General features: G+C 36.6%; 3 protein-coding genes and 1 long non-coding RNA gene across 7 annotated transcripts; 2 read left to right on the top strand and 2 right to left on the bottom strand.

The window, feature by feature from the left end:
- Positions 1-62,726: 62,726 nt before the first annotated feature.
- Positions 62,727-64,345, top strand: LOC132500150 (E3 ubiquitin-protein ligase RNF8-like). Its single transcript, XM_060115052.1, is given in 2 exon segments — positions 62,727-62,930; positions 62,933-64,345. Coding segments are annotated over 2 exon segments (1,461 nt in total). The 5' UTR covers positions 62,727-62,803; the 3' UTR covers positions 64,267-64,345.
- A 19,968-nt stretch (positions 64,346-84,313) lies between these two features.
- Positions 84,314-90,979, bottom strand: LOC132500389 (uncharacterized). 2 transcript variants are annotated; one of them, XR_009534026.1, is made up of 4 exons: positions 90,901-90,979; positions 85,250-85,448; positions 84,939-85,147; positions 84,314-84,525 (listed from the first exon to the last, which is right to left on the bottom strand). It is a non-coding gene; the product is annotated as an uncharacterized LOC132500389 (long non-coding RNA). The 2 variants fall into 2 exon arrangements; XR_009534027.1 differs by having other exon boundaries at positions 85,084-85,147.
- Positions 90,980-91,034: 55 nt separating this feature from the next.
- Positions 91,035-216,587, top strand: PHIP (pleckstrin homology domain interacting protein). Of its 3 annotated transcripts, none has more exons than XM_060115399.1 (40): positions 91,035-91,317; positions 91,433-91,491; positions 91,638-91,667; positions 91,857-91,916; positions 105,791-105,941; positions 106,038-106,136; positions 125,895-126,055; positions 137,087-137,308; positions 137,594-137,694; positions 141,721-141,791; positions 143,243-143,343; positions 143,438-143,478; positions 144,258-144,356; positions 145,162-145,315; positions 145,752-145,886; positions 157,587-157,715; positions 159,104-159,329; positions 163,163-163,300; positions 164,056-164,239; positions 168,100-168,214; positions 172,883-173,023; positions 175,705-175,781; positions 178,405-178,636; positions 182,912-183,031; positions 184,712-184,819; positions 185,394-185,518; positions 185,649-185,731; positions 188,682-188,793; positions 188,977-189,038; positions 191,458-191,613; positions 192,674-192,794; positions 196,626-196,751; positions 199,744-199,813; positions 200,151-200,204; positions 200,471-200,620; positions 204,693-204,845; positions 205,431-205,594; positions 206,050-206,309; positions 206,847-207,044; positions 211,152-216,587. In XM_060115399.1, the coding sequence occupies exons 1-40, from the start codon at positions 91,278-91,280 to the stop codon at positions 211,787-211,789; spliced, it is 5,466 nt and encodes a 1,821-aa protein (XP_059971382.1). In that variant the 5' UTR covers positions 91,035-91,277; the 3' UTR covers positions 211,790-216,587. The 3 variants fall into 3 exon arrangements, with proteins under 3 accessions (XP_059971382.1, XP_059971383.1, XP_059971380.1); XM_060115400.1 differs by having other exon boundaries at positions 168,097-168,214; positions 211,155-216,587; XM_060115397.1 differs by having other exon boundaries at positions 168,097-168,214.
- A 37,305-nt stretch (positions 216,588-253,892) lies between these two features.
- Positions 253,893-279,841, bottom strand: IRAK1BP1 (interleukin 1 receptor associated kinase 1 binding protein 1). The gene is made up of 4 exons (XM_060114725.1): positions 279,512-279,841; positions 271,310-271,375; positions 254,727-254,857; positions 253,893-254,619 (listed from the first exon to the last, which is right to left on the bottom strand). The coding sequence occupies exons 1-4, from the start codon at positions 279,824-279,826 to the stop codon at positions 254,349-254,351; spliced, it is 783 nt and encodes a 260-aa protein (XP_059970708.1). The 5' UTR covers positions 279,827-279,841; the 3' UTR covers positions 253,893-254,348.
- Positions 279,842-288,358: the final 8,517 nt, after the last annotated feature.

The raw sequence follows: 288,358 nt of genomic DNA, 5'->3' as shown, positions 1-288,358 counted from the left end.
GCAGGCTCAGCGGCCATAGCTCACGGGCCCAGCCGCTCCGCGGCATGTGGGATCCTCCCGGACCGGGGCACGAACCCGTCTCCCCTGCATCGGCAGGCGGACTCTCAACCACTGCGCCACCAGGCAAGCTCTGGACATGATTTTATATATAATATATTAGTGAGTTTTTCTCTCTTGCATTTCTTAGTGTGTGACCTTTGCTCCTTCTGTCCGAGGCATTAGGGTTATGTTATAGCTGGAATGCAAAAATAAAGAGGGTCTCAATATTCAGCTTTTCATATCCAAAGCAGGGGTTTTGAATTTGCAACAAAAAAATATTCCTAAAATCCAGGCTTTGTCAAAAGACTCTGCAATTTTGCAAATTGTTTTAGCTCCATGTTGACTTTGTCCACGGAAATTATCAAGTGCCAGGGATAGACGGGATTCAGGATAAGACTCGAGGGAAGACCTTGTAGCTTGGCAAGCTCACAGAAAAGGGAAAAAAGTCGAGCTATCTCTTTTGTCCTAGGGAAGATTTGCAGCAAGAGGAGAGAGACAGAGACAGGAAGGAAGACCCACTCCTGACCATCACTTTGCAGGCAGGAGCCACGCCGGAAGGGGTGGTGCCTTAAAAACGTTGGAAAACCCTGGAAGCAGAGGGCCTTTGCTTTACTCCCTCTGTGGGACACCGAGTGGAGACATGGGGTGAGTGGCACTGCAACGGCACTTGGTGGAGAGAAGTTATCTAGACCAAAGGGTCTGGTCTCCTGGCTCCCCTGGCCTATGTGTGGTGAGCAGAGGGTCCAGAAATAATTGTGTGTCCTGGTGGGGAAAGCAAAGATCCGAAAAGGCCCAGTGGACCGACAAGATCCAGAGGTGAGGCAAAGAGGCAAATGGTCCGCTGGTGTGTGTCCACACAGTGACTCACAGGGCAAATGGGACCATCAGCAACCTGCAGTCACAAGTCCAGGGACCAGACCAGACACTGAACTGCAGGGGCCAGGGAGGGTCCACGGAGGTCATCGTCTGAATCCAAAGCCCCTTCTCACCACACACCCACACACCTCTTACATGACATCATGACTGTGTCTTGGAGCTGAGGAAGGGGAAAAGAAAAATCTTAAATAATTAGCATCTTCCCAAAAGAGACTGAGTGAGCCACCCAAAACTCAGTCACAGTGAATCTGTAAATATAAAACATACTCACGGGCTTCCCTGGTGGCGCAGTGGTTGAGAGTCCGCCTGCCGATGCAGGGGACACGGGTTCGTGCCCCGATCCCGGAAGATCCCACATGCCGCGGAGCGGCTGGGCCCGCGAGCCATGGCCGCGGAGCCTGTGTGTCCGGAGCCTGTGCTCCGCAACGGGAGAGGCCACAGCAGTGAGAGGCCCGCGTACAGCAAAAAAAAAAAAAAAAAAAAAAACATACTCACTATCCAGTAGGTGAGATGGGGTGGCGGGGAAAGTTATTGAATTTGCAACTCCACTGCAAATAGAAACGGATTTGAATGCTGACCCTTCCCTGGCCGCTATGAGGATGAAGCAGGACGGTGATCGGGAAGGACTCTGGAAAGTGAGGGCGCTCACTGCGGGTGGTAGGAGGGCAGCTGTGGACCCTGCCACGCCGGTAGGACCAGACAAGCAGCGGGCACAACTCAGCCCTGGGCCGGGAGGCCAAGCACAGACAAGAAGCCAACCTCAGGCCAATTACAAGGTATCAGGTAGAAGAAAGCAGGCGTCGAGAGCGGCAGATTCAGCTGAGAACTTGTTGAAGGGAAGCCAAGTGGTAGCAGCGGACCAGGCCTGAGCACGACCTCCCTACTGAGGCGACTGGGAGGTACAGGCTCCCGGAATGACAACTGGCCTGGGGCTACCTGATGTTTTCCTTAGTTGCATGTATGACGCAAAAAAGCAGTTTCACTGAAAGTATGCCCTGAGTGTGACTATTAGAGGCCTGGAGAGCCTTGAATTAAAATTAAGAATCATCTTAGCGCTTATAGGCAGAATCTAAAAAAAAAAAAAAAAAGATACAATGAACTTATTTACAAAATAGAAACAGACTCACAGGCGTAGAGAATAAACTTGTGGTTACCTGGGGTTGGGAGGGGAGGGATAGACTGGGAGTGTGGGACTGACATGTACCTACTGCCCTATTTAATATTGGGTTGGCCAAAAAGTTCGTTCAGGGTTTTCTGTACGATTTCCCCCAATGAACTTTTTGGCCAACCCAATATAAAATGCCTTGGGACTTCCCTGGCAGTCCAGTGGTTAAGACTTCGTCTTTCAATGCAGGGGGTGCGGGTTCGATCCCTGGTTGGGGAGCTAAGATCCCACACGCCTCGGGGCCGAAAAACCAAAACATAAAACAGGAGCAATATTGTAACAAATTCAATAAGGACTCTAAAAATGGTCCACCTCAAAAATAAATATTTAAAAAGTAAAAGAAAATGCCTTTCCGTGAAGAAAAAAAAAAAGAATCATCTTGTCAGGGTAGAGAAATACAAAAAGGATAAGTCATAAAGCTAAGTGAGATCAGGATTATTCATTCGTGAGAAATTTTTCTCAAAGTTTCAAATTGAGGAAAGAGAGCCTTTGCTAGAACCTGCCCCCCCCAAAAAAAATTGCTTCAGGAATTCTGAAGGACCAGGTGCCATCAATATAAATGGGTTAATTCATTCATATTTACGGCACCTGGTAGGTGCCAGGTTCTTTGTCGGGTAATAAAGGGGCCCTTGCTAACTATCCGTAGGAACACAGACAACTCAATGGACCTTTAAAACAAACGCACCGTAATGGGGGCGGTATGGGAGTGCAGAGGAAGGGCGGGGCGGGGGGGAGGGGAATGGTAGTTTTTATCCTGAACCTGCCAGTCAGTGTGTGTTTCACAGAGGATCTGCAATGTGGGAGGTTGTCCTGGAGAACACAGAAGTGAATGGGGGGTGCCAGAGCGGCTTCATGGTAACATCTAAGCTGACACCTGAAGGAGTAAGCAGTGGCTAGGTGAACGGGTGCGTGAAGGCGCTCCCGGCCAAGGGAACGGCACGGGGCTAAGGCCTGGAAGGGAAGAGGACTGCGCGCTGGGGGATCTGCGCATGCTTGAGCTGCACCGGAGAAGGCGTGCAAAGGAGCGGCGGGGGATGAGGCAGGAGAGGTGAGCGGAGCCCCTAAGGTGATGGTGACGGAGTCCAAGGGAGCCGGGGGAAGAGGATGGATGCGAGATCTATTTGGCGAGTGCAGGTGACAGGGCTTGGGGACTGAGTGGACATCGAGAGAGATGAAGAGGAGCTCAGAACCAGCCCAGTTTTCTGGCTTAAGCAGCTGGTGGTGCCTTTTACCTGGAGAAGCTACCCCGAGACACTGAGAGCAGGTGTGCAGGGCGAAGGCACACGGAGTTCACCTGGGACTTGCTGAGTTTGAAATTCCCATGAGAAGTCCACATGGAGCCCTGGAGAAGCAGTTGGCTCTTTGGGCCTGGGGTTCTAAAATGAGATGGAGATGCAAATTTGAAAGTGGTCAGCATAATTTAAGATGCCTGACTATTGAAAAACAGTGTCCGTATTCTTTTCTTTGCCTCGAGAGAGCTGTCTAAAATGGTCTTTAGGGCTCCCCTTGTGGCGCAGTGGTTGAGAGTCCGCCTGCCGATGCAGGGGACACGGGTTCGTGTCCCGGTCCGGGAAGATCCCACATGCCGCGGAGCGGCTGGGCCCGTGAGCCATGGCCGCTGAGCCTGCGGGTCCAGAGCCTGTGCTCCGCAATGGGAGAGGCCACAACAGTGAGAGGCCCATGTACCGCAAAAAAAAAATAAATAAATAAAATGGTCTTTATTTTTCAAATTGTATATCTTAAAAACAAACTTTCAGAGTATATTTGAAGTAGGAATTAGGAATATCAACTGTAATATTAAATAGATACTTAGTAATTAAAAAAGAAATCAGTTTACTGATTTAAAATGTTGGGGTCTTTTGGTATGACATGTTTTCTAACACAATTGTAAAATGCATGTTTACTTTAAATTATATATTGTTCTTTATAATCTTACAATTAAAATGCTTTAATTTCTCTAATTTCTTATTAGTGTTATTGGAGCCTGGGTATAGTTTTTTTTCAAGCCACAAATCAAATTTTAATCATTTCTTACAGAATTCAATTAATTTGTGAGGTCATTTCATTTTTTAATGTTTTTTTATGTTTGTATTGAGATATAATTGGCATATAACATTGTGCAAGTTTAAGATGTATGTGAGGTTATTTCTTTAGTGAGTACCTTCATCCAAGGATACATGAGCACCAAAATTTTGAGTCTTCCATTGTCAATAAATTGGGAAATTACTAGCATGGTACAACCTTGATTGGTGTGACTGGGGCCTTATTTATAGCTGTGTAGTAACTTGTGATTTAAGCCCAGCAAGCTGACATACACTGGAAATATTTTTGATTTTAAAATGCTAATCATTGTTCTTCTCTTCACAGAACCAGGTGGCTTGAAGATCAGGTTCCAAGCCTTGAGCTCTGCCTGACAACAAGGCCTGGCACGATCACTGCCTTTGCCCAAGGCTGACGCTGCTTGACTGTGAGCCCAGTGTCTACAAGGTCAGGCCCTTACTAAAACCCTGCACAACAAGCTCTGTGTTCACTGTGGGTTTTTTACTTGATGCAAGTGGAATAGTTGGGCTAGACAGAGAGCTGCCTTATGTAAATGCCTGAGAAGACAATTGTCTTGCCATGTATGAGTTTCTGTTTTATCATAATGTTACAAAACTTCCAAGGCAATTGTGACATTAACTAAGCATTTGAAATCTGTTTACCAGATCTAAAGCATCCAGAGTTCCTGTCTGCCATACATATGCATAGCTTGGCAAAGAGCCAGAGGGTGAAAACTCTGTATCAAAGCCAGTGTGTTTGTCACTTGTGAAAAGGTGAGTGTGGGCAACTATTATATGAGCGTGACATGAAAATACCATTTGGAGTTTCATCCAAATGTCAGAGAAACTTTGAAATTGTTCAACTTTGTACCATTGGCAAAACTTAATCTTCTAGATCCACCAGCTGTATTCATACAACCCTAAAAACCAAGATAAAGTCCCAAAAGAAAGAAAAGAAAGGGGTGGAGTTTAGTGACATATAGAAAATGTGGCTTACTTACCAGGAAAGAGATAGTTTGTTTTTACTTTCTTACTTTATCTGGGGACAGTTGATTTTTTTTTCGGTCTCAAATGATTTATTTAAAAATAGAGTATGAAAAAGAGATGTAGAAATCTATCAGACTACATTTTTGGAAGTAATGATAAAACAGAACATTTGCAAAGCTGTAGTCATGTAGGTATACATTCAAAAATCACACAGCACTCATTGGGCTTTTCCTGGGAGTAGAGTTAATGCTGAGAAAAAATAAATGAAGGAAATAGAAGATAAGGCTCATATGTCAACATTGTTTTTACAGCTAAAACAATTGTTTGATTTAAATCTGACTTTCCTGATGCATTTATTCAGATATGTGTGTATAATGTGAAATGGAATTTTGAAGTCACCCATTTGATTTAATGTAGACTGCCAGGCCATTTAAATAGTGTTCTTGAATGAAATTTTTTAGCCTGAATTATCCAGTGTGACATTCTAGTTAATCAGATATCTTATTAATACATACTTACTGAGCGCCTACTACGTGCTCAATTGTTCTAGTGGATGCAGAGAAATGTGAACCACTGTCCCTGTCTTGGGAGACTTTATACTCCAGCAAGATAATAACAATGTATATGTAAACAACAGTCATTTACCATTCAGGCAGGGTGTGATGAGGGCCAAATAGGTTGAAGAGAGAGTGAATATCTTTGAAGTTCAGAGGAAGAAAAGAGATCTACAGATTGTGAGGGTCTAGAAAGAATTCTGAGAGAAAAAGTTCAGGCTTTAGAGTGAAGATTTTCATTATTTAATGGAACATTATTCTATTGTGACCAAAGAGTTATCTCCTACATGAGCCCTCAAACTTGTTTGTGTTGTATGACTATTGTGATATTGTGCATGCCGTGCTGTTTAATTTTTGATGATTTTAGTCCCTAAATTCTTTCAGTTACCAATTAAAAACCAACAAAAACCAAAACAAAATTAGTCACATGACTATGTATCTCCAGATAATGTATTTATATAAATTCATAGTTATTATAAAAACAAGTGGTACTAACAAAAGACCCTGTAATGAATACAAAATTATATAACTCTTAATGATAATGGTACAGCTTAAATCTGAGTGGGGAAAGGAGACCAACTGTTCTACAATTGTACATTGATGTATTTTCCTTCAGGTTTTCTTCAAATTCACAAGATCTTGTTTCTCACTTAGGAATTCATATGACCCAGAGTCACTATTTTTCATACAAACAAAATAACCACACTTTTCAATTTTCAAAAGAAGTTTCCTTTTTCTAACCCAAGAAAATCCAAATAGATCAGATTTTTCTCAGCTCTGGCCAAGTGTTCATTTCTGGCCAAAGATTCTGTCATAAAGGCTGAATTTGGGGGAGATTTAGCCCTAGGGTAAAAAAAAAAAAAAAGAAAGAAAGAAACAATATAAAGGAAATGATAGTGTAATTTTAAGAAGAATATTATAGCTATGGGTACTAATTTATTCTTCTAAACTGCCTCAGTATTAAGAATTGGTCTAAAACAGACAAACCCTACTAAATTTGTATTGGATGATTGCTCAGCTATTACATATGTGCAGAGAGGTGGTATAGCATAGGGGGTTAAATGCCCAGACCCCAGACCCTAGAATCCAGCGTGTCTGGCTTCAAATCTCAAACCTGCTGCATTTTTAGAACATTACCCTGGGCAGATTGCTTCAACTCTATCGTTTTCTCAACTGTAAAACAGGAATAATAACAGTGCCTGTTTCAAAAATAAATTGATACACGGCAAGCAATTAAAATTGTACCTAGCCAAGAGCAATCACTAAGTGTCAGCCATTTCGTATTATTTTGCTTTTATATAGTGACAGCTGCAGGTATACTGTTTTTTGACTTTTCTGTCTAAAACCCATTTTCTTTCCTCTCCGCCCGCCACCCTCATTCCCATCTCCTAGACTGTCTTTCATTCCCATGGCCATTTTCATCGCCTAACACAGTGACTTCACAAAGGTGTTCCTAAAGATTGAATGAATGAATGAACCAAACTCCTAGTTCTTTTTTCAGTCCCCTCAGAATAATCCCTGGCCCCTGACCCTCTTCTGTAGTGGAGAGGGAACCCTCCTTCTTGCTCCCATAAGCCCTTATGTGAGCCCAGCTACTACAATTAGCACAATTAGGCTTGGTTGATCTGTATATGACTCTTTCTCATTTTCCGTTAGGTTTCTTCAGATTCACAAGATCTTGTTTCTTACTTAGGAATTCTTTGAACCAGAATCTGTGAGCTTCTCGAGAGTACTGGCTCTCACCTGCATCGCCTGATGCTTGGCAAATGATTGATTGATTGAATGATTGTACGAATGAATGATTGCACTCATCCCAACTGCTCAGCAGAGGCTGGAGAGTCTCCCACCACTCGTCAACCTCCAGGAATTGTAAGCACGGGCCCGTGGTTCCTCTGTAGCGTGGCCTGACCCTGGGAAAGGGTGGCAGGAACCAGTAGCACAGAGCTCTGCCTGCCACAGTCTGACCACAGAATGAATATGGTCTCTGGAACTTCTTATACCTTAATACCTTTGTTTTACAAATGAAGAAATTAAACCTAAAAAAGGTTTAACTAGCCAAGATCTCCTAGTGCATTAGAGAAACAACTGGAAATACAGTCTACATCTCCTGGCTTGTACTCTACACATATTCACACAAAGAGATTTTCCATATAAGGCTTGCATGTTCCATTGAAAGCGTAGGAGTAACAGGTGCATGGAGGAGGGAAATAGGATAAATAAGAAATGTCCTTGGTATTCTTATTCATTATTCTTTTTTTTAATATAAATTTATTTTATTTATTTTATTTTTGGCTACCCTGTGTCTTTGTTGCTGCACACAGGCTTTTCACTAGTTGCGGCGAGCAGGGGCTACTCTTCGTTGTGGTGCACGGGCTTCTCATTGCGGTGGCTTCTCTCATTGCGAAGCACAGGCTGTAGGCACGCGGGCTTCAGTAGTTGTGGCACTTGGGCTCAGTAGTTGTGGCTCGTGGGCTCCAGAGTGCAGGCTCAGTAGCTGTCGTGCACAGGCTTAGTTGCTCCGCGGCATGTGGGATCTTCCCGGACCCAGGCTCGAACCCATATTCCCTGCATTGGCAGGCGGATTCTTAACCACTGCGCCACCAGGGAGGCCCCTCTTATTCATTATTCTTAATAAAAAGACTTGATGGTTAAAATATCCTCCCGTATGAATGTTTTAACTACAAATGATCTAAGCCATATAGAGCAATTAGAAATAAATGTCATGGTATCCTACATTTTAAAATCTAAAAATATGTACTGCTTTCGCCTGCCCAGAATCTTGTCCCCTTTCTGGTAACCACACCTCGATTTCCCTTTGGAGGTCTATGTCTTCCCACCTGCCAGCCTTCTTTGTGGTAATTTCAGGGAAGACATTCAGTTCACCCCAGTCAAGGTGTGGCCTTGTGAACTTGGTTAGGCAGATCAGACTCTCTCCCTGTGAATCTGGTTCCTGAGCAGAGTGGCACTGAGACAGAAAATGGCAAGCACAGATTCCTTCCAGTAAGCTTTCTAAGGATGCTGCCCATGGATTCCTCCTACCTAGATTCCTGGAACTGTTCTAGGATCTGTCCTTACCAGGATGACTCATCAGCTTTATCTTTGATTTTGGAAGCTAACCAATATCCTTGCAACAAATTTCTTTACTGTTCAAGTGGCAGAGTTTTTTTCATTGCTTGCAACCAAACTCTACTGGTGGTTGGACTGCAAGTTGGTTTGTGTACAAACCAAACTAGCAGAAAAAGAAATAAATGTGGAAAGTGTGTGTGTGTGTGTGTGTGTGTGTGTGTTTTCTGCTAAGTATATAACTGCACAAGAGAAAACAGACTTTGTGCTACTATATATACAAAGTGAAAACAGGCCAACTATGATCTTACCATGGAAATCTGTCTTAAAGTGACCTTGAATTTTAATTACTCAAATGAAAACTTTCCTTGCATGTTTAAAGTTGTCATACTCTTATTTTTTTTAACATCTTTATTGGAGTATAATTGCTTTACAATGGTGTGTTAGTTTCTGCTGTATAACAAAGTGAATCAGTTATACATATACATATGTTCCCATATCTCTTCCCTCTTGCATCTCCTTCCCTCCCACCCTCCCTATCCCACCCCTCTAGGTGGTCACAAAGCACCGAGCTGATCTCCCTGTGCTATGCGGCTGCTTCCCACTAGCTATCTATTTTATGTTTGGTAGTGTATATATGTCCATGCCACTCTCTCACTTTGTCACAGATTACCCTTCCCCCTCCCCATATCCTCAAGTCCAATCTCTAGTAGGTCTGTGTCTTTATTCCCATCTTGCCCCTAGGTTCTTCATGACCTTTTTTCTTTTCTTAGATTCCATATATATATGTGTTAGCATATGGTATTTGTTTCTCTCTTTCTGACTTACTTCATTCTGTATGACAGACTCCAGGTCCATCCACCTCACTACAAATAACTCCATTTCGTTTCTTTTTATGGCTGAGTAATATTCCATTGTATATATATGTGCCACATCTTCTTTATCCATTCATCTGTTGATGGACACTTAGGTTGCTTCCATATCCTGGCTACTGTAAATAGAGCTGCAATGAACATTGTGGTACATGACTCTTTTTGAATTATGGTTTTCTCAGGGTATATGCCCAGTAGTGGGATTGCTGGGTCGTATGGTAGTTCTATTTGTAGTTTTTTAAGGAACCTCCATACTGTTCTCCATAGTGGCTGTATCAATTTACATTCCCACCAACAGTGCAAGAGGGTTCCCTTTTCTCCACACCCTCTCCAGCATTTATTGTTTGTAAATTTTTTGATGATGGCCATTCTGACCGGTGTGAGATGATATCTCATTGTAGTTTTGATTCGCATTTCTCTAACATTGAGCATTCTTTCATGTGTTTGTTGGCCATCTGTATATCTTCTTTGGAGAAATGTCTATTTAGGTCTTCTGCCCATTTTTGGATTGGGTTGTTTGTTTTTTTGATATTGAGCTGCATGAGCTGCTTGTAAATTTTGGAGATTAATCCTTTGTCAGTTGCTTCATTTGCAAATATTTTCTCCCATTCTGAGTGTTGTCTTTTGGTCTCGTTTATGGTTTCCTTTGCTGTGCAAAAGCTTTGAAGTTTCATTAGGTCCCATGTGTTTATTTTTGTCTTATTTCCATTTCTCTAGGAGGTGGGTCAAAAAGTATCTTGCTGTGATTTATGTCATAGAGTGTTCTGCCTATGTTTTCCTCTAAGAGTTTGGTAGTGTCTGGCCTTACATTTAGGTCTTTAATCCATTTTGAGTTGATTTTTGTGTATGGTGTTAGGGAGTGTTCTAATTTCATTCTTTTACATGTAGCTGTCCAGTTTTCCCAGCACCACTTATCAAAGAGGCTGTCTTTTCTCCACTGTATATTCTTGCCTCCTTTATCAAAGATAAGGTGACCATATGTGTGTGGTTTTATCTCTGGGCTTTCTATCCTGTTCCATTGATCTATATTTCTGTTTTTTTTCTAGTACCATACTGTCTTGATTACTGTAGCTTTGTAGTATAGTCTGAAGTCAGGGAGCCTGATTCCTCCAGCTCCGTTTTTCATTCTCAAGATTGCTTTGGCTATTCGGGGTCTTTTGTGGTTCCATACAAACTGTGAACTTTTTTGTTCTAGTTCTGTGAAAAATACCAGTGGTAGTTTGATAGGGATTGCATTGAATATGTAGATTGCTTTGGGTAGTAGAGTCATTTTCACCATGTTGATTCTTCCCATCCAAGAACATGGTATATCTCACCATCTATTTGTATCATCTTTAATTTCTTTCATCAGTGTCTTATAATTTTCTGCATACAGGTCTTTTGTCTCCTTAGGTAGGTTTATTCCTAGATATTTTATTCTTTTTGTTGCAATGGTAAATGGGAGTGTTTTCTTAATTTCACTTTCAGATTTTTCATCATTAGTATATACGATTGCCAGAGATTTCTGTGCATTAATTTTGTAACCTGCTACTTTACCAAATTCATTGATTAGCTCTAGTAGTTTTCTGGTAGCATCTTTAGGATTCTCTATGTATAGTATCATGTCATCTGCAAACAGTGACAGCTTTACTTCTTCTTTTCCAATGTGGATTCCTTTTATTTCTTTTTCTTCTCAGATTGCTGTGGCTAAAACTTCCATAACTATGTTGAATAATAGTGGTGAGAGTGGGCAACCTTATCTTGTTCCTAATCTTAGTGGAAATGCTTTCAGTTTTTCACCATTGAGGACTATGTTGGCTGTGGGTTTTTCATATATGGCCTTTATTATGTTGAGGAAATTTCCCTCTGTGCCTACTTTCTGCAGGGTTTTTATCATAAATGGGTGTTAATTTTGTCGAAAGCTTTCTCTGCATCTATGGAGATTATCATATGGTTTTTAACCTTCAATTTGTTAATATGGTGTATCACATTGATTGATTTGCATATATTGAAGAACCCTTGCATTCCTGGGATAAACCCCACTTGATCATGGTGTATGATCCTTTTAATGTGCTGTTGGATTCTGTTTGCTAGTATTTTGTTGAGGATTTTTGCATCTGTATTCATCAGTGATATTGGCCTGTAGTTTTCTTTTTTTTGTGACATCTTTGTCTGGTTTTGGTATCAGGGTGATGCTGGCCTCGTAGAATGAGTTTGGGAGTGTTCCTCCCTCTGCTATATTTTAGGAGAGTTTGAGAAGGATAGATGTTAGCTCTTCTCTAAATGTTTGATAGAATTCGCCTGTGAAGCCATCTGGTCCTGGGCTATTGTTTTTTTGGAAGATTTTAATTCACAGTTTCAATTTCAGTGCTTGTGATTGGTCTGTTCATATTTTCTATTTCTTCCTGGTTCAGTCTTGGAAGGTTGTGCATTTCTAAGAGTGTGTCCATTTCTTCCAGGTTATCCATTTTATTGGTATGTAGTTGCTTGTAGTAATCTCTCATGCTCCTTTGTATTTCTGCAGTGTCAGTTGTTACTTCTTTTTCATTTCTAATTCTATTGATCTGAGTCTTCTCCCTTTTTTTCTTGATGAGTCTGGCTAATGGTTTATCAATTTTGTTTATCTTCTCAAAGAACCAGCTTTTAGTTTTATTGATCTTTGCTATTGTTTCCTTCATTTCTTTTTCATTTATTTCTGATCTGATCTTTATGATTTCTATCCTTCTGCTAACTTTGGGGTTTTTTGTTCTTCTTTCTCTAATTGCTTTAGGTGTAAGTTTAGGTTGTTCATTTGAGATATTTCTTGTTTCTTAAGGTAAGATTGTATCACTATAAACTTCCCTCTTAGAACTGCTTTTGCTGCATCCCATGGGTTTTGGGTCATTGTGTTTTCATTGTCATTTGTTTCTAGGTATGTTTTGATTTCCTCTTTGATTTCTTCAGTGATCTCTTGGTTATTAAGTAGTGTATTGTTTAGCTTCCATGTGTTTGTATTTTTTACAGATTTCTTCCTGTAATTGATATCTAGTCTCATAGCGTTGTGGTCGGAAAAGATACTTGAGATTATTTCAATTTTCTTAAGTCATATTCTTTTATAAAAACATAGTATGCAATATTACAGGTTTCTCTCTACAGTATACATTTTAAATTTAGATTCTTTGTAAACTGATATATTTCCTTTACAAGTTAATATTTTAAATATACTGCTTTATTTATATACATAATAGTAAAATGGTAAAACATCAAATTCATAAATTAGAGAAAATAATATGTAATTGTAGCTTAATTTATTCACATTTATTACATTAAGCTACAAATCCATTGCACTTTATGAATACATAGATATATGCAAAATTCTATGTAAATCCTATGTTAATTATTTCAGTATGAACTGTAGCTATTCTTTAATTTTTTTTTTTTTTTTTGGCTACACCGTGAGGCATGTGGGATGTTAGTTCCCTGACCAGGGATCAAACCTGTGCCCCCTGCATTGGAAGCATGGAGTCTTAACCACTGGACTTCCAGGGAAGTCCCCTGTTCTTTAATTTTTAATTCCACCTAATAAATTAAAGTAGAAAGTTCATAAAAGGTGTTCATGTAGAAAAGCATTTATGAAAAGTTTCTAAGAATTAACCTACAAGATTAATCATCTATGTTCTCTCTGAAAAATGATTTTTTTTTGGAATAGTGTGACACAAAGGTCTTCAATAAATAACATAAAGAAATTTTTGCCATCTCTCCTTTTGGTTGCAAAGTTTTAAGAGGTGTAATCTATTTAACTCTTTCTTGGGTGACTGTATTTTTTGCAGGCAGAATTTTACATCAAGCACTGGAAATAATTCTGAGGCAGTATTTATAATGGTAGCAAAAAATTACCTACAAATTTGCCAAAAAGTCTTTACAATGCCTATAATACACATTTTGTATAATACATATACACATATTCTAAAACTTCTTCTAATAGTTAATATATCAGCCTCTTTTGGCATACTCCTGAATTTTTAAAAATGCATACAAGGCAACACTAGTTTTTATTTCTTCCTCAATACAGGAACCACATGCATAATATTTACAACTAAGCAGAAAGATTAAAAAGACATGAGGCTGATACAATCTCCCTTCCTTTATTTAAGGTTGCTTTCCATTGCCTTTCACACCCTGACCTGTAGAACAGGCTGAAACACTGGTCTTCAGCAAGGGTTGACTTTGACGTGATGCATGCAATGTGGTTTAGCAAACGTTCTCTGCTAACACTTAGTAAAATGGTTTGGTGAGTTGGCAAAATCTTTAAGAAGACAGTCCTCATTTCCTTAAATTCTGTGCTTTGTGATTTGTGGAAACTACTAGAAACGTGTGTGTGTGTGTGTATGTGCCCATTTAGTTACCTGTTTGGTGTTGCTCTTTTGTGCCAGTTTTCAACTGAGAGGGAACTTTAAAAAACAAAAGATTTTCTATTGTTTGTGAGATAAAAATCTTTACTTTTAAATGTAAACTACATATATATATTTTAAAATTATTGTTATTTTTATTTATTTATTTTCGGCTGCGTTGGGTCTTTGTTGCTGTGTGCAGGCTTTCTCTAGTTGTGACGAGCAGGGGCTACTCTTCACTGCAGTGTGCGGGCTTCTCATTGCAGTGGCTTCTCTTGTTGTGGAGCACGGACTTCAGGAGTTGTGGTACGTGGGCTCAATAGCTGTGGCTCACAAGCTCTAGAACACAGGCTCAGTAGTTGTGGCAAATGGGCTTAGTTGCTCCATGGCATGTGGGATCTTCCTGGAGCAGGGCTCGAACCCTTGTCGCCTGTGTTGGCAGGCAGATTCTTAACCACCGCACCACCAGGGAAGCCCCTGTAAACTATATTTTAAGATTTGGGGAAAAAATATCCACCAAACTATTAATTCATGGTTACACTGGTGGAAGAATGTTTTAGGGAAGGAAAGAGCAATGGTCAGGAAGGGGAGAAAAAGAAAGGAGATTTTTATTTTTAACTCAAGATTTTTTCTTTTTTTTCATTTTTCAGTAATTTCTTTTTCATTTTGCATTTCTTTTTTTAAATTGAAGTATAGATGACATACCATATTATATTCATTTCAGGTGTAGAACATAGTGATTTGGCATTCATATACATTATGAATGGATCACCACAATAGTCTAGTAACCATCTGTCACCATACAAATTACAATATTATTGACTACATTCTCTATGCTGTACATTACATACTTATTTATTTTATAATTGGAAGTTTGTGCCCCTTAATCCCCTTCACACTTTTCACCCACCCCCACCACCCTGCTTGACTCTGGCAATAGCAGTTTGTACTCTATATCTATGGATCTATTTCTGTTTTTTGGGGTTTTTTTTTTGCGGTACGCGGGCCTCTCACTGCTGTGGCCTCTCCCGTTGCAGAGCACAGGCTCCGGATGCGCAGGCTCAGCAGCCATGGCTCACGGGCCCAGCCGCTCTGCGGCATGTGGGATCTTCCCGGACTGGGGCACAAACCTGTGTCCCCTGCATCGGCAGGTGGACTCTCAACCACTGCACCACCAGGGAAGCCCTATTTCTGTTTTGTTTTGTTTGTTCATTTGTTTGTTTTTTAAATTCCACATATAAGTGAGAATATACAGTAGTTGTGTCTTTGTCTGACTTATTTCACTTAGCATAATACCATCTAGATCCATCCATATTGTCACAGATGGCAGTATTTCATTCTTTTTATGGCTGAGTAATACTCCGTTGTATATGTATATCACATCTTTATCCGTTCATCTATTGATGGGCACTTAGGTTGCTTCCATATCTTGGCTATTGTAACTAATGCTGCAATAAACACAGGGGGGCATATATGTTTTTGAATTGGTGTGTTGGTTTTCTTTGGATAAATACTCAAAGAGGAATTGCTGGATTATATGATAGTTCTATTTTTAATCTTTTGAGGAACCTACATACTTTTTCCATAGTGGCTACACCAGTTTACATTCCCACCAGTAGTGTTCAGTGGTTCCCTTTTCTCCACATTCTTGCCAACCCTTGCTATTTCTTATGTTTGATAATAGCCATTCTAACAGGTATGGGGTGATATCTTACTGTTGCTTCAGTTTTCATTTCCCATATGATTAATGATGTTGAGCATATTTTCATGTATCTATTGCTCACCTGTAAGTCTTCCTTGGAAAAATATCTATCAGATCCTCTGCCCATTTTTTAACCAGGTTGTTGGTTTTTTTTTTTTTAATATTGAGATGTGTGAGTTCTTTATATATTTTGGATACCAACCCTTTATTGGATATATCATCATTTGCAAAGATTTTTTCCCATTAAGATGGTTGCCTTTTCATTTTGCTGATGATTTTCTTTTGTGTGCAAGAGCTTTTTAGTCTGATGTAGTCCCATTTGTTTATTTTTGCTTTTGTTGCCCTTGCCTGAGGAGACAAATCCCCCCCAAATATTTCTAAGATCAGTGTCAAAGTTTTTTTCTATGTTATTTTTTTACAAGTGTTATGGTGTCAAGGTCTTACATTTAAGTCTTTAATCCATGAGTTTATTTTTGTATATGGTGTAAGAAAGTGGTTGTTTTGCATGTAGCTGACTAATTTTCCCAACACTATTTATTGAAGAGGCTTTTTCCCCATTGAATATTCTTGGCTCCTTTATAATAAGTTGACCATAAAAGCATGGGTTTATTTCCGGGCTCTCCACTCTGTTCCATTTATCTATGTGTCTGTTTTTGTGCCAGTACCATACAGTTTTGATTTCTATAGTTATGTAGTATAGTTTGAAATCAGGGAGCATAATATCTCCAGCTTTGTTTCTTTCTTAAGATTGCTTTGGTTTTTCGGGGTCTTTAGGAGTTCCATATGAATTTTAGGATTATTTGTTCTAGTTCTGTGAAAAATGCTATTTGTTATATTGATATTGATAAACACAATCATATGATTGTGTTTATCTGTAAATGCTTTGGGTACTATGGACACTTTAATAATATTAATTCTTCTAATCCATGAGCATGGGATATCCTTCTGTTTATTTGTGTCATCTTCAAGTTCTTTCATCAATATATTATAGTTTTCACTTCCTCAGTTAAATTTATTCCTAGTAGTTTTTCTTTTTGATGCAATTGTAAAGGGAATTGTTTCTTAATTTCTGTTTGTGACATTTTGTTATTAGTATATAGAAATAAAACAGATTTCTGCATATTAATTTTTTATTGTGCAACTTTACTGAATTCATTAATTCTAGTAGTATTTTGGTGGAGTCTTTAGGGTTTTCTATATATCATATCATGTCATCTGCAAAAAAACTGTCATTCACTGTTTTACTTCTTCCTTTCCAATTTGAATGCCTTTTATTTCTTTTTCTTGTCTGATTGCTGAGGCTAGGACTTCCAATATTATGTTGAATAAGTGGTAAAAGTGGGCATCTTTGTCTTATTCCTGATCTTAGAGGAAAAGTTGTCAGCTTTTCCTTTTTGAATAATATGTTACCTGTGGGTGTGTCACCTATAGTGTTTATTATGTTATGTTCCCTCTATACCTACTTTGTTGAGGGTTTTTATCATAGATGAATGTTGGATTTTGTCAAATGTTTTTTCTGCATGTATTGAGATGATCATATGATTTTTATCTTTCATCTTTTTAGTATGGTGTATCACACTGATTGATTTGAGGATATTGAACCATCCTTACATCCCTGGGATAAATCCCACTTGGTCATGGTTTATGATCCTTTTAATGTATTGTTGAATTCAGTTTGCTAGTATGTTGTTAAAGATCTTTGCATCTATGTTCATCAGTGATATAGGCCTATAATTTTTTTGTAGTGTCTTTGTCTGGTTTTGGTAACAGGGTAGTGCTGCACTTATAGAAACAATTTAGGAGTGTTCCTTCCTTTCAATTTTTTTTGAAATTGAGGGGGAATAGTATTAACTCTTCTTTAAATGTTTGTTAGACTTCACCTGTGAAGCTGTTTGGTTCTGGCCTTTTTTTGTTGGGAATCTTTTGATTACTGATTCAATTTCACTGTTGGTAATTGGTCTGTTCAGGTTTTCTAATTCTTCCGGATTCAGTCTTAAGAGATTGTGTGTCTCTAGGAACTTATTCATTTCTTTTAGGTTGTCCAATTTGTTGGCATATAATTGTTCATAGTAATTTTTATGATCATTTGTATTTCTGCAGTGTCATTAGTAATTTCTCTTTCATTTCTGATTTTGTTTATTTGGGACTTTTCTCTTTTTTTCTTAATGAGTCTGGCTAGAGATTTATCAATTCTGTTTATCTTTTCAAAGAACTAGCTCCTAGTTTCACTGATCTTTTCAATTTTTTTAGTCTCCTTTTCATTTCTTCCTGCTCTGATCTTTATTATTTCCTTCCTTCTACTAACTTTGAGCTTTGTTTTTTCTTTTCCTAGTTCCTTTAGTTGTAATGTTAGATTGTTTATTTGAGATTTTTCTTATTTTTTGAGGTAGGCCTCTGTTGCTGTAGACTTCCCTCTTAGAATTGCTTTTGCTGTGTCCTTTAGATTTTTGTACATTGTATTTCAATTTCATTTTTCTCAAGGTATTTTTTGATTTCCTCTTTGTTTTTTTTTGACCAATTTGTTGTTTAGTAGCATTTTTTTTTTTAGCCTCCAAGTGTTTTTTTTTTTTTTTCCATTTTTCATCTTGTAATTGATTTCTGGTTTCAAATCATTGTGGTTGGAAAGGATGCTTGGTAAGAATTCAGTCTTAAAATTTATTGAGACTTGTTTTGTGGCCTAGCATGTGATCTATCTTGGAGAATGTTCCATGTGCATTTGCAAAGAATGTGTATTCTACTTTTTGGATGGAATGTTCTGTATAAATTTACTATGTTTTTCTGATCTAATGTGTTGTTTAACGCCTGTGTTTCCTTAGTGATTTTCTATCTGGTTGATCTATCCATTTATCCATGATCTATCTACTATTATTGTATTGCTGTCAATTTCTCCCTTTATGTCTGTTAGTATTTGCTTTATATATTAGGTGATCCTATGTTAGGTGCATAAATATTTATTAATGTTATATCTCTTCTTGGATTGACCCCTTTATCATTATGTAATGACCCCTTTGTCTTTTGCTATAGTTTTTGTTTCAAAGTCTATTTTGTCTGATGTAAGTACTGCTACTCCAGCTTTCTTTCTGTTCTATTTACATGGACTATATTTTTCCATCCTTTCACTTTCAGTCTGTGTATATCTTTAGATCTGAAGTGAGTCTCTTGTAGTCAGCATATAGATGGGTCTTGTTTTTTTTTTAATCCTTTTATCCACCCTGTCTTTTGATTGGAGCATTTAGTCTTTTTCCATTTAAAGTGATTATTGATAGGTATGTACTTATTACTATTTTCTTAACTGTTTTCTAGTTGTTTTTGTAGTTCTTTTCTGTTCCTTTCTTCTTCTTTTAGTCTCTTCCCTTGTGATTTGATGATTTTCTTTAGTGTTGAGTTTGGGTTTCTTTCTTTTTTTGTGTGTGTATCTATTGTAGGTTTTTGGTTTGTGGTTACTATGAGGTTTATGTATATTGACCTATATATACTAGATAGTTTTAAGCTGATAGTCGCTTCAGTTTGAATGCATTCCAAAAGTAGTACATTTTTACTTCTCCTCCACCTTTTATGTTTTTGACATTATATATTACATCTTTTTACTTTGTGTGTCCCTTAACTGCTTAGTGTAGTTGTAATTGATTTCACAACGTTTGTCTTTTAACCTTCATCATAGTTTTTTAAGTGGCTGATCTATTGCCTTTACATTATATTTGCCTTTACCAGTGAGAGTATTTCTTTCGTATATCTTTGTATTTCTAGTTATGATCTTTTCTTTTCCACTTAAAGAAAACGTTTAACGTTTTCTTGTAAGGCCAGAATAGTGGTAATAAACTCTTTTGGTTTTGTCTGTAAAACATTTTATCTCTCCTTCAATTCTGAATGATAACCTTGCCAGGTAAAGTATTTTTGGTTGTAGGTTTTTTCCTTTTAGCACTTTAAATATGTCATGCCACTCCCTTCTGGCCTGTGAAGTTTCTGCTAAAAAATCAGCTGATGGACTTATGGAGGTTCCCTTGTATGTGCTAGTTGTTTTTCTCTTGCTGCCTTTAAAATTTTCTTTCTATCTTTACCTTGTGCCATTTTAATTATGATGTGTCTTGGTGTAGACCTCTTTGGGTTCATCATGTTTGGGACTCTCTGTGTTTCCTGGAGCTGGATATCTCTTTGCTCCCCTACATTAGGGAAGTTTTGAACCATGATTTTTAAAATAAATGTTCTACCCTTTCTCTCTTTTCTCTTCTGGGACCCCCATAATGTGAATGTTAGTATGTTTTATGTTGCCCCTGATGTTCCTTAAACTATCCTCATTTTTAAAAAATCCTTTGTCTTTTTTTTTCTCTTCAGCTGTGTAATTTTGACTACTCTGTCTTCCAGATCACTGATCTGCTCTTTTGTGTCATCTAATCTACCACTGATTCTCTCTAGTGTATTTCATTTCAGTTATTGCATTCTTTAGCCCTGATTGGCTATAATGTGTAAATTTTTTCTAATTCTTTGTTGAAGTTCTTACTGTATTCATCTATTCTTCTCCCAAGTTTGGTGAGCACCATTATAATCATTACTTTGAACTCTTCATTGGGTAGATTGCTTATCTCCATTTTGTTTAGCTCTTTTTGAGGTTTTTGGCCATTTTTGTTCATTTGAAATGTATTCCTCTGTCCTCATTTTGCCTAATTCTCTGTGTTTATTTCTATGTACTAAGTAGGTCTTTTATGCCTCCTGATCTCAGAGAAGTAGCCTTATGTAGGAGATGTCCTATGGAGTCCAGCAGCATGGTACCCTCTAGCCACCATAGCCACATGCTCCAGGGGTGTCTCCTATGTGGACTGTGTGCACCCTTCTACTGTAATGAGGCTGAGTGCTCTAGGTGTGCCGATAGGTGGGGCTGGTCCCTGCCCAGCTAGCTGCAAGGCCCGATGACATCTGACTGCTATGGGTACACTGGTGGGTGAGGCAGGCCCCTGGCACTAATAGGCTAGAGGGAGGATTTCAAAATGTCTCCCACCAGTGCTGGTGTCAATGTGGTAGAATGAAATTCCCCCCAAATGGTTGCCACTAGCATCTCAGTCCCCAGGAGGTTTCCCAGCTGCCTCCTGCCTGTCTGGGAGGCTCTCCAAAATCAGCAAGTAGGTCCGACCCAGGTGCCATTCAAATTGGTGCCTCTGTGCTGGGACTTGGAGCGCATGTTTTTGTGTATGCCCTTTAAGAGCAGAATCTCAGTTTCCTACAGCCTTCCAGCTCTCCTGAATGTAAGCTCCATTGGTTCTCAAAGTCAGACATTTTGGTACTCAACTTCCTAGTTCAGGACTCCTGGGCTGGTGACCCTGATGTGGGGCTCAGACCCCTCCCTCCTTGGGAAGGACCTCCGTGGTCGGGATAGCCTTCCGGCTTATGGGTCGCCACACCAGGAGGGTGGGTCCTGACTAGATTATATCTCCACTGCTCCTACTCATTTCATTGTGGTTCCTTCTTTATATCTTTAGTTGTGGGAAATCTTTTCTGCTAGATTTCAAGTTGTTCTCAGAGATAGTTGCTCTGCTGGAAGGGGTAAGCTCGGGATATTCCTACTCCATCATCTTGATCCCTCTTCTAATGCAAGATTTTTATTTTTAACTATATTGTTTGGATTTTTATAACAAGCGTACACTACCTTTATAATTAAAAAATAAATGTGAAAGTGTTTAAAATTTTATTAATATTGTAAAACAAAACCCTATAAAAACCAGAAAAATGTATATTTTTCATTCATTCTTATTGCTTTTGAAGTTTGATTTTTAAATTTTGATTAAGGTCTTTACAATCATTTCTACAAAAATGATTAGTACTATTATTAACAATAATGGTGATAGCAGTAGCTGCCAGGGCTTGGGTTAAGTACTTTACATTTATTATTTATTTCATTCTTATAAAATCCTATCAGTAGAGGCAGAGCTAGGTATGGTGGGGTTTGAAGTTTATATGATTGGGGGAGGAAAATAATGCAAAATTACCAGGGCCCTTCACAGGGCCTTGGAAAGGAATCTGAGCAAATAAGAGGCCTTGAAGCCAAGCTTCATAGGCTTCCTAAGAAATCCACCTCTACTTATCATTCATGAATTAGCTTCATTATACATGCAATAAACTGAGGCCTAGAAAAATGACTTACCTGAAGTCATACACCTAGCAAATGGCTGAGCAAGCTAATTGCAGTATTTTATTATTCTAATAGAATTATCCATATCTCAGCAATTTTTGACCTAAAGTATTTCCAGTGGAGAGTTGGAGAGAGAACTCAACTCCTGCCCAGCTCTGAATGCTACAGATCTCTGCTCCCTTCATTACTTACTCAACAAGGGAGTTGAGGAAAAAGAGGGAAACACTGAAGGAAAGGAGGGAAGGGAACAGGAGGAGCCAGAGGTTGTTCCATTGAGGAAGGAAAAGGTCAGAGAAGAACAAGCAATGTCTAGACCCATAAGCCCCTGCCTTCAAGGCTGTCTGTGGGCTACCATGAGCTTGCTGAAAAAGGAATGAGGGGGCATGAGTCAAAACGTCTGAAGCAAAAAGGTTGGTTCTAGGTTGAGGTACACTCAGTGATGACTTACATGGGTAGGACAGAATGGGAGACGGCCATGTTGGCTAATAGCATTATCATTATTAGGCCAAGGGACAGAAAAGAAGTGAAAGAGAGCCCTAAAATAGGGCTTCGAGCAGAAGATTGAAATAGCTGATACAGTGCTTGCCTCCACAAGAAGCAAAAAGATTTGCACTTGGAAGAAATCAGATCTCCCAAAAAATGTGAGTGGAAAGAAAGTAAATTGGACAGGTTTCAATCTAATTTGAAGAGTTGCATATTTTCATTCCTTCAGTGCTGATAAAGGAAATTAGGTTTGGGGGTGATCCTTTAGGGCCAGCGATTTGGAGGCATCCTTGAAAGACCTGCCAGGGGACTCAATGCTCTTTAATTGCTATTCATCCTTAGGTCCTTCACAAAGCCTGGCGTGGTACCTTTAACAGAATAGGTCTTTAGTGAAAGAGTTTGAACAAATGAATCAATAAGTGAAGCTCACCAGAGAGAATAACCTTGAGCTGCCAGAAAAGTAAACTTTCCTAAGACTAAAACATTTTCCTTCCCTCCGCCTTCCTATTTCCACCTCCCCCTAAAAAACCCCTTCCCTCTAGGAAGTCACTGCATGTGGCCAAGGTCCCCAAGTAAACTCATAAAGGTAGTTAGTTTTCTCTAAGTCTAAAACGTATAAAATAACTCCATAGGAATAGAAAGAACAATGGCAAAGAGATCTCCAGAAATAACTCAATTTATAAGTATGTATGAATTCGTTATTCTGCACATATATTCCCAGATAATTTGTGCTACTCTAAAGTTCTTGGTCATCATCCCACACTGGGTCCTCAGTATTTCTCTGCAATCCTACTAGATCTTTTGTATTTGCCACAGGCTTTTTCTTATTCCCACAGCAGTCAATCACCGAGTCTTATCAATGTTAACTCCTAAATATCTCTCCAAACCATTTGATTTCATACATTCCCAGTGTTCTTCTGCAGTTTGAACCACCGTCTCTTCCCTTCTTGATTACAGCACTAAGTTCCTAACAGGCTTGCCTACGTTTCCTACCATTTTTCTTCTTCTGCATTCTAGTAATCATCTCATCTTCTCTCGACTTCTAAAACAGGCCACATTCTCTTCCTCCACGTTTTTCCACAGATCATCCTTTTCCCTGAAACAATTTTTTCTCTCCACTCTCCATCTCGACAATATCTACTTATGCTGCAGGTTTCCAGTTAATATCCTGTTTTAGTGAGTTGTTCCCGGACTCATAAGACAGGCTAGGTCCCTTTCCTGTATGTTCTATCATAATCAATTCACTTTATTGCATTTATTAGTTGAATGTATCTTCCTTGTAAATTCTTTGAGGGCAACTACAGAGGTCTTATCTTCTTCACTCCTGTGCTCTCAGCTGCCCAAGTTGTACCCCAGGAATCTACAGGCTTCTAAGTCTCTATACTTTCCCTACCAAAGCCCAGGAAATCTTTATCTAGTCTGGGAGGGGTTGAGAAAACGTCTCTTCTTACACTTTCTACCTTCTTCCAGATATTTTGTCTTTGCCAAGGCCAAAGTTTTTGAATCTCAAAAGCAAAGAATTGATCTCTCTGTTCTCTGCATTCTGCTGTTTCATCCTTCTGATGAGACAATGGCAAAAAAGTATGGGGTATAGGAATGTGTATGTGTGGGAGGGGACCAATCAAATGTTATCTCAACTGTCAGTCCACCTCACATTCATAGCCAGCACCTGCCCCAAAGATGAAACCTGTTCTCCATGATTTCTTAATCCTGTGCTGCACTGCCTAGATTCCCACTGATGACTAAAGTTCTTATTCACTGGGGAGACAGGAATTTTGCCTGCTGACAGCTATCAGCTTGCAGCTTTCTCTGGGAATTGCCCTCAGCTGTAGAGAGCTTCCTTGCCTAGGTTCAAACCTCTTCCCTTCGATATCTCATATCCAGTATAAAGTAGGGCCCCTTCTGCTAACCTAATCCCAGGAGTTGGCTGAAGTCTTGTGACTGCATTACAGCCCATCTTCTTCGTGCCATCTGGCCTCCTTCCCTTCCCCCACTGGTGTCAATCCCAAGACCAGTTCCCATACATTTTCTGCACGCAAATCTCTATCTCAGAATCTACTTCCTGGGGGACTTATCCTGCAACAGACACCTTTAGACTCCTTCTATCTGTCATCATATATATATTTTTTCATCCATCTATCGCTCAGTTCCAAACACCTAAAAGTGGTGGGCGAAGTTTAGGTTGTTTGGAATCTTCTCTCAAACAAGTCACGTGGGAAAAGAACTATAGCCTATTTCTGTTCATTTTAGGTTTTGGATACAGTCAATGGGATACTATTGCAAGGGGAGGGAAAAGGTAAGGGAGAAAAAATTTTGCCTATTTACTTCTTCCTAGATTGCATTGAGGAGGATTTTATGTAGATATATTGGGAGAACCTGTAGAATTAAAAATAAGAAAGAAGTGTAAATGAAAGTTGCTGACAATTTTTAAGTACAAATTATAAAATCTTATAAAGTTCTCTAAAAACCAAAATAACTTAAGTCATCTTGCAGAGTAGAGCTGATGTATATATGCAGATTGGGAAATACCAGATGCCAGGACTTTTAGTGTCAACTGCTTTTCACTGGAAAACTGAAGAAAATCAAGTTGAAGAAAAGGTAAGACTAAAAGAGACAACATTTATTGTGTTTTTAGGTGCAAAGGAATAATAATGTTATTTTTTTCCTGAGAGTTGGAAGGATTTTACAAGTCATAGTCCATAAAGTTCTGGCCAGTGCAGGTATATCTTCAGGGACTTATTTTACTTTTGCTTAGGATACACAAATATAATATTAATTTTATATTTTCTTGTTTTGAAGTTTAATTAATAATCTTTGCTAAATATTAACTTGAGGCTATATGCACGACATTGCTTTTTCTTATTCCTTAATTGCATTAATATGCTTTTACCTATCTTCTGTTTAATCTTGCCCCTGGGATCTATTACATTTAGTTAGCACAGAGTGTCTAAAGGAGATAACATTGATTTACTTTGGTTTGCCCTCACACTTAACCCATCCATGTTCATGATAGTTCAGGTTTTCCCTCTTTGCTGAAAAACTACAAAACAGAGGTGGACAGTGTCCAAGTAATATAGTATAACAACTATCTTGAGCATTGCCTCATTATGGATGGCAAAATTTAATAAGTAATTCGACTAAATTCACATGGCTGGAGAGTTATCCTAAGTCATATCTGATTTTTTTTAGCCACTCTTTCATAACTTTTAAAGCTTTTCACTTCAGGTCTTGACTGACTTCTCCCAAAACAGCCTCTGTGCCCTTAACTTTCCCTCTGTGTTTAAGTCACTCAATTCCATAGCTTTTCCTTCTTTCCACGTAAAAATGCTCCGCACTCCTTCCCACAGCGCGCTGTCTTCCCTTCCCCAGCCTTCTCTCGCCACTCAGCACTTTATCTTTGTTATCTCCTAGACCTTGCAAACTGGATGACTAGCTGCCAAATAAAATCACAGGAGGAAAAGATAAAGCATCTCATCTTTCTCTCTTTAAGCCTTTGCTCTCTTCCACTTCCTCGTCCGGGAGTGTTCAAGTTCTCCAGTTTCCCCAAGCAGGCCCTGTGCTAAAAATAGCGCACTCTGCGTGATGTCGCTGGTGGCATTTCCTGGGGTAGGAGAGTCCGAGTAAAAACAACTGGTGAGATGAGATGATCAAATTCTGAAGCGAGTCTGGGGACACCCTATACCTCTCCCCGCACCCACTGCCGGGTTGCTGAGACTTCCGTAGGAATTGGTTCATGGTCGCTCTGGGACGGATCAGATCAAAAGGAACTAGCGTGTTTCTTCTTCTCAGATGAGAGGGGCGTAACTTATCATTGTCTCAAGGGCATAAAACAAGTGTAATCGTAGAAATGTAATTCGGGCCTGTCTGTCCACCATACCGTTGTTCCAACTAAGCGGAGAAGTTTGATGAGAAGTAAATGTTAATTGAACCGCTAACGTTTAAAAAACATAATTAAACTCATTGAAAAATTTTTTCACATGCCTACATAATATTTTAGGGGCCATTTTAAAAAGAAGATTCCATTAAAAAAAAAAGACTTCATGACAGGACAAAGATGGAAATGAAATGATAAAAAGAAAATATATGTAAATCCATACACTCCCCAGCTCTCTTATTATGAAATACACTTTTTCTACAAAAAAGAAAAGTTATATCATTTTTTTCTGATTATAGTAATAATACATGTTTACTTCTAAAAATTCAATCTGATATTGAAGAAGAAAGTAAAAATTACACAAAATCACCCACACTGAGAAAACCAGATTGTATGTGTATGCATAACAATCCTTTTATGCATACACACCTAGGCCAAAGCCCTTCAATTCATACCCCTCCCCACTGGGGATTCAGAAATCTGGCCAGTTGGGGCCAATGAGGTGTGAGAAGAAACTTGCTGAAAGGTTTTATCCTCACTCTAAGAATGGACCATTGGAAGAAATTGGCTCTTTTTCTCCTGGCCATTGTCAAGTATAGATGGTGCTTCCAGAGAAACTGCTGTAGCCAACTTGATACCAGCCTTGAGAAAGCCAATTCAAAAAAGTGGGTAAAGATGGGAGAATCACAGAGCATGATCTGATAAAGACACTGGCTCGAGCCACCCTACCTCTGGACTTCCCGGCATGTGAGCCTATAAATTCCCTTATTGTTTGTATGAGTTTGATTTCTTGGTACTTGAAGCTGAATGCATCCTAAATAAGACAGGTATATTTTGCCCTAAGAAAAAGTTTATTTATATAAGGTCAATCATGTATTTTCTTAATAATTTTTGGGTTACTAACTTGCTTTAAAAAGTATCCTCAACATACAGGTTATATATATATACAGTCTAAATTGTATCTTTTTAAAACTTTATGTATTTTTTATTTTTTAACCTTTATGACTAATGCATTGTCTTTAGATATTATATAACATCAGCTCTGCCAAAGATGTCTTGATCTCAGACTTTTAGCCTCCAGAACTGTGAGAAAATAATTCTTTTGTTTAAGCCTCCCAGTCTATGGTACTTTGTTATGGCACCCCTAGCAAACTATCAATAATATATCCACTCTCACCCTCAAGCCCAAGCAATCAATGATCCATATAGTATCATTATAATTTTGATCTTTCTTGAATTTTATATAAGTAGAACCACACAGTATGTAACATTTAACATTTGACTCTTTTTACTTATAATGTTTTTGAGATTCATCCATGTTGTTGCTGTATTCATATTTTATTTCTTTTTATTGATGAAGTTTTCCATAGTATGAATAGATCACAATGTCTTTATTCATCTTCCAGTAGATGTGGCCATTATGAAATAATGCCCCTGTGAACCCTGATGTATGTTCATGTGTGAGCATATTTCACTTCGAAAAATACCTAGAAGTGGGATTGCTAGATTCTATGATAAATATACTATTAATCTTATGAAATACTGCCAATCTGTTTTCAGAAGTTGGTATCTGTATCATTTTGCATTCCCACAGCAAGACATAAGAATTACTATTGCTTCCCAGTCTTGTAAACACTAGATGTATCAGATATTTTATCTTTATTCTGGTGGGTATGTTGTGATATGTGATTGTGATTTTGATTTGAATTTTTCTGATGAATTGTTATATCGACCATCATTTCACGTGTTTATTTGCCAGGCTTATATCTTATATTATGAAGTATTCAAATTGTTTGCTCTTTTTAGATTAGGTTGTTCATTTTCTTATTACTGAGATTTTGAAATTTCTTTATATATTCTGCACGCAGGTTCTTTATCCAGGGTGCATTTTTCTTTCTTTCCTTTCTTTTCTTTCTTTTTTTTTTTTTTTTTTTTTTGCAAATGAGTTGGAGAGTACACAAGTGGAAACAGAAATAATACTTAAAAGGTAAATGCAGTGATCACGGTAAAATATCTTGTGTTTGTCTAAGAAAATGGTTAAGGAGATGAGACATGAATTGGTTTGAAGGATACTAATAGGTAAAATCAGTAGGATTTAGTGATTGGGAATGTGGTCAAAGGGGAGAAGTAATTGTTGAGGATTTTTTTTTTTTTTTTTTTTTTTTTTTTGCCGTACGCGGGACCTCTCACTGTTGTGGCCTCTCCTGTTGCGGAGCACAGGCTCCGGACGTGCAGGCTCAGCGGCCATGGCTCACGGGCCCAGCCGCTCCGCGGTATGTGGGATCTTCCTGGATCGGGGCACGAACCCGTGTCCCCTGCATTGGCAGGCGGACTCTCAACCACTGCGCCACCAGGGAAGCCCTGTTGAGGATATTTTTAATGTAACACTTTGGATGGTAGCACCCACTCAGCATTGGAGCATGACTGTTTTGGAAGTGGCTGATGGATAGCATAATTATGTTTTTGGACACATGGAGTTGATATCTTAGTGAAAATGCGAAATAGACAATTGAATACATATGTCTGGAGCTCAGGTGAGAAGTGGGTATAACATTTGATATATAAAAGAGAACTATTGACATATAAAAGAGTAAATAAATCTTTGACGCAAAAATAACTAATGCAATGTTTTTATGTATCATATGAGGTAGTGGTTCAATTTTAATTTTTTTCAAATGAATAGCTAATTATGCTACTTATTAATATAAAAATAAAATGTACTCATTTACTAAACCATTCTCTCCCCTTTGAAGTGAAATAACACACTTATCCTATATGGTACTCCCATGTATTCTGCAATTTTTGTTTTGTTCTTCTAATCAATTAGTCTATCCCTATGCTAATAATAGCCCTTTTGATTATGCTGACTTTATAACATTTTAATATCTGGCAAGGAATCTCATCATGATTTTTCATGTTTGTACATTTCTTAGCTTCTCATGAACATTTATTCTTCCATATAAAATGTAAGATAATTTAATTTTCTAAGACCATAGTGATTTTAACTGAAAATTCATTAAGTGTGTCACAATATGGGCAGAATTGACATATTTGTAAAATTAAATCTTCCCTTGCAAGAACCAGGTATGTTTTTCCATTTGTTTAGCTCTTGATGTAGCCCTTTAATAAGATTTTATAGTTCTTTTTTTTTTTTTTTTTTTTTTTCTTTTTGCGGTATGCGGGCCTCTCACTGTTGTGGCCTCTCCCGTTGCGGAGCACAGGCTCCGGATGCGCAGGCCCAGCGGCCATGGCTCACGGGCCCAGCCGCTCCGCGGCATATGGGATCCTCCCAGACCGGGGCACGAACCCATATCCCCTGCATTGGCAGGCGGACTCTCAACCACTGCGCCACCAGGGAGGCCCTATAGTTCTTTTTTATAGGCTTTGTACCTTTCTTGTTAAATTTATTTCAAAATATTTTGAATTTTTTATATTATTGTATGTGGCTTATTTTTTTCCATTTCTAATTCTATCTGATTATTTCTAGTAAAGAACCACTATTGCTTTTGAAATAGATATTGTTTCTACAGGCTTGTTACTAAATTCCCTTATAACAGTTTTAAGATAGTCTCTTGGGTTAATATCTAGAATGATGTTTGCTCTTGGTTTTGCCTAAGTACCATTTATCATATTTAGATTGTTTCCTTTTATACTTTTTTTTTTTGCGGTATGCGGGCCTCTCACTGTTGTGGCCTCTCCTGTTGCGGAGCACAGGCTACGGACGCGCAGGCTCAGCGGCCATGTCTCACGGGCCCAGCCGCTCCGTGGCATGTGGGATCTTCCCGGACCAGGGCTCGAACCCGTGTCCCCTGCATCGGCAGGCGGACTCTCAACCACTGCGCCACCAGGGAAGCCCTTTTTATTCTTATTTTGATTGGAGTTTCAGTAGAAACGGCTGCTGAATTTAATCAAATGCCCTTTCAGCATCTATTAGGAACATTTTAATCCATTAATATACTGTTGTAATAAGTTATGTTATTAAAAGAACTCTCTTATTGAAAGAGTTCCTGACATGAAACTATCTTTGCATCTTGGCAATAAACTATACTAGTTCACCACTGACACACTACTGGACTTTATTTGCTAGTTTTTTATTAATAATTTTACATCTGTATTCTTAAGTGAATAATTGGACTATTATTTTTTCTCTTATTATTATTTATCTTTATTGTTAACATTATGCCAGCTTCATAAAATATATTAACAAGCTTGATATCATTTTCTATGATTTGGAATGGTTTAAATAACATTGGACTTATTTATTCTTCAATAATTTGACATAATAAATGTACTTATCTTTTGTTTACATAATAAAAGAGCCCCACAGTCAGCTCTTGGTTACACCTGAGAATAGTACACTCTAAAAATATTACAAATGGTTGATGTAGAAAAGTAAATGGATATGTTAAATTAAGTTATATGAACATCAAAAAAGTAACTTGGGCTTCCCTGATGGCGCAGTGGTTGAGAGTCTGCCTGCCGATGCAGGGGACGCGGGTTCGTGCCCCGGTCCGGGAAGATCCCACATGCCACGGAGCAGCTGGGCCCGTGAGCCATGGCCACTGAGCCTGCGCGTCCGGAGCCTGTGCTCTGCAACGGGAGAGGCCACAACAGTGAGAGGCCCGTGTACCGCAAAAAAAAAAAAAAAAAAAAAAGTAACTTAACTCCCCATCTCTTACCCCATGATAATGGCTCAAGGTGTGTAGACTCCCATTCTCCTTCAGAAAACTTCTTACCTTTTCTTTCTCCAATTCTACCCTTACTGATTTTGCTTAGAAAAAAAATCATTTCCAAAGTGACTTTGGGACTCTTCATTCATAAATATCCACAGATTTTGCTTAATTGCACCTCCTTTTCTTCTCCTCCTCACTGCATCGACTAAAATGTGGCTTTTTCTTTTTTCTTTTCTTTTTTTTTTTTTTTTTTGGCCGTGCCACATGGCATGTGGGATCTTGGTTTCCTGACCAGGGATTGAACCCGTGCCCCCTGTAGTGGAACTGTGGAGTCTTAACCACTGGACCACCAGGGAAGTCTCAAACATGGCTTTTTCTTGATAAAAGTTCCTGAAAACTCTTTTTTTCATATCCATACATTATATATATATATTCATTTTCAGATTCTTTTCCATTATAGGTTTTTACAAGATATTGAATATAGTTCCCTGTGCTATACAGTAGGTCCTTGTTGGTTACCTATTTTATATATAGTAGTGTATATATTTTAATCCCAAACTCCTAATTTATCCCTTTCCCCTTTGGTAATCATAAATTTCTTTTCTATGTCTGTGAGTCTATTTCTGTTTTGTAAATAAGTTCACTTATATCATTTTTTTAGATTCCACATGTAAGCAATATCATATGATATTTGTCTTTCTCTGTCTGACTTACTTCACTTCATATGTTAATCTCTAGGTGCATCCATGTTGCTGTAAATGACATTATTTCATTCTTTTTTATGGCTGAGTAATATTCCAGTGTACATATGTACCACATCTTCTTTATCCATTCATCTGTTGATAGACATTTAGGTTGCTTCCATGGCTATTGTAAATAGTGCTGCAATGAACATTGGGGTGCATGTATCTTTTTTACTTAGAGTTCTCCTCAGATATATGCCCAGGAATGGGATTGCTGGATCATATGGTAACTCTATTTTAGTTTTTTAAGGAATCTCCGTACAGTTCTCCACAGTGACTGCACCAGTTTACACTCCCATCAACAGTGTAGGAGGGTTCATTTTTCTCCACACCCTCTCCAGAAAAAGTTCCTGAAAACTCTTGAAAGGAGAGGCTGTCATTTTCTCATGCTCTGCATCTCAGCAACAAGTTGTAGGGGTGGACAACCTTCCTAGACTACTGAGTTACCAGTCTTGAAGGTCACGCCACAGTTATGCCATTCTCCTCTCCTCATGGTCATTATCTTATTATGTCATGGCATCAACTGAGGCCATCACACTAGCTCATGACTTTCTTTCCTTTGTTTGTCCTCAGCATCTTGAGACTACACAGTGCCCACATTTATGATTCACCAAATCTCTCATCTTAAGTTTCTTAACCCCCTTTCCATCAGCAATGCTCATCTCCTTACACCTCAGCACCCATCTCTATGGCTGCATAATCTCTACCATTATAACAATTTATCTTTATAGAGCACTTTATGCCAAGCACCATTCTAAGAGCTTTATATATATTGACTCATTCAGTCAACACAAAAATCCTTCAATGGAGCTTAGTATATCCTATGAGGAGACTGAGGCACAGAAAAAAACATGACTAACTTGGCTAATATCATATATCACCAGTGAGGGGCAGAGCAGCTATTGAAACCCAAACAACCTGCTCTTAACAATTACATTATACTACCATCTTGATAAGCATAACTCCATGTCTTTTAACCACTTCTACACCAATAACCCTGCTAAACTTTCCCTTCAACCCACTAAAACATCCAGTTTTTTGTAGTCTTTTTCTCTATCAGCTTCCTTCTGGCTTCACTTTCTTCCTGTTTGCATCAAATGCTATTGTCAGTCACTTCAACTCTACTTTCCCGAGCCTCCCTAATTTTTTGAGAGATCTCCTCTTCATACCATGACTTATTTTCCAAGCCCTCATATGAGCATCATTACTTGCTTTTACTCTCAGGCTGGCAATCATTGCTGTAGAAAATGACAAACTCATGTTAGCTGACTCCAGTATAAATTCATGAGCTACAGACCCAGCTGAGCCCTTACCTCTGCTCTGCATTTCTTTCCTTTCTATCTACCCCATTCTCTTTCCCATTCTGTATAGTAATTTTCCCCTCAGCAACTGCTCAATCATTTTAGTTCCCTCAATCTTGCAAGTCACCTTCTCAGCAGACTTAATTTCCAATATCAGAGGAACGTAGTAGCCATCATGAATAAACTCCTTTAACTTCCTCTTTCCTACCTCCAAATTGTTCTATATTTTATCCCTCCCTAAATTTTCCTACATGTTTCAGAGGAAGAAGTAGCCCCATTTCTCTCTGACCTCTTAACTTATAACCTTGAATCCATCCTCTGCCTCCTTTGAATTGTATGCTCATTAAGTACTAACTTTTAAATTTGTGTTTTGGTCAGGATCAGCTATGCTATGCTGTAGTAACAAAAACCCCTAAGTTCAATGACTTAATAAAAAATTTTTTTAAATGTATTCCTTCCACCAGATCTACTGTGGATCTAGGCAACCCTCCAGGGCAATTGTCTTTGACGTGGTGACTCATGAATTCAGGCAGTTATGATCTTGTGGTTCCTCACATCAACATAAGGCCCCCCTTGGTTTCCATGACAGAGGAATAGACACTGGAAAATAACACAGGGGCTTTTCACTATCTCAGCCCAGAGTTAACATTAAAATTTTGTTTACAATGTTTTGGCCTGAACTATTCATAGGACCTTGCCTAACATCTGGAAATGGAGTTTTCCTTGTGCACAGGAAGGAAAAATATGAAACACATTTAAGGGCCATGTAGAATTGTTTCTTTTACCTTTTGTATTCATCTATCTCTCTCTTTTTGCTGAATCTTTTGCCTCTATCCCAAGTAATGCCAAGTCTAAACCATCTTGAGAAGTGGCCACCCACCATTTCATCTGCATACCTTCTCCGATGTATTCCCCACATTTCAGCCACACTGCACTGCCTGATGTTACCCATATGCCCCCTGCATTCACGTGCCTCCTTGTCTTTCCTGTGTGATTCCAGCTTCCATGCATATAGATGCTCCTTCCTGAAATGAGCTTTCTACATCCCTTGCCTCTTCAGCACCCCTGCTCATTCTTCAAAGCCACCCTGAATTGTATCTTCTTTCTGTAGCTTTCCCTAAGTCCTGTAGACAGAAAGAAGGCTCTCATATCTGCAATTTATGAATAACTCTATTTTAACCTATATCATTGTGTATTATAGTTATTTGCATGATTTCTTGAACTTCCATTGTAACTATGAGATCATAGTGAGAATAATCATATTTTATTTACCCATATACTCAGCACCTTGCATAGTGGTACCTGGCATATAGAAGGATTTCAATAAATGTTTAAATGGCTGAGTAAATCAGTGAATAGTAAAATTTCTGAAAACTGATAGTGAGGGTGTATGTTGCAATTTTTGAGGTATTATTTATGTTAGAATTGTTTTATTTTTTCAGACAACATAATAATTATTTATTTTAAAAAATTAGCTGATAGCAGAAGTAGAATGAGGCAAAGAATTACTAATAGTATTATAATGTATTATTTATGCAACATTAAATAAACATAGCATGACACAAACTACAGACTAGACAAAGTATCCATTTCAAGGAGTTAAAGTACGTCTTGATATTTACGATAAAATGCCTTGCAATAAAGGCTGAGGTGCTCTGGCATGTCTCCCATAATTGGTGATTATGCTTACAACATGAGTAATATAGAAGTGAATTTTACTCCTGTATGAAGTATAGATGTTATAAATGAACATGTCCCCTCCAAGATATGATATTAATATTGGAAAAGAGTTGATTAATTAATTAATAATAATAAAGCTAACCAAATGTTTAAGGAAAGGTCTTTTTAAATATTCTGAGGAAAATGATAATTATTAGTCAGTTCTTATAATTTAAATCTGAAATAGATGATAAGGCTTGGGTTATGAATAAAGCTAAAATATTAAAACATTAGTTCAACCATTAATTTTGAGTATTTCTGTAATGATTATTCACTTGATTATCACATCCTACCACTTTGTTTGAATTTCAGGACAAAAATTATTATCTTCTGACCCTTTCTTTTGTCCTAAATTATAAGCAAATAGACAAGGGTATCCGGGCGAAATGAAACACTGTTTTTTTTGTTTGTTTGTTTTTCTTTTTTTGTGTGTGTGTGGCTCGCGGGCTCTAGAGCACAGGCTCAGTATTTGTGGCTCACAGGCTTAGTTGCTCCATGGCATGTGGGATCTTCCCGGACCAGGGCTTGAACCTGTGTTCCCTGCATTGGCAGGCGGATTCCTAACCACTGCGCCACCAGGGAAGCCCTAAAACACCATTTTATTCATTCACTTATCATAAGTCATGCCATATAGAATTTAGCCAACGTGGCCCTTGCTTTTGTTAGAAAATACTTTTTAAAACTAAGTTTCTTTCATGTATTAAGTTCATCACAGTCCCCAAAATGGAGACTGTTGATTATTAAGCTTCCCCCGCTGCCACCCCTTTTTTGTTAACACATCCTGGTCCAGACTCTGGAACTGGTTGGAGGTAGTTGGGGAAGAGCCAGGAAACAGTCAGGACAGGTGGCTAAGCATGCAAATATTTATCAAGCGTTTGCCCTGAAATGGGTGTCAGAAACCAAAAGGATTCAAAGTGAGAAGCTGAAACCAAGGATCAAAGTCAAGCTGAGCCTTAGCAGACAGAGACATTGAAAAGAAAAGAAAAAAAAACCAAGCAAGAGGAGTCTAGGTAACCAAGGTGGTGAGCGAAAAACACAGGAAGGGCTTCCCTGGTGGCACATTGGTTGGGAGTCCACCTGCCGGTGCAGGGGACGTGGGTTCGTGCCCCGGTCCGGGAAGATCCCACATGCCTTGGAGCGGCTGCGCCCGTGAGCCATGGCCGCTGAGCCTGCGCGTCCGGAGCCTGTGCTCCGCAACGGGAGAGGCCACAGCAGTGAGAGTCCCGCGTACCTCAAAAAAAACAAAAAACAAAAACAAAAAAAAAAACCACACAGAAAGAGAGAGAATCAAGGAGGGGGCAGAGTAGTTAGCTGGGAATGAATTAGTACCAGAAGGATAGTTCAAAGAGCAAGAGTGCTTCTTTAGAATTCTTCTGGACATCTCATTCTGCTTCTACTTTTGTTTATTCCTAATCCCCCCATCCTGGGGTTTTGATCCCAGTCCTTGAAGGCATGAAGAATGGCTTCTGGCATTTCAACTTCTACAAATATTTTCTTTCTCTCCAAGAAAAAGTGCAAAGGTCTTAACATTTCAAACTCCAAAGGTAAAAGCATGCAACTGATAATTTTTTTTAACACTGAGGAATTGTTTAAAAATTCATAGATGCCTTTTTCCCCCAATATGTTGTTTCAAATTCCATCCTACAAGAGGAATATACCTATATCTATATATACAAGAGGAATATATATGTGTTTGTGTATATATATACATATATATATTATGTGTATATATACATATATATATATATATACATACATACTTTTCCCCCCCGGAGGGCAGTAACCAAATATTTGTCAATCATTCTGTATGTTCTATTCCATTTCACTTATTCATTTATCCTCTACTAAGTAAGAATGAATGGAAAGTATTCAAGTCAACTCTTGGCCATTTTGTTTATCTTATAAAAGATGATGGTCCATTAAGAAAAGAACATATAAATCTACACAACTAATGGTCATATCTTGCCGTTACTATCCCCCTGGCAAAATGAAGTTTCAGATTCATTTCCAGGAGAAAACTTGGGCCAAGAATTCTTGCATGGTGGAGCCTTCATGGACTCATCCCTCCTTGGATAACAAGGAAAACACAGCCCAGATGGTGTCTGTGAATGCCTGGAGAGAAGTGGGCATCCACTCTTCTCTTGTGTGAGGCTGGCAAATCAAAGTCACAATGATAGCTACCTTCACTGGGCACTACTATGCCGCAGGCACTGACATGGGCTCTTGTTTAAATCTTCACAATAGGATCCTGACAGGCTCCTATTAAATAGGCATTACCATCAACATGATTTAAATGCAAGCAGAGGCTCAGAGAGGTTTTAAGGTTTAGTAAAGGTGACAATGCTAGTGAATGGTGGAATCAGAAGTTAAACCTAGCTCTGCCTCCAAAATTATGATTCTCACCGTAGGCAGGGTATACATTTACTCAGCTTCAGTTTCTTCAAATGTCAAATGGAATTATTAATTTAACACAGATCCTGCCAGACAATCCCAGGTTGTCCAGAGATAAGGTACTTGACATGAGTGTGAAGATGACAAAGATACTGGCCTGTCTGTTCCAAGAGTAGGGAGAGCAGTATACTCCAACTGATTTCCTCTGTAAAGAAGCACTACTTCTGTAAGAGGCATAAAGAAGTAGCGGTTAAGAGCACAAAGCTTCCATTTCCTCATCAGTAAAGGGGATGGTAATATCTGGCTCATAGGGTAAATGAAATGATATTTTTTTAAAGTTTTCAGCCCACAGCTTGCACATAGTAATCAGTCAAACATATTATAAATTATTAACACTATTATTATTATTATTAAAAAGCTATGTATAGGGCTTCCCTGGTGGCGCAGTGGTTGGGAGTCTGCCTGCTGATGCAGGGGACACGGGTTCGTGCCCTGGTCCGGGAAGATCCCACATGCCGTGGAGCGGCTGGGCCCATGAGCCATGGCCGCTGGGCCTGCGTGTCCGGAGCCTGTGCTCCGCAATGGGAGAGGCCATGGCAGTGAGAGGCCCGCGTACCACAAAAAAAAAAAAAAAAAAAAAAAAAGCTGTGTATCAATCTTGGATTAGAATTACCAGAAGCAATAATGCTGTTAACAGATTCCAAAACTAGAAAACTCCTAAGTAACTGTCAGTTACTCTCCAAACACAATAGTTTTCATATCCCTAATTTGCTGGAGAATTTTGCTTTGTAGGATCTACCTTTCTAAGTAGAGGCCACCCCAGAGAGATGATGATTCTCACTGACTTGTACTCAGGGTGCTTGATTCTGAAAATATGATTGGCCAGCTTTTGGGGCATCCACGCATGCTTGTCTGAAGGAGTAGGGATCTCCGAGCTGTGTCTGGGACCCAAGGATGCTGTGGTTGTCTCCCGTTCCCACTCTTAGCCACTATCAAACTGGACATATTCACAGAGAACCCAAGAACCCACAGCTTTGACCTGGGCATAATTTTGGCCACAGAGCCATTTCACCTCGTGAAGACTTTCTTAAATTGTCAAAGCAAGTTAAATAGAAATGATAGGCAAATGATTTGATTGTAATATATTAAGAACCAACTTAGGCATTATTATTTTTTTTTTTATAATTTAGACTAGGTGAGTATACCCAAAGTAGAAATGTAAAATACAGCTTGAAATATATTTCTGATCTTTCCAGGGCTGGGAACCTCCACAGGTAAACCAAATAATTGCTGAATCAAATGATCCATTATTCAGAACTGTGTTGTCACAGAATGAAAGTCCAGATCACATTGTACATCCACATTTAATAGTGGAATTCCATGGCTTTAATGAATAAGCAAAAGTGAAATATTTTACTACTTCCATGAAACATTCAAATACCATACTCCTACTCAAATTATTTATTATTATAATGATGCTTTTTATAAAGATCAAGTATGAGTAACCTGAAAAAAAAACTTAAGCTGTTTCTAAGGGCATAACATTTAGAAACAACATATGGTTCTTGTAGTCAAGAATAGGTTCCTTAAATTAGCCAAAGACATTCACAGAGAGATGAGTTGTAGGAAATAGGATCGTGGGCAAGAGGAGAAAAATTGTCATCTCTCTTCTCTCTGCTCTTCGTCTTCTTTGCCTGGCTGAATGCGGTTTTCATTTTCTACCCAGTTCTGAACGTAAAAATAAAACAAGTGTAAGTCTCATAATGCAAGGTCTCTGAATACACTCACCTTTTGTTTAGTTACTATTTTAAATGTTATTAAAATAGAAGAATACACTATATCATAAAATGTAAATATTCCATTCATTCATTCAATCAGCATGCATGGATCCCTTCTCTGTGCCCAGGGCTGGGCTCCAAGGGGCAGCACCTATTATCTAGTCACTGTTACAATCCAGATCAGGGGAGAAGGCCAACCTAACCTGGCTCCTTTTACTCTCATGTTCTCAACTCTTCTCAGTATAGATAGGATCATGTAACTTATTTGCTGAAAATCCCTCCATGGCTTCCGTGTCAATAGAATAAAATCCAGACTGATTACTTTGTTTCATACAGTCCTGTACGATCATGCCTCTGCCTCTCCAGTGTCAGCTCTTGTCCGAATCATCTACTGGCATTCCTTCAGCCTCTCACACTTATTTGCCTTGCTTTTTCCCATCATACGGCTTTATACCTATCTCTCCTCTATCTGGAGCATTCATACAGACCCCCCCCCCCACACACACACACACATACACACACACCATCACTATCTCCTTTTCATTCTTCAGACTTCAACTTAAATATCACCTCCTGGAGAGACTCTCCCTGAAACTCATGTGTAAAATAAGTCACTTTCTCATATTCCCTATTGTTTCCTTCATTGCAATTTATAATCATATTGCTTACTTACACATTTTTATGTGTGTTTCATATATATGTGTGTATATATATATGTATATATATATAAGCAGTTTTAAGTTCACAGCAAAATTGGGAGAAAGGTACAGAGATTTCCCTTGTGCCCCCTGTTCCAACACGTGCACAGCCTCCCCATTATCAATATCTCCCACCATCCACAGTGATACATTTGTTATAATTGATGAACCTACACTGACACATCATAATCACCCCAAAGTCCATAGTTTACATTAGGGTTCACTCTTGGTGTTGTACATACTTGTTCATTTATCATGGTATGTTTCTCCCACTAGACTGTACATTACATGAGGGCAGGGACAGTAAGTAGTGTAATACCTGGATCATAGTAGGTGTTCAATAAATTTTGTTGAATGAATGACTATTGAATGAATAAAGCAGGAAATAATTGCAGGGGAGCATCTACACAAGCACATGACAGTATAGTAATAATTCTAGATGTATATTCTAGGAAAAGCTTGGTGACAAAAGAATGGAATTTACAGTAAGATCTTTTAGTAGAAGTGAACTAATCTAGCTTGGTAGGTCACATGTTTCCAGGAGAATCTTCTTCACTGAGTTCCATGAAATGAAAAGAAAAGGAAGATCCTTCACAACTACCATCCTGCTCCCTCTGAATATGCAAAGTATGGTGGTGGTCTTGGCTCTGGGCAAGGAGCTTCAGGTAGGCAGGGCTTGTTACATATGAGGAGGAAATGGAAATTTTCCTTAGGTGACTCAACTGGTATACCAGTTGACTAGAACCTAGAACTCAGGTCTCCTTCCAGTTCCTTCCTGCCTCACTCCCACCACAAACCCTGAGCAAATCATAGAAAATTCACAGACATTTATCTATAGCCTTTCTCATATTTATTATTTCTTCTTCTTTCAACCTAAAATGATTTCCAGGTATTTATAACAGGGTGTCTTCTGTATAACCAGGAAGAGGAGGAGATAAGGCTTTTGCTTATAAATTGTGCATTTTTAAAAACAATCAGAATTGTATTCTTATCCATCAGTGAGATCACCTGCTTTAAAATCTTGGTGCCACTGGGGAGAACTGAATACATTGACTTCAGACCCACTTCTGAACTACACATTCCTCTCTCTAGCATGTTGGTAAAAGTTTTAAAAGTGGAAGCATCTGTGTACTTATCTTAAAATCCTTACATTTCATTCAACGAAACTATTATTTTATAGCTCTAACACACTTAAACTATACACTGTCACACATTATTTGTCCTACATGCTAATAAAATTCTTTTGTCATGTTTAGAAATTTCCCAGTAATCACAATTTTAATTCTAAATCTTGAAAGTAGGTAGGTGACACAGTTATAATACTTAAAAAAAAATCAGTTGAGTTAACTAAGTTATTTGCCTCATACAAGTTGAATTAGGCCATGTGGAAAGTTCCTTTGCATCATCTCTTCAGGACTTTGCATTTAGTTATTTCCAAGCTAGTGTAGCTAACTTCTAATTTTAAAGGAATTGTAGACATAAATTTATTATTTTTCCCTTTGGAGAACTTTCTGATAAAAATTGGGTTGCTTTACTATTTAAGTCTCATTACAACAGTGGTCAGAAGTTCCAATGACAACTCTGTCCAAGGATCTGAGGTTTGGCATCCACCGATTCACTCTCTTTTTAACTCGTTTCCATGTAAGGAATATGGGCTCATTCGCTTCACAAACCTAATAATTTTATAGGCATAATGCTTCTCTGTATATATCTCATGATTAATGGGAAAAGAAATCATTCCATAACAAATATGTATTAAGAGTCTACTGAGCGTCAACTATTATGGCAGATGGGGAAGGATCAGAATCAACCTGGGAAGGGAAATCAGAATCAAGAAGGGAAAACAGAAAAGAAAACATCATTTCAATGCAGAGCGAACTACAAGGGACGGATGTACAGGGTGGCACAAAGATCTGCTTAAGCGAAGTCGGGGAGGTTTCCTAGAGCAAACATTTAAACTGGGGTTGGAAGTAAAAGTAAGAATCTGCCTGGTGGATTAGGGTTGGAGAGTGGGTAGGAAGAAATCAGGAGGATTCATTCCATATCCAGCAGAGGAAACATTAAAATAAATGTGCAGGGGCATGAAATGATGTGGTGCACAAGCTCAGCTTGGAAGAAACAACAAGTTTAAACGCTAGAATAGTTAGGTAGGCAACAAATATTTATTGGGTGCTTACTAAATGTCTAGCACCTTGCTTAATTTGGGGGATTCCAAAAGTGACTGAGAAAGACCCTCAAAGAGATGATAGGTTAGCCAGGAAGATCAATATTAAACAAATGATTTCAAGTGTGTTATGTGCTTCAGAGAAGAAGTAAGTATAGGACGCTAGGATAGAATACTGGTAAGTGTGGAAGGATAATAATCTTGACATACCAACAAATGTGTTCCTTTCCCTCATGTTTGCCCATCTTTGCTTCCTTCCATAAAGGCCTCCTTTTCCTCCAAATCCAATTCAGGTAGCTAGTTTTGTTGCCTAAGAATAACATTTTGACAGTTGGAGAAAAGAAATAATCTCCATGGCTTTTCCTGGCTTTGCTATCAATGGTATAATAATTTAAAGTCATGGAAGTAGACGATTCACCTAGAGGGGACAAAGGGTATAGAGTGAACAAAGGATGGTGCCTAGCATGCTCCTTTGAGAAGCACACATAGGAATTTGTGAAAGAGCTAACAGACATAAGAGTAAAAACAGACAGTAAGAGAGAGAGTAGGTGACTTAGGTGGAGAGGTAGGCAAGGCTCAGCTCAAGAAGGATCATGTAAATAATATGAGTTTTGGGGCTTCCCTGGTGGCGCAGTAGTTGGGAGTCCACCTGCCGATGCAGCGGACACGGGTTCGTGCCCCGGTCTGGGAAGATCCCACGTGCCACGGAGCAGCTGGGCCCGTGAGCCATGGCCGCTGAGCCTGCGCGTCAGGAGCCTGTGCTCCACAACGGGAGAGGCCACAACACTGAGAGGCCCGCGTACCGCAAAAAAAAAAAAAAAAAAGAAAAAAATGAGTTTTGTTCGAAACGGCTCTCTCTCAACAGTTCCTTGGTCACCCCTTCTCTATGGCCAAACCTATTATATTCCTTTTGCCACTTCTCTATGTACATTTCAGAAACTCCCTTTATTTACTCTTTGTTCCACACCCTCTGCCATGGGGCAACGCTTCTCTTACCCACACTCAAATGGCTGCTGTGACTTACTCAGCAGTCTTTACTGTGAATAATGTAGCGTCACTAAAAGGTCTGTCTGTCCCCAATCCTTTTTTTTCCTGTTAAACATTTTTGTTAGTTTTACTGAAGTTCCATTTATATAAATAAAATCCACCAAGTCTATACTTCAGTGAGGTTGGACAGTTGGATATAGTAGTGTAATCACAACCACAATTATGATATAAAACTTTCCATCACCATGAAAAGTTATTGCATGCTCCCTCTGTGGTTAATTCCTTCCCCCCACCTCTTGAAAAATATGGATCACTTTGCTGACTCGATAGTTTTGCCTTTTCTAGAATTTCATGCAATAGAATAATACGGTTTGTAGTCTTTTGTGCGTGGCTTCTTTCACTAACTGTAATGCTTTATAGAATCATCGATGTTGCTGCATATATCAGTACTGTGCCTCTTTATTGTTGAGTAGTAGTCCAAAATATAGATATGTCACAATCTGTTCATTCATTCACAAGCTGATGGTATTTGATTATTTCCAGTTTGAGGCTATTATGAATAAAACTTCTATAAACAGTCTTATACAAGTCTTTATGAAGATGTGTGCTCACTCTCTTGGGTAAATCTGTAGGAGTGAAACTTCTGATTCATATGGATGTATAATAGGAGTAGTAAGAGTATATATCCTTGCCTTCTTTCCAAATGGGAAAAAAGCATGTAGCCTTTCACCATGAAGTATTATTAGCTGTAGGGTTTTTTGTAGTTGCCCTTTATAAGATGGAGGAAATTTCCTTTAATTCCTAATTTTCAGGGAACTTTATAATGACTGGGTGTTTAATTTTGTCAAATGCTTTTGTCTTCTATTAAGAAGGTCATATCATTTTTCTTTCTAGTTTCTTAATACAGTGAATTACATTGATTGATTTCCTAATGCTGAACCAACCTTGCATTCCTAAGAAAAACTACACTTGGTCCTGATGCATTGCCTTTTTATATATGTATATAAATGTATTCAATTTGCTAATATTGTGATGAGGAGTTTTTGCATCTATATCCTTGAGAGATACCGGTTTGTATTTTTCCCCCTTGTTATGTCTTTGTCACATTTTGTTACCAGGATAATGCTGCTAGCCTTATAAAATAGGTTAGAAAGTGTTCCCTCTTCTCCATTTTTTGGAAGAATTTGTACAGAGTTTGTATTATTTCATCTTTAAATACTTGATATAAATTGACAGTGAAGTCACCTGGGCCTGGAGTTTTCTTTATGTGCAGGTTTTTAGCTATAAATTCATTTTCTTTAATAAACACTGGCTATTCCAGTTATTTATATCTTCATGAGAAAGCTTAGATATTTTGTGTCTTTCAAGGAATTTGTCCATTTCATTTAAGTTCCCTAATTAATAGGCATAAAATTGTTCATAGGTACTTATTATACTTTTAATATAAGTAGGATCTGTACAGTGTCCATTTTCATATTCCTGATATTGTTAGTTTTGTCTTTTCTCTCTTCTTGATCAGCCTGGCAGGAGAAGTTAATCAATTTTATTAATTTTTCCAAAGAATCAGCTTTTGCTTTCATTGACTTTTTAAATTGTTTTTCTGTTTTCTATTTTATTAATTTATGCCGTTAAGTATATTATTTCCTTTCTTCTACTTGCTTTGGGTTAAATTCTCTCTTCTCTTACTATTTTCTCAAGTTGAAAGCTTAGATCATTGATTTAAGAACTTACCTAATTTCTAATACAAACATTTAACGCTATAAATTTCCCTTTAAACACTGCTTTCACTAGGTCCCACAAATCTTGATATGTTGTATGTTCACTTACATTCAGTACAAAATATTTACTAATTCCCTTTGTGACTTTCTCTTTGACTGATATTTATAAGTACGCTGTGTAATTTTCAGGTACATGAGAATTTTCCAGATAGCTTTCTTTTACTGGTTTTTAGCTTAATTCCACTGTGGTTAGAGATCATATTTTGCATGATTTCAATTCTTTTAAATATACTTAGGCTGTTTTATCACCTAAAATATGCTCTATTTTGGTGAATGTTCCATGTGCACTTGAGAAGAGTTTGTGTTCTGCTCTTTTGGGATGGAGTGTTCTAAAAATGTCGATTAAGTCAAGTTGGTTAGTAGTGTTGTTCAGGTCTTCTATACCATGAGTGATTCACTCTAATTTTTCTATCAATTACTGAGAAAAGATTGTTTAAATGTCTAACTATAATTGCAGTTTTGTCTGTTTCCCCTTTCAGTTCTATCAATTTTTGCTCTATGCATTTGAAGCTGTTATTAGTAAACGGGCTCCTTATCATTTTGTAATGTCTATTTTGCTTTTTTTTTAATTGTAGTATAATTGCTTTACAATTTTGTGTTAGTTTCTGCTGTACAATGAAGTGAATCAGCTCTATGTTTACCTATATCCCCTCCCTCTTGGACCTCCCTCCCCCACCATATCCCACCCATCTAGGTTGTCAGAGAGCAACCAGCTGAGCTTCCTGTGCTTTATAGCATGTTCCCGCCAGCTATCTATTTTACGCATGGTAGTATATATATGTCAATCCTAATCTCCCAATCCGTCCCACCCTCCCCTTTCCCACTGTGTCCACATGTCTGTTCTCTATGTCTACATCTCTATTCCTGCCCTGCAAATAGGTTCATCTGTACCATTTTTCTAGATTCCACATATATGCGTTAGTAGATGATATTTGTTTTTCTCTTTCTGGCTTACTTCACTCTGTACGACAGATTCTAGTGTAGTAAATTCAGCTTCTTTTGACCAGTTTTTTTCAAAGTATATTTTTCCATTCTTTTAGGGTTTTTTTCATCCTTTTTTGTTTTAACTTACCTATGTGTTTATATTTAAAGTGGGTTTCTTGTAAATAGCATTTAGTCAAGTCTTGCTTTCTAATCTAATTAGAAAAATCTCTGTCTTTCAACATGTGTAGTTAATTGGAACTGCACTGTCCAGTAAGGTAGCTCCTAGCCACATGTGGCTTTGAAGAACTTGACATATTGCTGGTCTGAATTGAGATGTAAGTGTAAAATACACATGGAATTTTACAAAACAGAATGTAAAATATCTCATGAATAATTTTTATATCAATTATATGTTGAAATAATATTGGGTTGGCCAAAAAGTGCCTTTTAAGTAAAAATAAAAGACACATTTTTCATTTTCACCAAGAATTTTATTGAACAATGTATTCATCCTTTGGTTCCACTACCTTCTGCCATTTTTCAGGCAACTTCATAATTCCATCCTCCCCAAACTTTTTATCTTTTTGAGCAAAGAACTGTTCCAGGTGCCTTTTACAGTCTTCCAGGGAATGGAAATTTTTTCCATTAAGAGAATTTTGTAAAGATGGAAATAAATGGAAATCCAAAGGTGCGATGTCTGGTGAATACGGTGGATGAATCAGAACTTCCCAGCCAAGCTGTAATGGTTTTGCAGAGAATATGAATATTCTCTACCGTTTAAGTAGAGAATCACGTATGGAAATATGGTCAAGAAGGTTTTTTTCGCTTAACTTATATGGAACCCAAACATCAAAGCAATGAACATAACCAAACTGGTGCAAATGATTTTCAATGCTTGATTTGGATATTTTGAGTATGTCAGTGATCTCCCGTGTGGCATAACATTGATTGTTCTCAATTAATGTCTCGATTTGATCACTATCAACTTCAGCTGGTCAACCTGACCGTGGAGCATCATCCAGCAAGAAATCTCCAGCATGAAACTTTGCAAACCACTTTTGACATGTTCGATCAGTCACAGCACCTTTTCCATACACTGCACAAATCTTTTTTTGAGTTTCAGTTGCGTTTTTACCTTTCTTGAAATAGTAAAGTATAATATGCCAAAAATGTTGCTTTTTTTCTTCTATCTTCAATATTAAAATAGCTACACAAAAATTCACCAAATTTTGATGTCTTTTTTTAAATGCACGCTGATATGACAGCTGTAACATACAATCTAACAAAATTGTTTTGAATGAAGTTAAAGACAACTAAGTGCTACTAGAGCCATCTTACAGAAAAAATCAAACGAACTTTCTGGCCAACCCAATATTTTTCATAGATTCTGTTAAGTATACTATTAAAATTAACCTCACCTGTTTCTTTTTCTTTTTTTAACATGGCTACCAGAAAATTTTAAATTACATACCTTGCTCACATTATAGTTCTATTGGACTACGCAGGTTTAGACCACTTTTATTTAATTGTTAGTATGATTTTATTAAAATCTACCATCTTGCTGCTTGGTTTCTATTTGTTACTTTTCCCCTTTTTCTTCTCTTTCTCTGCCTGCTTTTGAATTAATTTACTATTTCATTTTTATACATTACTGACTTATTACTTATAATTTTTTAAAGTTTTAGTGGTTTCCCTAGGGTTACATGGTAGTATATTTAATGTACATTGTAGTGCATTTTTTATTTGCCATAGGTTACCTTTAAATTATGTTATACTCTAGAAAAATGGTAGAGATGAACTTATTTGCAAAGCAGAAATAGAGTCACAGTTGTAGAGAACAAATTTATGGTTACCAAGTGGGGAAGGGGAGGTGGGATGAATTGGGAGATTGGGACTGACATATATACAATACTATACATAAACTAGATAACTAATGAGAACTTACTGTATAGCACAGGGAACTCAATGTTCTGTGGTGACCTACATGGGAAGGAAATCTAAAAAGGAGTGGATATATGTGTATGTATGGCTGATTCACTTTGCTGTACAGCAAGAAGCTAACACAACATTGTAAAGCAACTGTACTCCAATAAAAATTAATAAAAACGATTGTTATACTTCTTTTTTTTTTTTTTTTTTTTGCGGTATGCGGGCCTCTCTCTGTTGTGGCCTCTCCCGTTGCCGAGCACAGGCTCCGGACGCGCAGGTCCAGCGGCCATGGCTCATGGGCCCAGCCGCTCCGCGGCATGTGGGATCTTCCCGGACTGGGGCACAAACCCGTGTCCCCTGCATTGGCAGGCGGACTCTCAACAACTGCGCCACCAGGGAAGCCCTGTCTTCATTATTAAAAGATTTTTTCTGGGTATAGAAATATAGGTTAGGGCTTCTCTGATGGTGCAGTGGTTGAGAATCTGCCTGCCAATGCAGGGGACATGGGTTCAAGCACTGGTCTGGGAAGATCCCACATGCTGCGGGGCAACTGGGCCCGTGAGCCACAACTACTGAGCCTGCGCACCTGGAGCCTGTGCTCTGCAACAAGAGAGGCCGCGATAGTGAGAGGCCTGTGCACCGCGATGAAGAGTGGCCCCCGCTCGCCGCAACTAGATAAAGCCCTCACACAGAAACGAAGACCCAACACAGCCAAAAATAAATAAATAAATAAATTTTTTTAAAAAAGAAATATAGGTTAAAATTTTTTGTTTTCTTTTGGTTTCATTTATTTGATGAAGTTCCTCCATTATCTTCTGGCCTGCATGGTTTCTGATTAGAAGTCTGCTGTCATTTTTATCTTCATTTCTTTGAATGCAATGTACCCTTTATCTCTGGATGCTTTTGAAATATTTATCTTATCACTGATTTTTAGTAATTTGATTATAATGTGTCTTGATATGCTTTTCTTCATGTTTGTGCTAATTGAAGCTCATTGAGATTCCTGGATCTCTGGATGTATAATTTTCATCAGAGTTGGAGAAATTGTGGCCATTGTTTTCTAAAATATGTTTTCTGTTTTGCCCTTTCTTTCTGGTACTCCAATTATACATATATTATTAGACTGTTTGATATTCTCACATGGCTCATTAATCTTATGTTTATTAAAATTTTTTCTCTTTATTTCATTTTAGATAGTTTCTCTTGCTGTGTCAAGTTCACTAGTCTTTTTTTCTGCAGTGTGTAAATACTACTAATCTCATTCAGTTACTTTTCATTTCAGATCATGTATTTTTTCATACCTAGAAATTCAAATTGTTTTTCTTTAATACCTTCCATATCTCTCATCTTCATGTTCATATTTTCTTTACCTTCTTAAACATATAGCATATGTTCATAATAGCTCCTTAAACATCCTTGTCAGTCAATTCTACTATCTTCTCATCTCTGGGTCTGTATCTATTGATTGATTTTTCTCCTGGTTATTGGTTGCATTTTCTGCTTCTTTGCATGTTTGGAAATATTTGATTGGATGCTGACAGTACTAGTTTCTACATTATTAGATGCTGAATTTTGTAGTACTCAAATATTGCTGGACTTTGTTGCTTGAAATCAGATTGATCCTTTAAAGATTTGCTTTCTAGGCTAATGTATTCCCATTACTGAGGCATCTTCTTTCTGAGGACTCTACTTAATGCCCATATATTAGGAGGTTGTTTCACTCTGGCTTGTTAGAACACAAACTATTGCCTGCCTGTGTGAGCTTAAGGACTGTTTAGCCTATTCCTTCCTTAGAGTATTTTTCTTCAGTCTCAGACAGTTCCTTTCATATATTCACAGATCAGTATTCAGCCTCAAGACTTGTGGGGAACGCTTGAAAGATCTCTGTAGCTACCTCCCCACCAAAAAAGTTCTCCAATCTCTTTAGCATTTTTCTTCACAAATTCTAGCCACCTTCATCTCTGGACTCTAAACTGTGTCTCTTCAACTGAGCAAGGTGCCAGGCTATCTCTCACTCTTTCCAGGCAGTTAGCTGGGGCAATCAAAGGACCCACTTTAATAGTCTGCCTTTTCTTAGGGATCAATGTCCTGCACTGCCTGTTGTCTAAATGTCTAAAAATTGTTTTTTCAGTTTCTAATTGTTTAAAGTGGAAATTAATATACTCTTTTGCTCTATCATGTCTAGAAGTGGATGTAGCCAACTTAAAGGCCTAGAGAACATGGGAAAATGTATAGTTAAGTCACTCTGGTGGGCAAATAAAGTATTAATTGGAGGAGAGTGAGACTAGGGACCAAATCAGGTTAAGATGCTAGTAGTCCAAACAACAGACAGCAAGAGTATGAATTCTTGGCAGTAGACATTGGTAGGGGTAAGAAGTGATGGATATAATAATTATTTAGAGTAATGGGGTGTAGTGACTGGTTGAATCTGAGAAAATCCAATGAGATAATGAACACAAAATCATTTTCAAACATCCATTTAAACATTTATTGAATAACATTGTATTCCCAGCACTATGGTAGGTTAAAGACTAAAAATATAAACAAGACATAGTACCTGGGCTAAAAGAGTTAACAGACTTATAAATATAGCTATAAAAACAATACAGGAACTGCCATAATGAAAGTACAAACAAGGTGCTGTATTACATAAATAATGGAGCAAAAACAGCTAAAGGGAGTCAAGGAAAAACTTAAAGAAGAGGTATATTTGAGGCCACTCTTAAATAGTGGGTGAAAGTTTTTCAGGCAGATAAGGAAGGAAAGAACATCGCAGGAAAAGAATAATCAAAGCGTAGTGATTTTCAGGAACAAAATCACTGTGGATGAGTGCAAAATATGCTGGATAGGGACTTCCTGGGTGGTGCAGTGGTTAAGAATCCACCTGCCAATGCAGGGGACATGGGTTCGAGCCCTGGTCCGGGAAGATCTCACATGCCACAGAGCAACTAAGCCCTTGCACCACAACTACTGAGCCTGTGCTCTAGAGCCTGTGAACCACAACTATTGAGCCTGTGTGCCACAACTACTGAAGCTCGCGTGCCACAAGTACTGAAGCCCACATGCCTAGAGCCTGTGCTCCACAACAAGAGAAGCCACCACAATGAGAATCCCACGCACCACAACAGAGTAGCCCCCGCTCGCTGCAACTAGAGAAAGCCTGTGTGCAGCAATGAAGACCCAATGCCGCCAAAAATACATAAAATAAATTTTAAAAAAAGAGTATGCTGGATAATCAAGGTATATAAATATCAAAGTGTAATATAAAAGCAAGATATTATTATTGTATTTTCAAGGATTGATTCTCTAGACATATATGCCATGTGAAATATATAAATAACTTTTGGTGATGCCATGGTACTCAAAGCAGACTCGGTGTCATTATTTACATGGAACAGAAAAAAAATCAATATTTATGCCTGCTTCCAATCCAGGATACAACAAATGCAATTACTTAAAATGTCTGCATTCATGTACCAAAATAATGTTCAGACATCCATGCACTTTAAAAGATATAGAAATAAATATTTGAAATGGCTCTAAGGAGTAAAGAAAATTTTATATAGCATTCATTTTTTAAAGTTCCCTCTCTGTAGGCGAATGCCATTGGCGATCATTGCTACACATCAAAATAACGTTCTTTTTGTTATATGCCTCCGTATCCCTAAGAAACATGCAGAGCACCTTCTTGATACTTCAGCTTTAAGCATTCTGATGTTAATTTTAACAATCTACCTGTTGGAGTTCTCATCTTCAAGGGTGCCTCTTGTTCTCCAGCCCCTCTCTTTAATCCTCTCCAGAAAATAAACTCCCGTCTGTTGCCATGTAGGAGAAGGTTAATCACCTGCAGTGCAGAGTGGTGAGTGTGCTCTGGGTGTAACTGCCTCTCAAGCAGACTCTCAGCCAGTCTGTTGTTGCCCAGCACTTACTTCCTCTATCAGAGGTGCTAGACACCAATTCCTGTGCCTTTGTGGGGGGGTGGGCTGGGGGATTCTGAGTCCTCCTAAATCAGGCTGCCTCTTGGCTTCTCCCCACAGCAGCCTCAGCTCTCCTGGGTCTAATAAGTTAGTTGCCATTCATGTGTCTTATTTCAGCTTCCCATATTCTGGTGCTATTGTTTTACTCCTGTTCTCTTTGTACTTGTGGGTTTATAGCTTCTTTTTAAAAATCCATTTACCATCACTGTAGTGGTCTTAAGAAGGGAGCTGAAAAATATATATGTTCAATACTTCCTCTTTCACTGTAAGTCCTTCAGCTCATTGTTTTTTAGTATTATATGTGTGGGGTTTTTTTTGTAATGCACATAATTATTTGTACAATAATACATATATCATTTATAAATAAAAATCTACTATCTCATTGCTTAATTTCAATTATTTTTTCTTCTTCTTAGAGATAATGGTATGAGATAAAAGTTTGAAAACCACTGCTCTGATTGGCCTCTAAATGGTGGAGTCCTCCAGGATCCAGAGCTTGGCATTTTCCTCTTTTTGTGTTCCTACTCCCCCAGGTGATCTTACCTAGTCCAAATGTCAGTGACTCCCAAATGTATATGTTTAGACTTTACCTCTGCATTCAGCTCCAGAAATCCAGATGCCCTTTTAATATCCTCAGCTGTATATCTAATAGGTACCTCAAATTTAACATCCCAATCAAAGATCTTGATTGCCACAACCCCACACCCTCTGCAGACTGCACCTTGCCCAGGCCACCAGATATTCAGTCAAAAATTTGTATTGAATATATATAGATTCCAAAGCCTGAGAATACAACACTAAACCAAACTGAAGAGAATGCTATCATGCGGCTTACCTCCTCCAGGTTGCAGGCGTGGAGGAAGGAGGAGGAGACAACAGAAAAATTTGAAGTAAATATGTATCTTGTGTTTCTGTTTACTTATATTTATCTAGGTTAAGTGCTATTGAGAAAAATAAAGCTAAGCAAGCAGAATGGATAGTTTTTGTGTGTGTTTTCTGTTATCTCTTCTTTCCGGCTTCCAAAATGTTGTCATTAATGTCCTCTCTTTTGCTCTTTTTGTCTTTGCGACTCCATGGGCTTAAAATACAGTCATTAACTGCTATTTAGTGGAGTTTGAAGAAAGTGCTGAAGGAAATGCATGTGTTCAATCCTCCATCTTCACTTAGAGGATTCAGAGTGTAAAAGGAATATATTTATGAGAAAATGATATTCAAGCTGAAACCTGAAAGCAGTGAGGAAGTAAGCCATGTAGCCATCTAAAAAAAGAGCATTCCAGATGGAGGCAGTTGCAAGTGAGAAAGGTCCTAACGTGGGAGTGTGCTTAATGTGCTCAAGGAACAGCAAGGAACCTACTGTTGCTGGAGCAGAATTGAGAGGTAGGATGGAGAGGGAAGACGATTAGCAAAGGAGGCTAGAGAGATGGCAAGGGGCCGGATCATTTATTGGAGGCCATGGTATGAATTCTGAATTTTATTCAGAATGAAGTGGGAAGGCCTTGGATGATTTTAAGCAGACAATATTAAATTATGTTTTAAATAAATCACTGTGGCTGCTGTACAATATCCTGTGGGGAGATGAAGGCAGAAACAGAGACATCAATTAGGAGTGTATCGGCAAGAGATGATAATGACTTGAGCTAGAACGTTGGCCATTTTTGTGGTGAGAAGTGGTAGGATTCTGGATATGCTTTGAAGTTAGTTAGAGCCAATAGAATTTTACTGTTGGATCAGGCAACAGAAGAGTTAAGCATATTCCAAGGTTTTTGACTTGAACAAATGGAATTATAGTGTCACTGAAATGGAGATGGCTATAGGTGGAAAAATATTTGGGGGGTTGAGGTCGGGGGACAGGAGCTCAGTTGGACATGTTAAATTTGAGATAACTCTTATACAACCAAATGGTGATGTCAAGTGGCTGCTGGATATACCAGTATAGGGTTTGAGGGAGCAGTCAGGTGGAAGATACTGATTAAGGCTCATCAGTGTATGAATAGTATTTAAAGCCACAAGACTTGATTAGATCAACAAGGGAGGGAGTACGGATAGAAAAAGTGAAGAGCTTCAATGATTGAGATCTGAGAGGTTCCACATTTACTGACTGTGAAGGTGAGCAAGAACTCATTGAGGAGACAGAGGAAAGAGCAGCCAGTGAGACAGGAGAACGAAGAGAGGATGGAGCCTGGAGGAGAAATGAAGGTGTTTCAAGAAGCAAGGAATGGACTCTGTTAAATCTGCTAAGAAGTTGAATAATATGAAGTCTGAAAAATGATCATTTGATGAACAGTGTGGAGGTTACTGATGACCCTGACAAGAATAATTTCAGTGGAACTGAGGGAGTGGAAGCTTAAGTAGAGTGCTGCAGATGCTGACTGATGACACAGGAGAGACTGGTGTTACCTTTTGGAGCAATGCTCATAATTAGGCAAGAAAGACGGGATCCAGAGTTTAAATGGAGATGGTGGGCTTAGGTGGAAGACCAGACAGTTCATCCATAGTGGTTGGGGGAAGGGCAGAAAGGGTCCTTTTAAGTAGGTTGGCAGATGTATCCAGAGGCATGAAAACTCACTTTTCATTGAACTAGAGAGCAAGCTCATGATTAGATGAGAAGACAGAGAATGGAGAAGTAATGGAGGTTAGACACTGCCCGGCCCGCAGAGCTGAGATGCCAGTGCAGCCATTTCTCACTAGGCACTCTGATCTGAAGTGCTGGGTGTGAGGCCTCTGCATGAAGCACCCTGTGAACAAGTGACACTAGATGAAGCACAAAGAAAAAGAAAAAACAAAAGGGGGACCTTCAAGATGGCAGAGGATTAAGACATAGAGATCACCTTCCTCCCCACAAAAATACATCTACATGTGGAACAACTCCTACAGAACACTTACTGAATGCTGGCAGAAGACCTCACACTTCCCCGAAGGCAAGAAAATCTGCACATACCTGGCTACATGGCTGACAGGGTCTTGGTGCTCTGGCCTGGTGTCAGGCCTGAGCCTCTAACGTAGTAGAGCTGAATTCAGGACATTGGACCACCAGAGACCTCCTGGCCACACATAATATCAATCGGTGAGAGCTCTCCCAGAGATCTGTCTCAGCGCTAAGACCGAGCTCCACCCAATGGCCAGCAAGCTCCAGTGCTGGATGCCCCATGCCAAACAACTAGCAAGACAGGAACACAACCCCACCCATTAGCAGAGAGGCTATCTAAAGTCATATTAAGTTCACAGACACCCCAAAACACACCACCAGACGCAGCCCTGCCCACCAGAAAGATAAGATCAAGCCCCACCCAAGAACACAGGCACCAGTCCCCTCCACCAGGAAGCCTACACAACCCACTGAACCAACCTCACCCACTGGGGGCAGACACCAAAAACAATAGGAACTACGAACCTGCAGCCTGAGAAAAGGAGACCCCAAACACAGTAAGTTAAACAAAATGAGAAGACAGAGAAATATGCAGCAGATGAAGGAGCAAGGTAAAAACCCACCAGACCAAACAAATGAAGAGGAAATAGGCACTCTACCTGAAAAAGAATTCAGAGTAATGATAGTAAAGATGATCCAAAATCTTGGAAACAGAATGGAGAAAATATAGGAAACGTTTAACAAGGACCTAGAAGAACTAAAGAGCAAACAAACAATGATGAACAACACAATAAATGAAATTAAAAATTCTCTAGAAGGAATCAATAGCAGAATAACTGAGGCAGAAGAACGGATAAGTGAGGTGGAAGATAAAATAGTGGAAATAACTACTGCAGAGCAGAAGAAAGAAAAAAGAATGAAAAGAACTGAAGACAGTCTCAGAGACCTCTGGGACAACATTAAACGCACCAACATTCAAATTATAGGGATCCCAGAAGAAAAGAAAAAGAAAGGGACGGAGGAAATATTTGAAGAGATTACTGTCGAAAACTTCCCTGACATGAGAAAGGAAATAGTCAAGTCCAGGAAGTGCAGGGAGTCCCATATAGGAAAAATCTACAGAGAAACATGCCAAAACATATATTAATCAAACTATCAAAAATTAAATACAAAGAAAAAATATTGAAAGCAGCAAGGGAAAAGCAGCAAATAACATACAAGGAATCCCCATAAAGTTAACAGCTGATCTTTCAGGAGAAACTCTGCAAGCCAGAAGACAGTGGCAGGACATATTTAAAGTGATGAAAGAGAAAAATATACAACCAAGATTACTCTACCCAGCAAGAATCTCATTAAGATTCGATGGAAAAATTAAAATCTGTACAGATAAGCAAACGTTAAAGAGAATTCAGCACCACCAAACCAGCATTACAACAAATGCTAAAGGAACTTCTCTAGGCAGGAAACACAGAGAAGGAAAGGACCTACAAAAACAAAAACAAAACAATTAAGAAAATGGTAATAGGAACATATATATCGATAATTACCTTAAATGTAAATGGATTAAATGCTCCAACCAAAAGACATAGACTGGCTGAATGGATACAAAAACAAGACCTATATATATGCTGTCTACAAGACACCCACTTCAGACCTAGGGACACATACAGACTGAAAGTGAGGGGATGGAAAAAGATATTCCATGCAAATGGAAACCAAAAGAAAGCTGGAGTAGCAATTCTCATATCAGACAAAATAGACTTTAAAATAAAGACTACTAGAAGAGACAAAGAAGGACACTACATAATAATCAAGGGATCAATCAAAGAAGAAGATATAACAATTGTAAATATTTATGCACCCAACATAGGAGCACCTCAATACCTAAGGCAAATGCTAACAGCCAAAAAAGGGGAAATTGACAGTAACACAATAATAGTAGGGGGCTTGAACACCCCACTTTCACCAATGGACAGATCATCCAAAATGAAAATAAGTAAAGAAACACAAGCTTTAAATGACACGTTAGACAAGATTGACTTAATTGATATTTATAGGACATTCCATCCAAAAACAACAGAATACAATTTCTTCCCAAGTGCTCATGGAACATTCTCCAGGTTAGACCATATCTTGGGTCACAAGTCAAGCCTTGGTAAATTTAAGAAAATTGAAATCATATCAAGTATCATTTCCGACCACAATGCTATGGGACTAGATTAGCAATTACAGGAAAAAAGTCTGTAAAAAATACAAACACATGGAGGCTAAATAATACACTACTCAATAACCAAGAGATCACTGAAGAAATCAAAGAGAAACAAATGACAATGAAAACACGGTGAACCAAAACTTATGGGATGCAGCAAAAGCAGTTCTAAGAGGGAAGTTTATAATAATACAATCCTACTTCAAGAAACAAGAAAAATCTCAGATAAACAACCTAGCCTTACACCTAAAGCAATTAGAGAAAGAAGAACAAAAAATCCCCAAAGTTAGCAGAAGGAAAGAAGTCATAAAGATCAGATCAGAAATACATGAAAAAGGGCCTCCCTGGTGGCGCAAGTGGTTGGGAGTCCGCCTGCCGATGCAGGGGATGCGGGTTCGTGCCCCGGTCTGGGAGGATCCCATGTGCCGCGGAGCGGCTGGGCCCGTGAGCCATGGCCGCTGAGCCTGCGCGTCCGGAGCCTGCGCGTCCGGAGCCTGTGCTCCGCAGCGGGGGAGGCCACAACAGTGAGAGGCCCGCATACCGCAAAAAAAAAAAAAAAAAAAAAAGAAATACATGAAAAAGAAATGAAGGAAACAATAGCAAGATCAATAAAACTAAAAGTTGGTTCTCTGAGAAGATAAACAAAATAGACAAACCATTAGCCAGACTCATCAAGAAAAAAAGGGACTCGAGTCAAATCAACAGAATTAGAAATGTAAAAGGAGAAGTAACAACTGACACTGCAGAAATACAAAGAATCATGAGAGATTACTACAAGCAACTATATGCCAGTAAAATGGATAACCTGGAAGAAATGGACAAGTTCTTAGAAAAGCACAACCTTCCAAGACTGAACCAGGAAGAAATAGAAAATATAAACAGACCACTCACTAGCACTGAAATTGAAACTGTGATTAAAAATCTTCCAACAAACAAAAGCCCAGGACCAGATGGCTTCACAGGCGAATTCTATCAAACATTTATAGAAGAGCTAACACCTATCCTTCTCAAACTCTTCCAAAATACAGCAGAGGGAGAAACATTCCCAAACTCATTCTACAAGGCCACCATCACCCTGATACCAAAACCAGACAAAGATGTCACACAAAAAAGAAAACTACAGGCCAATATCACTGATGAATACAGATGCAAAAATCCTCAAAAAAATACTAGCCAACAGAATCCAACAGCACATTAAAAGGATCATACACCATGATCAAGTGGGGTTTATCCCAGGAATGCAAGAATTCTTCAATATATGCAAATCAATCAATGTGATACACCATATTAACAAACTGAAGGATAAAAACCATATGATAATCTCCATAGATGCAGAAAAAGCTTTCAACAAATTCAACACCCATTTATGATAAAAACTCTCCAGAAAGTAGGCATACCGGGAACCTACCTCAACGTATTAAAGGCCATATATGACAAACCCACAGCAAACATCATTCTCAATGGTGAAAAACTGAAACCATTTCCTCTAAGATGAGGAAGAAGACTAGGTTGTCCACTCTCACCACTATTATTCAACATAGTTTTGGAAGTTTAGCCACAGCAATCAGAGAAGAAAAAGAAATAAAAGGAATCCAAATCAGAAAAGAAGTAAAACTGTCACTGTTTGCAGATAATGTGATACTATACATAGAGAATCCTAAAGACTCTACCAGTAAACTACTAGAGCTAATGAATGAATTTGGTAAAGTAGCAGGATACAAAATTAATGCAGAGATCTCTTGCAAAATATACAAGTAGCTCATGCAGCTCAGTATCAAAAAAACAAACCAATCCAAAAATAGGCAGAAGACGTAAACAGACATTTCTCCAAAGACGATATACAGATTGCCAAAAAACACATGAAAGGATACTCAACATCACTAATCATTAGAGAAATGCAAATCAAAACCACAATGAGGTATCACCTCACACCAGTCAAAATGGCCATCATCAAAAAATCTACAAACAATAAATGCTGGAGAGGGTGTGGAGAAAAGGGAACCCTCTTGCACTGCTGGTGGGAATGTAAATTGATACAGCCACTATGGAGAACAGTATGGAGGTTCCTTAAAAAACTAAAAATAGAACTATAATACGACACAGCAATCCCACTACTGGGCATATACCCTGAGAAAACCATAATTCAAAAAGTGTCATGTACCACAATGTTCATTGCAGGTCTATTTGCAATAGCCAGGACATGGAAGCAACCTAAGTGTCCATCAACAGATGAATGGATAAAGAAGATGTGGCACATATATACAGTGGAATATTACTCAGCCATAAAAAGAAACGGAACTGAACTATTTGTAGTGAGGTTGATGGACCTAGAATCTGTCATACAGAGTGAAGCAAGTCGGAAAGAGAAAAACAAATACCGTATGCTAACACATATATATGGAATCTAAAATAAATAATGGTTCTGATGAACCTAGGGGCAAGACAGGAATAAAGACGCAGACATGGGGAATGGACTTGAGGACATGGGGAGGGAGAAGAGTAAGCTGGGACGAAGTCAGAGAGTGGCATGGACATATATACACTACCAAACGTAAAATAGATAGCTAGTGGGAAGCAGCTGCATAGCACAGGGAGATCAACTCGGTGCTTTGTTACCACCTAGAGGCATGGGATAGGGAGGGTAAGAGGGAGATGCAAGGGGGAGGGGATATGGGGATATATGTATACTTATAGCTGATTCACTGTGTTATACAGCAGAAATGAACACAACATTATAAAGGAATTATACTCCAATAAAGATGTTAAGAAAGAAAAAAAGAAGTAATGGTGGTTAAAGGAGAGATAAGAACATGTAAAATGTTTACCGAGGAGAGCAGGATGGTGAATTATCTGGGAAATTATAGTAGGATTGCATGGCAGGACAAAGGCCCACTTGAAGTTTGAGGTCCTGAAGTGAGATCAGTCAGCTTGTGCACGTGCTTTTTCTCCATCCATGTTTCATTGCTCAGGTGCAGATGAAGAGTCAGTGGAGATATATTCACCAGGTTTGAGGTTTTGCCAGGCAAATTTGATGGAGAAGTGCAAGGGAGCTGAAGGTGTGGCAATGTGGTGGTTATACAGTGATGCGCCATCTCAGCAAATTCACTCTTAATCGCTTGGTTGCTCTATACTAAGACATAGGAGTCAACTTTGATTTTTCCCTTTTTTCATTCCCCACAACCATTCCATCAGCAGATCCTATTGTTACTTCCAGTATATATCTGGCATCTATCACTTTTTCTCAATCCCCATGGTCAGCACCTTGGTTTAGCCACTTGCCTCCTTTCTGTGTCAGGGTCTTGGCTGTCTAACTGGTCTACCTGCCTCATTTCTTACTACCCAGCAATCCATCCTCTACACGGCAGCCAGAGTCACCTTCTAAGATCTTCATCAGATTATACAGTTCCTTACTGCAGCCTTTAGTGACTTCCCACTGGATTTCTGTTTTAATCCAAATGGTGGCCACCAGGGTTTTTGCTCCTCTGCCCAGTTCTCCAGCCTCTTCTAGAGCTGCTTTCTCTGATGACTGCTCTATTCCAGCCACACTGGCCTCATCTCTGGTCCTCAAACATGCAAACTCTTTTTGTCTCAGATTGATGAAAATTTCTCACTCTACCTGAAATGCTCTTCCTCTGACTCGTTTATTGGTCACTTTTACTCATTCTTCAAGTCTCAGATCTAATCATAACTTTCTCAGAGAAGACTTCCCTGAGCTTCATATTAAAAGCTATTTTACCCATGATGTATCACATCACCCCATTTGTTTTAGAGCCTTACACATCTGAAATCATGTTTATACATTTGTTCACCTGCACACCCCAACTGGAATGAGGTCACAGACTCAGTCTCTTTACTCTGCTGCCTAGTCTTAGAGCAGTGGTTCTCAAACTTATTCATCTCAGGGAATTTACACTCTTAAAAAGCATTCAGGAACCTGAGCAGCTTTAGTATATGTGAGTTACATCTATTATCATCTACTATATACCAGAAATTAAAGCTGATAAATTTAGAAAATATTTACGTATTTTATTCCTTTATTTTAAAACAATAATACAAGGGGGAGGAGATATGGGGATATATGTATATGTATAGCTGATTCACTTTGTTATAAAGCAGAAACTAACACACCATTGTAAAGCAATTATACTCCAATAAGGATGTTAAAAATAAATAAATAAATTATAATAAATCTATTACATGTTAACACAAATAACATTTTTATGAAAATAACATTTTATAATTCTATTTTCTAGAACAGAAAAAATTGTGAGAAGAGTGGTATTATTCTTCATTTTTGCAAATATCTTTAATGTCTGGTTTAAGAAAAGAAAAGTGGATTCTCATATCTCTTTCTGCATTCAATCTGTTGTGATACATTGTTTGTTTTGGTTGAAATATATGAAGAAAATCTGTCCTTACACTGACATGTAATTGGAAAGGGAAGAATGTTTTACAGACTTTTCAGATACCTGTGTACAGATCTTCCTCAGCTTACAATGGGGTTATGACCTGATGAACCCATCGTAAATCGAAAATATCGTAAATCGAAGATGCATTTACTACACCTGACCTATCAAACATCATAGTTTAGCCTGTCCCACCTTAGATGTGGGTAGAACACTTACAGTAGCCCACAGTTGAGCATAATCATCTAACACAAAGCATATTTTATAATAAAGTTTGAATACCTCATGTAATTTATTGAATACTGTACTGAAAGTGAAAAATGGAATGGTTGTCTGGGTACAGAATGGTTGTAAATGTATTGATTGTTTGCCCTGATGATCGTGTGGCTGACTAGGAGCTGCAGCTGCCCAGCCTACCTAGAGAGTTATTATAGGGCATATCACTGGCCCAGGAAAAGATAAAAATCCAAACTTCAAAGTACAGTTTCTACTTGTGTATCACTTTGCACCATCATAAAGTTGAGAAATTGTAAGCTGAACCATCAAAAGTTGGGGACCATCTGTATATGTTTAAAGAAGTTCCTTAAAGGCTAGTTGCAACATGGAATCTGAAATCATATCAATTAAATTTTCCACTGTGCACTGAAATTCATTGGTCTATTTTGAAAGTTGAACGGATCAGTGCCTTTGCATGGTTTTGTAACTTCATGCATTTGTCATTTGGTAACTAGTTTATGCAGATTTTTCAAATGTTGACACATTTTATTAGGCAATATAAAAAAAAATCACATTTTTTTCTAATCTCATCAGAAAAGTCTTTAAATATTGGGAAGTCATCAAGCCCATGGTGGTGGATAAAAATTCTACCAAATTCTGATTTTTATTTGGAAGTTTTAGTTTTTTATTAGCATCATCTACTGCTTCTTTTCAAATGAAATACTCACTTTTTGCATTTTTGAGAAAATATTTGCCAAATGCCCAATTCTGATAATCGTAGATTGTCAGCCATTTTTTCTATTATTAATGATGTTCCATGAAAAAACTAATTCAGTTTTTAAATAACAGCAAAAATCCTTTTCCTCAAGATGACCATTGTACTTCAGTATGCATACTTTCCATTTTATCACAAAATATTAAAAAACATCTTCAAGGGTTAGATCTGACAAAATTAATAATTTTATTGCCTCAGCAAGGAAATTCTTAATATAACTGGTGTTTTTTAATTTTTTCACTATGAATGCATGTTAGTGAAGAACACAATGACTGTTGCACAGTTTTGTGCTACTGCCTTGATTCATGCTAAGACTCCAGCAGTTTTACCCACTATTGCTTTTGTACCATCCATGTAAATGTAAACAGAGTGCAAAAAGCAAATAAATCTTAGAATTGTTATGAATATAATCTTATCTCCCAGACATCTTGGAAGGGTCTTAGGGACATAGGGATCCACAGATCATACCAGAACACATGATACCAGATCACATAATGGTAGGAAGTTTTAATAAAAATTTTTAATATAAATGAGGGACCTGATAATTCTACTAGAGTCCATTATTATTGGTTCAGCAACTCTTTATTCTAAAAATAATTAGGCTTTAGAATTTATCATTTTTGAGGCATTTTATAAGGGAAAAAATAAGGAATCATTTAATCAAAAGTACCCATCAAGGACTTCCCTGGTGGCGCAGTGGTTAAGAAGCCGTCTGCCAATGCAGGGGACACGGGTTTGATCCCTGGGAAGATCCCACATGCCACAGAGCAACTAAGCCCATGTGCCACAACTACTGAGCCTGCACTCTAGAGCCCGCAAGCCACAACTACTGAGCCTGTATGCCACAACTACTGAAGCCCGTGCGCCTAGAGCCCAAGCTCCAAAACAAGAGAAGCCACAGCAATGAGAAGCCCGCACATCACAATGAAAAGAGTCCCCTGCTCACCGCAACTAGAGAAAGCCCGCGCACAGCAGTGAAGACCCAACACAGCCAAAAATAAATAAATAAATAAATATATTAAAAAAAATATTTTTAGGCTTCTGTCTGTAGTGTAGGTATGGCGCCCGCGAGGAAACCCAGAGGCGGGGGGAGCCCGGGTCGGGGTCTCGCTCTGTGCTGACCGCGACCCAGGGCCGAGTAGGCTATGGGGGATCCTGGCTCCCTGGTCACGGAAAGCCGCACTGGTGACCGGAGCTGGTGCTTGCGGTGCGTGGGGATGAACGCCGAGTGGCTGCTGCTGGAGGATGGAAACGAGGTGACTGTAGGGCGAGGATTGGTGTCACATACCAGTTGGTATCAAAAATCTGCCCTCTGATGATTTCCCGAAACCACTGTATTTTGAAGCAGAATGCCGAGGGCCAATGGACAGTTATGGACAACAAGAGTCTGAATGGTGTTTGGCTGAACAGAGAACGTCTAGAACCTTTAAAGGTCTATTCTATCCATAATGGAGATCACATCCAGCTTGGGGTGCCTCTGGAAAATAAGGAGAATGCAGAGTATGAATATGAAGTTACTGAAGAAGACTGGGAGAGGATTTATCCTTGTCTTTCCCCAAAAAGTGACCAGATGATGGAAAAAAATAAGGGCTTGAGAACTAAAAGGAAATTTAGTTTGAATGAATTAGAGGGTTCTGGAGCTGAAGGCCCCTCAAATTTGAAATCCAAAATAAGTAAAGTGTCTTGTGAACCTGGTCAGCCAGTGAAGTCACATGGGAAGGGTGAAGTGGCTAGTCAACCCTCTGAATATTTGGATCCTAAGTTGACTTCTCGTCAGCTAAGTGGGAAGACCACAGGGGCTCGTGTTGACTCAGGCCCCGCAGAAGTTGTAGAGCTTCATTATAAGAAGCAGAAAGCCTCAAATCCTTCAGCATCTCACAGCAGCTTAGAGCTGTTTAAGGTAACGATGTCCAGGATTCTAAAGCTGAAAACACAGTTGCAGGAAAAGCAGGTAGCTGTTCTGAATGTGAAAAAGCAGACCCAAAAAGGGAACTCAAAGAAAATTGTGAAAATGGAGCAGGAACTGCAGGATTTACAGTCCCAGCTGTGTGCAGAGCAGGCCCAACAGCAAGCCAGAGCGGAGCAGCTGGAGAAGACTTTCCAGGAAGAGCAGCAGCATCTCCAGGGTTTGGAGAAAGAGCAAGGAGAAGAGGACCTGAAGCAACAGCTGGCCCAGGCTCTGCAGGAGCATCAGGCTCTGATGGAAGAGCTAAATCGCAGCAAGAAGGACTTTGAAGCCATCATTCAAGCCAAGAACAAAGAATTGGAGCAGACCAAGGAAGAGAAGGAGGAGGTGCAAGCACAGAAGGAGGAAGTTCTTAGCCATGTGAATGACGTGCTAGAGAATGAGCTCCAGTGTATTATTTGTTCAGAATACTTCACTGAGGCTGTCACCTTGAACTGTGCCAATAGTTTCTGCTCCTACCGTATCAGTGAGTGGATGAAGCGGAAGACAGAATGCCCCAGTTGTCGGAAGGACATCAAGTCGAAAACCCACTCCCTGGTTCTAGACAATTGCCTTCATAAGATGGTAGATAATCTGAGCTCGGAAGTGAAAGAACGACGAATTGTCCTCATCAGGGAACGAAAAGCAAAGAGACTGTTCTGAAGACCGTACTCCAAGGGCATTGGAAAGACTGCCAGACAATGGGAACTTGGGATGGTCTGGAGGATTCTCAATGGACAGGTCTGGGGCCGCTCTGAGACAGAGCATGGGATAGAGCCACGTGGGACAGAGCCTGAGTTAGGAAGTCCTCCGTCACGACCCTCCATGTTGGCCATCCCTGCTGCCGCCCATGTCTGAAGCACCGACTGCTTCAGAGTACTTAAGAGACTCTGCTTCGCTACCCTGAACAGGTTATGTATTTCTGTTGTGCTTTTTAAGTTTGTTGTTGTTATTGTTTTGGTACCTCAGAAGCACCTCTGTTGATACATGTTTTGGGCAGGTTGGGTGTATCCCTATGGCTGCCCCTGAAGGCGAAGGCAGCCTCTCTTTGAGAGGATGGCATACCTCTTTTTTGTGAAAACAATGTCATTTCTGGAAATAAAATATAAAACCTAAAAATATATATATATATATATATATATATTTTAAAAAGTACATATCAATATCTATCTTTACATGGAGCTGTGTAGACAGTGCACAGATGAAGTTAAACAGACTTTGTCTTGAGGAGTTTATAAACACTACAGACATAAAGGGCATAAACAGGGCCAGTAGTGAACATGTACATTAAATTAGTTAATAATGCCAATTTGTAGAGGGATAACTACATATTAGATGAGATATTAATGCTTTAGCCCTCAAAGGAGAAAATTTTAAACTCTACCAAATGGCATTAAGGATCTGAATAAATGGAAATATACCCATGCATATAGATGGAGTGACTTGACGGTGTAAAAATGTCTACTCTCCCTGAATTACTCTCAGTCCCAATCCAAATGTCAGTTGTAACAGACAAATAGATGAATGGAATAGACATAAGAATAGATAAAGAAATAATAGCTATAGCTATACTATTGTATAAAGGGAACTCCTAGAATCAACAAGACTGAAAACCCTAGAGAGATGGAAATATATATGAATAAATAACAAGTATATTATCTCAGTAAGTAAAGAAGAAAATCAATGAGATACTACTTTACACCCATCAGACAAGGGAAAATTGCCCAGTTCTATAATGCTAAGTGTTGATAGGGAAACAAGAATTCTTTCACACTTGAACACTGCCATTTTGGAGGACAATCTGGCACAGCAGTTGCACATATACCAATTATGTATGATTATCCAATCACACTCCTAAAGGAAAAAAGGGAGAATCCTTACCAGAAAAAGCACGTAAAAGAATATGTTTTTCACAACATTGTGGAAGCAAGGAACTGGAAACAACCTCGTTGTCCACCACTAGAAGAAGAAAGCGGTGGGTGCACGTTCCTGAAGATGACACAGCAGTTAGAAACAGCATCTTGATTGTGTTGATGGTTTCATGGGTATATGCATATGCCCAAACTTATCAAATTGTAGACTTTATATATGTACAGTCTATTTTATGTCAATTACACCTTAATAAAGATGAAAAGAAATATATGGATTAGAAATGATAAGCCTCCTTCACTCTTCCCCACCCATAATAAACCTCTTGGGAGATTATTAGGTTGTCAACTCATAATTCTTAAATTTGCTATAAAGGTAAAGAATCCAGCATTTAACTAGACATTTCTGCACAAACTGTATTTGAAGGTAATCAAATAGTTGGTGAAAGAAAGTTCTTTATAGAAAATCACAACTAATAAATGCAATAGGAGAAAAGAATTATAAAATATCTATTTTCCATCCTACACTGAAATAATAGATCTATAGAAAACTATCATCAATGGTCTCTAAACCATGAGGTGAGAGGTGGATGAGGAACTTATCATAATTGGCAAGTCAGGCCAACATCATCTGAATGCACTGATTAATCTAACCAAAGGAATATCATGTGCCTCCCATTATGTTACACTAGGAAATACATGGTACTATTCATGAAGTATTCTTACCAAGAAAACAAACAAATGAATCAAATCAAGCCTTTAAATCTAACCACTAGGTTAAACAAGAAACATTTAAAATGATACCTCAAGGACACAATCAGCCAAAAGACAAAATGTGGGAAATTATTTAGAAGAAATAATCCAGTTTCTACAAAGAATGAAATATATATTAAAAAAACGTGGGGTGGAGGGTTGTCACAAAAAAAAAAAAAAGAAAGAAAGAAACAGCGTAGCTCATAGAAACATAATGCTTGGTGAAAATGGAAGAAAAAGAGTGAGATATATTTATGTAAGTTTAAAGTGTATACATACAAAATGACACTACATATTTCCAAAGATGCATTTACACTTAAGAGTATACATTAAACACATCAGAGCAGTTACCTGTTGGGGAGGGGAGGATGGGAGGGAGGAATTTGATAATAGGAGGAAGTCCATTTAAAATTGCTTTTTTGCCTTGCCTAAATCAATGATGATACTGTGCCATGAACCAAAGAATAAGATTAATTCACCCTCTACATGTATCCCTCCCTCCTCTAAAAAAGACACAAAAGAAAACTACATATATCATAGGATGGTAACAAATTCACATAGTCTGCATATTTGGACAAGGATAATTAGAAAAACCTACCAATTTTATGATTAATCAGGAAAATTAGCCAGAGAGCTGTAGCATTCTTGAGAGCTGAAAGAAGATCTCAGTAAAAGCTTTTCTAGTTCCCGGATTGCCAGTATATCTATTGCCTGACCATACCAAATTGATTTGTGTCTATTCTTCTTTGGAAAAGTCATCAACAAAGGAGACTCCACATCTTCTAACAGCCTGTTTTAATATTTAACAAACAACCCTCTCAGGAAATTCCTTCTTATCTCTGTACTGTATTTTCACAGTTACTTTCCAGTTAGTTCTCAGAGAAGAAGGATGAAAGTTGGTCTACATTTTCCTTATGATAATGCCTCATGTATTAGGAGGTATTATGGTCTCCAGACTAATTAATTCCAACTCCTTCTACCTGTCCTCTTGGGTCTTATTTATTCACCACTTTAATCATATTATTAAACTACTCCGAACTTCTCCACTTCACAGCATCCTCAAGGTAAGGAGATATAAACTGAATGCAATACTAACTCCACGATGGCCCAATGTGTGACTACTTGAGAGAGAAATTATTTCCAACTATTGCTACCAGGAATCCTTAAAGATAATAACTAGTGGCTGGGAGAGCTCATCAACCTTTTTCTTTATGCATTTTAATTATAACAATTCCTTACATGTATAAATGTTATTCCTACAAAGAACTGTCTAATTTGACCTTCCAACAACTAATGACAGGAAAGATGTCACGATTCTCACTGCATAGATGAGTAATGTAAAGTGCAAAGAGGTTAAAGTAATTTGCCTGAGGTCACTGAGCTCTTAGGTGTTGGAGGTAGGACTTCTGATTCTAAGCATCTAGGAAGCAAGCTTGATTTCAAGCCTGTGAAGAGCTTGAATGGGAGGCAGTACAGAGCAAGAGAAAGAATATTAATTTGTTGCCAGAGGACTTGGACTGAGACTCCAGCTCTGCCACTGGCAATGGTGTGACCAAACAGGGATAATAATAGGGTTGATGTGAACATTATGGTTAAGGCGTAATGCACTCTATAAACTTTTTGTTTGTTTGGTTTTATAAATTTATGTTCTTATTTATTTTTGGCTGCATTGGGTCTTCATTGCTGCACGTGGGCTTTTCTCTAGTTGCGGCTAGCGGGGGCTACTCTTCGTTGCAGTGTGCAGGCTTCTCATTGCAGTGGCTTCTCTTGTGGAGCATAGGCTCTAGGCGCACGGGCTTCAGTAATTGTGGCATGCGGGCTCATTAGTTGTGGCTCGTGGGCTCTAGAGTGCAGGCTCGGTAGTTGTGGCGCATGGGCTTAGTTGCTCTGCGGCATGTGGGATCTTCCCGGGCCAGGGATCAAAACTGTGTCCCCTGCATTGGCAGGCAGATTCTTAACCACTGTGCCACAAGGAAGTCTCTAAACTTTGATTTTTCATGTTTTCTTTGTTCTGATGATTTGAATACATCTGCTTTAAGAAGCTATTCCAAAATAACTTTCCTTTTCTTCTTTTTAAGAAGTTATTCCAAGGTAATTTTCTTTTCTTCTCTGCTCCCGCATCACCAGTTTAATTCTTCTTGAAAATATGCTTTTTTGATGTTATCAGTTGTTTGGTTTTTCTTCCCCTTGCACCTGGGGCAACATTCCCTTGCTCCTCTTGTATTTTAGATATTTATTAACAAAATTGGGAAATAAGAAACACATTCACTCTGACACTTTTGTCCTTCCTTAGATTACATAATCAGCCTCAAAATATTAATCGACTATGGACAAAAAGTGAAAAGCAATAGATATTTGTGCTCCCTTATATTTGTGGGTTTTGAAGCAGTAGAAGAGGGAGCAAATGACCATAGGCATTAAGGGAAAAATAATTAATATCATGTAGCTTATGCAAGTCTGATGACTCTTTAAACCTTTAAAAGTTAGTGCTGGAGAGCAAAATCTCAGAATGTGTCAATGATCCACTACTGCAATACTTGTAATTGTAGTAGTTATACACCAGATTTTCCCACCTAGAGTGTCACAAAGTCTTCACAATTATAAACAATGCGTAAACTTTATTTCTTGCTATGTAGGGAATTTCTGGAAGTATCTGATTAACACTCCACTTCTAGAAAAGTCCCTCTTTTCATCCACATAATTAATTGGTCCAGGGCCTCTGTCCATCTTTCCAAAGTTTCCAGAGAGTCAGTGATTACTGACTTACTTATGATTCAGTTGTTCAATACTTCCTTGGATTACACGAGCCAATTTATTTTTTCTTTTGCCTTAATGTGGTAAAAACTGATACCTCTCTCACCATCCAACTAATATCTGCTACAACTAATGTTTACATGGTTGAGGTGCTGTCTGTCAGATGGGATGCTGAGCTGAGCTGGTCATGTGGAAATGTGTAGAATAGAAAGTAACATTAAGCTGGCAACAAAGAAAAAAATCATGCAGCATGGGAACATGTAAAAACTCTACCTAGTGAGTATTAAAGAGTACACAGTCAGGGCATCAGCAACATAGTATTGAAAGAACCATCAAGTGAACTGTCTGATAACTGTCTCTGCTTTTATAGACACTGTGAGATATTATTATACAGTTGCCATTGATTGTGTTGTAATTGTTGCTCACTTTAGCTTTGCTTCAAGTCTTTAACTGTTTCAATGTGCTGCCATAGCTAATATTAAAAAGTGTGACAGGAAAATAGAAGGTATGAGGACTCAGACTGACATACAAAGTAGAAAAGAAAGAAGTTGAAACGTACCATATTTTCTCAGTCCTAGTCTTTTCTCTCTTCACATATAATGTGTCTAGAGTTGGAATGTATTTTACAGTGATAATTTCTTAAAACCCACCAGTCATCAGGGAAGAAAAAAAAAAGTACGTTGTCTTGTCATTGTCTGCGTATGTGCAAACCTGTGTTTCGAAGGAATCTGTTCAACTTGTTATTTACTATTGAATTTTAAGTTAAATGGGGATCTTCTTTTTGTGAAGTGAAAGCCTTTCACTAAAGCATTGGACATTTATCTGTCAAAAGCTCCCAGATGGCTTCTAAGAGAGGTAACTTTTCATTTACATAAAAACCCTGTGATTTTACTGAAATAGAAAGTGCAGGAAAAACACTGGTATTCCTCAACATGCCTATAAATTCTCCTGTCAAGTCTTAAGATGTTAAAGAGGTAAAGGTTTGAGCACGAACTATGAAATGTAGTGGGTCACCAATGCAGACCTCTTAGATGTCAGCCATGCAGAAGATTTACTCTCAAATTCTGATTTGCTGCTGAAAGAAAAAAAATATATACATGTAAATATGTGGATAAAAGAATGATATTATTGGCAAGTTAAAATAAACTATTTTCATTTAATATAGTTTTTCCCCCTTGAAAGCTACTGTAAAATGGGTGAGGTGGCAACTTATAATTTGAGGGATTCATGTATTTTTTTCTGTGTTTCTAACAGATTGCTAGTTGTGACTCGAGTATCTGTTTTTCAAATACATGGGTCTAAAAAAAAATGTGGTTGAAATAAATACACCCAGCTCCAATTGTAATTGCTTAACAAATAATTTTATTCTCTTCATCTTCTAAAACTTCCAGGGCATCATTAGTTAATATACACTGAAGCTTGAAGGTTTTGTAAGTTTCTACTACCATATTTTTTAAATTATCTTTTTTAGAAAAATTTAGAAAAGTTTTTATGAGAGGTTTTGACCAGGAAGTTTACTGAAAACAATTGGTGATGATTAAATGTTTCATTGCCACTTTAGGAATTCTTTTTAAGCTCTCACAGAGATTGGAATTAATTGGGATTGAAACAAGAATGAATCTCCAGCCTCAAAACATTTGAATGACCTGGCTCTGAAAAAAACCTGAAAACTGTATACTTACTTTGAGGCTAGTGATAACTGAGATGGAGGAATCATTAGTAAGGCAAATAGTAAATATAGCTGGCCATGCACTGGGTCTTATATACCCTTGCTTTTCTTTCAGTATCAATGGACCTGACTGTGAATATTTAAGTGATCTTTAGCTCAGAGTTGCAAAAGTGTTGAGACTTTTTACTTTAGAATCTCTCACTTAATTGAATTCTATAGCCTATCTAGAATCTGTGGTCTATGTCAAGAATACATAGCTTTCTTAGATCTTTCATATTCTTGTTTTATGAATATGTGTCTGATGTTAATGTTAATACACCCTTTTGTAAAGCAAATTTCATTATGTAAAGATGTTTAAATTTTTTTTTAAGTAATTGAATACCTTTGTTTATCAGGGCCCTAGTAGAAAGCAGTGTGGATTATTGTAGCTTGATACTAACAGATCAGATTCAGTGCCTTTGATAGGCTTGAATTTCCACAGGGATGGATTTTAAAATAGTCTCCATATCATGCTAAGATACTGCAACTTGTCGCTTTTGCCACCTGTGCCACCAACTGCCCACCATTATTCGAGGGAAGCCACATGCAAGCATGACCAGACTTCATTATCTTTATCATTGTTATTATAGTCCATAAGTTAAGAGAATACATTCAAAGCATTTCCTACAATCATATATTACCTTTGAGATTACAATTGCTTGTATTAGATTTAGCTGTTTTTCAGCTGCCACATTTTATATCAATATTGCATAGGTAAATGATCATTTCCTTCTAGGGAGAAAAATACTTTACCCAACACAATGGGTACAATGTACAAACTTAAATAATGATTTAAATTAATAACTATAGAAAGAACATATATGAAAGGTGGGTTTTCATTTACAAAAAAAGACTTGGTATTTTTTAAAAAATCAATATTTACTCATTATATTTATAAAATTTTTAAAATGTAGTTCTTACCAAAAAAAAAAAAAAAAAAAAGACAGAGAGAGAAAGGGACTTAGTAGAAAAACTCAGAATATATAGCTCTATTTATTATATTGGATAATTGGCAAGTAAGATATATCCTCAAATATTAATGTAGAAGATGCTTCAGTGATCAAAGAAAGCACTTCCCTCTTTAAATAAATTTTATTTTGGTATATTACTGACTCTGTTGTTATGGATGAACTGCTTTTTAGATATACACTGCTTAATTCTTGAATTGAAGAAACCGAAATGAGAAACTGCCAAAGGGAGAAATGAGTATAAGGTGAGTCTGAGACATGACAGGAAAATAAAAAGATGAAAGGATGATGGAAAATATTTTTAAAGTATGACTTCATTGTTAATGATTCTTTTCACCAGAGGAACATTCCTAGGTATGAAAAATGAAACTAAATGGAACTTTAGATCAAAAGATGGTGCTTAATAAGCATAATTAAAAAGTAAGGAAATGGACTTTCTCATGAACATAATCTGTTTTGGAGGTTTTGATTTGTTAGAAATGACATAGAAATAATAACAATGACATAGACATTTGTTAGAAATGACATAGAAATAATAACAATGACACTGTTTCTAATATAAATCTATATATAAATCAAGATAGAGTGAATTATTCTAGAATGATTAAAATGACTAGTCTACATCCTGAGACCTAGTGTTGCTTGACTGGAAAGAGGAAAGTAGCAAAGAAATGGTTTACTGTGAGAAAGAATGATGTGACTTAAAAACTTTCAAGTCTCGATAGATAATGCAATTATAATGCAATTAATCTTATCAAACTGGCTTCATGATTTAGCATAGCATTGGTAAACTTAACACCTCATTGCTTTCACTTGAAAAGTTGATGATGTGGATGGGCAACTTTTTCTTTTTTCTTTTTTAATGTGAGTTTCCTAGAAATATTTTACAGCCTTAAATAAAAGTTTTGCCTGAATATATATTTATTTATATATTTTTAACATGACAGAAAAACATAAAAACCAAATACAGGACAGTCATATTTTTTAAGGAACCAAAAGATCTGATTAGCCTGGTGTTAAACCACCAGCTATAATTTGGTATATGGCAGTTGATCATTGGGGCAAAAATGCCCACTGTGAGGCCTGAGTGATCTAGATTCCTAGTTTATCCTCAGAGGATAATTTTATGGGGATATCTTTCTCCTGTGCTTTTACAACGGGTCTGATTGTTCTGTTCTACTCTGCTATACGAGTACATGGAGGACTCATTTAAAAACTCTCTGTGTATCAAATAAAAGTTACAGATTCCACGTACAGAAAATATGAACACATATACAAACGTGTGCACACAGTTACAAGATGTTCACAGATTCCAAAGCTCTGTGTACCTGATTCCAGGTTAAGAAACTATTTTGCAATGTCACATATACTATGAACTTGCTGTAAGCACAGCCTTTCCTCTGTCACTGAAGTCTATATAACTTCCATAATATGATAGTCTCGCCTGCCAGTAGGTAAAATTTTTGCTCGAGAATAGAACAGCAAAGAAGAGGAGCTTTGTCTGCCAGTAGTAAACTCCAGAGGGGTGCATACCAGTACACAAAAGGAATGAACAAGCCTTAAATATTAGACAGTCTGTCGTCACTGACAGCCCCAAAGAAGTCAAACCTCAAATTTGTCTAAGGCTCAAAGTTTAGCTCTTGATTTTATGGTAGATTTGATAGACAAATGTATGCTTTACATAAGTAACTGTAGAATAATTTATATTTTTCTTCTTTTAAATGGTTAAAGATATATGTCTTTATGACATTCCAACAACTAAGTAACTCTAGGGACAAAAAAAAGGACACAAAAAAGAGTATGGCTGGTTTCCAAGCTTTTCTGCAAAGAATAGTGCAGTGATGAAGAAGAATTAGCCATAGCAGTTAAATCTCTTGCTTAGATTTTTTTTTTCACAATTAGAGAATGCACTCATCATACAAAGTCTTACTGTCAAATTGATTCCAATAGCTTACACTGAAGACCTTTTATGAAACTGATGGGTGAAAATTATATAAGTCAAGCACCAAGATGAATACAAAAGTGAAAAGCTTTTATCCCCCTTGGGGAAAAGTCACATTTTTTACAGTGTCAAAGTTTTAAAATATTACTAAAAAATTAGCATAAAGTAAGAGAGGTAAGTTAGTCAAATTTGGGTGAGTTAAATATTTTAAAAGTTGAAGAATGGACTTCTGCTTTCAGCCAAGATGGAATAGTAGGGACTAGATTTACTTTCCTGACCGAAACAAATTAAAAACTGAATAAAACATATGAAACATTGGTTTTGTTTGTTTGTTTGTTTTTTTGTGGAACGAGGGCCTCTTACTGTTGTGGCCTCTCCCGCTGCGGAGCGCAGGCTCCGGATGCGCAGGCTCAGCGGCCATGGCTCACAGGCCCAGCCACTCCGCGGCATGTGGGATCTTCCTGGACCGGGGCACGAACCTGTGTCCCCTGCATCGGCAGGCAGACTCTCAACCACTGCGCCACCAGGGAAGCCCTGAATCATTGGTTTTTAAGAAACTGGACATCATGAAATGAGTGATAGTGATTCTAAAAAACAGGAAACAAATGAGATGAGCACCAAGATGGTCTCAGCTTATTGCCTACAAACAGTTTCTAGATCATAGCACAGATTAGAAGAATTCAGGTGGATACTGGGTAGTATCTCCGAGTTCAGAAAGCATAGTTGGAGTCCAGGGAGGCCAAGGCTGCTAGAGTTTGCAGGGCACAGAGAAGAGAACTTTGTAAACGGAGATATCCTACACATACAAACAAAGCTCACTCAAGAAGAAATGTATCATTTTAAAGGTCATCTATCTATTAAAGAAATGGAATTTTTATAGAGAAAACTCCAAGTCCAGATGGCTCTATTGGTGAATTCTACCCAAATATTTTTTAAAAGATAACAATCTTACAAAAGCTCTCTCAGAAAAGTAAAAAGAAAAAAAAATACTTTCCAACTTATTCTATGAGACCAGCTTTACTCAGATATGAAAACCAGACCAAGACTTTACAGGAAGAAAACTACAGACTAATATTTTTCATAACATAGATGCAAAAATTCTCAACAAAATTTTAGTAATTTGAAGCAAAAAGTGGGTTCCAAGTGGGGTGTTTTTTCCTCAGGAATGCAAGGTTGGCTTAACATTTAAAAATCTATCAATGTAATTCATCACATTAACAGACTAAAAAGGAAAACCACATGATCATCTCAGCTGGTGCAGAAAAGCTTTGAACAAAATCCACATCCATTCCTGATTTAAAAAAACAAAACAAAACCTCTCCACAAACTAGGAAAAAAGGAAATTTCCTTAATCCAATAAAGGGCATTTATGAAAAGCCCACAGCTAACATCAGACTTATTGGTGAAAGACTGAATGCTTGTTCCATAATGTCAACAACAAGGCAAGTATGTTAGCTCTCAATATCTCTATTCAACATTTCATTGGAGGCTAGGGTAAGCAAAAGAAATAAAAGGTATGGAGTTTAGAAATAAAGTAAAACTGCCTTAATTCATAGGCAACATGACTTTCCTATCAGGAAAATTTTATGGAATCACATAAAATGTTTTAGAACTACTAGAGCTTAGTGAGTTTGAAGCATACAAGATCACTATACAAAATTCAATTGTTTTTCTGTATGCTAGCAATGAAAAATTAAAAATTGAAAAAAGTTTGACAAAGAAGCAAAGGCAATTCAGTGGAGAAAGGATTATCTTTTCAACAAATGATAATAGAAAATTTGGATATGCATGTGCAAAAAGTAAATTTGATCAGCATCTCACATCATATACAAAAATTAATTCAAAAGGGATCAGAGTACTTAATAAAATCTAAAACTATACAACTTCTAGAAAAAACAGACTAGAAAATCTTGAGTTAGGCAAAGGTTTTACAGATATGATTCCAAAAGCATTGGTCTATGAAAGAAAAAATTGAGCTTCATCAAAATTCAAAATTGCTCTCCAGAAAACACTGTTAAGAGAATGACGAGACGAGCCACAGATTGGGAAAAAATATTTGCAAATAATCATTACATATATCTCATAAAAATTTATATCCAGATATTTAGAAAAACACTTCCCAGGTCTCATTAGTAAGAAAACAAATAACACAATTTTTTAAATGGCTGAAAGATTTCAATAGACCCTCCACCAAAAAAGATATAAGGATAGAAAATAAATACAAGAATGATGCTCAATGTCATTAGTCTTTAGGGAAATGCAAATTAAAACTCTAAGATACCACTCTGTGCCTATTCAAAGGTTAAAATTAAAAATAATGACCATACCAAGTTTTGTTGAGAATGTGGAGCAACTGAAACAAACAACTAAAAAAAAAAAACTAAACTAAAGTTAGGCATATCATTTTGAAACTACAGCAATCAAAGATAAAGATGCCGCAAGAAGTCGGAGGAAAAAAAAACCTTACCTATAAAGGAAAAGGGATTATAATTACATCTGACTTCTCCTCAGAAACCAAGTAAGAACAGAGTACAGTACAATATTTAAAGTATAAAGAGAAAAAAACTATCAACCCAGAGCTCTGTACCCTGTGAAATTGTCTTTCAAAAGTGAAGGAGAAATAAAAACTTTCTCAGATAAACTGATATTGAGGATATTTGTTGCCAGTAGACCTGCCTTTTTTTATGCTAATATATGAGTGAAATGAATGTTAGTAATGATACAAGGGACAAGAGGGAGGAATTAGGATTATTAGGATTATTTTGTTATTATAAGGTATTCACACTACCCGTGAAATAGTGTAGTTACTTGGACTTGGATTAGTGGAAAATGTATATTTCCAACTTCAGGGCAACCACTAAAAAAAATTTAAAAGATGTAAAATTGATATGCATAAAGAAAGGAGAGAAAATGGAATCATATAAAATGTTCAGTTAGAACCACAAAAGGCAGAAGAAGAGTGGAAGAAAAAAACAGGAACAAAGAACAAGGGCAACAAATAGAAGACAACAACAAATATGGTAGACATTAATCCAACTATAGCAACAGTCACTTTGAATATCAATGGTCTAGATGCACCAATTAAAAGACAGAGATAGAGTAGATCAAGAAATAAGACCTAACTATATGTTGTACACAAGAAACCCACCTTCAATATAAAGATACACATAGATTAAAAGTAAATGGATGAAGAAAAATATACCATGCTAAGGCTAATCAAAAGAAAACAGAAGGGACTTCCCTAGTGGCGCAGTGGTTAAGAATCCGCCTGCCAATGCAGGGGACACGGGTTCGAGCCCTGGTCTAGGAAGATCCCACATGCCGCGGAGCAACTAAGCCCGTGTGCCACAACTACTGAGCCTTCGCTCTAGAGCCCATGGGCCACAACTACTGAGCCCACATGCCATAATTACTGAAGCCCACATGCCTAGAGCCCAACACAGCCAAAAATAAATAAATAAATAAATAAATTTATTTAAAAAAAAAAGAAAGTAGGAGCAGCTGCATTAATTTCAGAGCAGACTTCAAAGCATGGAAAGTTATCAGAGACAAAGATGGGCATTACATGATGATAAAGGAGTCAATTTGCAAAAAAAAAAAAATCCTTAATGTGTATTTACCTAACAGCATAGTGTCAAAGTATTAATACATGAGGCAAAATTGACAGAACTTCAAGGAGAAATAGATCCATTCACTATCACAGTTGGAGATTTGAACAGCCCTCCATCAGAACTGGACATATCAGCAGGCAGAAAATCAGAAGGATATAGCTGAACTCAACAACACTAAAAATCAACTGTGTATAATTGACACCTATATACTGCTTCATCCAACAACAGCACACTACACATTCTTCTCAAGCTCACATGGAACATTCACCAAAATAGTTCATATTATGAGCCATAAAACATACGCTAATTTAAAACAATAGAAATCAAACAATGTCTGCTCTCAGACCACAATGAAATTAAACTAGAAATCAATAACTGAAATATAACTGGAAATTCCCAAAATATGTGAAGTTTAAACAACATAAATAACATAGGAGTCAAAGAAGAAATCTCAGGAGAAATTTTAAAATATTTTGAACTAAAGGAAAATGAAACACATAACTTAAAAATTGTGAGATGCAGTGGAAGTAGTGCTTAGAGGGAAATTTATGATATTGAGTGCAGGTATTAGACAATAAAAAAGGGCTAAAATCAATAACCTAAGTTTTCACCTTAGAAAATTAGAAAAAGAAGAGCAAATTAAATCCAAAGTAAGCAGAAGAAAAGAAATAATAAGAATTAGAGCAGAAATCAAGGAAACTGAAAACAGGAGTTCAGTAGAGAAAATCAACAAAATCAAAAGCTGGTTCTTCGAAAAAGATAAGACATAAATCACTAATATAAGAAATGAAAGAGAGGACATCACTATAGATCCTATAGACATTAAAAGGATAATAGAGGAATACTATGAGTAACTCTATGCTCATGAATTTGACAAACTAGATGAAATGGACCAATTCCTTGAAAGAAAATTTGCCAAAACTCATACAAGAAATAGACAATCCGACTAGGCCTATATCTAGTAAAGAAATTGAATCCATAATTAATGACTTTCCAAAACAGAAAACACCAGGCTTCACTGGTGAACTCTACCAAACATTTAAGGAAGAAATTATGCCAATGGTCTGCAATCTCTTTCCAAGAAGCAGAGAAAATACTTCCTAACTTAAAATATGAGGCCAACATTACCCTTATACCAAAACCAGACATTGTAAGAAAATGACAGACCAGTATCCTTAATGAACATAGATGAAAAGATCTTTATGAAAATATTATTTCCTATGTACCAATAATGAACAAGTGGAATTTGAGATTAAAAACACAATACAATTTATATAGCACCCCAAAACACAAAATATGTAGGTATAAATTAATAAAATATGTACATGATCTAATGAGGAAAACTACAAAATTCTAATGAAAAAAATCAAAGAACTAAGGAAATGGAGAGACACTCCATGTTTATGGACAGGAAGACTCAATATTGTCAAGCTGTCTGTCCTTCCCAACTTGATCTATAAATTCAATGCAATCCCAGTTGAAATCCCAACAGTTATTTGTGAATATTGACAAACTGATTCTAAAGTTTATACAAAGAGGCAAAAGACCCAGAATAGCCAACACAATAATGAAGGCCAAGAAATTGACACTACCCACCTTCAATACTTACCATAAAGCTACAGTAATTAAAACAGTATGGTATTGGTGAAAGAATAGACAAATAGATGGATGGAACAGAATGGAGAGCTCAGAACCATCTTCCCCCTACCCAGCCCTCGCAAACATAGTCAACTGATCTTTGACAAAGGAGCAAAAGCAATCCAGTGGAGCAAAGATAGTCTTTTCAACAAATGTTGCTGGAACAACTGAACTTCCACATGTAAAAAATTGAATCTAGACACAGCTCTTAGATCCTTTACTAAATTAATCAAAATGAATCATAGACCTAAATGTAAATTATAAAACCTAAAAATCTTAGATGATATGTAAGAGGAAGTCTAGATAACCTTGAGTATGGAGATGACTTCTTAGATACAACACCAAAGGCACAATTCATGAAAGAAGTAATTGATAAGCTGGACTTCTTTACAATTACAATGTGTTTGCTCTGTGGAAGACAATGTTAAGAGAATGAAAAGACAAGCCACAGGCTGGGAGAAAATATTTACAAAACACAATCTGATAAAGGATTGTTACCCAAAATATACAAAGAACTCTTAAAACTCATTAAAAAAACAAACAACCCAATTAAAGGGCCAAAGACCTTAACGGACACCTCACCCAAGAAGATATATAGATGACAGATAGGCATATGAAAAAATGCTCAACAGTATAAGCCATCAAGTAGATGAAATTTAGAACAACAATGAGATACCACTATAAATCTATTAGCATGGCCAAAACCCAGAACACTAAGAACGCCAAATGCTGGTGAGGATGTGGAGAAACGGGAACTCTCATTCATTGATACTGGGAATGCAAAATGGTACAGCCACTTTGGAAGACAGTTTGAAGGTGTCTTACAGAACTAAATATACTCTTATTATATGATCCTGTCATTGCACTCAAAATTAATCAAAAAATTTGAAAACTTATTTCCACACAAAAGTAGGCACACAGATGTTTGTAGCAGCTTTATTCATAATTGTCAAAACTTGGAAGCAACCAAGATGTCCTTCAGTAGGTGAACAGATAAATAAATTGTGGTACATCCAGTTAATAGACTATTATTCAGTGCTTTTAAAAAATGAAATATCAAGCCACGAAAAGACATGCAGGAACCTTAAGTACATATTTACTAAGTGAAAGAAGCCAACCTGTAAAAGCTACATACTGTATGCTTCTGACTATATGACAGTCTAGGAAAGTCAAAACTATGGAGGCAGTAAAAAGATCAGTGGCTGCCAGGGGTTGGGGGTAATGGCGTTAGTGACTGTTCCAGATTAGAGGAGAGTTGAGAGTTACATTACATAAATGCAATATGAGATATCTGATTGGACTCTGGATCAAAAAAAAAAAAAAAAAAGAGGAAGGAAGGAAGAAAGGGAGGGAGGGAGGGAAGAAGGGCAAGCTATAAAGAAGATTATTGGGACAATTGGAGAAATCTGGATATGTGTGTGTATTATATGCTATATTATAGTACTAATGTTAAATTTCCTAAGTGCGATTAATACATGTGATCCTGCAGGAGATTCCCTTTCACTTGGGAGATACATTCTGAAGAATTCAGGGGTTAACAACAGCAACAAGGTACTTGCTGGTTCTGGAAGTCTAGAATTGTTGAATAAGTTTGTGTTCATACTACTTATTTTCATCCTGACTTTATTATATTATAGCCCTTTTCAGTTTTCAAAGGTATTAATATTTTTAGTCGATTTTCTGGCAGCAAATTTTCTGTATCTTTATGTCATTTTAATTATCTTTCTTTAGATGGTTTCTAACCTCATGGTCTTATGTCTTCCTTGAGGTATGGTGACTAGAACCACAAAATATTTCTAATGCCGATGTGCAGTACCATGGATAATGCTTTCTGATACTCTTCTTTGCATAACTTTGCATTAGTGTTTGGTACAAAAGCTTTTTTGGACAATGTTTTACAGAGAATAACCTAAAATGACAATAGATCCCCTGTCTAGCAGTCCATTTTAGGTTCCTGCCATTTGATATCATTGGCTTGGCTCTTTTCTCCCCATAAAAGCTTACTATCAACTGAAAATTAATCAATTTTTATGTGTATTTGTATGCCCCATCACGCTTTAAAAATAAAACTTGACTAGCTCCAGTGTTGACTCTGGGGACAGGAGCCATTAGGTTCTGCTCTTCAGAAACTTACTAAATTCTTCCTCTGTTACTTTGTTTCTTCCTTACTAAAATTTACTCACCTATAAGTCAAATAAAGCATTGATTTTATGTGTATATGTGCCTTACATCTTGGATACATACCTACCCATATACCTAAGTGTGTTTTTGGTACAAGAGGAATAACAAATAACAGTACAGGTTGGAATGTAGTAAAAAGAACATGGGCTTTGGAACAAGACCAATGTCCCCCCGAATCCCAGTTCTGACTGGTTGAACCATGATATCTCTATGGGCATCTATGGCCTCCCAGGCTGGCAAGAGAATGCGTTACACTTAAAGTAGGTCTTCAGTCAATATTAGGCCTCCTTTTCTTCTTCCATCTGAGAAAGTATAAAAATAGTAATAACCAAACTTACTAAGCCCTTATTACGTACCTAGGCTGTGCATGAAAAGGGATTTGTGCATACTAATAGCACAAGAGGCAGGAGACTGGCTAAGAGTAAGGGCTCTAGAACCAGCCTTCCTGGGTTCAATTCCTGACTTTACCAATAATTAGCTTCAGGACTCAGGACAAGTTACTTCTTTACTCCGTGCCTCAGTTCTCTCATTTTTAAAGTGGTAAGATAACAATGGTATTTTCCTTGTGAGGACTAAGTGAAATAAAATGTGTTATTACTTAACAAATTGTACTTAATATATGTTAGCTTTTGTAATAAACAGTATTATTATCTCATTCAATCCTCAGAGTAGCTCAGTGAGTTAAGTGAAATCACTTTTCTTATATTATTTGTGGGAAAATGATAAGTGAGGCAAAATAATTTGCCTAACAACACTCAGTAAAAGCCAGAAATAGGACTTGATTCTTTATCAATGATATTAACTCTCAAACTTCTCCTTATTTCTCTCCAAGCCAATTTCTTATGGGGGTTGTTTAAATAGTCTGATATAGGAACTTGTCACAAGGCTTTTTGAAAGTTTAAATATAAATTTTCTCTCTAAATCTCCTTAGTCATGCTTATTTTTCCCCTCAAACAACTCTAGTAAAACCAACAAACATCATTTCTAGTGCAGAAATCATGTTGACTCCTCCATGCTAAATTATTCTCTTTTTGCTATTCAGTTATCCTACCCTTTCACCAATAACCTCAGAAAGACTGCAAGGCTGACTGAAATTTGAAAAGGAGGGTGTGAGTTTGGATAAATCATTTAATCTTTGAAAAGGTATTTGGACTAGATAATCTCTAGGGTCCTTCCAGCTCTAATTCAGTGATCCTACATGCGGCATTGCCATAATTATGGATGTAGTAACACAGACCCTCTTTTCCACTTGCTATAGGGGCCCTGCTGATGCACTATTCCATTTATTTGACATCTTATTTACATGTAGGTTTGTTTTCCATCTGATTCTTTAGGGCACAAGATATAAGATGGAGACAAAAGATACATAAGAAAAATGTACTAAAAAAGACAAGTTAAAGTTAAGTGGCGAGGAGGGGAATGACCTAAAGTCATTCACTTTAGGTTAGGCTTTCTTTTTTTTTTCTTTTTGTCATTATTTTGGTATTGTGTGACCTTCTTTTAGTGACCATTTTATCCACTCATTTTACATTCAAGTAATACTGTACTAAACATTCTGAAAGGGCAGAGCTGATATCCAAATATCACATGATATTCTGGTGTTTCTTTAAATACAACACCTACTTTGTTTGCTTCCTTTCAGTGGGAAAACTATCAGTGGTTCCATGGGCCTCTGCTAGCCCTGTGAAGTCATGGTGAACTGGGGTCACTGTTGGGATCCATCTTAATATACCTCCAGAAATGACCATAGTTTGTTTATCTGATAAACATATTCCAAGAAAAATACCACTGAATTTATTAAGTACCTGTTGTATATTCTGATTGTTACACATAATGGGGATACAGAAATCCAAAATTCAGAGCCTGTCCTAAAAATTCTTAGTCTAGTCAGAACAACATAAAACTATGATATACCTGAAAGCTGTGCTACAATAGCGACACACAGAAGACGTTCTGTGCTACAATAGAGGATGAACACCTAGAGGTTTGTCTTCTTGGAGGAGAGGTATACAGGGTTACTCAAAGAAGTGATGATTGGGGGTGTCTTGAAAACTGCGTCACAATTGGTCTGATTTTGAGATCAAGATTCCAGAAAGAGGGACCAGCATGTACAAAAAAATGAAAGAAAGGCATATTGGGGAAAATATTTTCATACGGGAGTTTAGAGTGTTCCTGGTCCAGTGGGTAAAGGTAAGTGTGGACAGGTTGAGGGGGTTAGATTATGAGAGATCACACATGTCATGTTAAGGATTGTCCAGGAGTTCATGATACATCACTGGATGGGGTTTACGTAGTTGAGTGGTATGATCTGATTTCTTAACAGCATACATTTCCAATTATGAGAACTTCTTAGAAATGGTCCCAAATGACCATATCCAGCCAATCAAGTTCCAGGGCTTAATATGGCATCTAGAATATGGTAGATGTTCTACTAATGTTTAAAATATGAGGTGGTAAATAAGTGAATGAATCAATCAGTGAAAGCATTAAGCTAGTCAGAATTTGTTTCTAGACTATATGCTAAATTATTTACAGGGGTAATGATGACATTTACTTTAAAGCAAGGAAGGGGGTGGTTGGAGGATAGATAGTAGAGGATTGTCCAAATGTGGATAATTATGAATGCTGGGAATCTGGTACCTGGGGATCATACTGCCATTTTCTTTACTTTTTTTTGAATGTTTGATATTTTTCCACCACAAAGAGGTATTAAAAACTTCTCCCGAGTTAAGGAGACTTGATTTCTAGACTTCAAACATTAATGTGTTGAAACATAAATATATTAGTTAAAAAGAATCAAATTTTTAAAGAATGATAATATATGTATGTAACTTTAAGAAACTAAAAGGAAAAGGAAAACCTGGAGCACTATAAAAACTTTTGGCATCAATGCAATTCTTGACCCTACGTTTGTAAATTTTCAATCTAATTTTGACTAGAGATCTTCTTGACTCAGATCTCTTCATAGTTTATACTGTAGAACTGAAACTAATCTGTCAGAAATTAGTTAAATTTTTTAAAAATATGGAAATCATACACTCATTTCAAAAGGTGTTTCCAAAAATGCTTTCACATTATATCACACTTGATTATTTCACAAAATTTTATGTCACTTTGTATTACTAAAAATAATACTGGAATTTAATCCTGCTAGTATTTATCAAATATGAATCCTTTATACTAAAAGCAATTAGGTTAAAACACAAAAACAGTCTATAATTGCTCTTTGTTTTTATTTCAGGAATGTAAATTCCTTGTAGTTAAAATTTGAATGGTATGTATAGCCATTGATTCATATCTCTTGTTGTCCATTCAATAAATTGTTATTGCTGCTAAATAAAGTCAGGTTTTAATAACTGATAATATCTGGAGATTGGCCAGACTATCACAGAAACCTCTGCTTTCCAGGTGTAGCCATCAGAGGGGGTCTCAGCTGCTTCAGATTAGCTCTTCTCTCTACCGTCAGCCTCTAGTGAACAGGGCATCTCCATGTGTTGGACTAAAAGTACACAATGAGGGTCAAGCTGTAAGCCAGTGTTTAAATGATGATTCTTCAGCTGATGCACAGAATGCTGCAATGAGGGTACTATAGCAGTAGAAATGGCACATGGAGACAAGGGAGAGATATTAAAGGTAGACTTTGGGTCCTTGTGTCAACTCAAAAATTTTTGCCCAGGAAACAGAAAGATGGCTTCACAGAAGTAGTACAGGTCAGTGGAACTTGTGACTGAAGTTCCTATTTCTTTTTCATATTTAAAAAAATAAATTTCTATTAAAATATTCTCTTAGTAATAAAAAGAAAAAGAAGAGGCCACATGAGAAACTGGCTGATTGAAAGGGGAAATGACCTTTGTAATTATTATCCTAATAAAAGAATGCAATATTCACAGGCATTAGGGAAAAATATCTTACCGTTGTGCCAAGGAAATTTGCCATTGTGTGTTCATCACGGATTTCTTTTTTGAACATTTTTATGGGCATGATGGGATCTGGCTCTGAAAATGAAGTGAATTTCCATCCTAAATATTTCAAAGAGGTGAAGTTATGCAGTACTGACCAGAGAGTGCTTTGAGTCAATGGCAGTCCTCTTCAGTCACTATTTAGACTGGAAACTTCACAAACTAGAGTTGGAAAGATGCATTAATTACTTCAAAAATAACTTGTAAAAAAATTAGTAATTCCTCTAACTCAGAAAATCTAATGTCTAAAGAGGCCACACTTACCTTGACTTTGGCAAAAAATATTGAAATAGGAAAAATTTTGTAACACAAAATTGTATGTATACTTCACAAACAGGAAATGCTTATTGCTTGGCACTTCGTTTCTTTCCTTATGAAAAAGTAAAGGAAGGCTTTTTCTTCCCTCCTTTTCACACCAGGTATGTAAATTGTTTCTCTAGTCTTTTGTAAAATAACCAGGAGGCTGAAAATAAGAGAGGTGGAAGATTTTAGTGTGCAACAGTTTCAACTATAAGAAACGAAGAATAGATTCATCTTCATATTTTTAGAGCTTTTAGGATATATCCAAATTAATTATATATCTTAATTCCTATATTTGGTTTACCATTAGAACGAAAGTTTCAATGATGGAAGAGAAGGAAAATTTTATAGAGACACTGAAAAAACTGAAAAGGTGAGGAAGCAGGGAAAGGTGAAACTCTTATACATACACTTACCCCAAACCCCAAAACAATGAATGACAAAACAAGTATAAAGTGTAACATGTGCAAACCAGAGAGGTGAGGATGGCAAGACAAAAAGGCAACATATTTCTTTGTTCTCATATGATACCACTTACTCAGTATTCTTAAGGAAGATGTTTCTTAATGATATTCAGTGACAATACTTCTAATAACTGTTGAGAGGAAATAATACATATATTCTTACCAGGACATTCCATTTAAAGGCTATATTCGTTTTTCTATAAATCACTGTCAGTTGAAAGTTTGGATAAGCATGAAGAAAATCCACTATAACCACTTAATATGCACCTTTATTGTACGTGTTCAAATGTAAGCATGAAAACTTTGAATGCAATGGAATTTGTAGGTGTAATCTCAAAATCATATTCAAAGGTTCTCTTTTTTCTCTTAAATTTTTAACACACACATCTCATTTGAAAGATCTACTTGGTATCAATATTATTTTAAATTTTATAAATGTGTAACAGAACTCATTCTTTGGGCTAGTTAGTTAATCACCATTTCAACAAATAGGTATGAATATATCCATTGAAGGAAATAAAGCAACAGATGCATGAGTCAAGGGGATCTCTGCCAAGTATGTGTGTATATATACATATATACATATATATATATATATATATATAAATGAAGGCAGTTTACAAATAAGGTGGTAGAATGAGACATGCCTTTCTATAGGAATTTAGAAAATGGAAACACCATTTTTGATTACAAAGTCAGCTTAAATCTAAATTGGCTTCATTCTCAATTTTGAGTTGGATCTTACTTTTTGTACGTCTTATTCTCATATTTGAGTCTCAAGGCAGCCTTGTGGGCACTCTGGTGGTCAGATCTTATTCTTTTAAACAACCATTCTCTTTCTTCACCAACAGTGTCTGCTTTGGTGTCCCTGATTCTGATTATGTAGAAGTTCCTCACTTACTCGTCAGACAAACCTCTCCCTTTCCATGAATAAAATAATTTTTCTTCTTGGGGGTTCTCAAAGTTTATGAATTCAGGTACATATGAATGCAAGTGGCTACACTTTCTGTCCTCAAATTCCATCTTAGAATCACATTGATCATATATGCTTTATTTAATACACCATCACTAGCAACTTTTCAAGTCTCTGCATCCCTTCTCCTGAGTCTACCTTCACTTCTCCCACTGTTCCCTGTTCGATAAAAGCCCACTCTCAATCCATCAGACATCATCATATAATAGAACATGCCTACAGACTTCTCCTTTAAGTTTCCTGCCATCCGGAACAGCTCTTTCTACTTCATCCACTGTGTTGCTCCAAATCTTGGGGGAATGTGTTCTAAAATTGTTTTTCTCCTTTAATCTTTGTAGCTGTACTGTGAACTCATGAAGTGATGTGTGTGTGTGTGTGTGTGTGTGTGTGTATACATGTTTTTTTTTCAGTGAAGATATGTATTTCTCCTTATCATGCAAACTAAGACATTTAAAAATTAAGCTACTAGAATAATTTAATTTGGAGGAAAAAAAGTTGAGTGGTAAATTACTAATAACATTTAAATAAGTAAGGGATTATATGATTGTTGATAACCAGCTAATCTTTGTTACAGATTAAAAGGAATGGTGCTCTATCTTCAGTAAAAAGGTTTCTCAGTGAGATATAAGGGAGACAATACAAACTGTTAAATAATGAGTTGGCTTACTAAAGTTGGTTCTCTCTATTCTTTCTGTAGCAGCCAAATAGTATATCTACTTACATGGTTCAAATCTGATATATATTCAAGCTTTGTGAAGGAAGGAGAATATGTGTGTAGAGAGGGAGAAAGTCAGACCAACATGGACAGAACCAATACTGGGGAGCAATCCAGAAGGAGGAATGTGGTGTGTAAAACAACACTCTTTCGACAATTGTATTTTGTTGTTAGGGCAGATGAGGATTAAAAAAGAAGGTGGTTTTTGAAGAAGAGTGTTTTCTACTTTTCCATTTCTACACTTTATAGGACAAAGCTTTTGCTATTCAAAAAAAAAGCATAATATCACACACACAAAAGATTTAATTTATAATCTTAAAAGTTGTAATTGTAAAGTTTTTTTGAGTTCACCATACTAGTGGGAGCAAACTAAATTTCATAAATGTGGTTGAATCTTTTTATTTATAAACTATCCCATCTTGTTCCAGAAAAAACTTGAATGGCAGCATTTGATTATTTCATTAGAATAGTAACTTATCACAATCAAGACAGACTTTCTGTTAAATGTTTATCTTGTTTCATGTGATGCCAAGTGAAGCCATGAATTTCACAGGAGCTTTTACATTTCACGAAGTTTGTAATCTCCTAGAGACTGTATTATAGAAAAACAGTAGTTGTTGGCTTTCTAAACTTTTACTAGTTTTTTAGCCTTCTAATAAAAAAAAGGTATGAAAATCTTTTTGAGTTGACATTTTATTTTTGAAGTCCATGAAAAAGTTAAAATAAACAAATAGAAAGGGATATAGATGGAATTTGAACTATCCTTATATGCAAAAGTTAGCTGAGAATGCCACTGCCCTGGGAACTAAAATTTAGGACTTCAAAGCAAGATTTTCTTCCTATTTGATATGTGCTGACCATTTGTGTACACATGCACAATACATGACATAATAAACCCTATAGTTAACTGATGATGTCAGATTCCAGAAATGTTTTATGTTTAAAGAAATTTAAATGTTATAAAGGAGTATTTGTCATATTTGAAGAACTTAGTAGAATTCAAATTAACATCTATTGTTAAAAACAAATAATTTATTTGGCTGAAAAGAAGTTTTAATTTTTAGCAGGTAACCTATATTTTCTTATAACAGACTGATAGTTATAAATTAGTTCAAAGGCAGGCTCACAACTATCTTCAAAGTAGGTCTTTGAAAAAGAAACTATAAACATTATGAAAGGTTAGTCAAAATGACAGGAACATCATATTCAGAAAATTTAGAAGGAAATTTTTCCTTAAAAATTTTTTAGGAGCTAAGTACTAGTAGCATACTTAGGAAAAGCTTCTAAATGAAAAGCATATATGAGATATTCATACTAGCTTTCCATGTTTACATACTACTCACAAGATATATATAGAAAACTTTACCCAGAGTAATTTTATATTCCATGTCATAATTTGGGTTCTTTTCCTTAGCAAGGATAAACATCTATTAGTAAGAATCAGACTAATGCAAACATTTTAAAAATCACAAAATTCTAACTATAATGTTTAGTTCCTAAAAAATCTGTTTATTTGAAGAACATCGTAATGTAAAAAATCACAATTATTTGAAGAATATGATACTTTTTAAAAAGTTAAGATAAAATAGAAAGCATGTGTCACGGAAATAAACAGAATTGCAAAAAGGCATATTAAATGTCCATCTTTTCAAACCTAACCATCTAGAAGCAAGCTACTTTACCTATTATAGTTACAATGAAACTAATGTCTTTAAAAATGCAAATATTTTTAGTACTTGAAGGATTGCCATTTCAATAAATAACAATGACTCTGATAACCCTACTGCAATAGGACAAGTCATGGTAACTTCTCTTTTTAAAAAAATTTGGTTAAGATTGTTATAAAAGCAATTTTTACATCCTATTACTCCAAATAGGTTTAGGTGTTTTTTTCCTCTTTCTCACATGTACGGTGATTTCTGGCTGTTTCAGTACAAGGCATCACACCGGTGCAGTCTTGCAATGCAGCCCAAGGCAGTTGCAGCAAGTATTTCCCACTAGGAATGTAAGGAGCTAGGAGGGTACGAGGGTTGAGGAAGCAATCTAGAAAACCACAATGCAGCTTGTTGGTCCTTTCCCCATAAATAACCTTTCTAGACCAGGTCCATAAAATGCAGTTTATTATCTAAAATTTTTAAGGAGACTCTTTTGTTAAATGTTAACAAAAGAACGACTATCCTAGTTCCCTTTAAAATGCAATCCTTAAAAGAAAAAAAATCAACTCTCAAGCCTTTTTGAAAAGTGCTTAAATCCTCTGGAGATAAATATCACTTGGTGTCCTTGTTTCCCAACAAATGGCTTTTTCCATTGTTTCCATTAATTTCACCCACATTCGTTTTTTAAAAAACAAGGCCCTTATCCTCATCAGCAAAAGACAGATGTATGATTTAGCATATAAAACCGGTAATTACATACTAATTTACGAAAGATTAATTTTTTTCTCTTTTCCTCAGTCTCCAAGAAGTCTTCCCGTGATCAACTGTAAACAGGAATGGTTTACACCTCAAATTAGAAGCCATTAATTAGCAATGACGAAGTCAACTGCAATATACACAGATAATTTAAATTATTTAATCACCAATCACCTTGGCTAAAAGCGTACTATACTCTTTCGTTATCCTTCGGTACGTTATTGATCTGTCAGTATATTACCTCTAGATCAGTTAGAGATAAATATTAACGTTCTTTCCTTTCGCTCAGGTTTACATTATTCCTTCTTGTAAACACTTAGAAAAGCTTTAAGGTTCTTTAATCCCAAATCCCTAATTAGCCATTACTAGCCTTTTTGTAACGAGGAAAAAGAGTATCTGAAGTACAGATCAGGAGTTCGCTTTGCCCATATAACAATGAAAAACATTTTTAAAATGTACGCTTAAGGCAATGGCAGTAATAAAAGACACGAAGAGGTGGCTTCAGCAAATAACGGGCTTGCAAACGCAAGTGCTCAACAAAAAGCCCCTGAACCTCTATTGCAATATACAGCACTCCAATAAATTACACAACACTTTGCATAGGCTGCAGAAATAACGCAGGACAAGACTTACACAGATGCCAATCCGCAGCATTTATACACATGCACATGGCAAGAGAGAAACCAAACACTATCATTCAACTCGGGTAGGGTAGCGCGATCCCGAGTTTGCCCAGCGTGAGAGTGCTCTCTGCGTGTGTGTCTGTGCGCGCGCGTGAGAGTGAGACCCATCCTCGGGGCATTTCCCCTCTTTGGGCAGTTTTGCTTCATTTGTTTCCTATTTCTGCTACATAGAAACTAACTTCCATCTCAGCCCCAGCCAGCGCCGCTGAATAGAGCCTGTGCTGCGGCTCCGTGTGCGTCAGATCCCTCCGCGGAGCCGTCCCCGGCCCCCTCCCTCCCGAGGTCGGCCTCCACAGAGAAAGCGCCTTCCAGCCAACCGGCGGCTCCGGCTCCGACATCTTCGACTGGAAATAAATAAATAAATCGCACCTTCGGTCGGGGAGCCGCGCCGGCTGCGGGGTCGCCGGGGCCGCGGGGTCGAAGGCACTCCTTTTTCTGCGCCGGGGGCGGGGGCGGGGGCGCGGGCGCGGGCCGAGGACAGGCCGATCCCGGGGCCGCGAAGGCGGCGGACTCCTTTCTGCGGCGGAGGGATCCGCAGCGGAGGCGGCGGCGGCGCCTGTAGCCGCTGCCTGAGAGTTGTTGTTTCCTCCTCCTCCTCCTCCGCCTCCGCCGCCGTTGCTTGAATGGTGGAGCCGAGGCTCGGCTCGTGAACACACAGTGACAGCTATAGGGCAGGCGGCGGCACCATCCCCGCTTCCACTCGGCGGCGGGGTGTCCCGCCGGCGGCCCCGAAGTGACCCATAAACATGTCTTGTGAGAGGAAAGGCCTCTCGGAGCTGCGATCGGGTAAGTCGGGGGGCTGCCGGGGCCGCTGGCACCGGGCGATTCCGCCCGCGGTCCCCCGCCCCCCGCCGCCCGGCCGCTCAGCCTGTGTGTCTCCCCGTCCCTCTCTCCCGCGCAGAGCTCTACTTCCTCATCGCCCGGTTCCTGGAAGATGGACCCTGTCAGCAGGCGGCTCAGGTACGGCGGCGCGCGGCGCGGGCCGGGCCGGCGCTCACCGCTCGCGGGCCTGGGGGAGGGCGGCGGCGGCGGCGGCGTTGGCGGCGGCGGCGGCGGGGCCGCGGCCCGGGGCGCGGGGCTCAGCTCTCCCCGCTTTGTTGTTGCAGGTGCTGATCCGTGAGGTGGCCGAGAAGGAGGTAAGGGCGGCGGCGGCCCGCCGCGTCCCGCCGCCGCGCGGCCGCCCCTGGGCCGCTGCGCCGCCGCCGCCGCCGCCGGGGCGCGGGGCGCGGGGCTCGGGGTCCCCGGCGGGGCGCGGGGAGGGCGGGGGAGGGGCGCGGGCGGGCCGGGGCCGGGGGCCGGGCTCACGGGGCGTCCTCTCCCCGCAGCTGCTGCCCCGGCGCACCGACTGGACCGGGAAGGAGCATCCCAGGACCTACCAGAATCTGGTGAGACATTCACGTCGCGGAGCAAAGAAACTTTTCCCCGAGTCGAATAAAAATTGAATTTCCCGCAATTTTTTTACAGAGACAAAAACTTGGCCCCAGAACCTGAAAGCTCCGAAGGCCACGGGGAGGGTTGGGAGGCCGGCGCGGGGGTTGCGGGGGGAAGTGGCCGGGGAGACCCGCACCCCGGGGCCGCAGGGGCTGCCGACAATTTATTTGTGATATTTTGTTAATGTGCTAGAAATAAAGATACGTCATGAGTGTTGTGCAGTGCAAGGCCGGAGGAGGAGGGGCCGGCGCGCGCGTCCGTGCGGGCGCGGGGGCGCGCGCGAGGCGGCGGCGGCGCGAGGAAGGAGGGCGCGCTCGCTCGCCTGCTTGCTCTGCACGCGCGCTCGGCTCGGCTTTCTCCTGCCGCACACAATAGCTGGTGACTAACTGCTCCGAAGTGGCATTAGCATTTCACAAGCCGCCTATTCAGCCGCCGCGGAGCCGTGGCAAGACGTTATTTTTTTTCCTCTTCCGTTTCTGTGGCTTTCCTTCACCTTCAGAGCTAGGTTTTTTTTTTTTTTTTCGTCGGAGGGGTTCGGCCGGCTGATGGTCGTTGGCCAGCGGGCGCATCTTGCATCTACGGAAGGTTTTTTCGCAGAAGTGTAAAGCGTGCAACACCCTAAAGCCAGAAGTTTAACAGGCTTTTTTTCATTTTGCTAATTTTCGCGTAGGCCCCTCGTTAACTTAAAAGCTGCTATTGGAGGCCCCTGAAGAGTTGATTTTTTTACACGTACACTTACTGTGGAGTGGCGATTGGCAAGTAAAAGTTTTTCAGTTTTACAGCGGGATGTATTTTGTTAGTCGCTTGAAAAATACCTCTCTTAATTTTGCGGGTTTCCGAATTGAGTATTTTAGTCATTTCTGAAAATTGATTTCTGAAAGTGGTCCTGATCCCCTTGAGTATTGTAAATGGAACAGTGGGGTATTTGTATTCGGGAGTTCTGTTTTCCGTGTTAATTTCTCCTCCTCCTCTGATTTAGGTTGTATGCGTATGTGTGTGATGTGTGTGTTAAAGCAGTCACTGGGGCACATCGAGCCTTTGAAATTTATGCAGTGCATTGATTTTTCGGAGACATGTTTGCAGCTGATGTTTTAAGATAGTTATAATGTTACTTCAAGAGGGCTTCTGAAAGCATCAGGAAGTTTCAGCTAGCTTTGAACGCCTTCAGCGAGATTGAGGAAGGCATGACATGATTTTTGATGGCTCCTGTTTCATTTGCATACAGAACATCTAACTTTTGTGTCTAAATGTGTTAGGATTTAGTATAGGTTGTTGGTAAGTGCTCACAGCTATTGAAATAAGCAAGCGTACTTAGGTCTAGTTAATTGAATAGAGAGTTAACAGCGCATTCATTTCCATACTGTTAGTTTTTCAAGTACGTAGTGATTTCAACTAGTCTTATTCAGTACTTGGCTAAAATGAATGGAGTTTGAAGCAAACTCCAAGATTCAATAGCAGCAATGTTTAATTTTTAGGTTTGTAGAACTTGACAAAATCTTAAGTGGATTTCCATGTATTTCTTGTTATTTAAAGAATTATCATAAAGATTATAATATTCCATTTTTAAGAACTGGACAGACAGAGCTCATCTGTGCCTCTCTTTTAACCACACTCATCTTTGCATTTTATAAAACCCCACAAACCCCAAGTCACTGAAGTTTGCTGTGTTCTTTTTAATGTGGAAACTATTGGTAACGCTATTTTTATCTTTTTTAAATGAAGCGGCCAGTGGTATCTGGCCAAATTATGAGAATGTCTAGTCTTTGTAGGAATATCCTTTTATTTTCCAATAAAAACAGGGTTACCAGTGTTTTTCAGCTTTTTTTGAGCGAGTTTCTCACCTCTCAAATATTAGTAAAATGAGTTTATATTCCTAGTCTCTTTATCAGACTTGATTTAGGATACCATAAGCAGTGTCTTTATCAGTGTGTTATTTATCAAAATCCACCTATTTTGCATGGAAGTGTTTTTTCTCGCTTAGAGTGTTTTCAGACCTTTTTACCAGAGCAGTCATGTTGGCACGCTCATGAGATAGTTAAGAATTCTCATTAGACTTCAGGGTTCTCTGGCTCATTTTCTCATTTCGTTCGTTCAGCATATTACTCACTCTGTATCAGCTGGATCCGAGGCACCATTTGAGGTACTTTCATACCCATCGAACTGTATATCTAAGTGTGTGGTATTTGGTTTAATTTTGTTTGACTTTTGGTTGACATTTAGTTAGCTCTAAAGATATTTTGGAACACTAGGTATTTAAGTATGTTTTTGTTTAATAGTAGGATTTTGAAATTTTATGGTGAGCTAGGTGAGTACATGCATAGTCTCTTGTACATCATTCTCTGTTGTCTTAATTTATTCCTAAGACCGAAAAAAAGTTTTATTTTGTGTCCTATCAAATTTAATTTACATAACGTTGGTTTGAAGATTATTTTGGTAAGTGAAGCCAAAGTAATAACTATTGTTTGTGGTTTCAGTAGTGTTTACCTCTACCTGGAAATTTTGTTGCTTACGTTAGCCGATAAGTTGGGTAACATTTTAAATGGGAGAATTCGTATGTCAAATTGAAATTTCTAGAGAACCTCAAATTACAGCTATTTAGGATGGGGTATAATATTTGTATTTGTGAGCTTAAAAACAGGCATAGATCAGCATCTGCAGTCAGGCTGCAGATAAAATCACAGTGGTTGAGTTTTGAGCAAGCAGAAAGTGGAGTTTCAAGAGCAGTTTAAAAGTTTACAGAGTTGAAATAAACGTATTATTATTTTTTTAAGTGTCATTGGTAAAGGTATTGTTAAACAGGATTGTGGTTATTACTGTCTATCTTAAGACTTAAAACATTTTAAAAGTGGATGGAATTTGATAGGAAGTTAAAGGGTTTAAAAAATTTTTTTGGCTCAGTGGTATATGTTTAATCAGATTTTCTATTTTTAAAAAGTATGAGTTTGCTTTTAAAGTAAAAGGGCATTTTTTAAGCTTTCATTAGAATTCTTATTTTTTTAAAAGGAGTCAAGCGTAAGGAGGCAACTTTACAGAATAAGAAAACAACTAATTTTTGGACAAAGAGAAAGCTTTGTCATTTATTTCTTAGTTTGAATAGTGAAATTAGTTGGTTTATTAAGTTTCGCTCTCTAGTTGTCACCTTAAGTAGTGGCGACATAATTTAAGTTGCATATTTATGAGATCTTGAGGTGGAATTTATAAGCGTTTTTTGCCAGATTTGGGACTCTGATTACATTTCTTGCCTACGAGGCATTATTTTCCAAAACTGTGTTCTTGTTTTGCTAACCTGTTATGATATAATAATTATTATTTTTTGTAGTGGTATTTGCTTTTTAAAAAATGATTCCACTTCATTAGAAATCTTTGTATTCAAGGGAAAGGATTGGGAATCAGGAGACTGCTGGTTGTGATCTTAGCCCTGCCTACAGTTAGCCCGCAGGTTAACCTCTGGCAAGTCAGGAATTTCTCTGGGCCCCTGTTATCTCATTCTTGTCAGATAAGCGAATTGAAATCTGATTTTTGACTAGAAGTCGCAATGCATTGTTTCTAAGAGCTCAACTTTTTCATTTTGGAGTTTCATTATCTAAAATACAGAAAAAGTAGACTTAGACAAATCATGGATTTTAGGAAATTGTATAAATGCTTCTTGTAGTGCTGTTCTTAGTTTGTAGAATGATTTCTCCTTGAAAAGATGAAGATTTTTGAGACACAACCACTTTGTAGACTATCTCTTTATAATTAATATGTTTTCACCATGGTTTAAGTACTGGTTTTCATAAATTATTGGTGGTCTTAAATTCAGAGATGAATAGGAATCATAAGTAAGATTTTCTTAAGTGTGTGTTTATTTAGAGTATGCTGATTAATGTGAAAGTTAAGGTATAAGACCTAGGAGACCAGTTTTAGAAAAAAAAAGATAACATTAAATGTTTTTGAATCAGGGATTCTCATTCTGTATTAAAGATAACATAGTACTGTCAAAATTTAACCAGTATCAATTTTGGAGGGGGGTGGCATATAATGAATTAAATGTGTAGTAGACTTATCATTTCCTTTTTTAGTAGAGTATCAGTGAAGTAGTAAGCTTTGCTTGGTAGTCTCCATAACATGGTTTTCACGTCTCATAATCATTATAATGAAGAAAAAATGTTAGGCGTGAAGGGAATGGCACACATTGAAGGGCTGAAGTAGGCAAATCTTCATCCTTTCTTATATATGCAATTATTCTGTTGATACTTATACCATTATTTTAAAGAGTTTGAGGCATTTACAAAAATTTTAAAATAAATACCTGTTAAATTCTTAATATTCCTGAATAATTGTAAAGTGGCATGAATATAAAGGGGGAGTTGGATTATCCCCTCCCAAACTGCACAGTGGTGTTTTATGATTGTTATGAGGCAGAAAAGTACTGTTGGAGTCTGTTTCCCAATCTGTACAATGGGTTAGTAATAGCTCCTACTTTGTAAGATTATGAGAGTAAAAACTGACTGGTACAAATCAAATACTATGTAAGGGTTTGTGTTTGCTATTATCAGAACTTTAGTAGTAGTAGTAATAAAGGTTGTTCCAACTATAGCTTTCTAACATTGTATAAAAATTTAAGAAAAAACATTTTTATTTCAGAAACAAGTATGCATAACTTTCTGAATATAGTAGTTGCCATATAAAACTGGCTGCTTAAAACTTTAGAAGGTACTAGTAGTATAGTTACTTTGTAGATTCAAGAACAAAATAATTAAGCCTAAGATACAAAGAAAAAAGTATAGTAAATATCAAAAATAAATCATTTTTAAAGCATTGTGGGTAGATTTCTAGAAAAATTTTGTTGGTCTGTATAGTGATTCTAGCTATGACTGTATTTGTGGAACAGTTAACATTAAGAAATGTTTGGGCGGTTGAAATATGCAGAATTGATGAGAGGATATATGAAGCTCTTTCTTTTGGTAATGATCAGATGGCACTTAGGAATATGTGAAGGGAGCTTGGCTGTTGCATCTGGTTCCTTCTGTACAGAGATTTTTGTAATTTAAAATCATCACAATAGTTTGTATTCTTTTTGGAAATAGGAGGAGATACTTTGTTTTGTAATGTGGCTTAAAGGTATTTCTGTTTTAAGCAGAGTTTTAAAAGGACCGTTTTGAATTTATTCTTAAGTATTTGGTTAAATAAATCCTATGAATGTCAGTCTTTTAGTCCATACAGAATTTCTTTGTCAGATAGACAAGTTTTTTGTTTCTTTTGTCTAGAAACTTTTGTCACCTCTTGCAGCCATTCTTCCTTTTCCTCAATTTTGTGCTTATCTATCATGTCACTACAGAATTATAGCAAATAAAATTGTATTTTACACAACTTATTTTGGACAAGTAATACCAGGTAGGTGAATTTAATTCTTACTAGAAGTTTCCACATATAAGTTTTAGAATTCATAGAAAAATATCCCTAGTACTAAGCAAAGTGGCCATTAGTTAACAGAGTACTAAGTATATACATTTAGAATAATTTCATATTTTAATGTACTTTCAGGAAAGAAAGTCAAGCATTAAAATGAGTGTATTAGAGGAAAAGATTTTAACAGCAAATTTGTTTAGAATATTTAAGTTGCTTTTGTAATTATCCTTAAAAGTGATAAAGACTATTATATAATAGGAACCAAATTGAAAATTCTGGAAGTTTTAAATGTGTTTAAAAGTTTCTTTCTTGTTTGTGAGAACCTCTGTTGTTGACATGAGTAATTTGTGAAAACAAATTATTTTGGAATTAATAAATACGTTGTTGAGTATATGGAATATAGAGGAGGGTAAGCATTTTATAACAGGTTAGGGAAAATGACAATTTTTTTTCCATTATGGCATTAGAGAATTCAGGGTACTAAAAATAAAAAATTGTGGTATTGAGCAGTGAAATACAAAAGTTTGAGAACCTTTGGTCACTACGGAGGAGGGAGACATCAGACGTGAAGCCGGTCCACCTTTAGTTATTTGCCTCACATGCACGTACACACGTATACGCACATACACAAAAGCGGCCTTATTTAAGCTCAGGGATCACAGATAATAAAAAGGATGGTTGGATGAGAAGGTTTTGATATTAGGAAAATTGGGGTAGCAACATTGGTGTAATGCAGTTTCTGCTTTAGTTAAAACTCATTTAAATTGTAAGAGGAGTGAGATTTGTAGTATAAGGCTTAAGTTATTCATGGCAACATGGGTGATAGCAGCCTGCTGCAAAGGAAGCACATAAGGAATCCGTTTATTCTGGGCTCCAGATGGCTGTGGTCACAGTGGCATGACCCATTTGGACTCTGTCTGGATAAAGAACAGGCACATAGCCTGTCTTGGCAGAGGTTATAGTATAAATGCAAGAAATACTTACCTTTACTTGTGTCACTTGATTCTGGTTTAGTTTTGGGGTGTGGAAGTACTAAATTCTAGTCAACTTGGAGAAATATGCATTTTCTGAAACAACTTTACACTGCCGTTATATGTGTGACGTTAGTTATTTTGAGTATGGTGTTTGAAACTGAAACATTACTAAAAATGAAACTGATTGTTCTCAAGATTATTTACATTGGCATTTTAAGAATAAACAGTTTAAGAATTTTTAATCTTAAAATTAATGGACAATAACTTTTTCAACAGAATCATAGGTTTAAGTTTTAAATTATACTTTACTAAGTAAATAATGTTTTAAAGAAGATTTCTTATTGCACAGATTTTGCTTAGCAAATTTGATTTGATTTAAAAACAAAACTTCAAAATGTTATTTTAAAAAGTTAAACTTTGTCATTCTGTTGTGTTTGAAGTTATTTTTTATAGAGCATCCTTACTTTGTGGTTAGTGGAAACCTTAATTCTGGATAGAGTTTTGGGTTTTTTTTTTAAAACAAATATAGTCAGATTGTAATGAATAAAATTTGGAAGAGCAATATTGCATTTTATTTATTTGACAAATATGTATTGATAATTGCATTGATAATTCTAACTGAATTATTATCTAAATGAATGCTTAGGTGGTTGACCGAATTCTGAATATAAGACACAGTCTTTCGAGCATGTTTATTCATAGTTATTAAGAGTAAATAGACCACCAAGATTAATTTTGAGACTTAGTAAGATTCTATATTAATTTTATTATACTCTAAGTACAAATAAGTCATAAGCTTGTAAGAGTCCTTCTAAGAATTGTTACCTAGCTTAGAAGATTTGACTTGAAAAATGGTTACATGGGTTTTATTTAAGTTTGTAATCATAGAGCCTGTTTGACAGTGAGGGGGAAACTAAAGTTTAGAGAAGGAAACTATAGTGTTATAGAAATAACACTAAACTCGGAATCTGAAGACCTCGGTTTGATTACTGTTTCTCCTACTTTCTAAATGTGTGACCTTAACCTTTGGGCCTCAGTTTTCTTTACCTGTGAAATGAGGAAAATACTTAACCTTATTTGCTTGTGAGGATAAATAAATTTTGAGCATACTTGGCACAGAGTAAGTATTCCATATATTTTTTCTATGTGGAAAAGCGGTTACAGTTTAAAAAAATGCTCAGAAAATGTAAACTTGTTTTTAAAAGTGTAGATATAATTTAACCTGCACTTTGTAATAATGGTAACAGATTTATAAATTGTAAGTTTAGAAATTTTAAGAATTTTAGGGGCTGGATTTTAGTAATAGGCCTTATAGAGTGATTAAACAGTGAATAGGGTTTTTAAAAATTTATGATTTTGTTTATATGCTAGAATAGACCTAAAAATAAGAACTATATTACATTAGAGCTCAGAACCATAGTAGGAAGCAGAAGCAACTAGCCTATCAAGTCTGAAAAAATTGTGAGAAAACAGATGTGGGAGATCTGAAAAACTGTTTTAGAACCAGTCAGGTGTTTGGGACCTAGGGATAAAGTGAAGAGCCTGGCCAAATCAGATCGTTTTGGTGCCAAACATTAGGTGGATCTTATTTTCATTAGGACTTCTTAATTACATCCTAGAGGAAGGACTGGCATTTCTAGGTCTCACAGGTAAATCGAGTAGTTGGAATGAATATATTGATCTAAGCTCACTTTTAAAAGGCCCTTAAAAAGATATCCAAGTTTTTTTTCTCTGTTTAGGTCTAGAAGGTCAACTTTTAAAACATGTTTTTTTTCAACATGAAAAGTCGACTTATAAAACATTTCTTTCTGGCTCACTTTAATGCATATGTTGAAAACTATTCAAAATGTCTAATTTATAGCTTGCTTGCCCACTGATGTGTACATATATTTGAGGCAGTAGGTACTTTGGAGGGGAGGTAGGGGACAGGCTGTATGATTGTGGCTCTGGAGTTCGATTGCCTTGGTTTGTCTCATCTCTGCCATCCACTAAATGTGTGTGACCTTGGGAGGGTTGTTTTATCTTTTTGTGCCATCATTTCTTTATTAATGGGAATAATAATAGAACATACCTCTTACGGATATTAAAATCAGTAACTCAGCTTTCTCATGTAAAACAACAATTACCACAAGGCCTGGCATTTACTGTGCAGCCAGTGTGTGTTAGCTATGTTAGTATTATTAATATTCATCACACGTTGCCATTTGGTCATACTTTTTATGTGTTGAATATCTTTAAGAGCTTGAAAGCAGCTCTGATCCTGAAAAGTAATGGGCATATTAGAATTGAGAATGTCAAGTTTTGTTTTGTTTTTCCTTAATAAGAGTGTATGTTCAATTACTGAGAATCCAGATATAGACATTTTTGGATAAGGGATTTTATTACAATATTGTTTTGACTTTACCTTTTAATTATTTCCTAGTCAAATAAAAGTTCATTCAGACTAAAAAGCTTAAGTTAATATTAAAAATACAGGGTTCTTAATAATTTGAAAATTAAAAATTACATATGTATAGCCATGAATGAGCTATTTTAATTTTTAAAATTTGTTTTTGTCTTTACATTTTAAATATTGACCATAAATACATGGATTAATATTATGAAGAATAATGTTGAGAAAAAGATAGTACCAAAAAATGATTTTTATTCATTTTTTAAAATATGTATTGGGGATGTGTGTATATATATGATGCATCTAGGAATGAAAGCTGATGGTCCCTGTTCTCATGTAGTTTACGGTAAAGTTGAGAAGAAAAACATTAAATCATTACATTGTTAAAGGTATAATCACAAACTGGTACATAAGTTAAGGAAAAGTCACCAAAGACTGTTCACCTAAGATAATGTACCTAAACTGAATAGGGTGAAGGAAAACAAAGGAAGTTCATTGAAGGGAAGATCTGAAGCAAATAGAAGAGTTGTCTGGGCAAGGGGACGTGGGGAAATGCTGAGAGTATATACCACATGGAAAAGCCTGACAGGAGAGAGTGCAGGTAAAGAACCTGAAAGAAAAGCCAGTGTGTCTAAATGTGGAAAGAAGTAGAGTCTGGAGAGTGTAGGGCTGGGAATGTGCCAGATGAGGCAGAGAAATAGTAATGGACTGTACATGTACTTGAGGGCTTGTAGACCATGTTAAGGATTTGGATCTCCAGAGAGCAAGGAAAGCCTCTGGAGTGCTTTAGGTAGAGGTGACCTGACCAGATCTCTGTTTCGGAAAGAGCATTCTAATTGCAATATAGAGAATAGATTTGAATGAGGTTGTAGAAGGCATGAGTGGATGTGGGAAAGATGGGAGTTTATAGCAAAGATGATTTGAACTTGGATTGTTATTATGGAGATAGAGATGGGTAGATGGGTTTAAGGCTAGGAAGGAAAAATTCAATTGGAGTTGGTGACTGCTTGGATATTTGGAATGAGGTGGGAGGGAGGAATGAACAGTGTGAAAAACGTGACTTCTTGATTTTAGGTTGGTTAGATGGTGTTGCCAGTCACCACGGTAGGGAACTTTTTTTGGTGGTGGGGGGTTGGCGTGAGCATCATGAGTTTACTTTCGGATATGTAGAGTTGAGGAGGCTTTGGGACGCCAAGGAGGGGAGTCTTTTAAGAAAGTCTGATGTGCAAGCCTAGGCTATAGATACAAATTTGAGAAGCTTTGCATAAAGATTGTTCAGGGAGAGAGTATAGAGTGAGAATAAGAGAGGGTCTGGAACTGGGCTCTGGCATCTCAGACCTTAAAGAACCTCACCCTTCAATGGCTAGATAGAGAAGTCAGGTTTTTTTTGGATATTTTCATATATTCATTTATCTAATAATTAAGCACTTACCTGTAAGTACTATGTTAGGTACTGGGTAGACAGGTAAACAAGTTCTAATCCCGTGTGTTCTTAGGTAGGACATGGATAAAGTAAATTGGCAATTTTAGTATAGTGCAGGGTCTTATGAACCCCAAAACAGGGCAAGATAGTGGTAGGGCCTATATGTGTTTTCGGGGGAGGGGAAGGGGATCATAGCTATCATTAGATTCCTCCTGAGGTCTAGGTATCAAAATATATTAAGAACACTTAATATGGTATGATAAGTACTACAGAGTTCCGGGGAGTGGGGTAAAGGAATGTTTGGGAAGGAGTTTAATGTGCTGTGGAAACACAAAGATAGAATATCCCCAAAGAAGAGGCAGGGGCAGGTCATGGAAGACAGTGAAGCATAGACGGACATGAAGGAGAGTGAGGTGTGGAGCTGCAGGGGTAAACATTTCTAGCAGAGGGGTCAGTTTGCACAAGGTCTCAAAGCCAGAAAGCATGAGGCATTTAAGAGCTGAAACTCTCTCTCCCAACTTTAAAATGAAAGTTGATTTTGAACAATTGAAATGTACTAGATAATCAAGGAAAGATTTAGTTGGAAAAAGTGGATTCATAATATTTTATTAAAAAGATACAGTTCTGTGCTTCCCTGGTGGCGCAGTGGCTGAGAGTCCGCCTGCCGATGCAGGGGACACGGGTTCGTGCCCCGGTCCGGGAGGATCCCACGTGCCGCGGAGCGGTTGGGTCCGTGAGCCATGGCCGCTGAGCCTACGCGTCCGGAGCCTGCGCGTCCGGAGCCTGTGCTCCGCAACGGGAGAGGCCACAGCAGTGAGAGGCCCGCGTACCGCAAAAAAAAAAAAAAAAAAAAAAAAAAAGATACAGTTCTGCAGTAAAGATTTTCAGGTTCACTACCTGAATTGTATTTTGCAAGAAGACCCTAAAACAGGATCATCACAAAACTAAAGTTAACAAGTAATGAACTTTCTTGTTAAACACTTTAAAAAGAATTCCGATCAATTTAAAAAAGTCACATTAGAATAATTATCATGTACAAGTTTGAGAGTCGAAGGGACCCTATAAATATTGTAGACTTTTACTTTAAATTTTTAAGTAAATTATTTTAGGGAAGATTAAAGTATAAATACAATTGTAAAATTTTATATTCTGCTGTAGTTTCTTCTGAATGCTTTTTCTGTTTAATCATACTAGTGCTTGAAAAAGTATGTTTTGAGTCAAGATGATGATATTTTTAGGGAAAAAAGGATTCTGTAACTAAAGGAGTTTGTGAAATAGTGCAGTAAACAAAATTGAAAAGATATATCAATATTTTTCAGAGGCTTTAATGTCATTGTGCTTTTGTGAATCTCCAAAGCTTCTCCCAAGAGAAGCGTTCTCCAAAGAGACGTAGTATGTATAATTTGTATTAGAACTTCTTTTCCAGAAGTATTCATTCTACCAGTAATTATTGACCATCTACTATGTGCGAGACTCTTTATTATTTTAAATTATCTTTTCGAAGTGTGGCAATATGGCTACATATTGTCTCTGTGACAGTATATTATGATAAAAAGTAAGGTAGGTTCCTCTTAATTGGCTTCAGCTTAGAAGAATGAATATCAGCTAATTTTTTAAAAAATATCATTCACAGTCTTTTGCAGTTAGAGTACAACAGATACTGCAAGGTGGAATGAAGTGATTTAATCCCTCACTTCCCCCCAAATCTGTCTTACCATAAGGAATTCATACTAAAATTGCCATTACTAAGTGGACTTTTCTTTTACTTTGTCATGTCTTTTTTAGGCTATTCTTGGCTATGACATTTTCTCAGACTTTCCTTGTTATTTATTTATTTATTTATTTTTAATTGAGGCGAAATTGACATACAACATATTTTAGTTTCAGGTGCACAACATAATGATTTGATATTTGTATATATTGTGAAATGATCACCACCACACTAGTTAATGTCTGTCACCATATATACTTCAAGCATTTTTTTCTCATCATGAGAACTTTTAAGATCTTCTCTCTTAGCAACTTTCAATTGTGCAATACAGTATTATTACCTATAGTCACTGTGCTCTTCATGGTGGCTTGAATGTTTTATAACTGGGAAGTTTTGTACCTTTTAACTCCCTTCATCCATGGGAGTGGACGAAATGGGTAAAGGGAGTTAAAAGTTACAAGCTTCCAGTTATTTTTTAAAAAAGAATCTAAGTGAATTTGAGTAGCATTTTTCAAACTTCTTCACCTCAGCACCTCTTCACATTGGTAAAAATTATTGCAATCCCTTTGTTTATGTGGATTCTAATCTATTCATATTTACCATTTAAAAATTAAAACAAATTTTAAAATATTTTTATTCATTTAAATGTAATAAACTCATTCCCTATAAGTAAAATTTTTTTATATCATAATTATGTTCCTAAACAAATTTGTGAGAAGAGTGGTATTGTTTTACACTTCTGCGGATGTTTAGCGTCTGGCTTAATAGAAGGCAGATTCTTACACCCACATCTACATTCAGTCTGTTGGAACATCACGTGTCATGTGGCCTCTGGAAAACTCACAGTACACTCATGAGAAAATGAGAGTGAAAAAGCAAATAACATCTTCATATTATTCATAATTTTTTAAAAAAAATTTTTGGCCACACCGCGTGGCATGCAGGATCTTAGTGCCCCCGACCAGGGATTTAACCCGTGTCCCCTGCAGTGGAAGTGCGGAATCTTAACCACTGGACCGCCAGGGAAGTCCCTATTCATTATTTTTACCTGAAAAATCCCTGGGGGTCCCCAGAACACACTTTGAAAACGGCTGAACTGGAATATTTCGGTACTACACTGAGAAATTTTTTGTAACTTGATAACCTAAATATAAAGTGAAAAAATAGTGTACTTTTTTTTCTAATTTAATTCTCTTTACATTATTATGCAAATATTATCTATTTACTAAAGACTTCCAGGATGGATAATAAAAATATAGCATTTTATATCTTGGTTTTGAATGTTAGCATAAATTAAGCAGTACTTTGAAGTTGTTCCAAAAAGTGCTCAAACTTTGTAGTCGGTAGATTTATAGTCAAAACTTGTTTCATTTAACAGTTGGAATTTGGCCTTTCTCTCTGTGAGGTTTTTGGTATAAATAAATTATAAAATTCAGCATAGAAATCATGTAAGTGTTTTTAGATTTTGTAATGAGAACATGAACTATCAAGTTCCTTTAATCCTGAACTATTCTGGAGATTTTTTTAAAATAATATCAAAGATACAAAACATTTATTATACTTGTAGTTAGATGATTTTTTGTTGTTTGAAGTTTTTGAAAATTGTTAAACTGAAACATACCATTTTAGGTTATAATGCTGTAGGTTTTTTCATTGTTCAGTATTTGCTCTGACTAGCATCTGTTAATTTATAATTTGCTGTATTTAGGTTACATTAATTCTTTAGCATTTTTCCTCCTCAGTGGGTCAAATCATGGTTGGGTAGCTGTTTTATTCTGTGAGTCAAGTGGTTTCACAGAATAAATGTGAACTTTTCCCCCAAGTAAAATGAAATGTTGACTAGCTAGAACAAATTACCATATTTTTTAAAGTTTATTTACTGTAAAGAATTGTATCACTTTATTTAGCAAATATTTTATATGTCTTTCACATAATAGGTGAAGTATTACAGACATTTAGCACCTGATCACTTGCTGCAAATATGTCATCGACTAGGACCTCTTCTTGAACAAGAAATTCCACAAAGTGTTCCTGGAGTACAAACTTTATTAGGAGCTGGAAGACAGTCCTTGCTACGCACAAATAAAAGTATGAAAAATTTCTATTAGAATTTAGATTTTTTTTTCTCACTTTTCGTCTTTATGTCTTATCTTTGTATCTATTAAAAATGTATGTGTTTAATAGGCTGCAAGCATGTTGTGTGGAAAGGATCTGCTCTGGCGGCATTGCATTGTGGAAGACCACCAGAGTCACCAATTAACTATGGTAGCCCACCCAGCATTGGTGAGTTGTTTGAGTTCATTACCAAGTTGATATCCTCTCGGTAAAGAGCTTTTGAAAATAAAAATGTTTTTACTTGCTGCGAAGTCAGAGAATTTCATATTATGTATGTTAGCATTCAAAGAGGAAAAAGCTCTCAGATTTTTTTTCTTATGTTAGTGATCTATTGTGAAGAAGTCATAATAATGTGTAATTATGGATTATATATATTGTACCTATCTAAGCTAATTAGCTCATTGGTATTTTTACAAAAAATTGTTTACTAAGATGTATATCATTAGGCTGATTTAATGGGCAACTGTTACCATAATACAGATTAGTTGTACTGATGGAAAACAAAAATAGTTTTGTTATTTTTATGAATAGTTATGTATTTTTTTGGCTTTAAAATTTCAAAGGAGGAAAGCTGATGCAGATAGGTCTTCCTCTTGAAATGGCCTCTAGATTCATCCCTTTTACCTCTGCTACTAAAAGGCCCTTGTCTTTCCCGAATTACTATAGCATCCTTCAAACTAGTATTGCTTCCGGTGTCTTCTCCCTCTCTCCCTTTCAGGTCATACTGCATAACACTGTAATTTTAACCTTACTTAGTATGTCACTCTTCTCCTCAAGGTGGTGTATGAGGTAGCTTATGCTATTTTAATGGTGTTGCAGTTCCTCTACCACCAAATCTACACTTCTGATTTTCAGAGACCTTCATGTTTTAATCATAGCCTCCTCTCCTATCCCTACTCTCCTGCCTAGCCAGAAATGTTATTCTCCCTCTTTCTTCCACCTATCCAAATTATACTTATTTCTTCCTTTTCTGGATACTTAGAGTCAGTATTACTGTTTTATAATTCATCAGTATTACAGTTTTGTATAACTTTCATTTAATGTTTATATAGAATATCTTTTTCTGTTGTTTTATTTTCAACCCTTTTGTATCCTTTTATTTTCCATATCTTAAAAAATAGCGTAGAAGTTGTTTTTTAAAAATACAATATGACAAATTTTGTGTTTCATCTGGGACATTTTGTCCTTCATATTACAATTATTGATATATTTGGGTTTAAATCTAACTGTTGCTGGGAAGATGATCTCTTTTTCTCTGGTTGCTTTTAAGATTTTCTATCTCTCATTGGTTTTCTGCAGTTTGACTGTGCTGTCTTAGTGTCAATTTTTTCTATTTATCAAGCTTGAGATTTATTAGGCTTCTAGAATCTGTAATGTCTTTTGTTGGCATTGGAAAATTGTCAGCCATTATCTTTTAAAATATCGTGTCTGCTTCATTCTCTGTTCTCTCCTCTGGGACTCCAGTTATACAGATGCTAGACTTTCCCACTTTTTCTTCTCTCTTAACCCCTCTTTTACGATTTACATCTTTTTGTCTCTGATGCATTCTGCATAGTTTTCTCTAACCTGTTTTCCAAAGGTATGCTATGTTTGTATGGTGGGTAATCATGGATGATTTTTTTTTTTAAACATACAATTGTCCTGGTTAAATAATGATTTCTGTATAGTCTTACTATAACGAACAACTATTAAAACAACAAAGGATTTGAGACACTAGAGTTTATTTTCACTTGGAACATTATGCTAGGAGGTTGAACAGTTTTCTTGAAAGAAGGGGAAGGTAAATTTAATAGGAGCTTCCCCTCTAGGGAAAAGTTTATCCTCTTTATGAAAAAATGCATATAATAAGGGGAATATGTTACGTTGTTCTTTCAACACATTGTCAAGCAGCCCTGTGGTAGGCAGTGAAAGTGCAAAAATGGTTGATAGTAAATAACTTCCCTCTTAACATTTGCTATGTGAGTTCTCTGTTCCAGTCACTACTCTAACCATTTTCCATTTATTTTCTTTTTTAAAACCTTAAATGGTCTGTAGGTAGGAAATATTCTTACTTTACAGAGAAGGAAATTGAGGCACGAAAAGGTTTGGTGACTTGACCAGGGTTACACATTTAGTGAGTCGTGAAGCCACAGTGACTCCCATTATGCTATGCCTTATTCTCAGTTAGCTAATAGTAACACTTGGCTACTCAAGAAAGTTGGTATTAGTCACTTTTTGGAAAAAGATACCAAATATTTATAAAGTCAGATAAAAAATTTTAGGCCAGGTCATTAATGGTCAGATCAGTAAATATTGCTGACATGGATATAGGGGATGTAAATATGGCAAAAATATCTTGAGTTTTGTGTCACATCAGAGTGACACAACTGATATATTGAGGTAATAGAATTAATTACCAAGCAGGTAATTGTACCTTTCTGAAAGAGTTTTATTTCATTTTTAAAGTTTATGATAAATTTTCTTCCCATTCAAATGTTCAGGAAAAGGTTCTTTGTATTTAAAAAAACACCTGTACTAGAATGCCAATTTTACCTGCTTTCTTTTTTTGTACTCACACATAGTTTTTGACATCTCTAAAGAGAAGCTGGACTAATCAAAACGACTCTACTTATTAATAGTCATAGTTTAGTGTCATGTCTCGTCAGTTCACCTTGGTGACAATCTTGGATGTCCTGTCATTGCTATAAAAGTGTGACTGGGGCTTCCCTGGTGGCGCAGTGGTTGAGAGTCCGCCTGCTGATGCAGGGGACGCGGGTTCGTGCCCCGGTCCGGGAAGATCCCACATGCCGCGGAGCGGCTGGGCCCGTGAGCCATGGCCGCTGAGCCTGTGCGTCCGGAGCCTGTGCTCTGCAACAGGAGAGGCCACAACAGTGAGAGGCCCGCGTACCGCAAAAAAAAAAAAAAAAAAAAAAAAAAAATGTGACTAGATGGTAATGGAAAGAAAAATTCAGTAGGCTTTTTGGCAGGATAGTTTGCCTGCATAGTGATACAGTGTATCATTTCAAGTTATCACAGAGTATGAGTCAGAAGATTTTTTTTTTTTTAATATGAACGTTCGTATCTTATTTTGTTGATTCCTCTGCCATTTTCTGTCTGACTACCTCTCAAAATTTTCCTTGCTCTTTCCTTGGTCAATTTAGTATTACCAAGGATCAATGTAAATAAGAAAAAAACCTTAGCTTTGTAGTTTTTCATAAAATATGGGTTGAAATGTTTAATGTAGATTCAGATATTTAAGTTTTGATACATTTGGGAAATAGGGTTTTGTTTTTTTGTTTAACAAACTTTTAATTTTGAAATAAGAAATTAGTTGCTGAAAAGTTGCACAAAGAGCTCCTGTATACCCCTTATGCAGTTTTCCCTAATGTTATAGACCTATATTACCTGGTATTTCTTAAAACTACTCCACCAGCATTGGTATGTTATTATTAACTAAACGCCAGACCTTATTCGTATCTCACCACATTTTTCCACTAATTACCTTTTCTTGTTCCAGGATCCAGTCCAGAATACCATACTGCACTTAGGGTTTGCTCAGTTTTTTAAATTGAACTTTTTGTTGTAACTCAGAAGATCATTTAAGTTCAGGGTGATGGTAAATTGGATTTTCCTTTCTTAGATTTTTTTTCCAGTAAGGCCTATATATTCTGTTCCAGTCTTTTGAATCTGTTTTCCATTACCATTGCTATAGCCACATGTTGGGCCTTGGTACTTTTTGCCTGGAGCTCTACGTCATTCATTCACTTACCAAGTAAATATTGAGTCCCTACATTATATCTGGTACTGGGTTAGATCTGGAGTTGCAGGATAAAGAAGAACATGGCCTCTGCTTTCCTAGAACTTACAGATGACCTGATCTCCTGCCTCCAGTCTTGTTTCTCTACCCTAGGATTTAGCTCTAAACCAGGGTTTCTTAACCTCAGCACTGTTTACATTTTGGGCCACATAATTCTTTTTTGTAATGGGCTGTCTTGTGCATTGTAGGATGTTTATCAGCATCCCTGCCTGTATCCATTAAATGCTAGTAGCAATTCCTTTCCTGAAATCTTGACAACCAAAAATGTCTCCACATATTCCCAAATGACCCTGGGGTAAAATTGCCTCCAGTTGAGAACCACTGCTCTGAACTTTATAAAATGTAAGTGTGATCATGTCATGCCTCCTTTTCCCCAGTGACTTTGAATAGTCTCGACTCTGTAATGTGGCTCACAAAACTGACCTTTTCCCACTTTTTCCTCACCTATACTTTGTGCTATAGCTTTGTACAACTATTGGGCAGTTCTTAAAGTCAACCATTTCTCTTGATCCCTTTCTCTCTGCAATGTCCCTCATTCTATGAACAGTTATCTATTCATCCTTTAAAACCTACATGTAACCAGGTAGGATTAAGTGCTTATACAAATCTCTACTGTAGCTTTTACCACATAGTCATGGCTATTTATTTACCTTTTTTTTCCTACTATACTGTTAGGTTCTGGAGGTTGGAAGTTATGTTTTAGTACTCCGTATACACCCAACGCCTCAGCATTAGTAAGTATTAAATAAAGAGGCACTAGGTAATGGATGTAATTGGTGAACTGCAGTGGGACAAGAAAAGTTCAGAAGTGGTAGGGGGTAAAAAAACAGAATAGGTGGTTGGAAGAAGAGAGACTTGGTCCAAGGATAGCTTTGAGGTAAGCAAAACCCCCGGACACTGATTTTTAGGAAATCAAGGTTTATTAGGGAACTGGATTATTGATTCATTACACTTGGAATATTAAAACCCATACCTGTATAATTTCAAAACCAACTCTTGAGTTTATCTCAGTGCTTTCTTATCGTTTTGTTTTGTTACCTGTTTATAAATCCTGACTACTTTGTACCTCCTATTATTTGATGTAAATTGTGAAAATTGAACTGGAATTCAGTCTCAGGGCAGGAGAACCAAAGTGGTTGGCTCCTTTCCTTTACAACCTCCTTTAATAATGTTTTTTAAAGCAAAAAAAACAAAAGATACTACTAGTCCGTTGTTATCACTAGTTTCTAACAATTTTCTGTGGAAGATTTGTGAATGTGTACTTGGCATGGCCTCGTTTATTTTCAAAGGTACTAACAGATCTCTGGTTACTGCCCTTTCTTACCTCCTTACCCATATTATGCCTGTTTTCAGATAGAGTTTATTCTGTATTTATTTGCCTGTGATAAACAACCCTACTTCAATAGTAAGTGACATGGTGGGGGGAGAAAATAGGAAAGGAGATACCTAGATACATTAAGTCTGTTTTTAAAGTTAAATGTGGAGATTCATTTAATGCATGTTTATCTTGTGGAAAAGATTGTATTAAATTAAAGCAGTCATTTGCTAATTGCCTTGTTTGCACGTTCTTTAGGTTTACCATGTTAGCAAAGTAAACTTTTTGTCTCTAGATTTTCCAGTTTTCATCTTCTATGTTGTTTTGCCTAGATACTTCCATATGTTTGTTATTTTACTTGTTGCTTCTGCAGCACGGTTGCAGTCTTGGTGAGTGGAAGTAAGGAGTATTAGGGAACCTGCTTCTTAAAAATGTATGCGTGTAAGGAAACAGCTTTGCCTTGAAAAACAGCTTTACTACACAAACATCCAACCAATGCTAAGAAGCCTATACAGTAGTTCCCCTTTATCCATGGTGGGTGTGTTCGAAACCCTCCAGTGGTTACATGAAACCGCAGGTAGTACCCATCCCTATATATGCTGTGTTTTTTCCTATACATACATACCTGATAAAGTTCAATTTATAAATTAAGCACAGTAAGAGATTAGCAACAATAACTAATGATAAAATAGAACAATTACAACAATAAACAGTTGACCCTTGAACAGTGCAGGGGTTAGGGGCTCTGGCTCCTCCATGCCCTGCAATTACGTAATACTACAGTAAATATTTATTGAAAAAATCCTAATATAAGTGAATCCATGTTGTTCAGTGGTCACCTATAATGTAATGAGTTTTGTGAATGTGGTCTCTCTTTCTCAAAGTATCTTATTGTACAAATTTAATGTCTTTTTTTTAACCTCAACCAAGCACTTTTCACACAGTGTGGCTATAATTTTTGTGGTTTGAAGTGCAACAGCAAAACTAGCACAAATTTCTTTTTCCTTCTTCACGATTTCATGGATAGAATATTGTTACTGTAGATTTTAGCAACCTCAGCATAGGATTTTTTCTTTCTTTCTTTCCTTTGCCCACGCCACTTGGGTTTGCAGGATGTTAGCTCCCCCCGATGAACCCAGGCCCCGACAGTGAGAGCACCGAGTCCTAACCACTGGACTGCCAGGGAATTCCCAGGATTTTTTTGTTTTTCTTTCCTTACTCACTTGAGAATTTTCACCTTTTCACTTAAAGGAAGCACTTTACAGCTTCTCTTTGGCTTATCTGAATTGCCTGCATTACTACTCTTGGCTTTAAGCCATTAATAGTAAAATAAGGGATACTTGAACATAAGCACTGCAATACCAGGGACAGTCGATCTGATAGCCCACATGATCAGATAACTCAAATGGTTACTAAGTGACTAAATGGCCAGGGTATACTGGGTAAAGGGATGATTACATCCTGGGTAGCATGGACCTGGAGGGCGAAAAGTTTTTCACCACGCTACTCAAAGTGGTGTGCAATTTAACACTTAGGAATTGTTTATTTCAGGAATTTTGCATTTAATATTTTCGGACCGGGATTGACTACAGGTAACTAAAACCATGGAAAGAGAAACCATGAATAAGGGGGGACTACCGTACATTAAAAGGAGTTTTAAAGCTTGTCCACATTTCTGGTTTTCTCTGAGGAAAGTAGTTTGAACAAAGACAGCAAATATTCACTTAAAATTAGGTATAAATCTTGACTCTGCTCAACATGTGTGGCCTTAGGCAAATTGTTTAACTTTTCAGCCTCTCAACCTTCTCTTCTGTAAAACGGAGATAATATCTACCATATCCAGTTATTTGGAGGCTTAAATGAGTTAGCAAAGTGAGGCACAAAGCAGGTAACAATAAATGTTACTTTCTGCCCTTTCTTTCTGCAGTTATCATTTAGCAAAATGAATTATTTTACTGATAAGTCTTGAGTACGTTTTTAAAGAGAAGGTTCTTTTCCCTTCTCATTTTCACTGTTATATTTTGCCATATTTCCAATATTGTATTTGACTTACTCTGCAACTGCTAATTTCTTAACATATCTGGCACTGGGCTAGGATCTGGAGTTGCAGGGTTAATTTTTTACTTATGTGACTATATTACTTGCAAAACTATTAGATTGTTTTATGTTATTATAAACCTTTGAGCTTCAGCGTATAATGTCTAATTTAATATTTGGCATATAATTCAGTAAATCATAAGATTCTAATCTGTGATCTCTTTCCTGTTCATTTATTCTTTCCCTACTATTCTCTATTCAGTCTTGTTCCTTTTCCTGCCTTCTGTACGATCCATACGTTAATCCTTAGTTAGGTGTTCTACTCATCACTTATTTGAATATATTTATTTCAATCTGTTATTTTCTCAGTAATCATTTTTTCTTCCATAACTCATTTTCTTCTGTGATTTTAGTTTTCTGCTTTTCTAGTTATATAGTTTTATAATTTGTGTTGTTCTTTAACAATTTCTGACTTAGCTATATATGTATACATATTTTTGGGGGTGGGTGGGAGAGGGTCTTGGTTTTTGTTTTTTAATCAGTCCCTTGGATGATACACATTTATTTACATTTGTATTCCTGACTACTTTTAGGGTCTGGAGGGTAGAGGTTATGTTTTATTGTTCTTTATAGACCCAGCTCATCAGCATTCGTAAATATTAAATGAAGAGGCAGTATGTAATTGCTGTAATTGATGAACTGGGGTAGAAGAAGAAAAGTTAATGACATTCAGGTTTTCACTTGTCACAGGTTTTTGTTTTGTTAACTCTCTTCTCCCTACCCCCTCCCCTGCCCACCTCTTCTTTGCTTCCTAAGAACAGGTAGCTGTGAGAGACTACTAAAATGTATTTGCATTTTTGGTTTTTAAGGGAAATAAAGCTAATGTTTATTATGCCAAAATACCAAATATATAAAATAGACATTATTATTTACATTTTTTTCTTTTGCTTAAATTTCTTTTCAAATTATGATTGACCAAAAAAGGGAAGGCACTTTGAAGAATGACAGTTTCCTTGGGTGAGTTTAAATTGTTGCTCTTGTAGCTGTGTTTTATTTTCTTCTGTAAATCGTAAGATGAAATTTGTTTTTAGGTTATAGATGTGATGAGAGGTCTTCTCCCCCCAACCCCCACCCCCACCCCACCTTGTGATGTGTCTGGCAAGTAATTTCAGTAGTAATTAGGAAGCACTGGACATTGCCTTTTTTAGTTTGCATCATATATTTTTCCAGATTGATTATTGGGTTTGATGTTAAATTTCACAGCTCTATAAGTGAAGCAAGTTATTATATTTTCTTCATAAAGTCTCTGTTTATTTTGAATTCCTTCAGGGAACCTTTGAAGTTAAGCGTTAAACATCTTCCTAGACATCTTGAAAACTGGGAAGTCCATGATTAAGCTGAGTAGATATTTACATAAACAGCAGCAATTTGTTCAGCTCCTTAAGGGAGATGTAGGTGAAAAATGATCTCCCACAAAAGTCTTTAAAATAAAAGAAAAACTGTTCAGTAAAATTTGCATTTATAACATCTGAAGATTTGACTGTTTAAGGACAGTAAGTATAGATGTTAGTACATAGTACCTTTGAGTTTACAAAACATTTTGTTTTATTTGCTTTTCATAGTAACTCTGCAAGATACCCCTACTTTATTAATGAGATAACTGAAACGTAAGAGAGGTAGTAACTAACTGAGTTATATCCCTGGTTATTTTGTTTCTGATCTTCTTATACATTGAACTTTATATCACATTTATATAGCACCTTTTTACCTGTTCTGTGAAATTTTTTTTTTTTTTTTGCGGTACAGGGGCCTCTCACTGCTGTGGCCTCTCCCGTTGCGGAGCACAGGCTCCGGACGCGCAGGCTCAGCGGCCATGGCTCACGGGCCCAGCCGCTCCGCGGCATGTGGGATCTTCCCGGACCGGGGCACGAACCCGTGTCCCCTGCATCGGCAGGCGGACTCTCAACCACTGCGCCACCAGGGAAGCCCTGTGAAATTCTTTATCCATTAGTCTTGTTACCACCTGTGTCCATTTGTTGATTTGGGATAGGAGCCTTTTGAATTATGCCCCAGTATAAGAACTCTAGAAACAATAAAACATGGTGTCTTCTCTCAAGTTTATATCTTGCCAGATAAATACTTAAATTTGAGAGAAAATAGTTCCGTGAGAAAACCTTTGTAATCTTGTTGGCGCACTGATTTAAGTTTTTCTAAAACGAAATTTTGTTTTTGGAACCCTCTGATTTCTTTTGTAAAATCACCTTCTGCTTTTATTTATATACCTTCTGAACTGTTCTCTTTGTAGTCAAGAGATAAAACTGCAGTTACACCAAAGCAAATCTTTTACTATATTACTCCCACTTCTTTCTCCCTAAAAAACTTCAACTTGTCCTTGGGAAATAGCCCAAAATGCCTGGCATAGCTTAGAAAGCACTTTGCAGTCCGCCTTTGACCTTCTTGGTCTCTCCCTTTGACGCTTGCCCCTTTGTGCTCTGTGTGCTTGTCACACCTGACTTGGTTATGTAGCTTGAGTGTTATGCTCTTTGCAGCCTCAGACCATTGCACATGCTTTTCCCTCCACCTAGGTAGAATATTATCCCCTCCCACCAACATTCTCTGGCTGTTCATTTTTCGGGTCTTAGTTTAAATGTCAGTGTTTTAGAGAAGTCTACCCTGACTCCCTGATATCCTCCTGCCCTGTGTGTTTAGGACCCTCTGCTGTATATTTCAAGATTTCCCTGTACTTTCTATTTGATGACACTTATCATTGTTATAAGTCCTTGTTTCATGTCTTTCTTCCCTGCTAAACTGCAATCTTCATGACGGTAAGTTCTGTCTTTTCTTCTTCTGTTATATCCTTTAGCTCATACTTGGCCCATATAGGTGCTCTATAAATGTTTGTTGACTCAAAATTGAATGATTAAAATGTTTGGGGAGAAAAAAACAAAACTAACTTTTTAAAAAATGAATTTTTATTGAAATAACTATTAAAATATTTTAAAATATTTGAAACTGAAAATACTATACCATTGTAGTATTTTCTGTATCATCACACTAGTTTCCAGGAAAGAAATGAGGAGGAAGAATAATACAAATCACGCAATTGTAAAATTCTAGTAAATTACCATCCTAGTAATGGTAATGTCTGGTTTTTTGTTTGGTTTGGTTTTTTAGTGCTTATTTTGGTATTTGGTTTATGATATTTTTTGCTTAACTCTTGAAATCATTTTTTCACTTTCTGGATTTTATTTCAGTTACTATTTGAGTTCTCCTTTTCAGACATTATTCTTATTTGTGATACCCGCTAAATCTTAAGAAACATGGTGTCTTTCAAATGGGAGTTACAGCTAAACATTGAATTGAATATGTAGAGATTTGGAGGGCAGCTACTGTGCATACTAATTATTTTAGATACAGTTGTAAAATAAGGAGAGAGGCTCTCTTGGGCGTTATGTCACCCAGGTAATTATTTCCCTTTACTCTTGCATTCTCTCTTGCCTCCCCCCCCCCCGCTTTTTTTTGTGGACAGAAAAGCTAATTACAGGATTTTCCTTCAAATGTTGCAACCCCTTGTACTTTAAAGTTGGGACTTTTGTTCATTATAGTTACTGTTACAGCATTTTATTTGTCTTGTTCATATGTTGCTTGTTACTAGTTACTGGTGTAGTATGATAAGGAGACCAGATGGTGCTGTAGAAATAAACCAACCTGTGTTGAATTATTTCCCAGATTATCTCTGGCCCTCAAATTATGAATATTTGGTTGTAATTTCCTACTAATATCTATATTAGTAACCCCAGAAGAATTATTGTGGCGAACTTTTCAGTTGTGACTCTAAAGAGAATTAAATGTTAGAAGTTCCTCCTTATATGATTCCTTCCCAAATAAAATTGAACCTAAACTACTTTGACATCTTTTACTTTAAAAACTTAATGGGAAAGATTTTAGAAACAGAACTGATAAACAAAATTGATGGCCCTTTGTATTTTATGGCTTTTGAATCAGGCTAGATGTGAATTCTTTGTAGCATGTCTTCAGTCCATTGTCAAATAGGCAATGGTTATTCTCTGTAGTGTAGTATACATTCAAATACTTTAATATACTTAGTCTTTAGGGTTTCTTTTTTTATGATTAAATGAGTTTAAATTCCTTGCATCTTTATCCCTGGACCTGTTTTTATCAGTCTTGAATTTAAGTTAATCTCCTTAGACAGTTCATATTTTTCATATTGCTCTTTTGACCTCCTCGAGGTAGATTGAGCTATACTTTATTTAATAAAAAATTAATCAGGATGTATATATGCTCAATGGAGAAAACTTGGAAAATAGAACAGCTCAAAAATTAACCAGTCTCACTGGTTGTCTGTTATTAATACTTTTGCATGTTTCCTCTCAGTCTTTTTTTCTAATATTTGTCTACCTAGCCAGCATGGTAAGAGTGCACTCTTTGGAATCAAACAGCCTGAATTCAAACCTGGGCTTCACCTCTGGGAAAGTTACGTTTTGTCCTTCAGTTCCGTTATTGGTAAGGAATATCCCCAGTAAGGGGATAATAGTAGTAGCCGTGTTAAAAGATGTGTGAGGATTAAATGAGAATATATGTAAAGTTCCTTGAACAGTGCCTGGCATGTAGTAAAGTACTCAGTAAATATTAGCTGTTATTTTCCAGATCTGCTACACATCATAATAGTTTTCCACAGCTTTTTTTTCTCCCCACCACAAGCACAGCAGATAAAACTTTTTTTCTATCAGATTCTTGAAGTCCCAGTAAGAACCTCTCTCTCTAGCTTCAGTCCCTGGTGACTTTTGTCTTCCTTTATATGCATTTTCTCAAGATATGTGATTCTTGGCTTTAGCATAAGTTCTTTTTTAGAAAATTATGTAGCTGTTTTTTGTGATCTGCACGGTTGCATCATCTCCTTTTCATTCCAACATTTTTGTGATTCTTTAAAAAAATAAAATTTTATGTAATTTCATGCGATAGCAAATACCTTATACCACACAATACTTTATTTAATGGAAATCACCAACACCATATAGAGACAACTTTTTGGACTTGTAGTGAATTTGGAGGTTATTTCTATAGAAATTGCCCTCTGAGTGCCTGATCATGGATATATGTAGCATTATTTTGTTGGGAAAGCTAATTATTGTCTAAAGAGGTAAATCATTTTGGAATTTGTTTTCACATGGTCTTGCTTACCTGTTTATCATTATTTTTGTACAGGCATGCCTCAGAGATATTATGGGTTGGGTTCTAGACCACCGTGATAAAGTGAATATCACAATAAAGCAAGTCACACAAATTTTTTGTTTTCCAAATGCATATAAAAGTTACGTTTACTCTGTACTGCAGTCTGTTAATTGTGCAATAGCATTATGTCTAAAAAAAAATGTCGATGTCTTAGAAAATAATGCTGTTGGAAAAATGGTGCCAGTAGACTTGCTCAATGCGGGGTTGCCACAAACCTTCAATTTGTAAACAAATAAAATGCAGCAGTGTCTGCAAAGAGCAATAAAGCAAAGCACAGTAAAATGTTTGTAGTTCACTTAAGTTTAGTTCTGTAGGTTTCCAAAGTTTGGAGAGTCTTTATTTATTTATTTATTTATTTGCAGTACATGGGCCTCTCACTGTTGTGGCCTCTCCCGTTGCGGAGCACAGGCTCCGGACGCCCAGGCTCAGCGGCCATGGCTCACAGGCCCAGCCGCTCTGCGGCATGTGGGATCTTCCCAGACCGGGGCACGAACCCGTGTCCCCTGCATCGGCAGGCGGACTCCCAACCACTGCGCCACCAGGGAAGCCCTGGAGAGCCTTTATTAACACAGATTGTGGAGATTAAAATAAAATCTAGGTACTGATTATCCAGAATCCACTCTCTTTTTTTTTTTTTTTTTTTGTGGTACACGGGCCTCTCACTGTTGTGGCCTCTCCTGTTGCGGAGCACAGGCTCCGGACGCGTAGGCTCAGCAGCCATGGCTCACGGGCCCAGCTACCCTGCGGCATGTGGGATCTTCCCGGACCGGGACACGAACCCGCATCCCCTGCATTGGCAGGTGGACCCTCAACCACTGCGCCACCAGGGAAGCCCCACTCTCTTTTATACTTTAATTTAGGAACTGTTTATATGGTTATTAATTATAAGTTACAACTACTTTTGCATTTTATTTACAGAAACTCTGGGAGCTTTCCAGGTGTTTTCTTTAACCAGAATCAGAATAAAATTGGTCAAAATATAGTACAAAAATGAATCTAATAAAAAAATTTTTTAAAAATAAAAATCTTCTAGTAAAATACTCTGATGTTTCCTATCTGAGTACCCTTTTTTCTGTTATCAGAAAAGGGTCTAGGTTCACCTTCTGAATTACATACTCTTTCTTCTTTTTGCCTCCTCATTTAATTCTTCTACCGCCACAAACATTAATTCTCCAGGTTTTGGCGTCTACAGCCACATGCCTCTCCTTGCAATCATTATGCTGCCAGCAGGGCTCTGCTTTCATGTGCTGACAAAAGTTGTAGGCACTAGTCCTGGGCCCTGCAGTTCTGATTGTTAAGGCAAACAGCTTTCCTACACTGGTCTAGATATTGTATAGCATGTTATGTTGTTCATAAGAGTTAAAACAACAACAGCAAAAAACCCTAATTTGTGCATTTTTGTTAGTTCGTAGTAATTTTAGTATTTTTTCCCAATTTATCTTCTTTAACAATGGCTAATTTTGATCTTGGGTAATTTATTGCAGTTGCACCATGTGCCCTTGTCAATTTTTGTTTATTGATTGATTGATTGATTGGCCACGCCATGCGGCTTGTGGAATTTTAGCTCCCCGACCAGGGATTGAACCTGGGCCCTCAGCAGTGAGAGATTGGAGTCCTAATCACTGGGCCGCCAGGGAATTCCTCCGTTTTTTTAAAGTACTTAGCAGGATGGTCTTGGAGGGTACTATGCTAAGTGAAGTAAATCAGAGAAAGACAGATACTGTATGATGTCACTTATATGTGGAATCTAAAATAATTCAACAAACTAGTGAATATAACAAAAAAAAAGTACACTCACAGAATAAACTAGTGGTTACCAGTGGGGAGAGGGAGGGGGGAGGGGCAATGTAGGGGTAAGGAATTAAGAGGTACAAGCTTATGCATAAAGTAAGTTATAGGATATATTGTACAACACAGGGAATATAGCCAATATTTATGATAACTATTAAATGGAGTATAACCTTTAAAAATTGTGAATCACTATATTGTACACTTGTGACATATAATATTGCATAACAAGTATACTTCAGCTTTAAAAAATGGAAGAAAAAAAAGTACCTGTCAGAAGGAGGAAACCTTTTGGAGGGAGGTGATAGTATTTCTGCTTTAGTTCTTTCTTATTTGAAGAGATTTTGTCACATATTTTTCTAATATGTTCAAAAATGTAGTCACTAAGGTTATTGCAGATGCTCTTTTCTGGCAGCTACCCGTTTTTTCCCCCATGAAACTTGGTTCAAGTGATACAGATTTGTATAGTGAGGAAAACTGAAGTAAATCTGCTTATGTTTATCTTTTTCTAAAATCATCTGCAGTGAAAACTTCGGCCCAGCTATAGGACCAAAGTACCGTGTTCCTGGATAGACAGGTGTCAGTTGTTTATAAGTGAATGAAATTAAACTTATATTTCCAGCAAATTAGTTTTTTTTTTAAACTTTTCAGTAGTCTTCAAATTAGATAATAATAAGTCAGGAGTAAGATTTTTTAAAAGGACACAAGAAGAATAGCCAGATAAAAGCTAAAATGCCATTAATTATAAATTAAAAATTTTGGCACTGGCATATAAATAGACATGCCATCAGCAACCTAGCACAGAAATATATATAAGATAATTTAATAGAATAGAGAAGGATTAATTAGTGAAAAGACTGGAACAGATAGTTGATTAGGGGAATCTTTAGAGACTCACCCAGTAACATACTAAAACTCCAAATACATTAAGTAGTTAAGTGAGAAATTTAAACCACAAAAAAGTAAAAGTAAATGGGTATTTATTGTACTATTGGCTGATAGAAGAACCTTCATATTAAAGTACTAGAACAAGTTACAGAAGAAAAGAAAAATATTGATAGAATTGGCTATATAAGTGTGAAATCGTGAGATGTCACAGAATAGCATAATATGAAAACCAAGTATATTTGTGGAAAATGTTTCTGGAAGTATAACTTGAGAAATCGAAGTAGAGAGAGAATAACTTGCTTAAAATCTCCACAGTGTCAAATTTAAATACAAGTCTGTCAAACTTAAAGCCTGGCTTTTATTTCATTAAGGAATATGGTGTAGCTATTAAAATGCTGTTTATGAGGGAAGTCTCTGCAAAATTTTATGTGACTGCTTTAGGTGGTAGAGTTACGTATACTTTATGTTCTTATTTTCTACATTGAGTATGCATTAGTATTATGATTAAAGACATAAATCAATTCTTGAAAAATACTTTGGTGTGAACTAGGAAGAAATGGCTTATGGGGGAATTTTATTTATCATTTTATTACCTAGAATGTATCCACAGAAGTAATAGTTAAGACCCTACTGGCTAGATATATCTAGTTATATACAGTAGTTACATCTAACTTTAAGAAATCGTGGGCCTTTTGTTAATCTTCAGTAATCAGTTCTGTAGACTTGTGCACATAGACTTTGTTTCAAAGACTGTTCTCAGTGATTTGCTACAAATGACACTGTTCACAATTTTGCTCCTTTTCTCTCTTCAGAGAGAGTGATACTTCAAATGGATAACAGTGATTTCTGGAAGTTGTATTTCACTTTACTGGTCTGTTCCATCAGAAGACATTGAGTAAATATTTTTACCTATCCCTTTGCCTCCAAATTAAGTAAATTTAGCAGGGCAGTTGAAATGAAGAACTGTTTCAAGATACTTTGAATCTATAATCTGTCCAATAAAGAAATCCATTTTTGTTTTATTTCCTAAACCAAATTGTTTTATTGATGTGTAATTAATTTATTAAATCCACCAACTATATATTATCAACAAAGTGCCAGCCACCATTGTCAGCTTTTAGGCTAATCAAAGAACAAAGCAGATAAAAAATCCTGCCCATGTGGAGCTTATTATGTTGTAGTGGGAGGAGGCAGGAAATAAACAGTGAACATAATTAGCAAATAAAAGGTGATAAGTGATGGGAAAAGAACAAACACTAAGCTACATAGAGGGGGATCAAGAGTAATGGGTGGTGGTAGGGGGTGGGTTGTAATTTTCAAGAGGCTGATCAGGTTCTGCTTCATTGAAGTGACATTCTTCTGAGGACAGATTTGAAGGAGGTCAAGGAGTTAGCTATATGTGGGAAGAGTTTTCTGGCCGGGTGCAAAGACCCCAAGTCAGGAGCATACCTGATGTGTTGGAAGAATGGGGGAGATTAGAATGGTTGGAGCAGACCAAGTGAAGGGGTCAGAGAGGTGTAACGGGGGGGACAAGATTATACAGGGTCTTGGTAGGCTGATGCATAAGGAATTTGGTGTTTATTCTGAATCAAGTGAAGAACATTGCAGTTTTGAACACAGGAGTGATACTATAGGGCAACCGGTAAGGTCGCTTTTAAAATTAAAATTTTTAAGTTTAAAATTAAGATTCACTCCTTAATAGAGGAGATGACATTTAAAGTGGCCCTGGAGGGTAAGAAAGAATTTGCCAAGTGAAGAAGGTAGAGATTTGCTTTGGCAGGCTTAATTTAACAATATTTCACATCACCATACTTAACGAAAATAAATGTACTTTTAAACCAAAGTCATACATGTTACTTGATATAAGGTTAAAAGTATAATAATGTCATATAAAGAACTTATTCCTTTATGACCTCTTATATCTGTTTAACCATGCTCGTTTTAAAAATTGATGTTCTAGTTTAATAAAATTTAAGGAGTTCCTATAATCCAAGAGACATTTCCTTTTCACTCAAAAATCCAATTAGTCTATTGAGTTTCTTTTGAAAGTAAATGATTGCCATTTGCCTTTCTGCCATAAAATTGTAAATTTAATTGAACCATCTTGTGTTTCTTATTATTAACTGAGATTCATTTATATACTTTTTTATTTAAAAGGCTCTACACTCAGTTGTAGGAAATACGAGTAAGACAGAATTTCTGCCCTTAAGGTACTTAAGATCTGGTAGGGGAGATAAGACATTATGCAAATGGTATAGTAAAAGAAAATGTGAGTTCACTGAATGGGAGTCCTACAATATCCTCCTCTCTTCCTTTATAAAAATTCTCTACCTATTTGACCTGGTCAGGCCATCTTCAAATCCAGTCTCCTCAGTTGAAATTCAGCTGTTGAACCATACTTATATTTTCTTCTCTAAATCCCTGTATCAAGTTTGAACTACCAACTTATTACCTGGGAACTCTACATACTATATGTCATATCTTTTAGTACTGTTGTACAAGTTTGTAAATTGGTTGAGAGCAAGGACTCTGCTAGGTACCTGTTCCCTTAGGATGCAGTCATAGTATAGATATCTAGTAGTTAACTGGTAACCAAATATAACATAGGGTAGCGTGGAATATAGTTTTAACTATAAATGTATTTCACTTAATGTTTCTGAAAAGTTTTACTTGAAACGTTGACTGTAAAGTAACTTTTCGAAAGGGATGTTCTTTTTCTCTGTCGATTCTTAAAATGAAAATATTTAATCCGAGTTTAGGTAAAGATTCAGTAAAAACTATGTTTAAGAGAGTAGTAACATTTTCTCTTGAAGGAAGTATTTTTTGCTTTATCAACCCTGAATTATAAATAGTCTTTATAACAAATTCATCTAAAAAATTCTGACATATGTAAAAGTGCCTGATCATCATTAAAATAATGGTTTTGATTTTGTGGTTATCTCCAATAATCATTTTTATTCCTGAACAGTGTTAAATATTTTTTTAAAATTTGACATTTTGAGAATTTTATAAATTTTGTATGGAGGGAGTTAAACTATGTCTTGGTAATGCAGCACTGTCAACATTTGTGTTACATGTCATCACTTATTTTCTTATAAAACAGACAATAAGTGAGATGTCATTGATCCTTAGTGTTTGGATAAGATCATTTGAGTTCTCATTTGGCAGGACAGTTGATGCCTGTGGTTTTGTGTGATCTTTGCTCCAAATCAGTTTGGAGCCAAAGCACAGGAGGATGTCTTTCACCAGGCCATTTCTATGCATAAGCAAAAATGTATCAGGGTTTATTAGAAACTTATTGAATCACTGTTATTATATAACTAGTTTAAGCCTAAATATGCTAATTAACAACTTTCAACATTTGTCTTAGATATTGCAGATGTTGAAATAGATTGTATCATAAGACTTGTATGCTAACAGCAAGAGATGTACTCTATCAGAATATAAAATGATTGATGTAGTAAAAGAACATATAAGCATAATGTAATTATTCCTTGAATTATTATTGCTTTAGAACCTGCAAAGTATTCTGCGTATCTCCTCACCAGTCCCCAAGATTTCCCTTTTTGCTTGCAAATGTAGTGTAAGCCAAACATTTATTGTATTGAATAAAATAATAAACACTGAGATTCTTTATGATACGTCTGAGATATTCGTATTTCATCAACTTTAGGGCATAATTGTAGGCTCTAAACCTAGGTTAAATAGTACTTTGTACATATATTTAATTTTCTTTGGGACTAAATTTAAGTGAGAAACTAGTGTTTATTCTGTCCAATGTAGATGGCAGTCACAGTCAAAAAAAGCCTTGTATTTAAAGATAATCTACAGGTGAATAATGTGCCTGCAGATCAGTCAACATGTATTTATTGAGTGCCTTCTTTGTCTATAATTATTGGTATAGAAAATAACTACAGTAGTAATTTAGATGGAAAAGAACATTTTGGGCTGGAGTCAGCATCTCAGGCTTTGGGACAGAAGATAAATTTCAGTCATGTCTTGAAAGATGGTTGAAATGGGTGAGGTGAAAAGAGCTCTAGGTTCTAGAAAACGAATCATTATGCAGGTCTTTGGCAAGATCCCCAGTTTAATTATTTTTTTAAAATAATGCAACAGATTATTCCTCCGTCTTCATTTGTTGCAGAGTTTTTAAAAACATCATTCAGTATGTCATATTTAGAGTGTTCACGAATTGCTGGTTGATGAAAAGTAAAAATCACTGGATCCAGTTTTAACTGCTTTTGTAAGAAAACCTATCTCATAGGGGCCTTTGAAAGAAATAATGTCATATAAAGTGATTGGTTTTTTTTTTTTTTTTTTTTTTTTGCATTACGTGGGCTTCTCACTGCTGTGGCCTCTCCCGTTGCGGAGCACAGGCTCTGGACGCGCAGGCCCAGCAGCCATGGCTCACGGGCCTAGCCGCTCCGCGGCATGTGGGATCTTCCCAGACCGGGGCACGAACCCGTGTCCCCTGCATCGGCAGGCAGTCTCTCAGCCACTGCGCCACCAGGGAAGCCCAAGTGATTGGTTTTTAAAGAGCACTAGCCAGAGAGTATAGAAGTCTGAGTTTTAATCCTAGCTTCATGCCTTACTTTGTGACTTCAGACAGGTCGTTTAACTGAATTTTCTTGTTTGTAAAGTGAAGATAATAGTGCCTGACTTATTTCAGGTGAAATAATGGGCTCTTATTGACTATTTTGAAGACTTTTAACTAGGAGCCGTATACCTTAGAAAGCATCTTTATTTTTACCAACATATGAGAAACTGAAATATGTGAATTCATAAAAGAGGATGATTAAGAAAATTAATTTCTGAATTATACTTATTTCCCCCCCCCTTTTCTCGGTAGCGGATACTTTGTTTTCAAGGAAGCTGAATGGAAAATACAGGCTTGAGCGACTGGTTCCCACTGCAGTGTATCAGCACATGAAAATGCATAAAAGAATTCTTGGACACTTGTCGTCTGTGTACTGTGTAACTTTTGATCGAACTGGCAGACGGATATTTACTGTAAGTAGTTTTTAAAGTATTATCTTAATTCATATATGGAATTGCAGAGAAACATTGCTTAAAGTTGAACTTTGAAATAAAACCTTTGTTTTTTCTTTTAATGAAAAACTAGAAATTCAGGTAAATTAGCTTACTGTAACAGAAGGTTTTACTTAAGGTTGGACTTCAAGTTTGGAACATTCTTGAAAGACATGTTGTAGCACAGTCACAGTTATATTATGGTCCTCATGGATAAGTGTAATTCCCAGCATTATATGAAATAATGCAGTGTGACCTTTTTAAAAATGTCATACAGTAGTTTTAATTCTAAACCAAGGACATTTCACCCAAAGTGTGTTAAGCAAATTAGGGGAGTCTGAGAAATTTCTCTTAAAGCAGTGATAGAAAAAATTCTGAGCATATGTAACATTTTCTCCTTTTACCTTTTATCCTTAGCACCTCATTCTTCAGTGTATCTCATGTGTTCAGAGTCTCTTAGGTTTGTTACTGTTTCTTTTATTAACTTGTTGAACGGAGAAAACAGCTTTTCAGCTTTAAGGGAGAAAATTGCTTTTGGAAATATTTCAATTTATTTTTAGGTGCCTTAACTATTATATCCACTAAGGGTAATACTTACTACACCATTATGATCGTACTTACCATTAAATACTACTTATATTAAATACTCTGCTGAACGTATACACGCATTCACAGGATTCCTAATTTTAAATGGGAAATGGAAGTTAACATGGAAATTCCTATCTCAGTCTTCGAAGAGAGCAGCTGTGAATTTTATAGTCACAACAATTATAGATTCCTCTTTTAAGTAAATATGCTTGTAAACTGAGATTTATTTATGTCTACTTTCTCTCCTTTACCCGTTCACCCAGTCCTCTATAAAACAGCCAAATGGCAGGGTGTGGGAAAGGATTTCCGTACATATCTTTCCCCCGGTTCTAGAATCCACTTCAGGCGTTCGCAGATTATTTCCTACGTTAGTATTCTCCCTTTCACCTTCTCTTTTATCTCTGCTGTTCTCTATGAAGCAGAATAAAACTGAAATTTAAAAAATTTTCTGATGGGTTATTGTTTTTAGAGTGGGGAATAGTTATCCCTGTATTGGCTAAAGTCCTTGATATACCTGCAACAGTAATTTGCTCTCAGATGGTAATGGAAAATTACTTACAGCCTTTTTGAGTTCAGTATATTATCATTTAAATTTAGCTCTCAAAACATAAAGTAAATTTGGCATCTCTAATGTTTAAAAGAATTCTTTCAAAAATAATAATAAATTGAAAGAATGAGAGAGACACGTTACATGGTGTTTATACTTCATTTTGGTGAGTATTAAGTTATGCCGTTGCACTGAGATTATAAAAAATATATAACTTCTTAATTAATTTTTGATGTCTGTACTTGGTACAAGGTACTTACCTTGTGGGAATTCCTTCTTTGAAAATGAGAGGGATGGTAAGCATTTGATTGTCATACTTTATGAAGCACTGTGTATGTGTTGATTTGAATTAGACACATAATCTCCTACAACTTTTTGAGGGAAAAATGCAGTGAGACAATACCCTGTTGCTGGCTTATGAATTTAGTGGAGTAATAGGCATAGAGTTGGGCGAGCACTCTGAACCAGGGGTTAGTAAACCACTTCCCGTGGGTCAAATCCAGCTTGCCACTTTTTTTGGTAAATAAAATTTTATTCAAACACAGCCACGCTCAGTGGTTGCCTTTGTACCACAACAGCAGAGTTGAGTAGTTATGACAGAGACTGTATGGCCTGCAGAGCCTAAGATAATTGTTATCTGGTCCTGTACAGAAAAACATTGCAGCCCTTGTTCTAGATATTTAATTCCTACTTTTAAGAGCATTGAATGATAAGTGAAGAGGGAAGCGATTTTCTGATTGTTTTCCTTTAGTTGAAGATACATAAATAAAGGCAGAAAATTATCACTGTACTATTTTATATGGTCTTATCAAGAGTCTAAAAATGTTGATGTTTTATGTATGTGATATAATTTGCTAATTGTGCCAAACTTATAGTCTCATTTGTAATTTTTTACCAGTGATTTGCAGTTACAAATTCCAAAATGTTGCCTTGTGACAAGAAATGCAAAGATACGAGATCACTGTTACTTAAAATTTCTTTGTATTTTTATGATTATCACCTCGAGTTAGAGTACATATGTGTTTACTATTCATGTTATTTTATTCCACTGGGAACACATTAGCCACTAACTAATGCTTTGAAAACCAATCTTGAAAACTGATAGGATAAGACTTGAGGATAGTAGATTATGGCCGAACAATGAAAGATTCCTGTGAGAGAGTGACACACTGTTGTTATTTATTGGAATAACATTTCAGTAATGGACAGCTCAGTATTTCCTTTTTATGTATTCGGTATCTGAAGACGTTGCACACTTATTATTAAGTCCTAGTGTTAGATATATTTGAAAGCTTTTTCCAAGGGACTCATTCCAAGGGACTTTTGAGTCCTTTCTGGGTAGGCACAGCTAGAGGCAGTATAGATAGTCCTGTGGTTAAGAGCATCAGCTTTGGCATTAGGGGGCTCTTAGTTCAACTCACGGCTTTACCACTTCCTAGCAGTGCAGTTTACAAAGATTACCTCACCCTTTTAATCTACAGTGTTCTCAGCTGTTAAAAAAAGAAGAAGGGAAATAGATAATAGTAGTACCAATCCCACAGGATTTTTGTGGGATTGCATGAAATGATGCATGCAGTTAGTATAGAACAAGATAATACAGGAAGCAGTTATTAAGTTTCACTTGCTGCTTTTAATTTTATAGATGGATTTAAATGAATTCTTTCCATTTTATTCTCTTACCTAACTAAAATCTTATTTATAAATGCTATACAAGATTGAAATCATTGTGATTGATAGGTGAGATTCTGTGTTAGGAAAATTTTCCAGTATTTTGGACTAGAATATTTTAGTAATGGACATTTCCCAGTATAATAATGAGAAGAACCCAGGGAGGAAGGTAGCATAATTACCAAGTCAGACTGCTCCCTAATTCTCTCTCTTTCTTAGTTTTCTAAATTTTTTTTACTTGATTTCAGAATCATTGCGTCAAATAATATTTACCAAAGAAAAGCAGAGTTAATGAATTCTCTCAGTAGTAAGCCATTCACTCATAAAAGTATGTTGAGAACCATACACAAAGATTTCCCCTCTTTTTTCAGAAACATAAAATGTACCTCTGAAAAGTAAGGCAAAAGAGCATAAACTTTATATAAATTCAGTCATTTATAATAAAGACTATGAGTTTATGCACTCCTTTAATGAACTTCGGTCTTTTAGGAGGCGGACACTGCTCTCAAAGCTTAGGATGTAGACATGACAGACATAGTATCTGCCAGTGGAGAGTTCACAGAGAGTCAACACACAATATTGATACAGTGTGATAAGCTTGCTGGAGGCAGCACAAGATGCGGAGGGTGCTATAGGAGAGAGGTGGCTACTTCAGTGTGTGGTAGGAGATGGTAAGAGAAGCTTCCTAGAGAAGCGCCACCTCAACTGAGCTAGGTATTCCAGAGTTGGGGAAAGGCATTTACAGTCACTGGGAGAACGTTATCATGCAGTCGTGTATTACCGGACATGGCAAAGAATAAATATGGACCACTGCTAAGCAAGAGCTAGACATGTTGTTGGAGGACGAAATCATTAAGATTCTTCTGTGACCTGAAGGGATGTCTTTCCTGAGGGCCTGGAGCAAAAGTGATGGACTTAGACAGAAGAGGGAGCAGAACTTCTCTTTTTAATGATCTCTTTGGCACTATTGTAGAGGATGGATAGAAACTAAGCCTTTATACGGAGGTATTGGTGAAAAGGTTCTAGCAGTGATCCATGAAAGATTCACAGTGGAAGTAGGGATGGAATTAACAGATTAAAAATAGAATCTCTAGGATTTAAAAGGTTCATTTGAATGTAGGGAGGAATTGAGAGGGAATAGTATGGAATGACATGTTTTTTAACTTGTGTGACTGGTTAGAAAGTCGTGTCACTTACTGCGGTAAGGATTTAAGTGGAGAAGTTTGTGAAGGTTGGGACATGTTGAATTTGAGATACTTATATAGATTGCCAAATAGAAATGCTCAACAGGTTGTGGGAGCTCAGGAGAGAGATCTAGGCTAGAAGATTGAACTGGGGAATCGTTGAATATGGAAATTGATTTTTTTACCTCATATGTGTACTGTACAAAGGCTGAAACTTCAACTTTAAAGCAAACTAAAGAAGAGGAGAGGAGTCAATAATTAAGACTGAGAAAGAGCTGCCTGAGAGGCCGGGAGAAAAATAGAAAAAGAAGTGGTGTCTTAAAAGCCAAAGGATTAGTATTTCATGAAATGTAGAAAAACCTAAAGTAAAATTAGAACTGAAAGGCATCTTTTGGATTTGGCAAGGCTATTCATGAACTTAAGAAAAAATGTTTTATTTTAGTTTTAGGGGTAGAAGTGAGATTGCAATGCACAAAGGAAGGATTGGGAATTGAAGAATTAGAGACGGTATAGATTAATCTTTCAAAACTTGACAATTAAAAAAATAAGCTATTTTCTGAATGTGGTGTATTACCACTGAACATACTGTTATTGTATTGTATTGTCCTCTGTGTTGCAGTGAATTTGTTTAGAGGTCTGTCTCTATTAAGTTGTGAGCTTCCTAACAACAAAGCCTTTTTCTTAAACCTTTTTAGGTCTGCAGTGCTTTACAGAGTGTCTGGTGCATACAGTAGGCAAACAACAAAAAGATGAATGAATGAACCAGTCAGTTAGAGATACAGAAGTGAATAATGTCCATTCTTGTAAGAAACTTCTGTTAGGGAAGATATATACAAAAATGTCTGTAAGACGAATTCCCTTCTTCTACTGTGCTTCATTTACACTGGTCTTTTTCTGTGTTTCAAACTCGCAAAGCCCATTTATGGCTTAGAGCCTTTGTGCTAGCTATTCCCTTTGCCTGGAATTGTCTTCTCCAAAATATTCCTGTGGCTGATTCCTTTTTTAGCAGCTCTGTTCAAACACTGCTTTCTTAGAGACTTTTCCCTGACTACCTTCCTTTCTCATACTCCATCATTGTCTATCACATTACCTTACTATATTTTTCTTATAATATCTGTCACAGTCTGAAACTCTTATTTTTTTAAATTAGCTTTTATTGTATTTTCTTACTAATAAGCTCCATGAGGACGGATAGGACCTTGACTGAGTTGTTTATGACCACTGATTAAAGTAGGCATCCGTGAGTTATACTGATGTAAATAAGTAAATAAACAATTAAGTGAGAAAGAAGGGAAAACTCCTATTTACAGTGGAATGCCAACTGATAATTGTAGAAAGAATGGTGGTTTGGCGACTATCATAGTGGTGGTTGATTCATTTGTGTGTCATTGCCGGAGGCTAAGACTGGTAGATGCTGGTTTGAAGATCTTAGCATAATCTTGTATATGTCCCCCAAGATACCAAGTTAATTAATTAAAAGGGGGAAAAGTGCAACTTTGCAGGGGAGAAACATGGGAAACATTAACAAGACAAAGTTACTAACTTTCCTAGTGGCGGGATGGGTTGACATTGTGCGTCCTCGGAAGTGGTACACAGAGGACAACACAGCGTCTTGTCTGTGGGGCTCCTGCCAAGGCAGGATGATCTGGGTCTGGTCATTACTGAACATTGGACAGACTGAGGTTCAGGGTCATCCTATAGATGTAAGGTCTGTATTCTTTATAAACTTCTGAGGACATGAGACAGAGAAAGCCTCAGGGAAATACTCCAGATTGAAGAGACTTAGGTGACAGTGCAACTAAAATTTAACATGTTGCTGTATGGGGTCCTAGGCCATAAAGGAAAAGGGAACGTTATTAGGATAGTTGACAAAATTTGAATGGGGCCTGTGGATTGGATGGCAGGTTTATCAATATTGATTTCCCAACTTAGGTAGACGTGTGTCTTTGTTTTAGAGGAATGCACACTGGGATATTTAGAAGTGACGGGGCGTCAAGTCTGCAGCCTACTATTAAATGGTGCAGAAAAAGACTAATGGGCAGGTGTGTGTGTGTGTGTTATATGGAGAGAAAGGAAAGAAAGGTGGTGATGGAGCTGATGCAGTGAATTGTTAATAGTTGATGAATCTGAGTGATGGAAGACATTGGTACTGCTCTTGAAACTTCTGTAAGTTTGAAATGCAAAATTACTTTTTAAAAGTACATGGGAGGTAGCGTAGGGATGATACTGTATATTCAGTAAGTTTGGTAGTAATGGAAAGGAGAGCTAGAGTACAGTAATTTATAGGAAGGTAAATTTTTGAAAAACTGGGTCAAGAGTTACAATGAACAGATTCTGCTTTTCAAAGTGAAATATTTTACCTGATAAGAGTCTTGGTTAGGGAGTGGGACTGGGTTCTAGAGGTGAGTGATCAAACCTGGTGATAAGGAAAGAGTGATGAATGTGGGAAAAGGATTGCTGATTAGCCTTAGCCTTCCAAATAAACAGGAGTTATGAATTTGCAGTGTTGCAGATTTAGTGTCCTTGTCTTCTTTTCCATAACGGTACTTGGCATCTGGGAGCAGGATAAGAGCAAGTGATGATTACATTGATAGAAGGTTAGTCATTGGTGGTTTAGGTGGGCAAGGGAGTGAGAAAATTTGGCGTGTGTTGAAATGATTGACGCTGGAGTTTAGGGTAATTTGTAAGGGAAATGAAATAGGGGTCTGATAGATGGGTAAGAGAGAAAATCAATAGCCTCTTCTTGAAAAAAACATTGAACTAAATTTAAATTACAAGCACTTTTAGCTGCCTGAATAGGCTACTTTTTAGCTTGAAAAGAAAATGACATTATAGTATGCATAACCATATACATGGTGTTTTTAACATTTAATTCTGTTTGTTCTAATGACATCAAGAGGTGAAATCTGACTCATAAGCTGTGCAGCAGTAGAGAGAAATGAGAATTCTCTTTGTTGATTCTGCCAAGGACTGCCAAATTCTCCAAGACACTGTAAGATTAAAAATCACCTAATTTATCTTTATGTCAAAGTAGTAATCTTTGGTTGGCCTCTTCAATTGATGCTTCTCTTTTAGCAGGGAAAGCTTTACAGATCTACTTTTTAATTTTAAGGTCGTCTGAGCAGAATCAACCTGCTGTACTGTTTGCAAATGTGTGAAGTTTTCTGCTCACAGAAGTCCACAATTCTTTGTCACTTACTCTTCCATCCTGTAAAGTAGTTTTCTTCATCGTGAATGGTTCACATAGTTGTTACCTCTAATCTTCTAGCTTTAGTTTAAATAAATAAATACATACATACATAAATAGTTCAATTAAGCTCTTTAAAACTTGTCTTCCAGAAACTTTAAATTTGACCTTAGGTTCTGCTTTAGTTTTTACATAGAATTGAAGTGATTGAGGAAGGCCCTGTGTCTGAAGTTGTTTCATAAAATTTTCATATCAAGAGGTAGGACGTTTTTTGTAGATTTTAAGGAGCATTTTAATACCCAAGCGCATGACAAAGTAGAAAGCCATGTCACAGAGACCTGTCGAACTTCCTTTACCAGAATACCAAAAGCAGATGTGTACAATACATTTATTGCCTGGGCTTATCTATAGAGAACGTCAGCGTTTGTTTTTATTTATCTGAAGTTTGCCTCTCACACTTTTTATTTTGAAGAAACTTTGAGTTTCCCAAAGGGATTCACAAAGCAGGAAGGAACCTCTTTTAGACAGACCTAAAAGGAGAATTACCTGCAGTGTAAGAGACCTAGTCGTACGCGGGAAGGAAGGGTCACTAGTGCTACCAGTCTACGTAAAAGTATGAAAGAAAGAATGATTCCAGAGGACATGTCTGATTCACTTTCCTTCCTGTTGTCCTAAGCTACAGAGTATGTTGATAGTTTCAAAGGCACTTGCCTTAATCATTTTGTGTGTGTGGCTTTAGGTGTGGCTGTGGAATAAGAAAATTTATAGGGTACTTTAAATTCGTAAGTTTAGGCAAATCTAAATTTGTTTAAGTTCCACCCTTTATCAAGCCTTTTCACAAACAATATCTACATTGTTGTTTATTCAGGATAGAGATAAGGTGCTCTTTCAGCTTGGCTTTATCTTTGCATTGATGAGATGTCTTGACATTTAAGAGAAAGCAGTGTAAATTTGGTATATCTTATTTGTTTGGGGATTTATGTAAGCTGAAGCTACTTGTTCTTTTTGTTATCTTTATACTAGGTTTGATGTAAACAGACAAATGATAACATATTAATGAGTACTCTTTCATGGTAATTATGACAATTTTACATGATTGAAAAGTGAAACTAATGATCCTCTACTGTCTTATATTTGCTTGGCATTAACCACTAGCTTAATATTATAATTTGATTAAAAAATGAATTCCATAGAAGCATCTTCAGTTTTCACCCGTTCGTGTATTTCTTAAAACTTATCGTGGTTAAAATATTATAGTGACTATGCCTTGTCTGCTTAAAATTCTTCAGTAGCTTCCTCACCAGGTTAAATTCACACTCCCTAACAGGCATTTAAAACCCCTACCTTCTATTACCTTCCTCAGATAAAACCTTTCCAGCTTAATTTTTGTTTCTAGTTTCCCACGTACACTTCGTACTCCCAACTTTTCTCACCTTGCCAAATCCCCAGTCCTAGCAGCAACATCTAGATGTTACTGAAAATAAATGAATACTTCGTTTTCCCCTAGGCATTAGAACTTTGCTTAAATAACTTGTCAGTTGAGATTTTTTTTCTAAAATCATGCTATCTAATTTTAGCAGGAAGTTCACTGTTGCTTCCAGGTTTTTTCCCTTTTTCTTATTGCTCTTAAAATTCCACCGCATTTTCAAACTTTGCTCACCTTTTTTTGGTTCCTTCTTTGTTTCCCCCTTCTCCACTTGAAGGAAATAATCTTCAGATATTTGTCTCACTTGCTAAGGTTAGAATCATCTCATTTCTTCGCTGCTTGCTTTAAAATTGCTATCTCCACCATACCTCTTCCCCCTTCATGCAGCCTAGGAGCCTGTATGTCCCTCCTACCAAGGCTGACCCCTGTGCCTGTGTTGTCCATCACTTTCTTTTCACCATTTAAATAACATTACTTTTGCTTTAATGTCCCTACTGTCTTTAAAGTTTTGATTGAAAACTTATAATGTCCTACTCTTTGGTTTATTATTGACTTCACTAACATTTGAGGTAGGCTTCTGGGAAGAAAGATCATTTGTCCCATTCTCTCGCTTAATGGAATTCTAGATACGGTTGGATTTACTTCTACCTTTTTACTAATAGCTTCCGTTTGTCCCATCTCTTTTTTGTTCTTCTGCTTCTCTTTTACTGACTTGTGTTAGAGAGACATTTTTGATGTAATTTTAAATTCTTTTATTGATCTTTTAACCATTTTTTTCTTGACCTCTAGAGTCTGTGCTCTTAAGCTACTACATTGTATTGACTGTCCAAGCATCACTGCTTCTGGATTCCTTTCCAGATTCTACCTCCCCACGTTTGAGGAAAAACAAACTGCTCTCCTTTTAGATCTCTACTGATTAACAGTATAGGACTTAGGACATGTTATTGCATTTATATTCATCTGCCTTGCTTCTTAAGGACAGGAATACTATGTCTTTATTCATCACCCTTGAATCTCCAGTGTTTGGCACATATTTAATTGCAAGGCAAATGGATAAATGAATGCATGAATCACTGAATTTTAAAAAGGAACCTTGGAGATCATCCAATTTAACTTCCTTATTTTATAGATGAAGAGCCTGAGATTAAGTGAACGTGATGGGAATACCAGATTTTAATGTGAATAATTCACCAAAGTTAAGTTTTATTACTAGTCTTCAGTGGTTGGTAACCCATTTAATTTGCTTCAAAGGTCAGTCAGAAGACCTGGTTTTGTAGTTAACTGAGAGTGCTCTAGGTAGTGTTGGCAGAGTGTGGTTTAAGGTACAGCATTTAACATATTCTGTTAATACTGTGTTTGTGATCATTTATATGTCATGTCTGTCATCAGTATGAAGCAGCTACTTCTCTGTGTCACTTGCTTTTGTAGATCCTCTAAATACTTGCTAATATCAGATAAAATTGTGTGTTGTGTGTATTTTTTAACAAATTAGATTGGAAGATGGTAAAGAATTCTAACCTACAACCTTTGCAATTTTTTGATAAATTTTGAATCTGGGGAATGGCTATATGAGGTTAATGGTAATATTCTCTACTTTTTGTATGTTTAAAACTTTTTAATAAACACTAGGGGAAAATAGGGAGAGGTTGGTAAAAGAGTAAACTTTAAGCTATAGGATGAATAAGGAAAATTAGAGAAGAAAAAAAAAGTCTAAAAGGTCTTACTGCTGCATTGGCTAAGTGAAATTGAAATGTTTATTTGTAAATATAGGAATTCATAGGAAACTGTATTATTTACATTTTCTTCCTGAGCTTATGCTGCTGTAGCAAGCAAGTAATATATATATATTTTAATTGACTTCATACAGATAAAATTAATTTTTTTCTTATAACTGACGGGTGATTTTATATGTAATGTATTTAGCTGAAGATCAGTGATGGGAAACTCATATGTATTATAGATTTTGGCTTCTTAGGAGAAAAAACTTCAAATAAGCTTCCTTTCATTTTTATATTAACATAGATAGGATTAGTCACTGTTGTGTATTACATTTGTTTTGCAGTTATAATTTTGTTATTTTAGATGTTCAGATTCTTTTACAAGGTTCTGTATAGAGAGGCTACCATATAGGTAGTGGGTAGGGGGGACCATAGGTAAATGTTAGCTATTGCTAACATCCTACTTTTCCTGTTAGATGATGGGCACACGAGTATTCTTTATAAGTGAATAATTTAACAAAATAAAGAGTCTTATGTAGAGGAAAATTTGTAACACAAGTATTTAACACTTTTTAGTACTTAAAATTATAATTTTTGGGAAATGGATGTAACAGATATGATTTTTTTAATCTGTGTTAAGAATTCCAATTAAAATTTACAGAGTTAATTCTATTAATATCCATTTTCATTTTAAGGGTTCGGATGACTGTCTTGTGAAAATCTGGGCAACAGATGATGGGAGATTATTAGCTACTTTAAGAGGCCATGCTGCTGAAATATCAGACATGGCTGTAAACTATGAGAATACCATGATAGCAGCTGGAAGTTGTGATAAAATGATCCGAGTCTGGTGTCTGCGAACATGTGCGCCTTTGGCTGTTCTTCAGGGCCACAGTGCATCTATAACGTCACTACAGGTAATCGTTTTAATCTCTGCAAAATCCTCGTTGGTTATAATTTAAAGTAAATTTTAAGAAGTCACTTTTATAATCCATTGTACAAAGCCAACTAAAATGAAAAAAGGAGTATTTCTCTTTTCTTTATAAATACATGGGCTTTAAATAACATGGTAGCCGTGACCTTTGTCAATTCTGAGTGTTCTCTAACTGTTAGTGTTAGTTGCTGTTTGTATGGTCAAGATGCGTTTATTATCTGGACTGTGTTACTCTTCTTGTAAAAATTTTTTTTTCTTTGTTTTTCAGTTCTCACCATTGTGCAGTGGCTCAAAGAGATATCTATCTTCTACTGGGGCAGATGGCACTATTTGTTTTTGGCTGTGGGATGCTGGAACCCTTAAAATAAAGTCAGTTGCTCTTCTATTTCATAGAATAAATGTGTATAATTTAATGGTTAAAATCACAAAAGTATGAAGTAGTCAACAATAGGAATAATTTTACTTTTTTTTCTCCTTGAGTAAGTAACAAATTCATTTTGTCTCTTCACTGACCTCTTTCATTTTTATGCTTTTCTTTTTGTTTTCATGCTTTAAAGAAAGATTTTTGTTAACATGTTTATTTCTTTTTTCTCTTATCTTTTTTCCTAGCCCTAGCTCTTTCAGAATATACCTGTCTTATTACCATTTCTGTTTTCTATGCTGCAGTTACATATCAGTAACTCCTTTTGGTACTGAGAACATAATCTTCAGAGTTCCTAGTTCTGTAGAAGAATTGTAATTATTTCTGTTATCGCATCTATAGACTGGATTTTATTGTAGACTAGGGAAATTTAGGAAAACGGAATCATTAAATTTTCACTAAACTACATCAAGGTAGATAGATGCACCCTTCCCTCTGCCCCATAATAGCATTTTGCATCTGTGCTTTCACCTATAATAATATCTTGGTTTATCAAAATAAGTTGTCTGGACAATATTATGTTTAGATTAAGGACCCTGAGGCAAAGAAAAGTTCAACAACTTTCCCACAGTTAAAAGTTTTTAAAAATGGCAAGGCCAGGACTGTAACATTTCCCTGCCCTCTGGTTCTGTGCTGTGTCATGCCACCTCTCAAGTGGATAGAGTGGGAGAAGTGCTGTATTTACCCCATGGAAATCTGTGAATGAGGAGGTGGTGCATACCGTGATTCCATAGTGTTGAAATGACCATCTCTGAGCTCTCAGGGTAAAAAGTCATTCAGACTAGATATATCTCAATAATTGTCTCTGACATCTGTTGATAAACTATCAACCCAAATTGAGGTATTTAATAAAATAATTTGCGTATGTCTTTGTTATTTTGAAACAGTAATGTTTAGATAAACCTCCTATGTGTGGCCATTCCTGAATAGTGCCTCTTACGGCAGGGCATTTAGGGGGCTGAGGCAGCATGGGTAGCATAATACAGCAAACTATACTTCTTTTGCAGAAAGGATTGTGATCAAAGACTTGGTTCTCGGGAGAGAGCAAGCTGATCTCACTTTAGTCGCATTCTTAATACTTAGAATAGTAAAGGCGTTCCGTAGGCATTTAGATAAAAGTTGAAATGAAATGTTTCACTTGTGTCTGGACAATAGCAGTAGTTAATTTTTTTCTCCTTTGAGTATTCTTTACCTCCTTATGGATCTGATTCTGATACCTTCGTCTTTTCCTGTCTGGTTTTTGAAGAAAAAGTGATCAGCCGTTTTCGAATCAGCATAGGAAGTGTTTACAAAATTAAGCTCTCACTTTGTGCTTCTAGAGGATTACATTTCTCAGTACAGTAATATTTATTTGGAAGTGAGAAGTGATGTATTCCATACAAGTGATTTTTTTCAGAACCTTTATGTAGATTCACTCATAAACCCACTACCCTAACAATTTTTTTCACATACTTTTAATAGCTACATTATATTCCATTGAGCTGTTCCATACTTTGCTTAGTGATTTTCCTATTTTGGGACATAAAAGTTTTTTCTAGTTACTTGTAAGTAATATTCTTTTCTATTTGTTATTAGAATTGTCCCATGAAAACTTTTAGGTTGAGTTCAGGCATAAAAGTAAGAGTAATTTTCCTCACACGCAGACTTTGAGATGCCCGTTTTCCTTTCTTTATGTATACGTGGTTGATAACTGCTGAAAAATGTGGCCTTAATTACAAATCAGAGGCAGAAATTGTATTGAACGGTAATGCTTTTGAATAATCTTTGGGGTAAGTGACTTCAGCAACCCAGTCTGCATTAATTGAAAGAATCAGCTCTATCAGTAAATGAAATCTGTTTTGGAAACCCAAATCTCTTAATAAATTCACTTTTATATAGGGTTTATGTGTATGGTAACAACTCCCACTAGTAAAGACGCTGCTTCTTAGATGAGTAATTTGAGTGGCTGGTTGACTCGAAAACTGGCTCTGGAGATCTCTGAGTAGGAGGAAGGTGTCCAAGCCTAGACAGATGTGAGAAAAGAATTAGAATCCTAAAATGTGCAAATGATAATAATGATTACAAATTCTTATTAAGCACTTAGTCTGTCAAGTCTAGTATTAGGCACTCTATAACTGTTATCTCATTAATTCTTACGACACCCCTATGAGGCAGGTATAATTATGATCTTCAGGACAGATAGGAGAGGAAACTGAGGCAAATACTGGAAGTGCACTGTCAGGACCTCCTCTGAACCACTAGGCCAAACCAAATAGTTATTTCTTGATGGACCATCTTGAACTGGTTGAACCTAATTAAAATACTAACAATGCTAATAATAATTTACTGAGTGTGCTGGGCACAGAACTAAGCACTTTATGTGCATTTAACTCATCTAATTCTCTCTGGGACTCTGAGATATGTTCTCATGTTTACCCCCCCCCCCCCATTTTACAGATTAGAAGACTGAGGTACAGAAACGTTAACTTGCCTAAGGTCACACAGATAAGTGGCAAAACTGGGAACTGAACTCAGAGAGTCTTGAGTTCTAGGCCTTGTTGTGAAATATTTCCTCAAATGTACATTTAAAAATAAATATGTGTACCTGCTTATCTGTTTTTTTCTCTTTAAAAATATTAACATTCGTTTGAAATGACAATCTCATGATTGTATGATTATTTGCATGTTCTGGTTATGAGTGCTAACTGGTTGTTTGGCACATGTATGAGCAGTTGTGCCAAAACTTAATAAAAACGCACCTCCACAGTCTACAAAGAACTAATGGAAGTAGTGCATTTAGTTGCCTTCATAGTTTCAGATAAATTTACTTAGAGTTAATTTTCCTCTGAATAAATGTTTAGGTTTTAAGAGTGTTTTAGTAAGTTTCTCTTTCTCCATATCAGTTATGCTCAGGTGTAGCAGAGCCTGTGAATATTAAGAAAATTTACAAATTTATTTTTAAAAATTTTAGAAAATACTTTTTGTTGTGTTCTATTGTTCAGAATATATAATGGAGAGATCAGAAGTATTTTGTACTTTTTTTCCCTAAATGACCACAAGACTGAAACCGTTCTGTGTTCAATAGTTGTGGATTGTGAAAGTTATGCAGTGCACTCTGGTTGAAAGCTCTGATTATTTTTTAGTTCTCTCTCCTAATATTCTGAGGAAAAACTTGGTCAAAGTATATGCTAAGAAGGGCTTTAAATATGATCACTGTATTGGAACATTACTTATACATTGTACATATATTGGAGCTGGTATGGGTAAAATCTGTAATTTAATTTTCTTTAGTATAGTTGGCACTAAGCATTAATGTCAATAGCATTAATATAAAACATATAATCTGTAATATAATTATACAATTAATGTAAGTATAGTTGAGTGTGACCTATTTTCTATAGATCACTATTTTAAATGAGCATTATAGTTGATGTGAGAGTCAAATAGTCTTCAGGTTTTCACTAGAATGTAAGATTCTTAATTTTTGGAGTCTTAAAGGGCATATTTTATAGAAAGTAAACAGAGGGAGATGTTTAATTAACACTAATATTGAAAAAGTTTATTGATTGATGGTGTATCGATGCCAATGAGACAGCACCTATTTTGCTAGTTTGTTCACGTTTACAAATGACCTGTATTTCCTTATATATTTGTGCATTGCTATTCTGCTGTGTGAAACTGAGAACCTGTTAAATTGGATCGGATGATTAGAAGTGAGTGTAACCAATAACTACATGCCAGGTGTGACAGTGGCTTTGTTTCACGTGTGGATGGATTGTTGTATAATCAGGAGCTCCTGCAAAATCTGTATCTGAAGTTTCCACAAGATCCTGCTGATCATGACACATAATGATGTTGAACTTGTTTTTAGGAAGGGAGCCCTCTGTTGCTTCTTATTTAATTTTGTCCTTCTGTAGTTATTTTTTGAGACAGCTGAGTTCTGGTGTTGCTGGTCCCTTTGAGATATTTTTAATTGGTTATTTTTTGTATTACAGTCCGAGACCTGCAAAATTTACAGAGCGCCCTCGGCCTGGAGTTCAAATGATCTGTTCTTCTTTTAGTGCTGGTAATTTTTTTTTTCTTCCTAATTCTCCACTTAAAGTTGTATAAGATGTATTCTCCACTTAAAGGGTTCTAGTGGAACACATAAAATTTTGGAAAATACTTACTGTTGTAATATAAATCATATTCTCATGCGCATACCAGGGGATGATCGTAAATTAGTTTATAAGTATTTGAACTTTGCTCGAGTTTAGCTTATATACTTATTTGATTGAGTGTATAAATGATTAAGATTTTTCTTTAAGAAGACCATAATTCTTTGGTAGGAGGGATAAAATAGTTTCAAAATTGACTGTTAAAGAATAAATCTTTGAATAGTTATCTCTTTGAAAGAGTAAATCTTTGAATAGTTACCTTTTTTAAAGAAAAGTATTTTTAAATCTGTTTTATATTTTAATGGATTTTGGAGGCACACATAGCTAAGTAAAATAGGTTGATAGGTATTTGTACATCTTTGTTAATTACTTTGCTCCAGATTATTCTTATTCGCTCTTTAAAAAGTAGCGGTATAGCAATGCTAAGATTCCAATTATGTTTTGAGTTTATGTAGCAGCATTTTGAATGGATATTAGAGTCTTTTTAAACAAATTATGATCCGGAGATTTTAAGCAAATTGATGAGAAAATGAAACACGAATTAATGTTCCTAATACCAGTTCCTTCCACGTTTATTTCCGGTTTTACCTTTTCTTTTCCTTTCGTAATTGTGGAGAGCCGTAGTACCTGAGATAAGAGATTGCAAACTGAGGACATGAATCTATTTTTGCCATACTAATATCTAAACATCTTTAATTACTAGCTTCTAGATTTCCACTGCTACTGCCATGAGGACAGTTTTACTTCTAGTAGTAACATAATTATGGGCACTACATATGCTTCAGAGTACTCTAGATGCAATTATATATAGCACTGTCTTCAGCACTATGGGAGGGTATTGATTCCAAGAGAGAGTAAATTGCATATACAAATAACTGTAATGCAGAGTAGAATGTATTTGCTACAAGACAAAGTCTGAGTGAGAGGTCAGAGGAGAGCAGGCTTATTTGATTGCAAGTCTGTAAAGCCTGTAGTGAAGGCGCTGGGCCCTAAAAATTTGATAGGATTTTAATAGATGGGAAATGAGGCAAGAGAGGGATTTCAGCAGAATTAAAAGACATGTTTTCTAGTAATGGTGACTGATAATTTTAACGTGATTATGTAGTTACTTGGTGAAATCATTTGTTAGAAGAAAGCTTCTATAAATATTGAAAAATTCTTCCCAGGCAAAGCTTATGTTAGCAAACTTTCTTAATTTCAGGTTAGATGTATTATATACATTAGGATAAGTATGAATAGTTTTAGAATGAAATATTAGTCATTCAACATATATTATGATAATGTTGCTTGCATTTATTATTTAACTCCCAGAGATTCTGACATTGTGTCTTACTCATAAATGTTTGGTGTTATTCCTCAGGTGGAATGTTTCTGGCCACAGGGAGCACAGATCATATTATTAGGGTTTATTTTTTTGGATCAGGTCAGCCCGAGAAAATATCAGAATTGGAGTTTCATACTGTAAGTATTGCTGAAAAGAGTTAGATGAGTACAATTTAAATGAGTCTAACGGTTTATATTCAGGATCCTTTTTTGTTCATCTGTTTATATATAGGACAAAGTTGACAGTATCCAGTTTTCCAACACTAGTAACAGGTAAAATAATTATTTTTGTTTGTCAAATTTAATTCCAGTTTTTAAATTATGAAATAAAGACAATTCTTATGGTCAGGTTTTAGTTAGATTTGTATATTAGCCACCTCAAATAAAGATCTTGACTAGTTATAATGAAAAGTCAATATAGCCTTCACATGCCTGTGAACATGTCTTTATGTTTTATCTGTAATAATGTTAGTTTATTTGGCCACTGTTTTTTTAATAATAGGGACTTTTATCCACCCCACATATTTTCTATACATATCAAAGTGTAAAGAAACTTAGTAGAGATTGGAAATGTATCATAATGTAATATTTGAGGCAGAACTGTTTTTTGGATGATAAGCTTAGATGGCATTGTATAAGTTTTCTCATGTTCTTGTTTTAAATTAAAAAAAAGAGATTTCTACGCCTGATTAGAATGAGTCAGATTCTTTAATGTTGAAAGGAAAATCTGTGTTTTTCCATTGGAAAATATCAATTCTCTTTCTAAGGTAATAAATAGTGGCCTTGAATCACTTTTAAATGTTATTTGTGAGACCTAGCCGTGCACATTAGAATGTGTATATGTATTTAAAATTTTTAAAGCCCATGAAGTTTCAGAAATTCCTAGATTCGCAGAGAATATCAGATAGAGTAATTTCTATTATATTAGAATGCTGTGTCAGTAAAGATGAATGCTGTCTTTTTTAGCATTTTTAAAAACATAACTCTATTGGAAAGTGCATTTTGGTAGAGCACATATGATTTTTTTATTTGGGGGGTGGGCTCCTTTGCAGGTTTGTAAGTGGCAGTCGTGATGGGACAGCACGTATTTGGCAATTTAAACGAAGAGAATGGAAGAGTATTTTGCTGGATATGGCTACTCGTCCAGCGGGGTAAGAGATCAAATTTGAAATATTACGTAGATATAGCTAGAACATTTAAAGTTGTAAAGCTGTATTACAGGTTGGTGTGACTCTCAGCCTATAGATGTATGAATCATAAACCATGTTAAAGTGATTACTTTTCTGTAACAACTAGAGGTGCTTTTGGAGATGAAGATGTTGATTTTTATAAAATGAATTTTTGCCCTGTTTGAGAAGACCTGCTGCATTAATGATTCCTTTCAGTTCAGTTTTGTTAAGAGGAGGATGATAGTACTGTAAGAAGAGCTGCGAGTTTTACTAGTTTTTTCAGAAAGCAGAACATATTATAATGTTCCGTCTGATACAGGGATGATGTGGTATATCCACTGGTTGTCTCCAGCCAAGAGAAATTACACTACACGTTGTAACTGTTACTTTGGTTTTAATATTTTATCATTTTTCTCTGTTTGTATTTGTGTGTAGTAGTCTCGGATGGGAGAGCAAAGTAGTTAGCAGGGCATGACAGCAACAGTAAAAGATGGCGAGTGAGCAGCATGGCACAGAGTTCCTGGATCCAGAAAGAGTTAAAGCCAGTAATATTTCCTCAAGGTCCTCTATGGCTAAGGACTTAGGAGCGCTGGGATCACTGACTCCGTGCAGTGATTTGTGCCATCGTTCTTTGTTGGTTCAAATATTCTTAATTACCGTGTTAAACAATAGTTAGTTATCCATGTTAATAAATATAACCTATAAGAAAATACGTTTAGGTTTTTGTCATATTGGTATTGTAATAAATAATATCAGTGTAAACAAATACTGCCTCCATCACTTTCAGCCAAAACCTTCAAGGGATAGAAGATAAAATCACAAAAATGAAAGTAACTATGGTAGCATGGGATCGGCATGACAATACAGTTATAACTGCAGTTAATAACATGACTCTGAAAGTTTGGAATTCTTACACCGGTCAACTAATTCATGTCCTGATGGTGAGGAAAAAAGACTAATTTTTATTTGGTATAAACTGAAGCTGATGGTAGAATAGAATATTTTCATTAAGAAATAAAGTCTTTTATATTATCTGAGATCTCTTCCTTGTTGGCTGGGTAACAGGTCTTTGTGGGAGAATGGAAATAATTTTAAAATGCACTTAAACAGGTTTGCCTTAGAAATATACAACTTGCTATTTTTTTAGTATGTAGGGCTGGATCAGTAAATCATATTCTCAGGTTTCACCAAATGATAGCAAATCCCTGGACAGTGATACTAGCTCAGCTTTGTTATTATACATCGATAAATTTGAAGATTTTCACCACTTTAATAATTCTTAAAACTCATATTTTAGAAATGTTGTCCTGTTGGTGTTTGAGTTTTGTTTTTATCTTTTAATATTTGTAATGCTTTGCCACTTAAAAAATATTTCAGGGTCATGAAGATGAGGTATTTGTTCTTGAGCCACACCCATTTGATCCAAGAGTTCTCTTTTCTGCTGGTCATGATGGAAACGTGATAGTGTGGGATCTGGCAAGAGGCGTCAAAATTCGATCTTATTTCAATATGGTAATTATCAGTCTCTTCATTTTATGGCTGTTAAAGACCTGGGGAGTTCTTGACACAGGTCCCCTGCATATCACAAAGGAAATCCATTTAAGAAACGGTTCAGACATTGTTTCCACTTTAAGTTTTTAAAAAGAGTTACTCTTTATTCCATACGTCTATTGAGATACTAAATTTAAAAGGAAATTGATGTGCGTATTACAATACCTGTATATTGTGATAACTAGTTTAGTTTTTAAAATACTTTTAATAGTGAAACTTCGATGAGAAACTCACAAGTATGAAAAGACAATATAGAGAAGAAAAATGTTTGGAAAACCATGTGAAGAAATTATAAATAAATATTTATATTGTGTTATTGTATTTCATCAGCAGTCCTCCAGTGCAACAGAATTTGACTCAAATATATCCATTTTAAAATTAAAGCCAAAGCAACAGATATTCTTGCCTTTTATCAAGTTATGGTATGTTAGGTATTTATTTGGGTTAAGCCCTTTTCCCTCCACATTTTGTTTCTTGTATAGATATTTAGCATATTTTGCTGAGTATTTGAATTGCAGTGGTTTAATATCACATACAATTCGTGCAGTGTTTCCACTCTTAACTACTGTATGAAGTCAAAAAGCGCTCCGCTCCTCAAATGCTGCTGTTGTGTAGCTAGGCATACTTTTTTTGTCTACTTCCTATATATCAGGGCTGCCTTTCAACAAAGAAAACAAAAAGGAAGGCATGTGTTTCTGCTATTTCAGCATTTTTAAATTAAATCAATTATAAAAACCTCTAGTAATAAATCATAAAGCAATACAATTAATAGTGTGTGGCCAGAATTATTTTGCAAAAGAAACTATTTGACAAAAAACAGTCATTTGTAAAATATAATGGCTTGTGAAAAATTTCATAAAAGTGACACTACTTGATTGATAATCATAATAAAGTGACTTCTATGTAGTAAGCAAGCAGAATATAAAAGGAATTTTTATTAGTGAAGAAATTAACTTTAGCTGTTGTCGTGGATATGCCTTAGTATACATAAGGTAAGATACAATTGGTCAAATTCTTATTTTTCTAAAAAGACAGTGTTAATTATTTGGGGTACAGGTGTTACTGATAGATGGATTTCCTTAGTGATTATGTGTATAGAGAAGAATTTTTAAAAAGCGAATATTTAAATATGCTCGTAAAGAATTTTTTCTTTTCTCCTCCTCTGTCCTTGCATTTCTGATTTGCTTCTTTTTGGAACATCTCTGCTGAATAAGAAAATAAGTCATATCTCAGTTTGGCTTTATAGCTTCAAAAGAACACAGATTGCGGGCTATACATGTTTCATATTTTCAAAGGTCATTGATGTATTATTAGTAGAGTGTTTGGAGGGAAAGTGTTCTCTCATACTTGAATATTGCTTTCACCTTTAAGTTATAAAGGTGAATTTTTCCTCATCAGGTAAGTTGATCACACTAATATTCCACATATCAGTAGATATAAAAATTGCAGCACCTTGAGATTGAAGTGACTTGCTCTTAGACCAATAAAAATTAGTGATATAACCAGGAGTAGAAGTCAGCCATATTATGTTGTATGCTCTTTGAAATTAGGTAAGGGATTAGTTACATTACTGCCTTAAAAAGTATTATTTGCTTAATAAGAGTTTTAGATAAAGCTATTTTCCTGTTCTTTCTATGAATAAGAGAGAGGAAAGCCTCTAAAGGGTGGAAGAAACCAATTTTTGTAATAGTAGAACTGGATGGTATCTATTGATTCTTCAAACTGTGAGAAAAACAAAACATAGACTAAAATGGATTAAAAATATATCTTGCATTTAAAAAGCTGGAACATAAGCTACCCCTCATCACATTAAAATATAGATACTTTAATTTTTTGCATGCTTTTTAATAGCTTCCAAAATCCTTCTACTTCGAAAATAGTCAATACCTCATTTGGGTCTCATGAAAACCTTGTAATATAATTAGGGTAGATTTTATTGTTACTGGTTTTATGAATGGAGAAACTGTACAGAGATGAAATGATTTGCCCAGGTTTACATAAATCACAAAGCTATCATACAGGCGTTTGGGGTTTAAACCCATGATTTTTGTCCCCTGCTAATGTGTTCTTAATGCTATCTCTAGTTGTGGTTGGTCATTACATAGCTAATTCCCCAGCTGTGTCCAGTTAGTGATATGTCCAGGGGGAAATTGTTTTCATAATGATAGTAACTTTGAGTAGATCTTTTGAGATCTTATTATGTAGCTTGATGATTTTTCTGTCTCTTAATTTACAAGTTGCCGAAGTGCCCTACTTTTTGCTCTTCACTCCTTTGTTCATTTCATTTTTTTTTTAATCTATAGGCAGATAGAAGATAAAGCATCCAGCATTGCTATTAAGAAAATAAAAACCATTTGAGGGAGAAGTAGAAGCTTGTGTTCATAGTCTGCTATCATGAATGTTGAGTTTTGGCTATAGTTATAACTATTTGGCTGTGTGTAGCTAATCAGTAAGTTTTTGAGTTACTAAAATAACAGAAGTTGATCAAGTACAAATTAAATCCATGATATTAAATTGTACTAGTAATCATAAGTTCAATTTAATAAGTACCTTTCAATCACCACCATGTAGAGGGATTCGTTATAGTATCTTGGATGATTTAAAGATGAATAATTCTAGTGGAATATACCCCATTTCTAGACTAGAAATTGTAAAAGTTTACACAAAGTATTGAGATTAAGTAATATTTCATTTGAGTTTTTAGACTGAAGCTTATAAGTATTGAATAAATTCACTATTACACCTATGGCCAGAAAATAAGGAATGTAAACTGTACCTTTAAAAGAGCAAAAATTCTATATACAAATTCTTAAAAATACAGGTTTTTAATCAAGTGTATTTTGAGAGTACTGCTTTAATATTAGTCTTTTTATGATAGTTGAATTTTCTACTTGAAATTTATAATGCTTTGCGAAAAGTAATGGAACCATGTAACAAATAATTATTTTATGTTAATCAGCATTTTACTGCACTTTTCTTACCTATTACAGAAATTAAAAATCTTTAAAAAATTTTTAGAATAAAAAATATATCTTCAGTGGTTTCAAAGGTTGAATGTTTTAAAAGTCCATGTTTGATGTATGGTAATTGCATTTTAATAGATTCATTAATAAAGTTAATAACTTTTAAAATATTTTGAAACTTTTTTATTGTAGTATGGTGCGTGATATTCATCATTCCGATAAATTTTCTAATTCCTTTTTTTCTTTTTCCTGTATCAAGTACAGTTTTTAAAATATTTTAGCACCACCTAAATCTATAAACAGATTAAAAGATTTAAGATTGAGAGTTGAGATAAAAATATTTAATTTCTTGTATGCTTACATAATTCCCTAATTCATTTCATTTCAAAATCTTATAAATTCTCAACTTGCTGGTAGTGTTGTCTAGAAAAACTGATGGGGTTATTTTTCCTCATTTTTATTGCTAGCTTTCCTCTTAATAGAGGATCTGAATGATTAAAGCAGTTGGGGGTGGGTGCTCGGTTTGTTTTTGTTACTTGCAAGAAGTGTGTGATGAGATGATATAACTCAGGGTATCAAATGGGATAGACAATACATGCTCCTTGCACTCCCCTGCCCCTCTGTTGTTTCACCTTTAACTAAAAATAAAATAACGTAAAATTTTAAAAGCATTTGTTGGAAAAGCATAATATGTAAGGTGGAAGGCTCGAGCCTTTCTTTCCTTTTCTTTTAATGAACCAGAGAAAGAAGCTAAAGAGAATATTGTAGAGAACGTTGTGAACATAAGATAACTTTATTCTTTTAAAAAACCTAAATTCAGGGGCCTCCCTGGTGGCGCAGTGGTTGAGAGTCCGCCTGCCGATGCAGGGGATACGGGTTCGTGCCCCGGTCTGGGAGGATCCCATATGCCGCGGAGCGGCTGGGCCCGTGAGCCATGGCCGCTGGGCCTGCGCATCCGGAGCCTGTGCTCCGCAACGGGAGAGGCCACAACAGTGAGAGGCCCACATACCGGAAAAAAAAATAAAATAAAATAAAAAATTAAAAACCTAAATTCTAGGCCTTAAGCTTTACTTATTTACATTCGTCTACTAACTCTGTCAATTATTCATGTTTCAGCTGAATAGATCCTATATAGCTTGAGTATTCAGGGCAAAAGTTGAGTATTTTGGGATATTTTATTGAAGACTGATAGTGTATATTAAGAATATTTCAAACTATTGACGTATAGTTGAGCAAGCCCATGTTCTGTCTTTGGATGTGACAGGAGGTATCTTGTTTTGATAAAGAGTTGTTCTAAATTCTAGTTAAAAGGCTGTAAACTCCTATTAAATGCTAAGAGGCAGATAAATTATTTCGTAGAATAACTTGAATATGTGTGCAAACTCTCTGAACTAAAGTTGAGGGTTTTTCTGTTATATTCCCCATTCCCCCAAAAGAGGTAGGCAAGTTTAGAAGTTTAATACAACCATAAATGTTCCTAAAATACAAAGTTGTTTTTTATAACCTTTTTTCCCCTTTAGATTATCACAGTACAGCTAAGTTTTAACTACAAGTTTAATGAAATGAGTATTAACTTAATTTGAAAAGATATGAAAAGTGACTTTGAAATTTCTTAGTACTATGCCATTTTATTATTAGGTAGAAAATAAAGATGTTTGGAGTGGGATTTGTAGCTTTCCTCGTGTCTCTGGCACTTTGGCTTTATCTTTTCTGCTCTCTTTTCTCTATTTCTATTGTTCTAGCCGTGTCTGTCTGTCTGTCTCTTTCTCTCCATATCGTTCTATTTCTGTAATGTTATTCAAAGCTCTAGTTTGTTGCCTTTTGTCTGGTTTTGATTTTAATTGAAGAGTACAGTGTCTCTGGCTAGAAAGCAGTTCTACTGAATTTGATTTTTGCTTTGCTTTTGTTGTTTCATGGGTAAATTCCAAATAACAGTTTTCATTTATTTAATTAAATTTTCCTTATTTTTTATAATTGTTAACCTTTCTTTTACTTGAGATTTTTAAAAAAATGTTCCAGTGTCCACTAATCCAGAACAATATATTTCTCCTTGCAACGTTCCAAACAAGCAGAGGCTGCCAATCCACCACTCAGAATTTTTGCACATGCATACTTCTGACATTAACATGTTCTCAGTGTGACCTCTAGTTTAGTTTTGGACAATTGTAGCTGCATGTATCTAGGAAAGGGAGAAAGAAGCTCAAAATAGGTATATCTTGTATCGTGTTCTCTTGTGAATCAAGATTTCAAGACCTTTCTTTCTCTTCCTCTCTCTTTCTCCATCTCTCTTTCTCTTTCCTTTTTTCTTTTTCTTTCTCTCCTTCCTTCCCTCTTTCGTTCCTTCCCTTTTATCTCATTACCTATCTATCATCATCTAACAAGATATCATACACCTGCACTCTGTTTGTTAAAAGGATTTTTCTGATGCTTCCGTTCTTTGTTTCAGCCTCTCTGCATAAGAAATTACCTTCCATCTTCTGATTATAAACTTCAGTTATTGTCATTTTCTTTCAGGTTTCTGGGGTTCTTTAGATTCTGTCTCTTTCTCATCTATATCTTGATATCAAAAACATATCTTAATATTTGTTGCCACGAATGTGAGCTTGTCATACTATATTATATTTGGTGAATTACTTTTTTTCATGTAGTAATTTTGACATGTTCCATGAGTTGCTATCACAAGGATATTTTGAGATTTGATAGTTATAAGGGAAAGTATGTAAAATTACAGAATGTAAACGTGCAGGTGAAAACATTTTGATTAGCAGATACTTGAGTGATTTTGTACATAAACACAGAATATGGGAAGAGTAAGATGTGGTCCTTTTTTTGTTTTTGTTTTTAATCCAGCTTGCAGTTAAGTTGGGGAGATAAAATATACCTGAAAAGATAAGTATGGCTAAATAGTTTGAAATGGTAGTGTGGCATATGAGAAAAGATAATTGGTATATCTAAAGATGTAAGGATAACTTCAGGGTGGATGGTCAGAGAAGGAAGAATTGGAATTATGCCTTGAAAGATAAATAACAATTGTGTCAGAAGATAATTTTATAAGTAAGAGGAATATTATATAAATAGCCAAATAAGAAATGTTAAGGCATGTTCATAGAGTAATTTGGAAAGTTTTTCTGGAATAGACTTTGAAAAATGGGTGATAAAATGAAAAACATAAATTGAAGTGGCTTGTTGGTGCCCTCAAATTACTTGTAAACATAAATAATAGCTAACCTAGTGGGGGTTTTGGTGAATTACTTTATATTCTAGAAACTTAAGAGAAAAATATTTTGGTTGCCAGTGATAGTGTTTCAGGTATGAAATTGGATAGGTGGGGGAGATCTGCTTTCATCAGTGAAATCATGATGAAACATTGTAGCGACAGGTAGTAAATTTGTGAAAGAAAAACATACAAAGGACTTGGTGTTCTGTGATGACAGAAGGATTAGAGCTAGAGAGTGACAGAAAATTTAATAAATGTGTTAAGAGTATTGAGCCTAGGTGATCTTGACAACAGTGATACTCTTAATGGAAATATGAGAGATGTGAAAGAAAACGGATTTTTAAAATATGTTTATTGTGACATAGTGTTGGACTTTTTGTGGAAATGGACAGCCAGCACTTGGAGATAGACTACTTGGAGAGGCTAGTTGTAGAGAGAAAGAAATGTAGTCTTCCATGTAGAAAGATGTCTACCTCCTCATGGAGATAGAGAGGACAGTGTAGAGGGCTTAAAACTAAACATTTAGAAATATAGTGGACCTTTGAACAACATTGGCTTGAGTTGTGCAGGTCCACTTACATGCGGATTTTTTCAGTAGTAAATACTATAGTACTACCCAGTCTGCGATTGGTTGAATCCATGGGATGCAGACCGTGGATACAGAGGAACTGCGTATATATGGAGGGCTGGCTACAGTTATATGTGGATTTTTGACTGTGCAAAGGGTTGGCGCCCCTAACCTCCTTCATTGTTTAAGGGTCAACCTTAGTCGTGTTTAGCAGAATGGAGAAGAGATTACAATCTCCAGAAAGTGTGTTGGGAAGACACCATGCTATGTCAGAGAGGCCAAAGGAGGAGAATCAGTTTCAAGGAGGACTTGATTAATAGTATTACTTCCCTCAGAGAAATCAGAATATGGGTAAACAAAATGGTGTTAAATTTGAAGATGAGTTATTTATTTTAGTAATACATTTTTCTTTTGATGAACGTTAGAGTTGATTCTTCAGAATCACTTTTATATATTTGCTGGTTTTATTAAGTCAGTTACAACAGTTTCCTTTTTTATATAAACTTATTTATCTTGGCACCATTTATTTTAAATAGCTATCTTTAATTCATATGTAATAATGTTACCATTAATTCAAGAATTTTCAATGTTAAAGTAAACATTTATTTAGGAATAATCTTTTAAAGTAACTTGATGACACCTGGACTGTTGGAGTGTGGATAGCTTCCCTTAAGATATATTCTTGGTTTACACTGTTCCTATAGTAGTAATTAGAAGGTGACCTAAGCATACTTTAATCATAGGTATGACAGTGTCTATCTCCAGTTTCTAGTGTACATTCTTAATTAAGTTTATTTTCCCCCAGGTTGATAAGCTTTAAAGGTTCTTTATACATAAGGAAGACTTTCTAAGGGTAATTCTTAGCATAAATTTAGTTTCTCAGCTCTTTATTCTTGGGATATGAATTTATCCCATAAAATTATTAGGATATTTTGAAAGGTTCCTAATTTGAAATTGTGGAGTATTTTCTAGGTGAGATACTTACTCCCTTCTAATCAATGGTATATTTTAAAAAATGAATGAGACCCCAAAATTGACCGTGGTCATAGACGTGGAATAATTCCATAAAAGGATGATTCTGCCTAAGAAAACCAATATTTTTAAGCATCCTGATTTGTGTTGAGTTCCTTTAGGAGTACATACTTCTCATATTCATCTCTGTGTGTTCCTCACAATTGATGTAATCTAGACCTATAATTTTAGTCTGCATTCTGGTGCTTTTAGCATACCTCATTTTCAGATTGTCCAGTTCTTCCAAAAAAGGCTTCCTGAATATTAGGTGTTAGGATTTTAGAAGTGGGTAGGACTCTAGTGATCATTTAAATGACCTTTATCATTTCCCAGAGATATTAAGTGATTTACCCATTACTAGAGGAGAGGTCTCTTCAGTCTTAGGCATCACCCTTCTGTCTCCTTTAATTATTCATCTTTCTACTTCACAAGAATTATATTAGAAGTTGTGGATTGTATTCTGCCTTGAAAAGGGTACTAGTATTCTTCATTAAATATGACAATTCTATCACCAAAGCTCTTAACTCATAAGTTTTTGCATTGATTTAATTTTTTCCAAGTTCAGTGTAAACTTCTAAACTAACAAGATTGTGCTGCTCATTTCTTGGAAATATTTCTAGAATTCTTTAGTCAGTTTGAGAATTTTCCTACAAAGGAGTCATTATTTTAACTTGTCTGGTCTTTTCATCTCTTACTTTAAAAAACAAAACAAAATAACCTTATCATAGTCGCTGAATGTATTTTTCTATTTTCTTTTAACTCCTATTCTTGAAATTTTTACACTTATTAGTGAACATTACCTCATGGATTTTCTCAGCTTTCTTTACTGTGGTTTAGCAAGTATGAGTTTTATTACGTGGTCTTTGTTTACATATGTCCCAAATAATGTTTAGCAAGCATACTTGATATTATTAGGGGAATAATTCATCTAAAATTCACTGATTTTGAAAATTTGTTATTATTCATTTCTTTCTGTTTTTAAACTTACTAGAGCATGCTATAAGTACTAGCATAAGTTATGTACAATGTTAAATTTTATGTTGACTTTCTGTTGAGGATTTAATTTTATGATAGGTTCATATACCTTTTTATCTAAATGTATTTTTTAATTGAAGTGTAGTTGATATATAATATATATAGGTTCATATAACTTTAATATGACTAGAAAGGATATTTTCTTTTAGTTTTTTAACGTAAATCTCATTGCTTTCTAGTTACACATGCATATTCAAATAGTGCCTTCATTATTAAATTTTTTCTTTAAGAATTCTTAGTCATAAATATTCTGACCCTTGTTTAAGAAGATGAAATCCTTTTCAGAGAGAAGTATTTAACTATCTTTAATGGTTGGCTTAGTTAATTATCGCATAAATCATAAAAATAGCTAGGGTATATTTAGCTATATAGGAAAGTAAAATATTTTCCTACTTTGTATCAACTGGAAAGGCTAGACAGCATTTTGTAGTTAGGGCTGTTTATTATCTGAGGAGCTTTTTCTGAAGATAAATTTGGCATTTTACATAGTAAGGTTATGGGCACCTTTTCTAATTGGTTTGTAAGTAAGGCAGATCCATTGTCTTCCTTAATGAATAGTTAATCCAAATAATGTACTTTTGAAATACACTTTCATATTCTCCATATAAAAGTTACTCTGGAGTTATACAGATGGCTTATACCAAGAGAATTTGTACCATCCTGCCATATTCACAGTGGCATGTGTTATTGTATAGCAACACAGTGATCTTCAATAGGATTGCTATTTTTTCTTTGCTTTTTTAGAGCTTTAGAAGTTCTGCCTCTCCCAAGTATTCTCTCAGAGATCTTCTACTAACTGTAAATGTGGCAACATTGGTAGGTAGCATGGGTATAGGGTTGATAATCCTCACCACCACTCCCCCCCGCCACCTCCCCAAAGGAAGAATGTAGAGCAACATTGTCTAAACATTATATAAAGGATACCATGCTTATGAACATCCATCAGACATACTTTGGCATTGCTGAGTCAGACTCTCAGATCTCTTCCTCTGTTCTACCGTATACTTAGAATTGTAAACTTAGAATAGTATTACAGTTCTGGGGGCATTTATTATATTAGATTTATAAAGTAGTTGGGGTTTTTTTTTTTTTTTTCTCTGTGTCTTTTGTGAAATTTTGAGTGAATTGAGGTAAATAAAACATCTAATAACACATGGCCAAGACACTTTTAATTCTTTGGTCTTGAGTTTTTTATGTAAAATTCTATATAGAGCTAAACTTTGTTCGTGTGATTAGGTATTATAACAGTTCATGTAACTTTTTATTTCCCTAGACAACACTGAAAAATAGAGATGTGAATCCTGACATTTCTGCTTATATTCTTTCATTTTTGGAAAATACAAAGCTATATAGCTACTTAATGTCCTTAGGTTAATCTGGAGAAGTAGTTCTGTTCTTTCTTATTTTTGAATAGTTTTAAAGTAGACTTGGAATCAGTTCCTTTTCTCTGTTATCTTATCCTCCAACTTTCTTCACAACCAAGAAATGATCCTGTTTCACTTACTCAGTTTCTTGCTTTTATGTTATGTCTTTTAGTGTATTAGACGTTAGAGTACTTCACCAGTTTTCTTTCATGTGATTAAATTTTAAAGAAAGTTATTCTTATTTCTTTTCCATTATTATCACCGTTCAAAACAGCATTAATAAACACCTGTGTGCTCATTCCTTCTTTTCAACAAGCCAAAGGAAAAATTAGTTTTCTTTTTGAGGTAATCCCATTTGTGGTACTATATAAACTTCTTAGGCAGAGCCCTTTCTTTTAGAACAACATTTTCTCTTTTGACCAAAATGCAAACCTTCCTTGAGAAATCAACTATTCTTCAAAATTTTAATTTCACTTCTGTACTTGGTGAACTGTACATTCATCCCTGTGCCATATTTTTAACACTAAAGAAAGAAAATTACCACTTCTCTCTTTTCCAAGCATTTACTGGGATATTGGGGTATTACTAATAAAACCAATTTGTTCTAGATCAGTGGATACCGGAACAGAGAGGAGGTATTTCTTACCTGATAATGTGTGTGTGTTCCGATTCTGCTAATCCAGAAATCCAGTCACATTTGTTGAAAATCATCCTTAGTTGTTATTTGTTAGGGAGTCAACTCCCTATTTTAGTTGTTTTCTGAAATTCAGTCCCTAGTTGTGCTTTAGATAGGGTAGAATTTTTACCTCTTTCAGAACACTGCTAAAGAAGTTTTCAACTGGAACATAGTCTGAAGAAGCACTGAGAGCAAAAAAATTCAGAGTGGTGATTGGCCACCTCTGTTTGATTGACAGGTTGCAGGGAGAAACCCATTCGTTCTGGATTAATGGAACTGGAAAACAGAAAACAATTATCAGGTAAAAAAAACCTTTTCTTTAACCTTTGAAATTCATCATTTAAAAAATGAGTCAGACCATCAAGGGAATTTATTACCAAAAAGAAAAAGTTAGTGTCTTGTGAGCAGTGATCTCTGGCTATTACTTCAAGAGTTACCAAAAAATTGCTACAGTTACTCCACATTGTCAGCCTTTGCTGAAAGGGCTTGATTAAATGCAGATGAGATGGACTGTAAGGTGCAATTCCATTTTAAATCCGGGTTACAGACATGAAGCAGAACTATGGGTGGGGGAGAATGGTGGTGTTTTATTTCCTGACTTGTGTCTGGTCTATGGATAAAGATAATACGTTGTTTTTCAAGGCTTTTAATCTGGCACTTTCATGAATATTCACAAATTTTGTTACTATACTGTGTTTGTTATATCTTCACTTCATTAGGATATATACTTACATATCTTTTATCATAGAATTTTAGTAACAATAGTGACCAACCAGTTCTTTATATTTTAATGGCAGTTTTCTGATTGTTGGTTAAATACGTTTCAGATTGAAGGCCAAGGACATGGTGCAGTATTTGACTGCAAATGCTCTCCTGATGGGCAGCATTTTGCATGCACAGACTCTCATGGACATCTTTTAATTTTTGGCTTTGGCTCCAGTAGCAAATATGACAAGGTAGAGTACGATGACTGTATATCAACTCCTTATAGTTGTTTGTTTGTTTGGTTTTAAATCCATAGATGTTTAGGGGTTGTATTTTGGGGAGGGAGGTGATAATAATCTTTGTATTTCAGAAGAAATAACCTTTTACTTAGCCTGCTAGAAAGGTCTAGATTGCAATTCTTAGGTTGAGGTATATAAGATGGGCGTTGGAGATGTCCATAGAGGGATTCGTTGAAATTCTGTAAAATGTTTTACTTATATGGAGAATATGCATTTGTCTGAGGTACAATTCTGTGGCTTTTATGTGGTTCTCAAAAAAATGCATGGCCTACTGTGATGGTAGTTAATATTTTTAAATATTCAAGACCCTATGTGAGATTAGTGACTAAAAGATTTAAATTGTTTATCTGTGGTAGAGTTGTTTAAAAGGTTATCATAGTAAAAACTGAAGCGTTCAGGTTTAAGAAATTCCAAATTAAATAATAAAATTTAAAGTTACAGATGTGTCGGGTATGAGTTCATGTTAATTTTTATATTCAGAAATTTTAGAGAAAATGCTTATTCTCTTAGAAAATCTGTCGTTAATTTTTTATATTATTATTATATAAACCATGTTTACTGTATACTTACAGATTTTCTTAAATTGTATGAGTGGTTTCATTAAAGAGTTTAATTCAGAGAATAAATTGATTTCTCGTTACAAAGTGCTAAAACAAATAATTACCATATTTAGTAATTTTAAAGATAAGATAAAGCATGATAGCCCTGGGATAGTAAAAGTACTGCTGAAAGATTTATGCCTAGATTTAATTTGAAATTATGTAACTTATTTTTAATGTTTTTTTAATTTTTTTTATGAATACAGTCTCTATTCCAGGGAAACTTTAAAGCAGCTACTTTTTTTTTCTTAATATCTTTATTGGAGTATAATTGCTTTACAATGGTGTGTTAGTTTCTGCTTTATAACAAAGTGAATCAGTTATACATATACATATATCCCCATATCTCTTCCCTCTTGCATCTCCCTCCCTCCCACCCTCCCTATCCCACCCCTCTAGGTGGTCACAAAGTACCGAGCTGATCTCCCTGTGCTATGTGGCTGCTTCCCACTAGCTATCTATTTTACGTTTGGTAGTGTATATATGTCCATGCCACTCTCTCACTTTGTCCCAGCTTACCCTTCCCCCTCCCCATATCCTCAAGTCAAAGCAGCTACTTTTCTAATCGTAAAATTTAATGTAGAACATACAAAGATTTATTTACAGTTAATTCAAGAAAATAATATTCCTTTATATTGTTGTTTAATACCATGATTTATATTAAAATGTTTACCTTCCATTAGAAATCTATAATGATAAATTTTTCTTTGTCCATTCTTTTATGGGCCTTTCTTTTTATAGATAGCAGATCAAATGTTCTTTCACAGTGATTATCGGCCCCTTATCCGTGATGCCAACAATTTTGTATTAGATGAACAGACTCAGCAAGCACCTCATCTAATGCCGCCACCTTTTTTGGTCGATGTCGATGGTAACCCTCATCCATCAAGATATCAGAGATTAGTTCCTGGTCGTGAAAATTGCAGGGAGGAGCAACTCATCCCTCAGATGGGGGTAACTTCCTCAGGTATATGCTCATTTTAATTCCATGCTAAATTTTCCTTTTCCTATTGAAACTTATAAAATTGATAATTGGGTAGAACTTTGTTTTTAATTGTTTTGAACAGATGAGAAGTAAAATGATTTTTATACTTCTTTAAAGTTCTTTGAATAATGCTTAAGTATTGCAAGACAGTTAAGAAGCATTGGAGGTTTAAAGCAACTTTCGTCTATATCTATTTATAACCTTCTGAGGACTAATAGGGTAAGTCTATATTTGGTATGAGATGAGTCAGTTCATTTATTTATTCATTCAGTAACATACATTGTGAATCTCCTCTGTCGCTGACACTTGCTAAGCTGTGGTATTCAGCAGTGAAGTAAACAAATGCAATTCTTGCTCTCGTGGAGTGAGTTAGATTAGTAAACAGTTATAAACGAATACATAGTTAAAAATTATGAATAATTATTAAAGCAAATAATAGTATGATGTGAGAGAGAGAATAAGACTAGATAGCCTAGGGGACTTCCCTGGTGGTCCAGTGGCTAAGACTCTGCGCTCCCAATGCAGGGGGCCTGGGTTCAATCCCTGGTCAGGGAACTAGATCCCACATGCCACAACTAAGAGTTCGCATGTGGCAACTGAAAGCTCCTGCATGCGACAAACGAAGATCCCATCCCGCATGCTGCAACTAAGACCTGCCACAGCCAGATAAATAAATAAATATTAAAAATAAATCAATAAAAGACTAGATAGCCTGTTCACGTTAACAATTGTTTTAAGAAGTGATCAACTTTTAAAAGTTTAAGAAAAGTTAAGATAGGAATGAAAAGTGTTGCTGTTTTGGAGGGTGAAAGTTGAATTAGTTGAAGAATCAAATGGGAGTTGAAATGGAGACAAGGTCTACAGGCTTCTTCCCTGCTTTTGGCAAGAAGAACAGCACTAAGTTATTAAGTGAAAATAACTGGAAGGACTGTAAAGAAAGTTAAACCAGTTTTGCAATTATGAATCTTTGTTATATTTTAGACTAGAAAAATGTTTATGAAACTAGTTTAGGTTCTCGTCTAGCATAAATGGACAAAACTTCTAAGTAGATATGAAGGACATATATGGGATGTAATATATAATGAGTTAACTTTTAAATAATGAATTTAGAATCTGTAAGCAGCACAGAAAAATCATCTCTTATTTTCTTAAAGGATTGGGCATGTGAAATTATAATAAAGACTCTAGAGTATGTGAAACTAAAATGTTCCAGTACATGGACACAGCATGAACTCAATCTAAGAAAAGGTAGGATTTGAGAAATCTAGGCAGGCATTAGAGATTAGAGAATTCACAGTTGTTAGAGAAGTCTTGGTCATAGGACTGAAATTAAGATAAATGTCTTCATTCCCTTAGTGGGGAACTGGCAAGAATCAGGTCTTTCCCAGGTTTCAGTCAGGTACCCAGGCTGGGATTTCAGGCACAGGGAAATAAGAAAAGGACTCATTTATTAAAATAGCAGTGCTACTTAATTATCGTGATTATTCTTCCCTTCATTTAACAGTTTTTAAAGGGCTTTCATAAATAACACTCATTTAATCCTTTTATCTGTGGTATCCCAATTCTAAAAATTGAGAGAATGAAAATTTAACAACATTATGTCTTGTTCAAGTTAAAGTACACGGAATCGTAGGGACTCAAATCCAGCTCTGACTCCCAGTCCATTGTTCTTTCTTCCATGCCAAGCTGCCCTTAGAGTAACAAGTGGACTTGATCTTGAAAATGAAATAGACACCAGTTATAGTATTGGGCTACAAGAGAACCCAGAGCAATAATTATGGCTTCAGAGTGAATCACAGAATTTTTAAGTGTTCTAGTAGCTCACAGAATTCAGGGTAAATATCATTTCCTTCATTATTTTAGACTTGCCAGGTACAAAAATAGAACAAAAGAAAAATACTTTTTGAAAAAAACTTCAGCATCATTTCTAATTATGTTTCTATTTGCAAATCTAGATCTGTAGTAAAATTTATTTGGGGAAATAGAGTTAGGTAAACATACATGTTGGATATTGTAATAAGTTGCTTTGAGTGCAGTTTTGTTATATCTACACTGAACAATACACTTTAAATGTTTTCTCAGTTGTAAACTTGAGCTATGTCAGATTCAAACATGAGATGTTTTCTCACCAGTATACCAGGAAAGAGGCATCCATAGGCATTTTAATTTTTACCTCTGTTCACTTTTACCACTTTCTAGCTTTGTGACCTTGGTCAAGTTATTTTATCTCATTGAATTTTAGTTTTCTCTTATAAAATGAAATAACCTTATATGCTTAATACATGTAATTTCCTCTTTTCTTATACCTTCATACTACTACTACTTCATTTCAGAATATACTTTGTATCTTACTAACCCACTCTAAAAGTCTGATCTCATCAAGTCCTTGCTTACATTCCCACACACCCGATATTAATTGCTGTTTTCTCTCCTTGTGGCAATGCCTTTCATATATCTCATAACATACATTTTCTTATTTGTTCAGCAGGATTGAGCATCTTTATATGCCTAGCATTGTTCTAGATTTAGAATTAGAATATTAAGATGGATAAGAAAATTCATGCTTTTGAAGAACTAAGTAGTGGGCTTCCTTTCTATATTGGCTGAGTACTAAGGTATGTACACAGTCAGTCCTCCTTATTCCTGGATTCAGCATCTGTGGAGTCAACCAACCCCGTATAGAAGATATTCAGGAAGAAAACTCCAGAAAGTTCCAAAAAGCTGAACTTGAATTTGCTACTTGCAGGGAACTATTTACATAGCATTGACATTGTATTAGGTGTTTCAGGGGTAGTCTGGAAAGATTTCACATGGGAAATATGGAGATGCCATTTCTCTTGGTGCTTGAAGGATGTTAGCATTTATCACATTTGTACTTGAAGCGGTCAAAAGCTCCAAAGCATAAAGGTGTATATCTTATTACGAGAGTAAGAGTCAGGTAGTCTCATATCACTGGTGTGGGTGAGAATTGATGTTGGAAAAGCAGGATGGGTTAAAATACATCAAGTTCCTCCCTACTTCAGAGCTTTTGTACCAGCTCTTACCTTCTGTCCAGAGTGTATTCTAGCTCTTCACATGGGTGACTATTTCTTCTTTTTCTTCAAGTCTCACTCAAATGCTTCCTTTTCAAAGTGGGCTTCTTTGACTTTTCTGACTCACCATAGGTAGTTCCCATTTCTCTCCTTCTCCATTTTCTCTATCTCATCACCTTCTTTATGTTGACAACATTTTTTCCCAATCTTCATTTGTGTATGGGTTTATCATTCAATTTCCCCATTAGAATGTTAGCTCCCTGATGGTCAGGGACCGTGATGTATCTTGTTCACCACTGGATCCTCAGTTTCTTGGCGTAGTTCCTAATACATAATGGGCACTCAAGAATTTGTTGTATGAAGCAGTAAAGCTTTTTGAGAAAGTGGGTAATCAGATTGGCCTTTTTTAAAAGAAGATCTAAGATGAAATCCTTCTTTTGCCACTTACTAGATATATGACTTTGAATAGTTATTTTGATTTTCTTATCTATAAAGTAGAATTAATAATACCTATGGGATTGTGGTATTGTAATGATCATATGAGTACCTGAATCATGGTAAACACTAAGTAAAAGTTATGTCATCATCATCATCCTTATTTTTAATGAAGATTGAAGGGGGCATGTTTCCTTTTTTTTTTTTTTTTTTCCTCTCTCCTATCATTCACAGTTGCTCATTTTAGGTCTTTTACTCAAGCAAAATTTATGTTTAATTCTGGACTCAAAGTGAGGTTGATAAGTAATATGGTTTGAAATATCCTTAGCATTTTTGTGGTTCACATAGGACTGAACCAAGTTTTAAGTCAGCAAGCAAACCAGGAGATCAGCCCACTGGACAGTATGATTCAAAGACTACAACAGGAGCAAGACCTGAGACGTTCTGGTGAAGCAGGTATCAGTAATACCAGCCGTTTAAGTAGAGGTAAGCAGTGATTCTTAAGTGAAATATTTAAAGAATTGAAGCAGTCTAAACCTACAGCAGTAGAGAAGCGATTAAACAAATATGGTAAATCCATTACGTGAAATATTAGGCTGCCAAAATGATCATGTTTTTGAAGAATATTTAATGACCTAAAAAATATTCTTAATATAAGGTTTTAAACTATGGACAATGAGTTTTTTAATGTATATATTCTTCCAAATTTCCTATAATAAACATGAATAATTTAGAAAAATGTTAAAAATAAATTTATTCAATAATTTCTGGAATACATTCAAAGCCACATTCTCGAACATCTCACTATCCTTATTGTTGTATATTATTAAACTTTAGAGAAAATTTAAAGCAAATTTATGAACCATAAATGTCCTTGGGTTTGTGTCTGTTTTTGCTTCTTATATAGTTTTCCCAAAAAATAGACAGTGGGCAATTTGTTTTTAAGTAATATTAGGTTTTACATCTTTGGAGCTTAACAGTCCATAGTCATGATTCATTAACTTATCTAGTCAACTGATTAACCATGTTCTGTTTTCATTAAGCTTTTGCTTGTGGTTTAGCTCCTAATTTGGTGATGTGATTATTTGCCACAGCACTATGAAGTTTCACGTGGAAGATAGTATGGATTTTTCCCCCTGGTGTGTGTGTGTGTGTGTGTGTGTGTGTGTGTGTGTTTCCTGTTAGAAGCTAATGGAGAAGTGTCTCTAAATAGAACTTACTGTATTAATTTTTTAACTTAGGCTCTACAAGTTCTACCTCAGAGGTTCATTCACCACCTAATGTAGGACTAAGGCGTAGTGGTCAAATCGAAGGTGTACGGCAAATGCATAGTAATGCACCAAGAAGTGAAATAGCCACAGAGCGGGATCTTGTAGCTTGGAGTCGAAGGGTGGTAGTACCTGAGTTATCAGCTGGTGTAGCCAGGTAAGGAAGGGGAATTATGAATCGTTATGTACCATAGTTGTTTGTATTCATTTTGAATTACAGTCTTCAGAGCACCTTTTTAGCTCTAATTTGTTTTAATTTTTTTTTTTTGACAGTACATAGTGTTTTATTCAATTGGGTCTTGATACCTAAGTGTGACACTTTTTTTTTTGGAGTATAATTGCTTTACAGTGGTGTGTTAATTTGTTTTAAATCTATCTGCAGAGCTAATGTTTTAAACTATTCATGACTCTGGAGAAAAGTTAAATTTCAGTATATGTCCCTTTCTAGGATGATTCATATAAATGATATGGGGAGAGTGTTAAGGTGAATGGGGGGGGAATTATAAATTTGGCTTGAACAAATATGAGATTTTACGGAGTAGCATATTTAAATCTTAGTTTGTCTTGTTTAACTGTATCTTAAAACACATTCATAGTTTGTTGTAATTTAGTTTTTTGTGGATTTTACTAATCATTCACACCACATCATTCAGAGGCATAGTGAAAATACATTATATTATTTATTGGTAATAGATTATATAAATATTTTTAAATCTTCTTTATACTTAAAAGTATACATATGTAAATTAAAAAGTATTGATTTTATGTAATCCTATTCTCAAGGTCATTGCTGTGAGGGACGTTTATATCCAATTCCTTTTGATTCTTTATTAATGAAATACTCATGAATGAGGTCCATATGAGCCCCAACTAATACTGACTATATATTATAATACTGTACTATAACAAAAAACATAGGAAGGTCAAATTTGATTTTAGGATTTCCTAGTTCTTAAAAGATAAGAGTAATTATATAATTAAAAATATTTGTAATCTGAATGTTTATATATATTATGCTTTTTTGATTGGACCACACCCAAATTTGTGTTAGGTTTTAGGATTATACACCTAAAGCTTGAATTTGAACCATAACTTTATCTGATGACAAATATACCCAGATGTTCTTTAGCTGTGTTCCTGTCTACTTTTTAATTCTATTGTTAAGGTTTGAAGAAGGTGCAATAAATAATACCCATCATTTTAAAAATAGTTCTGAAGGAGTAAAAAATAACACAAAAGAGTAAGACAGGAAATGAGCATATTTTATTATTCATACGGCTGTGAAGAACATGACTTTTATCTGTATGAATGAGTGCTTCCTAATACTGAACCCCAGCGAAAGGTACCACTGGGCCACGGTATTTCTCCCCATGTGAGGCAGCTGGTTTGCTTCTTGAAAGTGCAGAGAAGAATGTATACATGGCAAACAGGGCATAGAACTGGGCCATGCTAAGCTGGATTTTCCTTCTAGAGCATCCTAATTAATTAGTTCACTCCTCCTCCCCTAGAGAAGAATGAGTAAGGAGGTGAAAAGAGTCCAGGAGTGGGTTGCTCGTTGGTGGTGGAGGTCCCTGCCCATGGAACAGTGGGGGAGATTTGTTTCTCTCCAGATATTCGTCACCTTTTTATCTCTTTTTCTTTGAGCTTGACCATTGAGCGTATGGTCCAGCGAGGCTGTGGCCATTACTTCAAAGGGTATTCGGCCTTCCTGGAGCTTTGCATTAAAATTAAATCCAATCCCATAACCAACAAAGGATTAATATCTATTATATATAAAGAACTCTCAAAACTCAGCAGTAAACAAAGCAATCCAATTAGAAAATTGGGCAAAAGCTATGAACAGACATTTCATCAAAGAGTATATAGAGATGCCAAATAAGCACATGAAAAGATACTCAACATCATTAGCCATTAGTGAAATGCAAATTAAAACTTCAGTAAAATAATCTGTACCTATCAGAATGGCTGAAATACAGTGACAGCACCAAATGCTGGGAAGGGTGTGGAGAAACTGGATCCCTCATGCATTGCTGGTGGGAATGTAAAATGGTGCAGCCACTCCGGAAACAGTTTGGCATTTTTTTAAAAACCTAAACATAAGACTATCATATGATCCATTGATTGCACTGTTTGGGGATTTATCCCAAAGAAATTAAACTTATTTTCACACAAAAACCTGTACACAAATGTGTAACAGCTTTATTCATAATAGCCAAAACCTAGAAACAACCCAGATGTCCTTCAGTGGGTGTATGATTAAACAAACTATGGTATACCCACACCATAGAATAAGACTGCATTAAACAGGAACAACCTGTTGATACACAACTTGATTGAATCTTCAGGGAATTACGGTGAGCAACCAGTCTCAAAGGTTATGTATTAATCCATTTATGGACTACTCTTGAAATGACAAAAGTATAGAGATGGAGAACAGATTAGTGGTTGCTAGACATTGTGAAGAGGAAGGGCTGAGGAGGAAGAGAAGAAGGTGGATATGATCATTAAAAGGGCACCGCAAGGGATCTTTGTGGTAATGGAAATGTTCTTTCTGTATCTTCACTGGGGCAGTGGATACACAAACGTACACATGTGATAAACTTGGAGAGAACTAAATACACACACAAACACACACACATGAGTGGAAGTGAAACTGGGGAGTTCTGAATATCAGTGGGTAGTATCAATATCCAGATCCAGGTTATGATGTTGTACTATAGTTTTGCAAGATATTACCATTGGGGGAAGCTAGGTAAAGGATACAAGGAACCTCTTTGTATTATTTCTTAGAACTGTATGTGAACCTACAGTTATCTCAATAAAAAAGTTTAATTAAAAAAAAACAAATTAAGAACAAACGAAATTAAATCCAAGGGCATTCTTTTCACAAGATTCAAGTTCAACCAAACATAAAATAGATAGCTAGTGGGAAGCAGCCGCATAGCACAGGGAGATCAGCTCAGTGCTTTGTGACCACCTAGAGGGGTGGGATAGGGAGGGTGGGAGGGAGGGAGACGCAAGAGGGAAGAGATATGGGAACATATGTATATGTATAACTGACCCACTTCGTTATAAAGCAGAAGCTAACACACCATTGTAAAGCAATTATACTCCAATAAAGATGTAAAAAAAAACAAAGATTCAAGTTCACTCATTTCCATTGAGAATCATGACCAGCCACATTAGAGATTCTGCAATTAAGCATAAAATGACAACATTGATATACCCAAGTAACAAAATATCAACATTATAGAGCTCTTCCAGGTTCGAATATTAACTCCCTTCCAACTCTGATATCTCCAGGGAAAAATTAAAGTTCAAAGATTAAATACCCTTCCAGTTCAAAAACTTTAAAGTTTTAAGGAATTAAAAAAAATTTTAAGAATTCTCTTGTACTTGTGAGTTCAGGTTCCATGAAATTAAAGTTCACAGTTAATGTTCCTCAAACCTTCTGTTGCTCAAATTCAGCTTGGTACCTGGATAGAGTTGAAGTTTTTTCAGTGGCTGAAGCCTGACCTGCCTTTCACTGGAGAGAATGTAGTTCTTTCAGGGCTTCGGGAGTTAATGTTAGTTCTACCTCAAGGGTCTGTTGTGCCTTTATTATTATTTTTTTAAATTCCAGCTATCTGTAAGGCACATAAGGTTATCACAGCATAAGCCCAATACTGACATAATTTTTGAAGAATAAATAAATTCTGTTTTTAATCCTTGGAGCAGTTACCTTAGGAGTAACCGTGTTCCCAGATCCTAAAACTTTATTTGCCAAAGACTATAGTAGAGACGGTAGTATCTAGTTCAAGTGGACGGAGTCTGTCTTTCCAGTATTCCAGTCATTTAGTGCTCAATGTCCAGAGCTCCCAATCTATGAAATTAAACTCAGAAATCTTTATCACATGCCTAATCTGAAAAGAAGGCATCAGGAGTAACATCCCCTCTCTGATACCTAACATTCCCTTTGGGGAGAAATCAGTTATAAACATTACAGATTATGTGTGGCTTTTAATTCTCTTTCAGTAGGCAAGAAGAATGGAGAACTGCAAAGGGAGAAGAAGAGATAAAGACATACAGATCAGAAGAGAAAAGAAAACACTTCACAGTTCCAAAAGAGAATAAAGTGCCCACTGTCTCAAAGGTAAATAGTAATTACTTTGATGTTTAATATTTGCTTCATAAGTACAGTGACCATTTTGTAATTAAAGGCCTTTTTGTAATTAAACATGTTAATATTGTAGACAGGATATTTAATGAAATAAAGTTAACATAGCTAATTCTTGATTATCTTTGGATTATCTTTAAATCTTTAATATTACATTTCCTACTTTTTAGCATATGTTTTCCCCAAATGCCAATTGTAATAGGCCTGTTAAATCTAATAACTTACACCTTACGCCTAAGCAAGATCTTTTGTTTAGTTCTGCCATTGGTGGCACACTGTAAAACTGTTCTGGTTTTGTTTTTTGTCCTACACTTTTTTTTTTTTTTTTTTTTTTACTGTTTTGCACCTATTTGTTATTGCAGGAAATTAAGTCAGCTCTGCTGCTATAAATAATAGTTCTCATTTTCTCCATTAAGATAGGTAAATTGTCCCTACTAGTTTGCCCTGTTGGTTTTTCTGTCATCCTACTCTGGAAAAACTTTTCAGTCCAGTGGATTTCAACTGTTATGCCCTAATCTGGGAGAGATATGTACTTAACCTTCTTGAGTGTCAAGGGTTGACTGGTCTCTAGACCCAGCTTTGTGCTCCTTCCTCTTACTTGAGTTCCTCAGACCTTCTACAGTAGTTTCCTTTATTACAGCTCCCTTTTCTGTTTTGTGACTCTTCGAAGGACTCAAGTAGTCCTTTGCTATTATTTTATGTTTTCCTTTACTAAGGGTATCATACCTTGGCATCAGTAAGACCCTACACTGCTACAGTTTCTGTTGTTATAATCAGAAATAATCTTTTCTTTTTTAGGTTTTTGTTGTTGTTGTTGTTGGTTGTTTTTTTCATGGTGGCTGGAAAGCATACCCTTTTTTTGGTATCCTTTGCTCTGAATCCAAGGATGTGGGGACATAATTCATATAATGATTGTGAGCTTGTATTGCTACCACTTTTATGGATGGAATATGGTAATATCTGTAAAAATTAAAAGGATGTGCTTATCTTTTAATCCAGTAGTGGTACTTTGAAGACTATTTTTTTAGAAAGAAAAGAATTGATGTGAATGTATATATGTGTGTGTGCATGCAGATATTTATAGTGTCTCTGGTGGCAAAAACTGGAATAACTTTAGTGTTTATTGGTGGACAAAAGGTAGGATGTCATGACATATATATACCCATGGAATACTCTACAGCTTTTTAAAGAAATGAGTTAGAGCTCACTCCATTGCCTTGGAGAAACGCTCATGATGTATTTGTTAAGTGAAAAAAAGCAAGTGGGACAGTAGTGTTTATAACACTACTGTATGCAGTATTATAGGTCTTGAGGTACACAGCCCCATCCCCCCATACACATACAGAATCTTTTTTATGAGACAGGGCAAGACCTAGATTTTTTCTTTTTCCCTCCCTTCCCAAGTGCCACCCAATACACTTGGGAAACCAGAGCCAAACATATTCAGATACTCAACACAGCATATTATTCTGAGAGAGATAAGAGAGGATATTGGAAACATGATGTAGCAGCAAGCTGTTTTGGAGAGGGTTCTGTTGGAGAGATTGGGATGAAACGTCTTTGAAATGGAGAACTCAATGGATGGGTTGAATAGAGGAATACAAAACACTGAAAAATAAGTTAACAAGCTGGAATGTCAAGTTGAAGAACTCTTCAGAATGCATCAACAAGGGATAAAATGATGGAGAGAATGAGGGAAATGTGAAAAACATGTATGTGTATGTTTATGTAATGTGTATGTTGTATATACACATATATACACAGAGATTAGAAGTACGTAGTAAAAAAAAAAGCTTTATTTGGTAAGAGTCTTCAAAGAAGAAAAAATATACAGAGGGAGAAAAGAGTTGGAAAAATGATCCAGAATTTCCTAGAATTAATCTCTAGCTGAGCAAATGCATAGTGTGCCAACTAGAATAAGGAAAAAAATAATACAAAATTAAAAAAATTTAAAACCTCAATTAAGCACATTATAGTGAGATTTGAAAATATCTAAAACAGAGAGTATTCTGAAAGTTTCTGGAGAGAGAAGGGAACCACATGAACTTGAACTTGACTAATACTAGACTTTTTGTTTGTTGTTAACAAAATGGATTCCACTGAGCGCCCTACAGCTAGAAGAGTTAAGAGGAAATTAAAGAATCAACACCCACAGGAAAATTGTCTGCAACCCCAACACAGTAGTGTTTATGCTGATTTCTTACTGGAATGGTCACAGCATGCTGGGCCAAGTGCTAACATGCCTTGCTTCAAGGGATGGAAAGTCACCTGTAAAGATGGCAGTGCCAGTGGAACCATGCGGCTTAAAGCTCTGAATGGTATCCTGCCACCGACTTGTCTAATGGACAAGCCCTTGGTGCCTGCCCCTCCAGGTAGTATTGGTACTGTCCCTGTGGGCCAGTGCAGACTGGGGTTCTCAAATCTGGCATGTGATCACCTTTGCTCCAGTCATCATTACAACTGAAGTTTAAAAAAAAAAAGAGTCTGTTGAAGTGCACGTGAAGCCTTGGGTGAAGCTCTTCTGAGGCAATGTAGACCTCAGTGTCAAGAACGTGTCTGTCAGAGCTGCTAGCCATAGTAGCTTTGTGGTTCCTGACAGCAAAAATAACCCATGAATGATGGAAGCAGCCGGCTTCACAGCTCAAATGATTATCCTGAGCCATCCAAGCTAAGTCAGTGCTGGCTATGCACCCGTTCTGGATTGTACCACAGCTCAGCTCACACAGCTTGCAAGGTTGCTGACCTGAAGGAGAAGATTGGTCACTGTTCTGGGAAGGGGCTTCTGGAAGATGGCCTCAAATTCTTGAAAGGTGGTGGTGCTGCCTGCCACTGTTGATAGGTTCCTGGCAAGCCCCCTTGTGTGTTGAGAGCTCCTCTGACTGTCGCTTTGCTGTTTGTGACATGAGGTGAGATAACCAGGAGAGAACGTCCTCCTTCCTGGCTGCAGTGATCCTAAGGGTCCTCACTTCCCTCTTGCCAAGAAAACAAAAAGATCTTTGGAGTCATTGAAAAGATTCTCTCCATCAATCATTCTCTGCATTATCCCTGGATACCAAGTTCACATCTCATAGAATATGGGGAAACTTGGGCTCTCCAAGTATTTCACAATAACTCCTCTATCTTTTCTGCCATATAGTTATTGTCCCACATCTTGCTTACTTGAAAAAACCCAGTGCCTTGCCGAGTACTGTGATATGATCCAATTTTATGCATATGATGGGGACAGATGTTTCTCTGATGCAAATGGAAATTCAGAATTAGGTATTCCTTTCCTTAAATTAGAGTTGGGATCTTGACTCGGTGTCACCAGATCAGTGGACAAGAAGGCAGCTGGAGCTGGCAAGGTCACCACACCTGCCCAGAAAGTTCAGAAGGCTAAATGAATAGTATCGCCAGTACTGGGCACCCCAGTCTTAACCAGTGGTGGAAGAACTGTCTCAGGACTGTTTGTCTTGATCAGCCATTTAAGCTTAATAGTAAAAGACTGATAACAATGCATCATAAAACCTTGAAGAAACAGAGTATTTTGTGGACCGTTTGTTTTTCTGTATGTGGCAGTTTTAACTTACTAGTTTTTAAATCAGTACTTTTTAATGGAAACAACTTGACCAGAAATCTGTCACAGAATTTTGAGATCCATTAAAACAAAGTTAATGAGAAGAGAAAAAAAAGAAAGTGAGGATATAACTATAGGTTCAAAGGACTGAGGATATAACTAATAGGTTCACACTTATTTTCTGTCCACACTTTAAAGATAGTGCTCCTTTTTCTTATTGTATGATTTATTGCATGATATGTTGTATGTATAAGTCTGATGTCAGTCTCTTTTTTCAAAGGCAATTTTTAGTATTTTCCTTCTTTTATATTCACAAGTTGGTTTTTTTTTTTTTTTCAGGTGTAAATTCTTTTGTTTGTTGAGTTTTTTCCATCTCTGTAACCATGTTGGACTATCAGTTATTTTGATCAGTCTTAGTTGTTTTCTCATCTGCTGCAGAAGACTTTTTTCTCACATTTGCCTGCAGCAGAAGAGAGAGCTAGTCACCTGGTATCCAAGTCTCATAGTGATTGGTTAGCTTTGTGATCACCATTTTGTTTTCTAGTTTGCCTCTGCCTTATTATATATGCCTCACAGTCTGTGGTCCTCTTTCTTATATCTGTTCTATAGGTTTGGCGTAGGTACAGGAGAGTTCAGTGGTAGGCTTAGTCTGTTATTATGAATCCTCATCAGAAAAAAAAGTTTTTATAACCTATCAGCAAGTGAATTTCAACATATCATAAACCTGTGTTTTAGCTTAATGTTAAGATATTTGAGCTGGTACTATAGTCTACTTATGGGATACCTTAAATATGAATGGGTTTTTTATCATTAAAAAATACAACTTATAGGGCTTTCCTGGTGGCGCAGTGATTGAGAGTCCGCCTGCTGATGCAGGGGACGCGGGTTCGTGCCCCAGTCCGGGAAGATCCCACATGCCACAGAGCGGCTGGGCCCGTGAGCCTGTACGTCCGGAGCCTGTGCTCCGCAACGGGAGAGGCCACAACAGTGAGGCCCGCGTACTGCAAAAAAAAAAAAAAAAAACAACTTTTAAAGTAAAAGGCGTTCTTTAAGCATACTCTAAATAAATTTAATTTACTTTTTTCCAGAATCATACTCATGAACATTTTCTGGATCTTGGAGAATCCAAAAAGCAGCAAGCAAACCAACACAATTATCGTACGAGATCTGCATTGGAAGAGACTCCCAGACCTTCAGAAGAGATAGAAAATGGCACTAGTTCTTCAGATGTGAGAGCTCAGCACATTCACAGATTTCTGTTTCCATTTTTGCTTGTTTTTTTTAATGTAACTTTTATTCTTTGCATTCATTGTTATATTTATAGATGTAGCTCAAACATGGTTTGTCTAGGTCTTAAAATGATAGTGATAGTTGAAGGACCGTAGTGTGTATTCTGGGCATGGAACAGATGTTCATAACCTCAAGTCCACAAAACAAATGCATGTGAATTAATTATTCCCATTTTGAGGGCTCTGAAGTTCAAAGATGTTTAGATTACACATTTACCTAACTATTAAATGGTAGAGCAGGGACTAATCCCACGTTCCTTTCACTCCAAAGCCAAATTTTTGAAATGGTACCATGAAGCTCTAGTCTGTAACTATAACTGATCAATAGACATTTGACAATTTTGGTTAGTTTTTAATCTCTGTACCAATTTATAGCTTTCTCAATGTAAATTTTTAAAATATTCCTTATGTATAATTATTTCCATAAATATCATTGTCCCTACTAAATTATGTATTCTTTCAGCAAAGGGAATCCATTTGCAGTCACAAATCAGTCTTATTTAGCAATTACAATGGTCTTCCTTCCCCTGTCCCACTCTCCCTATTACCCCTTCACTCACAGTTAAGTCAGAGACTCTGTGATCTGAGATGTTGACAGCTACACATTTTTGAAGTCATGTTACGTTTTGCAGTGTTAGACATGTGTGGGGATTCTCCACATATATTCTCTATGGACAGGGCAATATTAGCACAAACCGAGAGTATTCTAACCATAATTTAAAAGTTAGTCTCCAGTGTTTTCAGGTCCTTGTATGGCCAGAACAAAACGATACGTTCAATCTGGCAAAAAAGATAAAATATACTCATTATATAAACTTGACACATTAACAATTTAGATATGCCACAGAATGTAAAATATATGTGTGCTATTTATTTGCATTATAAAATATTTATTTTTGAAAGATTTATAGTATTACTCTTAAATATTAAGTTTCTATAAAATTTAAAAAATATTAATTCAGCTCAAAATGTATTTCCCGGTACGTCTGTTACGTAAGAAAATTCTACCAATTCTTTGATTTGTCTTCAAAACTAATTTGTTTATGCCTTAAATTTGTAGAGGAGAATAATAAGAAAAGAATATCACCTTTGGCACAATATATTAGTTAAAAATGAAAGAATCCGGGCTTCCCTGGTGGCGCAGTGGTTGAGAGTCTGCCTGCCGATACACGGGACACGGGTTCGTGCCCCAGTCTGGGAAGATCCCACATGCCACGGAGCGGCTTGGCCCGTGAGCCATGGCCGCTGAGCCTGTGCATCCGGAGGCTGTGCTCGGCAACAGGAGAGGCCACAACAGTGAGAGGCCCGCGTACCGCAAAAAAAAAAGAAAGAAAGAAAGAAAGAAAGAATCTTGGGTTTTTGGTTCAAATAATTTGTACTTCCATATAGTACCTTTTTACTTTGTATTTAGAATGTAGAATTATGTTTCTGTTCTCCCCCTTTAAAGAAGTAATATACTAAGAGTGGGAATAATCAGATCACTTGTTTACATTTTTTTTTTCAGTTTTATTGAGCAAAGGTTAAATTTGCTAAATAAAATTTACTCTGGATTTTGATCTTTTCATATTTGCCTAGTTTTCAAAGCCCTGTGGAATAGTTATGTAATACATTCTTCATTTTTAAGCCATCAAAACAGGAAAAATTTTCTCCCCGAGATATAACATTTAATTAGGAAAAAAAATACATTTCATTATCCTGTGAAAAATGATCTGGATGTGCCCAGCAGTTAATGACACTGAACCAGTTCTTGTGTAGAGTGGGTCTAAGCTTTGAAGTAAAATGACAGGAGTTCAGAATAGGCTTTGCTGCTTATTAATTGTTCTGCCTTGGGTAAATTTCTTAGCCTGTTTAAGCTTTAGTTTCTTTTATTTAAATGACTGATTCTTATCACCAGCACTGTTTGTCTAGATCAAATGGGATGATATATGCAAAGTGCTTAGAACAGTTTCTGATGTATACTGAAAGCTTAATTAATGTGAGCTGGTATTTTTATTGGAGCAAGATTTTGTGACCAAAAAAAAAAAAACAATTATAAAGAAAATGGCTTCACAGGTAGTATCCTGTGTTAACCAGTGAATATTTACTAAAGAGAAATCAGAGTGTTTGGGTAGTTTTTAATCCTCTCCATTTGTATAAAATAATACCTGAGTTGGGATATCCTCTTTTTATATGATAAAGCTATTTTAATAATAATAATAATAATAATAATAATAAAAACATAAAAGTTCCTAAATTTAAGTTTCTCAATGCATCTATAGAAAAAGAAAGCTTAAAGTTTAAAAAAGTCCCAAGAAGTAAAGTTGTTATCAAATATTAATTTGGTATCACCCAGTCTAGAAGATGTGTTATGAGGCTTTTTTAAAAAATGTTAATCCACCCAAGAGATCGCTCTGAATCCAGTATTAATAAGTATTTTATCTTTGGATACACTAAATATTTGGATCCATTCAATAATTTTTGTATAAAAATATGAGACCTGTGTTTTACAACTAACTTAAATCAGGTTTTAATATACATATCCTAATATGATTCATACTATTAGATATCACTGATATTTTCTGTAATCATAGAATGTTATTCTGTAAAGCTATACAATAAAATATGTATTAACTATCTCTTAGGAAGGTGAAGTTGTTGCTGTCAGTGGTGGAACGTCTGAAGAGGAAGAGAGAGCATGGCATAGTGATGGCAGTTCTAGGTAATTTAATGAATTTTTATTCTTCCAAATGTAATGTAAATTCTTTAGAAAGCTGCCTTGATTCTTAATGTTAAATTCTTTTCTATCAGAAACATATTTCAGAGTCCCTTTGGGTTTAAAATTGATCTTTCTTCAGAGTTTTTTTGTAGTCGTCCAAAATTTAGATTTCCTTTGACATGTTTTCTCTAGTAGAAAAAAATTTTTGGATATTGTAACTGGATCTACAAAACGATGCTTTTAACTTTTTCTTAGTTGATATTTTATCTTCTGAATGCTGTTATATTTGTAATAGTGAACCACAAGCTAGCTTCATCACTGGCTTTGAGAAATATTTATGCATTAAATTATGAAAGTAATGCGATTTTGTAGAAGTAACTGTCTTTTTTAATGGAATTTGTTGAATGCTAATAATATTTTCTTCCAGCAATGAGAATAAACTTTCCCTTTTTCCTGTTGTTCCCACCCCATTTGATCACGTAAGCGAGGATTCCTTCAGCTCCTTCTACTTACTGGTGATTCACATTGTTACAGGGCTTAATGGCCTTGGCTGACCTTGTGAGGTCTCAGTAGCAAGAAGTAGAGCCTTTGGGAATGGTAGTTATGTTTACCCCCTGATACTTATTCCCTGGCAGCACTAGCTCTTAAAATTGCCGAAGAAACCAAGAGGCTGTATTTAAGAATTCTTCACCTCTTTTTGTCATGGACTTTCCTGTTTCCACAGTAGTTGCTCCCAGTCATGATATGCAAGTGTTCATTGTTATGTCTGGTGGTTTTCTGTATTTGGAACAAGACAGTAGAAGAAAAACTCACTTTCTTTTGGCTCAGCAGTGGAAATAGAGTATAGGCATATATTGGTGATATCTCAGGTTTGACTCCAGACCACCACAATGAAGAGAATATTGCAGTAAAGCAAGTCACACGAATTTTTGTTTTCCCAGTGCATATAAAAGTTACGTTTACCCTATACTGTAGTCTGTTAGGTGTGCAGTGGCATTACGTCTAAAAAAAATAATTAAACATTTTAAAACAGCATGAATCTGAAAATAATACTATTGGGAAAGTGGCACCGATAGACTTGTTCAGTGCAGAGTTGCCACAAACCTTCAATTTGTAAAAAAACACAGTGTCTATGAAGCACAGTAAAAACAAGGTATGCCTGTATCTCAAACCATGAAACAACATAGAGGTTCTTGTTTTGAAAAAGCCGTGTTGGCTTCAGCAGTTGGGGAAATTGTTGTAAAGTACATAGACCTCTGGGGTTTGTAGTCCTTGCTGGTGGCAGCAGATTTTCTGTAAGAGCTGAGTGCTCCAGAGAGTAACAACAGTGAGTATTTGGCGAGTGCCATTTACAGTGACCATGGCTGGGGTTAGAGTAAATAAATGCTCCTAAGTTGAGGACAGCCTAGGTGGCTATTTGCCCTGAAGATGTGTTCCCACATATCCAGAGTAGTGTCAGAAAATATTTTTTATTTAAGTTCTTCAAAATCATTTTAAGCTTTAAAATGAAGTCATGAAATCATACTAGAAAACACCTTAATTATTTGATTCTTATCTGTGATGATGATTCTTAGGGAGATAATGGGTAAATTGCCTATAAAGGACACTCGGACCAGAGGGACAAGGTAGTAGAATAAAACTCCAGAAAAATACGCCTTCAGTGTTATCAGCAATGTGCTTAGAGGAGTGAGGATATACATAAATAAATCTAGACAACCTGATTATTGATTTTAACACAGGATAATTTAGATTCCATTAAGGTAATTATATTTATAAAGCTATAAAATCAAGTAATGAAATATTCTCATGTACTAAAATTAAAACAGAAGATAACATAATTGGATTCTTTATTTTGCAGCATCAGTTTAGTAAAACTTAGGTCTGTTGAAGGTAAACTGAAAAGAAAGCTTGAGTTTCCAGTGAGATACAGCCAATGGCAAACACGACTGGTAGTCATACATAAAATATTAGGCCTGTAAAATATCAGGCCTGTATTTTTCTGAACCTTACTTTGCTTTGAAGCATAAGATACACCTAGGGTGTACACTGGAGATGCCGTGCAAAGTTGGCAGGCACAGTCTTCCCACTGGGTAGGAGGACTTCTGGCCCTGCCAATTCAGTATCTAGCTACCATGAAGGCACCAGGGCTCTACCACGGGCGTTCCCGTATCAAGGGGCCCACCTCCCCTCAAAAAGGAATCCCTATGCTTCTTCCTCAGTGGCAGTACCTCCTGTGCTATCTCGGGCTATCTTTCTGTTGTTGCTAGAACTGAGGAAAGTGACGCTGTGCTCCTCATTTTTTTATACTCCACAATATTTTGAACACATGCAGCACTCAGAAATCTGTATGTTTGCTAAAATCATAGAAGGTACTGAAATTCATTGTTTAACTAGCACTACAACCTTATTTATCTTAAAAATTTTTGGAGGTACTTAAGTAAATTAAGCCTACAGACTTTTAAGAAACTATTTAGAAGATGAGTTGAAAATTAGGAAATACTTTTAGTTCATTTAATATGTACTGTTCTGTCATTACTTTTTATGATGATCTTTCTTTACATTTTCATACAACAAAGTCTTAAAGTGTATCTTATCTGTATTTTTTAAATCTCTTCTTTCCTTCTAGTGACTACTCCAGTGATTATTCTGACTGGACAGCAGATGCAGGAATTAATCTGCAGCCACCAAAGAAAATTCCTAAGCATAAAACCAAGAAAGCAGAAAGCAGTTCAGATGAAGAAGAAGAATCTGAAAAACAGAAGCAAAAACAGATTAAAAAGGAAAGAAAGAAAGTAAATGAAGAAAAAGATGGACCAGTATCACCAAAGAAAAAGAAGCCCAAAGAAAGAAAACAAAAGGTTGATTTATATATATATATGTTTTCTATAAAAACAAAGCATGCATTTTAAAAGTGCAGCTGATGAACATAAACATTTTTCAGGTGTACCAGCAAGTAATAGAAAAAACTCAGAAGTACGCAGTAGTAAAATAAAATATATTAAGATCTCTTTAGTTTCCTCAAGTTTTTAAATGTTTAGCATGTGAGAGTATTTACTTGTAGAATTACCATATTGTAAATATTGAGCATTTAATCATATAACATGAGCAGATATTTTTCTTGAGACTCCAGTGGGATTTGTTTATTTATGTAAAAAAAATAATGCTACAAAACACACAGTTTATTAGTCTTTTAATTGCCTTTACTTTTCAACCATCCTTACTGTTACTGCTGAAAATACTGTTGTGGTAACAAGCCTTCATTAATTTACAAAGCATGTGAGCCATCACTAGTCCTTAGGTCGGTAGTACTGGTTTGATTACTCCGTCTTTAGTCTGTGGATACCTTGAGACAGATCAGAGAAAGCAGGAGATGAATGTTATGTGAATAAGATCTGTTAGCTGTTACGGAGTCGGAATTCTTTAAAAACAAGAACTGTTTAAATTTTGCTCTAAAGTAAATGAAATGCAAGGGACACGTTTTGTATTCCCCAGAAGATTATAAGTTCGAGGCACATTTGGTTAAACAAATGGAAGATTTTTTTAAAACCTCTGCCATTTTTGGAATCAAATAGAAGTTGTTATCTGTAGAATTAAATACTAGGGAGATGGTAGTGTCTCTATCTTTAGAGAGCTTTGAAAAATTTTAGGACTACTTCTGTCTTAAGTGTTTATTTTTTCTGCATCCATTGAGCGCTTGTTTGTTTCAGCTTTATAATTATGGATTACTTTAATCTGCATTCCTCAGCCTACTATCCTTTTTGTCACCTCCTTTGCCTTTGTCTAGGGGATATTTACCAAAGAGAATACCACACATTAGCCACAATATTTCTCTTCTTCCTTGTCAGTGATGATAAATGTAGGCTGACCCATTATTTTACATAGTAGACAGATAAAACCGATTTAGCCATGTATCTGGCTAATGAGGTAAACTTTTTTTTCATCTCAAGACAGTTTTGATGAACTTTTGAGGTTTGCTGTGTTACCTCACATAATTCTTTTGTCCCAGGAGTGCAGTTTACTTGACCTGGTCCCCTTTTATTTGATGATTATCCATAAACTAATACCTCAGGCTCTTTCACACATGCTACATTTGGATCCACTGTTACTGTTCGGCATATTTTCATTTCACTGTTTTGCTTAAAGTATTACCCCAGGGTTTGTCTGCCACTAAATTTATATGGGACAGATTTTAAATAGCATAAGGTTAGGATGTTACAGGCTACTCCCTGTAATTTGGTTTTTGTTCACATGGTTTGTTGTTAGCCTATCAGTGAATCTAACAGTAGGTAGAACTGTTCTTATTCCTTAGTCATCTTATCTCAAGTAAACACAATATTTCCCTTCTTATGCATAGAGTTGTAGAGCTGAAAAGTAACTGAGACATCATTAATCAGTTGATATTTATTGCGTCTATGAAAAAAATGAAAATATTTTCCATATGATTGTTTGAATTAAGCAAAAAAAAGAAAAAAAACCCAGTTAGGCAAATACAGAAAATGCTTATTAAAAAATAGAATTCTCGAGAGATACAGTAAAGTTATCTCAGATATTATCTGACATATATCCCTTATTCTGTTAGGAGCTCTGGAAATCAGAGCAATGAATTTTTATCTAGTGCCTGCAGTTTATAAAGCAATACAGTGGATAAAAAGAAGTGTAAGATGTAGTACTTGCTCCAGAAACAATGTGTGACTAACAAGTTGTTTGAATCTCGTCCCCCCCAAAAAAATAGAATAAATATCACATGATAAAATATGTTTGATTAGCAAAGTAATTTTATAGATAATAACTCAGAAACCAAATGGGGCCATTTTATCTTAGAGTTTCACATAAGCTTTCCAGAAGAAATAAGATTTTCGGTGGGCCTAGAAGAATATCCATGGATAAAAAGGAAATAAATCAGTTACCTGTATCTCCAAAATTAAAGAAATCGCAATTCATGAGGCTGGAAATTTAGAGACATGTCAATGCATTTTATCCCCTAAGTGGTTGTAAGTACTAACTGACAGAAATCTACTATAACCAAAACTTCTAGGTTCCCCAAGAATTGTTGAGGAATTGTCATAATGTTTATCATAATGATTCTTGTCTATGCCACAGTCTTACAGTTATAAATATGATTACTTCTATTTAATATCCAACTTACCTGGCTTCAGGTAAGAGTTGTTAGCTATCCTAATCGACATTCTGGGAAGAAATGCTTGCCTTACTGTATTAATAGTTCATATTGAGGCTGGAATAAGTAATTTTTAGACTTTTCCTACCTTTTTTCCTTTTTACTAAGTCAAAGGAAACCTTTTTTCAAACACTTTAACTGAACACCTCATCATATGTAAGACTGATACGATCTGTGGATCTTACTCTGTGATGTGCTCAGTGCATAACAGTAGTGGCTACTCAGTAACTACGTGTAGATAAAATAACTGTTCACATGTCATGTGGCTTAACATCTTAAGTCTAACACAGAGCAAAATTTATTTTCTAAGCTTTCCCCTCTAACGTGCTGCACTTCAGCCTTCCTCATCTCAGCACTGACAACTCCAGTTGTTTACACCAAAACCCTGTAATTCTCCTTTTTCTCTCATTCCACATTCAGTCGATCAGGGAATTATTATCATGGCTCTGTCTTCTAAATACATTCAGCACTTGACTGTTTTCACCACTTTTGCTATCATGCTAGTGTCAGCTACTGTGAACTCTCACTTATATTACTGCAGTACCCTTCCATCTCACTTCCTGCTTCTACCCTCATCCCCCTAGGCTCTGTTTTCTAAAGCAGGGATCAACAAACTTTTTCTGTAGAGGGCCAGCTACTCCACCATTGTAGCCTAAAAGCAGCCCTAGACAATACATAAACGAATGGGTATGGCTTTGTTCCAATAAAATTTGATTTATAAAAGAAGATAGTGGGCTGGACTTGGACCATGAACCATAATTTGCAGATGCCTGCTCTGATGCATCCAGAGTGATCCTTTTAAAATATGTCAGATCCTATCACTCTTCTGCCTAAAATTCTCCAGTGGATCCATCTCACGAATAGTAAATGCCAAAGTCTTTTACTCCTCCCTTACTCTCCAGGGAGAGTTCTCCTGATGTGCTTAACTGAGAAAAACAAAGGTGGTTAATAGGAAGAAGAGTTAATAGGAAAATGAGTATTAAGTAGCAACCATAGCATACCTGCTGCAGATGGTGTTCTCGACACCCATTATGACCTTTTTTCTTTTCATGAACTTTCATTAACTCACAGTGATAACTACCTTATAACCAACTTCTCTTTTTTTTAACAAACGCAAGAGAATAAAATTTAGAAATCTTAGTTTACAAACACTGAACCAAAACATTTTTAATCAGCTGCATGAAGTTTCTGTCTCTACTTACATACGTTAGGTTTCAGCTCTTAGAAAGTCCATTTTTCCAGAGTCTAAGGTAACAATATCCAGACTATGATGGCCACCTGTAGGTGACCAGAAAATTTTAACTTTTTCTCAAAGGCCTATTCACAAAAGTAAGAGACCTGGCTTGACAGCATTCTGTTTGAAAAAAAAAAAAAAAAATCTGAAAAAAAAAATTTTTTTTAGAAGCTTGTGTGTGAAATGGCTACTTTAAAAGGAGTAAAGGAATGTTCTTGGGCTATGTGGAAGTATAATGCCCAGCCCATGGAAGCAGTTAGCCTTCTGTATCTTGGCACTGCTCACCCGATATGAGAGTATCTTACTTAGTTCTTACTAACACGCTTATGACTAGGATTTTTTTAAATAAAATCTCGAATATGCTTCGGTCTGTTACATGGAGTGTTTATGAAACTGATAGAATTTTGAGAGGAGAGAAAGGAGACAGAGCTTATGCTTTGGTGTTTTGGGGAATATCTTGTCACCTCGTTTTGTTTTGAATATTGTCTGTAGAGCTTTGGTTTATCTAGTTCTTTTTTATGGAGTGATTTGGAGAAATCGCCTATGACTGTACTGCTTCTGCTGCCATCTTCCCAGAGTAAGGTTTTTAATGCTTAATATACCTTTTTGTACAAAGATCCCTTCCCCTTTTATTTTTTAAACTACCTTCGTAGTTATTTTAAAGGGCAGATTGATAGATTAATGCTTTCACGATAATATCACTTTACATTGTTGTACACTTAGAGATTGGCTGTGGGAGAACTAACGGAAAACGGTTTGACGTTAGAAGAATGGTTACCTTCAACATGGATTACAGATACTCTCCCCCGAAGATGTCCATTTGTGCCACAAATGGGTGATGAGGTATTTTTTAACTTTGAAAAAATAGCCTTTGTTTCATTCAAGTAACTTTAAATACTTTCTATAGCTCTTGAAACAGAACTCTAGAAAATTGCAGCAGTTTTATAAAGTATCTCATTTTACATATTTGTAGCTGTATATGGAAAAAGGAAAATTAGGAGGAAAGCTTTACTGATAATCTTTTTTGAGGCTACTGTAAAAATGGCAATAGCAAATTAAATATTGTAAGAGAACAGAGGTTTCGTTGACATTTTAAAAACTAATACATATTTTTTAATAAGATGGATTTTATGGCCAGTTTTCTTTTTCCTAAATTAAAATATATTTATATGGTAAAGGAAATACAAAATTCAGCCTTTTATTTTTATTTAATTTTATTTCATATATGTATTTTATTTAAATAACTATAATATTCATAATATGTTTCTTAGATCTTAAAAAAATCTATTATATTCGAAATATCATTTCATTTTTAAGAAAATATGGTTGGCCATCATTTTGGACTATGTTCTTGTGAATTTGAAATGAAAATGTAAGATTAGACCAAACTTTTCCACTCAGAAGTTCATGTCTCCTTGTTTTATGCATAAATGTTAAGAGGCAGGGTTATCTGGTGTTCAGTGGATTCATAGTAATAAGTTAGGAATTCAAATAGAGGCTTCTTTTTTTTTTTTTTTTTTTTGCTGTACGCGGGCCTCTCACTGCTGTGGCCTCTCCCGTTGCGGAGCGCAGGCTCCGGACGCACAGGCTCCGCGGCCATGGCTCGCGGGCCCAGCCGCTCCGCGGCATGTGGGATCTTCCGGGATCGGGGCACGAACCCGTGTCCCCTGCATCGGCAGGCGGACTCTCAACCACTGCGCCACCAGGGAAGCCCAAATAGAGGCTTCTTTAGCAGAGCACTCTAACAGTAGAAAGTGACAGGTGGCAGTTGACAGTTTTAAAAAAAAAAAGGAAAACAAAAACTTTTTAATGCAGGAGTAATAAGTAACTCTAAAGTTCCAGGCAGCTGGAGCAATAATGATATTAATGAATAGAATGAATGTGTGTAAGCTAATGGGTATCCCAAAATATTGCTAAGAACTTAATAGCATTTTTTGAAATTCCAGCAGCATTTTTTAACAAGCTCAACTATTTATCGTGGGAAGAACACTTGGGGTCAGACTGCTGTATTCACATCCCGGTTCTCTAGGGTGGTCGTCAGGAGTCACTTAAATTTGACCACCATAAATGAGGATAAATATATGCCTTGTTCTCCTTATAATGATAAAATATATGTGAAAATATATATGAAAATATATTTTTCATTTTAAAGTTTCCTGCATTTGTACAAACTGCTTGCTATAAAGGTAGGTGAATAATCAACTAAACATGACCCCTAGTTACAACTTACTTTATTATGCAACATAAATTAACTTATTTTGAATCCAAAAATAAAATGGTGAAACCAAAAAGCCAAAAAGTAACTGCTTATCCTAACCTCTTAATGTTATTTAGAACACTATGGTTATGATTAAGTGACAGTAGGACAGCTTGAGGAAAAGAAGGGGGAAAAACCCAAAATATGAGAATTTCTTTTAGTTTAAGGGACATTAAATTCTCTATGCAGTTTCAGCTGATACCGTGTATCTTGCATCAAAGGAAACACATTCAAGTTTTAAATTTGTGACTTTATTTACTTTTTAGGTTTATTATTTCCGACAAGGACATGAAGCATATGTTGAAATGGCCCGGAAAAATAAAATTTATAGTATCAATCCCAAAAAACAGCCATGGCATAAAATGGAACTACGGGTATGGTGTTCATAATTTAATAGTCCGGAAAGATGTGATTATAGAGGAAATTGTATTGAGGGTTACTATTTTCACTATAAGAAACTGTATCATGAAGATACCTTTTCTAATTGAAACAATCTGGGGAGTAGAAGGTGTTTAATTTCTAAAGAAACATAAGATTGAATTTATATATTCCAGTAGTTTATAAGTTGGGAATAAAATGTAATTATGGTGAGAACTGGACAATATTAACATCTAAGGCAAACTTCATCTTTGTAAATTTCGAAGTATTTCTAGGTTTATCAGCAGTAGTTTAAAATTATTTCCATGTCCTTGGAACTGTGTTAGAAAACTCTTATTTCAATAAAGTTTTCCTTTTTCTTTCTTTTTTTTCTTTCTTTTGTTTTCTCTTTTTAAAATTGAGATATAACTTGCATACTATAAAGTACACCGATAAGTACACAGCTCAATGGATTTTTACATATACATACAGAGTAATCACCTAGATCAATATTAAAATGGATAACTTTTTTTATTATGTTTAGCAGTTTATTTTGTGAAGATGGTTTCTTATTTTCTGTATCTTCCTCAGGAACAAGAACTGATGAAAATAGTTGGTATAAAGTATGAAGTGGGATTGCCTACCCTTTGCTGCCTTAAACTTGCTTTCCTGGATCCTGATACTGGTAAACTGACCGGTGGATCATTTACCATGAAGTAAGGACTGTTGAAAGAGGCAATAGTTTCTTAGTATTGTAGATTATTTTTCAAGATCCAGATAAATTTGAACGCCTTTTAGATATTTGTAAGTATATGACCTAATCAGTTTGTTTCTGTTTGTACTTAGGTACCATGATATGCCTGATGTTATAGATTTCCTAGTCTTGAGACAACAATTTGACGATGCAAAATACAGGCGGTGGAATATAGGTGGGTAATTTATTTAGAAGCTGTAATGTTTGCTTTATCTAATAAGTAACTTACTATTTTTCATAATTTAGGTAAAGATAATCAGAAATCTTGCCATTTGTAGGAATGTTAATAAGAAAGTAAGATATTGTGTCAGGAATTTATTTATTTATTTTTAAGAATGAAAATACTTTTAATTTAGGTGATGCTGAAATTCCAGACATTTTCTCTCTTGTATTTCTTAACTATGTATAAAATTATTTATAGCTATTCCTTCTGCTGTTTTATGTGCTGAATTAAATTTTTATCCAAAGTAATTAGTGACAGAATTCAAACTTGAAGCAAAAGCAGTCTTCCAGTTCAAAATGTTTAATAATTTGGACTGGGACTAAAACTGAACTGACATTTTTCTTTTATTGGTTAACTTTGTTAAAATTAAAGCTAATATTGTAATCAAGACTCAAAAAAAACTTCTAAAATCCTTAGAAGTCTCCAGGCATTTAAGGTGCATTAATTTATGTACAGATGGATGTGCTATTTTCTAGAGTATTCCTTTTAAAAATTTCAGACAGAGCCACTCTGTCATCTTGGAGTAGACTCTGGTGCCTATATGGCTTATTTGGTTTGAAAAAGCACATCAGTTGACGTGGCATTTCATCCCTCTACCAGTGCCATTGGAAGGCCTTTGTGTGGTGATTTGTTGTCTCTTGTTTGGTCTTGGTAAACGTAGAAATTTACATGTGTGCTGTAAAAAGAAAAATTATGGAAATGCAAGTCATTAAAATTAGGGACATGCAAGTTACAGAAAAAAATTTACATCCCATGTACCCGTTTCTCTGGAAGCTTTGAAAGATGTGTTCCATCAAATAAGGGAGTAAAGAAAAAGACACGGAATCTCTGCAGGAGACAGGAAATTCAGAACAGGAAAGCACTAAAAGGAATTCCCAAATAACAGTCAACAGAAGTCTCAGGATAGCATCTGTTTAGCAAGTCTGTAAAACGAACAGTCCAGAAAACATTGTCCTCTAAGAGTGAAATCATCAGGGAAAAAAAGTGAAACAGATAAATTGTATAAGATGTTTAACTTTGTGGGAAATTATATATTGAAGAGTGTTTTATAGTTTGAGCTATTAGAGAATGTGGGAAGACATAATCATAAACTCAGAGAAAACCAACCATAAGAAAATGAAGCAATTATACAAAATTATATAGGAAAGGAATTGTGTGCTATTTGGCTCATTAGCAAACAATATTTATACAGTGTAGTCATGACAGGAAAACTGAATATGGATTAAATAAAATGCACATACCCTTTTATATACAGTTATATGGAGAGAGACCAATACTTAATGTCTAAAATTGAAGAGTGAAGAAATAGCTATATACTCATATTTAGAAAACCGTAAGTAAATACAAGAAGAAAGAGTTAAAAGTTCCTGCTTTTAGATGTAAGCCCTTGGTACATATGATTTTTTAAATTATTTACATGTGTTAGTTGATAAGATCAATTTCATCTCTTATTTTTGAGGACACGCATCCGCCAATAAATTGGCGGAACAAATATTAGCAGTCAGAGTCCAGGGGAACATTCTAGAAATGCATTGACAACCTAAGCAAAGAAATACGGCAAGTATTGGACAAATCAGAGAGATATTTCAAATGGATGTACATCAGAATGTTCTCATTTGGATCTTATCATTTTTCTCCCCTAAATTTATAGATTACTGTTTCTTCTAAAGTTAATACTAGTTAGTCTTCTATTTCTGAAGATATTTACATGTATCTACCAACTGCCATTTAAAATTACATCAATAATAATTACTTCAGCTTGTCCTCAGGTATGTTTAAGGCTTTCTCTGTTAGACTGTTCCTTGCTTAACTTTATTGTCATTAGCCTGCAGTATCGCTCATTGTGGTCAGGCACACATTATCCAGTTCCTCCTCTTTAGCATACTGTCATCAGTCTAGGTACAATGGGATTGTAAGAAATAGCTTTGTGAAACTCATTATTATGTTTACTGTAAGGTGTCGGAGGTGTCAATAATGCTGTTTATTAAATTATATATTAGCTTCTCACTAAGGGTAGTGTCACTAATACGCATCTGAGGAGCAATTAGAGACTCTTAGTCTAGTAATAGATCATGTTTCCCTCTTAACATTGGCTGTTAGAATGCTTGAATTTGAATCTAAATTTGATCCCAGTGTGTACCCACTCAGAGTATATATATACACATATATATAACTCAGCAACATGCAATTGTGTTCTGTTAATTTAGCCTGACTCCAGCTTTCTTTTGTGTCATTAAATTTCTTTTCTTTTTTTAAATTCATTTTATGCTATATAGTTGGCCCTCTGGATCCATGGGTTCTGCCTCCACAGATTCAACCAATCTTGGATCAAAACTATTACAAAGATTAGTTGTTTTTGTTTCTTTTTTATTTGTTTCTATAGGAAAGGGAAAGTGAGTATATAGATGAGTGTTAGTAACTTAAGGGTGATTGAGTCAAAGGAAAGAAGGTTGGATTGTTGTTGTTTGGTTTGTTTTTAGGCTGGACTCTTAGTTGTTGGTTAGAGGAACTTCCCTACAGAAAGTAAGAAATTAAAGATAGACTATAAATATTTTTGGGGAAGAAGTTATCTGTGTTTTTATTTGAATGAAAAATTTGTGCGTAGTCCTAATGATGTGCTAGATTGGTAAAAATGTTTAAGATAAGAGTGAATTTCTTTTACCATAATAAAATGTAAAAAATGTTGCTGAAAAGTCAGTCACACTTCAGGTGTGCTTATTAAATAACTTATTCCCTCAGTATTGCTGATTTTATTTATTTACTTATTTATTTTGGAGTGTGTAGGTCATTTTTCATAGGTCTTTTAAAATCATACAGGCAATTTAAGTATCTTAAAGGAAAGAGGAGTAACAACAGCAGTGTTTCATTTCAGAGTAATGAGATGGCTTTTATTCTTGTCCAGGTGACCGTTTCAGATCAGTCATAGATGATGCCTGGTGGTTTGGAACAATTGAAAGCCAGGAACCTCTTCAGCCTGAGTACCCTGATAGTTTGTTTCAGTGTTATAATGTTTGGTAAGGAAGTATTATATTTTTGTTCAGCCTAACTTGTTTTGAATGTTTTCCCCGTCTGTTAATAAAATGATAAAGATACTACTTTTAAACACTGGGTGAAGTAATTATTTTTACAATGTGATTTTATTAAAATTGCAATGCAGTGTTTAGATTTTTTAATATAAAGGTTTTCCTTCCTTTAAGCTGGGACAATGGAGATACAGAAAAGATGAGTCCTTGGGATATGGAGCTTATACCTAACAATGGTAAGTGTATATTAAGCTTTTTGCGTCTGTATTATGGAATTAATTTCTTAACTAAAAATCTGATTTGCTAACTTGCAACTACAAAGAGTTCTTAATGAAGACCAAGTAGAAAATATTCATTCCACAGATATTTATTACACACCAATTATTGACCCTGGAGGTAGGGGAGGCATAACAGTGAAAAAATTAGACATAATCCTTGCCCACTTGGAATTTGTAGTTTAACAGAGAAGGCTGAAATTAATTACAGCAAAATATGATACTAATTTGCTAATTATTATTCACTCTAGAACAGGGGTCCCCAACCCCCGGGCAGCAGACCGCTACTGGTCTGCGGCCTGTTAGGAACCGGGCCGCACAGGAGGAGGTGAGCGGCGGGCGAGGACCGAAGCTTCATCTGCCGCTCCCCATCGCTCGCATCACCACCTGAGCCATATCCCAGTCCCACCCCCAACCCATAACCCCCACCTCCCATCCATGGAAAAATTGTCTTCTATGAAACTGGTCCCTGGTGCCGAAAAGTTTGGGGACCGCTGCTCTAGAAGATGAGCACTTGGGATCAAAGATATTTTTGTAACTCCAGCAGAATACATAGAATACAGTGTAATACTGAGAGTTCAGGCTTTTGAGTAAGACTTAGATTCCTATCCTAGCTATGCTGTCTTTTATCTATGTCATCTTGACAAGTTCCTTTAAATCTCAAAACTCCGGATTCTTAGGATTCAGCTTTTGAAACTATGTAGACTAATACTTTCCTTATAGGGCTGCTATTAGAATTAAATGATATCATATGTGTAAAGTGCTTATTATAGAGCCTGACACATGTAAGGGCTCAATGAGTAGGTAATTATAATTAATAATAATAACCATCATCTTGCATATGGCCTGATGCATTGCCTTAGGATTTGGGAGTTAGCCTTAGGCAGTGAGTATGACATCTTCCTGGAACTGAGAAAAGACCAATGTGGCTGAAGCCCGGAGATTGCATTTTCTTTCTATTTCATCGTCCATGTTTGTTTCAGTTTTAAAAAAATACAACACACACAATTGTATATGCCTAAAAAGGTTTAAAAGGATATATACCAGATTATTAATAATGATCATTTATAAAGGGTGGAGATATGAGGACTTCCACAAATTATCTTTTACATTATTCTGTATTGTTTGATTTTTTTTAATAGTATGTTACTTTTACTATCATGTAAGAATAAAGATTTTAAAAAACAAAAAGAAAAAAAAGCCTGACTTGTAACATAGTAGAAATAATCATTTATAAATGGAGTTCCTCACTAGTTATTGTATTCTAAAAAAGCAGAGAAAAGACAATGTGGGAAAAGTAAACCCAATCTGGTAAGTCTTAGAAATGAGAAAATGGTCATGCTGATTTTGTTCAAAACTAGTACTTTCTAGAAATTATCACTTTGAGATACCAATACCAATAATGTCTTTTTCATCTCATTGCTAAATTAGAGCTGTTTAAAATATCTTAATCAACTTGTAAATGTGTTACATGGCTTATCTTCTGGTTTTATTTCCTTTGTGAAGGTTTGAATTTGAAGTCACATCAGACTATTGTGAATATGAGAGAAATGAAGCTAATCGATGTTGTAATGCCTGGGGTATTTCTTGAAATGAATTAGTGACAGTAATATACTACTTGTCTCCTACCTGAATATATTGCTATGTGGAGGGGGTGATTTTTGTTTTTGTTCTATTTGGATACACGTACATAGGCCCTCATAGAGTTTAGTTACATTTTGGGAGGAGGAGAAATTTTGTAAACTAATAGCAGCATATTTCGAAATGTTTCTCTCATGAAGTCTAGTTCAAAGAAAAAATTGCTTGGCAGATTTGTAGATTTTACGTCACTACCACCCCCTAATGATTCTGTTAAAGATTCAGGCATGCAGAAAGCATACCTTCATCATTTAAGAGCAAAAAGCATAAGAATCATCTGTCAGTGTTCATAATTCTCTCTGTGCCCACATTTTAAAAAACTGAGCCTTTGATTGAAGCATTTCTGAAAGAATACCACTTTTGCTCAGTTTCACCGGTGTGTTTTATCAAAGTAAACATGGAGATTATACATTATGAAATGATTCAGAAAACTTTTAAATTTGCATCATTTTATAGGAATACTTTCTCCTTCACCTGTAACTGATAATAGAGCAAGTTGTCAGGTATAATTTTGGAGAAGTAATTATATGCTCATCTAGAGAATTATGAAATTAATGTTTTAAAGAATAAATTTTATTGACCCTTGAAACATACTTTCCTTTAATGAAAATAAAGAATATACTTACCATTTACAAAATTATACTTTAATTTTATAACAATATTAACTCTGATTTCTAAAGGTAACCTAAATATTAATAAATTACCACATATTTTCACTAAATCTTCTTTCTTTCTATTTCAGCTGTATTTCCTGAAGAACTAGGTACCAGTGTTCCTTTAACTGATGTTGAATGCAGATCATTGATCTATAAGCCTCTTGATGGTGAATGGGGTTCCAATCCCAGGGATGAAGAATGTGAAAGAATTGTTACAGGAATAAACCAGTTGATGACACTAGGTAAATAATAATAACACATGAATATAGATAGAAGATGTTGCCAGAAAGCAAAGGAAAGGAAAAATACTATTATTCAAGCAAAACTTTTTTCCATAATATCATGTCATTGTTTTCAAACATTTTTAAGTGGTATTTTTTTTTCAATGCGATTTTATGCAGGGCTTAAATATCTAAAACAGTTATAACAATGAGGTTGCTCTAGCTGAATTTCAGAGTGAGGGACCCCAGAAACACCAGGGGTACCGTTGAAAAACCTAGATCCTCCAGAACCTAATTTTAAAATCCTTGACATACTCAAGCTGACATGATGTGACTTGAAAGAGGAGGGCTGAAAGCTGAATTATATGGGTAGCTGTACCAGTTTTCCTCTTAACTTGATACACGTATACACAATAGAATATTTGTAAGGGGAAGGGATAGGGTATATGAACTGCTTTGCTCTATTTAAAAGAAAAAGAAAAAGAACAATGACCACAAAGCATGATTATCTGAACTTTTGGTGCCCAAAATAACTCTAAACTAGTGTGGTGGTTTGTATTAACCTAGACTTCCAGTAAGGAATGAGCTTTAAAGAGTCTAAGGGAGAAATTAACATGAATAAGAGCTGAAGATATTGGAGACACATGTTGGATGATATTTTCATCTGAAGTCTTTTAAAATATGGGCAACACTTAATTATTGTCTCAGATACTATCTTAGGTAATTTTAGTAATTATGTCAAAACAATTACTGTCAAACACATAACATAGATTCAGGAAAGGCCTGGTTTTAATTTTAGAAATACATGTAGATGTTCTTTAATAAGTCAGTTTTATATATTGTCTGTCATCTCTTTTCTTCTAAGGAATCCATAAATAAATACACCTAGAATCTTGCAGTATAAATGTAGACATAATAAAAAGTGAGACTATGTGTTAGCTAAACTGTATTTTCTATTAGAAGATAGTGGTAGACTAATGGTTATGTGGATTAGAACTTAAGGCTTAATTCAAGCAGAATTTTGAAGTATTTTAAGTAATACAAAAATAAATTTATAAATGTATTTGTTTGTTTATCTTAGATATTGCTTCAGCATTTGTGGCTCCTGTGGATCTGCAAGCCTATCCCATGTATTGCACTGTAGTGGCATATCCAACGGATTTAAGTACAATTAAACAAAGACTGGAAAACAGGTTTTACAGGTTAGAACCATTTGCTGTAGCTACTACCAAAAGAAAGCTAAGTGATTCTTTCACCATTTTACTGATCCTCTCTAGCCGTGTTTCTCAAACTTCAATGTGCATGCATATCACCTTGGGGATCTTGTTAAAATGTAGGATCTGGTAGTAGGTTTAGAGTAGGACCTGAGATTGCGTTTCTAACAAGTTCCCAGTGATGCTGGTGCTGCTGGTCTATAGACCACACTTAGAAACAAATATGAATTGATGGTCACTGTCTTTGTATTGTATTTTATGAAACAATCCAACATATTTTATTTTCTCCTAGATATCCCATTGAAATATTTGTTCATGGATTTTTTCATAGAATAATATTAAAAATTGTGTGTTCTCTTATTTATTTAGCTTATGAATACTTCTGAAAAATGAGATTAGGAAAATTTGGGGTACTTTTTATAGTTGTAGCTTAGTTTGAAATATAACTAGAGTTTTAAAAAGCTGTAATTGCAGTTAATTTGCATATGCTGGTTAACAATTTTGGTAAACATTGAGTTCTACTGTTGGGCAGGCTTTGTAGGTTTATTGCCTAAAATGTCTTTTCAAAAAGTGAGGTTAAGGGCTTCCCTGGTGGCGCAGTGGTTGAGGGTCCGCCTGCCGATGCAGGGGACACGGGTTTGTGCCCCGGTCTGGGAGGATCCCACATGCCGCGGAGTGGCTTGGCCCGTGAGCCATGGCCGCTGAGCCTGCGCGTCCGGAGCCTGTGCTCCGCAACGGGAGAGGCCACAGCAGTGAGAGGCCCGCGTAATGCAAAAAAAAAAAAAAAGTGAGGTTAAGTCCATTGTTTTCACATAATGAAATCAGACTTTTAGCTTTCACATTTCTTACGACTTTTGCTTATTAGCAGGCCAACAACATTTTAACATAAATAATAATTGCATTAAAACTTTATTTTTGTGACCAGTTTTATGGTACTGCAGTTCTTTACTATTTATTTTAACTTAGGGAAGGTTTTTTTTGTTTTTGTTTTTTTGCGGTACGCGGGCCTCGCACTGTTGTGGCCTCTCCCGTTGCGGAGCACAGGCTCCGGACGCGCAGGCTCAGCGGCCATGGCTCACGGGCCCAGCCGCTCCACGGCATGTGGGACCTTCCCGGACTGGGACACGAACCCGTGTCCCCTGCATCGCAGGCAGACTCTCAACCACTGCGCCACAAGGGAAGCCCCTTAGGGAAGTTTTTAATCATATTTTGTATTCATATTTTTCTGTGTAAAATGTGCCTTTAGTTCTTTTTAATACTTAAATTATAATTCTAATTTGATACTGTGTGTACCTGGCACTGAAAACACCCATTTGTTATTCCTTACGGACTAGGGTAGGGTTTCTCAACAAAAGCATTACTGACATTTAGAGCTGGAAAATTCTTCATTATGAGGGGCTGTCCTTTGTCTCTACCCTTAAGTGCCAATAGCAGTCCCTAGTTGTAAAAACCAAAAATGTCTCTAGACATTGCCAAATGTCTCCTGCTGGGCAGAGTCACTTCACCGAGAAACACTTGGAATAAAGAAAACTAAGGCATTGGACTTTACGTTCTGATCTCGTTAGGTATTTCTGCTGCTGCTTCATTAATATTTGTCAAAAGCATTGAGATGAGGAGGAAATCACCTGTGATATGTGCCTCCCAGCCATCTTCCTCTCAAAGCACACTTCTTTAAGTAAATCCTTTTCAACATTACACGTTAAAGGTTTAAGACAGGAAATGGAGAAGAAATTCTTAACTATATCCTTATTTCTCTCTAAGCCCCTAAGTTGTTAAACCTTAGGAGTTACACCCCGTGCTTCAGAGATGGAACAAGACGTGGGAGGATAAAAGGGAGAAAAAGAATTTTTTTCTACACACTAGTAGTTGGACTACATCTAGATAGATGAACTTCTGCCATCTCTCACCATTGTTGAAAATATACTTTCTCATAGAAATACTGCTCCACATGAGAATTGCTAAGGTGTACTGTATTTCAATATACATTACAGCTTAATTAGGCTTTTTGGCATTAGCCTAGCTTAGCTAACTTAACCAACTTAGGAAAAAAATCTTTTGGAACAGAGTCCTTACATAAATTAGAAACTGCTTGATTTTTAACTAATGTAGTTGTAGATCTGAGTTACGTTATTTCATAATAATGATGCCTTCATGTGCTATTTCACTGTTGCGAGCTTTTTTTGCTTCTCCTCTACTCATTGGCTTCAGACTTCTTATAGTTTGTAGTTTTCCTCTTTGATACTTCTAGTTCAGTCTTAAACCACTGTCAGTTTGCCCTACTGATATTAAATCCTCATGCCTTATCTTACACACAGCTTCTATAGGGTACTCTGAAAATGGCCTGTGATTCTTTTATTAGAATGAGCCTTGTAAATGCTATTGGAAATGCACAGAAGCTTTTCTGTATGCTTCTGTATCCACAATTATATATAATTCTTTTAAAATTCCATATAATTGTTTTCTGTTCACAAATCAGTAACATTTCCTGAGTATTTTCTTCCTTATCATTTTAAGTTGGATGATATTCTAGAATCTGTCTTTGGATTTTTCTTTAGTTACTGAAATAAAATAATAAAACACCAAAATTTTAATACAGTTGCTTCTTGAACAGCATGGGTTTGAACTGCACGGGTCCACTTATACACGGATTTTTTTTTCAATAAATACGTACCTGTAGTACTACATGATCCATGGTTGATTAAATCCATGGATGCGGAACCTCGGATATGGAGAGCCAACTCTAAAGTTGTATTCGGATTTTAGACTTCAAGGAGGGCCAGTGCCCCTAACTCCCCCATTGTTCAAGGATCAACTGCTTGTCAATTTAGTGTAAAAAAAAAATTAATTTTCATTTCTTTAGGTTTCTTAGTAAACTAACATGTTCACCATATTTTTATATTTTTGTATCTCATGAGCAAGCTGTTAGTTAGCTTTTCATTTTTAAATGCCATTTGATTACCAGTAATAGAATTAGATTGAAATTGCTTGGTTTCCTTTTTTAAATAAAAGCAGATATGCTTATTACCAAAAAATGACACCATACATGTAAAGGAATATGTAAAGCAAAAACTAAAACTCCACTGCTTCCCTCCTCCTGCTACTCTCCTTATAGTCTTTCTCCCTAAAAGAAGGCCCTGTTGATAGACTAATGTGTCAAATCCAGACATCTTCTATGCCAGTACATAACATTGCTACTCTTTCCCCCTCCCAACACAAATGATGTTCTATTTTTTTGAAAACAGCTTTTTAAGGTGTGAGTTTTGTAATTGATTTAAGACTGCAATTAAAAGGTCTGAATGTCTTGGTTTTAAAATGTGTGTATGGGGCTCCCCTGGTGGCGCAGTGGTTGAGAGTCCGCCTGCCGATGCAGGGGACACGGGTTCGTGCCCCGGTCCGGGAGGATCCCACGTGCCGCGGAGCGTCTGGGCCCGTGAGCCATGGCCGCTGAGCCTTCGCGTCCAGAGCCTGTGCTCCGCAACGGGAGAGGCCACACCAGTGAGAGGCCCGCGTATAGCAAAAAAAAAAAAAAGAAATGTGTCTATGGGGCTTCCCTGGTGGCACAGTGGTTGAGAGTCTGCCTGCCAGTGCAGGAGACACGGGTTCGTGCCCCGGTCCAGGAAGATCCCACATGCTGCGGAACAGCTGGGCCTGTGAGCCATGGCCGCTGAGCCTGCGTGTCCGGAGCCTGTGCTCCACAGTGGGAGAGGCCACAACAGTGAGAGGCCTGCATAACGTGCAAAAAAAAAAAAAAAAAAATGTGTGTATGTATTTCTAAGTATAAAGACATTAATAAGACTTCCGCATTTTGTTTGTTTAAAGGCGGGTTTCTTCCTTAATGTGGGAAGTTCGGTATATAGAGCATAATACACGAACATTTAATGAGCCTGGAAGCCCTATTGTGAAATCTGCTAAATTTGTGACTGATCTTCTTCTACATTTTATAAAGTGAGTATTTTTCCACACTTAATTATACTATAATAATTAATGGCAGTACTTTAAAATGTAAAATGCCAAAACATAGAATATAATCATTTTTTATTATACATCATGTCACGTGTTGTGCTATAAGCATAATTCAACTCAAAATAGGAAGCGTATGTCTGTCTGAAGAAGCAGAGTTTAGTTCACTGGCCGATAATAATTACAGAGTCAAAGAGATTGTGTTACAGTTGTGTTCTGCAATTCAAGTAAGAAAATGTGGATCTTTCTGTAAATCCAATGTTCGATAATAATAATAATAGCAAGCTTTTACTGAACGTATAATGTTTTACCTAAATTAGCTCTTCTAAGTCAGATAAAAATCTTACAGGTGTGAGAGATCATTATCTGGAATTTACAGTTAAGGAAATTGAATCTTTTAGAGGTTAACTTGTTTAATTTTCACAGTAAATGAGTGTCTGCCATTTGATTTGAGAACCTTTCACCTTAACATTGTATTGCCCCTATCACGTTTATGAACAAGTATTCAGATACGTCAACAGGAAACTGAATTTAACTTTCAAGGTTTTTCTTCTTCAAAGTCAAGTTTACTTCCTCATTCATTAATCCCATACCAAGAGTGATGATAACTACAGCTGCTTAAGACAGCAGGACTTTTACTTCCTTGTCTTACGGATTTTATGCATTCATAGAATGAATTGAGTCTTCTAAATTGAAGCCAGAGGAATGAATCATATGTATATTTTCTACAAAATACAGCTCTGAATTCATACTAAGTTTATTTATATTGGATAATTTTTTCTCATTAAGAGGAGAATTGGGTATTTTATAATTTAAGTATTCACCTGTTATCAACTTTCATTTTTACATGAAGGTATTATTGAGGCTTTTTTTTTTTTTAAACATCTCCATCTTCATTCTCATTACTCAGCATAATCATAGGGTCCCTTTTCTTGGTATTAGGTGAGTTTGTTTTTGTTTGTTTTGCTAAGGAATGTAGGTAATTGCAATATAAAAAAACCACCAAAGAAAATTCATAAGGTAAACTTTATGCCCTTCCTCGACCTTATTTCTCTAAAGAAAGCTGTTGCCTTCCAAGTAGTTTCGGGGCTGTTATTGCTAAGCTTTTGCTGCTTTTCAGTAAAATTGATAATCAAGAATTAATAATCAAGATAATAAAAATTAGTTATCCTCAGAAAACTATTTATATAACTTGGTTGTAAAAGTTTATAGTATCTTAACTATAAAGTTTTTAATCTGTAATTTTGTGTGTTTTATATATGTTATGTACATCTATTTTTCCAAAGAGATAGGAATCACATGATAGAGTAAATTCATATTTTAGTGAAATAATTTAGATGAAACAGTTATTTTTACATTTGGAATAATCTGTGAAATTGTATTTGTTTCAAATAGTTATTTTGAAATGCCTTATAAGAACAGATTAAAATAAAATAATAAAGCATTTACATTGTATATATCTAAAAGTAAATCCCTGGCATTTTTTAGAGGTATACAATTTGTTAAGACCCATTTTTAGCTAGTGTTACTTTTCAAGATGTCTAGTATGTCTTGAAATTTTGGTAATGGTACTTTTTAATTGAGTTATTTGGCCAAATTTCAAGCAATAGATGTATACAAAGTGTTGTAATAGATACTTGGAGATAGAAAGAAATGCATAATTATCCTCTTAAATACAGTTTTGTAGGGTAGATAAATCCGTTAACTATAATATAAGGAAAAAGTAAAAGGAGTTTGTATGAATGTTTAGATGAGTGATAGGGTCACTTCTGGTTATAAGGGTGGGATTTCAGGTACAGGGAGAAGTATGTTAAGATGTTCTGGACAAGGTAGATACTGATTCAGAAGTTAGATGAAAGCAATTCCAGGGATGAGGAATGGCATGATGGAGGGAGGTAAAGATTTGTTAAGGGAATCGAGTAACTGAAATCAGGTGAAGTAGAGAGTACATGAGCAGAAGTAATAGGGATACAGTGTGCTAAACTCGAGTTTGGACCATATCGTGGAGGGCCTCGAATGCTGACCTGAGGAACTAAAAATATGAGCACAGGGAGCAAGGAGCTATCGAAAATATTTGTACATGAGAATAGCATGGTGCTTGCTATGCCTTAAGAATATTAATTTGACTGCAGTGTCTAATGTTAACAGATAAGGAGGAGACAAAAGGCAAGGGACTGTTGAAAATTTTTTAACATGAGAATAACATGATGCAAATTGCCTTAAAAATATTAAACTGACTGCAGATTGACTTCTACAGCTGACCGAGTAAGAGGTGATGGAGGCTTAATTTATGGAAGTGAGAAAGAGGCAGATGCCAAGAGATTTTGAAGGTAGAGTCACAGAACTTGTCCAGTGATTGGGTTTACAAGGAAGAGGCAAGGGAAGGAATAGTGAAAAGCACTGCATTACTGTAAGGAGGGTTGGAAAAAAGAAAGTTAAAAAGAAAAGGGAGAAAGAGTGGAAAACAACAGTTACTGTTAGACATGCAGAATTTTAGGTGGTGTCAGGAATCTCAGGAGAAGAGTCAGACCAAATTATAGGAACTTGGAGTTCATTAACACAGATAAACTGCAGATATATAAGATTATCTGGTCAAAAGGTATAGAAGATGGCTAAGGACAAAATTTTAGGGAATGCCTACATGTAAGAGTAAAAGGAAGAAGGAATTAGAAGACAGGAGGTATACTAGCTATTCCTTGTAGACGGAAGAATGAAGGAAGGCATTCCAGGCACAGTAGTGAACTGAGGAAAACCTGGGAGATGGGAATTGGGCTTGGTGTAATGAAATAGGCCAGAGTGGAGGCTTCACAGAGAATGGAGGGGCAGGGGCAGATGTGTGTGCATAGGGTTTTGGAGTCAACTGATGAGTAAGCCTTCAGCTTCAAGTTTTATCTTAAAATCTTGTTTTACTCACAGGTTTAAAGGACAAAAATCTCATGACTCCAGTCTTGTATACTAACATTTCTTTGTTATTTAGGGATCAGACTTGTTATAACATAATTCCACTCTACAATTCAATGAAGAAGAAAGTTTTGTCTGACTCTGAGGTATTTAATATTTCATTATGATTATTACTACGTTGGTTATGTTCCATATATAAAAAGAAATTTACACACAGTAGTTTTCAGGTAAATACTGTTATGGAAATTATTTTTGCCTAATGTTGTTGCTAACTTTTTTTAAAAAATGATTCAGAATTGTTATAGTTATAATTTTTTTTAAACGGTGGGTGGAGGGAGACTTTTTCATGAGTCAATAAAGTGTTCCAGCATCATATATACTATGGGTTTTCCAAAATGTAAAGGAGATAATTAGTATTAAAAAACTATAGAATATAGTGAAACCTAGAGTATTTTATGAATCTGATACATTCTTGCTTCAAAGGAAGAAGAAAAAGAAGACACTGATGTGCCAGGAACTTCTACCCGGAAAAGGAAGGTACTAAGTTCTTTGTTTTAACAGAAGTGCTTTATATGAATTAAAATGTATTAAGCATTTTTTTTACTCTTACTATTTTTAAAGACAGATTAAGTATTAACTTCCAAATCAGTTTCCATCACAACAATGCATGTTTTTCAGAACTAGGTGAATGATGTTTTCTTTTAATTTGAATCACTGTATATTACCTAATTATCCAAGATTAAAAATGAAAATTTTATTATATGTATTATTTTATTAATATTATTTAAACATTTTAATTTTAGGACCATCAGCCTAGAAGAAGATTACGTAACAGAGCACAGTCTTATGATATTCAAGCGTGGAAGAAACAGTGTCAAGAATTGTTAAATCTCATATTCCAGTGTGAAGATTCTGAGCCTTTCCGTCAGCCAGTAGATCTTCTTGAATATCCAGTAAGTATTTTTTTTTTAATGTGTTTGCACATAGCTTTTTAAAAATTAATTTATTTATTTGTTTGTTTGTTTGTTTGCTGCGTTGGGTCCTCGTTGTTGTGCGCAGGCTTTCTCTAGTTGCAGCAGGCAGGGACTACTGTTCGTTGCAGGGTGCAGGTTTCTCATTCTCTTGTTGTGAAGCACAAGCTCTAGGTGTGCGGGCTCAGTAGTTGTGGCTCACGGGCTCTACAGCGCAGGCTCAGTAGTTGGGGCACATGGGCTTAGTTGCTCCTCAGCATGTGGGATCTTCCCAGGCCAGGGCTTGAGAACCCGTGTCCCTGGCAGGCGGATTCTTAACCACTGCGCCACCAGGAAAGTCCCCCAGTTAGTATTTTTGAAAATACTTTATTTATTTGTCAGTTTGATTTTGATATATATATAAATACATATATATCTCTTATACATGACAGTTTACTATTTATTTTTATGATTATAGTTTATTTCTTTTTTATTTCATACACCTTCTCATTATCCATTTGGCTACACAGAGCATCTAAATTGAACAGTGTGGTAAAAAAAGAAGTAACCCTGAACTAAGACTCCAAAGAATTGGGTTATTGTCCCGGCTCTGCCTCTTACCAGTTCTGCAGTTTCGAGCAAGTTATTTAGTTTTCATATCTGAGTATATATTTACTATTTTCTTTTCCACACTGATTCTGTGAATTTACTATGGAAATTATTTAGGAAGCAAGAATAATTATACCTGTCTCTAACCTTTCTTACAGGGTTATAGAAGTGGAATGAGAATATTGAGAATATTACTAGTTATTTATTAAACATTAAAAGTTTTTATACTGAAGCACTATATATAAATGTAAGGTGGCACTACTATATATGTAGGTTATGCCAATTTATGATCTTTATGGAATTCATGGTAAAAAATTTGAGTAAACATGTTACAAGTATTTATTTTTGCGTGCATTCTTAGCAATCTAAATTTCACTTCAAGTGATTTTTTTTTATTCTTTTTTCCAGTTACTAAAGATTGTATATCAGATAACATTCATGGTTTCAAATTAAAATTAAACGTTTTATAAGAGATCATGACCTGGATGTGGTATCACCAAAGTCTTTATTATCTGTTTTTTTATGTAAGTGTTCTAATTTGCAATGATGAAAATAGAGAAATTTCATCAATAGATAAATATCATAAATGACTTGTCATTTTAAAAATCAAGAAACATGTAATCTTAAATGTAGAAGATAAATCTTTAATTCCAGCAATGTGGTAAACTGGACTAATTCAAACCCTACCATCCAAAAAACCTCTTAGAAGAACTGAGCTAATGCTAAAGTGCTCTGGTTTTCATTTCTCTTTGTTTTTGAAACGTGTGGATTTCCCTTTGTTTCTTGCAAGCCCAAGTATGTATTTTTTAATATCTAAGTCCAGGAGTCTTCCCTGGAAAATTCTACCAGATGTTTAAAGAACTAACACAAATTCTACACAGTCTCTTCCTCAAGATAAAGAATGCTTCTACACTGATTCTATGAAGCCAGTGTTACCCTGATGTCAAAGCCAGACAAAACAGTACAAAAGAAGAAAGTGCAAAAATTCTTAGTATCAGCAAATAGAATTCAGCAATATATGAAAATGATTTTGTACCCTGACCAAGTGGGTTTTTTCCCAGGGATATAAGGCTGGTTCAGTATTCAGAAATCAGTCAATATGTCAGTAATTCATTGCTAAAGAAGAAAAATCACATGATCATATCAGTGCAGAAAAGGCATTTGACAGAATTCAGTACTCATTTCTTTTAAGAATGTACATGTTGGGTATGGTGTGGTAATCATTGTGGCCACAGGAGGAAACAAGAATGAGTCTTGGAAGAAAGAAATTTATTACACTTACAGGTCCCAGAGAGGGGTTCACCAAATACCACTTAGGGCCACAGGGGAAAGCACAGGGTCTTAGTCGCGTTGCAGAAGACAGGAGCAGGAGCTTCCCTGGTGGCTCAGTGGTTAAGAATCAGCATGCCAAAGCAGGGGACACAGGTCTGATCCCTGGTCCCAGAAGATCCCACATGCCGTGGAGCAACTATCCCGTGTGCCACAACTACTGAGCCTGTGCTCTAGAGCTCGCAAGCCACAACTACTGAAGCCCGTGCACCTAGAGCCCGTGCTTCGCAACAAGAGAAGCCACCACAGTGAGAAGCCCGCGCACTGCAACGAAGAGTAGCCCCCACTCGCCACAACTAGAGAAAACCCTCGCACAGCAACGAAGACCCAACACAGCCAAAAAAACACAGGAGCAGAGGACAAGCTTAGGCCAGAGCCTTTACTGAGGTTTCCATGAGAAAGTCAAGGCAGGGCATAGTCAACAGCTTAAGATTGGCTACCTTGAATTACTCCAGTTGGTTTTGGGGCATAGGGGTGGTCTCTGGTTGTCTGATACCTGACCCTGGGATGATTCAGGGCAGAGGAAATACTGGCTTGGTGTGTGAGGGTTGCTTAAGGACATGGTTGGTTTGCATGTGAAAGCTGTATTCCCCAGCACAACCCTTTGCCATCTCTAAGAATTGCCTAGCCCTTGGGAGGGGGCAGTCTCTCCTTAGGTCTGTTTGGTCCCCAAAATGCCACAGTTTCAAGAATACAAAAAATAAGAAAATTAATATAGTTGGCCCTGTGCTGAATGGATGCCAAAAAGACAAATACATAATCTAAGAGAACAGAACACCATTAATAATAAAAACAGACTTAAGAAAACTAGGAGTAAAGGGGATCTTCCGTAACTTGGTAAAGAACATCTGTTTAAAAACCTATAGCTAGGGCTTCCCTGGTGGCGCAGTGGTTGAGAGTCCGCCTGCCGATGCAGGGGACACGGGTTCGTGCCCCGGTCCGGGAGGATCCCACATGCCGTGGAGCGGCTGGGCCCGTGAGCCATGGCTGCTGAGCCTGCGTGTCCGGAGCCTGTGCTCCGCAACGGGAGAGGCCGCAACAGTGAGAGGCCCGTGTACCGCAAAAACAAACAAACAAACAAAAAACCTATAGCTAACGTCATGCTTAATCATGAAAAACTGAATGCTTTCCCCCTAAGATCGGGAGTGGAGCAAAAATGTCCATCCTCACAGCTGCTATTTAACATAGTACTGCAAATTCTAGCCAGTGCAACAAGACAAGAAAAGGAAATAAAGGGCATTGCAGATTGTTATGGAAGAAATAAAACTGTCCCTATTTGTCAAAGGCAGTAATACTGTTTGCTTTATGGTCAAACATTTGATCATAATTTAAACTTGATGGGGCAAAGTCAAGTTATTGTATTCTGAAAAATACAGTTACATACTCTGGGGCTATGGAAAAGGTATAGTATTATTTACTCCTTTAAAGATACCATATTTGGATCATTTTATACTATTCTGTTGCTTTTTTCTCCTTTCATTTGCCTGTTTTTATTGCTTTATTTTATACACAATTGATTAGGTGGAGACTTTGGGTGACTGCACTTTTCCTCCGTGGAATGAAGTGCAAAGGCTTTGTGACAGATATTTACATTCATAATTCTTGATTACTACAAAGTTCCCAATTATAGTAATTGTAGTACTGAAGTTGAGGTTACTAGAGCTCAGGCCTTCACATACATGGGATGTTAACATATTTTTATTGTTTTTATCTCTTAATTTTAAAGGTATAATTATGTTTCAGTGAATTAGCAGCCTTTAGAGTTCATGGGTAGTATAAAGTTTTGGGTTTTTTATATCAAACTTGTAGTTGTGGAACTGAGTTTTTTCGATATTCTTTTAATCTCCTTTTTCGAACACAACTCTACCCTTTACCTCTTTCTGAAGGGAAAAAAAAGCAGAATTTATAGGTGCTTGAATGAGAGAAATCCTGTGTTGATTGCAGTAAAAGGTAGGGGACATGAAAAAAGTAAAAATGACTTGGGGAAAAAAGGGAGCCTTGATGAGGGAAACAAGGAATGATTATTAATAGTTGTAGGACTTGCAGTCATCACAGAAATTGAATGTGAATCCCTGTTATGAGAAGTAATGCATTATTATTATTATATTATTAATATGACCTGTTTTCCCTCTCTTAGGACTACAGAGACATCATTGACACTCCAATGGATTTTGCTACCGTTAGAGAGACTTTAGAGGCTGGGAATTATGAGTCACCAATGGAGTTATGTAAAGATGTCAGACTTATTTTTAGTAATTCCAAAGCATATACACCAAGCAAAAGATCAAGGGTATATAATTGAATTTCTTTCTGTTTAAATGAAATGAAATTAGTAGAAAAGTATGTTGAGTAACTAAATGCTGCTTTTATTTAAAATTTAAAGCAAAATTGACAAACTTTCTATTAGGTTCTTAATGGTATTCTAGTAGAAAAAAGAATTCACATCTTTCTGTTTTATTCCTTCTATGAAAAAACACTAATGTCACTAATATTTAGGAATGGTTACTTTTCTTGAAGGTAGTGTATGAATAGACATCATGTACACATTGTCCTGATATGTGTTAGAGGTACGTGTGCTTAACTTTTCCAGCTGTTTTCTGCATTAGTGGAAAGGAGCATTTTTTTCCATATAATGCTCATATGAGTCATAAAAATGAGTAAAACTGTAAATATCATTTACCTTTCTTTGTCCAAGAAATACAAAAATAATTTAATTGTAATAATGTTTCAGTTTTAGCCTTTGTCAAAAGAGATTGAGAAAAAGCAATGTTTTAAATTCTAAAAACTTTTTGTTAGAAAAATATTTAAATTATTATCTCAAAGGAACAGGCATTTCCTTTCAGGAATGTTTGAACAGTTCTTTTTCTTTCCATAGATTTACAGCATGAGTTTGCGCCTGTCCGCTTTCTTTGAAGAACACATTAGTTCAGTTTTATCGGATTATAAATCTGCCCTTCGTTTTCATAAAAGAAATACAATAACCAAAAGGAGGAGGAAAAGAAATAGAAGCAGCTCTGTTTCCAGTAGTGCTGCATCAAGGTATTTGATTTCTTTTAAATATCATCAACTGACCTATAACTTTGTCATCTAAATGATAGAACTTGGTGTTTTTTAATACTTCCTTTACTATTCCCTATATTGCAGAATGATATATTTGACATGCAAGTTCCTATGATGTGGAGGATTTTTAATCTTTTAACTAAAGCTATACTAGTGTAAGTGCTTAAATTCAAACTGCTAAATCTGTACAGTAAAACAGCATTTTTAGGATAGTGATGGCATCATGCTTTCTGTCATATAACTATAGCATTTACAGCGATCCTTCACTAAATATTCACTTTTCAAAGGCTCACAACCATATGAAATCCACTACAAATCTCATATTTTAACATATTTCATAACAGTACAAATATTGAATCCAACAGTATTATAAAACTGTTTTATTCATCCACATAGAGCAATAAGAATGACTAATGATACTATTTTATTTACAGCCCTGAACGGAAAAAAAGGATCTTAAAACCCCAGTTAAAGTCAGATGTTGCTACCTCTCCATTCTCTCCACCTACACGATCAATACCACCAAGGCACAGTGCTGCTCAGATAAATGGTAAAACGGAATCCAGTTCTGTAGTTCGAACCAGAAGCAATCGAGTGGCTGTAGATCCAGTTACCAGTGAGCAACCATCCACTTCTTCAGCAGCGAAGACTTTTATTTCGAAAGCGAACACATTTGCAGTGCCAGGGAAAACAAGTAAGAATCAGCTACAGCTTCTAAATTGAAATATTTATAATAACTTTTGTAATTTAAGCATTTACTTTGCCAAATGGAATATATTGGATTTAGTAAATTCCATCAGACACTGTTGGTTTTGCTTTTTTATATTGTTTTTACACGTTTTTCTTTTAGTTTTATTTATTTATTTTTTTTGATAAGGAAAAGAACAGTTGAGGTTTAGGAGTGTCAATATAGAATAATGCTCAAAAATGACAACTCTGATCCAAACTGCCTAAATTTAAATCGTAGAACCCAGACTTGCTAGCAGTTTGCCAGCACTTCCCTTCATAATCTTGCAGTGACTGGACAGCTTCTGAAAGGTCTGAAACTATTATGTACGCCTTTTTCCTTTTTGAAAGTAGATTTCTTACGGAAGCTTTAAGCATCCCCCAGGTTTTGTCCTGTTGGCTAATTCAAACAATTCACTTTAGAAGTAATCCCAACCTTCTTGCTTGTTTTTTAAGGTTAAATAATTTAACTCTTAGCTTTTAATCTTTTGTATGTGTGTTTTAGTTCTAGAGAATTCCGTGAAACATTCCAAAACCTTGAGTACTCTTTCAAGTCCTGGTCAGTCCAATTTTAGTCATGCCACTAGGAATAATTCTACAAAAGAAAACATGGAAAAAGAAAAGCCAGCCAAACGTAAAATGAAATCGTCTGTGCTCTCAAAGACATCCGCTCTCTCGAAGTCATCAGCTGTCATCGAGCAAGGTACCGTAGATCTTACAAATGGTGGTTCTATTGGAGATAATATTTATATCCACTTTTTAGGTTGCTCATTTAAAAGTCACACATTCTGTATTAGTTGATAAATTTATTGAGACGTCTTTTGATTTGTGCCAAAAGCAAACCGTATTGTTACTAAATTTTAGAAGCCAAGAAAAACTTGCCCTATGAAAAATAAAAGCATTTTCTGTCCTATGAAAAATAAAAGCATATTCTAAAATCACAGGCTTTTAATGATATAAATTTAGTAGTTTTTAACTTCAGTATTACAAAACCTACAAAAGTATATCCAAGAAGTTTAAATAAAGTTGAATTTAGTTAACCCAGTATAGCACTTCTTTAGAAAAATTTGAGTTGTTTTTATATCACAAAATTCAACACACTGACCTTTAAATTCATTAGAATTGTCTATAGCCAGATATCTATTCTAGCATACAACTTTTGACCCCTTAGAGTTATGCTTCCAAAGTTCTTTTGTCTTCAGATTTTCATTGTAAAAGTTTTCTGTTTGAAAGATGAAGAAAGTAACTGATGAAATACACCCTACGACACGTTAAAATAATTATGGCTTCTTGACAGCAGATAGCTCAAGAATAAACATTTTTCGTCATGACTTCCAGAGTGTGTCTAGACCATTTCCTTTTCAGTATTCCCCCCAGAAACCTCTCACAATTTAATTTTTCTACTGAAACAACCTCATTTTGACTAATGATATTGGGATCTTCCCACCTCTATAAGTTTAAAATCATCATCCAAATCTACTTATTTCTTTCTGCCTCCTTAACATCTCTGAGATCCATTTCCTCCTCTCCATTCTTACTTCCGTGGACTGTCGCACTCTCCTAACTGGTCTCCCTGCCTCAGTTCTCAACTCTACCTTATTCAGTCCATCTTCCACATTTCAGTCAAAGTGACCTTTCTGATCACGTGCACACAGACACACACACACACACACACACACACACACACAGAATTAAGATCCTTCCCTGCCTTCGAATCATACATGGAATCAGAGTTTAATGTTTTTGCCTGTTACACAAGACTCTTCATCGCTTGGCTGTTGTCTAACATTCAGCTGTCCTTACTTTTCTGGCTCCCTTTTATGTCCCAGCCATCCTAAACCACTTGGAAGTCCCTAAATATTGTTGTCCTTTCTTCCTTCTTCGGAATTTCTTTTTTCCTACTAGTTTAATAGTTTCTGGTTCATTGCCTTTTGTGGCCCTTATAATGTTGATAGAACTATTCTTTTTTTATGTTGTCTATCTCCAGTAGAATCTGAACTCCTGTGCTTGCCCATGCTCATTTTTTAATTGCCTATACTTAGTATATAGTGGACAATCAGTGTTTGAATAAATAAGTAAATAATTTTGTATGTGAGTGTTTTACATTTTTATATTTGCTTCCTTTCTGAACTGAATTCAAAGTTTTGAATGGTATATTGGCCTTGCTTCTGTTAGTCCTGAATCCTAGGGAAATCAAATGTATATAGAGAATTGGTTCTAGCATTATGATAGGGGAGGTCCAATAGCCAATTTGATTCATAGTTTTTGAGTATTACAAATACATAGGAATACCAGTGCAGTATAGAAATATAATAAGCTACTATGTAACTCATTAATGATGACTTATCATTATAAATATTGGTACTTGAATTAACTATTAGAAACAAGAGCAGTGCTGTGCAATTGAAATACAATACAAGCCACGTATGTTCTAGTAGCTACATGTAGTAACAGCAAACAGGTGAAATTATCAGTTTTAATACTGTATTTTATTTACTCCTTTATATCCAAAATATTATTTCAGTGTGTCATCAGTGTTTCAAAATGTACACTGCTTCATATTCAAATTTAAACTTAATTACAAATTCATTTCCTCAACTGCTTAGTTACATTTCAAGTGCTCAGTGGCCGTGTGGTTAGTAGTGACCTCATTGGATAGTACAGGTCCAGATGAGTGATTTTTAAAACTTTTTAACTCTTGAATTCCTTTATAAAAGAACTGCATTAGTTCTGAACCTTTTTAGGTTACATATTGCTTTGTAAAGTGGGCCAACCCTGTAGTTTTTTTCCCTAAAAAAATGCACATAGGCATATCCACACAAAATTTGGACCATTTCAAGGAGCCCCTGGAGTCCTTGAAGCCAGTCTGTAGAACTTTTGTAGGGTATATGAACTGGATATTTATTTGCCAGTAGTCTTAATGTAAAACAAATGAAAAGATACACAGAATCTTACAGAATCCTCAGGCAGGTTAAGGGTAATTGTTTGTTAGAAAATACTTTTACTACTTTATGCACACACACGTTTCTCCCGTGCGCCCCTCCCCTCGTCATTATTCAAAACCACTAATCTGAAGAAAGTCATTTGTACTGTGGGGTCAGGAAATGAGGGCTTTGCCTTCTTCCTCTGCTGTTGGCTTAGAGACTCCTTCTCTGAGTCTCTTGACAGTTATTTCCTGAAGTTTGCAAAGCACTGTACAGTTCAAGCCCAAGACATATACCATTATGAAGAAGCATTCTCTTTAACAGCACTTTCCATCTCTTTATGGATTTCCTGTAAAATACTGCATTGCAGATCTCCCACCACAACCAAAACAAAAAACTTCAGAATTTTGGAGGAAAAAAAGTTAGTGGTGGGCTTCCCTGGTGCGCAGTGGTTGAGAGTCCGCCTGCCGATGCAGGGGACGCGGGTTCGTGCCCCGGTCCGGAAGGGTCCCACATGCCGCAGAGCGGCTGGGCCCGTGAGCCATGGCCGTTGAGCCTGCGCGTCCAGAGCCTGTGCTCCGCAATGGGGAGGCCACATCAGTGAGAGGCCCGCGTACCGCAAAAAAAAAAAAGTTAGTGGTAATGCGTGTTTGTCACCTTTTTCGTCATCTGAAAGGGTAATAGCTTTTTTTTTTCTTTTTAAACCATAGAAAGGCAGTTCATCATGATGTCCAGATCCTACAGATTTAGAATATGATCTTAAGAATTTTTTTTTATTTTTTAATAAAGCGTAATGGTCTTTATCATGGAGTTTGTTATAATGGGATTTTAATCCTGATAATAGTTGCACACATAGTGGATTTGATTGATACGTGCAGCCAGTATTGCTTATGATTAAAAATCAGTCATTTGCCATTCAGTTACATAAGGAGATAGGACTGTTCCAAAAAGAGCCTGTGAAGAAAACTGCCATTTAGTTGATTTATTTTTAAACCCTTCTTTAAAAATTCTGTGACCAAGAGTAACTTATTTCTACTGTTGTAAAAAGGATAGACGAAGAATATCAAAGCCATGGTAGTGTTGATGGAGAACAACGGTTATGAATTATTCCAGTAGATGTACTTCCAAACCTCTTGCGTAGGAGTTAGTAGGAAAGGAGATCCTTTTTACTTCTGAGGAACATAAGGAAATATTTAGACTATGAATTCTTCTCTGATATCAGAAAAGTCATGATCATCATCACAGAGGATTAAATACGAGTTAGAATCATTCCAGTCTTGATAGTCCCTTTTTCCTCCATCCGTAATAGAAAAAAATGATTAGAGGAAAGTAGAGGGGGGTGATAATGCTTATTTATTCCGATTACCAAGTTTAAAGGTCATGGATTTTATGCTAAGATTATTTTCCATGATGGAGCTGCGTGAAGGTAGGAAGACAGGAAAATTCTGTGTTAATGAGGGAAACAAAGTGCTTTGTGGTGGTGAAGTTCCATACGAGTAAACAGGGTCATTTTGTGTAATGAAAACAACGCTCATACATTAGGATGTATAGTAAAGGTAGTAGGAATAAGAAACCTTGGCTAATCCCAGCTCTATCATAATTTACAGTATTAACTTAGACAAGTAATTTATTTGGTCTGAGTTTCATTTCCCTCTTGTCAAGTCATCAGTGACTTCATTAAGGATGCTTCTCTTCTGTGAGTTTTAAATAGAAGATAAATAATATCATTAAACTGTTAGCCTTTTGTCAGTTCTTTTTCTCATATTAGTTAAAAAAAATTTGGATTATGTCATTACGTATAAGTATAGCAGTGGACTTATTGACTGGTTTGAGGGTCAAATAAAAAAGCAGTTCCGTATGTTAAGTGCACTGTTGTTCCCTTTCAGCAGATTGTAAAAACAATGCTCTTGTACCTGGAAGCATTCAAGTAAATGGCCACGGAGGGCAACCATCTAAGCTTGTGAAGAGAGGACCTGGAAGGAAACCTAAGGTGGATGTTAATACCAGCAGTGGTGAAGTTACACACAAGAAGAGGGGTAGGAAGCCCAAAAAGCTACAGTATGCAAAGCCCGAAGATTCGGAGCAAAATAGCATGCATCCCATCAGAGATGAAGTAGTTCCTTCTTCAACCTGCAATTTTCTTTCTGAAACTAATATTGTAAAGGAGGATTTGTTACAGAAAAAGAGTCGTGGAGGCAGAAAACCCAAAAGGAAGATGAAGACACAAAAACTAGACTCAGATCTCATAGTTCCTACAAGTGTTAAAATGCTAAGGAGAAGTAACCGAAAAAAGACAGACGATCCCCTGGATGAGGAAGAAGAGTTTGAGGAACTTAAAGGCTCTGAACCTCACATGAGAACTAGAAACCAAGGTCGAAGGACAGCCTTCTATAACGAGGATGACTCTGAAGAGGAGCAAAGGCAGCTGTTGTTTGAAGACACTTCTTTGACTTTTGGAACTTCTAGTAGAGGACGAGTCCGAAAGTTGACTGAAAAAGCAAAAGCTAACTTAATTGGTTGGTAACTTGCATCAAAATATTTTACTTCAAAATCTATAAAGCAGGTACAGTTAAGGAGTATGTAGAACTATGGCTTCTGCTTCCTTGCTGCTATGACGGATTAGGGAATGTTATGATTTGATTTGCAAAAAAAAACAAACTTACAAGACACTTCACTTCTTTAAATGAATATATATATATATAAATATATACATATATATTTTAAATGTTTGCTATTTATTGCCCTTAGATAGGTTATGCATTTCAACATTCATTTCATTTACTGTTCAAAACAAAGGAAATTGAGGCTCTATAATGAATTCCCAATTTATTTCTGAAGAAGACAGTTCTGCTATACTCTTAAGGAGCATAATATTCCTAGTGATAGAGCATTTTATGTTAAAATGAATTATTTTTGACCAAGCCAGGTACATTTCTGTTGATACAGAAGTCTTGTCCCTAGGAGAGCAGATGTTACCAGAGTAGCAGTAAATTAAGAAATGTGTTTCCTCTAAAGATAAATATAAAATTCCCACCATTTGATACCCTGAAAAGTTTAATTTTAATTATAGAATGTTCATCTACAAAGAATCTAGAGGAGGCTTTTGCTGTATTCCATTTCTGCCAAACTTAAGAGAAAATGTACTGATGAAAAGGAAACATATCCACATTGGAAAACATTTGACTGTCTAATTTTTCAGACCTTGATTCTTATGTCAATCACTCAATCTCTGTTTATTGTGCCAAAGACTGAGAATCAGTGCAGTGGAACGCCTGTTTTTGACTGTCAGGACAGCATACACTTTTTCAATATTGGAAAGGCTATATATTATTCTAAAGAGCAAGTTATTAAAGAGTTATGCTGAGGTATATCTTTTTTTGGTACTAATAGTAGAAAATAATGCACTGGTGGGTCCTTTGACAGAGATGTTTTAGAGAAAATGTTTAAGTGGTTAAAGGATTCAAGGAAAATACAGGAAAAAGGTATGGGATTTGATGTTTACTTGTTAATCCGGATTAATGTCATTTCTAAACTTTAGACATATCTAATAGGCTAAAATGACTTACAAAGAAATGTGTCTGTGTGTGTATGTGTATATATTGATAAATGGGTATAATTAAATATATATACAAACACATACTTATATACTATTACCCAGGTATAAATTCTTTTTTCAGGATTTTTTAGATAGTGGTAGAATAAAAATAATTTTAAAATGTCATACTTTATAATTTTAAGGGGAAGATTGGTTATTTTCAATTATTAAAGGTTTAAAAATAGGCCAAATCACTTTTTATGCAATCATGTTTTATACAGTGGTCTCATTGCACATTGTGTTTTTTCTGCACTTTTTACGGTATCCTTATCACGCTGGTATGTCAGTATACACCCTAAAGAAAAATTCCATTTAATGATTGTGCCTTGTATTCTATTATTTTTTGCATCATTAGTAAAATTAAGTTGTCTATTGTAAATGATAACTATATGACTTAGGAGAATGTATTGCTATATGTACTGCTATGGAAAAGGAAAGCAGTTATTTATTTGTTTATGGTACAGTTAGTTATTTTATACCTTAAAAACCAACATAAATACCACTTCTATTGTTTAAAGATTATTGTCCATTTTTTTAAAAGTTTAAAGAATGTAGTATTTTGTGAGGACTGGTATGGTACAAAAATGTAGCCAAAATTTTCAGATACTACATTTTTAAAAAGCGAGGTTGGGGAATATATGTATCAGCATGACCCTGATATAGAAAAATAAAGTCTTTAATTGAACCTTGGCAAAATACATTACATAATTATTTCTATAATATTTCTGGTAGGGATAAATGTTAGCTGTCATTTGTCTTGAAAAAGGATGGAAAGTGATGCATTTGGGCTTTTTAGATTGTTTGTAACTAAATTTATACAGAAATCCTCCTATGAAATTAATTAAGTAAACCATTTTCCAGATCTTAACTGGATTGCTGTGATTTTGCAGTTGAAAATAATTTCAAAATTTTCAGGTTTTTTGTATATTTATTTTTTTCTAACAAATATATTTAACTATATAATTAAAATTCAGTAGTTAAACTCTTCATAATGCAGAAATGGATGGCTTGGTTGTATAGTAAAATGAGTCTCTCAGTTACACCAGTATTGAAAATAATAGTGTGTATGTTTGAAATTTAAGTCATTAATTTGTTGCTTTTGAAGGCAGTCTATTTGAAACATGTAATTTCCTGATGTTATCTGCATTGTGTTAGAAAATAAGACTATAAAATCCATATTTGTAAAAAAAAAGTATGTGTACAGTTTTAAGGTGTGTACAGGAGAAGGAAGAGCGTACACAGTCTTAAGAGTGAAATATACCGCTAGTAGGGTGTATTAATTCTAACTCGAGCAAAAAAATGAGTATTTACTATCTTACCTGCAACAAGTAAATGTATTATTCCTGTTCTAAAGATCCTATATATTTATGACCTTATTTGGATATTATTAGACACTGGTTACTTAGTAAGGCAGAAATGACTTGGATCAGATTCTTTGTAATTGAAACACTTAAAATGTATTAGTAATAACCAGATATATCTAGATTTTATTTTTTTATAATTTAGCTTCTATACGTTGCAAAAGTTGCATTGAGAAATTTAAGTCATCACCATAGTTTTGTTCTGTTTTACCACTTGGAAAATATCTTCTTTGAGACAGTAACGCCGTATATATACTGTTTATAGGTCAAAAGGAAATGTTGGCAGTTGTTTTAGGTGAGCAATAAAAGAATTTTAAGTTTCCTGAAAGTTTCAGAAATATAACTTGTTATTACATTCGTAGAAAATGTAAATCAATTTATGTATTTTTAAGTACCTAGCCCTAATATTCTCTCCCTCCACCCCAACATTCTCGAGTCCCAATCAAATCTTATAAAATTACAAAATGTTGCAAATGAGCAGATTAAACAGTCTAATTACAATCTCGTAACTCTGGGCAGTAGACACACTTCTTAAAAATGTAATTCTTTGCAATCTGCTATTATGGCATTGGACTGTTCTCTGCATATATTCATGAACTAAAGATTTGGCCTTGCTTTCATTGTTTTTATTATTGTACAACATCACAAATTTGAAGACTATTTGGTAGCATTGTAACAACGATCTTCCTCCTTAAGTAGAATAATTGTATAGAATATTTGTGAGCATGTTTAGGTCACATCTGAGACACGAAGTTTGGTTGAATCTAGTATCACTTGGAAATGAAGTATGTAATATACACTGATCAGCAAAAAGATCCTTGTGCAGCATGTATGTTAACATCTAGAACTGTCCCTTATCTGCAGTACAGTAGATTAATCAGACATTTTAACAAAAGTATTCAAATAACATTTTTACCTTATATGATATTAGCAACATTTACATGTTTTGAAATATGATTTGTAATATAAATTAGTTTCTCCAGTTTATAGCATTTAATTCTAGCATTCCATTTTATACATGCAAACATACCTCTCTCTCAGATGTCAACTGGAAGCAATTTTGACTGTTTTCTACCTAATGAAAACAAATTGTTATTCTGAATGTTTTTGTCCACCTGAAATTTACTGTTGAGTAGGTTGAAAGGACCAAGATACTTGAGTGTTTAAAAGGGCTATAAGTGTTCTCATATGCAGGAAATATATGATTTTAAAAGTCATAATAGGGGAAGTACTTTTATGTTCTGTGAATTACACCTATATTTAGTTGTTTTTTGGTTTTGTTTTTAAACAGGTTGAGAAGTGGTTTAGTTAAGCCTAGGCAACAATTTATTTTACTACTGAAGTCGGAAAATATACCTTTTCTTCACTTCCCTCCTTGCAGTTCCCCTCATTTCCCAAATTTCCAAGTGATTTGAACTAAATACTACATTTACTAAGAAGCTGTTTTTGTTCTTAATTATACTGAGCTAAGGACTCCAGATGGAAGGTCATTTTGTACTATGTACAATACCCAAGAAGAGGTCACATTGAGTCAGAAGACTGTAAGTACCGCTTTTGACGCTCCAGATATAAACCTTGTACACACTGTAGTAAAACAATTAGAAAATATTATGAGCTATAAATATTATTTTTAGTTTTGATAGCTCTGTGTTGAAATACTTTTTTAATGCAGATAAAATCATCAGGAAATTAACCTTATATGGCACAAACCAAATACATAATAGTGGGTGGCTATGAGTTTCTACATTTAAGGAGCTAAGAAAATAGGTTTGAGATGACATATAGTACACACACCTATGAGGCAGATGCACACACGTTACTGTTAAGATTGTGCGTGTTGACTGATCACGATGAAAGGCTACAAATTGTGACAAAATACAAAGTTACATTTTTGGACCATATTAAAACTGCAAGAAGATGGGGTCTTATTTAAAGATCTTTTAGAAAACTTAAATCCTGTCACACGATATTTAGACGTGTAGAATGTAGCTCAATTTTAAAAAGTAACTGACCTAGAGAGTTAATGTTGAAACTGACACATTTGCAAATTAAAATGCTTATTTTGTACAGAAAACAATGTTAAACACAAGCAAATCTGTTGTATGTAATAAGTAACAGAGTTTAAAAACAAATTATTTAGCTTTATTGAAATTTTGTTTTTTTTCTTTCTGGAAACCTGGAGTATCATGTTATAAACGGCAGTCTCACACCAGAATAGCAGTGCCCTTTGTTTTTGTACATATTGATTGGACCTTTCTTTACTGTTAGGTGGACACTTTCTATGTTAGTTTTGAAGCATAATTCTTTGAATCCTTTTATACAAACTAGAATGTATGTGTAAGAATTCCTGTCCCTGCAATGTAGTAACTACAAACTTATTTTTAAATAAATAGAAAACTTGTTTTTCTAAGCTATTTTGTAGAGCCTCATGATTTCTTTATTTTTTTTTGGTAACACATAAAGCACTAAGTACATAATTTCAAGAGGTATTATGTAAATGCTGGTACATTAGTGTCTCCAATGCCCTGTCTACTTGGCAAAAAGTTAAAACACATTAGCTAATTAAAGGATTGTGGGTACCCTAATGTAATTTAATTCCAAAATAACCAAAGGTTAAAAATGTCATTTGCTTTTCAGTGTGTACACTTAAAACTATATTGATTTGCTGCTATGCATAAGTTACTGTACTGGGTATAATACTTCAATATTCAGACTTTTTTCTCTAAGATATATTTCAAAGAAACAGTTTACATAAGTATTTTCTCAAAAGTGTGAAGTGAAATTTCTGGGAAAATTAAATGGAAGAATGATGAAAACGTTTCATTTGTTAAGCAGTTACACAAAATGAGATTCATAAGGCTATTGCTGTTTTTCTAGAAATTTGTTCAGATTGGTATACATTTTTATTGACATCCTGAGAATCCCAATTTTAGTATAAAGAGTGCATAAGGCTATGATAAATGAAAACTCCAATTAAGCACGTGAAATAATTTGTGAATTTGTAGCTATTAGTGATCATTTCTCCTTAAGAAATTTTGTTTAAATGACTTTGTATAAATTAAATTTCTAAGTTGAGGAAAGCAGGTAAGCATTCCCAGGTACCTTTTTTCTTTCTAAAGTATGCTGATACTAATACCTACTTTATACTTAGGAGAACCAGCAAAGAAAAAAATTATTTTTAGCAACCACTTTTTACTAGTTTCTCTTTTGTAATAACATCAACTTTATGTTCTAGGCTAAGCATTTCCATTATCTGAGAACAATAAGATTGAAAGCCACAGCTCAAAATGTCTGTTCTTTGCAGTAGAATACTTTGTATTTGTAATCTTTTTGCATTTAACATGTTTTACCATATATAGATTATTCCTTTTGGTTTTGTTTGGGGAAAAAATAGTGGAAAAGATTCATTTAAGTACCTTTCTGCCTAATATATTAGACATGTTGACAGCACACTGTAACGGGATGAACTGGGGTTGGAGTTGAGTCATTTCATCTCTGAGTTTCACTTTCCTCATCTGTAAAGTTAAAAAAAATTGATTAGATAATCTGCAATGTCCAATTCAAATAATTTATTATTATTTCTCATGTGTATATTGTCTTCTGCACTCATGACTCAATCTTGGCTTTTCTATTTAGTCCCTAAAGAAAATATGCCATTTAATGTGTAGCTTTCAGGCACCCTGTGCCTTGTGGCCATGATCTGATTGTAGTTATGAGATCTTCTGAACCCTTAGTTTCAACTGTGCTGTTGCAACACACCATAAATTGTGAGTTGAGTTGAAATATTTGTTTACTGGTAATAAAAAGTACTACAGTTTGTGATTTTCCCAAGGGCCCTGTAAGGAATCTCAAAGATAGTTTTAGTGTAAAACACATCCTGAAATTTTTATTTAAGGTCCAGTCTCAGGAAAGCAAAGCCAAAAGAGTTTGAGAAAATTTAATCATGGGTGCCTGAGAATAACAGTTGGTTTCCCATTTAATTAAAAATGAAATAAAATATTGAAATATAGAAGGCAGAACTATTTTAAGAAAACTTAGATCTTTGGCAAGTGGAAAACGTTTGTTCCTTGTTTGGGTCTTTATTTTAATAAAAAGGACATTATAAAGTCAAAACAAAGCAAAGCAAATTACTCTGATGAGATATGGAGAATCTGAGCAGATTATTCAGAAGTTAAAGAGCAACTCAGTCTTCTTTCAAGCTCTGAAAACAAGATTATTGTAACAGAAAACCAAATTCTACTTTCGTATTGACATAATACTTAGCAATAAAGGTTTTACAAGCTCTTCCCTCCCCCTCTTCTTCACCTGAATAAGTGCATCAAAGGGAGGGTAACTTAAATTTTTAACCTACTTTACAGTTTCTTTTCAGGCTCTTATTCTCTCTGCTACTTGTATATACTTGTTTTTCATATTTTGGAACAAATAGACACTTCAGGACAAAACTCTTTGTCCTAGAAAAACTCATTCCATTATCCTGATATTCAGTTTTATTTCTCTGTCACTATTTGTTCTTGGTCTCAACTACCTACATGAATTACAAATTTCAACCAAAGTAACTAAATTCGATTTCAGAGAAAATTGGAAGGAAAGTAATTTGAAAACTGTCAGGTGCAAGCATTTTTGTAGAATAGCAAACTCATGAATACACATAACTTCTAAATCTTAAAATTGCAAAAATAAACATGTTCATTAAATACATGACCCAAAGATAGCCACTCATAGTATATAAATATAAGCAGATGTATATAAACTTGAAATTATCCTTAGCAATATTTCAGTATTGAATTTTATAATTAAATAGGTACCCAATGATTAACCATTAATTCCATTTAATATTAGTCCAAAGTTTTAAGTTACCTGAAGATCTTGGAAATTATGTTCAAGCTGACATACTACAGAACATAATTACTGTTACAAAAACATTTGTCAGAATTATGATTCAATTAATTTGAACACATATTTTATGTTTTTAGCTCTTCCAAATATTATGTAAGAGTACTGTTAGCTTATCTAGTCAGTAAACCAGCATGAGAAATTTAGGGGCTTCAGATTAACTTGTCTCTTCTTGAGATAGCAGACCCAGTTCTCATTTTTAAAAAAAGCAAAATAGGGCTTCCCTGGTGGCACAGTGGTTGAGAGTCCGCCTGCCAATGCAGGGGACATGGGTTCATGCCCTGGTCTGGGAAGATCCCACATGCCGTGGAGCTGCTGGGCCCGTGAGCCACGGCCACTGAGCCTGCGCGTCCATATCCTGTGCTCTGCAACAGGAGAGGCCACAACAGTGAGAGGCCTGCATACCGCAAAAAAAAAAAGCAAAATATTCTTGCACTATACTCCATATTTATATAGAAAAGACAGCCACTTTTTTAAAAAACCAAAGTTATTAAATAAGTTTAATTTGTCCAAAGATTCATCTTAATTATATGAATTGAAATTCTTTAAATATTTGTGAGCTTGTTGCCTCTGTAAGACTGTTTTTAATGTCCCTTACTTAAAATACTAGAAATTTAGTTTCTCTATTTTCTGTGAATTTGGGAAATGTTAAGTTTATAAAAACACATTTATCTCTATAAACCAATCAGAAGAGAGCTCTCAATTTGAAGTCCTTTAAGAGATGCTTCAGTTCAATTTATTAATACTTTATGGTAGTAGGAAACTGTTTCATACTTAAGAGGGTAAAGGCTTTTGTTGGTTACAGACAGAAACACAGATCTTATAGCTTCATTTCTAAACTTCAGTCAGTAAGAAGTCAAACATAAACGCTGTCAACTGAAAAAAAAAAAAAAAAAGCACAACCTAAAAGTTGACAGTGGTGTTTTATTCAGTGGACAAAACTGAGGACTTAACGCCTAGGACACAGGATCTCAGATAACTGAGAAACTGCTCAGAAGAGATAAGGGAGGAGTCAGAATATATAGGAGTTTTTCCAACAAAAACCAGGTAGTCAGAGCATCATAAGATTAAAGAAAACCAGACATCTCAAGTTTCAGAATGTAGTGCTTTTCTACGTATGGGAAGATGCAAGAGTCTGGGCTCACTGAAATCATTCCTTTGAGATGCACCTCAGCTATCTGGGGCCAGTATCCTGTGCTTTCTCATCCTGAGTCTCCTCAGGGTGCACCACCCGGGTGGCTCCAGCAGTCGACTGCTAGATGGGGGGGCATCCTGCCTCCACCCTGAGTTCCCTCAGGGCTCACTGCCAGGGCAGCTGTAATGTGGTGGCTTAATGGCTGCCTTTGTTTACTGATATGGCAGGTGGCATTCTTAGTTCACAGTGCTCCCTCATGATTGTAAATTCGACCAATGTTTGGGAGGTATTTCATAAACAATTTTTGTCCCATGGCACTGAGAAATTCACCCCAGATCAGGTGAAGATTTCGTTTTTCTGCACTGTGTGGCACGTAGGATCTTAGATCCATGTGGGATCTTAGTTCCCCAACCAGGGATCAAACCCAGGCCCCCTGCATTGGAAGGTGGAATCTTAACCACTGGACCGCTGGGGAAGTCCCCAAAGTTTTTGTTGATATGCCATTCCAGGGGCTAATTTCTGAATTAGGCCTGGTTGATAATTTAAAATTCTCTGGGTGGTGGAGACATGAGGACCTGCTGTCTGCACAGCATCTGGCTGCTGGGCTTCTTCCTGTACCTCTTCTCGCTGTAAACCCCACATATCAGAAGACAGGCTGCCTAAAGTCATACTGAGCTCACAGCCACCTCAAAACACACCCCTTGGCAAGGCCCTGCCCATTAGAGGGACAAGACCCAGTTTAACCCACGAGAGGGCAGGCACCTGTCCCTCCCACCAGGAAGCCTACACAAGCCCCTGGACCAACCTTGCCCACCAGGGAGCAGACACCAGAAGCAAGAACTACAAGCCTGCAGCCTGTGGAAAGGAGACCACAAACACAGAAAGTGAGACAAAAAAAGAAATATGTTGCAAATGAAGGAAAAAGATAAATACTCACAAGAACAACTAAATGAAGAGGAGATAGGCAATCTACCTGAAAAATAATTCAGAGTAATGATAATAAAGATGATTCAAAATCTCGGAAAAAGAGTGGAGGCATAGATCGAGAAAGTACAAGAAATGTTTAAAAAGGAGCTAGAAGATTTAGAGAACAGAGATGAACAATACAATAACTGAAATGAAATACACTAGAAGGAATCAACAGCAGAATAACTGAGGCCAAAGAACGAATAAGTGAACTGGAAGATAGAGTGGTGGAAATCACTGCCCCAAAACAGAATAAAGAAAAAAGAATGAAAAGAAATGGGAACAGTCTCAGAGACCTCTCAGACAATATTAAATGCACCAACATTTGCATTATAGGGATCCCAGAAGGAAAAGAGAAAGAGAAAAGTCCTGAGAAAATATTTGAAGATATAATAGCAGAAAAGTTCCCTAACATGAGAAAGGAAACACTCAAGTCCAGAAAGAGCAGAGAATCCCACACAGGATGAACCCAAGGAAGAACATGTCAATATACATATTAATCAAACTGACCAAAATTAAAGACAAAGAAAAAATACTAAAAGCAACAAGGGGGGACTTCCCTGGTGGTCCAGTTGTTGGGACTCTGTGCTTCCACTGCATGAGTTCAATCCCTGGTTGGAGAACTAAGATGACACATGCCATGTGGTGCAGCCAAATAAATAATAAATAAATTTAAAATATAAAAGCAACAAGGGAAAAGCAACAAATAACATCCAAGCAAATCTCCATAATGTTATCAACTGAGTTTTCAGCAGAAACTCTGCAGGTGAGAAGGGAATGTCACAATATATTTCAAGTAATGAAAGGGGAAAACCTACAACCAAGAATACCCAGCAAGGCTCTTATTCAGATTTGGTGGAGAAATCAAAAACCTTACAGACAACCAAAAGCTAACAGAATTCAGCACCACCAAACCAACTTCACAAAAAATGCTAAAGGAACTTCTCTAGGTGGGAAAGAGACCAACAACTTAAAACACTTCTGTATACATATAGACTGCTAAATTAAAACCTCTTGGGAACAGCAAACCCAAAAACTACAATAGATACACACAAAAAAGTAAAAGCAACACAAACAAAACACTAAAAATGGTCATCAAACCACAAGAAAAGATAACAGGGCTTCCCTGGTGGCGCAGTGGTTGGGAGTCCGCCTGCCGATGCAGGGGACACGGGTTCGTGCCCCGATCCCGGAGGATCCCACATGCCGCGGAGCGGCTGGGCCCGCGAGCCATGGCCGCGGAGCCTGTGTGTCCGGAGCCTGTGCTCCGCAACGGGAGAGGCCGCAGCAGTGAGAGGCCCGCGTACAGCAAAAAAAAAAAAAAAAAAAGAAAAAGATAACAAAAGAGGAAGGGAAGAAAAATGACTTACAAAAACAAACCCAAAACAATTAAGAAAATGGCAATAGAAACATACATATTGATAATTACCTTAAATGTAAATGGATTAAATGCTCCAAGCAAAAGACACAGACTGGGTGAATGGATACAAAAACAAGACTTGTATATATGCTGTCTACAAGAGACCCACTTCAGACCTAGGGACACATACATACTGAAAGTGAGGGGATGGAAAAATATATTCCATGCAAATGAAAATCAAAAGAAAGCTGGAGTAGCAATATTCATATCAGAAAAAAATAGACTTTAAAATAAAGACAGTTACAAGAAACAAGGAAGGACACTATGTAATGATCAAGGGATCAATCCAAGAGGAAGATATAACAATTATAAATATATATGCTCTCAACATAGGAGCATCTCAATACATAAGGCAAACGCTAACAGCCATAAAAGGGGAAATGGACAGTAACACAGTAAGAGTGGGGGATTTTACAGCACTTGCACCAATGGACAGATCATCCAGACAGAAAAGTCATAAGGAAACACAAGCCTTAAATGACATATTAGACCAGATAGACTTAATTGATATTTATAGGACATTCCATCTGAAAGCAGCAGAATACACTTTCTTCTCAAGTGCACATGGAATATTCTCCAGGATAGATCACATCTTGGGCCACAAATCAAGCCTTGGTAAATTTAAGAAAATTGAAATCATATCAAGCATCTTTTCCAACCACAATGCTATGAAATTAGAAATCAATTACAGGGGGAAAAAACTGTAAAAAAACCCACAAACACATGGAAGCTAAACAATATGTTATTAAACAACCAATGGATCACTGAAGAAATCAAAGAGGAAATCAAAAAATATCTAGAGAAAAATGACAATGAAAACACGACAATCCAAAACGTATGGGATGCAGCAAAATCAGTTCTAAGAGGGAAGTTTATAGCAATACCATTTTACCTTAGAAAACAAGAAAAATATCAAATAAACAACCTAACCTTATACCTAAAGCAACTAGAGAAAGAAGAACAAACAAAGCCTAAAGTTAGTAGAAGGAAAGAAATCATAAATATCAGAGCAGAAATAAATTGAAATAGAGACAAAACAATAGCAAAGACTAATGAAACTAAAAGCTGGTTCTTTGAGAAGATCAACAATGATAAACCTTTAGCCAGACTCATCAAGCAAAAAAGGGAGAGGACTCAAATCAATAAAATTAGAAATGAAAAAGGAGAAGTTAGAAGTGACATCACAGAAATACAAAGGATCAGAAGAGACTACTACAAGCAACTACATGCCAATAAAATGGACAACCTAAAAGAAATGGACAAATTCTTAGAAAGGTTCAAAGTTTCAGGAAGGTTTCTTTTCTATTTCAGGAAGAAATAGAAAATACGGAGAGTCAAATCAGAAGTACTGCTATTGAAACTGTGATTTAAAAAACTGCCAGCAAACAAAAGTCCAGGACCAGGTGGCTTCACAGGAGAATTCTACCAAACATTTAGAGAAGAGTTAACACCTATCCTTTACAAAATATTCCAAAAAATTACAGAGGAAGGAACACTCTCAAGCTCATTCTATGAGGCTACCATAAGCCTGATACCAAAACCAGACAAATATATCTCAAAAAAAGAAAAGTACAGGACAATATCACTGATGAACACAGATGCAAAAATCCTCAACAAAATACTAGCAAACTGAATCCAACAACACATTAAAAGGATCATACACCATGATCAAGTGGGATTTATCCCAGGGATGCAAGAATTCTTCAACATACATAAATCAATCAATATGATACACCACATTAACAAACCGAAGAATAAAAACCACATGATCATCTCAATAGATGCAGAAAAAGCTTTTGACAAAATTCAACATCCATTTATGATAAAAATTCTCCAGAAAGTGGGCATAGAGGGAACATACCTCAACATAATAAAGGCCACATATGACAAACCCACAGCAAACATCATTCTCAATGGTGGAAAACAGAGAGCATTTCCTCTAAGGTCGGAAACAACAAGGATATCCACTCTCTCCTCTTTTATTCAACATAGTTTTAGAAGTCCTAGCCAGGGCAATTAGAGAGGAAAAACAAATAAAAGAATCCAAATTGGAAAAGAAGAAGTAAAACCGTCACTGTTTGCAGATGACATGATACTATACATAGAAAACCCTAAAGATGCTACCAGAAAACGACTAGAGCTCATCAATGAATTCAGTAAAGTTTCAGGATACAAAATTAATACACAAAAATATCTTGCATTCGTATACATTAACAATGAAAGATCAGAAATAGAAATTAAGGAAACAATCCGATTTACCATCCCAATAAAAAGAATAAAATACCTAGGAATAAATCTACCTAAGGATGCAAAAGACCTATACTCAGAAAGCTATAAGATGGTGGTGGAAGAAATAAAAGATGACACAACAGTTGGAGAGATATACCATGTTCTTGGATCGGAAGAATCAATATTGTGAAAATGACTATACTACCTAAAGTAATCAATAGATACAATGCAATCCCTATCAAATTACCAATAGCATTTTTCACAGAACTAGAACAAAAAAATTTACAATTTGTATGGAAATACAAAAGACCCTGAATACCCAAGGCAATCTTAAGAAAAACGGAGCTGGAGGAATCAGGCTCTCTGATTTCAGACTATATTACAAAGCTACAGTAGTCAAAACAGTATGGTACTGGCACAAAAACAGAAGTATAGATCAATGGAACAGGATAGAAAGCTCAGAGATAAACCCATGCACCTATGATTACCTAGTCTATGACAAAGGAGGCAAGAATATACAATGGGGAAAAGACAGTCTCTTCAATAAGTGGTGCTGGGAAAACTGAACAGCTACATGTAAAAGAATGAATTAGAACATTCTCTAACACCATACACAAAAATAAGCTCAAAATGGGTTAACGACCTTTAGGTTGTAAGACTGGATACTATAAAACTCATAGAGGAAAACATAAGTTTTGGTTAAAAAGGTTTTAAACACAATAGGATCATAGGACACTGTGAAACAATACTTATTCATTTAATCAAAATAATAAAAAGATTTCAAAAATCAAATACAAATCACTTAAGGGCATGGAAGCTCAATCTGTTATCAAATAGGAGCACTCAAGAAACTTTGTTCTCTTAAACAAGAGAGAAATCAAATTCCAGTCTTTTACTAGCTTACTTTTAACAAGATCCATTTACTAATTTAAATTCAATCTAAATTTAGCTAATCCTGACCATGCTTAAAACTTTCTCAGAGTCCCTTTCCACAACCTTCCATCATTTTCTGTAACCATTAGTTTGTCCCTTATTTTTCCATCCAAAAACAAACAGCTCTAAACTTACTTTTTTTTTCCTTAATAAAATGCAGTTCCGTTCCTCATACCTTCTTTACTGAAGACACACATCCTACTTTCCTACTGTATACTGAAATGTTTCCTTATTATTTCTATTAGCTTTAATTACATGTTTAAATTAGAATCTTCAACTCTTACAAACCTTAATTTCTAGTGAAAACTAAGAAGCAAGCAATTATTAACTCTTTTACATTAGCATTCTGTAGATTGTGAACATAATACCAGTGACAATTTCTAAAAACATTTGCTTTCTTATAGAGAGCACCTCAGGATAGCACCAAACATATTCATTAATAGTCTGAAATACCTTTAGTTTCTCTGTTTAGTAATTGATGTCTCAGTATTTTATATTTTTGGGAAATGATCTAGCTATTCAATAAACTTCCATCATTTAACTTAAATTAGTGTAACTCTAGAATTTTAAGTTACCAAGTATCTGGAGAGATCATTTTAAGTAGACATTTTAAAAACATAATTATTTTTAAAGAGTTCACCCAAAAGCTCTTCTTATTTGCATTTAATTTACTTATAAGAATTTTACATATTAAACTGGGGTAAATAGAGCAGACTTGTTTGGCCTTTAATGTTGGGGACCAGTAGGGGATCCCTTTTGGCTCATTTAACCTTAGGTACTGTAATATCAAAACCTTGTTTTTTTGTTTTTTTTTTTTTGTTTTTTTTTTGCGGTATGCGGGCCTCTCACTGCTGCGGCCTCCCCCGTCGCGGAGCACAGGCTCCGGACGCGCAGGCTCAGCGGCCACGGCCCACGGGCCCAGCCGCCCCGCGGCATATGGGATCCTCCCAGACCGGGGCACGAACCCGTATCCCCTGCATCGGCAGGCGGACTCTCAACCACTTGCGCCACCAGGGAGGCCCAAAACCTTGGTTTTTTAATCCCATAAGTGTTCATTTTATTTAACCCATTTCAAATAATCATCTAAAGATTTCTTTATCCGTTTAGGATAAATCTTTTTAAAATTTCTACATTGTTGGGAAAAAAATATCTAGGCTTTCCTTACTTTTTTTTCCTGTTAACATTAATTATTTTAATGTTTTTATTAGCATCTGTAATACCCATTGAGGGAAAGCAAAGACTGCAAGTAAAGCTTCCCAAACCAGTTTTTTTTAATTTGTGTTAAACTAAGGAAGTTCTTAGGTTAACCATTAGATTTCTTTTTTCCACCTTTAATTTGATTTTTTATAAGTACCAATAAAGCTGCTGTTTATAGTGAGAGCTCTTTAAACATTTACAAATTTAGAAGTTTCTCCAATTTAAAGGATCCATCATCTGGCTATTAATGAGATATATATTCATAGTGATTCAAACCAATAGGAGGCCTTCCCCATAAGAGAGTGGGGAGGATACCACCTAAATAAAACCCAGAAAGTTTACTCCCCAAAATAATATGGCAGAGGTCAAGGTTTCAATACACACACACACACACACACACACAAGATCAGGTAGAACGTTTATATCTCAAAGACACAGGAGGAGAAAGGCAAGTTCCCCTTACAAGGCTTTTGTTTAAGGTCAGAATTCTGAAAAGATATTTTTATCAAGCTGGCTTTCTAAATTTAACTGTATATGCAATAAAAGAGCCCCCTTATTTTCAGGGTGAGATTTCCTTTAATTTCCAATTAAGTAAGTACTCGAAAGTTTTGTACGTACATAAATTTGGCTGGGGTATTAATTGGAGGCTGGCAATATGTCACTCCTTTTTCTTTTGTTTTGAAAGTTTTATTCCCCATTCAGAGGTTGGTGTGTCAAAATAAAATCGCTAGTGTAGTCAATTCAAGGGAAAAGAAGAGGCCAGTCTTCCCTCTAATAACTCAGTCCAACCCTACTCAGTGTTTAACTTAGCAAAGTGTTCCCAGTCCTTCAACTGAGGATAAACCCTCTCAGTGTCTAAATTGAGTGAAATCTTCCCAGTGCCTTTCACTGAGGATAACCCAGGTACGTCTTCTTGAAACTAAGTTTCAAGGATAACCTACTCCTCCAGAGAGGAGTTTAACACCACCAAATAAAACTTAGGATTACCAACCAATAATGGGAGATGCTAGAACCAGGACAAACTCACCCAAATTTGTCTGGACTCTCTGAGGAGGTGGATGGGCACAAGAGGCCTCTGCTGGTACCAAGGCTCCGGATCCCTGTAGAGTTCAGGCAAAGGGGAGAAGTCCTCTCTGAGTCCCTTCATAATTAGTCACCAAAACCTTTGACCAAAAAAAATGCACAACCTAAAAGTTGAGTTATGTTTTATTCAGTGGACAAAATTGAGGACTTAAGCCCTGGACACTGCATCTCAGATAATTCTGAGAGACTGCTCGGAAGAGACAAGTGGGGAGCCTGGATATATAGGAGTTTTTGCAACAAAAGACCAGGTAGTCGGAACATCAAAAGATTACTGTTCGTTAAACAAAACCAGATACCTTATGCATCAGAAGATGCAAGGGTCTGGCCTCACTGAAATCATTCCTCTTACATGCATGTCAGCTACCTGGGGCCAGTATCATGTGTTTTCTCATCCTGAGTCTCCTTAGGATACGCCATCTGGGATGGCTGCAGCAGTTGACTGCTAGATGGCAGGCATTCTTTGTTTCCATCCTGAGTTCCCTCAGGGCTCACTGCGAGGGCCCCTGCAATGTGGTGTCTAAAAAAATTGCAGTTGTGTGTTTTGACTGGTCTAGTGGCTCCTGGAAGGATCAGGTCAGGGGCTTACCTTTGTTTCAGCTACCTTTGAACTTTCACAGGGCTGAAGTGGCCCCCTGGGTGGCGTTTGTCAAAAGGATTTAAAGAAAAATGTACTAACCACAGCTGCCTGAAGCAAGGCAGAACAGATGGGGTAAGCAGCAGGCAGACTGAAAAGCTTGGAAGGAAGATAATACATGGGAGAATAAAGGCTTTGAAAAACTTCTATGTATACTAGATGGTCTAGGAGGCAATATGCATGCCAGGGCTGCATGCATGCTCAGAAAGGACCTGAGAAGATGCTAAACTTTCACCTGTGTCTGACCTTTAGGCTCCTCACAACAGAAAGTAAAGGCTATGGCAGAATTGTAAACAGGCCGCCTAAATCATGAGTCCATGTCCCAACACAAAGCTAATCTGGGAGGTACATCTTGTGGGGAGAGTGAGGGCCCTAATTGTCTAAGAAAATCCGTCAGATCAACAGCTGACCCCTAAAGTAATGGAACGGAGACTTCGGTGGCCACACATGACAAGGAATACAGTCTTTACAAAAATAGTTTAAAAAACTAACTAAACAAACAACTATGACATTCAACAAACAGAAACAAAAAGCCCCGGGGGCTGGGGGGAAGAATCTGATTTCCAGTTACTAGATTAGAATATTCAAAATGTCCAATTTTCAACAAAAATTGAGGCATGAAAAGTAAGAAAATATGGCCCATTCACAGGAAAATAAAATTGCTGGGTTAGATACAAAACTGGTAAATGTTTAACAGAGCAATACCACAACTTTGTAGTTATGTTTTCCATTGAACAGAAATGTTATTTAACTCTATTGGACAAAATCTAAAAGTTAACCTGTAACTTCACTTAACGTGAAATCTTTAAGCAAAATCTTAAAAGTCATATGAAAAGGACTTCATATACTCAGCTGAAACTCCCACACCCAAAGACTTGTGAAACAAATAATTTCATCAAGCTTTCTGGTGTTCTCATAATATAAGGACACCCCTATTAAACCATGGAGGCCATATTTATCCCAGAGAAATAATGAACATATATGGCCACTTTGCTCCTGGTTACAAGCTGTAACCTAAAGACTCTGAGGCCCCAGTTTTGTTTTTTCAGATGAGTCACTAATTTTGCTAATCCCCATGGCAAACTATTTCCTCTTTAACCTTAACCAGTCCCCTCACTTATTAAGACCACTTGAAAGATCATCTGGAATATATTTCTCTTATCATTATTATGAAGGAACCAATTGAATGCTAATAAGTTCTCATAGTGGTCAGAGTAGCCATATTGTTTTACAAAATAAGCGATATTAGTTATTTCACTGGACACCAAGTTACAATAAAGTTTGCTGTATAAAAATAGTGTAAAACTTGAAGCAAATGGAACAAGTTTCTCCTCCCCCTGTTCATATATACCATTGAATAAACAATTTTAGCTTTTCTAAACACTCTGACCATTTCTTTTCTGACTCTTTGTTCACTTAAATGTAAATTTTCTGTCCTAGCTGTCTTTGCAAACTACATGTTCTCAAGCGCCAAGCTCATGCTGCTATTAATAATGATGGTTAACATGTGGTGATTAAACCCTTGGGTCAATATACATTATTTATATATATATTAGTTCATTTAGAATGCACAACTTTGAGGTAGGTACAATTATTATTCCTATGTTAAATTAGGAGAAACTAAACACCCAGAGATTAAGTAATTTGCACCCCCCTACCAAATGAATTGACTGGATTAATGAGTGATTTCCATATATGATTTATAATATTGGTTCTAAAGGCAATTCTGCCTAAGGTTGGGTCTTATTATAAAAGGCCAGTATACAGACCAGCACAAGGACCTTTTTTGGACTACCCATAATCCTTTTCTGATATCTAGGATTTAACAAACTTCACCAGTCTGGCATAGATCACTTTACTCCTGTTACCAAATGCAAGCTGGTACTGCTCGCCAGTACAGCTTGACATCAGTGTCCACTAGGACATGAGGTAAGCCTACAGATGGCGCCCATGAAATCCCCAGGAAAGGAGACAGATATATATATCTCTTCCCCCCTCTCCAACCCCAAGGTCTATGAAATGTTAAGTCCAGAAGTGTGTGGTGACAGCACTCCAAGGAAGGCCAATACGGATCACATTAAAGAAGGGACACTGGGACACCTGATCTAAAACAATAGCCTCTGAGTCAAGAGGCCCAAAAGGGCATTCAGCCAATTCTTAAAGTTTTTGAAAACAGGACTGATGCAGGTCGCCGTGCAACACCCCTATTCTATTCTCTTGGTCAAAAAGCCAAACTCAGTAGAGTGTCACTTTGTCCAAGACTTGAGGGTTATTAATGAAGTCGACCAAAACTTGCACCCTGTGGTACCTCATCTGTATACAGTGCTCACAGCTATTACAGGAGAGTACAGCTGCTTCTCAGTTCTGGACTTGAAAGATGTTGTTTTCTGCATTCCTATTGCAGAAGAATCACAGCAGCTGTTTGCTTTTGAATGGCAGGACCCAGAAACACTGGTAGCCCAGCAGTATTGTTGGACAGTCCTGCCTCTAGGATTTAAGAAGTCCCCTACCGTGTTTGGGGAAATGTTGGCTAGGGACCTTAGAAATTTCATATTGAATGAAGGATTCTGAGTCCTACATATGATAAATGTCTACAAGATACCATCAGAACCCTGAACTATTGTGAATATAAGGTCTCCCAGAAAAAGATCCAGATACGTAAGCAACAAGTCACATATCTGGGCTTTGTCCTTTGCCAGGAACAGTGGGATATTTTGCCTGACAGAAAAAAGGTGATTGCACGCTTGGGAACACCCAAGACCCGCAGACAACCGAGGGGGTTTCTGGGAATGGCAGGATTCTGTTGGATTTGGATCCTGAACTATAGGCTCATGGTAAAGCCCCTCTATAAGCCTTTAAAAGGGACATGATCTTGAGACCCTTACTTGAACTAAAGAACACCAAATAGCTTTTGAAACAATAAAAACAAAATTAGCCTCGGCCCTGGTTTGGGGACTACCAGATTTAAAGAAACATTTCAAATTGTATGTTCATGAAAGACAAAGCATAAGTCTTGGGGTATTAATTCAAACTCTAGGGCTAAAAATAACCCCAAGACTGCCATCAGACCTCCCCAGAGGGGCACTCAACACAAAGGAACCTGCCCCACCAACGACTGGCAAATAGACTTTACTCAAATGCCCGATATATGGACACGTTTTCAGGATGGGCGGAAGCATATGCCACCAGACAGAAAGTCTCTGAAGAGGCTAAAGCTCTCCTTAAGGAAATTATCCCGATTTGCATTAAGGCATTGAAACTACATTCATCCTGGAGACCGCATTCCACAGAAAAAACTGAGAAAATGAATCATACATTAAACAGGAGCATTGCTGGACTTCCCTGGTGACGCAGTGGTTGAGAGCCTGCCAATGCAGGGTACATGGGTTTGATCCCTGGCCTGGGAAGATCCCACATGCCGTGGAGCAACTAAGCCCATGTGCCACAACTACTGAGCCTGTGCTCTAGAGCCCACAAGCCACAACTACTGAGCCTGCATGCCACAACTACTGAAGCCCATGTGCCTAGAGCCCATGCTCCGCAATAAGAGATGTCACTGCAATGAGAAACCCATGCACCGTGACGAAGAATGGCCCCTGCTCGCCGCAACTAGACAAAGCCCACGCCCAGCAACGAAGACCCAACACAGCCCAAAATAAATAAATTTATATAAAAATAAAAAGGAGCATTTCTAAAATATGTCAAAGACTAATTTAACTTGGGATAAGGCCTTGCCAGTTGCCCTGCTATGGATCAGAGTGACTCCCAGAAGCAGGCTTAAATTAAGCCCCTTTGAAATATTGTATGGTAGGCCATTCCAGGTGTCTGCCTGGGCAGGAGAACCTATAAAGTCTTTAAAAGACCTAGCAGTTGCCAATTATGTTAAAACTCTGGGCACTATACCAATCTCTGTTCATGAGTTTGCCTCCTCACATCCTTTCTGACCTGGAGACTGAGTTCTCCTGAAAACCTGGAGAGAAAAAGGGCCTGAACATCAGCTGACTGCAAGGTGGACAGGACCACATGTGGTATTACTTACCACGCTCTCATCTGTCACGTTCGCTGGGTTGAAGCCATGGATTAAAGCAGCACCACCATCATCAGAAAATGACTCAACTCCCAAGAGGCCTGGGGAAAAATGGGCTTGTGAACGCTTTTAAGACTCAAGGTTGCTCCTTTTTAAACGTATTGAGATGGTAATTTCACTGTAGCTGGAGAAGGGTCGACCTATTTCATTTTGTCCAAATAAATAGCACAGGAATTTAGTATATGTATTGGGAACTGGAACCCAAACCCCGAGATTAGAAACTAGACCACAAAATGCTCAGGGATTTCATCAGGTTAAAGTAGTTGTAGATAAAAAAAGAAAAAGGATTGTACTATCGACTAAAGAGTCTAAGGAATATTTGTTGCCCCCTTTCAACAGGAAGTAGCCCAAGTAGGGTCTTCATCCCTCTTCCCACAGAATTGTGGAATGGATCACTGACAGTGGGGAATTGTAATAGGGAAGAACCTGTGTATTCTATTACTTGAGCATTCAGTTACTTGAGCATTTAATTTACAAAGGAGATCTTAGCCCAAAAGAGGGATTGGACATTCTGGCATATATTAGAAACTATGGGGCTTCCCTGGTGGCGCAGTGGTTGAGGGTCCGCCAGCTGATGCAGGGGACACGGGTTCGTGCCCTGGTCCGGGAAGATCCCACATGCCGTGGAGCGGCTGGGCCCGTGAGCCATGGCCGCTGAGCCTGCGCGTCCAGAGCCTGTGCAAAAAAAAAAAAAAAAAAACTATGTTCAGGGTGATGTCTATCAGAAAATTAATCAGCTCATTCCCTACTGTCAATTTTACTGGAGGCTCCTGTGGGGAAATTGAGGTTGGGCACCTCAAGCCCAAGGAAGCCCCTGGGTCTGTTCATTCATCAGAATGAGGGGCTCTTGTCTTTCTCTTTTTGTTTCTTCTTCTGTTTTAGCCCAGGGCGATCTTTTTTCCAATTCCCTTCTTCCTTACAGCGTTCCCTCCCCAGTGGGTTACTTGCCTTCCAGGAATCCAATGATTCTGCCAGAAAAGTGTCCTTTCATTTGACATCTTCTTTATTCTCTTGTTGTTCCCTGTTGAACACTTTAAAAGCAGCATCTACCAACTGATAAGGGTTCATTCCAAAAGCAGCATCTAATTGTTGCAACTTTCTCCTGATATCTGAGGCGCTTTGCCCTCCAAAAAGGTCAAATTTACCATTCTAGTATGTTCAGGGGCCTCAGGATCTGCACTAATATAATGTCTGTAGACATGATAGATCTTTTCCAAAAACTCAGAGGGGGTATTCTTTTGTTTTTTGCTGAATTTCTTGAATTTTTTCAAACTCTTTTGCTTTGGTTCCCCCTTTCAAAGCCCTGCCGACTAACAAGGAGGGCTCTAATAAGGGCTTTGTTCCCTCCCTGGGGTCCCAATTTGGTTCAGCTGTGTGGACTGCCAAGTGAGCTTCAGATGTAGAGGATCCTGTCTGTAAGGAAGGCTGCAACTCTTCCAATTAAAGAAGCCTGAGAAACCCAGCCAGCTGGCCGTTTACATTTAGGCCCCCTAGGAGATAACAGTGTAAGAGAAATTGGCCTGCTTTGGGAGTGGCTCCTGGCCCAAACTGGGTGCCCTGTTGGATCTTAGATGGTGGCAATAGCAGATCAGGTCCCTGTGCCCCAGAAATGAACACAGGCTTTTCTAATTGTTCCCTAGAAGGAGAGTGGAGTCCTGAGCCCCAGTATCAGGAATTGGGGCTGGATAGGAAGGGGAGGTGGTGCAAGGGGTGGATATATTGGCGCAGCGGCCAGAGCAGCTGAGACAGTCAGCTCGGCTGGAGGAGTTAAGGTCTGAAGCAATATAGCCTCACTCTCATTCCCTTGCTTTTCTTCTTTTCCCTCATGTAACAGCACAAATGCTCGCACGTAAAGGATTTCATCATTCTTCTCCACCTCTTCACAGAATAGCTATAGAGCCATTCAAAAGCCACTGGAAAACCATAAATAGCAACTGGTCATCTCTAACCATTCGAAGTGTGCTTTTTTGCCTTGCCGTCGACCAACCGGGCTGAACTCTGGGATGGGGCTTTTGTTGATTTTAGGAGCCTAGCGGAATCTTTCTTTTCTCTCTGGGAAAACAAACAAACAAGGACAGGTTTTTTGGTTTGTTTGTTTGCTTTTTGTTTTTGTCCTGTTCCTTTCCTCCATTTGACATCAGTAGTAGTTTTAAATGTCATAAAACTGACTTGGCTGTAAATGGAGAAATGTCCAAGACAAAATGAAACAAAATACCCAAAGGACAAACAGGAAACCCTAAATAAATCCTCAAGTTTGGTCTTGGGTTTTTACATATACAAACGACACAGGAGACCACAGATGACGTAATTAACACAGCAAGGCTGACAGTACACGGTGCACAGGGTCCCAAGATAACCCTGCGTAAACCCCTTGTGGAGAACCTAACAAGTACTGTGGCCACACAATCTTACAATAAAATATCATCTTCCTCTCACTCATTAGTTCGAAGCTGTAATCAGATCACTTATCCAAAATGGGCCTCAAAGGACTTTCTTCAGGGATAGTTGAAACATTCCCCATTTTTTAAAGATACAAATACAAGACAAACAAACAAACAAAAGGCACACACAAATGCTAGCATCCAAAGAAACAAACTGGTACACAAACTGGGTAAAAGTCCAGCAACTGTTTCCTCTCTGTAACAGGGTAACCTGCTGAAATTAGGGGAAAATTGGCTTATTCTGGAGAAGAAAACCCAAATGGAGCAGACATAAAGTTTCTGGCTGTACACACAGGAGTAACTTACCCTACTGCATGGAACTCGTCAGCTCCCAGATGACAATTCTTTGCTCCCACTGCCAAGTGCTGGGGCAACCGGTGTCACTTTGGGGAATTTTGAAGGGAAGATCCACAGGACAAGTGGTCCTGGCCGCTGCTTGGGCCTTACCCCCAAATTCCCTAACTGGGGCTGGCTGGCCCTGAGTAGCAAGGCTTCTAGTTGGCTTTGCCAACATTTGTTACCAAGTCCAAGCTGGTACTGCTTGCCACAGGACAGGCCAATAAATTGAGAGACGAGTTGACATTTATCCAAGTGATACTAAGGACGAGGCAAGGAATATAGCAACTTTAGTCGCACAGCTAGCAGACCCAGCAGATGGTGGACTCACGTCTCAGAGGACCATCTTGCCTGAGTTAGAATTCAGGCTTCTTTTATACTAAAAGGGGAGGGCACAAATTCAAACATTTCCTGGTTCCCATCAGCCTCCAGATGTGATGTGTTTAGTTCTTCCTTCTTGCAGTCATTCACAAGTGGGCCTGGTCAGGATGTTTCCTGTGAGCTAAACAAAGGTATTTTAGCTGAATGCTCATCACCTGGGAGGCAGGGTTCCCAGATGTGGGTCATTATGTGTAACTGAAGCATATAGGCAACATCCCTTTAGTAATTAACTTGTAATAGAATACAAAGGTTCTTCACTATTACACTTTTAATTGAATACCCAACAGATATTTCTAGACATATGTATTAGTCCAGGTCTTCCAAGAAGTAGATGACAAGTTGGGATTATACAAGGATCTGAATAAGGAAGTGCTATGAAAGAAAATTGGGAAGGAACCAGGAGGGGCTGGGAGATCCATCAGACTGCAGTGCAAGTCTGACCCCAGTGAAGCAGAAAGGGAAGTAAGGTGGGGTGAAAGCATCCCAACTGCCGTGCAGTCTAAGAAAGGTTCAGCTGGACAAATCGGAAGTCCTTGTGTCAAAGTGGCCCAGGGAAGTGTGAATCCATGGCACAAATGCAGCGATGGAATTCAGAGTGCAGCTACTGGGGCTCCGGTCTAGGTTCCCTGTAGATGGAGTTCTTCAAGCCCCATTCTCATGGCTACTGTGACATGCTTAAGAGTTTTTGGCTTTATTTTAATCATGAGGTCAATGTAACATTTCTGCTTACATGATTGCCATTGATTCTAATCGCTTGATGTATTACATTGTTACGAATGCTGACTGGCAGTCCCTGAATAATTTTCTCTGCCTGTCTCAGTTGTTTTTAATGCATGATATGCAACCCAGTATACAAGGATCCATATGATATGGCCAGAAGGAAACATGTGGAGCATGATGACAATTCTGCCAATAATAGCTAAGCTATGAAAACTGTAACTTAATTGTTAGAATTAATTGGTACCAAGAAAATGTGTTCAGCTTCTGAAGCCAAATGTCATAATCACCTGGCAAGAGAGTTTTCCATTATCACAGAGAGGTAATGGGTGATTCATTGAAAATCTTGAAAGTAGTTCTATATATGCCATATTTCACAGCAAGCTTTGTAATTGTTAGGGTTGTTGCCTTGAATTAATTTTTTACATGAAAGAACTCATCAACCAGAAGACTGCAGACAGGCAATTTAGGCAAAATGGCTCCACTGAACATAAAACAGAAATATCAGATTCCAACCTCATAAACACAGCTTTTCAGACTGAGAAACATTATTATTATTATTATTATTTTCACTCAGTGTGGATGCCTGCTGTGGTGTGCAAAAGCCAGACATTGTATTTTGGAAACATGAAGGCTTATAATAAATAACTTTAATGTGCTGGATATTGGCAATACCAAAACTCAGATAATGGCTTATCTATAAACTTAACATTCATTTCAGTCAAAACTTTACAAGAAGCTACCCTCTGGGTCACCCTTTTCATAATTCTTGTTATTTGAGAGGAAAGTTAAGAGAGACACAATTTTCCTTGAATTTTGAGAAAAATAATTTTCTCTTACAAGTTATTAAAATTACCTAGGAGTTAGATAACAAATATATTTAGTTGATCTCTACTTAAATCAAGTTTCTTTTCATTTAGAAGAATGGTTAAAATGTCTTATAGTACAAATGAAATTTTATTTGGGGACATTTCATATGACTCAGGCTTTTTGGCATAGTATATAGTGTTACAGTTACAAATATAGATTTTAACTTTTGTCACTAAGGAGCAGGTAGAAAATGTCAGAAGACATCAGGTTATATCATCTGCTCACTTCCTATTTACTTCTCCCTATTTTACTTACTATTTTACCTAATGTCAGTTTTTTTCCCCCAAAATCTAAGAAATGCTATTTTTTTACTCGTTTGACAGAAATCTTTGAAATATTGCTAGAAAAATGAAGGGGCCATTTCACTTAACTATGTCTTAGTCATTCTCATCACTTTTTGATCTATTTTATCTTTAAACTCTATTTTATTTTTTATTTTAAATTCTTTTATTTTTCCCAGACTTATTAAAGTATAATTAACAAATAAAATTGTATATATTTAAGGTGTACAAAAGGATAGTTTGATATACACACTGTGAAATGATTACCACAAATTTACTCATACATCCATCACCTCACAGAGTTATCTTTTTTCTTTTTCTTTCTTTTTTTTTTTTTGGTGTGGTGAGAACAGTAAACATCTACTCTCTTAGCAAATTTCAAGTATACAACACAATATTATTAAGTAGAATCGCCATGCTGTACGTGAGATCCCCAGAACTTATTCATTTCATAAATGAAAGTTTGTACCCTTTGACCAACCTCTCCCCATTCCCACCTCCTCCCCAGCTCCTGGAAACCACCACTCGACTGTCTGAGTTTAACCTTTTTAGATTCCACATATAATAAGTGAGATCATACAGTATTTATCTTTCTTTCTCTGTCTTATTTCACTTAGCATAATGTCCGCCAGTTTCATCCATGTTGCCGCAAATGGCAGGAATTCCTTCTTTTTGGTGGCTGAATAATATCCCCTTGTATATATGTACCATATTTGCTTTATCCATTCGTTGATGGGCACTTAATGTTGTTTCCATATCTTGGCTATTGTGAATAATACTGCAATTAACATGGGGGGGTGCAGATATCTCTTTGAGATAATAATTTCATTTCCTTTGAATATATACCCAGAAGTGGGATTTCTGGATCACGTGGTAGTTCTGTTTTTAATTTTTTGAGGAAGCTCCATATGGCTAAACTCTATTTTAAAGATGCGATCACCTCCATAGTAATAACATTTGTGCCATCCATCATGTTTCACAGTCCGTTGTATACCAGTTGTATAATGTGCTTATATAGCATGCATATACATGTGCTTGTAGAGGCATTGTGAGTTATAAACATCCAAATATCTGTGAAATCAATTGCATATACTGTATGCAAGTATATATACATGGATATCACATTTTTTTTTAACAAACAAGGAGCCTGCGTGCTCTCTAATATCTTTTATTCCTACATTTTTGGTGGCTCTTTTTTTCCTACATCTTTGGCTGTTTCTCCATACGACTGTAATTTTGTAATACTTCCAAGATTTATTCATGTTTTACACAAGGTAGAACTCATTCATTTCCACTTACATATAATATTTATTGTGTGAACGTCACAACTGAACCATTCTGTTTGCCAGTGGACATGGTGGTGGTTTCCAGCCTTCTGTTGTTATTATCAACCCTGCTATGGGCATCATTTCCTGTGTTTGCTTCTGTCCCTGGACAACCCATCCCCTGCACTGTTGCTGGTGGTGTGTGTGTGTGTGTGTGTGTGTGTGTTCAGTAAATCCAATTCTGATGTTACTCTTTCACTTAAAAAATCCTTCAACCTAGAGGCTTAGCAGAACCACCTGGAATAATATTCCATATGACCTGGAATGATCTCGAGATAACTCCAGTAACTGAAGCAATTCCTTTTAAGGATAAACATCCAAAGAACGATGTTGCTCAGGAAGGTTGCTACTCCTCTGTCTTTCCGGCAGCGGAACCTACCCCGTCCCTTTGTACTGTGGCACGACAGATGCTCTAAATCTGATCAGAGGTGAAAATGAATCTCTTACCACTAAAGTTTTCCAGGAAGAATCAAAAGGAAATCTTTCTTTGGGAGGCTGCCCCAGAAAAAGCTACGATGGTGAAAAGAGCCCAGGGGAGTCAGATGTTCCTAGTCTGGAACATGCACTGCCATTTATGAACTGTAAAGTCACTCGACTTTCTGGATCTCTTTGCACATCTAAAAACAAGGCAGTTATGATTTCTAAACGGGCCTGCCTTCTAGACTGGTGCCGAGGATCAAATAAACCCTCCAGTCATTCCACAAACACCTACTGCGTCTCAGTCACTGTGCTGGGTCCAGAAGCATGGATGGCCCCCTTGTCCTAAAAGACCTCACAGGCCACACAGTGATTCTCAATCATGGCTGCATATGGGCATCACCGGGAGTGTAAGTTTAAAAAATACGGATGCCTGAGCCCCCTGCGTCCTGGCCATGAGAGATGAGACACATTTCTTAAGCTCTTAGCCTATGCTGCATGTGTACGATGGGAATAACAGAAGCTACTTCATAGGGTGGTTGTAAGTATTAAATAATTCGTAACACCTGCTTAGCCCTGTGCCTGATACAAAGTAGCAGGTGATGAACTGCTGGGAGTGGGGTGGGGAAAACCGGTAACTACGTAGCTGGAGTAGTGATGTCTGCTACCATGGAGAGAAACATGCAGGTGCTCTGAGGGTCATCTCACTCTGCTGGCTGGGATGGCAGTCCTGGAGGGTGTGATGTCAGAGGCGACTTTTTAACACAAAGGTGAGTAAATTAGCCAGACAAGCCTCGTAGGTATTGGGGGTGGGGAACATCGCAGAGAAGGGAGTCTGTGGAATTCTTCTGGAGTGCGCCAGGAGGAGGAGGGATGAGATTGCGGAGAGCACAGGGGTCAGATCTTGAGGGGCCTTGAAACCGCGCAAGGGGGGTGGTCTTTAATGCTGCTGGCCACCAGGAGCCCCCAAAAGGTTTTAAGCTGGGAAGAAGGCGATCAGAGTCGCGTTTACGTTCGGTCACTGCATCCTGGCGTGGATTTGCGGTGATCTGAAGCCAGAGGAGGGTGATCAGTAGGGACGGTGGCCTGGGCTCAGGCAGCTGCAGTAGAAACGGAGTAAAAGGCCTGAGAAGAAAGGGCGAAAAAGAGGTAAAAACCACGGCCCTTGCCGGCGTTAGGAGGGTGAAGGATGTGGAGGACACGAAGGCCATCCTGACCTTTTGCGCGAACAGTGGGCAAAGCAGGGAAATGGCACGGCCTAGTGCTGGGGGTCCCAGCACGAGACGGGGGCTGTGGGTGGACTACGGCAGATCCCGCCGAGGGCCGGTGAGTCTGAAACGCCGGAGGCCTCCAGGCGCGGCGCCTGGGAGCGCGAACGACCGGGCAGAGCGGGGGGTCCCAGCGCAGCGCGCCCCCAGCAGCCCTGCCCACCGAGCGCCCGCCCGGGGAGCCGACCGCGGGGGCGGAGCGCGTCGCCCCGGGGGCTGATCCCAGCCCGGGAGGGGCTCGCCCGGCACGCCGGCCGGGATTCCGGCTTCCCCGGAGGACAGGCCCGCGCCGCTGCGTGTGGATGGAGAGCCCCCGTCGCAGCGCGGGGACGCCCGGGACGGAGCGCGGGCGGGGCCGGGGCCTCCGCTCCGAGACTGCTTGATGGTAACCGGATTGAGGCGGAACCAGGGCGAGGGCGGCTCCTTCTCCTTCGCCTTGCGTCATTTTAGGTGTTTTGGGGGCGAGGAAGAAGGCGACGTGTATAATTTATTGCTCTTTTTTGGACCTGGGGAAGGGCAAGTGTTTGTCGAGGTTAGTTTTGGTTTGGTTTGTCCTTTGTCGTCTGCATCTTTCTCTCTCTTTTGTTTGATGTCATGTTTCCTCCTTTGCTATGACCTATTCTTCACGTTCTTTAGGTGTCTTGGAGCTGTTACACAACCTGTCTACCCCTATTTATGATTCTTCAAACGGTAACTATTGATTTTACCAGAAGTGGATTTTTTTTTCTGTCAAATGTTGTCATCAAACTAACTACTTTACATGAATAGTTTACTCAGGCGATTATGTTCTGATGCTGATTCATGAGCTAAATTCTGGGATTTGTATTTCTCTAGAATGTTCCATAATGCCCAGGAGTGTGGTAGGCACACAGTTGCCTTTCAATATATTCTTAATAATCTGTTCATAATGTAATTCTTTTGTTTATTTTTATTTATCTCAAAAGATTCTGTGTTCTGATTCAACACACCATTTTACCTTAGAAGCTTTCAACACTTTTTTTTTTTTTTTTTTTTTTGCGGTACGCAGGCCTCTCCCTGTTGTGGCCTCTCCCGTTGCGGAGCACAGGCTCCGGACACGCAGGCTCAGCGGCCATGGCTCACGGGCCCAGCCGCTCCGCGGCATGTGGGATCTTCCCGGACCGGGGCACGAACCCGTGTCCCCTGCATCGGCAGGCGGACTCCCAACCACTGCGCCCCCAGGGAAGCCCTCAACACTTTTTAATGAAAATCTTTTATATTACTCACATTCACTTATTTGCAGCAGCTAGTGATTAAGATAATGAAGTTATCTCAACGAATAAGTGAAGATCATTTTAATTGATCTGTCACTTTTGTATGCAGAGAGAAAGCAGTATCCTCTTCTCATTCCCCTTGTCACCTGATCAGAAAGCCCCCCATCCCCAAGCATGCCCTCATCCCCTCTCACAGATCCTGCCCTGCATCCTAACTAGCAACTCCAGTTTCTCGCATTGTGGTCTAGCAACCCCTCTCCTGAGAAACTCCTCAGGCCCATCCTTAGTATCACTTGGATAAATGTCAAGGTTGGGGCACCTGGCTTTTCAGCCTGCCTTTCAGACTCTGCATGTCCATCCTTTGTGACCCACCCAAGCCTTCTCATTCTTTTCGTTCTCTTTTCTTGTGTTGTTACTGGAAACAGGATGCAGTAATGGAAAGATGCCATTTTAAACAACCATATTATGAAAAAGAGCAAACACATAGAAATAACATCAAACATCTGGTCAGTATTTAAATTTCCAAATGTCTCCTGCTATAGTTTTGTTTAGTTTGTTTGAATCAGGATCCAAATAAGCTCCAAATAATTGGTTAATATATCTTAAGTAATTCCTAAGTTCCCCTCCATCTGGACTTCATCTCAGCCTCTGGACCACTTTCTGCTGTTACTGAAGTAAATTATTAGTTTTTTAAGGACCTTTTCCTAGAGGGTGAAATGGACTCACCAGTGATGTCTGGACTTAGAGTTGTGGAATTCCTCGGCATTTTGTATGCCTTTAAAAGCCCAGCATTTTGGCTTGGAATCAGGAAGTGGAAAAGAGCATACAGAGACAAAGCTCATTCAGCGGCATCCTTGATGTACTTTAAAAACATACACATGTGGGACTTCCCTGGTGGTCCAGTGGTTAAGAATCCGCCTTCCAATGTAGGGGACACGGGTTCAACCTCTGGTCAGGGACCTAAGATCCCATATGCCAAGGGGCAACTGAGCCCGCGCGCTTTAGAGCCTGAGCGTCACAACTAAGACCCGATGCAGCCGAGTAAATAAAAACAAAAACAGGGGCTTCCCAGGTGGCGCAGTGGTTGAGAGTCCGCCTGCCGATGCAGGGGACACGGGTTCGTGCCCCGGTCTGGGAGGATCCCACATGCCGCGGAGCGGCTGGGCCCGTGAGCCATGGCCGCTGAGCTTGTGCGTCCGGAGCCTGCGCTCCGCAACGGGGGAGGCCACAACAGTGAGAGGCCCGCGTAACGCAAAGAAAGAAAAAAAAAAACAAAAAACAAAAACAAAACACACACATGCACACAGTGGATTTGCTGCGAGAAGCTAGGTTAGAATCTTTACATTGCAGGGATGTGCAACCCCTCAGCCAGGGGTTATTTGCCTGCTTTCCCTTCTTAAGTCAGTAGTTTTCCTCCTCTTCAATATACACTTTTCCCATTTCATATTTTCTCTCTCGTCCCAAAACTGGCCTTCATGCTATCATTCTTTATAATTTTCTACCAATGCTCTAATACCAAAGACTGGCTGACCACTCATCAAAGATGCTGTAGAAGAAGTTGGGGTTTAGGTAGAAAGCGGACCCAGAGTTGACCTCTATGGTCCAGCTCTAGAGTGCATGTAAATCAGGAAACAAACCTGATGCTGGGAAAGAAATTGAAAGGAAGAAAAACCAGTCAGACCTCTGTCGGTGAAGAGTCAGCAGATGGCGGCTTAAAAATTTAGTGCACATTGTTTCTGCCCCACGACGTGTCTAAATCCAGAAGTTCTTCTGGTAGATGTACACACTGCAGTGGTAATGTAGGCACCTGCATTACACTGATCAACAAGTGCTAGCTAACTCAGACTGCGAATAGCCCAATTCAGCAAAAAAGTCCAAATTAGGCTATCTCAATATTTTTTTTCTGTATGTGTGTGTTCTACACATATACAAAATAAACATTCTCAGTGCCAACTGCTAACCTTTTATTGTTTTAACGGTGGATTAAATTGGTCTTAGGAATTTCAATTTACCCTTAAGAAAGGATATTCTTTTCCTACTGAAGGAAGCTTTTCTTGCGGTCTAAGATTTCTCTTTAAGCTACTTTTACCAAGTTTATCAAGTGAGCTTTTGTCTGGGCTCACAAATGTAAAAAACCTGTTAAATGAACCCAAGTTTTGTGGAAAGCCGGTGCTTGAATTAGGGGAAATAAATTATGCTATTTATCATTCATTTTAAGAAGAGTAGTTGTAGCTGGGAAGAAACTTAATGACTTGGTAATGCTTCTAGTTAGCTTTCAATCCAATACCCCAAAATAAAAAGTAGTCAGTTATTGAGTTCAGAGGTAGTAATTAAAAAACCTCTAGTGTTTCATATGTAAATCTTGCTAAAGGAGTTTGCACAGTGAAGGTGAATGAACATATTTTTCTTTTTGCCTGATACACTACATAGAGAAGCATCTTGGCAGACTTCTCACTGTGGAGATTCCTGAAGTTGGTGTACTGATGGTTCTGTAGGCTGAACGCCACTAGAAACTCTACTGACTCAGGTATGCTAATGGTCCTGCTTAGAGTCTTCAAGGAATCAAAGGGTCGTACTGTACTGTAATTCTTGTATTTTCTTTCATCCTTAAAAAAAATAGCTACTGTCCTTCAGGGGAGAACTTTACACATCATTTAAGATAATATTTTGGGATTGTGGGAGCAGAAAATGGGTTACTCAACGTAGTGGCTTTTGGCAAATAAAAGATATTAAACAACATGTGCACAAAAATGTTGAAAAGTAAAGTCCAAGAATAGAAATCCCTTAACACAATGATATAGTCACCCTTCTGTAAATATTAAAAAAAAACCAAAAATGAATAAAGATCAATACGCATTCTCCTTTTGTAGTGGAAGCTCTGTAATTAAATCTTCCCTACTTATCTTTTTCTTGGAGGGGGGGATTGGGAGGGTGGCTCAATAAATTATAACACTACCTCTACTTATTGAGATTAGCACAGTACTTTTCAATAACATTTGATTGATAAGAATACTTGAAAATTGCAATTAGCTTTAAGAACAAACAGGAAGTCTTCTTAAAATCTTTTTTGAAAACTAGATTGAGCATGGATGGGCAAATGGGGGCTCAAAACAATTTTGGAGAAAAATAAAGTCAGGTGGTTACCTTGGATGACAAAGTGTAACTTCTGAAAAGTATTTACTTTTTAGCTTTATCTCAAGGAAAATGAAGCAAGACTATGAGGGTAATGGAAACATGATCTTAGTCTGTTCTTTGCCCACTTTCTTTCACATGTCATTTCCCTATATAGTTGGGAAAGAAACCAGATTATTCAGTAAAAAAAGAATGTTTAGCATTCCATATACTCGAGGGTAGTTTATTCCAGCATACATGTCTTACTCTCAGCTTTTTATTGGTGTATACTCTCCTTACCTTTTGGGGAAAAGAAATTACTGAGTTACTCTCCCTATTTCAGACAGATCCTGTATGTCACATCAGTGAGGGCTGAGGTGGGGATTGCAGTCAGTTTTTTGGCCCCGCCAAATCTGGATTTTACCCTGAGTTTTCTTTTGCTTTCTTTTTCCTTTTTTTTTTTTTTTTTTTTTTTTTTGCAGTTTTGTGAACTCTTGGGACATCAGAGATCTGTAGTAAAATATTATTATAAAATCACATATCAATGCTGAATATTGGTATATAAGACTTTAGAATTCCTTTTGACTATTAGCTCAAGTTTGACCCTACAGGGTGAAAATCTCCACAGTATTCCAGAGGTGACTGATTGCCCCATAAGGTATATTACACTTTTTAAAAATAGTGTGCTCATAAACGTTTTTTTTCTAAACAATAAATTTTGTCTGATGTATATTCCTTTTAAACATGTACAAAATGAGAAAAATATCCTTTGTGGAAAAGAGAAATTGGCTCTAATGAATAATGAAACTGTAATAAAACTGTAGAAAAAGACTATGTAGCTAGATTATACTTTTCTGATTAAAAAATTACATTCTTAAGATAAAATAACCTATGGTTCTGACCCCTGATTTCTCACACAACAGAAAACTTACTGGGCATGATATGGAGTGTGTGTGTGTGTGTGTGTGTGTGTGTGTGTTTTATGTATTTTAATACTCTTGTTTCATGGAAGAGGTCTATTTTCTCTAACTTTTACACAGATAAACTCAACATGGCTGGATAAAAGACAAGTTCCTCTCTCAGACATGATAGCTAGACTTAGGTGATAAGAAACGTCATTTGCTATATATTAATATGCATTATGTCATTTGTTGTTTTAAAAGCATTCTATTTATTTCTTTTTAAGGCTTTGACTGTTGGAATGGTTTTAGATGGTCATCCCAGAGAATGAAGGCATGGATGACTCACATGAAGCCCTGGTTATTAAAGACAAGGTGGGAGCATTTATAAATCTGCTTTCAAATTTTGCCTAATCTGACTCCTGATATGCACATACCCTTTCCAAAATATATTTTGAACTAAGATATCGTGTATAAAATAAATGAAGTTAGGAATGGTCTTTTCTGACCATCTAGAAGATTCACCAGGCTTCTAGTAATCTATGTAAAACTTATTAATTCCATGTTATTCCTGAATAAATATTTTAAAGGCCGGGGAGCTAAGAGTAGGGATAATTACTTTCTATTTAAAAAGAGGAGGCAGATTCATTTTTAAAATAAATTTATTTATTTTTATTTTTGGCTGCATTGGGTCTTTGTTGCCGTGTGCGGGCTTTCTCTAGCTGCAGTGAGCGGGGGCTACTCTTTGTTGCAGTGCGTGGGCTTCTCATTGGGTGGCTTCTCTTATTGCAGAGCACGGGCTCTAGGCACGCAGGCTTCAGTAGTTGTGGCACTTGGGCTCAGTAGTTGTGGCTCATGGGCGCTAGAGTGCAGGCTCAGTAGTTGTGGGCGCACGGGCTCAGTTGCTCTGCGGCATGTGGGATCTTCCTGGACCAGGGCTCGAACCCGTGTCCCCTGCATTGGCAGGCGGATTCTTAACCACTGCACCACCAGGGAAGCCCCTCATTTTTTAAAAAAACTATACTGTTAGTAGTAATAGGGAAGTGGCAAAGGAGTAGTCCCTTTTATTTTGATAATTTATATATCTATATATCTACATCTATATATACAAATGTTTATAAGATTTTTCACGTAACAGTGTAAAACCATGAACTTAAAAGCATCAAGGCCACTTGAGAATAAGAAGTGTTCTAAAAATAGTAATTGGCACAGGGATATGACTGACCACAGACATCTAGCAAACAGAATGGTTTAAGGGATTCTACAGGTGTAAGATTATCCAAAGTTCATTTCAAACCTTGAAAATAAAAGTCATTTATTTTTGACATTTTCATGCTGATTCAATACTGATTTTTTTTAATGAAAAAGAATAAGAAAAACTGTAAGAAATAATTGTAACTTGACATTTATTTGAACATTTGTCCTGGATTATTTTAGGCTTGGCTGGAAAGGAGATATATTTTGGACAGGGTATGAAAAAAGAATTATGATGCAGGTAGCAAAATATACCCTAATATAACTGTTATTAAGACTTGATAGAAGTTTTTTTAACATATAATCCACTTTTCCCCAAATAAGTCATGAAAACCTCACCATCCATGATAATTCATCTTCTCAGTGGCAAAAATGAAAAGATGTCAGGCTTTATTTGCGATATGCAGACTCAGTGAAGGGCACTTATGTGCAAGATTTTGGGCTGTTTATCTTGACTATGTATGACTGGAGAGAGAGCATTCATGGGAAGTAGCAGTGTGTATGCAAGACAGGGTAGGAAGGGGAGAAGAGTATACAGAATTCTTTTTTTTTAAGATAAAAACCTAAACAAAACTTTGATTTCTTATATGTTTTATTAATTTCAAGCATTTTCATTTTAGCTTTTGTCCCTTCTTCTTAAATGATGTTGCTTGCAAGTGTAGCATTACAACGACACACATTCCTGATCATGATTTTTAAAAATTCTTCATATTCAGACTTTACATGTTTCTTTCTAGTCGTAATAAGCTCTGGCAGGTAGCAGGCTGCAAACTGCAAACTAAGCACTGAAGGAACTGCCTCCGCATATACTTCTGGGAGTGATGTGACAGCCCCTATCATGCCTGCTATCTTCCAAGAAGTTCACTATTCTCTCAACTCCCATATTCCCTTTCTGAACACATGGAGAAGCAGGAGTTGGGTGGCTCTATAGACACTGCTGGGGTTTCTGCTCTTCCTGCCATCAGGGCTGCGGCGGTGGAGTGAGGGCTAGAACCTCTCCAAGTCTCAGAGCTGCAGGTGTTCTCATAGTTATTCAGTCATGTGGTTATTGCAGGGTTATGTTTCCAGAGTTGTCACCAAATAATATGAAAAATGATTAGTTAATATTGGACAATGAAATGTCTAATCACTTAGATAAACTTGTCTAAAGTGTTGGATTTAATGTGAGATCATCAATTCTCTATTTCTTATTCAAACGAACAGTTGAATATTTTATTTATTAAAATACGTTTTATTTATTTATTTGGGTGCACTGGGTCTTAGTTGCCGTGTGCGGGATCCTCATTGCAGCATGGGAGATCTTTTAGTTGCAGCATGCATGATCATTTTAGTTGGACATGCAGGATCTTTAGGTGCAGCATGTGTGATCTTTTAGTTGTGGCATGTGGGATCTTTTAGTTGCGGTATGCAGGATCTTTAGTTGCAGCATGAGAACTCTTAGTTGTGGCATATGGGATCTAGTTCCCTGACCAGGGGTAGAACCCAGGCCCCCTGCATTGGGAGTGTGGAGTGTTAGCCACTGGACCACCAAGGAGGTCCCTGAATACTTTAAATGAATGTAACGTTTAAGAGTAGTAACATTTGGGGATGCTATGAATTCTCAACATTCCTACAGAATGAAACAAATATAGTCATTTCTCAAATATATGCCGACCTCTGTGGTTTGCAAAATTTTCAAAGGTTTCAGCTGCATATTCATAATGGATTCTTTGCAGAACACATCAGTCTGTATCACTGCATCTTTATCATTTTAGGAATAGGTACAATGAAGAAGAAAGCTATGCTTTCCTTGCAGGTATTGAGCTAGTGAAACATTTGCTATATTAAAATAATTTTCTATTGTATTTGATTGACATTCAACTTTAAGTTAATTATACCTCACCTCCTACTCCAATATAGAATGTAATATTTTAGACCTTTCATTATTAGTTTAGCATAAACTAAGAAAAATTTTCTTTTGATGATATTTACTTATTTGGGCTAGACTTGATTTATCTGAATCATTACACTCACTCTTTTTTTTTAACATCTTTATTGGAGTATAATTGCTTTACAATGGTGTGTTAGTTTCTGCTTTATAACAAAGTGAATCAGTTATACATATACACATGTTCCCATATCTCTTCCCTCCTGCGTCTCCCTCCCTCCCACCTTCGCTATCCCACTACAATAAACATGGCTGATTTGGTAAAAAGAAAAAGCATAAATACTTTTTTTATGAGATACAAATTCATTATTGCTATCAAGTACAAATATAACCTTCTAAAATAGGTTTTTGAAAGTAAAATTAATGGTAATGGAAACATTCAATTTAAGCATCTGTTTATTAGAAGTTGTAAGTTAACTGAATTTATTAGATGCAGTTTTATAGCGGTTGCAGTCAGAATTTCAAAGAAAGCAACTTTCCCTGAGAGTTTGTCATGGCCTGTTGGTGAGCAATGTGTGGCACAAGTATAATCACTCTCAGTGGTGACAGGAGGGTAGGGCAAAGGTCCTCACTTAGAGCTGATCCAGTAGAAAATGTGCAAACACAGCATGAACCCCATGTGGTAACTGGCCACTGAGAAGACCCTCCGCAGAAGAAAACTGAACAGGATGGTCACCAACAAGGCATCTTTGCCTTAAGTTTTGCTAATGTTGCTTGTCTGGGAGAAAGGTGGTTATGTAAATAAAAACAGTGAACTAGAGCCAAAAAAACCCCTAAAACAACAACTGAAAACAAAAAAAACAGCCCATAACACACCCCCAGGGACAGTTGCTTTTGAAATTCTGACTACAACCACTATAAAACTGCATCTAATAAATTCAGTTAAAACTGTTAATAGATGTTTAAATTGAATTTGTTTCCATTACCATTAATTTTCAAAGCCTGTTATAGAAGATCATATTTGTACTTGACTGTGGAATCAGTGCCCTGCATTTCCCTTCCCCACGTCCATGTGTACCAACATTGAGGTACTCTGCTATAAATGCTATCCTTCTGATTTGGGAATAAAGCAGAATCACTGACAACCAGCTTTTCCTCCTCTCAGCCTTTTATTAGCCAGGTACTAGGAAAAGAAATGTTTAAGACATAGACCCACCCTTGAGAAGTTCATAGTCTTGTATAGAAACTGATGAAACATTAGGATGTAATGAATGTGATCAGTGCAAATTTTTCTGTTTGAAGTATTGGAACTATTTACCTGTTTTTGAGTCTTTTGTGCAAAATCGTTTGTAGAAGGGTAGGAGCAGAGGAAGACAGAATCTCTATATTTAAAAAAATGGACACACACCCCCCCCCACCGCCACCAGATGGCACCGGGATATTTGGAGGATGTTTTAAAAATTCAGGGATCACTGCCTTGTTTCAGGATCATTTAGATTAGTGCTTTCTCCTGCCACCTAGGCTTTTAATCTCTTAGTGTGGAAACTGATTTTAGTTTTTGGTTCACTTATTTGCCTTATTAATTGTATCAAGTATATGAAACCCTGATAAATCAAACTCTGGGTAGCAAATAATATGTTTTTGATTAGCTGTTTTGTTTTTTCACTGTTACAACAGTACCAACTTACATTTGAAGTCCAAAGCCAGCATTTGCTCATTCTGAGGTGGGACTGGTGAGCACCCATAAGTGGCACGGCTATTTGGGAGTACTTTTCGTTGGGACACTGAAGCCAGAGCTCCAGAGAGTGGCTGAAACAGAATATCCCCCCTGCTAAACAGGTTATAAAAGGATGTTATTCTTTTTAATAACATAGTACAAATAATTCCTCTTGAAAAGTATCTATTACCTCACCCTGAGAAGTGTTTGACTTGGGTAAGCCACTGTTAATTCTAGTCTTTGAACATAACTGAACATGTTAAAGTGATTTAGGCCACAGGAGATTTTATGGCTATGAGAAACTATGTGGCTGCAAATATAATATGAATAAAATAATAAATGTCTGTTATTTTGATTAAACCAATTTATATAGTTTTGTTCTGGAATGAATAATAATACATTTGTCTTCCACATAATTTTGTAATGTAAATAATATGTTAACTCCCACTTTTGACCTCATAATTCATGTTTTTATTGTTTTTAGGCCAGTGAGAATTCCTCATTATCAAATTCTCATCAACAAGTCTGACAGAATTTGCATCTCCTAAACCTACATTTTCAAGGAGGTCATAACAATATTTATGGAATATGAGGTACAAAATCTTAAGTTAAAAAATATTTTTCCAGGTCTTATTTACATTGAACTCAAATTAACTGTCAAATAAGAATACTGAGATAAGTAAGGTAAATCACTACTACAAAAAATGTAATCTTTAGTATGTAGCTGAATGGAAGCCTAAATTTTATCAGTAATATTCAGAAACCTTATTTTAATAGTATTTCCTTCTAAAAAGGAGCTTGGAACACAGTGGGTCTGTTTCAAATACCCTAATTAGAAAGAAATTTTCTTTGAGAAAACAACAATTACAATTTTTTGCTTTCTTGAAAGATTTTCTTTAAAAAGGGGTTCAGAAGAAAGAAATTCTGTCAGGATTAAGTTCGGGATAATCAGTTTATTCTAGCAGGCTTTGTGGCACAGGTCCCCTAAGTAATTCATTGTGATACTCCAGTATCTGCCATGTGTCAGAAATTAACTTGCCATTAACTGACAACTAAATTTGATACCCTTAGTCTTAAAGTACACAGGATGTCATACATAAACCAGTCCACTCTTTGAAGGATTACTTCTCTTAGATGCTCTACAGAATTGTAGGACTGTCCATTTTATAGGATTTTTTTTGAGGCAACATCTTTTTTTTTTTTTTTTTTTTTTGTGGTATGTGGGCCTCTCACTGTTGTGGCCCCTCCCGTTGCGGAGCACAGGCTCCGGATGTGCAGGCTCAGCGGCCATGGCTCACGGGCCCAGCCGCTCCGCGGCATGTGGGATCCTCCCAGACCGGGGCACGAACCCATGTCCCCTGCATTGGCAGGCGGACTCTCAACCACTGCACCACCAGGGAAGCCCGAGGCAACATCTTTAAAAATGCCTGTAAATTCTAAAAAGTGTTTGCTAACTTAAAATTTGTTTTTAGGTATTTATTGCTAAGTTGAAAACCTTCTTTACCAAATATGATGGTACCAAAGATACAACTAAGCCATGGCTAAGAAAAATCAGCCCCCATGATTAAATTTTATTGAGTATGAACAATTTTTTTCTTGATGTACACTCAATTGTACTTTTCTACCCAACTGGATAAATAAAAGCTAAAATATAATTTATTTAACTCCTTTTGGAAATAAAACTTCAACATACCTTAAACTGGTTTTCTGATAAGTTTATTTTTAATATGACTATTTAAAAATTCATCTTAATGATAGATTTGGAAAAGCCAACTTTTACTTGGGTTGACAATAATCAAAGAATGCAGCTGGTGTAGTGGCTACCATTTACCAAGTAACTGCTATGTGCTAGGCATTATTCTTGTGGTCTTACAGTTATCGACTTTAATCCTTATAGTAACACTGCAGGGTAGGTATTATTAGCCTCATTTCATTGGTGAGGAAACAGAAGCTTAAAGAAATTAAAGTGCCTTGCCAAGTTTCTATAACCAGTACCTTGCTCAGCAGATATTTGAGGGCTCTGTTCGCCCTGTCACTACGCTAAGGCTGAGAATGCAGCTGTGAATGAGAAAGACAAGATCTCCATTCTAAAGGAGCTTACATTCTAGTAGTAAAATGAGGATTTTAAAATAGCATTGTTGGATTCTAAAATTTTTCTTCTTAGCTTCCAAACCCCTTCCCACCAAGGATACTACAGAAGAGATGGATTAAGCGATTTTAGTGCCACTTAAGAAAGTGAGTGGGGATGAAAACTACATACTGGAATACGTTATAGGAAAGAAACATTGGTATATGAGTGTCAAGCTATGTCAAAGGAAAAACCCTAGGGCTTAGCTGTATGGCAGGGAATGGAAAGCCTGTGCTGCATAACAGACTTGGCTTATGTAGACACACCTGCAGATGGTGTATAATGCAATAGCAATGATATGTACTTGCTCAGATAGCCTTAAGGATCAGTATTTTCTCAGTGTATGGCCCTGCACTGTCCAACACGGTAGCCATTACCTACTTATGGCTTTCGAGTCCTTGAAATGTGACTAGTGCAACTAAGGAACAGAATTTTAAATTAAAAAAAAAATTTTAATTTAAAAACTGACACGTGATCCGGTTACTAGATCTTTCAAGAATGTCTGGAACAACTGGGTGTGTGAATCTATTTTTTCCGCCTATATTTTAAGGAACTTAAATACAGATCAAGTATTTCTGATGAAAATTTAGCATCTGAATTGAGATGTGCTGTAATATAAAATACACATTGGATTTTGAAAACAGTATAAAAAAGAATATAAAATATCCATTAATTATTTTAAGAATAATTACATGCTGAAATGATAATATTTTGGATATACTGGGTTAAATAAAATATTAAAATTAGCTTCAACTGTTTTTTACTTTTTAAGAAACGTATCTACTAGGAAATTTTAAATTACATATATGGATTGCATTATATATATTTGTACTGGAGAGTGCTTGTATAATCAAAGGAGCCCTAGTGAAGAGAGTCTGGTCCATGTATTATCTTTTATTTCTGTCATCAAAATATTTTCTTAGTATATCTCATTACCCTTTTATCAAAAGTTATGTATTGCTCATCATTCTTTCTATGAATGTTAAGAATCATGTTAATAACTGTGTCAATATTTTGTCCTGTAGTAGGAATATAAAATTATTTACACATACACTTATATGAACTGTCACTATGCAAGTGTGCACATATAACACATTTATTTCCAAAGAGTATTTCCCATAGTAAGTTTTCAAAAACAGAAAGTAAACATAAGTATTCTGTGGAACTATATTCAAGGATTGACAGGCTTGGGGGAGAAACACTTTATATACTACACAATATATATATATTCAGGACAAAAGCAAACATTATAAAAAGTATAAAAATAGACAAAAAGATACAAACACAATATATTTTGGTCAGAATTTCAGATATGGTTTTTTTTCTTCTCTCTCCCCTTTACTTCAAAAGTTATAAATACTTTGGAAGCAGCATGTATTGTCGCACTTTTGATTTTTTGTTGTACAGTTAACGAACCTGAGAGTCTGGATGACTGGTGATCATCTATTTGGCCTTCCCATTCTTTCATTTCTTCTTCTTTGATTAATAAAGGTTTTCCCAGAGTTTGGCCAACAAGATTACAGACTTCTTGAGCTTTGCGCCATGCATTTTCTACAGCAACAACACAGGCTTGCCGTCTTAGGAATTAAATGCAGAGATTATTAATACAACATTCAACAAACCGCAGCACTGAACAGTTTTGTTTAATTAGTTGATAATTAATTTAAAGATGTGCTTAACTTACCGAAGGTTCTCAATAGAACCTGGAGTATGATAGAACTGGGGTTGGCTGATGACAACAGAGCTATCTAGCTTTTCAACAAGAAAGTTACAAATATTTTGCATTTTTCCAAATTCAGTAAATGTAATGCAGACCTGTAAATGAAATGACAATTGAAATTATTTTCATGTCTGATGCATTATTTCAAATCTTTCTCTAAATGTGAGTTAAAAAAAGTAAAGCCAGGTTACAATGAGGTCATTTTATAGTATGTAACAGATATGAAAGACCTACTTGGTACTTATAACTAAGTTTCGTTATTAAATTTATTTTTGCTTATGAATTTTGTAATTTATCTAATGTTGACTTGAACATTTAAAACTTCATTTTAAATCAGAGACTTTTTATGAAAGAGAACTGGAGGGTTTCCCCTTCAACTTTATTATTCAGCTAAATTCTAACCCTGATAAATGTTTCATGACTCTTTAGTCATCTATGCCATTAGTTAGCTTCCTGATTAGCGGTAATTACTTCATACTTCACTGCTGTCATTTGAGGTATGTTTCTTCTTCCAAAAGTTATTTTCAGATCTATATGCATAAGTTCATCTATTTCACTATGTCCTCTGCCTTTAAATATGTGGAAGCAGCAAAGAGAAAGAGAGGGATGAGGTAACCTCCTGAGTCATCTTATACACTGAAGAACAGTTGCCTTTAATCATAAATGTTATCCAGGGAAAACTGATGTTCTATCTGGTTTCAATATTAAGTGAATAATGTCTTTTATAATCAGTTTGTCAATTTCAAGGTTTTTTTTTTTTTTCCAAGCTGACTGGGATTTTGAGTGGGATTGCAATGACTCTAAATATAGATTAAGGAAGACCTGATACCTTAATGACACCGAGTCTTCCAAATCAGGAACAAGGTATGTTTCTTCATTTATTTAGGTCTTCTTTAATTTCTCTTAGCAATATTTTGTAGTTTTCAGCATACACAGTTAAAAGATCAGATTTATCCCTAGGTATTTTATACTTTTGATGTTTATTAGTTCTAATAGTTTTTTTGTAGATTCCATTAGATTTTCTACATTGATGGTCATGCTGTCCATGAATAAGGACAATTTTACTTCTTACTTTCCAGTATGGATGCCTTTTATTTCTTTTTCATGCCTCACTGCACTGGTTAGAACTTCTCAGAACTTCCAGAAGTTGTGAGAGTGGATACGTTTGTCTTGTTCCTGATCTTAGGCACAAAGCAATCAGTGTTTCATCAATAAATATGATGGTTAACTGTAGACTTTTCATAGGTTCCCTTCATCATTTTGAGGAAGTTTCCTACTATTTCTAGTTTGCTGAGAATTTTTATTAGGAATGGATGTTGGACTTTGTTAAATGTTTTTCTTCATCTATTGAGATCATCATATGTTTCCTTCTTGTTAATATGATAAATTAGATTGAGCAGTTTTTGAATGTTGAACCAACCTTTCATTCCAGGGATGAACCATACTTGGTCATTATATATTATCCTTTTTATATATCACTGGATTTGATTTGCTAAAGTTTTGTTTATAATTTCTGCACAGAAGTTTATGATGGACACTGGTCTGTAGTTTTCTTTGCTTATAATGTCCCCCCGCCCTTCCCCCCCCACCCCCCGGTTTTGTTATCTTCTGGTTCCAAATAATGAGTTGGAAAGTATTCCAGCTTGTTCATTTTCTGGAAAAGTTTGTACAGAAATGGCATAAATTCTCCCTTAAATGTATGCACTTTTTAATTTCTCTTTTAACTTCTCCTTTGACTCATGGGTTATTGAGAAGTATGTTATTTAAATTTCAAATATTTCAGTTCTATCATTTTTCCCTTAAGTGTTTTGAAGCTTTAATATTAAATGTATAAGTGTTTAAGACTGTTATATTCTCGATTGACCCATTTATCCTTATAAAATCATCTTTATCTGGGTAATACTCTTTGCTTTGAAATCTACTCTGTCTGATATTATCATAGCCACTACAACTTTCTTTTGGTTATTTTAGCATGGTATATCTTTATGCACCCCTTTGATTTTTTTTTAAAGTCAGGTTTATTAAGGCATAACTTACAGAGAGCAAAATACACTCCTTTTAGTATACGTTCTATGAATTTTGACAGATGCATTTACTCATGTAGCCACCATTATGATCAGTCCCATCAACTTCCTCAAATTACCCTGTGCTCCCTACATCCCAGCCCCTGAAAGCCACTGATCTGTTTTTTTTTAAATAGTTGCACTTAATTTTTTTAATTTAATTTTTTATTTTTTGGACAATTTAAAAGGCTACTTTCCATGTACAGTTACTACAAAATATTGGCTCTATTCCTCATGTTGTAACTCTATGTCCTTGAGCCTATCTTATACCCAATAGTCTGTACCTCCCACTCTCCCACTCCTATATTGCCCCTGCCCCCCAACACTGGTAACCATTAGTTTGTTCTCTGTATCTGTGAGTCTGCTTCTTGTTTTATTCACTAGCTTTTTATATTTTTTAGACTTCACATATAAGTGATATACAGTATTTGTCTTTGTCTGACTTATTTCACTTAGCATAATGCCCTCCAAGTCCATCCATGTTGCTGCAAATGGCAAAATTTCATTCTTTTTTATGGCTCAGTAGTATTCCATTGTACACACACACACACACACACACACACACACACATATATACCATAGCTTCTTTATTCATTCATCTGTTGATGGACACTTAGGTTGCCTACGTATCTTGGCAGTTACAAATAATGCTGGATGAACACTGGGGTGCATGTATCTTTTATCATTTGTAAATATTTTATCCCATTCGGTAGGTTGTCTTTTCATTTTGTCAATGGTTACCTTTGCTGTGCAAAAGCTTTTAAGTTTAATTCGGTCTCATTTGTTTATTTTTACCTTTATTTTCTTTACTTTAGGGGACAGATCAAAAAATATTGCTGTGATTTACGTCAAAGGGTTTTCTGCCTATGTTTTCCTCTAGGAGTTTTATGGTATCCAGTCCTACATTTAGGTGTTGAATCAATTTTGAGTTTATTTTTGTACATGGTGTTAGAGAATGTTCTAATTTCATTCTTTTATATGTAGCTGCCAGTTTTCCCAGCACCACTGATTGAAGAGACTGTCTTTTTTCCACTGTATATTCTTGCCTCCTTTGTTGTAGATTAATTGACTATAAGTGCATGGGCTTACTTCTGGGCTCTTTATCCTGTTCCATTGATGTGTCTGTTTTTGTGCCAGAACCATACTATTTTGATTACTGTAGCTTTGTAGTATAGTCTGAAGTCAGGGAGCATGATTCCTCCAGCTCTGTTCCTCATTCTCAAGATTGTTTTGGCTATTAGGGATCTTCTGTGTTTCCATATAAATTTTAAAATTATTTGTTCTAGTTCTGTGAAAAACGCCATTGGTATTTTGATAGGGATTGCACTTAATCTGTAGATTGCCTTGGGTACTACAGTCATTTTCACAATATTGATTCTTCCAATTCAAGAACATGGTATATCTTTCCATCTGTTTGTGTTGTCTTCAATTTGTTTCATAACTGTCATATGGTTTTCAGAGTATAGGTGTTTTGCCTCCTTAGGTAGATTTATTCCTAGGTATTTTATTCTTTTTGATGAGATGGTAAATAGGACTGTTTCCTTAGTTCCCCTTTCTGATATGTCATTGTTAGTGTACAGAAATGCAACAGATTTCTGTGTATTAATTTTGTATCCTGCAACTTTACTAAATTAATTGATGAACTCTAGTAGTTTTCTGATGGTATCTTTAGGATTTTCTATGTATAGTATCATGTCATCTGCAAACAGTGACAGTTTTACTTCCTCCTTTCCAACATGGATTCCTTTTCTTTATCTTCTCTGATTGCTGTTGGCTAGGGCTTCCAAAACTATGTTGAATAAAAGTGACAAGAGTGGACATCCTTGTCTTATTCCTGATCTTAGAGGAAATGTTTTCAGCTTTTCACTGTTGAGAATGATGTTAGTGGTGGGTTTGTCATATATGGCCTTTATCATGTTGAGGTATGTTTCCTCTATGCCTGCTTTCTGGAGGGTTTTTATTATAAATGGATGTTGAATTTTATCAAAAGCTTTTCCTGCACCTATTGAGAAGATCATGTGGTTTTTATTCTCCAATTTGTTAATGTGGTGTGTCACATGGATTGATTTGCAGATATTGAAAAATCCTTGCATCCCTGGGATAAATTCCACTTGATCGTGGTATATGATCTTTTTGACTGTTGGATTCGGTTTGCTAATATTTTGTTGGGGATTTTTGAATTTATGTTAACTAGTGATATTGGCCTGTAATTTTCTTTTTTTGTGTGTGGTATCTTTGTCTGGTTCTGGTATCAGAGTGATGCTAGCCTCACAGAATGAGTTCCGAAGTGTTCACTCTCTGCAATTTTTTGGAATAGTTTCAGAGGACAGGTGTTAACTCTTCTCTAAATGTTTGGTAGAATTCACCTGTGAAGCCACCTGGTCCTAGACTTTTGTTTGTTGTGAGTTTTTAAATTACCGATTCAATCTCGTTACTGTAATTGGCCTGTTTATATTTTCTATTTCTTCCTGGTTCAGTCTTGGGAGATTGTGCCTTTCTAAGAATTTGTCCATTTCTTCTAGGTTGTCCATTTTATTGGCATATAGTTGTTCATAGTAGTCTCTTATGATCCTTTGTATTTCTGTGGTGTCAGTTGTAACTTCTTTTTCATTTCTGATTTTATTTATTTGGGCCCTCTCCTTTCTTTTCTTGATGAGTGTGGCTAAAGGTTTACCAATTTTGTTTATTTTTTCAAAGAACCGGCTTTTATTGATCTTTTCTATTGTTTTCTTCATTTCTATTTCATTTATTCCTGCTCTGATCTTTATGATTTCTTTCCTTCTACTAACTTTGGGTTTTGTTAGTTCTTTTGCTTTAGGTGTAAGGTTAGGTTGTTTACTTGAGAGTTTTCTTGTTTACTGAGGTAAGCTTGTATTGCTGTAAACTTCCCTCTTAGAACTGCTTTTGCTGTGTCCCATAAGTTTTGGATTGTCGTGTTTTCATTTTCATTTGTCTCTAGGTATATTTTGACTTCCTCTTTGATTTCTTCGGTGATCCACTGCTTGTTTAGTAGCATATTGTTTAGCCTCCACGTTTGTGTTTTTTGCAGTTTTTCTAAATAGTTGATTTCTAGTCATATAGCATTGTGGTCAGAAAAGATGCCTGATATAATTTCAATTTTCTTAAATTTACTGAGACTTGTTTTGTGGCCTAGCATGTGATTTATCCTGGAGAATGTGCACATGGAACCATGTGCACTTGAAAAGAATGTGTATTTTGCTGCTTTCTGCTGGAATGCTCTGTATATATCAATTAAGTCCATTTGGACTAATGTGTTAGAGAAGATATAACAATTGTAAACATATATGCACTCAACATAGGAGTACCTATATATATAAGGCAAATACTAACAGACATAAAAGGAGAAATCAGTGGTAACACAATAATTGTAGGGGACTTTAAAATCCCACTTACATCCAGACTGAAAATGAATAAGGAAACACAGGCCTTAAATAACACATTGATCTGTTTTTTTAAAACTTTATTTTTTTAGAGAAGTTTTAGGCACACAGTAAAACTGACAGGAAGGAACAGAGGTTTTCCATATATACCCTTCTACCCCCCACACACATAGTCCCCCCTCACCATAATCAACATTCCCCACCAGAGTGGTACATTTGTTACAATATGTGTACCTACTGGGTTGACCAAAAAGTTCTTTCAGGTTTTTCCATAACACCTTTGGCCAACCCAATACACTGACATAGCATAATGACCAGAAGTCCATAGTTTACATTAGAGTTCATTCTTGGTGTTTTATATTCATTGGGTTTGTACAAATGTATGCTGACATGCATCTATCATTATAGTCTCATACAGAATACTCTCACTGCCCTAAAATTCCTCTGTGCACCCCCTATTCATCCCACCCTCCCCCTAACTGCTGGCAACCATTGATCCTTTTACTGTCTCCATAGTTTTGCTTCTCCCAGAATGTCATATAGTTGGAATCATACAGTTTGTAGCCTTTTCTGATTGTCTTAGTAATAGGCATTTAAGGTTCATACCTATTTTCATGCCTTGAGAGCTTATTTATTTTTAGTGCTGAATAATATTCCATTTTCTGGATGTACCAGTTTATGTATCCATTCACCTACTGAAGGACATCTTTGTTGCTTCCAAATTTTGCGATTATGAATAAAGCTGCTATAAATATCCATGTGCACATTTCTATGTGAGCATATATTTTCACCTCCTTTGGGTACATACTAAGGAGCATGATTGCTGCATCATGTGGTAGGAATATGTTTAGTTTTATAGGAAACTTTGACTCCCAAAATGACTGCACCGTTTTGCATTCCCACCAGGAATGAGTGAGAGCTCCTCTTGTTCCACAACCTCGTCAGCATTTGGTGTTGTCAGCATTCCAGATTTTGGCCATTCTAATAAGTGTGCAGTGACATTTCATTTGTTTTAATTTGCATCTGCCTAATAACATATGATGTGGATCATCTTTTCATATGCTTACTTACCATCTATATATCTTTTTTAGTGAGGCATCTGTTAAGGTCTTTGGTTTATTTTTAATTTTTTTTCTTACTGTTGAGGTTAAGAGTTCTTTGTGTATTTTGGATAGCAGTCCTTTAAAATACGTGTGTTTTGCAAATATTTTCTCTGAGTCTGTGAATTTTCTTATTATTCTCCTGACATTGTCTTTCACAGAACAGAAGCTTTTAACTGTAATGAAGTCCAGCTTACCAATTACCAATTATTTCTTTCATGGATCAATGCCTTTGGTGTTGTATCTACAAAGTCAGTGTGATACTCAAGGCCATCTAGGTTTTCTCATATGTTTATAGTTTTGTGTTTTACCTTTAGGTCTATGATACATTCTGAGTTAATGTTTTGAAGGGTGCAAGGTCTGTATCTAGATACTTTTTATTTTGTATGTGGATGTCTAGTTGTTCCAGCACCAATTGTTGAAAAGATGATTGTGCTCCATTGTACTGCCTTTGCTCCTTTCTCAAAAATCAGTTGATTATACAGGAGTCTATTTCTTGGCTCTCTATTCTGTTCCATTGATCTATTTGTCTATTCTTCAAACACTACTACACTATCTTGATTTCTGAAGCCTTTTAGTAAGCCTTGAAGTCAGGGAATGTCATTTCTCCAACTTTGTTCTTCTCCTTCAATACTGTATTGACTATTCTGGTTCTTTTGCATCTCCATTTAAACTTGAATCATTTTTTTTTCAATATCGCCAAAATAACTTACTGGGAGTTTGGTTGGGACTGCATCAAATCTATAGATCTAGTTCAGAAGAACTGACATCCTGACCATATTGAGTCTTTCTATCCATGAACATGGAATATCTCTCCATTTATTTGGCTCTTCTTTGATCTAATTTATCAGAGTGTCAAAGTTTTCCTCATATAAATCTTGTACATATATGTTGTTAGATATACACCGAAGTATTTCATGTTTTGGGGTGCTATAGAAAATTGTTTTTAATTTCAAATTCTACTTGTTTATTGCTGGTATGTAGGAAATATTTTGTTGAAGATTTTTGCCTCTATATTCATGAGAGATTGGTCTGTAGTTTTCTTATCTTGTAATGCATTTCCATAGGATTTGTAGTGATGTCTCCATTTTCAGTTCTGATATTAGTAATTTGTTCTTTCTCTTTTTTTCCCCCTTTAGTTTGGCCAGAAGCTTATCAATCTTATTGATCTTTTCAGAGAACTAGCTTTTGGTTTCACTAATTTTCTCTATTGATTTCCTGTTTTCAGTTTCACTGATTTCTGCTCTAATTATTATTTTTCTTCTGCTTACTTTGGACTTAATTTGCTCTTCTTTTTCTAGTTTCCTAAGGTGGAAACATTAGATTATTTATTTTAGATTTTTCTTCTTTTTACTATATGCATTCAATGTTAAAATTTCTCTCTAATCTGTTTTCACTGTATCTCACACATTTTCATTTTCATTTAGTTCTAAATATTTTAAAATTTCTCTTGAGATTTCTTCATTGACCCATGTTATTTAGAAGTGTGTTGTTTAATCTCCATGTATTTTGGGATTTTCCAATTATGTTTCTGTTATTGATTTCTAGGTTAATGCCACTGTGGTCAGAGAGCAGATATTATATGATCTATCCTTTTAAATTTGTTAAGGTATAAATTTTGGCCTAAAATGTATTTTTTGGCAGTGGGGGTGGGGTAAGTAAAGGTTTACTGCAGGGCCAAGCAATGAGAATGGGTGGCTTGTGCTCAAAAGACCCAAACTCCAAATGTGTTCTATCTTGGTGAATGCTCCATGAGAGCTTGAGAAGAAGAATACTGTTTTTGGAGGAAGTAATTTATAGATGTTCATTCTATCCAGTGAATTGATGGTACTGTTAAGTTCAACTAGGTCCTTACTGATTTTATGCCTGCTGAATCTGTCCCTTCTTGATAAAGGGAGTTGGAGACTCCAACTATGATAGTGGACTCATCTATTTCTCCTAGCAGTTCTATTAGTTTTTGCCTCATGTAGTTGGGAAATGCACGTTAAGGAGTTTTTTTTTTTTTTTTTGGCTGTGCCACCATGCAGCATGTGGGATCTTAGTTCCCCAACCAGGGATCGAACCCATGCCCCCTGCACTGGAAGTGCAGGGTCTTAACCACAGGACTGCCAGGGAAGTCCCCAAGGATTGTTATGGCTCTGGGAAAATTGCCCCTGTATCATTACATAATGCCCTTCTGTATCCCTGATAACTCCTTGTTATGAAGTCTGTTGTGTCTGAAATTACAATAGTGACTCAAAAGAAATTTTGATTAGTGTTAGCATGATTAATTTTTCTCCATGGATTTACTTTTAATCTATATATGTCTTTATATTTAAAATGGATTTCTCATAGATAACATATAGTTGGGTAGTGGTTTGTTTTTTTTTTTGCAGTACGCGGGCCTCTCACAGCTGTGGCCTCTCCCGTTGCGGAGCACAGGCTCCGGACGCACAGGCTCAGTGGCCATGGCTCACGGGCCCAGCTGCTCCACGGCATGAGGGATCTTCCCGGACCGGGGCATGAACCCATGTCCCCTGCATCGGCAGGCGGACTCTCAACCACTGCGCCACCAGGGAAGCCCTTGGGTAGTGCTTTTTGATGCAGTTTGACAATCTCTGTCTTTTAATTGCTGCGTTTAGACCACTGATGTTCAAAGCATTACCGATATAGTTGGATTAATATCCACTATATTCTTTACTGTTTATTTGTTGCCCTTGTTCCTTTTTCTAAGTTCTGTCTTCTGCCTTTTGTGATTTAAAAAAAATTTTCATTTATTTATTTATTTTGGCTGTGTTGGGTCTTCGTTGCTGTGCGTGAGCTTTCTCTAGTTGCTGCAAGCGGGGACTATTTTTTGTTGCAGTGTGCGGGCTTCTCATTGCAGTGGCTTCTCCTGTTGCAGAGCATAGGCTCTAGGTGCACGGGTTTCAGTAGTTATGGTACACAGGCTCAGTAGATGTGGCTCGTGGGCTCTAGAGCGCAGGCTCAGTAGCTGTGGCACACAGGCTTAGTTGCTCCACGGCATGTGGGATCTTCCCAGATCAGGGCTTGAACTCATTTCCCCTGCACTGGCAAGTGGATTCTTAACCACTGTGCCACCAGGGAAGCCCTTGTGCTTTTAACTGAGCATTTCATGGTTCCCTTTTTCCTCCTTTCTTAGCATATCAGTTATATATTTTTAAGCTTTTTTTAGTGGTTTCTCTAAAGTATGCAATACATATTTACAGCTAATCCAAGTCCACTTTTAAGTAACACTATACCACTTTATGGGTTGTGTGAGTACCTTATAATAACAAAATAATCCTAATTCCTCCATCCCATCTCTTGTATCATTACTGTCATTCATTTCACTTATATATCAGCATACACAAGTATATATATAAGAAACATGCATAAGCATACAAAATTGAATATATTGTTGCTATTTTACTTTAAACAAACTGTTATTCACTAGATTGATTAAGAATAAGAAAAATATGTATAACACAGGGAACTCTGCTCCATATTATGTAACAACCTAAATGGGAAAAGAATTTGAAAAAGAAGAGATACATGTGTATGTATAACTGAATCACTTTGCTGTACACCTGAAACTAAGGCAACATTGTTAATCAACTATAGTATAAAATAAGAAGTTAAGAAAAAGAATAAGAAAAATAAAAGTATTTTACCTTCACTTACTCCTTTTTTGATGTTCTTCTTTTCTTTACATAGATCCAGGTTTCTGATCTGTATTATTTTCCTTCTTTCTAAAGAACTTCTTCTAACAGTTGTTGCAAGGCAGTCTTAATGGTAACAAATTCCCTCAATTTTTGGACTTCCCTGCTGGCCTAGTGGTTAGGAGTCTGGGCTTTCACTGCAGTGGCCTTGGTTCAATCCCTGGTTGGGAAAGATCCTGCAAATTGCATGGTGTGGCCAGAAAAGAAAAAACAAAAAACAAAAAACACCCCCACCCCCCAAAGAAACGGTCTTAGTCAAATTCCCTCAATTTTTGTCTGAGAAAGTCTTTATTTCTCCTTCAATTTTGAAGGATACTGTGTAGAGAACTCTAGGTTGGGTTTTTTTTTCCTCTCAACACTTTAAGTGTTTAACTCCACTCTCTCTTTTCTTGTATGGTTTCGGAGGAAAAGTCAAATATAATTCTTATTTTTCTTCCTCTATAGGTAAGGTGTTTTTACCTCTGGCTTCTTTCACGTTTTCTTCCTTGATTTTTTGTAGTTTGAAAATAATAAGCTCACCAGTAGGGGTCTTTTTGGGCATTTATTGGGGAAATTCTCTGTCATTATTGCTTCAAATATTTCTTCTGTTCCTTTCTTTCTTCTCCTTCTGATACTCTCATTATGTGTATGTTATACTTTCTATAGATGTCCCGTAGTCCTTGGATATTCTGGGTTTTTTTTCCCCCAGTTTTTCTTCTCTTTGCTTTTCAGTTTTTGAGGTTTCTATTGAGATACCCTCAAGCCTAGAGATTCTTTCCTCTACTGCATCCAGTCTACTAAAAAGCCCATCCGAAGCATTCTTCATTTCTGTTACAGTGTTTTTGATCTCTAGTATTACTTTTTGGGTCTTAGGATTTCAATCTCTCTGCTTATGTTGCCCATCTGTTCTTTCGTGGTGTCTACTTATCCATTAGAGCTCTTAGCACGTTAATCACATTTGTTTTAAATTCTCAGTCTGATAGTTCCAACATCCCTACTATCTCTAGTTCTGATGCTTGCACTGTCTCATCAAACTGCATTTTTTGCCTTTTGGTGTGCCTTGTAATTTTTTCCTTGATAACTAGACATGATATACTGAGTAAAAGGAACTGCTGTAAATAAGTCTTTAGTAATGTGGTGGTAAGATATAGGGAGAGGGAAAGTGTTCTACTGTTTTATGATTCTCAGTTGTTTAGTGAGCCACTGCCTCCAGACTGAACTTCACAAGTATTTCTGAGTTGTTGTTGTTGTTGCTGTTGTTGTTTTCTCCTCCTCTTTTTTTTTTTTTTTTTTTTTTTTTTTGGTGGTATGCGGGCCTCTCACTGTTGTGGCCTCCCCTGTTGCGGAGCACAGGCTCCGGACGCGCAGGCTCCGGACGCGCAGGCTCAGCGGCCATGGCTCACGGGCCCAGCCGCTCCGCGGCATATGGGATCCTCCCAGACCGGGGCACGAACCCGTATCCCCTGCATCGGCAGGCGGACTCTCAACCACTTGCGCCACCAGGGAGGCCCTCTCCTCCTCTTTAGGTAGAAGAAAATGGCTAGAGTGGATTGGATTTTGGTATTTCCCTTCCCTCTGGTTAGTTAGGCTCTGATAATATACCAGCAGGTTAAGGTCTGCTTACCTAGTTTCTCCTGAGGACAGACTTTCTTAAGAACAGAGTACTCTGGCATATTTCAAAATGGTTCCTTTTCCCCTCCCTCTGCCAGACACACTAGGGAAGTTTTTTCACATATTCACAGTGAGAACCTAGTTGAGCACGTGGAGGTAAATCTCACAAAACTGTGGGTCCCCCTCTATGACTGGATTCTCTAGAGTTTTAATTCTCAGAGTTGTCCACACCGAGCCTCCAGGAATTTGTCAATTATAGTTCAGATTTTCCTACCCGGGCACCGTTTCTGGAGGTGGTTTCTGTTGTCTCTGCTCTGGTAAGCTGTGACTCACTGTGTCTGCCTGTCTGTCTCTCCAGTTTTGGGGGTAGCAGTGTGCCCTGTATGCTCACCTCTCTTATGGATCCTAGAAGAGTTGTTGATTTTTCAGGGTTTTTTCCAGCTTTTTACTTGTTAGGATGCAGTGGTGACTTCTAAGCTCCTAACACGTAGACTAAGAAACTGAAAGTCTGCCATTACTTTTAACCAGTTGGTGCCCTCATATTTAAAGTACACTTGTCTTATGTAGCAGCTTCCCACTAGCCATCCATTTTACATTTGGTAGTGTATATATGTTAATGCTACTCTCTCACTTCATTGCTGCATAGCACAGGGAGATCAGCTCGGTGCTTTGTGACCACCTAGAGGGGTGGGATAGGGAGGGTGGGAGGCAGATGCAAGATGGAGGAGATATGGGGATATATGTATATGTATAGCTGATTCACTGTGTTATACAGCAGAAACTAACACACCATTGTAAAGCAATTATACTCCAATAAAGATATAAAAAAAAATTCTATTAATAAAAGAAAAAAAAGTACATTTGTTGCAAGCAGCTTACAGGTGAGGTGTGTTTTTTTTATACAATCTGAAATATAAGCCTTCTAATGGAGGTATTTAGAATATTTATATTTAATGTGATTATTGATATGGTATATTTAAACCTCTGATCTTGCTATACTATTTGTCTCATATTTTCTTTCTTCCCCCTCCCCATTTTCTGCCTTTTTTGGGGGGGGGATTGAGTATATTTTTATTATTCTATTTGATATCCTTCATTGGCTTCTTTGCTATAACTCTTGTTGTTGTAGTTAATTTAGTGTCTGCTTTAGAGTTTATAGTATATACATGTTTAATTTATCACAATCTACCTTCAGGAGATATACCATTTCATATATAAGAAACCTACAATATTATACTTCTATTTCTCCCTTCTTGACTTTCATGCTATTGCTGTTGTATGTTTTACTTTTACATATGTTAGAATTCCTAAAGTTCATCATTACCATTTTTGTTTAAACAATTACCTTCTATATAGATGTAGCGATATAGAGATGATATAAGAAAAATATCATATCTACCTGTGTAGTTACCATTTTCAGTGCTCTTCATTCCTTTGTGTAGATTCCTATTCCTTTTTAGTACCATTTCATTCCACCTACCCAATTTCATTTAGCATTTCTTGTATTGCAAGTCTACAGGTAATGAATTCTTTCAGCTTTCTGAAAAAGTCTATAGTTGGCCTTTAATTTTGAGCAGTATTTTTGCTCAACACAGGGTGATAATAACAAACTATAAGATGACAGGAGAAATATGATTTAAAAGCCCCAAGTGAGAAAGACACTTTTTTAGTTGTAATCATTGTTTATGACTGTAAGCTCAACAGAAGGGAACAATGTGATGCAAGTGCCAAAATGTTCAGGCGTGTATGTGTTATTAGAAATAAACATTCCAGAATAAGGAAGATAATCATCTTTCTCTAATATGGAATCACAATTAGGACACTATAGTTATAGATGCTTTAGGAGGAAATTGATTAACAAAAGAGAGAGTCTGTCGTATAAGAAATGACCAAAGAAACTGGGGATCCTTACACTTGGTGAAGAAAAAAGTAGCATTAATATGATACTGAACCTCAAGTATATACTTCTAAGAAGAAATATTTGTTTTGTCCTTGGAGAGGTACATAATTAAAATGGATAAGTACTAGTAAGTCAATTCTTGGTTTAATGTTAGAAAATTGTATATTGATTAGATGTCTGAAGGTGGAATTGGCCTTTTATATTCATACCTATCTATGTATAAAATATTTCACAACAAAGATGAAGAGTTAAAATTAGATGAGATAACGTATGGAAAACACCTGACACATGGAAACATGCAAGGAAAAGGAGGGGGGAAACTGGTTATACTACTTTTTCTATTTAATAGACTTTTACTGAATGCCTACTATATCCCAGGTTTTTAAAATCCCTCCAACACTGAAACTGTAACAGGAAAACAACATGAGAAGTGGAAAGAGTAGAGATATAAGAATTGCAAAGCCAAGGTTTTACTCCAACCCCAAACATACAAACACCCACCCACCCTTAAAGAACTCACTTAGATAATTTCTAACTTTCAATATCTTATCTTTAAAATAAGCTGAAGCAGCAGGGTAGGCGGGAGGTTAGAAAAAGAATCTCTGAAGTGCCTTTCGGGATGAAAATTTCAGATATTATGTGAAAAGTAATGTTCTACCATCTAATCTCAGTCTGTATATTTAAGTACCTGTGAGAATATTGGTATACCTCAGATATTAGGTTTTGGTGTTCACTATAGCCATAGCCATAAAGCCACACATTGTTCTTTATGCACAGGTTGGCATACTTTATACCTCATGACCCTACCATCCTGGTCTCTGCCGATGCTGACTTAAGGGCAATCACGTATTAGACTACACTATATAAGAGTTCTGGCTACTGGGGAGCCCTATACAAAATATAATCAGATTCTCTCTTAAGAAATTCAAATTTAAGACATTAAAAAGGTAAGTACAGAAAAAGGACGAGGAGCAGAGTTTAGCCAAGTCCTCACTTAGCCATGTCTTACAACAAAATAAGCAGCTCGAAAGCACACTCTGTACCTGGCGGGTCAGTCCCTAGAATAAATCAGTCTGAAAAACTTGCCAGTTTTCCATGAAGCCTGGTTGAATGTTTGCTGGGACTGTTCCTTTTCCTCCTAGTGTACTTACTAGTGGACCCTCACAACAAGTCGCATTAACAAGATAACCAGAGCCCATCTATGTTCACTACAACCTGAAGTCCGAATAGGTAATAACTACTGGAGGAGTGCTAGAACAGCTCCCAGTCTTTGACTTCCATAATATGGAATCTTACCAGACCACTCTTCATCCTGTTTTGAAAGGTATGTTTTGGTCCCCACTACTACAGAATACATTTGCCAAATGGACCCCTAAAGTCATCATAAGATGATTAAATTTTAAGTGAAGAAATTATAAATTTATTAAAGTAAGTGTAGGGACAACAGTGTGTTGTGGAAATTACTATCTCAAGAAGTAAAAAGCCAAGATCCTAATTTCCATTCTAATTTTTTTTTTTTTTTTGTGGTACGCGGGCCTCTCACTGCTGTGGCCTCTCCCGTTGCAGAGCACAGGCTCTGGACGCGCAGGCTCAGCAGCCATGGCTCACGGGCCCAGCCGCTCCGTGGCATGTGGGATCTTCCTAGACTGGGGCATGAACCCGTGTCCCCTGCATCGGCAGGCGGACGCTCAACCACTGCGCCACCAGGGAAGCCCTTTTTTTTTTTTTTGCAGTATGCGGGCCTCTCACTGTTGTGGCCTCTCCCGTTGCGGAGCACAGGCTCCGGACACGCAGGCTCAGCGGCCATGGCTCACGGGCCCAGCTGCTCCGCGGCATGTGGGATCTTCCCGGACTGGGGCATGAACCCGTGTCCCCTGCATCAGCAGGCGGACTCTCAACCACTGCACCACCAGGGAAGCCCTATTCTAATTCTTATAATATGGTCTTTGAAAAATCTGAGCCTAAGCTATCTAAGCCTAAGGTCACACCCTTAAAATTAGAAAAAATAATTTATTATCTGCCTGAAGGTAGGACTAGGTGATTTCTTGAGTATTTTCCACCTCTAATGGCAAAGATTCTCTGATTAGATAAACAATATTCCATTCTAATCTCATTCCTGTTTGTTTCCTCTGGCAAAGGAGGCAGCCTGACTGCCCCAATGTACCCCAAGATGTTTGGAGCCAGGAAGAGAGAGCAGTCTTGTAACCTAGCCACAAGTACATATAACATACTCTGATGTCATAAAATCCTGATCATACAATCTTTAAAGATAAGTAAAAAGCTCGACAGTTTTAGGAACTAAATGTTTTCATTAATTGAGTGTACAAAAATATTTTGTTCTTTTTAATTCTTTTTAATTTGAGTAGTTTTTATTTTTAAATAAACCTGAACAGAAAACAATAAAATTGCACTGTGAAACAAAAGAATGTTGAAAAGTCTTTCAATCCTTTATTCTATGACTATTAATTTGCTATTTATCGGAGGAGAAGAAATTTTTCTTTTGTAGTGCTTCCTGCTTACTAGATGATAACATTACTAAAATTTTATTCAGGTGGCAATTAAATGCTAATTCCCTCTGCTATTTTTATTCCATTTCAAAACGATTTCTCTTAAATCTCATTAAATTTATTTTAAAAGCTCACCCAGATATGTAACACCAAAAATGATTGAGAAAAATGATCTTTTATCAATACCATGAGAAGCATTTCTCGTATACAGAGTTTCAAGAATAAAATTAAATGCAAACTGTCCCCACAAAGTCGTGCTGTTTCCAATTATTTAATATAAGTACATACCTCTGCTTCCATGTGATAAGCATTTTCTACCCTTTGAAAATCCTTTGTCACAGTTACATTTTCTGACTGAAACAGAAAGTACAAGAGAATAATTACTAAATGGTTACTAAATGCAATTACTCTAAAACATAAAGTATAAACCTGAACTTATTAAAATCAGAATGACAAAATATGCAGAAAGAACTGGTTTGCCTGGTGTTTTAAAACTTTCCTAAAAGTAACATAAAATAAATTCAGAAACTTACACATATTTGCTGAAATTTCATCATAACTGAATTTCATCACTACACTTGTAGTAATTTTTACATTAGCTACTACAAAAAGTATGAACTTAGGGTGCTGTATACATATATATATATGAAGAATTATTTGTACATAAAGCATTCTGAATGTTGTAGGAATGTTAGAGTTTTAAAAATGTTTAATATACAAATAATACAAATTTACTGAACATATAGTACACAACTTCGGGCAAGTTACTCAACTTTTTTGAGATTTAATTTCCACATTTATAAAATTAGGTTACACTACATGTGAGGTAGGAGGTAGACTGGCCCCAGGCTGAGCAGCTGGAGTGTGTCAGACTGAGCAATTGGAGCTTGTCTCCCTACCACACCCTGGCCCCTGACGACATTTCAAGGAAAAAGATAACAGTAGGAGCAGACAGGAACTAAGCTCTGCTGCAGTGAAAAGATAAGATGACCACATCTTTCATTCTTCAGGTCAAGGAGACCTCCCCAACTGCACGTGTACAGAAAAGTTCCTAGGGAATCAAAAAGGGAGGGGGCGCTAACCCATAATATGTTCTGCCTGTCTCCTAGAGACCCTCACACTGGAATCCATCTTGGCCAAAAGATGCGCATGCACATTAGACAGGACCCTGAGTCAGATCGGATATGGGGAGCAAGCAAGATGACTGGCCAGAGGAAAAAAGACTCGGAAGATGGCCCCTACATAAGCAATTTAAACCACCCCTTTAGCGCTCTTTATTAGCGAAGATGCCCACACTCTTCTCTGAGTGTGTAGCTCTGCTTTGCTTCTGTCCTAAATAAGTTGCTTTTCTTTGTGCTCTACCACACATACTGTGCTTCTAATAAACTCTGTGTCTGCTTTACAAACTTGGTCTCTGTAAAATTCGTTTTTCAAAGAGGTCAAGAGCCAGGGCTCTACTTCTAGCCACTAGCCCCTGGTGGTCTAGTGGTTAGGATTCCTGGTTTTCACCCAGGCAGCCCAGGTTTGATTCCCAGGCAAGGAACTAAGATTTTGCTTCAAGCTGCCATTCACTGCTGTTACCCCAATATCACATGGGACTGTTTTGAGGATTTAATGAAAAGTTGTAAATAAAATGCTTGACACAGAAGGCACTCAGTAAACACACATGCTATACCATTATGATATAAATATTTCCTGCAATACTGGACCCAAGCCAGTCTGTTCTTAGAAAAGTAATATTAATGCTTTTTGATTCTCTGGGTAAGTATAGGTTATATAATTCTGATTAAAAAGTTAAATTTCTTATTTACATTTCAAAAGGGTTCTAAAATTTAGTGAAATGAACTCTTGACCTACTCCCATCCTTGGGGATAGACAGAACTTATATTTTATAAATTTTTGTATCTTTAAAAATATATGCTAAATAAAGAATATTATGCCCAATAATGATTTAATTATAAGTTATTTGGTAAGGGATTTAGCTGCACCTGAATTTTAAGATATACACTAATTTCAAGCCATTATATGACCTAGAAAATTCTAAAAAGCTTTAAAAAATCTGAACTTAAGTTCTAATTATAGCTCTGATGTCTGTTACCATGAAAATATTCATTTTTTATGATGAACGTAATATTTACTAATTGTGGAAAAATTACAATATGGATATAGATAAAATAAACCAGTACTTTATACACTGCTTGAAGTTGAAAACATGAAACTTGAAACAAAAAGCATTTCTGTCATTTAATATTCTCTTATGACATGTAAACATATCTTCTATTTTCTTGGATGTCTTTTTTTCATTTTTCCCCCACTTCACTTGACAAATACATATAAAAATTCTGATTAAAAAATTATTAGAGAAATAATCTTAGGAAAGTTAGCTGAAAAGAAAGTATCTTTTACTGTTGCACTTAACAATGTTATTGCTTTTATAAAAATAATATATGCTAATTAATGAATATCTAATACTAGAGAAAAGAACAAAGAAGAAAGTAATAAGTCTCTAAACCCAGTACTATTAAAATTTCAGGGCTTCCCTGGTGGCTCAGTGGTTGAGAATCCGCCTGCCGATGCAGGGGACACAGGTTCGTGGCCCGGTCCAGGAAGATCCCACATGCCGCGGAGCGGCTGGGCCCGTGAGCCGTGGCCGCTGGGCCTGCGCGTCCGGAGCCTGTGCTTCACAACGGGAGAGGCCACAGCAGTGAGAGGCCCTTGGTGTTCACTCTTGATGTTGTATATTCTGTGGGTTTGGACAAATGTATCATAATATGTATCCACCACTATTGTAGCAAACAGTATTTTCACCACCCTAAAAATTCTCTGTGCTCTGACTCTTTATTCCTCCCTCTCTCCCAAACCCTGATCTTTTTAATGTCTCTATAGTTTGCCTTTTGTAGACATGTCATACAGTTGAAACATTACCATATGTAGCCTTTTCAGATTGGCTTCTTTCACTCAGTAACATCCATTTAAATTTCTCCCATGTCTTTTCATGGCTTGATACCTCATTGCATTTTGGCACTGAAAAATACTCCATTGTCAGTTTATTTATCCAGTCAGATTCTGAAGGACATCTTTGTTGCTTCCAAGTTTTGGCAACTGGATTATCTTTTCATTTTCTTAACAATTTCTTTCACAAAGCAAAAGTTTTTAATTTTGATAAAGTTCAATTTACATTTTTGTTTGTTTTTTCATGGATTGTGCTTTTGGTAATATAACTAAAAAGTCATTTTCAAACCCAAGGTGACATAGATTTTCTCCTTTACTTTCTTCTTCTTTATGTTTTACATTTAGGCCTATGATCCATTTTGAACACATTTTTGTATAAGATGTGAAGTATTTGTTGAGGTTCACTTTTTGCATATGGACATTCAACTATTATGGCACCATTTGTTGAAAAGACTCTCCTAACTCTCCTGAATTGCATTTATACCCCTAGTGCTTTTCTCTCTGAGAAAGAAAAAATTCTTAGAAGCAATTTCATTTAGTTTATCCCAATGACGCTTAAAGCAAATGTGTTTAGTTTAAAAGCAATATATGTAAGATAGTTACCTTGCTTATAAATGTAGTAACATATTTAATAAACATTGAAATTCCAAATATTATAGGGAATGAGGAAATAAAAATTGCCTCTTGGCAATCAGACTGAGAAGTTCTAAGCAGAATATAAACAGTTTTCAACAGGACACAGAACCAAAGTTTCTAACAGAAACTAACTGAACTGCAACAGCAAAAGTGATTAACATTCTTCCTCTGCTTCACTGCTGCCTTTACAGAAGCCAACTCTATCCTAACTTTAATCCTCTGGGTTTCCTGTGAAAAAAATGAATAAAATAGCCAATCACCAAACTGCCCCTTCTTCACTGATCCTTCCTCAGAACCACTCACAGCACAAGTCCAAAACCTATAAGAGGTCTCTCCTTATTCCCCCTTTTTGAAACACTCTTAAGGTCCTTTGAGATGCATTCTTGTTTGCTACATCATGCTAAATAAACCTAAATTTGTTTCACTATAGATATATTCCTGATGTGTTTAGCTGGTGGGATCCCAGACAAAGCATGAGATTTTTTTGTTTATCTATAGGGCAGTGGAACTCAACCAGAGGGTGCTTTTGCTCCCCACAGGACATTTGCTATGTCTGGAGATATACTTGATTGTCACAATGGGTTGGGAGAGTACACTGCCGTGATGCAGTGATTAGACAAGGTGAACAAGTATTCTTGTTTACCAGGAACTGAGGAGATTACTGAGACATGGGGCTTTCAGTTGTAAAACTGGGTCAGTCCCAGGTAAACTGGGATAAGTTGGTCACCTTATAGGTAGTGGCCAGGAATGCAGCTAAAATATTCTACAATGCACAGGACAGCCCTTCCCAACAAAGAATTATCTAGTCCAAGATGTTAATAATAGTGCCGAGATTGGGAAATCCTGCCATACTGGTGATAAACTAAAAAATATTAAAATATACAAGCCTAGTCCATTAAGTTTTCCCAGGTAACCTACCGATATTTTATATTTAAATACAAAAGACAGAGTTTTAAAATACAAAATAGTCAATATAAGAATAATTATTTAAATATATGAAAGAAGCAAGGTAACATTCTAAATAGCCATAAAAAACCCCATGTCATTATAGGAATAAACTTAAAAAGGGTAAACAAAAGAAAACCATAAAAGTTTACAGAAAAACAGCTGGAATGGACTAGGACAAATACTGTAAACTCAGCAATTCTCCTGAAATTAATATATAAACAATACAAAATATGAACAGATCTTTTATTTATAGAATAAAATGTAGAATTTTCCACTGTCTGGATTTCCTGATAACATCCCCATGGTGTCATTTAACATGTCCCTTGCAGACAGGAAACCTTTTCAGTAGAAGAGTAACGAGGGGAGAACTTGCCCTACAAATGTTCTACAAAGATGTAATAAGTTAATGTGGTTCTAACACAACAAGGTGACCAAAAGAACTAAAATAATCTGAAATAAAGAATGTCTGAATACCACAAATATAATACCAGTAACCATTAGCCAGACTCATCAAGAAAAAAAGGGAGAAGACTCAAATCAATAGAATTAGAAATGAAAAAGGAGAAGTAACAACTGACACTGCAGAAATACAAAGGATCATGAGAGATTACTACAAGCAACTCTATAACAATAAAATGGACAACCTGGAAGAAATGGACAAATTCTTAGAAAAGCACAACCTTCCGAGACTGAACCAGGAAGAAATACAAAATATAAACAGACCAATCACAAGCACTGAAATTGAAACTGTGATTAAAAATCTTCCAACAAACAAGAGCCCAGGACCAGATGGCTTCACAGGCAAATTCTTTCAAACATTTAGAGAAGACCTAACATCTATCCTTCTCAAACTCTTCCAAAATATAGCAGAGGGAGGAACACTCTCAAACTCACCCTATGAGGCCACCATCACGCTGATACCAAAACCAGACAAAGATGTTACGAAGAAAGAAAACTACAGGCCAATATCACTGATGAACACAGATGCAAAAATCCTCAACAAAATACTAGCAAACAGAATCCAACACCACATTAAAAGGATCATACACCATGATCACATCAGGTTTATCCTAGGAAGGCAAGGATTCTTCAATATATGCAAATCAATCAATCTGATAAACCACATTAAAAACTGAAGGAGAAAAACCATATGATCATCTCAATAGATGCAGAAAAAGCTTTCGACAAAATTCAACAGTCATTTATGATAAGAACCCTCCAGAAAGCAGGCATAGAGGGAACTTACCTCAGCATAATAAAGGCCATAGATGACAAACCCACAGCCAACATCATTCTCAATGGTGAAAAACTGAAACCATTTCCTCTAAGATCAGGAACAAGACAAGGTTGTCCACTCTAACCACTCTTATTCAACATAGTTTTGGAAGTTTTAGCCACAGCAAACAGAGAAGAAAAAGAAATAAAAGGAATCCAAGTCAGAAAAGAAAAAATAAACTTGTCACTGTTTGCAGATGACATAGAGAATCCTAAAGATGCTACCAGGAAACTACTAGAGCTAATCTATGAATTTGGTAAAGTAGCAGGATACAAAATGAATGCACAGAAATCTCTGGCATTCCTATATACTAATGATGAAAAATCTGAAAGAGAAATTAAGGAAACACTCCCATTTACCACTGCAACAAAAAGAATAAAATACCTAGGAATAAACCTACCTAAGGAGACAAAAGACCTGTATGCAGAAAACTATAAGATACTGATGAAAGAAATTAAAGATGATACAAATAGATGGAGAGATATACCATGTTCTTGGATTGGAAGAATCAACATTGTGAAAATGACTCTACTACCCAATGCAATCTACAGATTCAATGCAATCCCTATCAAACTACCACTGGCATTTTTCACAGAACTAGAGCAAAAAATTTCACAATTTGTATGGAAACACAAAAGACCCTGAACAGCCAAAACAATTCTGAGAAAGAAAAATGGAGCTGGAGGAATCAGGCTCCCTGACTTCAGACTCTACTACAAAGCTACAGTAATCAAGACAATATGGTACTGGCACAAAAAGAGAAACATAGATCAATGGAACAGGATAGAAAGCCCAGAGATAAACCCATGCACATATGGTCACCTTTTTTTGACAAAGGAGGCAAGAATATACAATGGAGAAAAGACAGCCTCTTCAAAAAGTGGTGCTGGGAAAACTGGACAGCTACATGTAAAAGAATGAAATTAGAACACTCCCTAACACCATACACAAGAATAAACTCAAAATGGATTAAAGACCTAAATGTAAGGCCAGACACCATCAAACTCTTAGAGGAAAACATAGGCAGAACACTCTATGACATAAATCACAGCAAGATCCTTTTTGACCCACCTCCTAGAGAAATGGAAATAAAAACAAAGATAAACAAATGGGACCTAATGAAACTTCAAAGCTTTTGCACAGCAAAGGAAACTATAAACAAGACCAGAAGACAACCCTCAGTATGGGAGAAAATATTTGCAAATGAAGCAACTGACTAAGGATTAATCTCCAAAACATATAAGCAGCTCATGCAGCTCAATATCAAAAAAAGAAACAACCCAATCCAAAAATGGGCAGAAGACCTAAATAGACATTTCTCCAAAGAAGATACACAGATTGTCAACAAACACATGAAAGGATGCTCAACATCACTAATCGTTAGAGAAATGCAAATCAAAACTACAATGAGATATCATCTCACACCAGTCAGAATGGCCATCATCAAAAAATCTACAAACAATAATTGCTGGAGAGGGTGTGGAGAAAAGGGAACACTCTTGCACTGTTGGTGGGAATGTAAATTGATACAGCCACTATGGAGAACAGTATGGAGGTTCCTTAAAAAACTACAAATAGAATTACCATATGACCCAGCAATCCCACTACTGGGCATATACCCTGAGAAAACTCTAACTCAAAAAGAGTCATGTACCACAATATTCATTGCAGCTGTATTTACAATAGCCAGGACATGGAAGCAACCTAAGTGACCATCGACAGATGAATGGATAAAGAAGATGTGGCACATATATACAATGGAATATTACTCAGCCATAAAATAAAACGAAATTGAGTTATTTGTAGTGAGGTGGATGGACCTAGAGTCTGTCATACAGAGTGAAGTAAGTCAGAAAGAGAAAAACAAATACCGTATGCTAACGCATATATATGAAATCTAAAAAAAAAAAAAAAGGTTCTGAAGAACCTAGGGGCAGGACAGGAATAAAGAGGCAGACGTAGAGAATGGACTTGAGGACACGGGGAGGGGCAAGGGTAAGCTGGAACGAAGTGAGAGAGTGGCCTGGACAGATATACACTACCAAACGTAAAATAGATAGCTAGTGGGTAGCAGCTGCATAGCTTAGGGAGATCAGCTGGGTGCTTTCTGACCCCCTAGAGGGGTGGGATAGGGAGGGTGGGAGGGAGACGCAAGAGGGAGGAGATATGGATATATCTTTATATGTATAGCTGATTCACTTTGTTATAAAGCAGAAAATAACACACCATTGTAAAGAAATTATACTCCAATAAAGATGGTTAAAAAAAAAAAAAAAAAGCTTTACCAGGTTGGGAGGAAGCCCTGTTTTTCACTTGCTAATTCCGTGGTGCAAAATAAAAACAAATAATGATTTGGTGTCTAGCACACTACTTAGGCAAGCATTTACATCTAATGTTTCATGTTTAACCCTTCGTCATTTCAACGTTAAAAACAAAATTATTGCAGCAAATATCGCCAAATAAAACCCCATTCAATTTGAATTCTTTTATTTTACAAGTCTCTGCAGCTGATAATTACTTTCATCAAGAAGGATGGGCCAGAGATTCACTCTGCCAGGTCCTTGCGCCTTCTAATGCCACCGATGACACAGAAGTGTCCCAGACGCTCCCCACCCCCCAACCTCCGCCGCCGGGTTTTCTTGGGCAGGCTAGAAGCTCCTCGCCCGCGGAGCTCTCACCTGCACGCCCTGCTGCTGGAGGGTCTGCGTGATGTAGTCCAGGCGGCGGCAAACGCTCTTCTTGGCCTCGGCTGCCGCCTCCTTGGTGCTGCTCATCTGCACGACCACCTGCGCCCGGTCGGGGGTCGCAGACACCTCCGCAGTGCCGCTTACATGCACCTCGCGCGTGGCAGTCTGGGCCTGCGCTGAGGAAAGAGGGCGGCGGAGGACGGGCAGAGTCTCTCCGCCCGAGAGCAGATAGTTCTCCCGGCCCCGGTCAGCCCAGGGAACCAGTTCCACGAATACCCGGGACTGAGGGGCCTGTTGCACCGACATAGTGAAGGCAGCTGGGTTTCCATAGCAACTCAGAGCCTACGGCGGCCGCAGGGGCCCAATCGCGTCAGGACTTGCTGCTGCGCAGCGCAAAGAATGCCGGGATGAGCTTGGAGGTCCAGGAGCTCGTGGCGCGAGGTACTTAAATCCTTGCGGAGCGTCTTAACGCGTCTCCTTTACAAGTTGTTGGCTGAGCGGGTCGTTCTGGTTTTTAACTTTTTTACCTTACGGCCTTCAAAAACCGTAGCGAAGTTTCTCTGCGGCCTCCTTGTCAGTGAGCTCCCATTTCCACAGGCTCCGTCGGCCTCGGCCGGCCACGTACCTTGCCTACCTCGGAAGTTTCCTGATAGGCCCCGCGGCGCTTTTATCTTTCTCTGATGCCAGTCTGGGAATGTCAGAGCTTTGTCTTTCCTTTTGTCTGACTTTACCATTTCACTTGGGCACAGCTTTTTGGACCGCGCAGCACCATGGATCGCCGGAGATTTGTGTTGGAATGAATTGCTCTTTACCAGTTTGATCTTGGAAGTTTATGATTCCTCGAATCTCAGTTTCATCGTCCATAAAGTCGTGTTGATAATACATTCACATTTGCAGTGTGGTTATAAAGTGTTTGCCATATGGAAAGCAGAAAATAATGGATAGTAGTAATAGCTAAAGCTTTGGCGTGCTTTTCAAGTCTCTCGAATTTTCTCTAAAATTCCTGGAATGGTTCTGGCTTTGAATAAGTACAGGCGAAACTCAAGCGGTAGCAAAGCACATACAACATGGACACTGCAGGGCCTGTACTACTTAGTTCTTGTCTATACCCTTTGCTTGGCACAACAACAGACTCCTTAACCCAGTGACCTGCATTAAGTAGGTTTTCTTCTTACCATTAGGTAATGATGTACAAAAGTAGCCCTCCTATACCATGAGGAAAAAAAATTTTTTTTTTGGATAACTAATTTAAAAAAAAAAGGACAACTATTCTCTTGAAAGGAGCCTGAACAAGCCAACTGACAATCTTCAGGTAGTTTCTTCTCTTATCATTTTTCTTTTATTTCTGATTAGTATAATTCAATTAAATCAGATGGTACCCCCCCACCTTCATTTGGCTCATTACTGGGTAAAGTAGTTTTGTATATATTTATTTTGATGTTTATTATTAGCTAAAAACAATTATATGGTAGTATTTTAATTTAAAAACTTTCCCACCATAATTTTTTAAGTAATTTGAGCCACCCGAAATAATGTTTCTTGAATTTCGTAGAAAATTTTTTCTTTAATGATGAATGTGGAAAAATATAATCTCCAAAATGAACTATTGAATGAATGAATGTCATAAGTAAGAAGCAATAGGAGTTTTAAGTGCACATAAATATTTAGGGTATGATAAAAGTAGATTTTAAATAAATGGGAAAACGAGTAAGTGGTACAGGGATAATTGGTTGGCTATGTGAAAAAATTGATCTGGATCTTACATCATGCACTAGAAATAAAATTCAGATGGGACAAAAAAATAGTAAGAGAACATGGGTGAATGTAAATATAATTCTGGGAATGAGAAGAACTTTCTAGGCATGATTTCAAATGCAGCAACTGTAAGAAAAGGTCTGAAAAATTTGACTACACTGAAACAACTTCAGTATGTGAAACAAAACAAAAAGATGAGGGGGCAAATAAATTGGGGAAAATATTTGTGTAAAAAGCAAATAGTCAATGTTTAGTGAGCTCTTACCAGAATAAAATGAAAGAAAACTGAAAAATGAACACAGAGGCAAACCTCTGGTTAGTCAGGGCTGCCATAATAAAATACCATGGAGTGGATGGCTTAACAGAAATTTGCTTTCTCTGGAGGCTAGAAATCCAAGATGAAGGTGTTGACAGGTTTAGTGACTCCTGAGGCCTCTCTCCTTGGTTTGCAGACAGCCTTCTCACTGTGTCCTCACACGCCTTTCCTATGTGTGCAAGCATCCCTGCTGTTTCTTTGTCTTCTTATAAGAATACCAGTTCTGATGGATTAGAGCTCTACCCTAATGACTTTATTGAACCGTCATCTCCTCTTTAAAGACCCTGTCTCTAAATATAATCATATTGGGGGGTAGCACTTCAACGTATGAATTTGGGTGGTGGTGGGGACACAATTCAGTCTAAAACACAAGCTAGTAATGCAGAAACACCAGTAGTCTATAACGAGAAAAAAAAATTATCTTTAGTAGTTAAAAAATGCAGAGTTTACAATAAATATCCTTTTTTTTTGGACTGTCATTTTGGAAAATGATAAAGGAAGTAGGAATGGAGATGGAGTAGATAAAACATTAATTTTGAAAGAAGAATGGAATAGTTCATGGTGAAAGAACTATATAGTAAATAAAAGAGACGGATAAACCAAAGCTGACTAAGGTTTCTAGTCAGGAGAACTGGGAAGATGAGAATGATAGAGTTTGTCTGTTGTTCAGCTAACAATGACCTAGTTCTTTAGAGTCAGTGCTGAGCCTCTCACAATCATTTTTAATAACATGGCTCTTGACTTTGTACTTTACACAATTTGATCAGATGCAGAATAGGCACTTGATTCCAGCTAGGCCAGTTAGAGGTTTTTTGTTTTTATTATTCATGGGAATCTATATTTACACCAAATTTTAAAAATTCAGTCTCTCAGATGGTGGACCATGACACAGACACACACACACACACACACACACACACACACACACACACACAACTTTGAGAGAGAATAGATTTGCCATTTTTCACATACCATTTCTAGTAGAGAAGCAGAAAATGTCAGTGTGTCAATGTATAGAGAAAAGGAAAGAAAAGAGAGAGGAAATCACTCAGAGAGGAACAGAGATGAGATTAAGAATCCAAACGCAGTTCCAATTTATGTTTATAGAATTTTCCTTAGTCCTGTCTTCGTTCCTGGAGTTCTATAAAATATTCCTGTATCCTTATCGTAAAATCTTACCTGCCTTTTTAAAATGCATAAGTAGGTTGATAGAGTTTTATGTTATCTTAAAACTAAGCATTTTGACTGATAACAGTGGATAATAGAGGAGAATGCAAAGAAGACTTATATAGCTTTCAGCCTTAAGGAATTTATAGAGCGCCACACAAAGTGGATCATTAGGTACACAGTTCAAAGCTTCACTCTTGGAGAAAATTTTGCTTTTCACTGTCATTCAGTTGAATGATTGTCATGCAGCTATTTTGCATTTCCAACTAGAACCTGTTTATCTAGGCAGCCTACCCATAAACCTATCCATAAAACCACAGGCTTTTCCCTCTTCCTTTAGCATTTTATACGAGAAGCCCTATATAACCATTGGTATGAGCTGAGAATGGTGTTATAGTGCAGCCTTGGTGAGTGGCATGGGAGTCTGAGTAACCTCTTCACTGAGCTTGCTTATGTCCTGTGGTCCTGCTCACCCTTCCTTTTGTTAACGTGGTGTATCACATTGATTGATTTGCAGATATTGAACCATCCTTGCATCCCTGAAATAAACGTTGTCCAGGCCTGAATTCTGGCAATGGATTGCTGGTTGGAAAGAAAAAACACCACTTCCTGCTTGGCTTATAAAAATCCCCCAAGTACGCTCTTCTCTTATTTTCTCCATCTGCTGGCTTACTGGGGAGGACTCCAGAGACCTATGAGAAGCAAGAACTTTAAGACAGAAGAAGCCTGGAACAGAGCCTGCTGCCACTCCTTTGCCACTCCATCCAATGTAAGCAAGAAATAACATTTATTTTGGTAAGTCACTGAAACTTGGAGGATGTTTGTTTCGGCAGTTAGCCTACCCCAACTAATACACCTTTAGGATTATTATAAAGATTACACGAGGAATCTTTATAAAGTATCTGACATAAATTAAGTGTTCAGTAAATGACAGTTATTGTCACCATCATCCTTTACATGTATAAGCATGTGAGTATTCAGGCATTGCAGGTACCAGGATTCCCCCAAATGATCAGACTGACAGGATCTGAGTGGGCAGGACTGACTTCTTGCTGCTACTCTTACAGTTAGACCCATTGGTATTTCTCAGATTCCTTGGAAGTATAAGTGATTAATTCATTTAGTTATAGATTTTTAAATTCAGTTATAGTTGACATATAACATTATATTAGTTTCAGATATACAATGTAATGATTCGATATTTGCATTTATTGAAACAGTCACCACGATACATCTAATCAACATCCAGTTATAGATTTTGACATCACATATTTAATCCTTTTGTTGGCCTGTTCATTTTATTCTCTGTCATTGTACCATGTGATACACCTAACTTAAGTCACATGTTTTATACTGTGACTGTGTACCATTTAGGATCCAGGGGAGAGAGACTAGACTAGTGCTGTTCAGTAGAAATGCAATGCAAGCCACAAACATAATTTAAAATTTTCCAGTATTGATAGTTACATTAGAAAAGTTTAATAAAACCCAGGTGAAATTAATTTTAATAATTCATTATCTAACCTAGTATATCCAAAACATTAAAATTTCAACATGTAATCAGTATTCTTTGCATTCTTCTTTTCATGCTGATTCTTTGAGATCAGTGTGTATTTTACACCAACAGCCTGTTTTGATTTAGACTAGGCTGATTCCAAGTGTTCAATAGCCACATTTGCATAATGGCTGCCATATTAGACAGCTCAGGAATGGGCAAATGAAAAGACCTATCACCACTTCTGAAAAAAAAATCTTCAAAGTCATGTGCTACATTTTCTTTGTAGATAGAGGATAGCATTATTCTTATTGTTCTGGGAGACTAGACATAGGAGGGCAAACATTCAGATCATCAGATTCAGGAGATGGACATTTTACTTATAGGTGTCATTTATCTGGAGATACAAGTCAGGAACCTTCTTTGTAGCTCTATCTTCTATGGTACTTTGTACATAGAAGGCTCTTACTGAGAGTCTTCAATGGGATGGTCAATGTTCGTACAATTATGTATTCAACATTCATAAATTTATAATAAAAATATTTATAACTTTTACAGGAAAACTAATATTTTGAGCTTGTGTGCTAAGGGAAGCCATGCAAGATCCTGGTATATGGTAACCCCCAATGTCTAAGTTAGCGATAAAATGTTTATTTTTCTTAAGGAAAAGCTAGTTACTCCTGGCCTCAGTTTTCAAAGGAAATTTAACTTTTTTGTATAAAACATAGACTTCAGAAATCCATTACTGTATATTGAAATGCACGTCTATCCTTGTTTAATGAAAGCATAGGAATTAGTCACTTTCCAGTGTATAAAAAAAGTTTAGTTCAAAGACATTGGATTTATCAAAGTAAACAGTATTTGAATAGAATAGTTACTTTAAAGATGACAGGCAGTCACTCCTAGGAAGGAAATAATATTTTGCAAGTTTGAAAGAAAATGGTTTACTTAAGATGTCATTTCATGAAAAGGAAATAATGTCTTTGATATTCAAAGCACCAAAAAAGAATTTAACACACTGTGCTAGAGAAACCAGAGATAACATTTGATGGTTAGAAAAGATAGGGTTTTAAGAAAAAAATGTTACCTTGTTTTCCTCTTCCATCACAGAAAGGAGCTTAGATATATGAGGCAAATTGGGGGAGTTAGGGGGAAAGTAACATATACAAATCAGATGGTGTAAGGAAAAATTAATAAAGCTAAATACAGATTGTTAAATGATAATGGAAAGGGGTCATTTTTTAAAAAAGATTTATTTTATTCTTTAATTAACTTATTTTTGGCTGTGTTAAGTCTTAGTCACGGCACATGGGATCTTTCGTTGTGGTGCATGGGCTTCTTTCAAGTTGTGGCATGTGGGTTTTCTCTCTAGTTGTGGCATGTAGACTCCAGGGTGCATGCACTCTGTAGTTTTGGTGCGTGGGCTTAGCTGCCCCATGGCATGTGGGATATTAGTTCCCTGACCATGGATCAAACCCACGTCCCTTGCATTGTAAGGCAGATTCTTTACCACTGGACCACCAGGGAAGTCCCAGTGGTCATGTTTAACATAACTATATTTTTTAAAAACTATAGTCATTATGTTGTATAATATATCCCCAGTACTTGTTTATCTTATAAACATACTGTATATTAAAATTAGAGTGCACTGTTGGTGGCAGTGTAAATTGGTACAGCCATTATGCAAGTTTCTCAAAAAATTAAAAATAGAGCTACCATTTGATCTAGCAATCATACTTCTCCACTCATTTCCATGCTACTCCTTACTCACCACACTACAGAGAACTGAAGACTAGGCTTGCTCTTAATGCAAAAGGCATGGCTTCACAGTCATAAACTAGGAATAGAGGACTAGCTCAACTGTTTTACTTCTGGTAGGAGACAGATGGGCTTTAGATGAACTATCCAAAAGCAAAGCCATAGGTTTGGGGAGATGTTCTCTGGCCTTCAACTTGCATGTAGTTATCAATTTAGTAGTTGACTCATTAGGTGACTTAGAATACATTTTGCGATGTTTTATTCTTGAAAGATTTATCAAGAAGTTACATTTATTAATTTTTTAAGGTCAGATGATTCTGACCTTAAAAAATTGCTGATTACAATTATTACAGCCTTGCTTTATATCATTGGATTGTTTACTTTCAAAATTGATTCTCTCTCCGTCTCTTTCTTTCTCTCTCTACTTTTGAAGGGGCCAGGAAAAGAAAATTTTGGGTAAGAAAGTTTTAAACAAGTTTTTTGCTACGTGAACTTAGGCCTTAAGCACTGTAGTTATAGTGCCTGATGGATAAAATTGCCTTGCCTTTAAGGAAGATTCATAATAGTTAAAAAAAATTAACCCTTATAAGAAAATTTCAGCATAAATTGTTTGAACCAATGAAAAATTCAGTTCTTTTAATTCATCTTTTTGTATCTTACTTCACTGGCTTTAACTTAAGAAGAATAAAGATATGTAGAAAATGAAGCAATATGATTTTCAGAAAGATATTGATAGTTTCTTTTACTTTCATTATTAAAATAAGTACTTTTCTTAAGTAGGATGAAAATACTGATTCACCTCTGTAAAACTTCAATCACTACTTTGGGTGACTAGTACCCTGGATTTGCTCTGGGTCTCTTGGAAGTTTGAGCTGTAATGGCCCTTGACACAAGGAGCAGCAGACTGTACAAGTCTCCTGACAGACAAAGTAGGGAGAGCAGTGAAAAACTTTGATTTCTAGAGAGAAGACAGCAATGGAACTGTTCCTTGACTTCCGTGGTTGTTTGCCACAACTCTTCAAAAGTTTACAGTCAGAACATTTATTCATAAAGCATGAAATATTCAGTCATACCTTTTGCTTCTAATTGTGGATACCTAAATTATGCATTTTTGGCCTATTATGGCTAATCTGGAAAATAACAGTTTCATTATATAGTATCATCTACAGACTCCTTGGACGGTTCTAGAATTATATGACATGAATGCTAAATTTTTATGACATTTAAGTATTGATGCTCCCCATGCTATTTAAAGCTAATTTAACCATAATAATCCCCTAAATTCACATTTTAATGAAGCAAAAAAAAAACTGATTAGGTTCAAGTGCATAAAGCTCATGCTGCAGGAAATGTTGTTTACTAAAAAATTAAAAATGGCTTTCTTAAGGAGCCATTTGTGCACTGAGTATGGAAAGGCATAGATACTATATTAAAATTTAGGATAATGCATATGTTTAAGTTTTGTTGTCTCCAAAACACTTTGGTATTGACTGGTTCATGTATGAAAAACATGAGTTTCTATGCCATCATGCTGACTAGAAACTTCTTCAGATTGTCCAGTGGCTTGAGAGAACTTGAAGTAACATTTTAAGCAGTAGTTCCCAAAAATGTACATTACTTAGTAAGTTTTGTACTTAAATATTACTGTTTTTCACATGATTTTAATAGGTATGTTTCAAAAAATTTGCTCCCCCTTATTCCCCGTCCTGGGTTGTATTATTTTTCCCAACTCTTCACGGCCTTTCCTGCAGGAGAATTATACCTCTCAGCCCCAGGCTTGGCCGTATGCTTTTCTCTGTGAGCATCAATGATAGATATATGTTGGCGAAGCAGAAACATTACTTGCCCTCAATCATTCCACTGTTGTTCTTTTCCCTCTGTCACAAGAAGTGTGCATCATGGATAGGGCTTGTTCCTTCAGCCTGGATCCTGGAAAGAAGATGTGTGGGACAGAATCACAGCCAATCTGCAGTCAGTTTATGATGTCATGTGGGCCAGATATAAACCTTCATTCTTGTAAACAACAAGATTTGAGGGTTGCTTTTTAACCACAGCAGAAACTAGCAAAAGCTGACTTCTCAGACTATAATTATAGCCCTTGTTGAAAGAAAACAAAGGGGGAGGCTAAGAGGTTATATAACTCAACTCTGTTCCACCAACCTCCACTTCAGCCTACAATTGCTTGGGTCCAATCCACCTTTTTTTTTTTTTTTTTCCTTGAGAATTTGAACAAAGAGACATAGACTGTTGTGTTCAGTTACGGGGTACTTGAGTTGAAAGGTCTTGTAGAGCAAGGGTTAGAGGTGGCTCCACAAGCTAAAGTTATGAGGCAGCAGAAGGTATTAGT

This window comes from Mesoplodon densirostris, chromosome 12 (genome assembly GCF_025265405.1).
Source record: "Mesoplodon densirostris isolate mMesDen1 chromosome 12, mMesDen1 primary haplotype, whole genome shotgun sequence".
Lineage (NCBI taxonomy): Eukaryota > Metazoa > Chordata > Mammalia > Artiodactyla > Ziphiidae > Mesoplodon > Mesoplodon densirostris.
Note: the sequence above shows the minus strand (reverse complement) of the source record. Positions and strands in the feature narration are given on the sequence as shown.

Bases quoted from the DNA above. Each gene is read 5' to 3' on its own strand.
- IRAK1BP1 (XM_060114725.1), bottom strand. From the start codon at position 279,826: ATGTCGGTGCAACAGGCCCCTCAGTCCCGGGTATTCGTGGAACTGGTT. The intron at 254,858-271,309 runs GTATGTACTTAT...TTTCATTTACAG, and splicing joins CTTATCACATGGAAGCAGAG to GTCTGCATTACATTTACTGA. The intron at 254,620-254,726 runs GTAAGTTAAGCA...TTAATTCCTAAG, and splicing joins GGTTCTATTGAGAACCTTCG to ACGGCAAGCCTGTGTTGTTG.
- PHIP (XM_060115397.1), top strand. From the start codon at position 91,278: ATGTCTTGTGAGAGGAAAGGCCTCTCGGAGCTGCGATCGG. The intron at 191,614-192,673 runs GTAAATAATAAT...TGTTTATCTTAG, and splicing joins AAACCAGTTGATGACACTAG to ATATTGCTTCAGCATTTGTG. The intron at 206,310-206,846 runs GTAAGAATCAGC...TGTGTGTTTTAG, and splicing joins TGCAGTGCCAGGGAAAACAA to TTCTAGAGAATTCCGTGAAA.